The sequence below is a fragment of the Paramormyrops kingsleyae genome, chromosome 2 (assembly GCF_048594095.1).
Source record: "Paramormyrops kingsleyae isolate MSU_618 chromosome 2, PKINGS_0.4, whole genome shotgun sequence".
Taxonomy (NCBI): domain Eukaryota; kingdom Metazoa; phylum Chordata; class Actinopteri; order Osteoglossiformes; family Mormyridae; genus Paramormyrops; species Paramormyrops kingsleyae.
Window position 1 is genome coordinate 23,335,956 of NC_132798.1, and position 243,793 is coordinate 23,579,748.

The window sequence follows — 243,793 nt, forward strand, 5'->3', positions numbered from 1 at the left end:
CTCCTAGGTGAGATTCAGTTGAGTTCCCCCTCACCCCCCAGAACAGCAGAAAACAAGTTTTGTTAGTTCATTTATACTAAAAACATTCCGACAGCACATGGTATCTGGCTGCTAACTCCTAGTGAAATATTAAAACTAGTGTAAATAATTGTAATGTCACAGAATGCAACCAGAGGTATTTCTTCAGATTTTTTTTTTTCACTCGCTCTTTTGCGCCCCCAGGTGGTCGCCGATGTCACCTACAGGGCGAGCCGGCCCTGGCCTGAAGTCAATGCCACCACACGGGTGCAGTTCCAGGGTGCTGTGGGCTGGCAGAGGAAGCAGAGAGTGCTATTTGCATTTATTGGCGAGGCTGATGAAGACGCGTCTCTGGGTGCCACGTCTTCTTCATTCTCCCTTTGCCACGACAAGCCGTCCGCTTAGAGTCGTCTAAAGATGGCTGGTAGTTTTCCGTCGCCGTGGATACGGTTTGCGCTAACCTACAATGACATCTATATAATCCAGCTCGAGAAGGGAAATGCAATTTGGGCAAATGGCTACAAGTGCTGCAGTAAAGTTACCGAAGTCTCAGAGGAGCTGGAATGAAATTACAGAGCACACTATACTTCCATCCTAAATCTTAGGCATGGCCCGATCCAGTGTTTAAGCTTAAGAAGGGATTTAAGGGCTCCCACATGTGGCCGCAGCACTCTGAACGGATAAACATGGGGGCAAAAGAATTCCACCACATGCAGCGGTGAAAGCTACGCGGAGACAGTGCGTTCTGTGGCCCAAAAACACAGGATCGGACCCTTGCGTCCGTTTAGAGGCAGAATTCGAAAGCCCTGCTGATACTGTTGCTTTCAAAACCAGACCTAGTAAAGTAGCCCTCTGTGACCCCCCCCACCCCCCCCCCCCCCCGAAGCTGGGCAGAGCACACATGAAAGTTTTAGTGCCAGCCCAAGCAAACATTCATTACACAACAGCATATGTTAGGGATCATGAGATTTGAAATGTCTGTTCGCTTTCTCCCTATAGCTGGCTTTCTTGGAAGCGAGCATGAGCACTATAATGCCAGTTCGTGTCAGTAAATTACATTCTTTCAACCTCACTCCATCCAGGGAGTATGGAGCCTCAATCCCTATGCCGTCTGGGATAGACTCCAGGCCCAAGTCCCCCCAACGCTGACCAGGTTATGAGGGTGGAAGACGAATGGATTATTTAAGCCTTTGAGACATCACCGTGGTGTTAGCAACAAGATAAAATAATTTAAACATGCGTGGCGTGAGATCTGACAACTCGGGCAGAAACTTGATTGGATGGAAGGTCTGCCCCTCCCCCCGCCCCTTGAAATTGGGGGATGGCACTCCATATTCCTTCAGATTGAAAGAGGCAACCCTCTGGCACTGTTAGCCTTGGAGAGAGATTCGATCAGGGGACACGCAAGTGAAAAGTGTTCAAAAAGATCAAAGAATTCCAATACTTCAGTAACATGATTGTGGCCAATAATGAAACCCAAGTTTTCCTGTGGAATTTCCATAAATTTATCTTCATCTTCCAATCGCTTATCCATTACAAGGTCATGGTATGCTGTCAAATACACTTATTATAAGTACACGTGGATGTGTTCTGTATTCTGTAATCCTTTGAATGTCTGTAAATTAAACACTTCAGTCCACTTACATAACAAATACATAACGAGTAAAACATACTGCTTAACGTCTAATTAAATACCATGTAAACTTTCCTGCAGTTGCACGTCTTTTTGTGGCTAAGGGAGGTACCTTAGTACTAAATTAAATCCCCATCGATGGAGAAGCAAACAGGAAAGGTGTCTGGAACAAAGGCATTAAGTTTCATTTCACTTTGTTTAACCTGGTGTGGTGGTTGACAGCTGGCTACTGTAGGCTCTCTGGACCTGAATTGAAGAATATCGACCAACCAAGTGGATGGTTAAGGTCAAGGACAGGAGGGGGAGGTGCAGGGAGAAGTCCTAAAAGATCTTTAGAGCTTTCTTCTGGATTTGTGTCCAGGCATGCTTCTCGGGCAACACTGGGAGAGGGAGGGAACAAGATTTCTTTGATGGAGGGGGAAAAAAAAGATTCCACATGGGTGATTTTATCCCTTTCAAAGGAAAGTCATATACCTGGTTACTAACGGCAGGACACAGAGAAGGAAGCAACAGAGTACAATGTCAAGGTGGCTGTAAGCTGATATTGTACGTAAGACGACAAAGGGGAGATTCAGGGAAAAAAATACCCTGGGGGGGGAGAATGAAAAAAAGCTCCATCAAAGTATGTCATTATGTAGTATAATTTAGGACTGATTATTTCTGGTACAATAAATTAAGAAGGAAATAAACAGGGATAGTATTCCTTGTGCTGTCTTTGTTCTCAGTTTTCAGAAAATCTGAATGCAAATAACACCTGGTGTTTTTAAAGTTCTTTTTGTTTTTTTTTTGTTTTTTACATTAAACTGTGGTTCATATAAATTCATTGTACCCTCACATAATTCTTGGGCGACTGAGATATGTCTTTGCTTTCTAATGTGGTGCAGGAACCCACAAGATAAGCGTTTTGAAAGATGGATGGATGGAATCGTATGGGCTGCATCAGAATATACAGAATATACTCTAACCCTAGTCCTCAGATTCACCGCCTCTTTTTCAGCTTGGTAATGTGAAAACGTGAGAAGCAGAGCATCTAGAACTTCATATTCAATAATAAAATATTGATCAGCTTCAACTGAACAGCTGCCTTGCCTTCTGCAAAAGCCGGGCAATAGGAGGGGAAGAACTGGCTTGAAAATTTGCTCTATCAATAATAAGACGGAAAATAAAGGCAGGAGGAGGATCAGCAGTAACCACCCCCCCTTTGATTCTGGCTGCTTCTGATGGGGTCAGGCCACAGAAGATAAGTCACAAAAAGGAACAAATACACCAAAGTGCACATACACTAATAGAGGCAGGGATTTAGAAACATGCTTTGGAAATATCTAGCTGCTTGGTGTTTGGCTGAAGCTCAAACGATGCGCAGGGCTGCCACCCACAGCGAGTCAGTTCAGGTTAGGGCAGAGTAAATAAACAGACATAAACACATTAGAGGTTGCCAAGGTGCAACATATGATTATCCCTGACAACCACTTGCTCTCACCATAACTCACCACTACTCCCTTAACCTGAAAACTCTACCTACCAGCACACAGGAAAAGGACAGGGCTTTCAAAACTGTTACACATTTACCAGTTTGTGTTGCTTGTTTGTGTATGTGATCATAAATGTTATGCTTTGAGTGAATATTTTATACAAAAATTTTGTCTATTAAAGGACATAACCTTAGTCAGTGATTGAGAAAAATGCTAATTTTTTTCAGATTCATCAAATGTCTGACCGAAACCAATGTCTGCTTTCTAGTAGATTTGGATTGACTTGATATGAGTGGACTTGGACATAGACCTGAATCAGCTTTTTTGTGTTGTATTCCTTTTAGATACATAAAATCCATCCATCCATTCACTGCCGTTTATCCAGGTCAGGGTTAGGGGGCAGCAGTGTAAGCAGGGACGCCCAGACCTCCCTCTCCCCAGCTACCTCCTCCAGCTCCTCCGGGGGAATATCTAGGTGTTCCCAGGCCAGCAGAGAGATATAATTTCTCCAGCGTGTCCCGGGTCTGTCCCGGGGTCTCCTCCCGGTTGGACACCTCCCCAGGGAGCCGTCCAGGAGACATCCTAGACAGATGCCTGAACCACCTTAACTGCCTGTTGGTACATGAAAACGCCACTATTACTTTCTTTTTTAAATATTGGTCATGCTTCAATGGTAAACTGTCTTAAAGCACTTATTTGTTCATTCGAGTATTGAAGGTCCACTTAGTAGTCTGGTTTATTTTCCAATTAAGTGCTTAAGAATAAAGGATCATTAAAGTAAGTTTTTCTAATTTGCATTTCTCACTGACTTGCTACAGCTCGTTTGTGCATTGAAGCTTATACTACATGAGTGTTAAATTAACTTTTTTTTTGGTAACATTTACTGTTGTTCCGGGCTGAGGAGCTGATGAGTAATTAAAGGAAGCAATTGCCGGTAATAAATGAAGACAGCAACATAGTGAGTGGAGCTGTAACTCGATAATTCTAGAAGCGTAGTTCCCAACTGCAACCGCTCTTATCTGAAGAGTTTGCTTGGGTTTCCACACCTTAAACGTCACTAAGTTCAGATCACAGCAACCCATAAACAGATAAAATACTACAACTGAATGAATGGCTAATTACCATTTAAATATGTTACAGACCGAAAAAAAAAAAAAATCTAATTGCTTCTAAACAGGATCATGATGTGAGTCGCACCTTCCTCAAAGCACATCAGATTCAGGGTTAAATAAAACCAGTAAATATCTCCCTCAGTATTTTTATTCTTCTTACTATAGAGTAATAACAGCTCAGACTCACTGACAAATAATAATTATACATTTAAACATGCACTTAAGAAAAGAAAAGAGTTGCTTTGCTTTTGTTTTTGCAAGACTAAACGTTTTTGGCATAATCTCCAGGATTTTTTAATCTTTTTTTTGCTGAACTTGGCATTGCCAGTGATTCAGAAATCAGCCAGACAGCAAATATCACATTATCTTGTGAGAAGAAGCTGAAACCTTCATTATCAGACCATGGACACCCCTCAAAAGATCATAATGACTTTGGAAGATAAGCGACTGCCCGTTACACTGAGTCAACATTAAGCCAAGGCAATTCCACAAGCACAAAGGATACCAATTTCTTTGAGAATGAAAAATAAATACTTTATTTTGTCTAGCTTTGAACTCCTGATAAGGGGTATAAATCCCTTGAAATAGGATATTGACCCTAGCTATTGCTTACTAATATACAGCAGATGGTGGTCCTGTGGCAAGTATGAAAATTACACTATGGAAATAAAAAAGCTAATGTCGCCATCTGGTGGCTGAATACCCTCAGTGCTTTAAAAAAAATCCATTCCTCTGTCACAATATTGAAGACCTGCTGCACAATCATGCCGATACTCCTGTGTGTCGGATTACTGCCAAAGGCCAATACTTAGTGCTTTTTTTTTCATTTGCCCAGTGGTAACTTTGAATTGAAAAACACTGCGTAAAATATGAAGCATGCTTATACTTTAATACAAAGGGGAGGAAAATGAAACGGTTGCTTTCCCTAGAAGAGGACTGAAATACAGTAGTAACTAGAGAAACAGCAATACTAGCTGGATAAATCCTCCCAGGCTCGCAGCACCCACTGCCTTCCACCAGTGATTTGACTTTAAGTCTTGTAGTATTTATAGTGTAAAAGTACTGCCCTTTTAGTAGGCAAAACCTCTCCCATTTGTATCAAATCTTCTCTCGATACTCACAATGGCTCGCATTATAGACACGTTGACATCACACTCAATAAAATACCTCAAAGCAGTTATAAAATCTTTTATTATGCAATTTTATAATGGACAGTATGCCACTTAGAAAGACCAATTGACATTCTTTATATATTCTGCATTAAAAACAAATGCAAAATCAAGAGCAAAAAAAAAGGGCAAATAAAAAATAAAGCTTTTGGAGGAATTTATATACAAACATAAAAGAAGGGTGATCTCTGAGAGAAAAACAATGGCTGCTCCCCTGTAGACGTCACTCTTATGGTCTCTCGGTTTTGTGCAGACACCCTTCAGCACCTCCCATGGATGCCACACCGAAAATGGCACACGGCAAAACCGCTCGCAATGTGGACACGGGAAGTGTCTGGAACAAGCTTCAGAGAGACAGAAATGGAACAGACCACTGAAAGAGGCTGGAGGCGCAACAGCTACATTTGGAGTGGAATGGTGGCAGACTGGGACCGCTCTGATTAAAGCCCAACATCTCTCAATGAACCAATCAGTGCTTTTCCCTTTTCTGGCAGGGTGCTTAGGGAGCTGTTTACGTACCAGACTTCATCTTTAGTTTCCCCCCTTTTTAATCAGTATCAATTCTCAAACAAATAGAGCTAAGGTAGACCAGGGTGCATATTTTTATTTATTTATATATATATATATATATATATATATAATTTATGGTTGAACCAAACAGGGTTGCAACGTTTCACACTTTACACTAATAAAATGACATTTTCATTTCACCATGCAGCAAGCAAGCTGAAAAATAAACTGGATCCCCTCTGATTATGGTCCACAGTAGTCGGTATAAACTTCTGCTGTATATATTCGTCCCGTCTTTATTTAGTATTGTCTGATTTTAATAAAACCAATATATATTTTAAATGGTTTGCAGTATAATAATCAAATTACACTTAATAACTTACTCATGCTAAATTCGTCTTCTGCATTGGGGTGCCAATGTTACAAACAGGCTAATAATTAGCCTGCAAAGGATTCAGCGTAGTTACCATTAATGTTAATTTTTCCATTCTTAAATTAATTGTACAGGTCTGGGGGGTATGAACTATAGTGCATATTATTAAGATAAAGTGTTTAACACTAAAGTTAAATTCACATAAATGTTAAAAGTCATTTTATGGACAAAACTCAGCTGACTAATCTCAATGTGTTAAGCTATTAAATTAACGTTGAACTTGCATAAAACTTGCTTATCATGAGGGCTATGTTAATGATTTAAAAAGCTTAATATGCAAGAGTCAGTGCTGTGCTGAACTGCTCATTTGTTTCAGACAAATAACGCTCAAAACATTCAATGTCCATATAGTGCAGCCCTCGTTTTGGTTATTTTGAATCCATTCTGTACTTGTGCCTTACAGCATTTTGGATTTGTCTTTTAGACCTGAAAACGCATGAGCGGCACTGACTAGTTTAGGTAGGTAAATACCTCGATGAAGGGCAAAAAAAATAAAAAAAATAATCATGTTTCTCATTTAAAATTTTCACAAATATTTTTCTCACTGGTCGCTATGTGACCCATAGTGCCGTACCCCCTGTGATTACACGAGCCGCACTGAAAAAACGACATACTCACAAGGTGACGGAATCTGAGACATCACACGCTGACGATTTTATGAAGGTGTACACAAGGGTGCTGTTTGTGAGGAGAGGTACAGAGTCCCGGTCTGAATGGGTCTACATGGGCCACATGCTGGGTCTGACGATTACACGACCCCATCCGGAATGCAGGAGATCAGACCCCATTTGACCTGGCAGTTTGCCACACACTAGACTAGTATTGGTTATAAGGGAATATGATAATACATCATGTGAAACTGACATATTGGAAAAAATATGAGCGGTAAACTAATGCAGAAGATTAATTATGTTTCATTCATACAATGGAATTTTAGCATTTTCCTACCCCTCCCCCCAACACACAATTATTTTATGATTAATGTTGATCCCTTGCAATATCACAGGATATAAAACAATGAAATGGCAACTTGGGCAAAAAAACAGTGAACGCAGTACACAGAGTTGTGAACCCAGTACACAGAGTTGTGAATGCAGTAATGACTCAGCATCTGCACCCTGTGTGCTGGGCGGCCTTTGCCGGCACAGAGGCGGAGACGCCTAGCATGTGCAGAACACGCCGCGGCCTCCAGCTGCTCCTCTTCTGAGAGCCGCTGGGTGTTGGGTGGTGACCGTGGCAGGTGGTTCCCACCCGGGTGCGGTGTTGGGGGTCAGCACGCCTTTTAACCCGCGATGCACCTACCACAGTCTCTCACGCATATACAGGAAAGACAATATGCCCAACAAACAGCCTTTAGGACTGACAGCAACCTGAAAAACACTCAGACACTGGTCCAGAACCCCCCCCCCCAGTTGTCCAACCCTGGAGATAAACACCCCCCCCCCCCAAATTGATGACATAAAAACCTGACACTCTTAAAACTTTTTTTCCCCACAACAGCACAGCTACCCTGCCATACGGTATACATTAGCTGTAAAACTAATCTGAATGCCCCCCCCACCGAATGACTATCCATACCTACACCCTTTCCATGCCCAAAAGCATCCAAGCTGCTGCTAGGAAATTGGTCAGAGCCACACCAGAACTCCCACTTTTTAAAGAAAGACTTATTTCCTATTTTTTGGAAAGTGTCGGAAAAAGTTATGATTTCCATTAAAGAGCATATTTATTAAGGTGGTGACAATGGTTGGCAAAACTGACAGTTGCTGGTCCAGTGGATTCACTTACTCATTTGGAATCCTGTGTGTGTGTGTGTTTTTTTTTTTACCTGTGTACAATAACATAGATATAACCCCTTAAAAAGGGCAGTTTGCTTCATTTGGTCTTATTTTTGGCACATAAACAACAAATATCCCATCTCACAGCCACTCAGTGACCCAGACACATGCGCGCACACACACACACACACACACACACACACACACACACACAAACAACACATCAAGAACAAGACACTGTAAAAACAGATGCTCATATGGGTAAAACTGCAGTCTGCCTGCACAGACCGGCCAAAACTAAACAAACATGAAACGCAGAGCCAGCCTTATGTACAGCAAACGTGGCGGGCAGAACGTCCAGAACGTCCACACTAACCAGCATAGCTTCGCCAAGGCAGACGCCCTCCACTTGCCTCCCCAAGCCCACACCAACAGCTCAGTCTCTGTTCCAGACACACGCCCCCCTGTGGTGAGCCGGCACGCCCAGGCCGTGTGCAGCCAGTGTCCATGGCGTCCACCTGGCCGTCTGTGAGCTCCGCGTCCTACTTGAAGTTGGCATAGTCGGAAAAGGCATCGATGTACTCCTGGACCACTTTGTAACAGAACTCATACTGCTCCTGTAGACCGGCGACACAAAGAGAGGAGGACGGTGATATGTGGGGGCACCACACCGCCAACTCCGTCCCATCTAACTCCATCACTATCTAACTCCATCACTATCTAAGAATGGCTGTGCAGTTCCAGGTGTGAAGCTTTATGTGGTGGTGTCTGGATATAACAGGCTAAATCTTTTTTTAAATGTATATTAATACACTCCAAAAGCAGCACAGAGTCAGCTTACTTTACCCTGAAGAAATTTAAGTCTCATACACCATCATGACTAATTTTTCCTGAAATTAATGCAGGATAAGGTGTCACTCAGTAGGTGTTAAACCGCTGCACTATCCTCACTTCACTAATTAATTATATTAGAAATGTATGCGAGATAATTCTTAGCAAATTTAATCTGTCGAGTTAACTGATATATCGAATTCCAGTTAGTTACACTGATGCATAGCGCCATGCCAGCAACTATGGCAATACTCATGGCAAGAGGATATTGATATTAAACAGACTGAAGAACCACAACGAGAAAAAGTTCATAACTATTAAATGTTCATACTGGAATGCAATTAAAACATTTTTAGTCAGTAGTTAGTAATGTCATACAGAAACAAAATAAATGTGTTAATAAAAGTTCATATTTATAACAGCAAAAAGTATTGCAGGTATTGTGAAACTGCACACATTACTTAAAATATCAAGCAAGAAACAGGAAAAGTACTTCTCTCTTTTATAAGACAGCTGCTGTGGCATGGACAGTCCTTAAGAGCTGCATTTCATCACTTAATAATTTACTTTACTACTTACTGACCTAAGGCTCAAAAAAGGAGTTTAGTAACTTTAAGCACGTTATTATGCCAGTGAAGACTTTTTGTTGGGAATCATTGTGACCACAGAGCAATATACAGAAGCACCGAGGTACAGAATGAGGGAGAAGCTTGGATTACAGCCCTGCGTGGTCAACACAGGCTCACCAGTGTCTGCACCACGTGAGGTCAACACAGACTCACCAGTGTCTGTACCACGTGAGGTCAACACAGGCTCACCAGTGTCTGCACCACGTGAGGTCAACACAGACTCACCAGTGTCTGTACCACGTGAGGTCAACACAGGCTCACCAGTGTCTGCACCACGTGAGGTCAACACAGGCTCACCAGTGTCTGTACCACGTGAGGTAAACACAGGCTCACCAGTGTCTGCACCACGTGAGGTCAACACAGGCTCACCAGTGTCTGTACCACGTGAGGTCAACACAGGCTCACCAGTGTCTGCACCACGTGAGGTCAACACAGGCTCACCAGTGTCTGCACCACGTGAGGTCAACACAGGCTCACCAGTGTCTGCACCACGTGAGGTCAACACAGGCTCACCAGTGTCTGCACCACGTGAGGTAAACACAGGCTCACCAGTGTCTGCACCACGTGAGGTCAACACAGACTCACCAGTGTCTGCACCACGTGAGATCAACACAGACTCACCAGTGTCTGCACCACGTGAGATCAACACAGACTCACCAGTGTCTGTACCACGTGAGGTCAACACAGGCTCACCAGTGTCTGCACCACGTGAGGTCAACACAGGCTCACCAGTGTCTGTACCACGTGAGGTAAACACAGGCTCACCAGTGTCTGCACCACGTGAGGTCAACACAGGCTCACCAGTGTCTGTACCACGTGAGGTAAACACAGGCTCACCAGTGTCTGCACCACGTGAGGTCAACACAGGCTCACCAGTGTCTGCACCACGTGAGGTAAACACAGACTCACCAGTGTCTGCACCACGTGAGGTCAACACAGGCTCACCAGTGTCTGCACCACGTGAGGTCAACACAGGCTCACCAGTGTCTGCACCACGTGAGGTAAACACAGGCTCACCAGTGTCTGCACCACGTGAGGTCAACACAGACTCACCAGTGTCTGCACCACGTGAGATCAACACAGACTCACCAGTGTCTGCACCACGTGAGATCAACACAGACTCACCAGTGTCTGCACCACGTGAGATCAACACAGACTCACCAGTGTTTGGACCATGTGCGGTCTCTGCAGTCTCAGGCTCTTGACCGTCTGGAAGACATCTAGGATGCCCTCAGCTTTCACTCTCTCCAGGACCGTGCTTAGAGCGCAGAAGGTTCCGGTTCTGCCCGCCCCGGCACTAGCAAACACATGAGGTCAACATGTAAGAATAAACTAGTAGCTCTAAGGTACAGGGCTCAGGGGGCAGAACTGCCGCCTCACACGTGCATGGCTGGGGGTTCGAACCCTGCCTCTGCTCTGTCTGTGTGGAATTTCCCCATGTTCACATGGATTTCCTCTGGGGTACTCCCAGGTTCCTCTCCCAGGTTCCTCTCCCAGCAGCATCTCTAAAACTGCATATAACATGCAGCATGTGTGTCTATGTGAGGAAGCAGCCCAGTCCAGAGTGTCCCCTGGGACAGGCTCCAGACCCCCTGTGACCTGGCTCAGGATCAGATGAAAGACAGCATGAGCCCTATTAAGGGTCCTGTAACAGGAGAGCATCTGGAAGCACCCGCTGGCGCCTCTCCACATTCCTACCAGGGGGAGGCAGCAGCGGCAGCGACGCCGCCAGGGGGTACCTGCAATGCACGGTGATGGGGTGGTTTCCCGACTGCTGCTGCTGCTTCTGGACCGCTGCAATGATGCTGATCATGCCTTTCCCATCCGCCGGGATGCCCACCTCCGGCCAGCCGTGGAAGTGGAACTGCCTCACGGCACGGGACCGGTTCTCCTGGGGGACGGGGGGGGAGCGTGTCAGCAGAAGCGCTATGTGTGCTTCCACGCGGGACGTCCTGCCTGAGCACTCACCCTGTTGTTGGTGACCAGCAGGTCTCTCACAGTGTAGTTCTCGCACACCTCCTCGCGCTTCAGCTCGATCGCCATGTCCCCACAAACCAGGGTGCCCTCAGTGGGCCAGTACTGAGTGCACTTCTCCTGCAAGGACAATGATTGGATGAGGGCCGGCACTCGTAAAAGCGGGGAGCTAGTCCGCGTCTGCCCGAAATTCAGCTCATCCTCCTCTTACCTGTCCTCTCTCCTCCAGCTCAGTTAGCATCACGATAGAGCAGCTCCTCCACTCCCAGATCATCCTCCAGAAGTCCTCCAGCGTGTGTGGCAGGGGACCTTGGCACGCCATGTAGGCGTCCTTCTGTCTGTAGCCCTGGGGGATCGAAACTCATTCAAACCTTGACAGCTTCCCACCCCTTATGCCTGAAACCCCCACCGCCTCCGACGGCGCAGCCACCTGTAATTCGAACACTTAAAAATGTCATTGATTATTTCTATTCCAGAATATCCAAAAATCTAATGAGGAAATTAAACTCAGCCCTAGGAATGTTCACTTGACCATACAAGATGCAACATCTGTGGAAGGCTGCTGCCCCCGAACCAGTGATGGTCGAAGGCGTCTAATCATGAGGAATGGAAGCTCACTTGAACACTACAAGGTCAAAGTTTAGCTCGTCTCTCCTGGGTTAAATGGACAGCAACAGCTTTAAGGTGCACACCGAGTACTATAAAAAAAACAACGACAAACGAACATCCCAATTCCATAACGGGGTCCGTGTACGACACGCCATTCCCAAGGTGGGGGAGCTCACGTACATCGATGAAAGAGGCGTTGATGTAGTCTGTGTTCTCGTCACCTCTCTTCACGGGGATGATGACGCGGTTGAACTCGTCTGCAGGGGAAGCAGATGGCAGGGATGTGGTCAGCAGAGGTGCTGACCTAAACGCGCGTGCTCTGACGTAGCAGGTCCGCTAGGCCCCGCCCACTGGCTGACTCACATGGGATGATCTGCAGGACTCGATTCTTCTTCATGTTCGCCGGAAGGTTCCCCGTCCTCATCTTGTCATTCTGGATCTTAACGGAGGTGAGCTTCTGCGAGACAGGAGAGCGTTCAGGTGTTAGTGATGCATGTTCAGATGTTAGTTAATCATGCTTTTCCACAATACAGGATGTATTATGATGCTGATAGGTGACAGCTTTACACTCGACTGTCCCGAGAAGAAATTGTGTGACCCAGATGACACACAGACGTCAGCAGTGACAGACAATGATGTCAGGAGGAGGACGGACCTTAAATTCAGCCTCCATGCCCCCGCAGCCCGCGCTGGGGCAAGGGGCGTACAGCTTGGCCAAGTGGGACTCCAGAGATGTGACCTCCAGCTCCGTGTCACCGTACAGGTAGTGCTCTAGCAGGGCTTGGAAGATAAAGACGTACTGCATCTGCGGGGGGACAGAGGGATGAGAATAGGAAGGAAGGGAAAAACACATGTGACAGTTCATAAGTTTGGGAAATCCACTTCAGATGGGAGGATACTTGAGTTTTAAATTCACTGAGGGTTTGTTTCTTAACCTTGCATGTGGTCTACAAACTGGATTATGGGTCTGAGTTTGGGATGGCCTTTGACCTGCACTCCAGTGCAACACTCACGTCGGTCTGGACCATCTGGCAGCGCTGGGCCCTAATGCGGGTGACGAATCCAAAGACGTCTACTTTCCGCTCAGCTGCCATCATGTCCAACATGGCGTCGATCACGATGAAGGTCCCGGTCCGTCCAACCCCGGCACTGAAGAACACGGAGCCACGGCACAGACAGACAGGCGGGCGGGAAGACGGCGTTACAGGAGCAGTGAAAAAGCAGAACCAAGCAGGGCACAGGTACCTGTGTACGCGCGTGCACGCACACGCACACGCACACACACATGCACGCACACAAATACATACAACAGCGATATTAAGCTCAATTGATGCAAAGACCATTCGATGCTCACAAACGGACAGCTAACAGCAACAATAAAAGCTAAAATTACATATATGTAAAGTCAGATAAGGCTAAAAAAAAATCAATTTCATAAAAAATCAAAAATCAAATTATATTCTGGCACATAGGAGCTGCACATGTGCTCAAATTCATGCATTCCACAGGGCCTCACCTGCAGTGGACCACGATGGGCCCAGCATACTGAGGATTGCAGGCCTTCACCTTCTTCAGGAACTTCAGCATGCCGATAGGAGTGAAAGGCACCCCGAAATCCGGCCAGCTGGTGAAGTGGAACTGAGTGACGGGGCGCTGTGACTTCTTCCCGGAAACGTCTCCCACCTGGGACAGAGGTAGCCTGGAGTCACACCCCCCCCCCTGTGTCTGTAGGTTAAAGACCACATAGCCGCTATGTGGCTAGCTCTGGCTCACTGAGGGGGGGCATCTTATTTATACCGGCAGGTCGGACAGCATAGCCGCTATGTGGCTAGCTCTGGCTCACTGAGGGGGGGGGCATCTTATTTATACCGGCAGGTCGGACAGCATAGCCGCTATGTGGCTAGCTCTGGCTCACTGAGGGGGGGGGCATGTTATTTATACCGGCAGGTCGGACAGCATAGCCGCTATGTGGCTAGCTCTGGCTCACTGAGGGAGGGGCGGCTTTACAAACTGGAATGGCAGAGGGCAGGATGTAGCGTGGTGAGTCCGGTCCGGCCATACAGCACCTGCTGGATGCAGAACTTGCGGACGGTGTAGTCAACCAGCACTGTCACGTCCTCCACGGAGACCCGGACGCTTCCGTATGTCCAGCAGCCCTGGTCAGGCCAGTACTGGGCACATTTACACTGGGAGAGATGGAGAAGCAGCGCTAGGAAACCATGTATCGCTTAGCCATCAACAGGTCACTCAAAATCTGAGGGGCTGTTATTCACAGCCAAACTACAGTTAGCTAAATGGTTATTTGAAGATAAAGTATGTTTGCCATCATTCATTAAGACTCAATGCTGACACTGTACTCTTAAAAAGTCATGGTTTCTGAAAAGCCCAGCAAGTGTGCTGGCATACTGGCTGTTAAAAAAAATTGTTTTTTGCATAATGGAAAAATAAGACTTTAAAAAAAAAGAAATGAAATCTGTATTTTGTCCATTATTTTACTTTCTTTACCCAAGAAGAAGAGAGAAAATTATTATTTTCTGTCTCACATGATTATTTCAAAGTAAACAGAGGCACTAGTTTTTGTTTAGGACATTTGCAGTTTTTTAAGTATGTAAATTTACTTTCATTTACTTAAAACACATTTTAGCTTACTTCCTTCCTCTCCTTCAGGTTGGTCACCATGACGATGGTTGCAGTGTTCTGCTCCCAAATCATCCTCCAGAAGTCATTCACCGTCTCCTCTTTTGGTCCTGGGCCACAGAGATACCATTATTAAAATACAAAAAAAAAAATAACACAGACAGACAGATGGCTGGTAGACCAGCAAGCCACATCACCTGAACAATGCAGCAGACTGAATACTGTGGTAGCCTCGAACACAGCAAGTCTGCAGCTCCAGGCTACACTCAGTCATATAAACTCACAAGTGTGAAACTGCAAAATGTCGCTATAGATGTTACTCTAAGAAATCGTAATCTCTGCTCCGTTACATCAAGAACCAAAACGAAGACTCTGCCAAACCTCAAGTTTAACTGGGCTTGCGACATGTATTCCCCCAAAAGACAAATGTACTTAAACACTTGTATTAATAAATCATATGCACACTCATTTTTAATTCATGGTACAGTGCTGTCCTCTTTAACCTTAAAGAAGCAACATCACTTTGGATTAGCACATCTGAGGGCGAGCCGAGCGTAAGCTGCTCTGCACACTTACCCTGAGCAGCGATGAACTTGTTCTTTTCCTGATATCCCTGTACAAGCAAGAGAGAGGACAGGGAGAGCTGAAAGGGCACCAGGCTATCAGAAAGCAGCATAATAAGAGTGGTCTGGCCTCCGGCAGTTACACAAATTGGTAATGTTGGCCTAAAATTGCTATTTCATTTGGGTTTAAAAGGTATCTATCTAGAAAATAAAAGGCACTCTAATAAAGTGAGCTAACGGGCTGATGGCAAAGTCCTGAAATTTCGAAAACAGAAATTATATAGGGAAAAACCCACAAATTAAGATGTCAAATTCCATTCTTCAGCATCAAGTGAATCAAACACAAATTGGTGGAGATTTGCGGAGAAATTTTAGTAAAACAAAAACCATAGCACAAAACCCACAAAACAAGAAGCCAGCTTCAAAAACATATAATTCTTTGCTTTACTTAGTCAACCTGGCACTCGGGCTGTTTTTCCTGTTATTTGAAGCTCTAATTTTCAGTATAAATACTCGAAATGCAATCCCTTAACAAGCAGCGGTTGAGAAGGAGCGTAAACCCATAACCTCCCAACCAGAATTCAGCATATCCACCAGACGGTATTAAGGAAGAAAAAAATATCTTTTTTTCCAAGGACCTGTAGCCTATTCAGGAATAAGGTTATAAATTTTGCCTAACACAATGTGGTGAGTAGTAAATCAACTGAAAATCAAGGACTATTAATGATCGGGTTTTTGCGTAGATCAAGGGGTATGAAAGCAGGTATCATGGTAGTTAAGGACAAATATCCCAAAAGATCAAAGGCATTCCAACCAGAGGGACTTAGAAGTAGTATCTGTGAGCGATATACTTGCTCATCACTTAAAAAATGTAAACACACATTAATGCAGTGAGCTGATGAATGACAGGGAAAACAGAATGCAGCCCACAGTGACAACCAGTCAGCTGCCACAGATCATCCCCAGCAGCTCTCTCAAACATCCCCCACACCCCCCCCCCCATTTCCGGAGGGACTCACGTTGATGTAGGAGGCATTGATGAAGTCTGAGTCTGGGACACCTTCCAGCAGGGACAGGTGAACTCGGGAGTGATCGTCTAGAAAGAGGAGGAAGAGTAAGGAATAAATCACCCAGAGAAAGTAAATAAAACTCCACTCCGCCAGCATGATTTAACTCCTTAACACTTGGGCCGACGGATTAAGTATTCTTATTTGTACAGCTTAAATTCTGACACTTTTGGGCTTTGTATGGCAGATTTGGTCTGGAAATGCCATTAAACAAGAAGCAATAAATTAAGATCCCGATGTGTTTCTCTTGGCTGCTGCCCTGATAGTACTAACAGATGTTTAGTACTAGTGGCACAGAGCGTAATTCAGAAAAGACACTTGGAGGCAGTATGGTTCTGTGTAGAGTAACTCCGGTCTGTGCAAAAGAAAGCAACAAAAAAAAAAAAAAACTTAAATTATGTGTACTTCTAACGAGAATGAGAAAGCGTCACCAATGGTAACTCTACGCCAGTAGGCAGGGAAAAAAATCATCTACATCCAGAAAAAAAAAACTAATAAGAAGTAATTATTTTCATTCCTGCCAAAAGATGACAAACTTCAGCAATGAGGGGAAAAATTCTACAAAGAAGTGAGCTGGAATTAAATCAATTCGCAATTAAATCACGTCCTGTCATTTCGGGGGGGGGCTTCTATACGAATTGTCCGGTCATGACAGCCAAAAGAATCACATGACACAGGAACCCCACAGGAAGGGGTGGGCTTATGGGAGTCTGGACTTTCCTCTTCGGGGGGGAATGGGGTGCAGGCAGGAACAGGACAAACAACACACAGAGCAAACCAGGAAAATACAGAGACATTCTAGAGGGCAAGAGAGAAAAAGCAGCAAAAAAAAATATTCAGAGAAACTAGGGGAGAACAAGCCTAAGGTGACAAAGATAAACAGAACAAAACCAATGCAGGTCTGAAAAGCGGCATGTATACCATTTGATTAGGAAAACAAAAAAGAACATTTCTGCTGGGAGAAGCCCAGGTGGAACTAATCAGCAGAAGTCAGTCATGTGACTCTCTCCTGAGACAGCCATAGGCTGCTCCGCTGACTTCATATGAAATGTGTGGACTCCACACAAACACACAACATCGCAACAATTAGAACAGCAGTGCTATAATCAAGACATTTCGCTAATTCACAAGGATGAACCAAACAATTTTCAGAAGAATAAACGGACTGGCTAAACTACATGGGAGTCACTGGGGGCACAAAAGTTGAGGGGGGGGGGGGGTACTTTGGCCAGTGAGCCGCCGCTCAGCAACGATTCGTTCGAGCACACGATGGCGGGAGACAGCCAAACGTAGGCTGGTGTGTTTATCTGGCCAAACAAAACGCAGAATTCTAAGCGTGAAAAGAAAGCGAAGGGAAATGAAAGGGAAAACAGAGGGAGGGACACGAGGAGGAGGAAGAGGACAGGCGGCACCTACAAGGCAGGATGTTGACATATCTGTTCTTCTCCTTGTTCTCCTCCTTGGCCGCTGCGTCGCAGGTGGCCTGAATGGGGCATACCGGCAAGGCCTGCAGGGACAAGGACGTGCAAACGTCACCGTAGGCCTGGCAGAGCGCAGCACGGTGCTCCCACGAGTGGACAGCAGGGGGCAACTCCAGGCCTTTGTGACAGCTTGAATTATAACTAAATGTAACCATAAGCTTCTGGACTGCAGTGATTTGATTTCATAATCATGTTTACATATTTATTCTATAACACACACCAAGACACATGGTTATCAGTTAGCAGAGAAGCTTCCTAAAATATCAGGCCATGTTCTGACTTGAGTTTTAAAAGAGCAGTCGGCCTCTATTGGGTGTGAGTGACAGGATGGCACAGTGACATATACGCTGGGTCTGTACACAGCTTCCTGGGGACTTGGAGCCGGGCCTCACATTGAACTCCTCCCGGAAAAGCTTGTTGTCGTCCGCCATGCGACGGTTCATCTCCTCCTCCAGCTTGTCAACGGGAAGGGGCGGGTACTTCCTGTTGGTGCTTGGGGAGCGGGCCAATAGGGGCATGGTCTGCATCTCTGAGAGTGGCAGATGGGGGGAAAAGGGTGGAAAGCAGAGGAAGGAGGTGAAGTAGCCATGCTATTAAAACACTTAATAACCCTGACAACTGCACATTCGCCGGGGCTATGCAAAAATGGACAAGCTGCATCTACACTGGACTTTACTCAGATAACCAAAGACTACAAATTGCTAGCAAGACTGCAGAGTGACCACTAGATGGAAATAAAACTCAATGAAATGCTTGATCACTAGGATGAACACATACAAGGAGATCTTTAACAAGCTTGTTATTTTCCACAAAGGCATACTGGATGCTGCCATCTCAAACAACGCTGATGCCCCCTCACTTAACACAAGTTCCAGCACAATATCTTATCATTAGAGAGAAAGAAAGAGTCAACCTAAACGCGATATATGGGGGGGGGGGAAGCCCAGGTGGAACTAATCAGTCAGTCACATGAGTCTCACTCCTGAGACAGCCATAGACCCCCCCGAAACTTCACAGGAAATGCGTGGGTTCCAGGCAGACACGGAAAATAGCAACAGTTAGTACAGCAATGCTGTAATCAAGACGTTCCACTAATTCACAAGGATGAAACAAACCAAACCATTTTAACAGAAAGGAGCGGATAGGCTGAACTGCACTGGCATCACTAGGGCCACATAAGATAAAGGGGGGATTTCTGCCGCCGACTTTTATGTAACAGACTGTTCCGCATTGATCCTTTGAGCGCATGACGGCGGGTCACAAAGATACTGCTGTGGGGACACTGGCGCCAGGACAAAGGGCCCAGCCAGGACGGCAGGCGACGGAGGTGGAGAGAGACACACGCAGATAAAGTGCAGGATACCAGTGTCGTCGGCTCTGCCGTTGGACAGCCGGAATGAGTTGGAGTGGCTCCCGGCCTGCTTGTACTTCTTAAACCTGTCAATCAAATGGCACAGAAAAATGACAGAAAGCGTGAAAGTGTCGCATTCGCTCACCGGAAAGGCTGCCAAGAGTTCAGCACATCAGCGGTTCCACATAGTTTTGGCACAGAGACAACGCTAGTCAACCACCACGCAACGGAACATTTACTGCCTGACGTCGTTTGCCAGCGTACGAATTACACGACTGATTCATACTTAGCACAGTGTTGTACTCAACAGAAACCAACTAAGATCCATCCATTGTCCATTATGTCTTATCCAAGGTAGTGATGAGGTTGGAGCCAATTGCAGGAAGAACAGGGTACAAGGCAGAGGATACCACGGAGGGGGGGGTTCTGCCCATTGTGTGTGTGCGTGTGTGTGCGCGTGTGTGTGTGCGTGTGTGTCCTGTACCAAACAGTGTGCAGCATGAGCCCAGAGGGCACATGAGCAGGACCCCGGTATCGTGATGGCTTTCCCTCCGGGCGTCACGCTGCACTGCGGACAAAACAAGCAGCGCGTCTGCGGGCAGACGACACGACACGCAATGGCCTCCCCCGTGTTGCTTCCTCACCTTAGCATGCACAGCACGATGATGATGAAGATGATGACCAGTAGGGAAGACAAGGCCACCATCACTGCGATGACCGCCCTGTCGCCTGTAGGCAAAGTGAGAGGGAAGAGAGGTCCAGGGGAGCGGGGGATAAAAATCAGGCTTTTGGCGGGGAGGGGGAGGGTAAAGGTGGCTAGAGGCACAGGGATACGCACCTTCACCGAGCAGCTAAACCTCAAACTCAGTGTTTCCCAATCCAGTCCTCAGGGATCCACAGACGGTCCAAGGGAGCAAAAATGTGGACTGTCTGGCAGGGGCCTGGTAGGCAGCAGAAACGTGGACTGTCTCCGAAGTCCCAGAGGACCGGATTGGGAAACACTGCTCTAACTAACGCTTATATAACACATGTAAACTGGAGGACACAAAGACAGAGGCAGTACACGAGCAAATGTGAGAAAGCCCATAAAAACGACAGTTCGGGCTTCAGTGCGATAGCGCCCCCTGTGTGTGTGAAAAGCAGTTTTACCAAGTGAGAAACATGGGTGTGATTCACTGAACGCTGACTCCTAAAGCTGACTCCCAAACGCTGACTCACTGCAGGAGGCTCCCCAGTACGAGTCAGTACCTAGCTGCCACTAACCAGTAGGAAAACTAAAGATTTTGCTGCCTTACCTGTGTCCGATCCATCTAAAGACAAAGAAAAGACGATGACATCAGCGGTAAGCATTCATTCAGATTCATCGATCCAGATTATTTCTAGAAGCCTCAAGTAACTGATATTCAGTCGATGTGAGGTTCCCGTTTTGGGTTTCGTCTCACAGCGCAAGCACCAGAACATCAGGTCGCCAGTGTCAAACACGACCTGTGGGCACACTGCCATCATCAAGCCTGCTGTGCACCTTTTCAGGCCAGCAGAAATTAGGGACAAAGTGCTTTTCCAGCCCCTCTGTTCCCGGTGCCTTGAGAGCAGAGTGAAGTAAGCGGCACTTCCTGTTTTATCAGGAAGAGCCTAACAGAGGCGTTTAGTTGTGAAAGGCAGGGTGTTGACACCGAGAGCAGCCAAACACGTCCAGTCATCTTTAATCTACACAGCTACAACACACACAATCTAAATCTGCCCGGTGACACTGTGACTTCATAAAGTAAGCCAGTCTTCTTAAATATAATTTCATTTGGACGTGTAGGACATGGATGAATAAAATGAATTGAATTGAAGCGACTTGCAGACAGGAGGAAAGCAGAACCGTACCTGCTGCGGAGGTGGTGGTTGGGGCAATGCTGTGCCCAGCGGGGGGCTTTGTGGGGGGCCCAGTAGCCATGGGGCTTTCGGTGGATGTATCAGGTGCTGGTGTCCGGGCAGGTGGCACAGCGGTGCCATTCTCGCTCCCCATACTGCCATCGTGAGCTTGGGCAGTGGTCGCCATGACGACGGTCGCCAAGGCGGGTTTGGAACCAAGGACCGGGGTCGTGATGGTGAGGGGGGGCCGGTCCCCGCCATTGCCTGCTGTGACGACATCGGGGGCTGCTCTGGCTGCATTGGGCCCAGTGGGCGTGGTGCTGCCAGTGGATGTTGTTGCCATGGAAACACTGGTGAACGCCGTGGAGGGCTTGCTGGTCACAGATGGCACAGCTTGGAAAGAGACATAGAGGAATGCTTATGGTTTCACTCCTGTGACGAATCCACCATGCTGATGTGCAAAATTTCTATACTGCAGAATATTTGCCCTCATATTCTATCTTGAAATAAAAAGCTTCCTGACCAAATAAATCCCCCAAAAGACGCAGTTACACGGTAGAATTTCCCAGGTGGGTAACTTGTATTGTAAACGAGCTATCAGTGCAGGCAGGACTAGCACAACAGGTTTACACAAAAGCTTGGGTGAAAATCTGTCTAAAAAAAAGAACCCGCAGCAGAAAAGCAGTCAGGAGATTCTAACAAGCAACTCATCATAGCAAGATTAATTGTGGGACGGAGCAAATGGCAAGCCAGTGAGACCCCGCTACGCTTGCATAAACGTGAACGCCATCGCCTCACTGTAACCCGATCATCTATGTGACACATCAACTCACCCGAAACAAAACAAACACTTTAAGAGAAGCGGGAGGATCATGTGATCATCCTACCTGAGACAGGGGTAGGTCCCTGAGCTGCACTGAAGGCCACCAGGGTCACAGCAAGCAGCATCATAGTGCCCTAAACGGAGAAGCGTGGTCAGGGAGCAGGAAATCAAAGCTCACACCCAGCATGACCGCTAGCGTGGAGGTTTCCGCCAGAGTCCGTCCTCTTTGCGGTGACGCCACGTGGGCGTGAACACATAAGTGCCGCAAACGTGACAGCGGCCTCATGAAGTCACTCTCCGGACCCACTAAATAAGCCCAATTACGTCACGTACATCTGGGTCACAGAGGCCACGAAGGCAGAAAGTCAGCCTGACACAAAACTTCCATTAAGGGAGAGGAAGCCAAGACGAGCGGCTGCTCCAGATCCCCCAGCAGACCGGAGCGGCGGAAAGGAGGAGATCTCAGCTGCTCTCCAGAAAGCACCTGACACTTGGTAGAGGGGCTGAGGGGAGGCGCCCCGGGCGTGTGATGGAGGGGGGAATGGCGTACCTCGGGAAGCGGCGAAGGCATCAGTCGGTCATCCGTTCCCCAGGCTCTGCATCAACCCTGCAAAGACAGGCGGACGGTCACCAGACGTCTCACTCCATTACCGCACAAAAATCCAGCCGTCTGTCTTCCATGACCGCTTATCTGGGACTGGATCAGTGATTCTGGAGGCTGTCCCAGGAAATATGGGGTATGAGGAAAGGGTGGTCTGGATGGGATCCTGACCCACTGCGGGGAACATAACTTTACACACTATGGGCGATTCAGAGATGCCAAATACCTATGGGAGGAGACCGGAGCACCCAGAGGAAATGCAAACACACGCACACACACACACACAGACACACAGACACACACACACACACACACACACACACACAGACACGCACACACACAGACACGCACACACGCACACACCAGGCAAATTCCAGACCCAGACACGGGGAGAACACGCAAACTCCACACACACACATACAGAGAGAACATCCAAACTCTACACACAGACACAGAGAGAACACAAAAACTCCAGATGCACACACAGGAAGAACATACTAACTCCACATACATGCAGAGGGGGCAGGAATACAACTATGGGAGTTTCGGGGTTCAGCCCTAACCAATGAGCCCCCGCACCACCCCACCCCACTCATAAATTTTACACATGCTTATCATTACCCGCAGGCATACATGATGTGCTCCCCTCCACCCCATAATAGTCGTAAGGCTGGATCAGACCCCTCTAGTTACATGGGACAGAACAGGACCACAGGGGACCTTGATGTCATTGTCGGTCCCAGGAACATAGTCCGACATGGACCGTTAATCCTACAGCTGGTTTTAAGAGGAATGTGTGGAGGAGCAGTGGAATCCCAGCGACGTGAGCTAAGTGCCGGCATCACAGAAGCTCCCACCGGCCGTTCTGTACAGTGCATGACACAGCAGCAAGTGGCAAGTGCAAGGACATGCAGGTGGGTGTGCAGGGCGGGGGCACACACATCAATATATGGAAGAGCAATACAAAGTGTAATTACGCAATGGAAAGCTTTTTATTGGATAGCATTTACTTTTATTCTACCCATTAATTATTTTAAAGGGAGGCATTTTGAACCCAAAACCCACCTCGACTCAATACACATGGGTTTCACACCCCTGCTGCATTAGCAGTTAAAAGGTCTGATTGCCCCCCACCCCCCGGTATGGTATGTTTGAGTTCTGTTGAGCTGACAGATGGGCAGCAAATCCCAGCCTAAACCCACAACTTTCCCGCTATGAAAAAAGTCTGACAGTCATCAACAGAAGGTCCAAATCCCAATTCTGGCTCCCAACAGACCAGTATAAGTTCGACAACTTTTCTCTCTCTTGCCAACAACCATGCTGTTGAAAATGAAGACTAAATTAGTTTAGTTTTGAAAAATGGTACAACCCAGAAGTCGGATGCATATGGCAGGAAAATAAATTGGGCGATCGGGTTCGAGGAGCCCTGCCACAGTTCCCAGACGGATGATACCAGCCTGAACATGCAGTCTGAAATATGGCGACCGATTGTTACAAATTGTTGGTTAAAATCAAAGTTGAAGATCCATCACACACCAAGTAGCCGGCCATAAGTCCAAAGCCAAGATCGGCCTGACGCATAAATGGTAACGCAATTCACGCTGATGCAGACTCCCCCGATGCAGAGCGTGATAAGTTATGCCGTCGTCAGAATCTTCATGTACGGGACATGCCGGCGGAGCGGAGGTGGCGAACACGCACGCACACGCCCACGCGCAGAGCCGCGCGCCTACGGCTCGTAAACCAGGTGGGACTTGTGATATGGATGAGCGTCAGCTTCCGCATGGGCGCTGCCTGAGTTACCGTTAAGCACTCATGAAGCAATGCGCTCGCTCCAGCCCTACGGAAGCCAAGGCTGCCACTGATCTTTGTGATGTGGTCTCTCACAATATGTGGTCTACCATAGAGTTCCTCCATCCACTCCACAAAAAGAGCTGGTAGAGTTGAGGAGCATCTTCAGCCACAGGCTCATCTCTCCAGATGTTCTGTCTACCTCTCCTTTTACTGCTTGCATTGTACTATACACAGTGTACCTTTATTTTATTTATTTATTTTGGGGGGCACAGTTCTTGGGGTCCTTTTTTGCCTGTTATTTCTGTAACGCTGCTGGACAAGAAACGTTCCCTGCCCAGCGATCCATAAAGTTCTCCCTTATCGACACGTTTGCTCCACTGGGTCTTCCTCTAAAAGACGGCATTGTGTCTTCTTTCTCCACGTCCATTGAGCTTTTCAGCAGGCCCCACAGCTCAGTGCTGCAGCCTCACATCATCCCAGCCCAGCCTGTACCAATCCGGCACATCAATCCGCAGTAAGGCAGGCGCAGACCCACCTGATCGTGGAGGGAGGAGCTGCCGTGTGGCCATCGCCCGCCGTTAAAGGCCCGCTTTTTTAGCAACAGCTTGTCAACAGCCAGCAGTGCCCATAAGCTGTGTGGATACTCTATATGGTAAGATAAAGATAATCTAAACGGCTGGCTAAATGTTATTCATGCCAACGCAACTGCAAAGAAAATCAGGGGTCAGACCTAATTTATAACCTAAATACTGAAATACTGATGCAAATAAAGGAGACGGAATAGCAAATATGTCTTAAGTAGACTGAAATGTAGACCGCCGGTTTCTCCTGGCTTTTAGATTACTTAATAATTATAACAACGACGATCATAATAGCTGCTATTCATGTGTATTTAGCCTGCTATGTAAGGTGCTTTATTTTAAAAGTAAGGCAGAGTCCTGCCCTAAAGCAATGTTTAAGTAAGTCAATGCGTCAGCACCGAAAGCCACTTCCTGTGGGACCGTGGGGGGATAATTCCCAGGGACTACCATCACGGAGAGCTGTATTACGTCAGTTCCGCTGGAGATAAGATGAAGGGGTGGGGTGGGGTGAGGTGCGGGGGGGATGTTAGCAACTGGAAAATCCTTTTAGGGCGCTATTTCACTACACCAGGTACCATACCTTTGGTACTTCAAGGTGCTGATTTTCCACTGGTGTAAAAACTGGTGCTGCCACTGAATGACATCACGGTGCGAGGCAAGTATTTTGTACTGAATTTGAAAAATGGCTGTGGTATATTACAAGGCTGGACAATGTGCGATATTAATACGCACATTGCATGTTATGCACACGGAATTCTCACATTGATAGTCAGCTAGATTAAGATCAGGCTTTTTCTTACCTTCAATTCGGAATGGACATTACAGAGCAGGGAATTTAAATTTCACCAAAACATTTTTTACTCTGTTAGAGGAAAACAAAATCTAGAGGAAATTAAAGTTTTGCCATTTTAATGATTATTCCATTGCAAGATTATCTCGTATGTGTTTAAAAATCAGTTCAAAGTTTACCGCCACTGCTTTTGCATGAGCGCTGCATGCGTTCTCCGAGACAATCATAATCATTTTCATCCTTCATAGACGGGTTTGAGAGAATTTATGTTGAACTCCATTTTTGTTTCATAAATACCCCAATATTTATTACAACAAAATTACATTGCAATATCTGAACATTTCTAATACCGTGCTGTCATAGTATACCATACAAAACACTTTATTTCTTGTTATGCTATCCTGGTTTTCTTGTATCTCTTCTTCCAACCACATTGCAATTAAAGCTTGGGTCTCTTCATTTGTGCACACATCCATTAATATTATTTTTATATTTTGACTTCATTTATCATTTTCTGAGTTCTTCTTACAAGACTGTGGTTGTAGTGTCTTTCAGAGGCAGGCTATTTGCATAAACAATCAACATAGAAATTGATTAAAGTCTCACCCTAAAGTTCCGAAGTACCAAGGAAGTACCCCAGCTGGTGTGGCACTTTAGGTCCAGGAACCTTTGTACTGTTACTCAACCGGAAGTCAATGGAAAAGGGAAAGTACCAAAAGTACGGTACCTGGTGCAGTGGAAAAGCGCCCTTATGTCAGGCCTACTGGTGGTAAAGGCGCTGAATAGTGTAGACCATGGCCTTTAACTGGGGCCTGATTCAAACTGGGACAGTCTGTTCAGGATGGTATTTTAGGCCCCACCATATTCAATGTACCTCATTTTTTTGTTTGGTGGCGTCCTGGGTTCAATATTACAGCCACCTAAGAATTATCTTGATTAAGAAAATGTTTATTAGTACTTTTGGTATTCCATGCATTTTTCCTTTAACTTCATATGTATTCAGCTTGGTTGTGTATACTTACTTTTTACTTTGAACTCTGTTTTTGTGGGATCATTGATCGCTGTACCGCCAGCGGAAGGCCCAAACCGTTTTAGTAACGAATCATTTGGTTTCCTCTTGCAAATACAATAACTGCTGCATTTTGTTGCTACGGCTGCATTTTAAAGAGCAAATGCATGTGCGGGTAGATCTACCCCAGCCAGCACTCTCAGATCCACTCGGAGCCGGACCCTGTCATCACCTTTGCATTTTTCACAGCATCACACAGGTTACATCCAAAAATGTAAAAATTGTCCTTATAAACATGTCACATTACCACAGAATAGCAGTGACTAAAACTGAGAAAAGAACCTATACTTCACTTGTTTCATAATACTAGACACCAAAGAATATTAAGGCAAATTGCACAATAAATACACTTAATTTAGCAGAATGACCTCTGGCAAGAAATCAGTTTTGCTGTTTTTCAGGTTTGTGTTTGACTAGATTGACTGTCTGGCAGTAATTCCTTGTAACGTCCCCTGGTTAGGAAGGTCTAGCGGCTAGTGGTGACCAGTAACCAGACATGGGCCACGACGACAGAGAGCAAAATGAACGACGTGCACAGAAACTTAAGACATCAGCTTAACAAAACGAAACCAGCCTCATGGTCTGCTTACCCAAAAGAAACACGTAGATCATTAAAACCAAAAGCTAGATCAAGGCTACTCCACAGCGCCGGAGATCAAAACCATCAATGATTAAGTATCAGGACAAAATGCACTCGAAAACTGAAATCATGGAACAGCGAGAACCAAGAGTGAAGCAGCAAACGATCGCCACTGCCCCAGCTTCGCCGTTTCATTCATGGTAAGCCCTCTTCTGCAGCTTCCGGGCTGCTGGCAGCATAAAGGGCTCCCTACAGCGACATACCTTATAATTCACCCTAATTTATAAGCCGCAACTGCAACAAACAACACAAAGCAACACTGTGTCTCTGCCAAGACCGAGCAGTGGTTCATATCCCCAGCGATGCTTTGTCACGTCCTCCCCATCCCCCAAACTCCCAGTAAGCGTACACTCTCTCCTGTAAAATCAATCCGACATGAGAACACACATCTCGCAACACGTGATGCATACATCCACAATGAACGTCGATTTCACATTTAGAACCCCCATCTCCACGCTGGGCACATGGTCAACGACTGCTATCTCTATTTTCTCTACTCATTATTCATGTGACTAGTGGCAGACTAAGTTATGCTCTCTTCATATTCATTTCATAACAGGATATTAAAAAAACACTATAATGCTCAAGGCTTGCTGCTCTAACCACAACATCTGTAGCACATCTAGTTAATGAACGTGAACGTATTTACCGAGGGCCAGCATCCATCCGACCGCAGAAAGAGAAGAAAAGACAGAAAATAACGGGAGAGATCACCCGTACACATAAGATGTTTGGACTCCTACCGGAGAGACAGTGCACATGTCTATGATATGGTTCAAAGATCCCGGTCCACAGCATAAAGGCTAATCAACCGCCCCCACCAAGTCCATCCAGTCAGTTAATGTGTCTGTTTATAACCTGCCTACATCAGTAAACTGCAGGACAGTTTTTATTCAGCAATATCCTCGTATGACGGAACCACAGCTTATACATACTAACCTCTCAAGAGTCACAGGACGGGCCAGTGGCTTACAGTAAACACCTCCCTCCCAGGGTAGAATGCATACCTTCCATTCCACTACAGTCTCCACGGACCTTCAGCTTTATTGATTCCTGAGTCCCCCCCCCCCCCCCCCCCCCCAGTTAATGTTGAGTCGATTTCGCACAGCCATGTGACGCCCGGAGAGAGAGGCGACAGCAGGCGCTTAGAGCCCAGCCGGAGAACGCGGATTTACCCGGATCAGCGGAAGGCGCCGAGGGACGCGGGGCTCGCTAGCGAACTCGCACGCCAGGCCGCCCACGGCGTTGCCATGCCTACCCCCGACCTCCTACACTCTCACCCCCGGGCAGTGCCTAGGGTTAAACACACAGAAAGAGGCAGGGGACTGCCTACCCCCTCCATCCATCCAAGCATCAACAAGCACAGCCATATAATGCTAAATGCATCCAGTGATCTTCTGCCTTTCACAGACTGCGCTTTTAAGCACGTTATACACATGCATGTGCTGGCTTTGCATATGATTCTATGTAAATTAGCCTGCACACTGAACTTCACTGCTGTTTGTACCTAAATGCTCTCAGGTAAGCTACCTCACTGAAAGGTACATCTTTAATTAGAATCCATTATTCCACCAAGAGCAAGCTGTCTGCCAATCCTGCTTTGACACCTTGGCAATGTATGCTTGGCGTTCCGGGAAACGCCACCAAAGCTGATGGTGAAAACACACTTCCCTGGAGCAGACAGCACCACATGCGGAACAAAAAAGTTTCATAGAAGAAGATGTAGGGGGGTGTAGTTGATTCAGTTTTGGAGGAACATTATCTATCTATTCTAAAGAACAATAATAATAAACTTAGACTTTAAACAGGCCATTTACGCAACGATTTCAGGTTCCTTTTACAAAAAAAAAGCTCCTCCCTAGTTCAAATGGTGGAGGATGGTGGACAGAAATCTCTGAAAGCACTAATCTCAGGCACACAGACATACAAGGGTGATCTACGGTTCCCCATCTCAGACTCGTGTGGGCACGAGTGTTTGTTTTACTGATTATTATCAGATCTGACAAACACCAGCTCTGGGCACCACACTGGGAGGGGGGGAAGGCTGAAGTTTACTCAACTGGTCTTAAAATTCATTTAAGCACAATTTACTGAAGAAATTATTGAGGTTTCAAGGGCCGCGTAAATACTGTCTTGTGATAAACGCTGATATAAACACGTGTTTTGTCTGCAGTGTGAAACTGAAACAAGGAGTAAATGGACGATGTCAAAATACTTGTTATATTGTAATTCCCCCCACGCAACCCATTATTTTCCACCCGGAACCGAAACGACCCTCATCAGGCGTCGGACACTCGCTGCCGATCCTCGGCTTTATCTCACTGTGTCGGCATCGGGTCACTTCAGCGAGTCGCTTGTTGTAATGCAGCCGCGCTGATGATGTTCCGCACGGATGACAGATACACACCCAGGCGCCCATAGCGCCCAGTTAGGTACTGGTCACACCGATGCGCTGCGTTAATCACCACCCATGAGGTGTGCATTGTTTCCTATTAAACACACACACACTCTATATATTTATATATATATATATATATATATATATATATATATATATACACACATACACACACACACACACACACGCGCACACACCTTCTGCCTGTGCATATTCTTGGGGATTTTATTAATTATGCCAGGAGAATACGACAGATTTCGTTAATGCAGTACAGTAAGAAGGCTGGCCTGGAGAAAAACACAAGAATATTATTTTGTTAAACAAACTCACCAGGCTTTCCTCCGGGTGAGGCGCAGTCTTTGCAGAATTCCTTTCCGATGCGGTAGCGCGCTTATTATCTCCCCTTTCTCGTCTTACTCGCTTCCCCAATCCATGCCTCCACACCCGGGAACAGTGAGTGTTAGGTGGGTGGGTGGGGGTCTGCTTGTTTGGAATGATCCGAGGAAGACGGGCGATCGAGCGGGGCGCTAAAACGCAACCCGAATAACAGGATCGCCTGGACGGGCCGCAGAGCATCCAAGCCCCGCCGCACTTCTTCATAAACCGCGGGCCTGTTTGCTTTGGTCCCTCGCAGCGCAGTGTGAGCAGGATTCCCGGGATTTGCCTGCTCCGTCTAAGCGCCGTAATCGCCGCTTTTACTCCGCCATGTTTGGTCTCCGTGCCTGGGAATGGGAAGCTGCGAATCCCGGTCCGGGGCCCCTCCCCCCTTCGCCGCAGCGCTGCCACCGCGACCCCTGGCGGCGGACAGCAGCAATATACTTAAGGAATCTCAAGTAGAAGCCCCGGGATGACTTGTGCTCTATATAGTTTGATAAGGAAATTCCACGTTTATGTGTGCATTCTTCTCCTGTTTTCGTCTATAAATGTATATATAAATAATATTTTAAATCTGGACACAATTAATTCTATTAAATATATACAAAAAATTGCATCGTAATACATGCCTTAGACTCTAGGTACAAAACCGAGCGCAGGATAAGCTCATACTGTGTAATCGGGTGTGTAGCTAGAAATTCTGGGCTGGTTGACAAAATTTCACCATCCATGCCCCTCTGATACCCCTGTATGTAATAATATTAAATATTTTCCATTAGAAAGGGTAAATGATATCATATTTCTGTACTCAACTACCTGGCATTTTATATGTGCTAATGGACAGCTTACAGTTGCATATGCAGTTTATTATGGAAGAGCCTGGAGCCTGGAGCCTGTCCTCTGAAGCCCAAGGCAGAAGGGGTCAGGGGACATGCAGTTCAAGATGCCAGTCCAATACAGACCATACACTTTCTCACTAGGTGCAATTTTGGAGATACCAATGCACATAATCTCACGTTTTTGGACTTCAAGAAGAAGCTGGACTACAAAATCTTATACTCTCAAAAATGGCATTGCAATAACTTTGGAGAAAGGAAAAGGTACAGCAGGATGAATCTCAGAATGCCATTCTGGCCCCAGATACATTGCTCTTGATCTCCATAATTTAAGCAGGTGCTTCCTGTTTTTTCTATCTATGTTTTTGACAGAATGGTACACTTCAATACCTAGTGCAATACCTGTTGACAGCTGGTCTCAGGAAGTATTCACAAAACAGTCAGTTTTTCAAGATAAAATATCTTCATGATAAGTCTTAGCCTATGGCTTAGTCATAGATATCATTATCAGCTTTTAAAGTATTGATGTTTTTTAGACCAACCTATGCTTATCAGTCCACAATATATACTACACTAACACTTTATTAGGTACTGCGGCTTGTTAATGCTTGTAAGCAACATTCTTCTCCAAACAGCAAATCACGTGTCAGTAGCTTAACACATTCAGCACACAGACAGGGTCAAGAGATTGTTATTGTGCAGCTAAGCATTATAAGATATCTGATCTAAGTGAATTTAAACGTTTCATGATTGTCGGTGCCAGACATGGTGGCTCCAGCATCTCAGAAGCAGCCTCCCTCCTGGGATATTCACATACTCAAGTGTCTAGAGTTTACAGACAATGGTGTGATGAACAAAACATATCCAGTCTGTGGTAGTTCTGTTCCTGATACAGCTCTTGTTTATGAGTGAGGTCAGAGAAGAATGATCAGACTCATTAAAGCTAACAGGAAGCCTATGAATACAAAAATAACAGCTCAGTATGACAGAGCTGTGTAGAAAGGCACCTCTGGATGTGCATCTAGTCAACATTTGAAGTGGTTCGTGTGTCACTTGCCCTTGGACACTGTGAGAGGATTTGGGATGCAGTACAAGGTCTCCTCACCCACAGTTTCGTTACTATGGTGCACATTCCCAACCAGTCATCATAAATTACATCCTTGATGCACACTTCTTGCTTCAGGGTCCAGGCACCCAAGACACTGCAGAACACAAGTTCACCATGACATGTTGTGTTTCCCTGTACCCAAAAAGTCTGGCCGCCATATCATAATACATCTTCATATAGACCTCTGCTCCCTGAACCAGGCCTACACTCAAACCCCTGGAAAAGAGGTTCTTCACCAAAATAGTGGCTAGAACAGACCAAAAAAACCCAGGACAGCAGGAGGTTCTAGCACTGGACAAACCACAGTGCTTTACACAGTTTGCCATCAGGGGAGGCACACCAGATGTGATTATTCCAAAGGTGAATCAAGATTACACTATAAGATGAAATGACAGGTTTAAGTCGTAAGTCTGGATCACGATGTTCTCCTCCTTCTTAAACTCTTAAAGCCATTGTGCCAAAGGGAATTTTCACAGTTGTTTTTTTTCCCTCAGTTATTAAAGCAACTGTGGAACCGAGCCATCTCAAATCTCCAGCACATCGCCTGGTTCAAAACAATGTCTGTCTATAACAAGACCATGGATTGCAGGTGGAAACCAACACAGACAGGGAGAACCTGCAAACTCTACCCACACAGCCACGTGGGGGGTGTAAGGCAATACTGCTACTCACCACACCATCCTGTCACCTGCTATTTACACTCAGATCTGTCAATATTTCTCTGCACTGAGGGTAAATGCTTACAAATAAATCTATATGAAAGTGCTGCGTCTTTTTTTATGGCCCGTGAGGGTTACGGACCTGAGTTTGCAGTAAAATGATGAAACATCTAAGCTTATGAAGTAAGTTCCTAAATGTTCCCCCAACTTGATCTACAACTGAGCTTAGAATGGTGTCGATCAGGCTCTCGTTTCATGGGCCATCACTGTGTGTTTTCAGAGGAATTTAAGAGGGATGGCATAAGCTGACATATGTAAGCATCCGGGGCACCCTTTGCTTTCAGCTTGTTACCCGTCAGGGGAGTACACTGGCAGTAATGTGCTGAGCGTGACACACCCGCTGCAGCTGAGGACAGCCGAGGGCCCACAGGTGGCAGAGGCCAATGAACGCTGCTGTTACAATAGGAACGTATGAGTGAGAGAGAAGCCTGGCAGCTAAGAACACAGTTTGTAAGAAGAGCTGATACTGCAGGGATGCTGTGTGGACATCGGCGTAAAAAAGTCCTTGAACCAAGGATTACCCTTGGTGGATCTAACACTTAATGAAGTCACTAGGGTTGCATCAATGCCATTTTTTTCAGACCGAGTATGAGTACTTACATTTGTGTACTTGCCAATACCGAGTATGATTCAAGTACTTAAGGCAGTATTCAAACCATTGAAAATACCAATGACCTAACCTGGCATAACCAGACCAGTACTCAAATGACAATTTGACAGGACCCCATCAGTTCATTTACAATTTTCATGAGGCTTTACCAATGGATAAATTATACTTTAGAGTTGGTAGGTTAAACTTTTACAACAACCTATCATTCCAGACTAACAATTACCATCACAGTGCAATAAACTGAAAGACAGGTTTTAATTATTTTTTTGTTGAGATTTGCTTAGCTTGCTACAATCTAAATATTCACGAGTATCAAATAAAATGCATAACATGTGGCCATTTCTAAACAAGTACAAACAAAACTTTGCTTCAAGCCACCAATCAGAGGAACTTGTTTTATTCCTCGGACTGTGGTGTGGAGTGGCAAGAAGAGTTGAAGCTGGGGTGACAGATTTTCAGAGTTCCTGGGACACTTGTGTAGCATGTGTGTATGTGTATATGTGTCTTAGCTCGTGCCCAAGCATAATACCCATCCTCATCATCATCAGAGAGGGATCAGGGGATATGCACACAAATAAACACGTAGGCTATGCTTCAACATCAAATTGCTAAACATTTTTTGAAATTGAATTGCATACTTCATGAACATTTGTGATGTTCCTTTAAACATCTGTGTCTTTAATAGGGCATAAACATTCACTACTGTTTTTTGGAGAAACTCACTGCATAAACATAATGTATAAATATTCACTATGGACAAACCCAAGGCCTTTAATAGTGCATACATATTCACTATTGTTTCTTGGACAAACCAAGGGCATTTTGTTTCTTTTCAAAGGGCCATACTGAATGTTAATGCACTATTACATGCAATGAGTTATACCCTTCTGTGAAAAACTGGTTCATTTGTTACCTTCTTTTACTGACTTGGTGTGGCCTCGAGCTATGTTTTGTGCTTGGAAGTGAACAGATGGTCATGAATGACTGAATTTCCTCTGCATACAACCGAATAAATGCTTTTGCAATGAGTGGATAAAACTTCAGTAGCATCGTTCGGTATTGGATTGAGGGGATGCCTGCTCCAGCCCCTGATTAAAAAGGCGTTTTCTCTTCAGAATGGTTAATCTGTGAGATTCACAGCATGGATCAGCATCCTCATCTCCGTCGTGTTTTTTTTTTATTGACAGATAGAAACGTCTTAAGGCTTAATCCACACAGCCTGGGAGTATAAACGCCCAACTGTGGTTGAAAGCTGTCATTGTACAAAGCAAGAGAGTCTTGAGAATTATTTCTCAAGACACTGGGATGTATAGCCTGAAATCGGGACCGTCCTGGCCAGACCAGGACACCTGGCTACCTTAGATAAAGCTGCTGAAGTACCTAGGCTGATCGCTCCCATTGTATCTTCCATATCTCCTACGGGTTGCCGGCAGTGAAAGTCGCACCACTCCAGATGGTGAAACGTGGGCCGACGGGCTGTGTGCAAAGTGGATATCAGGCCTCTGGCAGAAATGGTGACAGCTGAACTGCCACAAATAAGTCTGTTCATACAGGAGCATGGAGAGAGCTGTGTGTGGGTGGAGTCGAATGGGTGTGGGCGTGGCCTCTTAAAAGGCAGGCTGGTGGTGTAGGTTGTTAACGACGGCTCACACGAAGGCACCTGTGGTGCAACTAGCCTCCTAGGTCCACCAGTAACAGCGAGAGATAGACTCTTCACTTATCACTAGGCGACTTCAGATTTACTTTCCCTTTGATGCAACATATTCTTAATATGACCCAGACAGATTCAGAAACAAGGGACTTGATTAGTCAGGAAAACACAGGAGATGGTGGCACAGCTATCCAATGCACAGATCCACATGAGGGGAACAGAAAACAGGAAGCATTCCACAGCCCTAACGGGGTTATTTCTACACAAACTCACTTCCATCAAACTATAAATGTCATAGAACTGACTGCCTTTATATATACAAATTCATACCCCATCCTGCTTGACTCTGGGTGCCTGACACTGCCCTTTCTGACAAAGCTTAAACTAATTTAACCTACCGCTGCACTTCTGGTATGCAATATGGACAGCGTTGTGCAATAATCATGCATGATTCACTGTTCAGATGCATTGTTTTATTTACTGCTTGATTTCAACAGGACAGACCAAAGAGACGATGGTCGAACAGATCCGAGGAGACCTGTGGGACTGCAACTTAAGGACCACTGGCACCAGGAGACAAGGGACTGTCGCTTAGAAGTCAGAAATGAGGTATTTTCACATGGTGTCATTAGTAGATATTACCTGTACGTGTACCACAAGGAAACGTGCTTATAGCGATGGACCTAGATGTCCATGCAGGGATTGTCAGAGTGGACAGCATGAGAGTGACTATAGTGTCACAAGCAGACAGATGGAATGACAGAGAGGCAGTAAGACAGAGGAGACAAGAATCCCAGACAGACACAGAGAACATCAGACAGAACATAAGACAGATAACCAGTCAGAGACAGTAACACACAAACAGTAAGAGACGGATGATAGAGTATGACAGACAGACATGCAAACAGTCACAGATGGACAAAAGGGGAAACCCACCCTCTCACCTCCCCTGCCTACCAGCCCAGCCCCCAAGCTGCCAATAATGTTACCATATAGGTTAAGCACTACCAGTACATGAAATTGGTATGAGTTCTGAACCAGCTTGGTAAGCTACATTCCATTCAATAGTAATCCGTGGACATTTAACGTGACATGCAGATGAATCAAATGTCTTTAAAGTTGGTGCACAGTATGAAGACATGTCACTGTGTCACAGTAGGACCTGTGTTACAGGTTCACTTGGGGTGCAGCCTCTCCTTAAGCCTGAAGGACTATGACAAAAACGCTGAAGCTACAGGGGTGCCTTTGGACTGCAGAGAGGCCGAATTTCATTGTCTTCTTTTGGAGTGGAGTACAGTATGAGTTCCAGGAAACATGGAATGGTTACATACAGACATGCTTATGGCTGTGAAGGACCATTTGACTGCACATCATGGTGAATCGCTAATGATTACAGAGGGATCTTGACCTACATACTGTACAGTAGCTGTGGATGACTGTGTTCTCATACTTGATCTTTGGTTATAGCTGTGCCGCCTCTCAACAGCTCTGCAGGAAGACGCTGTGTGCCAACTTCCTGAATGTGACAGACAACTACAAACTTTACTGTCAGAATGACAAAGCGCACAGGGACTCTAATTATGGAGATTGTGTGCTCACAGTTGGAAAGTCCTCAGCAGAACATACTTGTACACTGTGCACCCATGTATAAAATTACATACCTGCTCGTCATATTATTCTTTATTGCCATAGTTAATATTGTTCATAATTGGCATGGTGATGTGGCTCAGCAGGCAGCACCATAGTCTCACAGCTCCTGGGCTGTAAGATGGCTACTCAGCTCTAGCACTTTGCATATATGTTTGCTAGGATTTCCTTGGGTTCTCCAGCTGCCTCCCGGAATGTAAAAACGTATGGCTAGAAGAAATGGTGTGTGTGTGGTAGGGGTGGCACGACTGAACACATGTACAAATCTCAGTACACTTGCAAATCTCATTACACATTTAAGAGACTCTTTTACAGGTTTATGAATCTGATTACGCGCATGGATTCTGAATACACATTTACAGATTCCTGTACACATTTGCAAATCTCAGTACGCATGAACAAATTCTTTGACACATTTACAAATCTGATTACACACACATGGATTGAGATACAGTCACACAACTTTCCATACACATTTGCAAATAATATTACTATGATAATAACCCCATAAGGGAGATGTTAAGTTAAAAGGTATTCATTAATGCATTAAATGTAATTGAGGTACAAAAATTCCATCTGCTCAATTTTTGCTTCACTACATCTATCTCTTTTCCCCACACTTCCACATAACTCTTCTCTAAGGTGTCCCAGTTGTTAGTAGCATAATCACGTGATTAGCGACTAGTTGACGTCAAGCTTAAATCTGTGACCAGGACAGCAAGTCTTTGTGATGTATCGAGGTCCACGGTATTCAGAGAAATGTTGACATACGACCACAAAGGACAGACCACATCCAAAAGGAATAACTGTAGACGCAAGACGAAGCTGTCTGAAAGGGGATATCTGGGTACTAACTCGAATTGTATCCAAAAACCCTAAAACCACTGCTGCTCAACTCACTGCAGAATTACATGTGCACCTCGACTCTCCTATTTCTACCAAACTGTTTGTCGGGAGCTTTACAGGGTCAGTATTCATGGTCTGGCTACTATAGCCGAACCTTTCATCACTCAAGCAAAAGCCAAACGTCAGTTTCAATGGTGCCAGCACTACAAATCTTGGGCTGTGGACAATGTGAACCATGTTGTTCTCTGACGAGTCCACCTTCACTGTCTTTCCCACATCTGGGAGAATTACAGTGTGGAGAAGCCCCAAAGTGGCTTACCACCTGGACTGTTGCGGACCCACAGGGGAGGATCAATGAGGATTTGGGCTTCAATATCATGGCATTCCCTAGGCCCACTACTTGTTCTAGATGGTCGTGTCACTGCCAAGGACTACTGAAACATTCTGGAGGATCCTGTTCACCCAGTGGTTCAAGTATTTTACCCATACACACAGCAAGACTGGTGATGGAGTGGTTTGATGAACATGAAAGTGAACATGAAAATTAGTGACTGGGCTGATACCTGGCAGATGAAATTTAACATAGTTAAATGTAAGGTAATCCATGTAGGGAGCAGAAATATAAAGTACAGATATTTTATGGGTTCCACGGAAATAATGGTATCTGATTATGAGAAAGACCTCCATGCATATGTTGATGCTTCCATGTCCCACTCTCACCAGTGTGGGGAAGCAATAAAAAAGCCAATAGGATGTTGGGTTACATCTCTAGGTGTGTGGAATTTAAGTCAAGGGAGGTGATGCTATGATTATACAATTCCTTGGTAAGACCCCACCTAGAATATTGTGTGCGTGTTTGGAAGTCTGCCCACTCGCCCATTCCTCTGCCGCTCCCTGGACTCCGCTCCGGACCTCCCTCCCTCGTCGTCATTCGCCGGCTGCATCTTGGCTCCGCCTTGCTGACCAGACCCCGCCCACGGCTCTTCCAATGCGCCGCGCGTCACTTCCTGGTTCCTGAACAGAAAAGCCGGACAGCAAGATCCCTCGAGGGCTCTGCTCGGTTCTTTTGGATTTGTGAGATTGGTTTGCTTATTGATTTTGACTATACGTGTATGACTGTTTTGTTCTGGACTCCGACTTTCGCTTCGCCCCTTTCTGGTACTGTCGCTTTGGTTTGTTTTGATTTCCTGGTTTATTTGATCTTCTGCTTGTTTTTGGACTACTCTCTTTGCCATCTCCCTTTGGTACCTTTGCCTGTGTTTTGTATGCTTGCTGTGTGTGTTTGTACCAGGTGTGTGTAAGGAGTGACTGCCTTTTTGTTTTGCGAGACGTGGTTTATTGTATGTTTGGTTAGGGAGTCAGAATCTGGTGTTGTATTTTGTTTTCCTTGTGTTGCACTTAAATTTAGGTCCGGGACGTTTTCGTTAGCGGTGTTTTGTTTATTGTTTTGGCCTTGTCACTCCCGAAGTCTGTTACACCTGGTGTTTGTGAAAGTCTTTGTGGGGAAAAAAAAAGAAGATCCCTCTTGTTTCCCGTGTTCCCTTTTTCCCGTTCCCTTTCCTTTACCTTTCTGGCGATCCCCAACCCTACACTGGGGATCGTAACACTGGATGTTGTTCAGCCAAATGGCTATTTCAATATTAGTTTAAATACTTGATCTCATGGCCATAAATGGAAATTAGCGGGAGAACTTTTTTAGCTAAATTTGAGAAAGCACTTCTTTACACAGCGTATAGTTAGAGTATGGAATAGTCTTCGTGCTAGTGTAGCGCAAGCTAAAACCTTACCCTGGGATCCTTTAAATCAGAGCTAGATAGGATTTTAACAAATCCGAGCTATTAGTTAAGTTCTCCCCAAACGAGCTTGATGGGCCAAAGGGCCTCCTCTCATTTGTAAATATCTAATGTTCTTGTGTTCTTGAACATCTCCCATGGCATGCATAGTCATCAGATCTGAATATTATTGACACAATTTGGAGTGATTTGGAGGAGATGGAGCATCACACAGTGACCTGGCCAATATTATGCAAGAGGAATGGCTCAAAATCCCTCTGGTCACTGTGCAGGACCTGTATCTTTCATTACCGAGATGAATTGATGCCCAAGATGAATTGCTATTGGCTGCAAAAGGAGGCCCTACACCACACTAATATATTATTGTGATATGAATGCAGGTGATTCACCTACTGTATTTGGCCCCCACAATGTGATAAAAAAAAAAAAACCTATTGGGGCATTTTTCCAATCCCCACAAGGATAATCAATTTTATAAAAATCTGTGAATTCAGTCAAAAAACTAAAAATACCAAAAGCCTTGTACTTTGTTTGATTATTTATATGCTTAAAGTTAGGGCTGGGTAGCGGTTAAGGTCGTCATGTTGGGATTAGGATTATACCCATAGAAATGGAGAGTCCCCACAAAGACAAAGATAATGAATCCCTGTGTGTGTGTGTGTGTGTGTGTGTGTGTGTGTGTGTGTGTGTGTATCCTGTGGTAGACCTGTATCTCATACTGGGTCCTCCCTACCACCCTGTACCCTGAGGGATCATTTCCAGGCTCACTGCGATTTTTTTCTTACAGTAAACCATTTTGTTCGCTAACTGTCTGCCTCATCAAACCTTCATGCTACGTTACAGAACAAATGAGTGTGTAGGACAGAGGAAGTGCTGCTAGCAGATGATGAACTCATCTCACAGATGATGGGAACTCACATGATGTTGGCTTTGTGCGTGACCATGACCTTCTGACATTTCTTCTTGGTAGTGCGGTCAAAGGCAAAGTTAGTGATTCGGCGAGATGTCTCCCTGGTGATCGTCTTGAGACACTCAATAACCCCCTTGGCTCTGTGTCATGCAGACGGGCTGGGGAAGACGTGGGCGTTGAGCTTTACACACGGACAGGCAGCCTGCTGCGCTGTTACGTCAACGCAGCAAGGGGGCACTGTTGCTCAATGTCCCTTTAACTACTTAATGAAAGGTGAGATTAACATCATGCTCCATGTCTGCTCGTATATAATTATCAGGTCCAGGTTGTTTTGCCGAGTACTGCAGTTGGGCAGGCTCTTCACATGGACCAGGTTAGCGAAGAGGTTCAGCTTTTGCCTAGAAGCGCAACCACCCAGGAAATGTGGATCAACTACCATGGATAGGACAAAAAAAGACATTCAAGCCGACTGGAACAATGGGCCGTGGTCTATGCACATACCCACTTGGTTCGTATTTTTATAAGAGCACAATCTTAACTGCGTGTTCAGCCATGCATCAATCCTCCTGAGTCCCACACCCCCTCGTTAACCTCGTGTGGAATTACCAGCTGTTGCTAGTCTTGTCCAATCGAATCTGTGTATTTAAGTGCTTCCCAGTTAGTCTTTCTCCAGTCTTGTCATTAAAGTCTTGTAGTCGCTGACATTTCTCTGTGCCCCCAATTGTGTTCTCCCTCTAATAAACCCTGAGTTTATCCCTTATACTTGGACTCCCACGCTTCCCTTCCCATCGTACCTTCAGCAGTCCTGACACTTAGTATCAGTGGCAGAGTATGTAACAGCAACTCAATAGTTAAGACCTTAAAAAAGGTCTTATTGGACTTCAGGGCATTGTGAATTGTTTCTTCCCTAACCAGATTAGCACCCTTTATAATGTATCAACTCATTACTTAATTACTCAAACTCAAGGGGCCCTAGAGAGACCTGGCTGTTATTTCTAGCCATTAAGACAAATACAACTTGGATATTTTAGCACACAGGGTTATATCACCGCAGACAGTTTACTCAAATTGTTAGTTTCTACTTTTTCCCCCCTCTTGCAAACTGCTGCTGCATTTTTCCCCGCTACTACACACTTATGTAATTTTTTTCTGTAATATTGGAAAGATTTGATGACTAGGGTGCACCAATCAGATTCAGCACAATGGTCACAATTCTTGATACAATTCTTGATTGTCATCAGATATTATGACCCCAAACAAACCAGTGAAAAAAGTAAAGACTCTGCAGTCAAAAACACTTCAGGTGCATTATCATAATTAGAAATTATAATCCTGGAAAGATTTCATAACTGGGGTGTACAGATCAGCTCTGGCACAGGGTGACTAACACAGTGGGCATGAGATTTTGTGACCCGAGTGTGGCTTCTGAAAAATCAGAACATACCATTCATTTTTGGGCAACAATGTATTGTGCAGGAAGCTGTTTGGAAAATGGATGGATGGATGTACTGAGCAGGTCTTTAAACAGACATGTTCAACATGTTTATACACTTAAGGTCACCAATTGTCGTATTATATTCAGCATTCCTAATTAGGGCTGCCATCCGTCCCTGATAATACGGAATCGTACTGTACGCAGCATTTCATGTTCCAGTACGAGACTTTATAGTACTGAATTATAAGGGACGAGTGACTACCATATTCATAATTGTGTCAGAAAATGTAGTACACTTCAATACACAATATGATTCATCACTAAATTGGCGTAATCAACTGATTTGGTAGCAGTTGTGTAAGTATCAGAATGTCAGACAGCGTTCAAGTATCAGAAAGTAATTAAGATAATGAAACTAAGATGCATCTCGTGCTGTTTAAGACTATTTAACATAAATTTCTTTGAATTTGCCTTTTATACACTGTATAAAAGTAAAGTGGAAATAGCTTAAATAATAAAATAAAATAAAAATGAATAAACGTGGCACTGGCTACGTGTTTTGAGTTACGTAAAATGCGTAGAGAGTTAGCGCACGTGGACGGGAACCTCACGTTCATTCTCAACATCACGTGAAGCTGCGTCTCTAAATCTGACACCGAATTTGGAGTAACACCCATTCAGCCGCAGAGGTTCCTGCGCAGTCGCATTGCGGCGGCAAGGAAGGATACTAATTATTAGTCCTGCAAATCACGTACTTATTTTAATGCAACTAATAGTTGAGTATTCGGTGTGGACATAAAGATAAAACCTAACACGAAATGTATGTATTGTTACGTAAAAGTCCCATGCCTACACAAACTATTGTAGCGTTATCAATGTTCTCTGCTCAGACAAGCTGGCAGCGAAAGGCGAAATAACGAGGTATAATGTCATTGCCACCAGCACTGCAAATGCAAATATTCACCTTCAATTCACAAGTCCGCACCGCCGTAATAACCTATACCACTCCGTTTCTGACGGTTTATATGAGGTCAGAGAAAACGCGAAACTGAATTACTTCACCTCTGTGCGCGATTGTTGCTTTACAAAAAAGACGTTGTTAAATATTATTAACGACTGACATTTTAGTAACAAATATAAAATTTCTGAGTTGTCTTTTGGGATACCTGCTATGTAAATTTTCAGCACCGAGGTAAATTCTCCGAGTAACTGTTCATCGCTTACCTAAGAGATTAACCAAGCTACGTGTCACTTCCTCTCGTCGTCAGGAAGCAACTAGAATATAACGAGATTTACTTTGATACGAAGAAAATTTACCCAAATATTCTGTTCTGGACTATAGCACGAGAAGACTATTCAAAACGAATTGTAGGCCTATTATAATTATGATATACATTGAATTTACTCAGTTTCTCCGACTAAAACATCTATACATTTCAAAATCATCCATCCATGTTTCGCTTCCCAGTTGTGGCCATCAGTTCACTAACGCAAAAAAATCAAACTACGTATGGAGAGCAGCTGGTGACACAAAGGGTTAAACAGCAGATCTGTTTACTTTGCAGCAGCTACACGTGGGGGAGAAGGTGGAGGAGGGGATTAGAGATGTGACGTCAGGATGCTTACGTGCAGCCCTAACAACACAGACACATTCCCTGTGAATGAGAGTTCATCTCGGTACAGGACGCGCACCGTGTGTCTCTGCATCTCTCCCTTCGTCAAAGGCGACTCACAATGTCACTGACTGGTTCCCAATCAACAGAGGACGAAATCCAGGGTAGGTCCCATATGTCAGTTAAGGACATACTACAGCAATAATTGTAGTCAAATTACTGCTTAATTTTCGTGGCTTTATTGCGCATGTGTTATACAACTTGCACAAAAGTGCCAGCCGAACAGGAACTGTTTAAGGCTTACATAAGATAACATAAGGCGCCAGGCCTATAAATGTTGCACGTTCTTCATCAAGGAAAGCTTTGGATAGCGTTCTGTGTTCGAGTATAGTTTCTAGAAAAAGTGAGTAGAATCCGATTGCAATTGACACATATACAACCAATAAGCAAGGTATTGGAGTCGTACGAACAAAAAACGAAAACTTATTGCACAACAATTTTATTCTGAGTAGCTGATGCGTTCAACTGTCCTGTCATGAATTGCTCATGCGCACTGCGTTTATTTGCGATCGTGCGGGGCTGCATGTTTCTGGCTTAGTGCGCCCCTCCCTGACCACTCTGTGCTCCAGTGTTCAAGAGGACTCAGTTGTGCTTGCACGATGCTGTTGGGTTTCCACTCTTTTGAATGTCATTATTCCGCTAGAGGCTGCCTCATATCTCACCTACACCACGGTATCGCTGTCGATAAGCAGTTTATAACGACCCGACACTCGACAGCACTACACGTGTTAACTTTCTGTTGCTTTTCATTCAGCCGCTGCTGTAGATGTTTGTGGATGATATGGTTGTGAAACAATAGGCATCTTTAAAAACTGGAGCGTCTAGTTCCTTGGAATGACATTGGGGGATGGCGCAGGTGTCTGGTCTTTCGTGGCTTCATGGTGGGTGTTACTGTGATTACGTAATCATCACCTCACCAAGAAATCTAGGGCACTGGTACTCTGAACTTGTGGCCCACCAGTCATCTCCCTTTCAGCTCTTCATTACCTTCTCTTTAATAGTGTGTAGAGTCCTCCCTTCCACTATAAGGGATGTGCAAGAGAGAAATAGAGGGCAAGGTGGCTGTCGTCAGAGAAATGTAAATATGAACATTCCGGTGTGTAATTATACTTTTGTTTAATGGTGCCTTTGATTTGTCTTGTATTATTGTCATTCATTGACCACTTTGTATCATTTGTATGCTTCTATGCTGTTCAACACAGTTAACTTTTTGTGTGCCATGAAAGCATATCCTTTATATACTATCATCAGTTCATATGTGCCTTTTGTACATTTCTGTGGCAAATAAAATGCATAGAAAGACAGACAAACAGATTGGTAGTTATTTGGAAGAGTGGCAGCAAATGCCAAATCTGACAATTATGTACTTAGGGGTATAGCTTAATGAGTGTTGTGTGTTGTGTTTTTCCGGATTAATGTGTGAGCTATGCCAATGAAATGGTTAATTCATAAAATGTTGGTATTTGGGTCTAAGCTGACGCTGCACATGACTTGATGTCATAGTTTCTCAGGCGTTGCAGAAGAAAGAGCTAATCCTGGGTAGCCCTCCATCCTGGCAGAATTGGTTTGTGGGCGCAGGTCACGGTGTGGAGGCTCTGGTGTCAAACAGCCTAATGATCTAAGCAGTTTGTGTTGCTGCTTATGACCGTGAATGAATTTATTTGTGGGCAGTATGAAATGTTGTCACAAGTGATATACCAACTGGTTATTATTATTACCAATTGAACAGCTATCCAATTCCTATTTCTTCCATATCTCTATTTTACCAACTGTACCGGTTGTCCTCTATCTCTTAGCATCATGGGTGGAACTGGATGGATTCACTACCACGGTGGCCAGTCGCAGAGACAGTGTCATTGGCCCACAGGGCACCACTTCATCTCTCCTGCAGGGGGAGCTAGAGAGGATCCTCCTTGAGGCACAGTTGGAGTGTGAGAGAAGCACCCAGGCAGACGGGTCAGAAAAGTGTGTGCAAATGTTTTAATGAGTTTTAATTAAACTTGACAGATGTTTAAATAATAAAAAGGCTGCTTAATAAAAAGGATTTGCCTGCCTCCATAAAATATTCAGCTGAGTGAATGGACTAGATTTCCACTTTGGAATAAGATGTTGGTTAAGCAGTGGAATATTTTATATGTAGTAGGCATACACTATAAAGATGTATTGATTCATAATGCATTTGTTGTAACAATAGCACCATTTTTTCCACTGAATGGTATTAACTAATATAACAACTTGGAAGATGTCAGAAAACCAATAAACTGGTTTTATTTTGTTTTTCTCAAAACTCTGCTACAGTAGCACTTCTCAGGCGTCTCCCCAGAAGACAATCACCCCACAGGTAGCCAGCGAGGAAAATTCTGTCACAGAATGCATATTACAGGTAATGTGCATGCATACTCTGTGTGCACTCTACTACAGGTCACAGAGAAACATACACAGAAAGTCTTGGCGCACATACTTAATTCTGTAAAAATGTCGCAAATTTATTGGTTTCATAACTAAAGCCCATTGACAAGAAATGTTTAATATATCTGCACATATCTTCTGCACAGACATTTTCTTTTTATTAAGTATCATAATTTTGTTTGATTCATTCAGTTTTGCTATTGTCATTCTGCTATTAGTTGCAGTTGTAGTCATTGCTTTCCAAAGGCATACTAAACACAAATGTTTGGTTTTTTATTTTATTGCAAAGGTGTTGCTAATTAAAAAGAAAAAATGAAAAAAGCTCAGAACAGCTTTTAGAGCTATAATTTGGGTTTCAATTTATTACTACTTGAAACAAATGTTTTACTTAAAACTACTTAAAAAAACCCAAAACTTGTTTCTAATATGTTTTTGTAAACTAATGGATAAAATATTGATTTTTGTGATACTATTATTGTATATTAATTATAATATTATAAATATTATTTTATAATATTTATAATCTAAAATATTTTTGCTTAATTGAGCAAGTGTCCCAAGAATTTCTGTGAGCACAAAAATAAATGTGCTGCAACATACTGTGATATTCTGTAGGTTAAAAATAGACATGCTGCACCATACTCTCTACTGCACTATACTGCAGGACACAAGTACACATGCTGCAACATTACTCTCTGCTGCACTATACTGTAGGACACAAGTACACATGCTGCAACATTACTCTCTACTGCACTATACTGCATGTCGCAAGTACACATACTGCGGCATTAGGCAACCCACTCACATCCTTTCACAAAAACCTCATAATAATGGTCTCAGAGACTGACCCTTTGGAACTGATCAGTATGGGAAAGGACAAATGCTCAAAGTGCCCTAAGTTCTGGGGAATAGGCAACATAACCAATCATGTTTTTTCACTTGTTTCATTATGGAAGCCGGAAGACTGGCACCAGTGCAGACGATGCAGCAGCGCAGAGTGGGTGTGGCAGTGGTCCAGTCGACCTGAAAATCAGCCCCCCAAGTAAGCACACACGCCTTTCTGGCTGTGTCCCAAATCACCGCTGCTATACTGTTAGCTGCTGTATTTGTTCAGTCTTACAGTGCTCTTTTCACACTGCATTTCCCTTCTTTTCAACCACCGTTTCTGGCTGGCAGTGAATAATCTACATATTAATTGACTCTTATAGTCAACACAACTACAGGTTATTCATTTTCTTACCAACTGGTATCCCACCCAGGATGCAGCCCCAGCCTTGTGCGCTGTGCTGCTTGGGATTTTATTATTATTTTATTATCAGACGTGTTCCTTAACGCAATATACAGTACTGTGCAAAAGTCTTAGGCAGTCAGAGGGAACGTTGTATAACTCTTATCTGAATAGCATTTGTGCTCAGAACAAAAAACACAACTTAACATTAGAACATATGAATATTAAGAGTAACACAAAAACTACCTTTTTTTTGTTCTCTCACTGATATCTTGCTGGATGGCTAGATGAACACCGCTACAGTTCCCAAACCTCTCCTCAGGGGTACCCCAGCTATTCCATGTACAACATTAGATTTCACCACCCACTCACTTCATTAATTAATTAAATTAGTTGTTTTAAAAGTCAATGAAGTATTGATTAGCAATACAAGGTGCCAGCGGCCCAGTCAAATAATACTTGGGTGTACTGGAGGTTTGTGGCACACACTGACGTGACGTTACGACAAGTTTTGAAATGGCCATGCTAGCACACTTTGACAGACGTAATTTCATAGTTTTACGTGAACACAAAGATCATTTCAACATCGTTTTCTTAGACTACCTAAGACTTTTGCACAGTACTATATGTAACATGTTTCTCCTCGGGGGGGCACCAGCAGATTCACCCACTGGGTTTTAAACTTTAAAGCTTTCTAGTGTCTTAAGCCCTTCACCAGTAGATTATAAATTTATTCTAAATTTAAACACAGATGATAATTATCTTCCCCACTCCCCATCACCATAATGAGAATGAGCAGTTTTAAGATGGATTGAGGGATGATAATTTGGACTTTGGACATTTTAACAGCTGTTTTGTTTTTTACTCAATTTCTCTTCTTCTCACTCTGTTTTTGCACATTCGTTTCTCTCTAATCCTGTTGTCTCTCTCTCCAACAGAAAATTGATGTTTCAGCAGCCAAAGCGGTCAGGTTCTCTCGGTGGGGGGAAGAGCGGGGTGATGAAGTGGGGATTCTTCTCCTCTGAAGTCTTCCTCCTGTTCATACCATCCCTGGTGACCTCACACCTGCTCACACTGGCAGTGGGGTGAGCATGTCACTCTTTCACAGTGGGGCCAGTGAGATTGTAAGTGCTTCTGCAGTGGGGTGAGACACAGCTCACTGTAAGTGGGTTTGCACTATAATCACTGACACTGAAGGCAGAGATACTGCAGACTAGAAAAAAGCTGACATTCAGACAGAGCGGATGAGTCACTCCATAGTGAACTGAATTGCAACACTGACTTCTGTATGAAGTTTCAGTCACAAGACTGAGTACGGAAAAATACAAACAACTTTCGGTCTTTGTGTTTCAGAATTTATCTGGGAAAGCGGCTGGCAACCTCTTCTACGAGCCCGCTGTGAAGTGGACCCCAATTCTACCATGAAATCCCCACTGTAGGGTCACACTTATCTTCATTGATGATGATGTCCCACCCTTGATGCTGCCAGGTGCATTAGCGAACCAATCAGTCATTGTATAACTCTTGCTCTTTGTCTTTTGCTCACTTTGTTAGCAATTAGCAGACCCTTCTGCTTTGGGGTACAGCAGAAGACAACCATGAGAATCAGTGGCAGGAGAGTAACAAGTCAGAGAGTGATTAGGTGGACTGTGTTATGACAGGGGGGGATCATGGGAATTGGAGGGGATTCCTTGTACCAAACTGTTCGATCCAACATGTACCTCTGTGTTTCTAGTCAACATTGTGACACGTTCTTCATTGTAGACTTCCTCTTATGTGACTGCATCCCCGGCTCACATAAATAAGCCAGTCCTCATACTTCAGCAGACCCACGTTACAGCAGAGGGAGGCTACTCAATACAATACCTCACCCCCCAAAACAGCTACCTGTGACACCCATGTCGACAATTACAATTATGCAAAATAAATTTAGAAAAACAAAAATATAACAACCATAATGAACTAAACTAAATCTTCTCTACTACCGAGTATATCAGCATATCTGTAGCTATAACCTAGTTATTTTTCAGTCTGAATTTCCTGCCAAAATCACCTTAAATGCCACGGGATGATTAACTTGCAGAGGTTGTTTCTGCTTCGCTCTGGTTGTACGGAGGCTCAGATGATTTCTCAAATGAGTTAGTATGTTTGCTTCTGTTTTTGGGGCCTGTACCACGAAGCAAGATTTCTTGCTCAGCCAGATAACGTGTCCGAAACAAAATTAAGTCCATTTAAATTAAGGTACCTTAAATCTAACAAGTTATCCAGCTAAGCAAAAAAAAAAATGGCTTCGTGATACAGGCTCTGGTCTTACCAACCACTCTCTCTCCAGTGCTGGTGTACTATTTTGGGAAACCAAAGTGTTCTCAAACCAGCAATTATAATGGAACGTACAAGCATTAGCTGTAATCAACTCGCAGCCACAATTAGCATAATATTTTCTGTGTTGAACATCTACATCTGTGAATTTAGATTTCACACGTGTCGATAAATGTATTAATTCATTTCATTGTGCAAACCGAACCAAAAATATATGGAAAATATACGGAACGGTACACAACGCATACATGTGCTATTATAGACCAAGAGGAAAATTTATGTCTTCTGTCACATCGGCATTGTAATAGGATTCCAGTGGAAAAAATCACAGACACGACCTTTTCCGGTCTCACTGAAATGTGTGCAATGTATATGAAAGCAATTCCACAATCTATAGGGTAGAAAGGGTTGGCAACCTTGAAATAGGTATAAGCATATGGACTGACAGAAAGATTCCCTGCTCAATTTACAGGTCCAGCATGAATGTTCATATCACAGGTACCTCATTATGAAATTTGCACCCTTGACTGGGTGGAAAGGGAAAATTTCCAGAAGACCAAAGGAATGGTTTCCCTTAACTCCAAAGGTCCCATAACTGCTCTCTAGTGCCTGAATAGTGTATGTGTAATAGTGTATTTCAGCGAGTTCAGTGAAGACTTTCATCTCCAGCACAATGTGCCACAGACCCAAGGCTAACTGATCAATGACAGTCACCCCATTCTCAGCACATGGCTAATGAGCCAAGGCAGCCGGACACGACTTAGCCAGCCAAGTCAGCCCTTCTCAATTCTGCTTTATTACTAACTCTCTAGACGCAGAGGTAATCTTAAAGTATCCCCAGGCTTCGGATAATCAAAAAGGCATCAACACCTTCATGTGCAAGTATTTCTGATATATAGCGAGTTCTGCATGTTGATTAGTAGTACTAGTACCCCCCCCCCCCCATTGTTTCAGTGTGACTCACCATCACTCCAGTCCCAAATCATGTGAATAACCTTCTGTCTCCCTGGCCTTTGTCTCAGTCCCAGACCCGTGTTTCTTTGCGAGTTGTGTCTCCCCAACCCACCGCAAATCATTCCCTGTCCTGTCGTGGAAAAGCAAACTAAATAAATCTCTCACAAAATCCCAGTCATGTGGTTCTGTCCAATGACCGTCATAATTTCTCTCACACAAAGATTATAAATTGAAATGGTTAATAGGACAGTTTGAAGGTGGGGGATTGAGACAAACCCTGACAGATCAAAGAGAACCAATGGACAGCCATGGAATGATGCAGGGCTGCAGCCCAGAACAGCTGCAGGGTGACTGCAAGCTTCGGACTGCAAGTGTCACTCGCCCCTATTCTATGTAGAACTTGTCTCAGAAAGCACACACTCTGCTTTTTCCATTTTGGTTTATTTTGACCACCTTCCATGAATGTGGGAAAAGAAACACATATTTTTATTCAAATTAAATTAATATATATTACCAAAATAGGCAAATGCCAATTTTATTACAATAGCTCACAGTTAATGGCTACAGTACTGTATATCACATCTTCAAGACAGTGGAGTCCTTAAAAACAATAAAGGGATTCAAGGTGACATCATGCTGTCATTAATACTGAAGTTTTATAATCAAGTAAAATTATCAGTGTATCTGATAAGCACTCATGTCTGTTGAACAGCTCATATGTAAACTGCAAGAACAGCTGGTTCAGTTGGCTACCCATGGGAAAAGAAAAAGTTGCTTGCCTCAAATGTACAAGGAAAGTGAAACCTACAGGCTGAAATCACTGCAGTAACAACAGAGTGGTAGTGGGTGGAGCGTCACAGAGCACGCTCAGTACAGTATGGGGCGGAGCGTCACAGAGCACGCTCAGTACAGTATGGGGCGGAGCGTCACAGAGCACGCTCAGTACAGTATGGGGCGGAGCGTCACAGAGCACGCTCAGTACAGTATGGGGCGGAGCGTCACAGAGCACGCTCAGTACAGTATGGGGCGGAGCGTCACAGAGCACGCTCAGTACGGTATGGGGCGGAGCGTCACAGAGCACGCTCAGTACAGTATGGGGCAGAGCGTCACAGAGCACGCTCAGTACAGTATGGGGCGGAGCGTCACAGAGCACGTTCAGTACAGTATGGGGCGGAGCGTCACAGAGCACGCTCAGTACAGTATGGGGCGGAGCGTCACAGAGCACGCTCAGTACAGTATGGGGCGGAGCGTCACAGAGCACGTTCAGTACAGTATGGGGCGGAGCGTCCCAGAGCACGCTCAGTACAGTATGGGGCGGAGCGTCACAGAGCACGCTCAGTACAGTATGGGGCAGAGCGTCACAGAGCACGCTCAGTACAGTATGGGGCAGAGCGTCACAGAGCACGCTCAGTACGGTATGGGGCAGAGCGTCACAGAGCACGCTCAGTACAGTATGGGGCAGAGCGTCACAGAGCACGCTCAGTACGGTATGGGGCGGAGCGTCACAGAGCACGCTCAGTACGGTATGGGGCGGAGCGTCACAGAGCACGCTCAGTACGGTATGGGGCGGAGCGTCACAGAGCACGCTCAGTACGGTATGGGGCGGAGCGTCACAGAGCACGCTCAGTACGGTATGAGGCGGAGCGTCACAGAGCACGCTCAGTACGGTATGGGGCAGAGCGTCACAGAGCACGCTCAGTACAGTATGGGGCGGAGCGTCACAGAGCACGCTCAGTACGGTATGGGGCGGAGCGTCACAGAGCACGCTCAGTACGGTATGGGGCGGAGCGTCACAGAGCACGCTCAGTACGGTATGGGGCGGAGCGTCACAGAGCACGCTCAGTACGGTATGGGGCGGAGCGTCACAGAGCACGCTCAGTACGGTATGGGGCGGAGCGTCACAGAGCACGCTCAGTACGGTATGAGGCGGAGCGTCACAGAGCACGCTCAGTACAGTATGGGGCGGAGCGTCCCAGAGCACGCTCAGTACAGTATGAGGCGGAGCGTCACAGAGCACGCTCAGTACAGTATGGGGCGGAGCGTCCCAGAGCACGCTCAGTACAGTATGGGGCGGAGCGTCACAGAGCACGCTCAGTACGGTATGGGGCGGAGCGTCACAAAGCACGCTCAGTACGGTATGGGGCGGAGCGTCACAGAGCACGCTCAGTACGGTATGGGGCGGAGCATCACAGAGCACGCTCAGTACGGTATGGGGCGGAGCATCACAGAGCACGCTCAGTACAGTATGGGGCGGAGCGTCACAGAGCACGCTCAGTACGGTATGGGGCGGAGCATCACAGAGCACGCTCAGTACGGTATGGGGCGGAGCGTCACAGAGCACGCTCAGTACGGTATGGGGCGGAGCATCACAGAGCACGCTCAGTACGGTATGGGGCGGAGCGTCACAGAGCACGCTCAGTACAGTAGGGGGCAGAGAAACAGAGCAAGAGGCACAGATAACAGCAAAAAAAAAAACATCCTAAGTAGCACAAAAGAAAGCATGCCAGAGATCTGAAACATAAATAATTAAATCCTGTGTAAATCTGGAAGGAGCTTCCGCATCAAAGCTAGATCAGCACTCTGTATGTGCCAGAATCAGCATCTCTACCAGAGCGTCCAGGGTGGCTGCTGCAGGGGAAAAGATGCCAGACTAGACACGTTCACCGGAATGGAGATGACTGCCCACGGAAGGGATTGCCTTTGCAGAGATCGACGAATCATATGCCTGAAGGAGTATAACGAAACACAAGAGGCACCTCAGTCATGCCTCTAATATGGGCACATAAGGTCACAACACATAGGTGAGAAACTTATACATTCCGTGTGCACTGTATATATGCACTACATGTAGTTTTTGGTCTGGAAGATGTAAACATCATTTTGTGTGCATATGGTAAACTTAAATTGAACTTGAAATGTGAGATGGCTACAAAAACAAGTCTGAAAAGACAACACACAAAACTCCAAAGACTTAATAATAACAGAAATATAACGAATAAACATTAACATAAGATTGTCAATCTAGTTCAATGTTATTTGTATAGCTCATTTTCACAACACTTCATTGTCTCAAAGCACTTTACATTATCCCTGCCAAAAAACCCCCAGTGAGCAAGCCAGAGGTGACAGTGGCAAGGAAAAAACTCCCTGGAAGGAAGAAACCTTGGGAGGAACCAGACCCAAAGGGGGAGCCCATCCTGCAGGGGGCAGCAGAGGAAGTCAAAACAACAAAATAATAAATGTTTTTTTTCTTTTAGAACAGGGGCAGACAGTCAGAGGCAGTTCTTGCTGGTCATGTGTATGTGTAGCCAGCGGAGCACCTTACCCGTCACGGCCCAGAAGGAAGAGTGCAGGGATGCTCGGCAGATCCGCAGTGCCGTCGGTGATCATGTCCAAGTGCTGGCTGTCGTTGTCAGAGGCGCTGTCAGCAATCAGCACGGCCCGTCCGCCGGCCTCCTCCACAGCCCGCGCCTTCTGGACAAAGGAGCACCCTCTGTGTGCATGGATACACACGCAGTGTCACACTGCATGGATACACACACGCGGTGTCACACTGCATGGATACACACACACGGTGTCACACTGCATGGATACACACACACACACGGTGTCACACTGCATGGATACACACACACACACGGTGTCACACTGCATGGATATACACACACACACACACGGTGTCACACTGCATGGATACACACACACACAGTGTCACACTGCATGGATACACACACACAGTGTCACACTGCATGGATACACACACACACAGTGTCGCACTGCATGGATACACACACAGTGTCACACTGCATGGATACACACACAGTGTCGCACTGCATGGATACACACACACAGTGTCGCACTGCATGGATACACACACACACAGTGTCGCACTGCATGGATACACACACACACAGTGTCGCACTGCATGGATACACACACACACACAGTGTCGCACTGCATGGATACACACACACACAGTGTCACACTGCATGGATACACACACACACAGTGTCACACTGCCTGGCCATGTTGCTACTGCCTGCACAACCGCACAGTTCCAATCCAGCTTCTGCACTGGGGATTATTTATTAAGGCACATTAACATAAGCACAATACTTTTAACAAAACTTGCAAACATTTTATCCAAACGATGAACATTGTATATGCTGTTTTTACTATATAATATTTCACTTAAGCAATTCACCTGAAGCAGTAGTAGGAAGCATCTTACGACTAAGTGGTAACTTTTGGGACACAAGGCCAGGTTCATCAGTGCTATGCTACATACTTGTCCCAAGGCATTTCTGCCTAAGTGAACATGTCAGAAACCTTACAGTAAAACAGATTAGTTCAAAAGCAAACATGAACCCATGCTTTGGTTTGATTCATCTCCCTGCCCCAAATATATGGACCGTAACCCATAAGGCACAGGTCTCGTACCCTCTCTGCAGGAGGACAACTTGGCCCTCTATAATTTCTTTGTTCCTTAACTCTGAACAGCCATCCGAGGGTTCAGCAGGAACCAGGTAGATCTCATCATATGAAGAGGTCTGTCAGAGAGAGGTGGAGTGGAGTATAAGTTTATTCAAAGATGCATCGATGTCAGTTTACCAGGCTTGAAACATAATGCAAACTCACAAAGTCGCCACCGAAGTCCCGGGCAGGGGCTGCGCTGAATATGTACCCAATATCTTCAGGCCTGAGGATGCGGAAATACAGCAGCTCATTTACTCCGAGTCCTAGCGAAAGCAAAGGGAACATCTCACACAAACAGCCGAAACACAGCCATAACCCCGCCGTGACAAGGAGGGAGCTGCCCTGTTCATGCAAAAGACACTAAACGAATATGACCGTGTAAAGTTCTTTTTATCATTCGCAGTCCAACTCGAAATACATGTCTCCATTTGATTTTTAAAAACATTTTAAAGGACAGGCTGTCAGCTAACACACTAAAAGCTGGGATAATGCAAACCACAGAAGCACAGCAGGGGGTTGTAGCCAATAGATCAGAAAATCAAAAATTATTTCCATAAGAAACGCAAGAGCGACCTTACTGGGGAGCAGAATTCTTGCGTATGGACTAATGGAGAATTCAGACCAATACCTGGATTTCAAAGTTACATTTTCACGCAGAGACTATAGATAAGTTACCGCCAGTTTACATGAGAAACGGACAGCTGTCTTCACCGGTTCGTATGCTATATAACTAGGTATAAAGGTATCTTTTGGCGTTTACTTACCTAACGTAAAATGCAGCTGTGACAATATCACCCCAGCTACAAGAAGCGGGGCTACACCGTACGGATCTGTCATGATTCTGTTGAAGGTGTCCGATTCTTAGACTGGAAGCCGATTCCTACCCGATCCGCACATACCTCCGCGGACACAAATAAATATATAAATGATCTAGAACCAGCCAGACAAAAAACAAAATTGCAATAACACAACTAGTATACAACAATTTCAGAATTGATCGGAACCATTTTTTTTCCTTTTAATTCATTCTTTTCTTCGTATTTAATAAATAAATTGAAGCATCGAAATTAAAATATATCGCCACCTAACGTACAGGCGGCCTCATGAGACGTATGTAATAGCCAGAGGAGAGGTGCAGATCTCAGACCTCACTGCGAGTGCGTTTCAAATCGAATTGATTTGCCTTATTTGTCAAATTACTTGGTATGTAGCTACTTTGTCGAGTTAGGCTACCGTACGTAGTGCTAATCGATAGCCCTAAACCTAACCCCCCGAAAACCCCTAAAACCCTTACCTTAACCCTAGCCACTTAAACCTAACCCTAATTCCAAGACGGTGGAACTGCACATGCGCAGAAAGGCTCGCTAGCACGTCTCGATAGGTAGCTCAACTCGTCAGAACACCGGCTCCTGGGGGATGGATTTCTCCTTTGAGTCTAGTTCCTCCCAATGTTTCTTCCTTCTAGGGAGTTTTTCCTTGCCATTGTCACAAATGGCTTGCTTACTGGGGGATTTGGGCAGGGATAATGTAAAGTGCTTTGAGGCAATGTAATGTTGTGAAAACACTATACAAAATAAAAATGACTGATTGATTTGTTGATTGATTGATATACAGGTGAGTAAATATCTTACGTAAAAAACCCACAATCGCAGCAACAAAAATACTGCAAATGATTTGAACAGTCCAAATCGGGACTATACAAAAAAAACAATTAATTTGCCAAACCTTTTAAGTCCTTGGAGGTAGAAAAGATACTGGTGTGCCTTTCTTCACTGGTTTCCTGCCATCAGCTCCTTGAGTGACTTTACCATTCGGCCCCTGAGTACAGCCCTTAACTTCCAATTGCTCTATGGATCGTCTGACCCTGCTTTCTCAAAAGTGTATGTTGCCTGTGATGAAAGTGGCTGCTAAACAAACTAAATGTCATTTCAGTTTTACATTTTTTACATGACTACCTTTTCGTCCAGAGTGTCGCCCTTCTATCAGAATCCAAAATGTTTCCAAGCATTTTACCTGGTGTGAGGAGCATTGTATAATTTTTCTCTCACTGTTAGGAGCCACTGAAGAGTTATCACTGGCATTACCAACAGTCAGTTGACCATGCATTTGTGTCCACGGACAAAGCATGTAACTTTATAACCAAAACACAGGCCTCTCTGCTCTGTCTAGGAGAGGACCTTCACACTGGAAGTTGATTGAGGATGTGTAGGCTAATTGAGAAACTTATAATTAAGGAAAGGCTATTTTGACAACAGAGGTCCACAGTTTTTAAAAAACCATATTCTAATAGATTAATAACCGGTTATAACATTCCAGAATCAATGTAGCTGGATTGCCACTTTCAGACTGTTGCATGACAAAGTATTGATGCACTTTTACAGGCCTAGTAATAGGGAATCAAAAGAAAAAAGAGACACATAGAACATTTTAATATAGTGAATGTTTGCTCAAAGGTGTGGATGTTAGAACAACATTAGTAAGCACAGTATTCATCTTTGCAGGGTATTTTTATTAACCAACACGGGGAGTTCTGACACGGCTTTATAATAACTTTCAATTGTTGTCCTTAAAACTGAGTACTGTGAAAGCACCACTAGCAGGGCACCTTGCCCTTCTAAATGACATCACCCTATATGGTGGCCACCCTGACACACATAAATAAAACAGCTAAAATGTACAGTACAACTACATTCAACAACACACGTGAACAGTCATCAATAAGATGAACACTACAATAACGATCATAAATGCACATAATCAAAAAAACAGAACCAGTCACAGTCCGGATCTTTCCGAGGAAGTGTTGTGAGTATGCACGTATGCACTCACAACTTCAGCATTTCCTACAACAATAATAATTAAAAAGTAATTAAAAACTAAACTATGTACCTGCTGTGTTTCTATGCAAAATAATAGCATATACAGTATATTATTAATTAAAAACCCTCTTCACTTCAGCATCTCTAACCTAAGATTTTATATAAAAGGGTGACAAAAATGCTAATTCCAAAGAGCAACACCATTATCAGCGCCATGTGAGCATGGAACTGAAGTGAACATCTAAAGGACATCACCAGTCTAACGGACATCACCAGGTATTCTGTGTACAGAAATCACTATATCATTCGATGGAGAAACAAGTGCTACTTTTACAAGTGTCTTTACAGAGACATTAACTCTGTAGTTTGAAATTCATAGCTTTGTTTTACTACACTTGTGTCATTTTCAAGTAGAAAGTTCTGAAGTCTTATATTCACATCAAAACAATCGCTTCAATGATCATAGAGGATGGCGATCATAGAGGATGTTTTTGACTCATTACCAACTTGCTGTTTTATGTCAGCATTTAGCTTTTACCACGTGGGGTTTAAGAAGCATAATTCCACCAGTCTGGCCCTCGTGTGCCTTTCAGTTGTGGTCTGAATTGTTCTTCCACTGCTTTTTCTTACTCTGCTTTTCCCTTCTTTTTTTCTTTTCTGCAGTAGAGGATATCATTTTTTTCTGAGGTCCTAACAAGTCGTTTCATCTCTTTCTTCCTATCACTCATTTTCCTCTTCATCCGCATCTGCATTTGGAGAATGAAACAGAGGTAATTGCTTTAAAATTTTAATATTTTGTGCTTCTTTCGTTTCCTGTGATTTTTGGAAGTTTTTTTTTGTACCACATCATACATTTAATTAAAATACAATATCTCTGCTGCAGGATTGTGCACTCAGACCACAGCAGTGTGGTTTCAGTATACATGTTGCGGTAGGTGAGCGAGCGAACCGGGAAGCAGGCGAAGCAAGCCGAGAGTGCAGGCAAACGGGGTTTATTCCGGACAACGGGGTAGAGACACCAACAAACATCAATGACGGATCTGGGGTAACAGACTCAGACGCGGACTAAATACAGCAGACAAGCCAAACTAACAAGGAACAGCTGGGCACGATCGGGAAAGCACACGTGGATAAGGAGGGGGCGTGGCACACATCAGGAGCGGACGGAGCAGGGCGTGACAATACATTTATATGTCTCCTCTTTGGCACTCTTCATTTTAGAGGAAATGAAAAGCAAGACAGCATGTGCTACTCTTCTGAGGCCATGAGTGACAGCACACAAATAGATTCTGCACGAACAAACGCTGTATGTGGCCGTGTGCTGCATAGCTAAGCTCACCAAGGACCTGGAGCAAGACATTTTCAAGGCCTAAAGTGGTTAATGATTGTAACGTATTTTCCCTAAATTCACAATGTTAAGATGGTAACATATATATTTCTATCGTGCATATAATTTCAGGCTAAATGGGGAAGCTAGTAATTCAGTAATAATTCATGCTGATATATTTATATATTGTGATTTTATATTACTATTGATTTTTTTTTATTGTATACACAAAACTCAATGTAAAAGTGAGGATTTATGCAAAGCAACAATTAAAAGGAAATAAAAGGGCAAAGTTTGAAGGCGAGACAGAGAGGCTTTTTAATAGCATGCAGTGAAAAATAAACCACAACCAAGTGCAGCACAAACATATTGTCACAAAGATGGTCAGATGACTTCCAGTTCCTCGAGCTGGTTATCATGTTGTCAGCTTGAAATAGGTTTGTGACAGAAACATACAAGTGCAACCACAAAGAGAGCTTTGAAAGGGATGCCTCACAAGCATTTTCAACAAGTCAGCTCTAAGGCCAAAGAAAAGGACCAGCTCTCCTGAAATTATTACAGCCACATTTGAGAAGTCAACTTACTTATGTCATTAAAATTGACAGAAACTTGACTGAAAAATAAATAGAAAAAAATACATGAATTTGAACTTTTGGACTGGTTAGATGCTAAACTCTCTCATTCTGAGAGCCAACTGCAAACACTGCAGAGATTTAATACAAAGAGAGCACAGCTTAATCGTATACTTCATCACAGAGAAAAGCTAGATGCGTGGTATAATTCTGCTTTACCATATTTTTCGAGTTATCCTCCTCATGCCATTATACAATGATTTCCCTACACTATAGCTTATTATCCTTAATAAATAATAAACATAGGTTAAATAAATTCATAATTTAACTCTTTCAGATAAAAAGGTACATAAGTAACACTGTCAATAAATTACGATATAGAGTTTAAATGGGAGTAGTCAGTATTATAGCACCGTCTTATAGCAAATGATGTTTGGAGTTTGAGATGGATTTACAGGTATGGACAGAGCTAATCTGCTCTGAGGAGAATAAAAAGACAGATGAAAAGGCAAAGTAAGGGTTCAGAAATCGAATCCCAAGCACCCCTCTGAGCTGGGGATTGGGTGGGGCAGGCTGGCAACAGTGCTTAGGGACAGGAGAGTAATCAGTCGGTTACGTTTTTCCATGGACTCCACTGGCTCCAGGGCGAGGGCACAAAGGGCTCCCTGGAGCGAGCACGTATATTGCTAATATCTCCAGGAACCGTGGTGCTGTTGGACAGGCCCGTCTGCAAAGTAAAGAGAAGCACCATTAACCAGGCCGGTCACTTGCTTTTTGTGGCCCCTTGGCAAAACACAGGATGCTTCTTCTTAAATGGCGTTCATCAAATGACATTGCTAATGTTTAAATACAAAAAAAATTAAGAGACCACTCCGTATTTTTTTTAAAAATCTGCATTTTTAAATCCTAGTTTAATCCTGGTTCTGCTGGCATGAGGCTACACTGAGCGGCAGGCTGCTTCCGGGCTCAAAGTCAGCAGTACACAAGCACAAGGTGAAGCAGGAGACACTGGCAATAACCAAAAACCAGCCAGGTAGAGGGCAGAAGCGACCCATCGACCGTCAAATTATTCCAACAGTTTCTTATGAATCAGAAGATGACATCAAGCAACCTTCAAATGAATGGGAAATATTAAGTGCGGAGTACGGCCAACTAATGGTGCCCATATACAGGTGCATTAAATGAGGCAAAAATATAACTTAAATATATACGTCTCAATTTGTAATAATTTCAACATTTCTGTCTTTTCATTTGCCTTTGTAATAATTTTTTGACTTTATAGACAGCCTGTATATATATATTATTCACAGACTCACACCCATATATTGAGAAATGAGTGAAAGTGAAAAGTGTGCTGTGGTCTCTTAACTTTTTCCAGAGCTGTATCTGCTACGATCACTATCAGCATGTTATTGTAACACAGTTTCAGCATCGGCCTGTTGACGGCAGCGGCTTGCTCAGTTCATGCTGCCGATCTCCTCACCGTGCCGTCGTTCTGGTATATGAACTCAATCTGGTGATCCAGCTGGAAGTAGCTGAGGGGCTTTGCCCAGCTGGCTGCGGGCTGCACAGTCACGCTGAGCAAATTCCCCTGCTTCTTGCACAGCCCCAGCTGGGGTGGGTCCGGCTTAACTGGGGCGTGAAACAGAATTTAGTTTCTCTGACAAATCATAGTTTCAGCAGTATGTGAGAAAATACATTCAGAATGACAAATAATGGAGACAAACTGGCAGTGGTAGAATTCAAATTCACTTTCCTATCAATACGTTCTTCTTTTAACAGCAACACTAGATTATTATATATAACTACAGAACCTTGATTTAATTCTTCCCTGCTGATATATCAATGTATTTATTTGAGCATCTTTCTGTTGCCCCAGATAAACCTCTGGCCTCTTCCATACATCCCACCCCTGTCACATGGCTCTCTTCAATGAGTCGCCTTGGTTTTCACATCCTTAGCAAACCAGCATTCACATATTTATCTCTATTTAAGATATGCAGCGCTCACCAATGTCACGGAAGAAAAATTGCAGGGTCCTCTTCATGTAGTGCGTGGAGCTCACTGCTTCTCCAGTCAGGATCATAGGGGTGTCCTCTTCGGTGAAAGGGGAGCTGGTCAGTTGAAGAGTAAATACGGAGGCTTCCTGCTCTCCGTGGGCTTCGGAGTAAACCCAGGGGCTTGGATCTTGGCCATCACTGTAGAAGACAAACCTTTCTTTCATTTCAATTCATATTACCTTCACCTGTCTAAGTGTATGCCAGGTGACCAAGACGTAACCTCAGTGCAGAGGAGCCATGTGTCATGGCGCTTCTCTGTTAATCTGCAGAGTTCTTAGCAGTCATAGACTTGGTGTAGTTTAGGACCCTTGAGTGCATGTGAGTGTGTAGGCCTTTAGCTTTGTATGTCCTACCGTTGATATCTTAATCGGGCTGCGGTGTAGCCATTCAGAGACCAGCTGCAGGTGAAGAAACAGCTGTAAGTCTGAGCTGAGCAAACCAAGGCTTCTGTGAGGAGGAAGACAGAGGCAGAATCATAAATGGAACGTCCTGGTATAGCCTACTAAAGCACGCTTTACACGTTTACACATGTTTTCTCTGCTTACCTTTAGTGTCCACCTCCTCCTCCTCCAGTAGGAGGTAGGTGCTGTTGAGTTTCCTTTCTCCATCCCAGCAGCTGTATTCACCAGCATCTGGCTCTTCCAGGTTCAGCAGCTCTAAGCTCTTCCCTTTGATGATTCTGATTTCCTCACCATCCCGGCTGTGCTTCCAGGTCACCTCGCCCGCCAAGTCAGTGCTGCAGGTGATGGTCACGCTGTTTTCTACCTTGCTCACCTCCACTGCAGAAAGACAGTTGTGCACACATACATCAGTGCTGTACCATGAAACCCACAATACAGAAATAAAACATTAAAACAATATACAAGAAAAATACAAGTAAACTGAAGAAAGGTAGATGTAGACTTGGAAACGGACAGATTTCCAAATTTTTCCTGAGCCAATCTCAATCACAAAATTATAAAAATCTATTTTAGAAGTATATCCAAAAGTAATGCATAATGAGTCACATTTCTTAAATTGTGTAAATGTCTGGTGCAAGTGTCCTTCAGGGCATTCACTTCCAAGTGTTACACAAAAAGCAGTCTAGTCATGTCTTTCATTCCCTAAAGGCAATTTCCTCAACATAATGTAGCTCTAACTAATAATATCCCTGATTTCATCCTTTAAAAAGACACATGCAGAATTAACCATAAAGAGTATAATGTGTATTTATTCTGTGACATTATGCTACAAGATAAACTTTAAGTATGAATAATATGTTCAGCATATTATTATATTATTTCAAATAGGACCCAAATATTTAAAATATTTTCCAATCTGGATTTGGTTTTATTTGCAGTAATTCATACTGTACATTAGGTGTGGTCCAAAAATCATTCGACTGTATGGGTTTATCTATAAAAGGATCTTTATTTTTAGGATCTTTATTTTAGATTCTCATTTCTTCTTTCTACACTTTCTTTGATCAGCCTCATATGGTACACAGCTTCTCCATCTTTGTTCAGTATTTTAATCCCGTATGTAAGGCACTTTAAAATGCATTTCATGTATGAAAAGTGCTATATAAACAGACAATAACAACATTAACTGATTGATTGATTATCAGAATTAATTGTTGTTCTTGTTGTTGTATTTTGATTACAGTCAATGCAATTAGATGCTTTCTTTGCATGTCTACTTCAAGTTAATGAATGAAGTTCATTCTGTTAAGTACAGTAGTTTCGTGAACAATTCACATGCTTTCTGCAGATATGAAGGCACAATGTAAAACCTTACTGTGCCTTGGGAAGGAACTGAGTCCCCACACCGAAGGCAGGGAGAGCAGGAGGAAATACCAGGATCCAGCTGGCATCTGGGAGGGGGACACACAGACCCAAAACACATCTCTGTACGTACAATGATTAACTCGGTGCCAAACGACTTCACCTTAAAACACAGAAACACAATCTGTGACTCAGACCCACACGACCCTGGCATGAAGGAAACTTTATACATTTTCAAAGAAAAACAGGAACTGAGCTGAAAAGGATGTAATTAGGTTACCTTTCAGAATAAAATCCACATGAACAATTAATCCACCTGTCCTATTATTTTTCCTTTAGGAATAAAACATGACACTTCTCAAAATATTATATCCTTGCGTTAAATAGGTTAATAAATACATCAATCGTCTAACTGATTATCACGGTCAGGGTAATAAATAGTTTTTAGACAGTGGCAGCAAACCCGCCTGACACGGAGAGAACATGCAAATTCCACACACAATGTGTTACACATTCACACACCAGAGTGATTACAATCGCCAAGACCACAAGGTGTGAGGCAACAGTGATACCAACTGAGTTCCCTCGCTTAAATACTATTAAATACTGCATATAAATGTATATAACACAGATAGATAGATAGATACATGTAGATAGATAGATAGATAGATAGATAGATAGATAGATAGATAGATAGATAGATAGATAGATAGCATTCATTACATTACATTATTGCAATATCTTAGTGAAAACATATAAACTTAATTTTAAATTTATATATAATACTACTACTACTGCTTCTGCTACTACTACTACTACTACTACTAATAATAATAATAATAATAATTATTATTATTATTAATTATAACACATATGACATTCAATGAAACATGATAAGAATATGATCATATCTACATGTTTAAAATAACCCACAACACATCACGAAATTCCACGTTTTCCAAGTTATCCTCCTCCCCTCTTTTCCACACTCCCAGTCCCCCTACCTTGTTACCTGAGCGGTTCTATCTTCCGTGGGCTTGTTTTGCGAAGGGGATTACAAGTACGTGCAGGCTAGCTTGTGTAACCCTAACACTTACCCATTTTTATAGAGCGAAACACCACCTACACGACCGGAGTTTCGAGCAAATACGGAAACATCGTCGGTGGATTCCTAGAACGCAAAAGCATAAGGGGAGAGTGTGCTTTGGTCATGATGTGGCGCCAGCGAAGAGACATCGCGGGTTTAATGCAACACGCTAATTCCGTGTAACCATTATGCTTGTAGTGATTTCCTGAGGGGTTTCTGGCAGTTCTGACCCCTTTTCCTTGAATTACTAATATATCTTATCTTTATGAACTTAAAGTGAGTATTGTAAATTGTATGCGTGATAATTTTCTTGACAGGAAAAAAACCGAACAAGTAAAATCTTGACTCCAAATAATTCTGCACCCGTTTAGATTATTTTACTGTTATTTATTGGCGTGTGCAGAATTATATCAGTAAAACCCATTTCAACAAGTCTTTCAAAATTCACGCATTCACTTTGTGGAATTGAACATGATTGATTTATTTCCGTTTACGACTTCGCTTGTACATCAGTTCATATCTTTAGCGTAGTTAGGTCAAATCACTCTGGGCTATATCCCCGAGTACTTTACCCCCTATGTCAGTCTTCCTTCAAACAAACAAACAAACAAACAAACAAATAAACAAAACGTTAAGCCCTGGGTAAACTTGACTTAGCCCCAGATTTGAATTTATTTCCCAATAGCTAGAAACTTCAAACTCCCCTGGTTCATTTCCTGGGACAATCTTAATTATACTGCTCAGTGAATTTCAGTGAACATATCTTCATCCATCCATAGATTCATCCATCCATCCATCCACTAATAATTGTATTCAGGACTGGTTCTATGGCAGATGAATGTTTAGTTTTATTTAGATTTGCTTTTGTTTAAGCCGGGGGTATTCGTGAGCTCTACGCTGACAAACAAGGAACAAAAAGCGAGAACTACAATAATTAAAGCACGGAGCAACATAGGGGCAATCACAGCAAACTACCATAGCTGCAAACATACAGTAACAACCACAATGACTGACGAAGGAAACCAGGCTATGACAGGTACTTGGATAACAAGGCTAACAAGGAGCAGGTGTGGGCTGTTACAAACAAAAGATGAGGACGAGGAGGAGCTGGTGGGGTCAATCAACAGATACAGAAAGGTTCAGACACCAAGGGAAACCAAAACAAGGAAAACTGAAATACTACAACCAGGGAGTAAAACAATCAACTGTACAGAAATATACCAAATAATGACTAACATAGTCATTTTCAAGACACCGAATGCACTTTACAGAACCAATGGGGAGCCACTTCAACCACCACCACTGTGTAGCCCCCACCTGGATGATCAAAGACAGCCATTCTGCACCAGTATGCTCACCACACAGTAGCTAAGGTGATGAAGGGCCAGGAGAGAATTCACCAGTTAGATATAGGGGGTGATTAGGAGGTCAGATCTGAAAGGGGCACAGTGGGCAGTTTTAGCCAGGACATGGGGGTACCACCCCTACTCTTTCGCAAGATGCCCAGGGATATTTTATGACCTCAGAGTGTCAGGACCTCGGCTTTATGTCTCATCCGAAGGATGGCACCATGTTTATAGCACAGTGTCCCTGTCACTGCACTGGAGCATTGGGATCCACACAGACCACAGAATGGGCTAAATTGTTAGTCACGATGTCCCAGTCGCTGCCCTGGGGCATTGGGATCCACACAGACCACAGAATGGGCTAAATTGTTAATCACAGTGTCCCCGTCACTGCACTGGAGCATTGGGATCCACAGGATAGGCTAACCTGTTGGCCACACCAACACCTCTTCCAGCAGCAACCCATATGGTCTCCCCTCTAAGTACAGGCCAGGCCCAAACCAGCTTCGCCTCAGGTGGAATATCTCATCTGAAGTGCAGGTAAGAACCACTCACTTAGGCCAATGAACCAGACAGCAGCCAAGAAAGCAGAACACACACACTAGGGACTATGAAGCACGTAAGACTCGGGGAACACACAGAAAGGGATGGCCAGTGGCTCCAGCTGGCCAAACAGGGAACCCAACCCAGCGAAGCTGGCAGGACAGGCTGATACTGACACTGTCATACATAGCTACCTACATTCACCAATCCATCTATCTATCTTTTAATCTGTTATACTGTACATGATCACAGAGATACACATTTTCAGTATTATTTAAAATAACTGTAGAAAGCCTGGAGGATCAGGCCAGAGACTGCAGCTGTGGTGAAGTAGAAGCTTCATAGATCGAGGCTTCTGGTTTTACTGCTCAGTCTACAGCCCCATTCTTACCTACAGTCATGACCTGAGCAGCTGGGGGCGGAGGACGGGTTGTCCTGCAAATTAATCATTGAATTGAATAAACCCATCAGCCCACTGGGAAAATTCCCATTCTGGGCACGTCCCACTGGATGGAGGCAGTAGGCAAATCCCAGGATATGATGCAGGGATTATATCTACCATGTGGTTTTGGGAAAGTCTGGGGATCTCCTGGAGGGGCACTGTGACCATGGATAGAGAGGTCTGGCCAGACCTGCTCAGAATGCTGCCTCTCAGCACGATATTATTTAAGATTTCAATTTACTAAATAATTAGAACAATTTTATTTTTTGACTTAAAACTTGACAAAACTTTTTCAGACATTATTCATTCAGTGGGTTTATTAAGTCAAATGAGAGATCATTAGGCAAATGACTCAGTTAAACTGTCATGCATTTAAGAATAGCTTTCTTGTTTCACAGAAAAAGTTTTTTTTAGCTGTTACATTACTATATAATCGTCATACTCTGATAAATATTAGTGATAGATTTTTTTTCTTTTAGCTTTTATATTGTATGCTTTATATGTTTTTATATTTTGATGTTTTTGGGCATCTAGATTTATGTCTAGAATTGAATCCTGCTGAATGAAACCTAGTCAGATGATGCTGCAGGTTGTTGTCAAAAGTGCAGCTGAACTGCTCACTAGACACAGAGCAGGGAAGGTAGGTTAATTGTATTATTTCCACAGTTTATTAAAGGACGTCACTGTTCATATTTTTCCAGTATGAGCCATATTTCTGAGTGCACTGCCTAAACTGACAATGAAACCATATCACCCCTAATGATTGGGGGGTTCTTGATTTTCACCGATGGGAGTTTTTCAAATTTCTATCCCAGATCCCAAGAACAGCAGACAGCAATTTTATTGAGAAAACCTGAACAAGAAACGAAACCAGCACACACTCAGCAAAACCACAGTTAGAGGAACACGGGGGTAGAGCTGGGGGTGAGCACAGAGAATGGACGGATATGGGGAAGAGCGATGGAGAAGAAAAATGTGAAGGAGATAAAGGACAGGTGACCAAATAGGTATGATGTGGAGCGAGTGGTGGAGTGGGTAATAGGGACAAGTTTGTTTCAGAAAGCAGAGACTGGTGAACGAGATGTTCACCGTGGGGGCAGGAAAGTACACAATGGGTTTTTAAAAGAAAACAATTTTCACCAACACCAGTGATGTCAGAGAGGATGTTGAGCACACAAATTTGTATAGAATTTGCCTGCCTTGCGGGTGAGAGATAGTGAGGGAAGTGAGAAAGGCAGAGGAAAAAGGAAACAGCCTTCTGTCGATGACGTGACATTAATGCTAACTCTCAATAATTCGCAGTAGAGGCTTTTTGTCATGTTTAGAAATAGAAAGAGATGCACGCAATCGTGAAAATCACGCAGAAAAACAATGACTCAAGTTGTCTATTTACATTTCAGCTTCTGTCACCTTAAAAGTGTCAAAGTCAGAAACAGATTGAAAAAAATCTATCTGTGCATGTTACTGTAAAGAAGGTGGATCAGAACCCTAAGCTCTTCATCTCCCCTTAGAGATTAATAAAGTTTATCTATGTACTTTGGGGCTTAAAAGCCAAAACGTATTTTCTCTGAAACAGGCCCAAAATGCAAACAACCACAGACAGACTCATATTCAGAGGTTTAGTACAATACAGAATGTCGGGTACTTACACTGCGGACAATAAAATGATTTTTTTTTTGAAGATCTTTCATATTCAGACTTGCAGTATATTACAGTTTGGTCAGGGTCAGTCTGCAAAAAAAAACTCGCCTGTTTTCCAGTGTTGGGCGTTTCAGGCCCAACACAAATTCAGACCAAGATTTTGTTTCTACCAACCAGTTGAGTACTCTGTGACTGTAACTCTTTATGCTCAACTGGTTGGTAGAAACAAAATTTTGGTCTGGATTTGTAGCCTCTGGGCCTGAAATGCCCAACATTGCTGCTTTCTGTGTGCCTGGGGTTTTGTATATAATTATCCCTATATTGCTGTCTGTTGGGGTAAAAATGATGATGTCTTCCAAAATAAATACGCATGACCAAAAACAGTTCTACTTATATTTGTAACTCCTGGGTTTAAAATTCCTGGAGAATAAATTGAATGACTGGTACAATTGGTGTGAGTTACTGGGGAGAGGTGGGAATCCCCATATGTGTGAGGTGGCGGGAGTACAGTCATCACCATTAACAGTCCAGCACTGAGACCAGCACCACTGATAACAGCCATATCAATAGTGCAACATGACTGGTGTTTATTTTATCGTCCCCCCGAAAAAACATCACTGAAATGCCTTCTCTCTTTAAGTCCTTTCTGTAGACAACAGTCTTACTGCACCTATTTGCAAATCCAATTTAAATATTGTATTATCAGGGTGTAGTATCGTATCAGGTGACTGTTTTTTTGGCATCAATTATTAAAAAATAACACAAATGGTCAGTAACGGGTGAAGAGAGTCAGGGATGCAGGTGCAAGTACTTGGGGCTTAATGAGCAAGGCATGGAACAGATACAAGGCATTGAACGTGAGAGCCTGACTAGAAACATGGCAGAGGGGCAGACTAAGTCAAACAAGGTAAAAATAATGTCACAGATACTGCCACTGGCGATGACAACGACAACACCAGCTACGACAAATGCTTGACTGGCAAGCCAGGACCTAAACCTTTACATATGAGTAATAAAAATGATGTGGTGGTTATGGGTGATTTTAATTTACCTGGGATTCAGTTACTGGCTCTTCTGTAAATGCACTTGAGATGGTGGAATTAGTACAGGATTGTTTTTTTACTCAGTTTGTTAATAGCCCTACCAGGGGAGAAGCCCTTCTTGATCTTGTATTGTCTAACAACCAGGATAGGATTGGAAAATTAGAGGTTTTAGAACCACTGGACGGTAGTGATCACAACATGATTAAATTTGAGGTTAATTTTAGTGTCCAAAGAGCAAAGTCCAAAACAAAAATATACAACGTGAAGAAGGCTAACTTTAATGGAAGTAGACTGAAACTAGAAACTGTGAACTGGATGGAGTTAAACAGCAAAACTGTTGAAGAGGCATGGGAATTTTTTAAAAGCATGTTGTTGCATGTGCAAGAGGACTTCATACCTGTTTCCAGCAAAACTAACACTAGAAAACTGCAGCCAAGGTGGTTTACTACGGAAATTAAGAATAAAGTCAGGAGGAAAAGGGCTCTCTTCCACAAATGGAAATTAACTAACGATTTCAAAATAAAGCAGGAGTATCTAAGTCTACAGGTTGAGTTAAAAAATAACATTAGACTCGCTAAGAGGAATGTAGAAAGGAAGATTGCATTGGAGGCTAAGGATGACATTAAAAGTTTCTTCCAATATTTTAACTGCAAAAGAGCTCTAAAAGCTGAAATCACTCATCTGCAGGATAGTAAGGGTCTTATAATGGAAAATGAAATTGATATAGTAAATGAGTTTAATGATTATTTTACACGGGTGTTCACAGTAGAGAACACAAGTAACCTGCCACCATTTAGTACAAATACAGCGTCGTCTATGACTAATATATGCATAACTGATGCTGATGTGGTACAAAGCCTAGCTAAACTGAAAATAAATAAATCGCAGGGCCCTGATGGCATCTTACCTATAGTTTTAAAAGAGATGAAGGATATTATTAGCCAGCCTTTAACATTACTATTTCAGAAATCCTTATCTACTGATGTGGTACCTTCTGATTGGAAGCATGCTAATATAACACCCATATTAAAAAGGGGATAGAAATAATCCATCAAACTATAGGCCAATTAGTTTAATTTGCATACCTGGAAATGTAATGGAAGCTATAATCCAAGTGAAAATGGTAGATTACGTGGATTCAAATAACATTCTGAGGGATAGCCAACATGGATTTAGGAGAGGTAGGTCCTGTTTAACTAATCTACTTGAGTTCTTTGAGGAAGCGACACGAGAAATTGATCACAAAAAGGCCTATGGACTCAACTGGACTTAGATTTCCAGAAGGCCTTTCATGTTGTCCCCCACAAATGGCTCCTGCTTAAGCTCAAAACTGTAGGGATTTTAGGAACTGTAGCAGCTTGGATCAAAAACTGGTTAAGAGACAGGAAGCAGTGGGTAGTTATTATAGGCACAATGTCACAGTGGGCCTGCGTTCATAGTGGGGTAGCGCAGGGTTCAATTTTAGGACCATTATTGTTCCTAATTTACATTAATGATATTGACATCAATACATACATTAAACTGCTTAAATTTGCAGATGACACCATAGTGGGTGGTGTAGCAGATACTGAACTAGCAGCACAGAGGCTACAACGAGATCTTGATTTAATTAGCGACTGGGCTGATACCTGGCAGATGAAATTTAATGTAGATAAATGTAAGGTAATCCATGCAGGAAGCAGAAATATAAAGTACAGATATTTTATGGGTTCCACTGAAATAAAGCAGCTGATTATGAGAAAGACCTCGGTTTGTATGTTGATGCTTCCATGTCCCACTCTCACTAGTATGGGGAAGCAATTAAAAAGGCCAATAGGATGTTGGGTTACATCTCTAGGTGTGTGGAGTTTAAGTCAAGGGAGGTGATGCTACTATTATACAATTCCTAGGTAAGACCCCACCTAGAATATTGTCTGCAGGTTTGGTCACCATACCTTAAACAGGACATTGCTGCCTTGGAAAAGGTGCAATGTAGGGCTAGGAGAATGATTCCTGGTCTTAGAGGAATGTCTTATGAGGAGAGGTTAGCTGAGCTGAATCTGTTTAGCCTCGAGCAAAGGAGATTACGGAGGGACATGATCCAGGTATATAAGACTCTAACAAGTCTCGATGCTGTTCAGCCAAATGGCTACTTCAATATTAGTTTAAATACTAGAACTCATGGCCATAAGTAGAAATTAGTGGGAGAACATTTTAAACTGAATTTGAGAAAACACTTCTTTACACAGCGTGTAGTTAGAGTATGGAATAGTCTTCCTGCTAGTGTAGCGGAAGCTAAAACCCTGGGTTCCTTTAAATCAGAGCTAGATAAGATTTGAACAACTCTGAGCTATTAGTTAAGTTCTCCCCAAACGACCTTGATGGGCCGAATGGCCTCCTCTCATTTGTAAATTTCTTATGTTCTTATATAAAGGGGAAAGCACTGGTGCAACACATGAGTGCAACCAAGGCAGGATAATTGTCAATTAAGACACCACAGGTTAACACAAAAAGCAGATCTGAGACAGCTGGTGCTCTCCTACTTCATACCTTCTAGGAATTATCAGCAAATGTAAAAACAATTTAGCTTTCACTTTTCACTGTTTAAGTCCCAGGAATTGCAAAATGTTATCTTAAGGGTTTATTTATATTGGCTGCATTGTTAGTTCATAGTAAGTGAGAATTCCAGCTAAATATTAACCCTGATTCTCAGTTTTGCTCATCATGCACAGTAAGTAGAGGAAGACTCTTTGTTTTAACAAAAAAAGCTACTCCCTTATTTTCCATGTGACATTTGGGGCTGGATGTGTATTAGTACCATGTGAATGGTGGAATTTTTTGCACCCCCTGACATATTCAGTTTCAGTATCAAAACCAGCATGTATTGTTTTTCTGTCAGCTTAAAAGATTCAAAAACAGAATAACAAAAACATACTGCGGCCTTGTATACTGTCCAGGGTGTTTCCCAGCCTTGTGCTCTATGCTGCCTAGTTTGGGCTCCAGTCTGACTACAATCACATACTGGGTACAGTGGTTTTGGATGGATGGATAGATTAATGGATAGATTTTCTTCCAACAACCATCTACAAACTAGTAAGAGAAAACACAGGAATTTGAAAAATGAAACTTTTAAAACATTACTAAATGTGTACATTTGGTGAAAATAATAATAATAATAATAATATTAATGATAATAATAATAATAATAATAATAATAATAATAATATACTATATCCCAGCCTCATTTATCTCAGCATCCATTTTTTCAAGAATAACCAGGACATATCTAACAGCCTTTTGTATATCTCATGGTTCTCAGTCCAGGCTTGGAAAATAACCAGCAGCTCACCAGCATGCAGATCAGCCCCTGCCGTGTCTGTCATTTCCCTGTTTGGCCAGCAGGTGTCGATGGCCATCCTGTACTTTTCTCTTTTTCTTTAGGATTAGCATTCTTCTCAGTTCCTAGTGTGTTTTCCTGTTCCCAGGGTTGCCGCATGGCTGAAGGGGCTAAGCGGGCAGCTGAGATCTGGACCCCGGACAGTCCACGTTTTTGCTCCATCCCAGTTCCCAGCCAATCAGGAACACCGAATACCTGGTACAGGTGCACTGGGAGCTGAAAGGAAGCAAAAACGTGGACTGTCCGGGGACTGGGTTGGGAAACGCTGCCCTAGTGTGTAATTAGTAATGGTCATATCGGTCTAACTCATCCAGCCTCATTGTCTGCATATATTAGGGGCAGTGTGTGGCCCAGTGGGCTAAGCCTGAGTGCCTGTAATTACGAAGTCACCAGATCAAATCCAGCCTCAGCATGTCTGTGGGTCCTTGAGCAAGACCCTTAACCCCCAGTTCCCTTGGTGCCCCAACAGGTGGCTGCCCTTTGCAGACCACTTACTCTACAGGGATCAATAAAGTATCAATTATTATATGTGCCTGCTCCTCTCCAGTTCCTCTGTTGGTCATTGTAGGTGCTGTATGTGTTCATGTATGTGTTTCCTCCATGATTGGTTCTAGCTCTCATTGGTTTTGTTCTGTCTACCTGCCTTTTGTTTGAATGCTTGCGGTCCCTTTTGTTTCTACATTCTTTCGAGTGCAGTTTATCATAAAATTTCCCCTTTTGCCCAAAAGCCGCTCAGCGGATTGTTATTCACCCTGCTAAATCTTGACAACCAGTGATGAAGAAATCGTGCAAGACAGACATATTTTCATGCGGAAAACCTTTATTATGCCAAAAGGAAATTGGGTTTGCAGCAAAATTACAGTGGCACATTAGATACAGCTACAAGCAAGCAGAAGGCCCTTCATTATCGTGTGCTATGCAAATGTTGGCAATGTAGACAACAAGGCTTTTAAAGGATTTTAAAAGTGTGTAAGGAACCCCCCACTGACCCAATGACAAACTCCAGCGGAAGGTTTTATGTCCCTATGGCTTTCTCCCTGCACTTCTGAAGAATGTTCAAATTAAATTTAATCTGACTCCAAACTATTTTATTTAATTATAGGTATATTTTATTTATGGTCAGTATATTTTTGGTGGTTATTCTGAGACCTTTCTTTGCTTTCGGTTGATTAAGCAATCCACAAACACAATATGAAACCAGCTAGGTCTTGGATCATGGACGGCAGGGCAGCTACAAACTGTCCCAATGTTGGCATGTCCTGTCAGTTCCGCTCGGGGACCGACACCCTCTCAATGTGTCCGACTGATTAAACTCAGAGACTGAAAATCAGCTTATAACTGCGCAATATTGTGTATCCACTAACCTCCAGTTTGACTAGTCTAAGTGATTCGTCATAAATGTAGAGTGACTAGACTGTAATGCCCCATGCTCTTACATTAGTACTGTCGTGTGTATTGAAAAATTTCGGTACCATCATTATCTCGGAATCTACTAGAGACGGTAATTTCAGAGAGATAAGAATTGATAAAAATTATTTACTGGGCAGACATATCACACATCAAATACAATTCAAAGGAAAGCGAAAAGATCCACTGAAAGCGAACACTTGACTACATGACTATACCAATTATGCAAAACAATATAAAGAGTCAGAGTAATACATACCCAGCAGAATTTACACACAGTAAGTGTGAGAAACATGTGGGAGCTCTGCAGATAGTGTGACTCACCAGTCATCATGTGGACCCCCTTAAATAACAGGCCAAGTGAAAAAGTTCCATTATTACCAATGAAGAAATATAGAAACTTATTTCCAAAAGATATAGGAACGGACAATAAGCATCCATCCATCTTCTAATTGCTTTTCACTGATAAACATTAGATGGTCAGTTGGACAATTAAGACTGGGAGCAGAGCCTCCTAACCGGGCACAATTTGCCTAGCTTTCAATAACTCTATAATGAAATACAGTTCTAAGCCTGAGACCATTGCACTAGTCACACCGAGATCATTCAAATGAGATTAAACACTCGTACGTACACCACCTGCAGTCACACAACTCTTTCTCACATCTAAACATTATGAATGGACTATGTGTAACCTGGGTAAAAGAAAGATGGTGAGAAAAGAAGGACAGAGGAAGGGATGGAATTTCTGACCAGAGTATCTGTGTAAACAGGCCAGTGAATCACTTCTCACATGGTAATGAACCCGATAGACATGCCAGAGTGGCTCACTGGAGCCAACTTGACCCAAATCCGGAAATATAACCGTTTAAAGGAACCTCAGTCAAAGACTTAAATGTGCTGCATGTCATGTTTACGTTACGTGACTCCAGGTAAAAGGTCTTTTTGAAAGAATTACACATGAGTCTCTCCAAAAGTCTCTGTCAGTCATACAAATGGGAAACTTATGTTTCAAATAAGTTAGTAGGTAAGATGTATATCTATTTGAATCTCTGTTTTATATCTCTGTGTCTGAGTTCAAGGTAGGTCAGATCCATTTTGCATGCTGCATCCATCCACCCATCCATTTTGTGAAATCACTTATCCTATTCAGGGTTGCGGGGGGTCCGGAGTCTATCCCAGAGGCTATGGGTGCAAGGCAGGGAACAACCCTGGATACGCCAACCCATCACAGGGCACACTCACACACCATTCACTCTCTCTCTCTCTCTCTCTCTCACACACACACACACACGTGGTTTTGGACTGTGCGGGGAAACCAGAGTACCCAGAGGAAACCCCACAATGACATGGAGAGAACATGCAAACTCCACACACACGGAACCCTGGCGGAGACTTGAACCCAGGCACGCTGCATCTGTTTTGGAAAATTAAAAGTGACTGTGAGTTACAAATAAACTGAGTGATAGGGTTACAATCTTGCGCCACCTGTGTCTCACCCCTGGGAATTACATATTGCCTTTGAGTTAATGAGCTGCAGGTGAGTATTTCTGAGAAAAGACTCAATCCCCCAAAATCACGTGCTGGAAGTTTGCCAGCTGTTCTTTAGAAATTTATGCAACTACACTTCCTCTCTGGCTGACTCATTGCAAAGAGACAACTTGCTCTGTTTCTCTGAAGATTCATTTAGAGACCAGTACATATTAGGTCAAACAGCTGTGAGCAGCACCGTGCTCTACTATATTGGTTCACTTATTAACCTTAGGAAATATATGCTTCCTGTTGTTTTTCCCTTACATACCCCTTCAGGAAGGTGTGCGTATGTGTCTGTTTGTACATGTTCTAGGTCAATTTTTATGGGCATGATGCATGTAGATAGTGAGAATAATTGATTACAGATAAGAGCAGGAAGGGGATGGAAAAGGATAAAGATGTGTGTGTGAGATTCATATCATTCCAAAATTCAAATTCAATTCAAAATTCACTGGTGACCTCTGTGAGTCAGAGGACAGTCAACATGCTTTGTATCTGTGTGGTTTAAAGCCACAGACAACAGATACAGCAGGGTTGTCAACTTTGGTGAGCTGGCTGGCCTTAGATTTTCATTTCTAGACAAGTCTTTACACACGCATTTACAATGTATGTTACAGTTTTATCACCTTGCAAATTGTCCGTACGGTTTTCAAACTACTCCAACGCTTTTAATGTAGCTAATTTTAGGTTTATAATGGAATAATATAGATTTGCTGTAAGATTTCTTGAATGAGTGTAAGAGTCAGAAGGCATGAGAGTTGGAAACCCTGATACAGTCTGGAACACACACAGTCACTGAGGGAATATAAACACTGCTGTGATGAAATATTTGCCCCCTTCCTAATTTCCTATATTTTTACTTATCCTTAACACTTAACTGTGTCTGATTACCAAACGAATTTAGTTTCATACAAAGGACAACTTTTAAATTCTGTTTTGTCTCGTAATACAAAGCAGCAAGACCAAATATGACCACTTTTGATCTGCTTGCCATTTTTGCCTAAAAACAAATGCTTGTGTTATTAAAAACTACATTATATATGATTATATTCTACATTTATTACAGCCAAACACATCTTGGAGCTCCGAGAAACCACCTTCTCTTACATATCCCTCCTTCCCGCCCTCCCCCTCCCCCTCTGCAGCCTCAAAAATTATATTTGTGTTTTTCCACACTCACACCCCGTCCTGCTCATGCTCTGACTGCATGTCATCCATATACAAGGCAAACTATTTTACAGTCTTGCATAATCTTGTATAATTGAACATAAACACCTGTGAAATATAACAAAAAATACATCTCTGTCGGTAGGATGCGGGCTAGTGGTGTCCCTGGTGTGGGATCGTTTATTGAGCATTGGTCATGTAAAGCAGCACAAACTGAGATGCCTTGAGTCCTGTTAGCTGTTTCTGAGGTGAGTGACGCTAGAGCAAGTGCACCGCAGCGGCATGAGTGTACATTTAAATTCATTAATTGGGACTAAGTGCAATAAGAAATGCTGCCTAGTGCTCCGTCTGTATTGCTTGGTTTCTGGTCACTTGGTGTTCTGTTATAGTCAGTAATTTGGTGCTTATTTGTTTTTTTTTTGTAGTATTCGGCTACGTGACACGGTTGCTCAAGGGAGGGTGTAAATATTCTTTAGCATAGCTGCTAACACTGCTGTTCTTACAGTTACATCTGGTAAGTTTGACAGGACAGAATGTTTATTATTGTCATGTTTATGGACATGACATACTGTATGTTTGCTCATATTCTTTCTATGTGCTGTGTTAACATCAAACATTAGCCGAATTATTATTTACTTGCATAAATTTGCATTACAAATACATTCCATTCCACTAATCTATAGCTCTTTTTTAAGTTGGAGGTTGGAACTTTTCAAGTTTCAAGTTATCAGGAATGCATCAATAAATCGCTACATGCAATACTATTAAGTAAGGAATAATTGACGACGGGCCGTTGAATTATTAGAAAAATAATGCACACCCGAGGTGGTGAAGCGGCCACGACGCGCAGGTTAATTTGTTTTATGTATTTTTACTTTATATTTTGTATTAATAATTTTTATATGAATATTTTTGAGTTGTGGAACGGATCATATGAGTTTCCATTATTTCTAATGGGAAAATTCGCCTTGATATACAAGTGCTTTGGATTACAAGCATGTTTCCGGAACGAATTATGCTCGTAAACCAAGGTACCACTGTATACTTATAACAGCTCCCAAAGTTCTTTATTTGGTACAGAAAACATACGCCCGACTGATGTTGAAGTTTATTCCGTCTTTATTCTTCCAAACACCGTGAAAAACTATAAAATAAACATTATTAAACTCCTGCATTGCATTTAATCTTACAAACATCCTAAAAGATCCACAATATTACCGCTAAACAGCAGCTCATACATCACCACAATTCCAAACACTTATGGGGTCATTGATTGTATCTGTGGTGAGTGGACAATTATTCCATAAATTATTTCATAAAAGAAAGTTCTCAATGAGGTGTCATCTAATCTTCCTGCAGCCTTTGTTAAGACAGAGCTCAACACACTCCTGACTGTCCATATTTGGCGCTCCCAAACGCCTCCCATATGGCTTGCTTCAGGAACATTCATCAGGAAGTCACACTGTTTCGTTGCGAGGTATGTAGTGATTCTCACTTTGTCCAATTCCAATAGTGCCTTTTCCAGCTCATTTTTTGCCCCAACAAAATTCGTACCTTGATCTGATCTAATCTGTCTCACAGCACCCCTAATGGCTATGAAACATCTCAAAGCATTTAAAAACGCATCGGTCGTGAGATCCTCCAACATTTCAATATGGATGCCTCTGGAACATAGATATGTGAACAACAACCCATACCTCTTGAATTCCTTCTGACCTTGTTTTGTGAAAAAGAGGTCAAAACGGTCAATTCCAATATATGAAAATGGGGGTGAGGGATCTACCCACTCAACAGGCAGGTCTGACATATGCTGTTCTTCGGTTGGTCTGCGCAACTTCCTGCAAGTTACGCAGCATTTAATATGCTTATCCACCGGCTCTGAGCCCGTTCAATGTTTGGCCTCTGCCTTGGTGCTCAGTTTTCCTGTGACAGTGGTCAAGAATTAGTTGTGTGACAATGCCTTCTGCAGGAAGAATTACAGGATGTTTTAACTCAAAGGATGCAGAAGACCTTTTCAACCTTCCTCCAACTCTCAAGTAGTCCATTTACAAGGAAGGGATGAAGTTGGTAAAACTTGTGAGTTTTTGGCAATTTTGGAGATTTTTCTCTAAACCATTTCAGTTCTTCTTCAAAAGACTCCCTTTGAGCTATCCTGATAATAATAGTTTCAGGTCACGAGGGAGCGGTTCATCCCACCCTATGCTACGTTTGCACATTTCTTGTAGCACTCTTTTCCCGAGCAAAATGTAGGGAGAAAGAAATCCCAAGGGATCATACACACTTGCAAATACTGACAGAATTCCACGTCAGGTGACAGCTCTTTCATTAAGAACAACGTTGAATGTAAACATATCTGTCTGTACATTCCACTGTACTCCCAGTACATTCTGCATTAAAGACTCACTGTAGTTCAAATCTACATCCTTTACAGCACTGGCACATTGACTTTCGGGAACTGCATCCAAGACATCTTTGTTATTAGGCAGAAATTTGTGTAAACGTAGAGTACCTTTAGCGCGTACCTTTTGTGCCTCACTGATAAGCTGTTTGGCTGCCTCAACTGAATCAATACTGATAAGCCCATCATCCATTTTTTTGCAAATGAAGCTTGCTGCCAAGGGATAGTCCCTCTCATGTTTACTGGCAAGGTATTTAATGCCGTAGTTGGCACATCCAGGAGATGATGCAGCCCCAAACATGTGCACTCGCATGCGATACTCCTTGATTTCACTTTCTGTAATCCCATTTTCCCACCAAAGGAACTTCAGAAAATCTCAATCTTCTGGGTAAACATGAAAACGGTGGAACATTTTCTCCACATCACAGGTTATTGCAATTTGATGCTCACGAAATCTACACAGCACCCCAGTGAGGGTATTCATCAAATCAGTTAGTATAATGGCAATTAATACAAAACTCTGGTGCTACTTTGTTTTTGCATGATTTTCCAACACTGCTTTTCCTTCATATGTAACTGAAATTGTGGCTGGGCACAAAATACGAGTGATGGAGACGAGGGAGGGGGGTATTCCACAAAGCAGTGTTTTTCCATTAGCCAGATAACTTAAGCCAGATATAAGGAATGTCCAATAGGAAGGTCGCTTACCTCTCTTATATTCGACAGTTTTCATGTTTGGCTTAAGTTATCCAGTTAATTGGGACATCATGCTTTTGTGCAATATCTTGCAAATCTCTTTGGTTGTGCCTTATCCATTTTCGCCCCCTCTGAGTTGCACGTTGTAACTCACTTTCTCTTTGACGTGGTTGTGGATGTGCACGGCAGACTGACAGCTAGGTAATACGGTAAATTTCATATTTCTGCTAATCAAATGAAAGTCTAATCAAGGTCAATCGTCGTGTGTTTTACTCGTTTTAAACCATTTACGGACGCAGGATGGGCTACCTGAAGCTACTCAAGTCTGCATAGAAAACATGACGGGAAAAAGAAAGTCTTGTTCTCTCAGTGACAAGTATAGACTCATCATAACTTATGACAAACCGTCAAAAGCGAGCCACCGAGATGCGAAATTACAATAAGCCCTTTGATATAACACAATGTTGCGAAACTGCGCTGTTTAAATACAATTGAATACTAAATACTATACTGTATTATAGTGTATTTGAATTTTACACAGTTCAGTCAATTTAATTTGTACAGTACTGTAATTTGAAAAGAGTTTGAAACAGCTGTACTGTATTTTGAAATCGTCAATAAAATTAATTACTTTATATTGTAATAAATATACAAATGTCAATGGTAATCTGCCTGACACATAAAAAAATTGGTAATAGTCATCATCGGCTTATAGTGAACAATTTGTGATTAATTGGTTTCCACTGTATATGTATATTCCAGGATTTGAAACTGGAATGCTATTCACATTGCTGCAGAATTTCTGAATTAGATCCTTGGTGTTTATAATCATATTTGGGTGCTATGGAGGCTCTGTGATTAACACTGTAGCCTCCCAAGTCCAGTGTTGTAGGTTCAGTTCCTTTCTCTGGCTCTGTGTGTATGGAAAGCTTGTATGTTCACTCCATGTTTGTGCCCTGTGATGGGCTGGTTGTTCCGCACTGTCCCCTGTTTTACTGTGAGCCTGTTATGGGCAGAAGAGCAGCAGCATGGTTTGAGTGGTGCTCAATGAGTAAGGATGCTGTGCTTGGGATCAGGTGGTCACTGGTTCAAATCTCAGCATGATTTCACTGCGGTGGCATGGTGGTTAGTACTGTTGCCTCACGCCTCTGGAACCAGCGTTCAAGGCTGCACCACAGCTCTGTGGGTGTGGAGTTTGCATGTTCTACCTGTGTGTGCTTTTCTCCTTGTGGCATTTCCTCCAGGTACTCTGCCACCCCCACCCCCCACACACATACACACAATCCAAAAACATGCCAAAGTTAATTGGAGTCACCAAATTTTCTGTCGCAGTGAATAAATGGTGTGCAAGTGTGTCCTATGATGGATTGTTGTTCCCTGCCTTGTGCCTGTAGCCTCCAGGATAGGTTCCGGACCCCTGTGACCTTCAATAGGACAAGCTGTTACAGAAATGGATGGATGGATTGCACTCTTGAGCCCCTCAGCAAGGCCCTTGATGTCCAATTACTCAAGTGACCAACCCTTCAAATGTATGTTGAATTGGATGAAAGCATCTGCTAAGTAAATATTTGCCATATCAATGAACAATCACATATTGAGAAAACATTGCATAAAATATCGCCAATATAACAATGACCACTAGTGGCCATAAGAATTCTATGAGTTTTGCTTATACAGGGACCTTAAGGAATTGCTTTGTAATAGCTTCAGTATGCCTGTCCAGCACAGATATTAACACATACTGTAGCATGGCATAAACAACATGTTTATCAATATTCTGTTATACAAAAACATAGGAATAAGGTACAAGAAGATACTCTTGGTTGCAAAATGATGGATGTAGCAAAATTTAATTTCTAAGAATTCTAGAGCAGAGGAACGAGAACCATGCGATTTTTGTCTTATTGGTACCTCTATTCTAAAGTTAATTCAGTTTTAATTCCTAGTAGTTCTCATCCTAATTTTGGAAAAATCTGGGAAAGAAAATGCTGCATACTGTACATCTGCACATCTGGCCTGTATACAGGGAGTGGAAAAAATAACAGCAGTTCTGTCTTATTAGTTATTTTAAGTCGCTTTTGATAAAAGCATCACAGAAATGTGCTAAATGTAATGTGAGTTCTGTTGCTATACACCTATACATGACCTGAAAATTGTCACTTTTAGGGTTTTATCAAGTGCTTTATGTTGATTATATAATAACAGAAATGTAATTACATTGATTTAAACCAGGAAATATTTTGAATAGTTTATCAATTTACTTTCTCCATTTTACAGTAAATTTATTCATCATTTTGCATGTAATCACAGACAGTTTTGTAATATATATTCAGAATTCTATATCATAAAGTAGTATACATGTCACTTCAGACTTTGCTCAGAGTACTGTGGTGCATGTGGCCTGCATTCTCGTGAGGAGGAAATTCTTGTTAGTAGTGTAATGTTCTAAATGCTCATTTGGTTCAGGTTAGTGTGATGGACAGATGAGCACTGCTCTGTTAAAAGAGTTGGCAACTTTTCTGACACGTGGCAGGGTGTACGTATTCCATTCTTTTTGCAGAATTTAGCCTCTCTAACTCTAGTAATTAAGCAATTGCTAATAAGGTAATAACTAATTGAGCACTTCTTATTGCAACTGTGAAAACACTCTCATTGGCTGCTGATTATCATAAACTCTGCTAATTTGAAAGTTAATGCTATTAACCTGTTGACCTGGTCGACGGACATCAATTCATAGTGGCCATTAAATGGATCAAGGTTATAGCCATCAGAGGATATGCCTTGGCGTCTGCGTGACTGTAGCTTCATGGGCGTGTGTATATGTTCAGGTATGACGTTCAGTTGATCGCTTGTCTCACCACTTTTGATTCATATTTGCCATTGCCTGGTTGCAAGCCCAGTTCTTTAAATAGAGGTACCCCCTCCCCATCTTTACATTTGCAGCGTGGTGCTTTCCAAACCTCACTGGCGATGAACTCTGAAATCTAAATGCATTTACCCTTAAAGTGATGCCCATCAGTCATGGCATAGATCTTTGTTGGCCGTAGGTGTGGCTTGTGTCAAATCCTTTCCACAAACAGTTGCTGGGAGGGGCAGCTGTGTTGAGTCTCTGACTGCCATTCATCCCTCTTCTCGAATGCATGGTCATGTTCACAGGTCACTGACTAATGACTGTACCCCCAGATCTCAGGCATTCTTTAGCCTAATCAGAGGTCTTTATTAATGTCAGGGTGATTAGCAGACACTCATTAACCTTAAGTGACTGTATGGTGCCCATGTCACTCTCTTCAGCACAGAGCAGAGTATAAATGGTTCCACAGTGAGACGAAGACCCTCACACATTTCCTCTATCAAGCTCTAGCTCACTCTGCCCATCCAAGACCTCTGCACACGGTAAGTCTCTCCTATTATGATTATTATTTCTTCTTTCAGCCATTTCACTTATTCAAACTAATGTTATGTCCATGTTACAAGCTGTCTGACCATGTTAGTTTTACTGTCTGCCTGAAGGATTTCATGCTAGAATTCCTTAAGTACATTTTATTCAGATTTTGATCAACGAGGATAAAAAGGGCTACTTTATTTGGTCTCACATGATTGTATTTCTTACCTTCTAAGCCACAGGACTGAATAATCATGTCACATTCCAGCAACAGAATAAGCACCTTGTGCTACACTTCTGTCTTTCCTTTCATCACATCCTCCTCTTCTCTCTCCTCTTTACCGCCCTTCTTTTTGACACAGATGTCCGGAGCCACTGTGTCGGTATGCCTGCTGAGCCTGTTGTCTGTCTCCATGGCCTGCTACATCTCCAACTGCCCCATCGGGGGAAAAAGGTCTCTGTTGGACTTTCCGTCACGCAGGGTAGGAGCCCGTCTAGACCAGCCACTTTCCGCACCTTCTTGCTGTATTTGTCAGTTGCTGGGACTCTTTCAATTTAAATGCGACTTAATACAATAACATTATATTTGGCTGTTAAATCAAAGAAATGCTTTGTCAGAGAGAACACAGCGCCTGCTGAACGATTAATGAACAATAATCATTGTTTTTCTCATTGGTTTTCTTAAATCTTTTTTGCCAGTGTTCGACATGTGGCCCCGGGGCCAGGGGCCGCTGCTTTGGCCCCAGCATCTGCTGTGGGGAGGGGATGGGCTGCTACGTGGGCTCCCCGGAGACGGTGCGCTGCCTGGAGGAGAACTACCTGCCGAGTCCCTGCAAGGCTGGAGGGAAGGTGTGCGGCGCCGAGGGCGGGCGCTGTGCCGCTTCGGGCATCTGCTGTGACACAGGTCAGTGCAGGTACCAAGTGACTCACTCAGTACTGCACCATATGCATTTAGTACTGCATCCTTTAGCAGTATTTTCTTGCGTTTTACTTTGTAATGACCAAAGCCTGTCTGACCATAGCTTGTCATAGTTATCCCCATACGATTCTTTCCTAATACAGAGAGCTGCACCGTTGACCAGTCTTGCATGGACGGAGATGGTGATGACAGTCAAGTTGGCCGCACCGAGAACGGCGGCCCCAACCTTGACGGAGACGTCTTCATGAGACTTCTCCACCTAACTGGCCGCACTCCTCCCCAGGGTCTCCCCCAGTAGGATTTTCCAGTAGCTGAGATGGTGTGGTTGTATAGGACTGGGATGAAAAAACAAAGAGATTGGTGCTGATTTGCCCCAAAATCTTACATGCTTCTTCTAAGCACTTCATCCCAGGACATGTCGAGCCTTTCAGGATGTGAAACACCTGTACATTGACTTTATACTACAATCTAATATAAATATCTGTGTATAAAATGGCTTGTAATCATCTGCTAATCTATTGTAAACATCGATTTACTGTAAAAAATATCTATGTGATTAATAAAGCTATTGAGATCTTCTCTGTGGTTCAGAATTGTGTTAGATATACTTCAACGTGAGATTGACTCAAAATCAGATTTATAATTCAGTCTGATGTCATAGGCTCTCACTAGTTACTAGAGCTATGAGTTTTCAAGTCTGACACTCAAACCATAACAGGATATAAAAATACATACTCTAAAAGGACTTACCAAAATACCAATATGTTTATTCTCTTTTCACTACATTTTCAAAGAAAGTCGCATGCAGGGCAGTTTAATTCAGATAATAAAAAAAGTTCAGAAAAAATGTCCTTTCTCTTTCGTAAGCCTGACCCTAACTCGACAAAGGCTGTTGTCTTTTATGATGCGTTCTCTGTAATTTGGTGTGTTAGTGAGTCCAAAGACATGGGCACCTCTCATCTGTTTCTTTTACTATGTAACAGTCTCACCTTAGAGACATAAGACACTTAGATGGCAACCTAAAAAAAGACCAACCCAGAGAAGGATGCTGCTGTCTTTACAGGTTTTCAAAATGCTGTTTTCCTTAGAGTTGCTGTTTTCAACTGATCTGCCCAAAACCACAGCAACATGGGGATAAGGATTGGCTTATCTGGCAGGTAAACCATATAATTTTAACAAAGGATAAAATCAGAGTCGCCACATTTCTGTCAGGCCCTTGAGCAAGGCCCTTAACCCCCCGGGAAATGCTCTGGGGAGCCGGACAAAGAGCTGAGCCTGCACTGTCAGCCCAAGCTTCAGGTTCACCTGTGTATGTCTTCAGCGGCAGAACGAGATGGGACACGTGAACTCCAACACATTCTAATGTGCTTGTGGAACTGGCAAATAAAGTTGAATTTCATATAACAACCCTTAACCAATAGAGCCCCAGTTCCTGTCCTTGACATTAATCTTATCTATTGGCCGCCGGTGATTAGAATTACATTCAGAGACAGATACCAAAGTAAAAATGAGGCAAATTCTACCTGAGGCTTATGCACACTCAGTCTAGCTACAGATGGGTCTGGGGTCGTTAGGGCAATCTAGCACATTTTCGGCAAGGTGCATGTATCTACAGAACACCACTGAACTGTCCGTGTTTATCACACTTGTAAGCTATTGCCCCTTCCGCAAGATTCAAGATTCTTTAATTGTCACATGCAGTGAAATGTATCCTGAACCACGCATTTGAGTAGTTATAAAGTGTATGAAAAAAATAAAAAGGAGAAATAAATAAAAATGTTAAAATAGAACTGAATATAATACAGATTTGAAACAGATTTACAGATGTGCGATATGCAGTTATAAGTTATAAAGTTATATTTAAAGTACATTGTGTGGAATGATGACGATTAGAATGAGACCCTGAGATGGTTGCTGTCCAGTATAGTATAAAAGTACTATAATAATATACTATAACACCGTGTAGAGAGAGGGGGGGGGGGGGCGTGTCCTGATTGAGGAGTCGAATGGCCTGGGGATAAAAACTCCTTCTGAGTCTTTCTGTCTTGGCCATGATGTTGCGGAACCTTCTGCCTGATTGCAGAAGCTAAAATAGTTGAAGTAGAAATAGAGAAGGTCAGAGTCCAGGGAACAAAACTTCTGATAGGAAGCTTATCTGTACAAGCAATGGAATGTCAGCAGTAGCATGTCATCATCTTTATGGGGGAAGATAAAGGCTTGATAATTGTACATTACTTAATATAAACCATAACCATGTCATCAATTTCCTATGACTATAAAAGGTAAATTGATCAGTACTTGAGTATAGATGGGAGTTTTGACCAGACTGAGAAAGCATATAGTATAAAAATAACAAATTACATAATTAAAACTAGCTGCTTATATTTTTGTGCAACAATGTTAGCTTTAATGGTTTCAGGAAGTTTAAAGACAACTAGTAACAAATGGGGCTGCAAATACAAACACAGTAATGGCCAACTGCCACTTGACTTGTACGTATAACTGAGAGCACTCACTGGGCCTAGTGCTCAGCCATAAATTTGTTACCCCATTTTTTTTTTCAAGGTAAAATGTCAAGCTGAAACAACTTTGTAAACTGATACTGTGTTATTTATTAAAACATAAATATTGATTAGTTCAATACAGGGGATGTATCAAACTTACCATGAGCAGCGTAACCATTAAAACAGTCCCACAGTGAACCCTGGGTGTTTCATGGCGGTACCCAATCAACTGGCAGTTGACTACTGCTTCAGGATGGGGGTGGGGTTGTATTATCGGAGTGCTGACAGGGGGACAGTGTGGTTAATTAAAATGTGCTGTGAATTTCTGTTAATTAGTGATTTTTTTTTTTACTGTCAAATGTGTTTTATTATTTATTATAAAATAAATACATTTTTTGGAATTCCTGTGGTCCTCCAACCAGTGGGTTTTGATGGTACCTCACAATAACTAAAAGTATGATGATAACTCAAGACATTAAGCCTTTTCACTGGGTTTACAACAAATTTAGAGCAGATATGAAAATCTGCATAACCTAAAAGGTGCTCATTGTGTTGACCTCTTGTCTAACTAAGATTATTAGCATTACGTTAAATTGGTTAACAGGACACGTTTTAATGTCTTACAACAAACAAAATAGCTGGAGTGTTACAGGAGTCGGTCACAAGACCCCTGAAGTGTGGAAACACTCTTGATTCAAATGTGCAGATCTGGACTGAAGATCTCAGATGTTAGCTAAGCTAAGGCTGGCTGGGGCAGCTGCCTGTGCTGTGGAATGCGGCTCATGAGATCACCTGAGAGGCGCCTTCACGGGAACATGTTGAACTTCGCTCCAAGTAGGAGATGCAGCGTCAACCCTGGCCAACCAGAGCATCAACCCTGGCCATCAGAGTAGGGTCACAGCTAGTATTTCTGGGGCCCCACGAACAGAGGGGCAGGGTAGGGGGGTCCCTGCCATAGAAATTGCTGTGCAGGGGTCCCATGGTATAATTTCTGTAGTGGGTGCATAATGGTTCCCTAGTGTGAACATGATCATTTTTCATGTTCCAGGTCCCCTTCAATCTGCCAGACCAGGTCAGGCTTTCTGAATCTGATTTATACAGATTTGGTAGTTAACATGGATTACATTAAGTTCGAGTTAAATTTCGAGTAAAGCAGCATGAGCATGGACGGCTTCCTGCCAAGGGAGTCACGGGGCGATCACAATAAAAAGAAGAAGAAGGAAAAAAAGGAATGGTACTTTTGCGCAATCGGTTTTGATATCATTCATTTGCGCGTCAACTCAATGATGTCATGTCACCGTGTGGGTCAGAGTGAGTGCTTGTTTGTCACTTGACACGTGAGGGAGAGGGCAGGGGTAGGCTGACCTCGGATTTCCGCACTACAGCGGGTGCAACGGGGGGGGAGAGAGAGAAGGGGGATCACATAGCGTACCGCTTTATACTATACTATCGCAGATAGTGAAACCACAGTAAGAAATGTTACCAAATAAGCCACAATTCATTTATAATGAAGTGAATATGTAAATTTATGGACATAATTGGTTGTGGGGTGTGTGAATTCGTTAATAACATAAAACCTGTTTGCGCACCACCAAGGTGAACCATGTAATTGCGGGGCAGATTTCATACGATGATGTAATTGATGACTTTGCATCAAGGAAGGCAGGAAAGGTCAGGTTTTAAATGACATTTGTATGACATTTATGTGTCTGTGTGTTTGTGTGTGTTTGTAGTGTAATAAGTTATCTTCTGTATTCTTTAAGTGTATTATGCTATTTATAGATTTGTGTGATAAGAATTTATTTGTATATGTATATTATTTTTTCCAGTCTCGTCAATTTATTTTTGCTATATATGCTATATTATTATATTTCAATGTCTTACTAAAAATTATGAAATGATGATTAGTTCAGTAATGTGCCTTTTTTGTTGGTGGGTATGGGGTTGTGTTCACCCAGAGCGCCATACAAGCTAGAATCCCCACTGACAATATTCATTTTTGCAAAATGTGTTTGATCGGAACTGCAATGTTTCCTCATTTTTAGTTACGCTACATGCAATCGCATATCAATTTAATTTCCGCGCTGAGAGAAAAAGATTAAACTCCGCCTTTCAGTTAATGATTATAGTCGCCGCCGAATGGATATAAATAAGGTTTCCTCAAAATTAGATGTTACCTTTTTCATTTCGTTCAAAATGGCATTTACCGGAAAATACGAACTTCGTTCTCATGAGAGTTTCGAGCCTTTCATGAAGATGATCGGTAAGTGACTGGCAATTACCTTGTGATTGTTCGATTTATTAAAAAAAAATCTAATAGTTTAATCGCCTTCTAAATCAACTACACCGACTGTCGCTATCCCCTACAATAAAATACATTCCCCAAGTCTCCCTGATGAAATGATCGAACAAAGTAAAGAAATAAAGAGCATCTCGGAGATCGAGCAGAGTGGTGACCATTTCAAAGTGACCATAACGACGGGAGCCAAGGTTCTAGTCAACTCTTTCACCGTGGGACAACAAACCGAGCTGGAGACGATCACAGGAGAAAAGGTCAAGGTGAGAATGATTAAATGCAGCGCTTGATCATAATCGCAACTGCTTGTCTGTGTGGGCTTCTTCTTAAGTCGAATATTATATGCTACTGATGAAATTTTAAAATGATGTTCATGGTTGCTGGTAGTCTGACTTGCAGTAGAAGGCAAACTGCTTTTGATGGTTTGGAATACATACCTGGCACCTGACTCTGAACTTTCTACAGACTGTAGTGAGACTGGAGAGTAACAAGCTGAGGGCGTTGCTGAATGGTGTTGAGTCTGTGACTGAACTTGTTGATGAGAATACGCTAGTCAATGTAAGTATGACTGGGAAGGTGCCCGGCTGCATGAGAGCCGCTATTCCTGCTCCTTTATAGACAGTCATCTTATCTCCTACATTTTTGCTTTCGTTTCAGTCTTTGATTTTAGGAGGCGTGACATACAAGGGGATCAGCAAACGCATGTAGAGCTGGGCTCTATGTGGCTTGGTGCAAATAAAAAACAAACAGTTTGCATGTTGTGACTTGTCCCTTTCTTCCCCATGTTTTCAATGCCTGAGTTTATTAGCAGGTATTCATCATTCAACAGAGCCTTTAGGTGACCAACTTTTAATTCAAGTCTGGCACAACTTTGACAGCATCACCCATAAATAATTACACTAACACACACAGCGTACAGCTGCAGCGCTTTGACAGGGCTGTCCTGTGCATGTGTACTGCCTCAGCTCAGGTGGTTTCAGCTTGAGAGACTTATCTCTTAACCAGTGACAAGGAAGGGTTAAGCAGTGACATACTGCACTTCAGAATCACACCGGAATGTAGCCCGACTTTCTGTGCTGGGGATGGTCTGCTTTGCTATAGGCAGATGGTGCAAGTGCCTTTGTAAGACTCAACGGTACCAACATTCGATTGGTGAACTTTATGGTTCCTTAAAACCATCAGGTTTCTTTGGAATAGAAGCAATGGATGCTGTTGCTGATTCTGGTAGGTATGCAAGATTGTTTCTGTGATTCCCCAAAGATTCTTTTACTGTTTAAAAAATGGCAAAGGATGATGAGGTACACTGCATAAAGGCAAGTAAATGGCAACAAGGTCATTTCCTCCGGAAGAGGTTCTTGATGCCTTCCTCTACGGGCTCCGGCCTCATGCTCATTGGCTGGTTCTTGAGGGCCGCCTCTCGCATGCTGTGGTAGACGTACTCGTTCTGCTGGAACATGCGCAGCTCCATCTCTGTCTGCCTGCGCATGGCCTGTCGAGCAGAATGGGAATCTGGCTCAGAGACCCTGGGTTTATTGCCGCTGATGGCTTTACCCTCAGACAATCGGTTCAATGACACTTCAAGGACACCTGTGTGCGCTGCTTAATGAAAGGTTGCTGATTTCTTTGCAGTTTCGGAAACAAAGGTCATGATTCATTGATTGCACTCAGGCTGAAGTAAGATTAACATTCGCGATTTATATATAGTTACAAGGGTACAAAGAAAAAAAGCAGCAGCAAAAAATATCTGCCTGTGTGGGATGTGCAGCTTCAGACAAACAGATAAAGTAAATCATGAGCACTGGTTCTCCCAGTCACTGTTCAGTTGAATGTAGCAGCATTTACAATTCATTAGTATCAGGGGTGGACTGGCCACCAAAAGTCAAAAGGAATTTGCTGCTGGGGTGGGGGGGGGGGTTGGTCCCCCTCGGTCCCCCTAATTGCAATCAACCATTTGGCCACCAATGCAATGAACAGTCGTCCAATCATCATCTCCTGCACTCGACCCGGAAGTAAAGCAAGATTGACCGACGCGTATATAGGCTGTATATTGCCGGGTTAAAAACCGGTCCACTGGGAACATTATATTTAGCTGACACTTTAGCAGCTGAGATCCCAATAGTGATATGATTGCTCTGCTACATACAGCATATGAACCCACCATAGGCGCAGATTTGTAACCTGCAAAGCTGCACATTGCACACAGCCTTACGTGTGGCTTAACTGGGGTCAGAGGTTACCTCGAGGTCCTGGGTGATGGGGTGGGTTGGCCCGTGGGTGATCATTATAATGGCGTAAGCTTTGCAGATCATACTATGTCCAACCTCGATGAAACCAGCCTGCCAATGCGTCACCCCCGCTCGCATGGTAGCCATGCCCAGCGCCGCATTGTTGGGGTGATACAGCTTCCTGGGTCGGTATCAGACGCATATATTGTTAACAGGGTGCATCATCACAAAAAAAATTAAATGTGCAGTAAACTTTCAAAGAGATCTGATGAGAGCCCCCCCCCCCCCCCCCCCCAGGCAGACAGGGGTGGGCGTACTCACATATAGCCCTCCACCATCCTGCGGGAGTACGTAGCGGCCTCGTCAATGAACTGCAGGTAGGACAGCACCTCGCTGGCCGTGCTCAGCACGCGCAGCATGTACAGGTGAGTGTCGGCCAGCACCTTCTCCTGCTTCTCCAGGCACTCCCGGGAGATCTTTACCACCTGGGAGGTGTGGGTGCCACAGGAACAATGTGGAATCCTAATCTTCAACATTTGGTCACTGAAATCGGGCCTGTATATGACAAGGTTTCGTGGCTCCTTCCCTTCCATTGCTGATTTTATTTTATTGTTAAACCTGAAGATAATATTAAGTGAGCAAGATATCTTTAAAGATTAAATTGACAATGAAACTTATTTTCCCCTTGTACAGGGTAAAGTAAACATAAAGGAAACAAATGCAGGACAGATAATGAATCCAGGTTGTTCTACCTCATGGTAGTCCCCTTCAACACGAGCTTTTTCCATCTTCTCCAGCATCTTCAGACTATACTCTGTCACCTCCTTCACCTCCTCCTCAGATGGCTAAGGGAGGTTAATAGAGATTGTTATGGTAGCTCTAATATTCATGGATTTTCACATTGAACGCTAACAAATAGCTGCCTGTTATGATGGTCTGTGTACACTAGATGGCGCCACTAAGTAAACACCATATCTTGATAGAGACATGAAGTACTAAAACAATTTCAGTTATGAAAAAGTTGTCACTTTCTGATCATAATCAATGTTTTGACATCAAATTTAATGAAAAATTTAAAGGAATGCTTAAATGCTGCTTTTTTGAACTTTATATGTTCAATGTTTAAAAATGTTCTAATCATAAAAGCTAAAATGGGAATTATTGTCATTCTCTCCATCCTCCAGCTGCATACTCAGTCCAGGGTCCCCTGAGGCCTATGCTTTTTCCCCAAATGCACATATGTATCACTGCTATAATTTTATTAGTTACCAGTGTTACATGAAAATGCATTAATCATAGGCATAATTATTGCGTAATTTAAGAAAATGTGCTGTTCTTAATAGAAAGAATTCTATGAAAACCATTTTTCTTCTTTGGATGCTCCCCCCCCCCCCCCCCCCCCCCATTTTACTAATAAAACAAGCTCAGAACAATATATAATTCATTTGGGGCTCATTTAAGGTTAAATTCAGCATATAGGGTCCCTGAAAGTCAGACTGTTTGGGAGAAAACCAGGCGTGTGGGAGCCCTAAATAAGCCGATAAGAGAAGGGCTCTCACTGCTTTGTGACTGCTGGGTTGAGCTCTTTCTGGTGGTATAATGTTCTGCTTCATCTCAATGGCTCCATTTAACTGCAGTGCCTTATCAGGGCTGCATCCACTATTGCTGTTGCCTACTAATTATAGCAGGTGATGAAAGTCTCTTCTAAAGAGCAGAATGCTGCAGTATTTGTTGAGAGAGTTTCCATTGGCTGCTAGAAAGACTTTCTGATCTTTCCAGTCTCCCAGCCCTCTGTGGGGTCCTTAAGTGTTACTCTAAGCCATAAAAAGTTTCACTGCTCTTTGTGGCCAAGTGCTCTATTTATAACCATCAACAAACTTCCTTGCTCTGACTCCCAGGAACATGGCGGACAGAGGGGTGACAGAGGTGGCTGGGGACAGACGGTCACACTCGGTCTGACAGACACACGCCGTACCGCAAATGTGACTGACAGAGATAATATGTTACTTCATGTAGTAAACAATCAGGCTTTGCCCCCGAAGTTCATGTAATGTCGTTTGAGCTGTTTTCCAGATGGGTTGTCGCATTAGGGTGCGTGAAGCGAGTTAAAGCCATATTGCTATGATGTGTCTGATAGACAGATATGTTCACATTGCTCTTGGTAACACCTGAAAGGCCCAAAGCCCCCCCCCCCCCACCTTATTATCATCCACTTCCTTGGCGGCCATCATGAGATCATCCTTGATGTGCTCGGTGCAGTGCTTGCAGGTGCAGTCAAAGAAATACTGCTGCTTAAGCTGCCGTTGCCGCTCGCTGGAGACGTTGAGGAAGTCCACGTAGGCCACCGTCAGCTCCTCCCCTGTGCTGATCTTCCCCAGGGCCCGCAACTCAATCCTGAGGGAGAGGAAAAGGGTGATTTTGGGAAGGGATGCAAGCAGAGGGAGATGGGGCAGGATGATCTTATGGAAATTCCATGAAGACCCAACATTTTGTACCACTGTATGACGACGGTGCGTCTGCTGGCGACAACTTGGTGAACCACATTAACACCCGAATGACCTGCTCACTACAATTCCAAATACTCTGCTCAGACAAAGCAGATAAAGCTCTGGAGAAAATTAAGAGACGACAGCAAAATTTTTAGTTTCATTCATTTCTCAATTTATGGGTATGCACCTGTGTAAAAATATACATTTGTTTGCAAACTCCAGTTTGGCTCTTCCCTGCTTCTCAGTGATGAAGGGCTTCTTCCTTGCTTGATTGGTCTTCAGTCCTGCTTCTAGGAGCCTGTTATGAACTGTCCTGGCAGTGCACTTCACACCACTTAATGTTTCCCATTGTTTTTGAACTTGAGGTCATCCTCCGATTTATGATGCACTGCCAGATAAGTTAAGGGTCATCACTGCATTAGACAGTTGTTTTTGCCCCCTACCTGGCTGGTTTTTGGTTACTGCCAGTGACTCCTGCTTCACTTTGTTCTCAGAAAATCTGAGCCCGGAAGCAGCCTGACGCTCAGTTTAGATTTCTGCCAGCAGAACCAGGATTAAACCAGAATTTAAAAATGCTGATTTAAATAATATATAAAATGGTCTCTTAATTTTTTCCTGAGCTGTATATGAAATGTATCTATCTCATAACCAGGGATGTACATAACTTGTATGAAAGTACGCATTCATCTTTAAAAATGATACATGTGACAATCAATTGTGGTAACAGTGTAAATGTGTACTTATTTTATGTGCATTTGTGCTGATATGAAAACAAAATGTAGTGCATTTTAATCTTTATATGCTAACTCTACTTCATGTGCGGTATACAGGTTAAAATGCAAGGTATTTTCTTGTTATATCACATAAAATAAGTACGCATTTACTCTGCTACCAGAATCGATTGTCGCACGTATTGTTTTTAAATGTGAATGCCTACTTGCGTATCAGTTATCAATACCCTCCTGTGTACATCCCTAGCATCTACACTAACTCCTGTGCTGGGTTTTCTTGCTGTCATCTGAGCCCTGTCTCTCCTCAGGGTCACACCCATGCCTCATTAGTCGCTTTAGTGTGAGTTATCAGAAGGGCTGTATCAGTTAATTCCATTGGCCAGCGGGTGTGTTTTGGCTCAAACCATGAGACGAGGAGGAGATACCAGTAAGAGCAGAGACATAGATGGCTTGGTTATCGCTACCAGCAAGCTCCATAGACAAGCAAACATTTGGTGAGCGACAGAGGGAGAGAGAGAGAGAGAGAGTTATCAAAGGCAGAATGATCAAATAGCTACACACAACAACAGGTAGAATGAAAATCGAGAGAGAAAAGGTGAGAAGTATTTGCTGGCTGGCAAATCAGTGGGAAACAGCATGCAGACATACAAAGGAGAGGAAACTGGAGACAGCGATGGCAGGACAGACAAAATGGTGGACAGGCAGATGAATAGACAGGACAAGCAGCTGCCTTTAGACATGATGAGACAGGTGGCTTGACGAGACAGATGGGCTTGACTGCTCTGTGGAGGAACACCTGAAAGACCCAAGCCCTTGATTTAAATGGATGGTACTCTGTAAAGCAGCAGCTAACACTGTTTGTTTACCCATAAATGATACTGATGAGTGTCGCAAAGGGCTATATCCCTATTATTCAAATCACGGTCCTCGAGGTCCGAGCACTGCTGGTTTTCCAGCCTTCCTTCACCTGTCAGTCAGGTGTGAAGCCTCTGACCAATCAGAATCAGTAATTATTAAACTAACTATCTGGGAGAACTGAAAACAAGGCCTGGATTTGGATTCGAGGTCCAGATTTGAAGAACCCTGGGCTATACCATCAAATAGTTCTCCTAAATCATCAAGTATACACCTCACCTGTTACAGACATCCCACCTTAGGCATATTAATTTCAAGGAGGCATTGAGTATTATGGTAATAATACTCATACCACGCTAATACCCCCCATTTAATGAATATACCCCCTACCTCACCCTGAATAGCAGTGCTTTTAAAAATACCATTCAAATTTCATATATCAAGGTATAATGTTTGAATGGTGAGATGGTATTTAAGAATTAGATACCACCCAGCCAGGGCATAGGAGCTGCTGGTAGACAGATCTGCCGAGCAGGGCTAGGCGATGACCGGAAAATTTGCCAACCATTAGCTGACCGAGCGGGGCAGGGTTGCAGTGGTGAAACTTCTTGCCAGTTCATTTTACCGAATTTTAATCAAATAGCAGAACAACAGATTTCCGGGACAATGTACATCATTTGTGGGTGTCAGGGAGCTGCCCTCAATTTGTAAGAGACTTCCAGAACTTCCACGAGAAGCGGGATGTCTTCTGTTACCACTAGGAGCTAAAAGCTGGCAAAGGCTGTTTTTCTTTATCAAATACTGTATTGTTAAGTGTTTGTTGGGTTTATCTGGAGTGATTGTTCTGAACACCTCATCCAACACACTTATTCTATTCCACCATCAGCAAACTTGATTCAATTAACCTCTCCTGGACCCCTAATTTTGACCCTCTGACTATTTGTTCTTCGTTTTAAGGTGTTCTTGTGACAGAGAAGATTCTCAGAGAGAAACTTACAAGTAAGTAAAAGAAAGACATGGAACAGAAACAATGTTTAAAACAGAAAAGTGACTGTGATTTTTGTGTTATACTCAACTGATATCAGCGTGATTAGGTTATGTTTGGGGGTGTGTGAGGTAGCAGGCTAAATAGGTGGGAACTTTTGTGTGTGTGGGAGGGTCACACCAAACAGACCCACCTCCTTTGAGTGTGAAATAGAGTGTTCACAGCTGTCTGACTGAAAGACAAAACAAAAGCCAACTTGTTTACAGACACCCTAATAGTCCAGCATGGTTCCTACACAAGCTCTGCTCTCCCTGTCACACACTCATACACCCGCCACAGTCAACACACTCCCCTCATATTGCTCATTACCCCCACCCAGTGGTCACTGCTCTCTCTCACGCACTGGTGCTGCAAAAGCCGTCAATTGCTCCTCCAACCATGAAACAGGACCGGACTGGAAGTGAGGCAGAGGTACTCACTTCCCATTGTTGAGGATGACGGTGCAGTTGGGCCAGCAGTCGTGGTTGATCAGGCACAGGTTTGGGAAGAGGCCCACCCCTACTGCGTTGAGCCCCCGGTGGTCACTCATTGAAAAGCCATTACAGTTAATCTGTAACACAAGTTAATTCGGGAGGAGTGGTGCTTTTATATTTACCAGCCGTACATCAGCTACAGCAAAAATGATTAACACAAAGAGAAGGAAACGTGATTCATAAGAGCTAAAAAATTAGACATCAATGCTGAATCTGTGAAAAGTGCTGTGGGTGTTTGTGAAGATGAAACGGTGGTGAGTAACGTTTAAAAGACACATAAAAGTATATATAAGCTGAAAGGATGAAGATACAGACCAAGCCGAGGACATGGGAGACGTCCTCCACTTTGTGAGGTTTGCTGTAGCGAGGCCAATAGTCCAGGAAGTGAAGAACATCCATCTTGAGGTCCTTCAGGTCTTCTGGCAGCATGTCAGACACGTGATTCTCCAGATCATCGATGGAGATGAGCTGAGTGTCCGACACAATCCCTCCCTCCTTGTCAACGCGCCACAGGATACGAGCCGCAAGCCTTGGCAGTAAAACATGGCAATTTAACACACCAACCTCCATCTATAGCTTCCTATAGTTCCTATTGTTTTATTCCAGTTCTATTGTCATTGTCTTCTTATTTGTCGTTTTGACAAATTATTACAATAACAACATGTGCCATTTCACCAAATTATAGAACCAATTACAGTGACTAAATACCTTTTCTCAAGACTTTTAAAAGCAAAGCCATTCCTGGTATCTGAATGAGGTCCACTGTCTTAATGGCTGCAGCTCACTGGTCCACCCCCACCGTTTTTCCTCTCCCACCTCTGTTACCTGCATAAGCCTGGCCCCTCCTGGCAAGCCCCTCCCTCTGCTATCGCCCTTACCGGATGTTTTCGTTGGGCACCTTGCCGTAGGCCTTGATGGCGGCACACTCCAGCTTGTGCTCCTCCCAGGCCTGGCGCTGGCACGTGCGGTTGCAGTACTGTGCAAATTTGCACTGGCCACACCGGTGCAGCTTGGGCTGCCGTCGGAAGCAGCTGTGACATACATGTTCAGCCATGCTGATCACAGGAGAGAGGGAGAAGAAGAGGGCCTGTAATCTGCTGCCGGGATGAAAAGCCCATAAAGTGGCCTGTCTGCGGACATCCCAGTAACTCGCCAGTAACGTCTCCTCTGAGAACCTCTCATCACCGCGGCTAGAAAGTGACAGATGACAAGCGCAGGTTGCATCCTGTGTGGCCCTTCAGCTGAGATGCTACCCAACCACAACCAACCAGGCAAAAATTACATTTAATTATTTAGCAGTCGGTTTCATCCAAATCGACGTGCAAGTGAGAGGACAGGTTGAGACAGTCCCTGCAGCAAATGGGATTATACAATAACAGATGTTTTAAGAGGTGAGGGTGGGACACTTCCAATAATCCTTTGGCAGATATATACAGACCCAACAAGAATGGAAGAACCTAAGGCCTCTAAGCTCCTTTGGTATTTTAGTCTTTGTCATTTTCTATGTTCTGCTTAGGATTTTCTTGATGCGAAGACCAGCATCCAGACCCGACACCATCCAGGTCTCTTTCCTTCAGTGGATAAATAATAACAAAGTTAAACGCACCCATGTCCAACCTAAGCCGTCTGTCAATACAACCTTCTAAATGTATCCTAGAAAATTCTACCTGAAATACTTTCACTTCAAGTTATATATGAAGAAGGGTGCTTAGTCAATAGGGAACATTTCCCATTGTTAGGGAGAAGGAATCTTAGTGAGCCATTGCTGTTACCAATAGTCCCTAGAAGCACAATAAAGCTTTTTTTTGGGGGGGGGGTGGGGGGGGGGAATTCCTCGACTGCTTGTGGGCAGATGTGTCACTCTGCCATTTGGCACATACTATCACTACACACGTCACTTGATCTCCAACCTAAAAATAGGGTGGAGCTGGTGTAGACATGATTCAGAGCAGCAAACGTGAGGCCATTATCAGGTGGGGTTGCATGTACAATTTATTACAGGTTTAAACTGGGGGGGGGGAAATCCTTCAACATCCGTACGTTTCTTTATTCTCTATCTCAGATTTATGTGCCACAAGTTTCATGGACATACAAGGCTAATCAAAAACTGTTACATATGTATGAGGCATTAAATGTCTTTCCTGCAGCACAGCTAATGTCCAATGCTAGCATTTCACAGTACGAGATAGCAGGTTGTGTTCATGCAGTGCCATGAAACACATCAGACTCTATCTCTGCAAACATTAAAAATGAATCATTAATTAACCACTGAGATTAATTTTAGTAAGGAATGGATTGGTTAGGGACAGCACCCAATCCTGTGGTAATCGTTGTGCTGTCTATGTTGTGTATATCGAATCCTAATCGATGTGCATAAAACAGAATCAATATTTATCTAATAAAAATTGAAAATGATATGATATTGCGTTAGAGAAAAGTAATGACAGGCAACTTCAGGTCATGATGGCACAGGACCCTAGATAGCTCTGATACGCTCCGTGTGATGTCACTGAGGCACTACACCAGTGTTTCTGCACCCAGGCCTCGGTAAGCCCCAGATGGTCCACGAGGGAGCAAAAACGTTCACCCTTTCGGGGTCCCTGTGAAGCAGGTACAGAAACACTGTCCTACACAATACCAGTTACAACAGTTACACACATAAGGGTCTTAGGGGAATCTCACACAGCACATGTTTACCAGATAGCAAAGATTAATTCACATATGCTGCATGGGACATAAGAGTCTGGGACTGAAGTATAAAACAGATTGCTCATTGTACTGAGCCAATTAATTAGATTCAGGGCAGCCAATTGTAGGTTTTGTCGAGTTTTGTGAAATATTATAGTGAGTTTGTGATTCTGTGGCATGTACATCCGTCTGTGAGTCTATGTAGTACGTAATAGATATCCCAGCTGTCTAAATAATAGCGGAAAATAGATGTCTCCTAAATATACAATATCTTACTATTTAATGATTTGTTTAAAGATCCAAAACAGATGAAACATATTTAGGATTAATTAAAATGCAGAAATAGAACAAATTCGAGGCCTACTCAAGTATGGAGAGTGGAAGACAACTTTTCCTCAGAACCCAATGAAACAATTTTTAAGCATCAAGTCATTAGTGCCTATGACAATTAAGCATCACTTTGATTTCTGTTTAGGACTATATGTGTCCTATGACTTTTGTACAGTTGTTTAAACTAAATCCATGCAGTGGTGCTGCAGTGTCTTCAGTGGAATATGAGCTCTAGGATGTTTTGAAAGAACCAGAGAACTCCATAGGATTTCGGCAAAGATTCGGTACGACAGCATGCCATGCTTTCAGTGCATTCAGGTGCCACTTCAAAGCAGTCTTGTTTATAAAATCAATCAAACACAGAAGCAGAACTCCATAAAGAAGAGATGGCTCTCACATGGAAGCCTTCTCCTCAGGTTCACCATGCCTTCCTTAAGTGCTCCACCTCCCATGCTCAAGGTTAGAGAGCCTCACCTGTCAAAGACGACGGCAGCGAAGCTTGGCTCGGCAAAGAGGACATCTCCGGCCCACACCTCCTTGGTGGTTCTGAGACCCCGGCCTTTCCCAGGCACGTCAAACACGTCCACGCTTTCCATGCTGTCCTGATTGTTGTGTGTAAGGAAGAGATTGGAGGACACGTTTGTAGTACACTACTGCCGACTGACTCCAAGTCTCTAAATCACTGCACCTGCTTGTTCCACTCCCATACCGCCCACTGCCTAAAATAGACCCATGTCTCCAGCCGTACCATCTCATGGGCAAAGACGGGGGACGCACGGTGCAGGGGTTTAGCTAGCTAGAGATTACAGGACACTTCAATAGAAGCAGTTCCTTCCACTTCTAATGTTTTTCAAAAAGTTTAATCTGGCCCACCCCAATCCACTCCCCTCCCTTTGAGACACGTTGGGTCGTCCCAGAGGTATTTTTATCCAACAGCTGTGTCTGTCTGTCAGTGGCAGCTGAAAGACAGCTGACGGGACCAGCTCACTCTCTGATCTCTTCCATATCATTCATTCAAATTCTCGCATACTCTCTTTCTCGCATGTTCTCTCTCTGGAAATATCTCCTCCCCCAGTCCTTGTTTCTTCTTCATTTTTTTCCCAGTCCTTGGTTATCCATTGTAGGGCCAATAATTTCCATATAAACGCAGATCCTGTAGCTCAGCAGGTACCAACATTGTGGTAAAAATGCAAAGGTGGTGGATTAAAATCCCAGGAAGCACATACAATAACAAATCAAATTTGGATCCTTTCCTTCTACTACAAGTCACTTTAAATAAAAGTGACAAAGAAATATAATAATGTCTAAGCATTAAGTCATTAATAACACACGTTCAGTGCCTGGAAGAAAAGGACCGGTGACCATTTCACTGGAAGTTTCTAGAAGCAGCAGTTAAAACTGTCTGTAGACTGATCGTGTCTCATTCCCCCCAAACAAATTTAGAAATTCATTATCTGATTAACACAATAAGTATGGAACAAGATGACCCAGTATATCCATACAATTGGCTTAACTCACCACAACTTAAATACACAAAATACACATCCCCTTTTAATGGTGATATCTGGGCAACACAGTCTTGTCTTGGTTCTTGACTGCCAGAACACCCAGGGATGGCCTTGTTTTTGTGATATACACTCGGTGGAAATGGAGATACAGCATCTATGTTGCCTCACTTTGGACAAAATATGTAAATGTGTAAAATATGTCAATGTGAACCTACAGTATATAACGAAATGCCACAAGTTTTCTGGGAAAAAAAACAATCTATGGAATTAATCTTCTGGGTACTTTATTTTCAGGAAATGTTTAATATATCAGCCTGCATCTCTGTGCAGAAGCTGCATCAGCCTGCATCTCTGTGCAGAAGCTGCATCAGCCTGCATCTCTGTGCAGTATCTGCGTCAGTCTGCATGTGCTGCATCTCTGTGCAGAAGCTGTGCCAGCCTGCATCTCTGTGCAGTATCTGTGTCAGCCTGCATGTGCTGCATCTCTGTGCAGAAGCTGCATCAGCCTGCATCTCTGTGCAGTATCCGCGCCAGCCTGCATGTGCTGCATCTCCATGCAGAAGCTGCGCCAGCCTGCATGTACTGCATCTCTGTGCAGAAGCTGCGCTGGGCACCTGGGACTCCTTAAAAGTCAAGGGAGTCGAAGTCTACAAAGAGATCACAGAGAAAAACACAGAGACTGACTCTTGGGCCTACAGATCAGCATCCAGCATGTCTCTGAAGGCAAGCAGGCAGGGTGGTCCTCTGAAAGCAGACCCTTAAGGTAACATAATTACTATCTATTTCTGTCACAAAGAACAGGCTGAAACAATGAAAGATAAGAGATGGAGACAGATGCTGTGGGAATGACCATAGTACTGTCACACTAAAAGCCAAGCCAAAGATGAGTAATGTTATTACTAAGTTTGGGAAAAGTGTCAAACATCAAACATAAAATAAATAAATACAGAAAATAATCTGTTACTACTGGTAACACCACACCACTGTTGCTACTAATGCTGTTAGTATATCAGAAATAATGTTTTTTTCCTTCTTGAAAAGTCCATGAGTTGTCCCATGTTGTCTTCAGTGGAAAGATATTAGTGGATAGAATGACAAATACTTGCTACTATTGTTATACTTTTTCAAAATTATCAAACCTTAGGTACTTCAAAACCTAAAGTCACCCCAGTATTTGCAGACATTGTGTATGTCTGGCTAATCGATCTAATTCATTAAATAAGCTAGCGATGAAACGTAGTGAATATACTGAAATAGCTGTGGTGCCCCTGAGGAGTTTGGGAACAGGAGGGATGTTCTTCTAGCCATCCAATAAGATACCATTAACTTTTTCATATTTTTTATTGTGTCATTTTTCATTCACATGTATTTTAATGCAGTGACATAAGCTTCTTATAATGGGACCAAGTGCGAGACTTTTAATGGTTAAATGTTACAGATGTACCATGTATCTTTGGAGATATAATGAAGACAGGGGTCTAGGTTTCATGTTAACATTGCCCAGACCTCCTCCTCACCAGCCACCTCCTTCAGCTCCACTGGGGAGTACCAAGGCGTTGACATAATCTCTCCAGCATGTCCTGGGTCTGCTGCCCCAGGTCCTCCTTCTGGTTGGACATGCCTTCTAGATAGACCTCCCCAGGGAGCCGTCCAGTGCTTATAACTTAAGGTATACAATGTGAACATTTACAGCTTTGTCATAAAAAGAAAAACTGGACACTTTAAACCAGACAGATTTGTCAGCCAGGTAAAAGGTATATGTATATTGTCTTGGTTTCCAATGTGCTTCAGTAATTTAAACTAATATATTCTGGTGCCAGGCACACCGAGGCATGACAGCGGCAGTGAATAAAGACAAGGAGAGACGTATTCACACGAAGTTGCTCTTTATGTTAGTCCTCAAAAGGACCATACAACAAGCATAATAACACAGAAACAAACATGGCAGGCAAACACGGGGAGGTTACATGCTACACGGGAAGGCTGACACACAGTAGGTCATTACACAACATTAGAGCACATCAGGACATACAACACAGGTAAGGGTACACATGATACTCGGGATCACAAAATTTTTGCAAACTAAGACATTGACCCTCCGTGGGCCCCTCCATTTCTGTGGGCCCCAGCGCAGCTGTACTTTAGAATTAGAATTTAGAATTTGGTGAACAGTGGTCATTGTTGACACACCACAGCACACAGTACACAACAACAAAATGTGTCCTCTGTATTTAACCCATATGTGACATCGTGACATAGCAGGGGGCAGTTAATTCAGCGCCCGGGGAGCAGTGCTTGGGGGCGGCACCTTGCTCAGGGTACCTCAGTGGTGCCTTGTACTTGCTGCACTGCCTGTAGTTCCACCAGTGTTCTAATAGTAATACATTTTATTCAGGCTAAATATGTACTTACAGCCCAGATAAATACTATAAATTTAAATATTGTCTTTGATGGCTTAAGATTTTTTGCAATGTACTGTAATATAAACTGCACATAACCATGCACAAGGAAAGATAATGAATGATTAGGTGTATAAATAATACAAAAGCCACGGATCAGATAATGTCACAGCAAACACAACCCAGATTCTCAGTTCTGTATTACGCCAGGCACACGATGGTTGCAAAATAGTGATTCACAGAGTCCCTGAAAGCCAGAAGTTTCAATAACTCGTATAGCCTCGTTATCAGGTTAACCTAGGGTTGTCATTAACCTTACGAGGAACTCTTTGAAGAATAGGTTGATAAGTGATGTCATTTTTCAATCCAGATTGGAATGCAGCTTGCTTTGCATGTTAAGGGGAGCAGAAAAATATTATTTACATCAAGATATTAATATTTTCTGGTACTCATGGTAATATAAATAATGATATCATCATTAACGTCTAAGTTAGAGTAAATTTGTACTCCAGAGAGTACAAATCTAGACCAAGATTTTGTTTCAATCAACCAGATGAGTACTCTGTGACTGTGACTCTTAGTACTCAAATGGTTGGTTCAAACAAAATCTTGGTCTGGATTTGTACACTCTCTGGACATGAAATCTCCACCTCTAGCCTATATATTTAAGGGTCCAAAGCACGTAGTGCTATGGAACCTTATTGTTTTATACATTGTATTTGCTCTGCGTTTTCTTATATTTAAATATTTGCATTCAGTTATGTATTCAATAGTGGAGCTTTTAGGTGTTAGTCATTTCAAAATGTGTAAAGATAAAACAGAAATATATTTAAATGTGGAAAATACTACTAAAACTCCGGATTCGTTTTGTGGATAAACCTTTTACAGATGTGTATTACGTAATATATTGTTTATAATGTAACTGCTTCAGGTTACATTGTTATTCTTCGTTTAGCGTCGTGTATTTCATTAAGTAGGAAATTAAAACAGAATTTCAATAAAGCATGTACGTGCTCACTCCTCCCGTCCGTATGGTGGCGGTAATATAAAAAAAATGGTAAGATGATAAACCACGTGATAGGGGTGACCCGGTAATTGTATATTAGTGTTGGCATCACGTGTCACGAGTTTGACGTAACAGCAATGGAGGTATTGCTGTATGTGGCGGCCGCGGTAGTTTTAGTCCTGTTGATTTTACTTGCGATTAAAGTACGAAGAAAGCAAGATGCGGGTGAGTGAAGATGTATGAGCTCTAGATGAATAGTCCAACATGATCAGTGGACTAAGAATTGGTTACATAATACATACCTAGAAGTGATGTCAGCATGTCGCCACAGAAGAGAGATGTTTCTATTGACATTGTTTTAAATGAGTCTTAATATGTGTTGGGCATCTGCGTTAGGTTGTTACAGCCCGCTATTTTGTAATGGCAGTAGCTGCTGCTTGTGTCTGAATTAAAATCAAGGACGCCGACTTACAAATCGTGATGAAAATTGCTAACTGAAACATGTAAGGATAGCCTTTAATGTCCAACGCTCCGTCATTTAGATCCATCATTACATCATTGCACATAGAATTTTAAGGATTAAGATTAATAATTAAGATTTGAATAGACTTGAATGCATAAAGATTTATGTTCAGCTGTCAAAAGTTGATGTTTAAACTGGTGTGGAAGGTGCTAGATATTACTTTTAAGTTATTTTTAATAGTACAAATCAGTAGCACAATGAGTTTGAATGCAAAATATTTGTACTGGTTTTACTAAGTTCTTTAAAAAATGAATTGAATCTGATTTTTACTAAGTGGCCTAGAAACAGGATTTATTGTGGAGCAGTATTTACATGAGAGGTTAATAGTTTAATACATAGGTGGCACGGTAGTTACATTCATCTTATTTTGCCTAATGCCTTTTTATTTTAACTTTGGCCAAGATAAGTCCCTCTCACATCTAAATAAACAGCCAGTTAAAATAAGCAGTTTTTGGTTAGGAGTCCTTTGCCCGTGATAAGAAGGTTGTGTGGTTGGCAGTGTCCTCACCGTTTGGCTCTTGAACAATGCCCTTAATCCCGGTTGTTCCAGGGACACTGTGCCTGATCTTTGATCTTCACTTGTATGTTGCGTTGGACAGAAGTGCCTGCTAAATGTATAAATGTCAATATTTTAAATTAATGTTTAGAAAATAATATCTAAAGCTTTCTGCTCCTCAGGCTCATTCCACAATATCTGATTACTGGGTGTTAATTGTAGGATGTTACACCCATACAGCCTCATAACATGGACAAGAAGTGTGACGACTGGAGTACCATATACACTTAAAATTGCTTCCTTACTCTTCCTCAGTTGGCCAGGTTCAGGAAGATGTGGTCGGTCGAGCAGCAGGGCGCCACCCAGTGGTGGATGAGCGAGGTGCAGGCATGCCCCGACGCAGAAACCTCAACAGCAGGATGATTGCCCAAAGACGTGTACAGAGGCAGGCTCAGCCGGATGCATCTGATAGCGGTACTTGTTCCTGGACCAGATCTGTGAGGTCTTTGAGTATCATTCAGGGAACAGCTGTGGTTGTGAGCCATGCTCTCTGTATGTCTCTTTCTTCACGTCCCTGTAGAGGACAGCAGTGTGGAGGAGGGTGTGGGACCACAGGTCCAACCTACAGGAAAGATTGGATTCAAGAAGCAGAGAAAACTAGAGGAGAAACAAGCCAAGAAAGCCCAGAGGGAGGTAGGACCCAAAACAGACAAGTATAACACAGAACCGTTAACTCCAGTTACATGTGTAAACCGCACGGGAGTGCAGAACAGCCTCCAGGACTGGTGGGTTTCATGGTCCTGTCTCCTGTAAGGTAGCACTGTTCTGTGGTCTCCAGCACTGTCGGTAGTGTTTGCAAGGTGTACATTGAGGTTTTACTTTTATTGGAGGGTATCACACCACATATGTCATCAGTAAACATAGTCATCGTTTCTACCTTGCACCGTCACACCTAAACACAATTTGCATTTTGGTCCTGCAAATGGATTCAGACTGAGAAATGGACATTTCAATTGTCCTTTAGCCCACCTTGTTTGTTGGCTAATTCTTCCAGTAGCTGGATGTTTCTTTTTCCCTGTCATCTAAGTGTTAAACCTGGAGTTTCTAAAATCTGAATTTGAAACATTGCAAAAGATATAACTGCTGAAATATTTCTGAAGATGGTCCCAGCCCCTTCATGTATTGCCTGTGGATGCATAGCTGTGTTTGAGGGTCGTCTGCGTGCATAATCTTAGGCTCTGTGCTGCAGGCAGAGCAGGAGGAGAGGGAGGAGAGGAGGCGGCTGCAGGAGCTGAGAGAGCAGGAGAAGCGGAAGGAGGAGGATAAGGAGCGGCTGCTGGAGCAGCGGCAGGTATTTGGCGGCTCACGCCTGCATGCTCTTGTGATCATGCACGTGACTGTGAATGCAGTGAATACACAGACGTGCACGTCGACGCACAAGCACACTAAGACAGACGGTGCACATGCTTTCTACCTCTCTCCAGGAGGAAGAGCTGCGCCGGGCGAAGGAGCAGCAGGAGCGGAAGGAGGAAGAGGAGTACTTACGACTGAAGGAGTCCTTTGTGATTGAGGAGCAGGGAATTGTTGAGGAGCTCAGTGAGCAGGAGGTGAGGAAACCAAGTGAATGAGAGAAGAATGTGTATGAACCTTTGGGAGTATAGTACTGAGTCCTCTTTACCTGTGTACATGTGACAGGCATGCAGGAGTCATGTGACAGGCATGCAGGAGTCATGTGACAGGCATGCAGGAGTATGTTGTCAGTGTATGTGAAGAGTACATGTGCATGGACTGCATTCTTTGTCACACTTTTTTTTTTTGTCTTAGTCTTCGTCAAATGACAGTTCTGTTTTTTTTTTTTTTTTTAATGACTGTTACTTCTGTTTTTCTTTTTCCCCCAGTCTCGAAATTTGCTGCAGGAGTTCATCCAGTACATCAAGGTAAGACCACAGATATGGCCGAAGGAGAAATTGTAAGAGAGCTCACCGGAAGTCTGGTGTAATTATTCGACTCTTACCAGGTCATCCTGGAATTAGGTTGGGTGCTGATAGCACAAATTAGTGGAATTCGTAAGAACTACTACATTTATCCAGTGAATGGTTTGTTGTGACCTGTTCTGTTTCCTCTGCCCAGGACTCCAAGGTGGTTCTGCTGGAGGACCTGGCCTCACACTTTGAGATGCGCACCCAGGTCAGTTCAGCCAGCATGCGCTGTATGTGCTCATCCCACGTTACCTGAGACATCTCTCACGAGCTGGTGACGGCTGTTAAGACATTTTTTTTTAATGTTGAACCTTGCAGGATGCCATCTCTAGACTGCAGGACCTCATTGTCGACGGTTCCCTCACAGGTGAGACCAAAAACTAGCCGCTATTTTAAAAACGGCAGTGCTAAACATCTCACTGCAGCTTCACTGCATCTTTATAAAAGCTAGTTTCAGGTGATTCAGTGTCTGTCAGTGATCCATACTGCATATATTCTCCTAATCTGCATATCTCTGTCCAACTCTTACTCACTTGTTGTCGTTCTCTTCCCCAATACTGCTATCTCTTGCCTCCTGCTTTCTCTCTCCCTCCATCTCCTAGGAGTGATAGACGACAGGGGCAAGTTTATTTTCATCACGCCAGAGGAGCTGAGTTCTGTGGCCCAATTCATCAAACAGAGAGGCAGAGTGTCCATTACTGAACTGGCCCAGGCCAGCAACTCCCTGATCAACTTGACCCCAGTGGTCCGCAACACAGCCTGAGGGGGGGCTGCCCCATATGTGGGCATGCATGCACGCACAGTAAAAAAAAAAAAATTGTATAATAAAGTTAAGTCTTTAATGTTTCTGTAATTTTTGATGCGACCCCTAAGAGGCAGTGTGGCATGCTGGTAAAACCCGAATTTTACAGGGTTACCGTGGGTGAATGAATGAGTAACTGCCTGTGGGAGCTGGAATCTGCTCCCACATGTTGCTCATCGAGTACCTGGATCCCAAGCTCAAATGTACTGGCCTCCAGTAAGCACACATCTTAACGACCTGTACCAGAATGTTGCTTCTGTTCTGACCCCATGTAAAATGTATGATTTGCACTGGCTTCAGAGGCTAGATCCTGACCATAAAGGTTGTTGGATGCTTTGTTATTGGAGTTTCCAAGTCGGAAGCCAAGGTGCAGTGTTTTGCTACTCTAATAGCAACTGGTGTCAGATTAAGACCCCATACTATTGACTAGAGCTGACTTCATTTGGGTACCTATGAGCACTATTGGATCTGGAGCTCCACGATGTGGTTGTTATGCGCTTGTTGTATATTCCCCAGCATAAAGCATTCGTGCTTTTCATGCAGCAGAATATAAGCGGCCCTCCTTGCCTGCTGGAGGAGGGGCAGGAAGCCTAATGTTGGCTGGAGCACATTGCCATGGCAACTTTGACACATTCTGGATGTTACCGGTGAAACTGTGAGTGGAAAGAGTCCTAGGTGGGTGCTGAGGGGCTGTGAGTGTGTGAGTTTGCTTCTCTGCTTTTCCTGCTGATAATGACATCAGTGAGCATATGGGTTACACTGAATTCATAGAAATGGGACAGTGAACAACCTCTTTAGTTATTGTAATTTACAGTTTGTTTCTGAACACGCAGAGCATAAAAACACTTGTTCTCATTTGTGTATCAGGTGATTTTAAAAATGAGCTGTTGTGCTGTTGTATGCATTTAAAATATGGAATCAGCACCACGGACAGTGATGAACCTCATAAAGCTGAATCTCTCACCTGCTGATTCTTTGTTAATTGTTTAAGTCATTTAACTTTTACTTGCTTTTCCATCAACCCCTCTGATGTATTATTTCAAATTTATTTGATAATACAAAGTGGAAGCTGAAACCTTTGTTGTGTTTTGCGTTGTTGCACACATAGATGCCTTTCTGTTGAGAGCCTGGTGAATATTTCACCCCTCCCCGTTCCTTGTCGATGAACGCTTGCTGTGGTGACATCCCAGGAGAGGCGGGACCTTCGCTCAGTGATGGTTTGTGTCGCCGGACACATGCGTGAAAATAAGGGAGATGCAGATTGAGAGCACACGGAATAGCCAAGGTGGTCCTGGGGAAATCGATGTCACCAAATGAAGGCCCCGCCGCGCATGCGCGGAGCACCGGGAGGGGGCGTTGCTGGAGGACTAGTGGGGGGCGGGGCGGAGGTGGGCGTGTGGTACAGCTGATGCACGCAGCCGCCGCTGCCTCCATCACCCGATCGCTACCACGGGAGATAACAGCAGCATCCGCCGCGACCCTCACAGCGCCGCCGTAGCTGCCGCGCAGACCCAGCAAGCGAGGCGGACAAAGAGGAGTCGGGAGGGACGCCGCAAAGCACAGCTCGGGGCCGTTTGGAGTCACACGCCGCCGACGGCGGCGCCGCAAACAGTGAGTACGGATTAATAATGTCACGGCTGCGTGCTGCTCGCCCTATTGCACAGATGCGGCGGCGCCAGATGTAATGGACGGCGCCCGTCCCCCGCCTCGCCGTTTGCCGTATTTATCCGCAAACGTGAGCGGATCTTTCCTTTTTAAATCCTGCTATAGTTGCTATTCTAGGATGGAGGAGAGAGAGCGAGGGAGGGGGAGATGGAGAGGGGGTAAGAGAGAGAGAGGTAGATGAAGCTACGTGCTGGGGGTGGGGGGTGCCTAGTGTTTGTTAATATTACTCATCGGAGTGGAAGTAAAGTCGGTGTAAAGGCGACGGAGAGAGGAGTAGGGTGCGCTGCCTGTGCGGCGATGCGCGAGGCTCGTCCCCCCCCCCGCATCGGGACGCCCGGATCGGCGGAGCGCTGCTGTGTGCCGACACGCATTATGTAATGTTTTACCAGGGCGAAGAAGGAGAAAATAGATCTACTCGTTTCTCGCCCCCCTTGCGGCATGTCGACTCGGGTTTTAACGCCAGACGCGGCCGCTTGAGTAATCCGGTCATTATCCCGCTTTTATACGATTGCCCCCCCCCCGTGATAGATGTAGGGTGAAGCTTTGGCGTCTGCGTGTGTGTGGTAAGGTGTGCGCAGATGGAGGTGAGGATGCAGCGATGTGCCCGGGCTGCGGTGATGGCAGGAGATGGATAACGCTTGCAACGTGCATCTCGGCCAGATAAGGTCCGGATGGGATATATTTGGTGCGCTGAGCGTCAAGTGTATACCGTTAGACGGCCAGGCGGTGGAATTTGCGTTACTGAGGTGTATATCGCGTAGTATTTAGTGAGCAAGGTGCGTATTGTATATACGGATGTATAGTGCAATAATGCGGGATGTTTATTTAATGGTACAGTGTGTAGCACTCTGCGTGTAAGGGGAGTACGATGTTGTATTGAGGTGTTTGCTGTGTAGTACTGGGCATGAATCAAGTACGAGGTGTGTTGCTTTGTATGATGTGTAGTATTGGTGGGTATCTGTGTTGTGGGGATTTGTAAGGTGGCCGGTGAGTAGTTTGGCTAGTATAGTGTTGGATTTGCCAGTGTGTGTGTGCGATCTTCGGTATGTCCTGTGTGTAGGTCAGGGAGTGCGGAAGTGGGGTTAGTAGGTACATTTATATTTGTAACATCTGCTATTAATAGAGAAGGACATGGTAGGGGAGTGTGATCCTCAGGTTTTACTTCTGAAGGTGTAAGAGATGAGTCCTGGTTGTCAGTGTGTGTGATGTGCAATGTGTATTAGCTACGTAGCGTGTAGTAGCTGGTTTTCTGTGGTTATCAAGAAGCAGAGAGTTTGCTGGCCCATAGCACAGAGTGCATTAAGTGTGTAGCCGCTAATCCTGTAAGGCTGTATAATTTGACGTGTTGCACGTGCTTGACACATTCGCTTTCAAAGATGTCATTTGTTGGGCTCTGGGCGCCTTCCGCGTGTCCTGGGCCTCAACAGAGGCGCAGGCATATACCCATGGAGGACGGAGAGTGCACTGTGGGTCCCCTTGGGCCAGTAGGTGTCCAGAGAGGGGTATTTATCTGGGGGCATTTTCTGAGGCCGGGTGGCAGATATTCAGCAGCGGTGTGTTGGGGCTCTTTGGTTAATATCCCTTCAGTGGGTGTATTTCATATGCATTTTGTATATCGCTCCGTTTGTAGGCCGCCATTGCGCGGAGCTCTCAGATTTGCACATGAGACTCTCATGTGTCCATGCAAAAGGTCATGGGCACTTTGCACCTTAGCAGAGCACGGCAGCCTGCAGCACATGCCTGCACACGCTTCCCCTTTGTCGAACGGCCTTACCTGAGAATGCTGTTGATCCAGAGGAGTTCAAACTTTTGTGCATCTCTGCTTCTCCGCCATGTCTGTCGGAGTGCCGCCGTTTCGAAAACAGAGTTGTATCTGTGCCCATTGTGCGCGCCTGGGTGTGTGCATATGCGCTGTGAGCGGCGCGTGAGAGCAATGATGTAATGCTCGTGAGTGAATGAGCCAGCGAGCAAGGAGGGGAGTTTCAGCATGTGCCTTCAGTAAGGCCACACAGAAGCTGGGAGACCCCTGCTGGCCAAATGGGGTGCTGCAGGGCAAGGGACTCGAGCGGCATTCGTTCGTATTAATCACCGAGGCGCCCTTGCGTGTGAGACACATAAGGAAGCGAGGGAAGCGGAACGGACTCCTGGCGAGCGGAGGAAGAATGGGAGGGTTTACGAGCTGCAGCTGGCTGCAAAAAGCTCACTTCTCATCTGGGGATGGGTGTCCGACACCTGCAAGCAGAGACAGCAGTGTAGGTGCCTGGTGGGGCAGACAGATGAGGCAGAGATGCTCTCCCTGGCAGTAACCATCATGCACATGCAGTCGCTATACTAAATACTCAGGTATGAGCAGGGACACTGTCCCTGGCAGTAACCATCATGCACATACAGTCGTTATACTAAATACTCAGGTATGAGCAGGGACACTGTCCCTGGCAGTAACCATCATGCACATGCAGTCGTTATACTAAATACTCAGGTATGAGCAGGGACGCTCTCCCTGGCAGTAACCATCATGCACATGCAGTCATTATACTAAATACTCAGGTATGAGCAAGGACACTGTCCCTGGCAGTAACCATCATGTACATACAGTCGTTATAATAAGTACTCAGGTATAAGCAGGGACGCTCTCCCTGGCAGTAACCATCATGCACATACAGTCGCTATACTAAATACTCAGGTATGAGCAAGGACACTGTCCCTGACAGTAACCATCATGTACATACAGTCGTTATGATAAGTACTCAGGTATAAGCAGGGACGCTTTCCCTGACAGTAACCATCATGTACATACAGTCGTTATAATAAGTACTCAGGTATAAGCAGGGACGCTCTCCCTGACAGTAACCATCATGTACATACAGTCGTTATAATAAGTACTCAGGTATAAGCAGGGACGCTCTCCCTGGCAGTAACCATCCTGCACATACAGTCGTTATAATAAATACTCAGGTATAAGCAGGGACACTCTCCCTGACAGTAACCATCACGTACATACAGTCGTTATAATAAGTACTCAGGTATAAGCAGGGACGCTTTCCCTGGCAGTAACCATCCTGCACATACAGTCGTTATACTAAATACTCAGGTATGAGCAGGGACGCTCTCCCTGGCAGTAACCATCATGCACATACAGTCGTTATACTAAATACTCAGGTATGAGCAGGGACGCTGTCCCTGGCAGTAACCATCATGCACATACAGTCGTTATACTAAATACTCAGGTATGAGCAGGGACGCTCTCCCTGACAGTAGCCATCATGCACATACAGGCGTTATAATAAATACTCAGGTATGAGCAGGGACGCTCTACCTGACAGTAACCATCATGCACATACAGGCCTTATAATAAGTACTCGGGTATAAGCAGGGACGCTCTCCATGGCAGTAACCATCATGCATCTACAGGCGTTATAATAAATACTCAGGTATAAGCAGGGACACTCTCCCTGACAGTAACCATCATGCACATACAGTCGTTATAATAAGTACTCGGGTATAAGCAGGGACGCTCTCCATGGCAGAAACCATCATGCATCTACAGGCGTTATAATAACTACTCAGGTATAAGCAGGGACACTCTCCCTGACAGTAACCATCATGTACATACAGTCGTTATAATAAGTACTCAGGTATAAGCAGGGACGCTATCCCTGGCAGTAACCATCCTGCACATACAGTCGTTATAATAAATACTCAGGTATAAGCAGGGACACTCTCCCTGACAGTAACCATCATGTACATACAGTCGTTATAATAAGTACTCAGGTATAAGCAGGGACGCTTTCCCTGGCAGTAACCATCCTGCACATACAGTCGTTATACTAAATACTCAGGTATGAGCAGGGACGCTCTCCCTGGCAGTAACCATCATGCACATACAGTCGTTATACTAAATACTCAGGTATGAGCAGGGACGCTGTCCCTGGCAGTAACCATCATGCACATACAGTTGTTATACTAAATACTCAGGTATGAGCAGGGACGCTCTCCCTGACAGTAGCCATCATGCACATACAGGCGTTATAATAAATACTCAGGTATAAGCAGGGACGCTCTCCCTGACAGTAACCATCATGCACATACAGTCGTTATAATAAGTACTCGGGTATAAGCAGGGACGCTCTCCATGGCAGTAACCATCATGCATCTACAGGCGTTATAATAAATACTCAGGTATAAGCAGGGACGCTCTCCCTGACAGTAACCATCATGTACATACAGTCGTTATAATAAGTACTCAGGTATAAACAAGGACGCTCTCCCTGGCAGAAACCATCATGCATCTACAGGCGTTATACTAAATACTCAGGTATAAGCAGGGACGCTCTCCCTGACAGTAACCATCATGTACATACAGTCGTTATAATAAATACTCAGGTATAAGCAGGGACACTCTCCCTGACAGTAACCATCATGCACATACAGTCGTTATAATAAATACTCAGGTATAAGCAGGGACGCTTTCCCTAGCAGTAACCATCCTGCACATACAATCGTTATACTAAATACTCAGGTATGAGCAGGGACGCTCTCCCTGACAGTAACCATCATGCACATACAGTCCTTATAATAAATACTAAGGTATAAGCAGGGACGCTCTCCCTGACAGTAACCATCCTGTACATACAGTCGTTATAATAAATACTCAGGTATAAGCAGGGACGCTCTCCCTGGCAGTAACCATCATGCACATACAGTCCTTATAATAAATACCAAGGTATAAGCAGGGATGCTCTCCCTGACAGTAACCATCCTGTACATACAGTCGTTATAATAAATACTCAGGTATAAGCAGGGACGCTCTCCCTGGCAGTAACCATCATGCACATACAGTCGTTATAATAAATACTCAGGTATGAGCAGGGACGCTCTCCCTGACAGTAACCATCATGCACATACAGTCCTTATAATAAATACCAAGGTATAAGCAGGGATGCTCTCCCTGACAGTAACCATCCTGTACATACAGTCGTTATAATAAATACTCAGGTATAAGCAGGGACGCTCTCCCTGGCAGTAACCATCATGCACATACAGGCGTTATAATAAATACTCAGGTATAAGCAGGGATGCTCTGCCTGACAATAACCATCATGCATCTACAGTCGTTATATTAAATACTCATGTATAAGCAGGGACGCTCTCCCTGGCAGTAACCATCATGCATCTACAGTCGTTATACTAAATACTCAGGTATGAGCAGGGACGCTCTCCCAGGTAGTAACAAATGAATTTACAGTACAGTATTTGAGTACCTTTATTAGCAAGAAAATGCCATATCTTTGATTAATTAAAGTAACATCCTCAAGCAGTTATAACAGGAGAGAATATTCAAGGCATCCTTTCTACAAGGGACATCAAATACTGCTTTCTTTCATGGGATGAGACTGTTAACTAGTGCATTTAAAGTTAAAGGACAGCCTAGAATTTGACTATGCCATCACCACACAGCCAGTGAATTGAATGTCAGACTTGCACTGTTACATGCTCTTTCCATGGTATAAAGGAAACTTGTTTTATTTGACTTGTATTTTCATTCATAATTGTTTACTCAACTTTCTAATGCTTAACAAGAATAAAAAATCAACATTTTATAAAATAAGAGCGGTAAAACCAGTGGTGTGTAAAAGCTTTTGGTAGCGGGTATGTACACATACACCTGATCACATGACACTGAGCTTAAGCTCACTGGACACTTTCACATGTGAATGAGATCAGCTGCCATCAGGGGTTAAATCTGGACCAAGGAGTCAGCAGGAACTGGACCATCACAGAATTCTGGAGACATTGATACTAAATTGCCCACACTGTGATTGTGTGTGTGTGTGTGTGTGTGTGTGCTATGTGCTGTTTGTGTGTGTGTGTGTGTGTACTGTGTGTGTGTGTGTGTGCCGTGTGCTGTTTGTGTGTGTGTGTGTGTGTGTGTGTGTGTGTGTACTGTGTGTGTGCTATGTGCTGTTTGTGTGTGTGTGTGTGTGTGTGTGTGTACTGTGTGTGTGTGCTAAGTGCTGTTTGTGTGTGTGTGTGTGTACTGTGTGTGTGTGTGTGTGTGTGTGTGTGCGCTGTGTTGGACTGGCACCCTGTCTGCTCTGAAGCCTGCCTTGTGTAATATGACTCATGAGGGAGGCTTGCTGTAACCCAGTCTTAGATAATATAACTGTTGGATAGAGATATAAGGTGTATGGATGATATTATATATTATTTTAATCTAAATAATACTACATATCGCACCCCTGGTGTATAAAATATATACAGGTATGTTACTGTGCAAGGAGGGTGTGTGACAGGAAGCCTAAATGTGGATGTATGGATTCACGTAGTTTTTCGGTAATCAGCGGTTAATAAATAAATCTGCATTTGACCTTGGCTCTCTGTTTCTGCTGTGTGCCTGTGTGTGTCTGTGACCCTCGTTGTTTCCGTCTGTGCCTTTCGGTGTTTGTGTGTGTCTGTGCCTCTGTGTGTGCTTGTGAGCCCCTTTGTGTCAGTCTTTGTATCTCTGTGTATGTCTCTGTGCCTTTATGTCTTTGCGTGTATCTGTGTGTGTGTGTGTGTCTGTCCTTGCTGACCCTATCCTCATCTCTGTGGCCCAAACTTGTACCCTGTGTACAGTCAGGACAGCATCACAGTTAACCCTTCCCGTAACCCCCCCCCCCTCCCCCACCCCACCCCGCTCTCTCTCAGTGTGTTTGCCCATCAGCTGGCGCCCCCCTTGTGCCTGCGATGGCCGCCGTGGGTTGCGGGGAGCCGAGTAAGTGAGGCGCCCCCCTCAGGATGGGCAGCGTGGGCAGCGGAGTGGCAGGCGAGCAGGAGTTCGCCATGAAGAGCGTCGGCACTCGCACCACGCTGCCACGGGCCCCGCCCCCCACGCGCCGTGGCCCCAGCGGCCGGAGCTGCAGCACGGAGAGGCCCCCCCCACCCCCCTCTGAGAGCACCGTCTCCAGCGACGAGCGCGGCGGGAGCACCGACCGACCCCCGCTTGCCGGCTCCGACAGTGCCGTCTCCGAGAGCGACCGCGCCAACTCCAACTGCGAGCGGCAGGTGGCCAACGCCATGTTCCTCAACGGGGCAGGTCGGAGGGAGGGGCCCTGGGCAGGCGCCAGCCTGGACGCCTGTGGGAACAATGCCCCCGCCCATGGGCCCACACAGTACAGGGGCAACAGTGGGAGCAAACCGGACAACCCCAACCCCCCCAAAATACTGCCTGTGTCTGGGAAACTGGAGCAGGTGAGGCCCGGGACCTTGCAGACCATGCTAAGCGTGTAGCAGCATCTCAGTGTCTCCATCTGTTTTCCTGTCCAGACGGGTGGCATGGTGGCACAGTGGCCCGTCTGTCTGTTATACAGAAGCTCCGTGTCCCTTCTGTTCCCTCTTTATCTGCAGCAGAACAACAGCGGCCTGGTGCGTCCCTCCGCCTTCAAACCCGTGGTGCCCAAGAGCTTCCACTCCATGCAGAACCTCGTAGGGCAGGCTGGAGGTGGCGCCGTGGGGGGGCGGGGCGTGGGGGCCGGTGGGGGACCCAGTGCTGCAGGGAGCCAGCAGAGCAGCGACAGCCCCAGTGGAGGCCGGAGTGGCCAGGGGGCACTGTCGGACTCGGGGAGGAACTCTCTGACCAGCCTACCCACGTACACGGGCTCGGGCTCGGCGTGCGGCCCCTCGCAGGCGCTGGGGCCCCTCAGCGCCTCCACCAGCCACATCAACCGGCTGGGCACGGCCGGCGCCAATCTGGACCGCCTGGAGAAGCCGGGCTACCAGAACGGGCTCAGTGCCTCCGACAGCGGACGCTCCTCCTCAGGCAAGAGCTCTTCCTCCTACCAGAGGCTCAGCCACCTGAGCGACGCCCCCCAGGCTCTACGACCCTCCCCCTCCTCCGATGACATCATCCAGGACTTGGAAGATAGACTCTGGGAGAAGGAACAGGAGGTAACGGGCCAGGGTTGCAGGATCTGGTCATGTGACATGAATGAAGCTGATTCTTGCTAGTTCACTGTGAGCCTGAACCGCATCAGTGCTGATGGATGCATGGATGGATGCAAGGATGGACAGATGGGTGGATGTATGATGGGTGGATGGACCATTCAACTACAGATACTCCACGTGCTTTTTGCTGCTTTTCCTGGTGCTGTCAGCTAAGCCCACTCTGTGGCATGATAGTCTTGCAGTGTGAAAAGGAAGCGGATTGGCTGAGGTCTGAATCAGAGAGCTGAACACAAATGCACACTCTATAAAGGGGATGGCTGAGGTAAAGGACATTGTGTAGGATTGAGTATCCAAAGTGATCAGCGCAGCGATTGTTTTATTTTAGTACAATGCAGCAGTGAGCAGACGCATTTGATCAAGGTCCATGTGTATTTTCCATACTCCTGGAGGGGGCAGGTGCCTGCAGGTGCAGGACTAAAGCACCTAAGAAATGGGGGTGTCGTGTTGTTTACCACCAGTCAATCCAAGCATGGGTTTGTGCCCCCTTTTGGCCATAAATGGTCATAACACTAAATATTAAATAAATGTGTTCCATACTGTATTTAGAAGGTGCTGAAGCAGCATGTTCTGCTAACCAGTTAGCCAGCAATGAGCTTCTGGCTCTAATTGCTAGCTGTTTATTATGAAGAGGGGATGGTGGTCCCAGGGTGGCCTTTTGGTTGGGGCCCCAAAATCACTATTTGGGTTTTATATAATGCACGAGAAATTCAGGCAAAGAGGTAAAATCTCATTTTTGGCTTCCCATGACCGAAAGTATCTTCCTGTGATGATTACCAAGGTTTCTCATGGAGGAACCAAGGTGAATCTGTAACCGTAAGGATTTGCGATTGGACAAAGGGAAGGCATGATTGAAAAGGACGTACACATTCTTCAGAAACGTATTTATTTATGTTCATGAGTAGTTTCGATAGGTCCTAAAGCCCGTCAGATAACAGGGAAGAGATATTGCATGAAATTTTGAAATGTTGCATACCATTCTGTCTCGTCTGCAAACTTGCGTCATATGCGTGGCATTTATTGTCCTTGCGTTGTGTCTCTTCACGCTACAAGAGCATTCTTGTCGTCCACGACCGCTAAGTGGTGCCCAGATGAGGCTTCGTGAAGCGGACAATGTTGACGCTTAACACAGTTCCCGTATGTGTGCTGCTGTTGGCTAGGAAATAGAGCTGCTCGTCACTGTGCCCCAACACCCGTCCCGCTCTGCATGTGCCCGTAAGCCTCTAGCAATCCAGCTGGACAATAGTGGCAGCATGGTCTCAGCACAGCCCTAGACGGAGGGATCTGTGCGCTGGTGATTAAATGTGTCCTTTTTGTGGTCAGTGCCATAATGAACATCACAAAATAAATTACTGTTCAATGTATTATAGCTTATTATCAGATACTTTATTGTTTAATCACTGATGAAAATAACATTACAGTTACTGCATTGATCACCTAACCATTAAAAGTATACTTATACTATAATAAAAATGGAATTTGATTCAGGAATTAGTGAGTATTAGTGAGGCAGGGAGCGAATCCCTGTCATTTTATCGGTTTTTCATTTGAATCGTCTAGTGTAGAGGTTCCCATCCTCCAGTCCGCGGTGCCAGTCTGAGCCAGCACAGCACTCTACCGGGCCATGGAGTGGGGGGGGGGGGGGGGTTGGAGAGAGGAGAGGTTGGTTACTTTCCAAAAATAAACTATATATTGTCATTTTGTTATACCCCTTCACGTTCATGCGTTCTGTTCACATCTGGAAAAAATGGAAATGGTTACACTTTGGTGAACACAATCCCACCAGTGCCCCCCCAGTCCGGTAGACATTAACCAAAAATGTAAAGGTTGGCCACCCCTACTGTAGTCCATTGAAACACAGTTAGAGCTAGAGGTGGTACGTTTTTGATATATTCATACATACTGTAAGTATTGCCGATCATTTAAATGTTCGTTGGGGGTGATGTTTTGTATGTATTGCATACATAGCCGGTGTTGCATACATAGCCGGTGTTGCATACATAGCCGGTGTTGCATACATAGCCCTGGGGTGGCTCAGTTGTCAGCACTATTACCTCACATCCCCACGGATCCTACCGTGACTTTCTGCGTGTGTAGTTCACATGCCCCCCCCTCGTCATGCAGACCTCCTCCCTCAGCCCGTGGACATGCATTTAGGCTAATAGGTGCCTCTACATTGCCTGTAGTGTGTGTATGTGTCCTGTCATCCCTGTGTACTGACATCCCATTCAGATGTCCTCTGCTACCTGGGATAAGCTTCACCCGCCCCCCCCCCCCCCAAAAAAAAACCCTTGGTCAGGATTAGCAGTTGGATTTTAAATTTTAGTAATGCATCATTCTCATACAGTCTTACAGTTTGAAGACAGGTTACAACATATAGTTTTTTTTTACTGTTAAGTAAATGGTTGCTATGGGTGTTGCTGTTCTTGCATATTACATCACTCTTTTCTGAGCAACAACATTGTGCTTACCACTGCCACCCAGTGGACAGCGAGGTACTGCATCCACCACATTCAAAATATGAGTATAGCTTAAATCCTGTGACAGTGTTTACTCGGTGCATATGAGGGGATCACAGTAAGTGTAGGAGCACTAAGCAAGTATAAAATATGTACTCGGGAGAGTATTTGCTTCCGTTTGGGATTTTGCCGAGCACTCCCATTGGGCTGTCAGCTGACCTCGCCCGGATGCCCCCCCCCCCCCCCCCCGGCAGGTGTTGCACATGCGCCGGAACCTGGACCAGAGTGAGGCGGCCATCGTGCAGGTGTTCGAGGAGAAGCAGCGTGTGTGGGAGCGTGAGATGGAGGAGCTGCGGCAGAACTACGCCGGCCGGCTGCAGCAGGTGACGCGCCGCGCCCAGCGAACGCAGCAGGCCCTGCAGGCGCAGATCACACGGCTGCAGCAGGACAAGCGCCGGCTGCAGGACGACCTCACTGCCCTGCTGTCTCACCGCGAGGAGCTGGAGAGGAAGTGCCTGGACTACAGGAAGGAGCAGGCCGACATCCTGCCTCGCCTGGAAGAAACCAAGTGGGAGGTGAGCCGGGGGGGTGGGAGCGGCAGCGAATCGAGCGGGTGGGCATGAACCGAGGTGTAACGGACTGGCTGGTGGACGCCCTCTCTGCGCTCCCTGTTTATGACGCCGACCCCTCTGGCCAGGTGTGCCAGAAGTCTGGGGAGATCTCGCTGCTGAAGCAGCAGCTCCGGGAAAGCCAGGGCGAGGTGACCCAGCGCGCGGGAGAGATGGTGGCCCTACGGGGCCAGCTGAAGGAGCTCAACGCGCAGCTGAAGGAGAAGGAGGAGATTGTGATGAGCCTGAAGGACTCCTACTGCAGCAAAAGCCTGGAGCTGGAGCGGTGTGAGGGCGAGCTGCAGAAGACGCTGGCGGAGGTACAGAGGAGCACACACACACACAACCACACACACACAGGGCAACCAACACACACACACACACAGGGCAACCAACACACACATGTTTGTATTCATCTTTGTAGGGACACTCCATTTCTATGGGCATAATGCCAATTCCAACAATGACGACCCTAACCCCTATCCAGCCCTAACCTTAACCATAAGTAGCCAAACAAAATACAAGACTTCTGGCAAAATTGAGTTTCCCCTTGTGGGGACTAAAGTGTCTCCACAGCATCAAAACACACATTGTGGGGACCACAATGTAATATTATACACATGACCCCCCCCCCCCCCACACACACACACACACACACCAAATAACTGCTAAAAGTGAAAACTGAAGACATTTGTGCAGTTTTGAAAGAAAGTGGATTTGAGGAAAGGTACCCACAATGTCAAATCCTAATTTTAATCCTGTTAATCCTAACACATTCTGATGCAGGTTCACTGCTCTCACACTTGCCCTGTATCTGACAAACACACGTGCCCCTGCACTAGTGTGTCTGCATTTCACACACACGGAGGCTCTGTCCTGTGAAGAACCAGAATCTGTGTGGTTAGACTGATGGAGTCTCTCGTCTCTCTGTATCCTGCCTCTGCAGGTCGCCATGCTGAGGGAAAAACTGGGTGTGTTTGAGGCTGAGGTGCTTGGGCTGAAGCAGGCCCTGGGGGAGCTGAGCGAGGGCCGGGGCGGGGGAGCCACGTGGGGGGCATCGCCCTTACCTCATGGGCCCCCAGAGCCGGCGCCGGCGCCCGCCCCCCCACCTGAGACGCTGCTGAGCCTGCAGAGCGATGAGGCCAAGGTGCAGCGACAGGAGGCGGACGACCTGCGACGACAGCTGGAGCGCCTGCAGGGGGAGCTGCGGTTAGAGCGCCAGCAGCGCGAGCGCCAGGCCCTCACTTTCGCCCAGGAGCGCCACACCTGGCAGGGTGAGAAGGAGCGCGTGCTGCAGTACCAGGCCCAGCTGCAGCTCAGCTACGTGGAGATGCTGCAAAAGAACCAAGCCTTGGAGCAGCGTGTCGGCCAGCTCTCGTCCAAGCTGTCGCCGGCCCCGTCACCGGCCACGCCCCCCTCGCAAGCCCTGCCCGTGGCCACGCCCCCTAGCGAGGAGCTGAAACCGCCACCACTGCACCAGCTGGCACCACCCTGGTCGGGACCCACCCGTTTGGAAAGGATCGAATCCACTGAGATTTAACACAGATTAGGAGACCTAATACATCATCACAAAGAGACCATGATGCCCAGTACAGCACCAGAAAAACACCGCTATCAACATTGTCCAACAAAGTACAGTCCAGCTTCTTCTCCATCCCCCACCCCCGGTCTTCCCAGGAGCTCTCAGTAACACTTTAGACATCAGAGGCTGGAGAAAGGCACTGGGGGAGGAGGGCGTTTCCTATTGGACGTCACTAGACGGAGATATGCACAGCGGTGGTCTAGGCAGAGATGATCCACACACCAGCTAACAGCTCAAGCACACGACCTGCCAAGATACTCGCTGGCTCGTTCAGATTCCCAGACTGACACATGAAGATGCACGCTGCTCGCGCTGGTGTGGAGAATCCCCCAGGAGCCTTGGGTGTGGGGGCACACGTGACTCACTCACAGATGGGACTGGAGAGCGGTTGTCGGGAAGCCCCCCCCCCCTCCCCCAAGCAAAGAGTAAGGGGATCTAGGGATCGTGGCAAAGGGGTGGAACTGACAGCAGACTGATAGAGAAAGGGAGAGTGGGAGAGAGAGCGAGTGAGGGACCGATGGGCTGTTTGTGTGCGTGTTTGTAGGTGTGGGTAAAGCAAGGCTAAAGGACGGGTCAGCATCTCTCGGTGGATAAGGGTCAGTCGCATGTGGAAGCCTGTGTCAGGAAAACAGCAGAGATGTTTCCAGGTGTTAGTGCACAAGGAAGGAGGCAGACTGGGATAATTCAGGGAAAAAAATACCTTTTTTGAAAGAGAACGGCAGATGAAATGTTTTTTTTTCCCTGAGAAGGGAGAAAAGGTAATGTTTTCTTGGGTGATATGGATGCGTTTCTGGGTAGAGAGGTCTGGCTTTTTGGTGTTGTTGGAGACTGTAATGACTAAAAATGGACACCAGAGAGCGACACAGTAACAATTCAGGGTTACTTACTTCTCAAATGAAGTACTTGAAAATGATTCTTGCATTTCTTTGTTTTTCGGCAGTGAACACAACACACAAAGTGTTTGTCATTAACTAGTTGTTTAGTAGCTGGAACTTACTAGGTGTTTCTCTGGGTAAAGAAAGTGTTGGGTACCTGGACGAGGGCCTGTCAGTGACGTTGCTGCTATGACTCAACATCAGCGTCGAGCAGAGAGCATCTGAGACCAAGGCTTGAATGATCAGTGATGTTACCGCAAGGCGTGTTTTGCCGTGTTCACGTGGAGCGTGGCAATGAAAGTCTCCCACATAGTAACACAGATCATGGAATAATATGGTAAGCCGAGAACAGAGCGATTCATTTGGAAAAGGACGACGAAGTTGGCTCTGTGTGTGTCTGTGTGTGTATGTGTGTCCTTTTTGTTGTATGCAGACAGCCCAGTACTATGAGACAAAATTCTAGAAGACAATGAGCTGGATGGATAGACTTACAATGAAGGAATGCAGCTGGAGGTCAATATTTGGGGAAGATGTTATAACACAGTGTGATTTAATACACAGTGCTGTTAATAGTACTGTTTAACACAAATCATACATTTTCCCTTGAAATGGATAATTTCATAATAATTAATTATGATATTAGTTATTATTAAAGATTCATATAAAATAATACAAAACCATTGTTTTGTAAAACAGCAAAATTATTTATAATTGGTTGTGTACAGAATACAAGTATTACAATTAGCTGTGTTGGATGAGGCTGCCCGTTAGTATGTTATAAACTAGGAACACAAGGTGGAGATCTGGAGCAAAGCTGATACAGTATGTTATTTTATTTCTCCCAGAATAAAGCCAATTCTGTTATATTTAGCAAAGATTGTCTAAAATCTTTGAAACTTCTTCAAAAAAAAAATGTACAGAACAGTAATTTATAAAAATGACCATCAGTGACTAGTGAGGAAAAAAAAACAACTGACCATCACTAAAGATCACTAAAGATCACTGTTTCCAAATGTAGTAGATAAATATACCGTGCCAACGATGGCTGTAGTGTTCTCAGAGCCTCTGTGATACTAATGCTAACACCTATGATCACATTACTCATCGATGGCTGTAGTGTTCTCAGAGCCTCTGTGATACTAATGCTAACACCTATGATCACATTACTCATCGATGGCTGTAGTGTTCTCAGAGCCTCTGTGATACTAATGATAACACCTATGATCACATTACTCATCGATGGCTGTAGTGTTCTCAGAGCCTCTGTGATACTAATGCTAACACCTATGATCACATTACCCATCGATGGCTGTAGTGTTCTCAGAGCCTCTGTGATACTAATGCTAACACCTATGATCACATTACTCATCGATGGCTGTAGTGTTCTCAGAGCCTCTGTGATACTAATGCTAACACCTATGATCACATTACTCATCGATGGCTGTAGTGTTCTCAGAGCCTCTGTGATACTAATGCTAACACCTATGATCACATTACTCATCGATGGCTGTAGTGTTCTCAGAGCCTCTGTGATACTAATGCTAACACCTATGATCACATTACTCATCGATGGCTGTAGTGTTCTCAGAGCCTCTGTGATACTAATGCTAACACCTATGATCACATTACTCATCGATGGCTGTAGTGTTCTCAGAGCCTCTGTGATACTAATGATAACACATATGATCACATTACTCATCGATGGCTGTAGTGTTCTCAGAGCCTCTGTGATACTAATGCTAACACCTATGATCACATTACTCATCGATGGCTGTAGTGTTCTCAGAGCCTCTGTGATACTAATGCTAACACCTATGATCACATTACTCATCGATGGCTGTAGTGTTCTCAGAGCCTCTGTGATACTAATGATAACACATATGATCACATTACCCATCGATGGCTGTAGTGTTCTCAGAGCCTCTGTGATACTAATGCTAACACCTATGATCACATTACCCATCGATGGCTGTAGTGTTCTCAGAGCCTCTGTGATACTAATGCTAACACCTATGATCACATTACCCATCGATGGCTGTAGTGTTCTCAGAGCCTCTGTGATACTAATGCTAACACCTATGATCACATTACTCATCGATAGCTGTAGTGTTCTCAGAGCCTCTGTGATACTAATGCTAACACCTATGATCACATTACTCATCGATGGCTGTAGTGTTCTCAGAGCCTCTGTGATACTAATGCTAACACCTATGATCACATTACTCATCGATGGCTGTAGTGTTCTCAGAGCCTCTGTGATACTAATGCTAACACCTATGATCACATTACTCATCGATGGCTGTAGTGTTCTCAGAGCCTCTGTGATACTAATGCTAACACCTATGATCACATTACTCATCGATGGCTGTAGTGTTCTCAGAGCCTCTGTGATACTAATGCTAACACCTATGATCACATTACTCATCGATGGCTGTAGTGTTCTCAGAGCCTCTGTGATACTAATGCTAACACCTATGATCACATTACTCATCGATGGCTGTAGTGTTCTCAGAGCCTCTGTGATACTAATGCTAACACCTATGATCACATTACTCATCGATGGCTGTAGTGTTCTCAGAGCCTCTGTGATACTAATGCTAACACCTATGATCACATTACTCATCGATGGCTGTAGTGTTCTCAGAGCCTCTGTGATACTAATGATAACACCTATGATCACATTACTCATCGATGGCTGTAGTGTTCTCAGAGCCTCTGTGATACTAATGCTAACACCTATGATCACATTACTCATCGATGACTGTAGTGTTCTCAGAGCCTCTGTGATACTAATGCTAACACCTATGATCACATTACTCATCGATGGCTGTAGTGTTCTCAGAGCCTCTGTGATACTAATGCTAACACCTATGATCACATTACTCATCGATAGCTGTAGTGTTCTCAGAGCCTCTGTGATACTAATGCTAACACCTATGATCACATTACTCATCGATGGCTGTAGTGTTCTCAGAGCCTCTGTGATACTAATGATAACACATATGATCACATTACTCATCGATGGCTGTAGTGTTCTCAGAGCCTCTGTGATACTAATGATAACACATATGATCACATTACTCATCACGCTGTTTTGATGTACTTTGAATTTGTAGTAAATATTTTATATTGTGACAGATTAGTGCATTTTGCAAGGGATGACAACATTCTCCGACAGCACAGTGATTTCAACAGTTGTGTTAAATGTTTGACAACTGGAGTAATGTTTTAATAAATCCATTTGATCAAACTGAAAAATGTCGTGAAATAAACCGTATTTTTCAGAATTGGGTTTAAAATGCTGGAACCCTCTAGACTATAGTCTGCTTATCTTAAACCTTTCAGTAAACTCATTGTTTTGGTTACTTACCCTGATGTTCCAGGTATTAACAAATTGCTCTGAAAGGTAACTCAATACCCTTTACACTCTGGCTTTTAATGCCTCTGATGGACATGGACTGGAGTTATTTCTCAGCTGTGATATTAATAGAACACCGTTTATGCTAGCTTTCTTGCTAGCAAAAGTATAAATTAATTAGACCTGATTGAGCTGCTGGTTGAAATAATTACACCCTTCCAGCCATGTCAAATCAAGTGCATTATTCCCAATGATGTCAGACTGAATTTTAATTAGTGGAGTGCCAGTAATGAAGAAAATGCAATTCAATCAGATAAAAATATATTTTAATATAAAATATTTTGTGTATTTTTGCAATTAAATAAATATGGTATTCATTATTACAATTCATAAATGCTTACTTATAATTAAGTAGCCACACAAACAATTAACAACTTAAAGCACTGATTATTCTTAAGTTATAACTTAAGTTCAGCACTATTTTTTCCCTAAGGGTGAAAAATAAACAAGCTTTAGTAATGGAAACCTAGTTTCTTTTTTAGTACAAACACCCATAACAGCTGTTTTGTAAAAACACCTGTAGCTTAAAACTCTTGATATGTGATGTCACTGTTTTATAACAAATGAATCAAGCATAAGTAATGAAATGTAAGTTAAACAAAAAACCACAATACTCAGTGTGCCGTCAGGGCTGAGAAATCCCGGTGCAATACTGTCTTGTTATTTTAATGTCTTATTTTATTGCAATTTGTGTTTTTATCGTACTGTCAGTACAATATGTTATATCCACCTAATAAGCACCCAAACATTCAGGGAAATTTGGGCTGTCTACATATGTTTTTTGAGTTTTTTTTTTTTTGGAGTTGTGTGAGCACATAAGCAACAGGTATACAGAGATAGACAACGTCGGTAGGCAGGAGACTGAAGAAGGGGGGCGTGTCTGTATGCGTGCGTGCGTGTGGAGGTGGGCGGAGCTCGCGTGAAACACACTGACGTCAGGAGAATAGACTACAGTTTGCTGACTAGTACTGCTACAGTGTCCTGCTGCGTTCTTGGTAGACAGAGAGGTGGTGCACTTAGCTGTAAATATCATTGGTATTTATGTGTACATACTTATTCCAGTATACAAAGATATTGTGTGTGAATACTTCAAGAGCATTATTCTAATTTTTTTTATCGTGAATCCATTTCATACGTTTCAGCTTTTATTTATTTTTAGCTGTATGAAAATAAATACAAATATATTTACACTGAATCTACAACATGGTACAGCAGAAACAGACATATCCAAAATCCTTACCTGATTATTTACTTTTGTTCTTACTCTTACAAATTAAAAAAAAAAAAATGTGACACCCAAGAAGACAGAACACTACCAATAATTTTTAAATATCTTTTTTTAATTATTATTTTTACCTATGTTCTTGTAATAGCTTGATCTAAAGTATCCTTTAGCAGATGTTAATTTAAACAATTAAGATCCAAATAAATCAACATTACTACATATTCCTGCGTCATTTGTTCCTTGTGTCATACCTCTGGATCAAAAACATGAATGAACATGCTAGGAAACAGTACCGCCTCGTACATGCAGGGTTGGGGTTCGACTCCCGACCGGGCTCAGTGTGCGTGGAGGTTGCCTGCTCTGCCCATTTAGCTTGGGTTTCAGCCCACACATGTCGTGCCAAAGAAATGCCTTGTAGATGCTGTACATCAGTGTTTCCAAGGTCCTCAGGGCCACCCAGGCAGTCCATGTTTTTGCTCCCTGCTTTTATACCGGGTTTATATGATGTTTAGGTGTGATGTATACGCATTATAGGAAGATGCATATGACAGACTTACACATCACTAACCGAAGTACTTGAACAATCCTTAAAGTGTACCCAAGAAGGGCTAACCCTAGCCCGCGCGGCGCCCCACCCCTCTGCGGACCATTACAGCCGAAGCCAAAATAATAATGAACAAATAGTGAACAAATTTTATTCATTGTTTAATATTGAGTAACAATTAATACAATAAATATGTTACACTTTTATATAATGAAACAAATAATATCAATCTTTTTAAAACCCAACTGTGAAAATTGTATGTGCAAAAATTAATAATAGAATTTAATTTTTGGACTGTAAATATTATTCGTGGCCAAAATGGGGACCGCCTACCTTGGGGAGTTTTTACCCCACGGGCGGATTACTGACTTCACTTATTTTTTTAATTCCCTCTTGTCTCTCGACCGGGGGGCAGAAACTACAAATAGACTATAGATTATAGACTATATAATATTTAAAATGTAATAAAACTGTTACATACATGTAAAAACCAGCCAGCTGACCAGTGTGTTTAACTGTGGTTTTAAGATGTTGAACATTTTAATGTGATCAGCATGCAAAATACTGGTTTATTTCTCTGAGATACAGTACACTGGGGTTTCAGATATTGGGCTAGTTTAAACTTCCGTTGGGCGGATTTTTAGCAGAGCTTGAGCTGGAGATTTTTACTGGCCAGCAAGCATTACTCCTTCGTCCACCTCAGACTTCTTTTAAAGCCTCGATTTTATTAACTTTAATTTCTGCCTAATTTCTTTGTTACATGAAACTAACTTTGGTCTCCTGGTAGCTGCTTAATCGCGTGTCCACTTAATACGTCACACACTAAAAATGCTGTTAGATTCACACACCAACAAGTGCATATTACAGCCAGAAGAATTTTCTAAATAGACACATTGACAGCTTGATCGCTAGAAACGCCACCGACGGCTTCTCGGGCAGCGAAGAAGTCGCCAGCTCTTATCCTTCTGTGACGTCCACTACACGTTAGGCTGGAGTTGAAAAATATTGATTAAATTATAAAGTTAAAAGTAGCGTTTAAAACAGGAAAGAATCTAGCAACAACGGTAACCGTAATTAAAAAGTGTGTAGGAAGCTGCGAATTATCAACAATTCGTAAATTTAAAGGGGTGAATGGTCATTTTAAATTTGTGAGGGGACGGGGCGCCCCCTGGATGAGGTCATGAGAAAAGCTTACAACAGCGGGTATTCCCAGGCAGTCTCCCATCCAAGTACTGACCAAGCCCGACCCTGCTTAGCTTCCATGTTCAGGGTAGTGTGGTGGTAAGCGAAGGGTAGGGCTTAAAATAGACATTTGATTGTCGGAGCATCTAAGGTGGTCGTAAAGTTTTGTTCCCAATTTATGTTTTTATATATCCTCCTGAGACCCAAGGAAAAAAGTGTCCTTCAATTGTAGGTTGTTTGCCTTTGGAAGAAATTAAGACATCTTACAATTTAGATTTTTTCAAATTTATTCTTATTTTAATTTCACAGCATGTCCTCTTTAGTGCACAACAAGAATAAATACGTTTCCCAACATCAGTGAAAAAATAAATGCAAAAATACAATGTCCACTACAATGGACATAAATGAATAGGTCGGGTCTCAGGAGGATATGCTTATATATTTGTGTAATTTATGCTCGAATATTTTGTTGGTACCCAACGTTTACATACCCCAGCAATTAAAGTACTGATCATAAGTCCATACAAGCTTGCTGCCATATTCACATTTTCACAACCTTGCAGATTTCCTGAAATCGGTTTTAAATCACAAAACTGGAAAGAATAGGAACAACACGCCCCGCGCCTTTTAATTTGGAAGCCAAACAAGACCAGCGTTCGATACATTCCCAGCCTCATAATTATGAGAATAAGTCACAAATAAGTGCAAATGACACTATTTAAGTACCAAGAAAATATAAACTAAACATGACATTTCAAATGTCATATCACACATTTAGCCTACATTGATCTGGATTGCATTACTACCGGTCCAATTATTGATGTATGAAACTATATAAAAAGAAAATGTGGAATTCTTCAAATTGTTCTTAACTAGCCCGAAATAAAATCTTATTTCATGTGGTTGCGCATTTGAATAATTGGTATCAAACTAATAAAACAGCGCGTTAGGGCGTTCGTTGGCCTTTTTGGCCTTCGGTGCTTGCCGTACTCGACAAAATACTGGCTGCTCTTACGCACGTTACTTCAATGTTGAAGCCGTGCCGCGTTCGCTATTCTGCAGGGGGAGAGAAGGGTCTGTGTTTCAGGTGGGGAGCCGTGTAGTTACCTTGCTTCCGGGAAATTTCCGTACGCATCGAGATGACTGCAGTCTTAGTTAGCTATGTACATATTTGGTAGCTAGCTATAATGCACTAGATAAAGAGAGAACTTGGTACAATGAGACACAGGAACAGGAAGCCCTGGAAATCATAGGTAAAGTTTTCTTTTATAGCTATGTCTCATGTACGCATCAAAGTTATTTCAGTTAGCTTGACTACTCTCTACACAGGGTCACTATAGCCCTTCAGCAGTAAGAGCTGAGTCTCATGCCGAAACAAAATTGCGGTTGTGGATTGAGGCTTTTTTCTCTGTTTAATGTAAGTACACTGCATGTATGTAAGGTTAACGCTAAACCACCACAAGCAGTGAGTTTCCTGCGCCGGTGTTCTGACAAAACCTACCTTTCGAGACGTGCTATCGAGCCTTTCTGCGCATGTGCAGTTCCACCGTTTTGGGATTAGGGTTAGGTTTTAGGGGTTAGGGTTAAGGTAAGGGTTTTTGGGGGGTTAGGGTAAGAGTTAGGGTTAGGGCTATCGATTAGCACTACGGTAGGATGTTTTGATAAAGTAGGACATTTTGTCAGAACACTGGCTGTGCTCACCCACTTACTGGGTCTCCGCCCCCGGTCACGGCCGCTATGATTTAAGCGTCTTTCTCGTAGTTTCTCACAATTGGGCTAATCTGTCACTCGGCGGGTGACTGTTCTGGTCAGTGGTTAATAGTCCACGGTCCCGGTCTGTGTGATGGTTGCCCCACCCCCCGCCATCGCCAAGCTTTGCATTAAAATTTAACTATAGCAAAATCTGTACCCACAGGCTTCACGGTATTTTTTATAATAAATAGCGGTTGTAAACTGCATTGTTTTTCCATAGAAATAAATACAAAAATAGCAGTACGTAGTGTACAAAGGGAAAACGGGGAAGTTTGTTTTTCTAATCAAATTAACGTTAAATGTTAACGTTAATCCTGCTAATGTATGCATTAAAGGACGTTAGTAATACTATTAACGTATCGCACAATGAACAAACGTGACATCACTCACAGGTAAAATAATCGACCATTCACGCCGTTTGATATTTGTCTCTTTAGTTTCAGTGTACCCTGGCTAGTAAATAAATATATATAAATACAATAGTTAGATATATATTGCATTGTGCCCTATGATTAATCAGTATTCCAGATTTATAAATCTTTTTAGGGGTTACTGGATGAAGCATAGCACTTCAGAAGTGTATAGTTAGGTCTAATTCATCATTTAACACAATTTACTTCAAAAAGTGAATCGATATTTATAGTCCATGAAGGCAACATGGTAGGCATTGGTACGTCATGCTGCTTACTACTTTTACTTAGGTTTTACAATTTGTTTTGTTCCTGGGATGTACGGGAACCAAGGGTGGGGTGGAGGTAATTTGGTTTCATACATTGGTTTTTAAAAGATTAAAATTTTGCCTACCCCCCCCCCCCCCAAATTACTAAAAAACAATCAGCTGGAGACTTCTACATGTATCCAGATGGTCTACCCATTGGAAACATAGTATCTAATTTAAATACACAGTTTTCAAGAACAAGATTGAAAACCAAAGCCATTTTCTATTCTGTCCTTGTTAAATCTGGCAGAGGACTGTAAAATAGAAGATTAGAACATGTTGTAAGTGGTATTCTGAAAGATAATCAATGAATTTTAATGAATTCACCCAAGTTGAGCTTCAATGGAAATGTTTTCTTCCGACAAACCAGCAAAACATTAACTTGGCTAGCCAGGGGGATTCATCCCATGGATTTCAGCTTTTTCTATGGGAATATTACCTTCACAGCCCTACTGGCTTTTTTTCCCCTCCTCTGCTATTGACAAGTGGCCATGAATACTGTGCTAAATCATGGAATAATTGTTTTCTTTTGTGAAGACAGACCCAGACCTCAGCTCTGCAGTTTTTCTTTGTGCCTCATTGTGGTGTGACATTGAACAGGATTTAACCAAAAGAACATCTTGGGCGCCTGTTGGCGGCAGGCTCTGTGCTTAGGTACCATGGCTCGGACGAGCACTGGGCTGTGCACTGGGTGGCTTCCATCCATAGCCACACGATAATGATCGCTTACTGGTAGCCATATTGTTTCCGAACTGGGTGTAAACTCCCATGCAAAGTGAAATATGTAAGATTTTTATACATTGTGAAGTCCTTTATTGGTGCTCCAAGGCACGTAGTTCAGCTTAAATGCAAGAAAGTAGAGGAAAACACTTTGGGGGGGGGGGGGGGAAACAAGAAAGAACGAAACAAAAACAAAAAAAAGATTTAACTCTGCTGAGTTTAGTGAAAGTCAGAGCTGGACTGTTATTAGAAGTTGGCCCTGGACTTTGGGCTCCCCCATAGCTGACTGGGTCCATGTGTGTAGCAGGGCGGAGGGAGGGGGCAGTGGTCTTCCACAATCAGTCCATACACCCATGTGCCAGATGCCCCCTCCAGCCCTGGTGGAAGTTGTGGTGTTTGGAGCTGATTTATGGTTCTTTGTGGTCATATGTGTGTGAGACGAGATGTACAATGAACTACCTGAGATGTCTCCTATTCTGCAGGTTTTAACATTAATTTCCAGCTGAATGTTAAACTAATTAGTCCTCTTCAGTATGTAATTAATGACATGCTCATTGACATGTAGATGCTGATGATTCGGTTGAGTTTTCCCTGTAGTTTTGATGTGTAGCCCTGTCTGTCTTTTCTGTGGGAAACTCCTTACTGCTATAAACACATATGAACAGAGCAGCCTTTCATCCCACATAATTCACAGGAAATATGCTTGGCCTGGAAATCCGTCCTGCCCCTAAACATGAATGAGGAATTGTCTTAAAGTAAAATTAAAATAGTAGGCGCTCCTCTGCTCTTTCCCTTACAGGTGTGGAGGACAGAAGTCATGGTGGTGAACCTGTGTCTTCCGCATTTTGAGACCACCGTGCAGTGCAATAAGGTACGCTGCCTCCTGCTGGACTTAATAAACACTCCACTTTGGTACTCGGCTGTGCATGGTGTCTCTGCTGATGGTTCATTAGCATTACAAGACATTGATGCCCATTAAGTTTAATGTGGGGCATTCATTCCTACTTTCATTGTAAAGTTAATTCATAAAAAAGTAGGATACAAGGAAAGAGATTCTTGTAATGAGAAGATATTCATTATAAAAATAATTTCATCTACAATGGTTCGATAATATTGGCGCTGTATTAGTTAAGTTCCCCCCAAACGAGCTTCTTGGGCAGAATGGCCTCCTCTCGTTTGTAAAATTCTTATGTACTTTTGTTCTTATGTTGCCTCACGTCTCCAAGGCTGTGAGCTCAAACGCCTTCCCTCCCCTCTGTGTGTAGAGTTTGCATGTTCTCCCTGTGTTGCATGGGTTTCCACCCATAGTCCAGATACATATGGTTACCTGAATTGGCATCTCCAATTTGCTCATTGTGTGTGATTGAGGGTGGTGTGTGTGCACATTCTTAGGGGTGGACAATATATCGATAAAATATAGTGTCCTGATTCTTAATGTTCATATTCTCCTCAGTTTGAATGTCATAAGTACTGTGATATAGCATAAGCACTTTTTTGCATAACTGACAGTTATATTGAGTTATTTATGCACAAATTGCATCATGTTATGAGTCTGTTAGCGTTTTTTAATTTATTATCTGTCACATGCTCTAAACTATAAGTAAAACAATTTGATCATTATGATTGTATTTTACGGTGTTCTACATATGAATTAGAATATTTTGATAAAGATATAAGAATATCGCAATATTGTGATAAATATCAATATTAGGGATGTAACGATACTCAACTCATGATTCAATATGATTCACGATTCTGAGTTCACGATATGATTTTCTCACGATTTTTTAACAGAATGAGCTGCAGACAAATTATTATGAAGGTGCACTGAATGTTCTATAAATGCATAATGAATGCATTTTGGAGGTGCACTGAATGTTCTATAAATGCATAATGAATGCATTATGGAGGTGCACTGAATGTTCTATAAATGCATAATGAATGCATTATGAAGGTGCACTTAATATAAAGCGTTACCAAATAAACTAAGGCTTGCATGTGCATCTTTTTAGCGTGGTTTGTCCTTTTAATAATCTTTGCTCTGCTCACTGTGGTGCTGGTGGACATGCTGAAGCATGTTTGTTGTGCTCTTTGTGTATCAGCCTTTTACAATGTTTGCACGCAGTTTTTGTCTTGTGTGTGCTTTTCTCGCCTTTTTCGTTTGTGGTTACCGGAAAGCTAAAATACTGCAACACCGCTGATTTAAGATCGGGGGGTGTGTGTCCACAATGTCAAATTCGCTCACCATCTCGCATTCGGTCAAAACCAAAAACTAACGTACGACGTCGACATGAATACGCAGTGACATCCGACGTCGAACTGACGTCGTGAAATCAAATGTAATATTATGGCAGTTTTTCTGTTAAGTAAAGTACCGTGAAATATTCCTAAAGTAGCGATTCATTTTCCACATCAGCCGGTTTAAATTGTCATACATTTACATCGATTTTTAACCGATTCACGATTCATCGTTACATGCATAATCAATATTGTTAAAATCTCTGAAAATATTGCGATATCATTTTCTGGGCCTACCACCCAGCTCTATCAAACCCAATCCATGACATCACATCACAGCTGGCGGTATGTCTAGGGCGGTATGTCTAGGGCTGGGACACACACACACCATGAGTTTAATAGACAATCCAAATTGTGCTGTCGAAAAAGCGCACTGTAGGTGATTGGCACACATTCCTACAAACAGCCCCCAAACGCTGCAGCATTCATACAAGGTCATTGTCAATAGCTTTTGATGGATGCAAAAAAACACACACACAAAAACTTATGACCAATGAAAGTTTCAGAGTGGTTGTGTAAATGATTAGCACAATGTGAGGTCGTATTTATTTTTAAATGTGACAAATTGAGATGAAAAATATGGACTTGGTGTGCAGTGGCCTTAAAGCTGCAGCAATTCCCTTAGTTTCTTTTATCCAAGTCTTTCTAATTGCTTTTTCCTCATAGGGTTGGATGAAGGGGGCAGTTTACCAAGTCCTCCAAGTGAGACGGCCTATCAGGATTTCTTTTCTAATTTATCGCAGGTTTTTCTTCTGCAAGTCAGAACTGTTTGTAACCATGATGGAATAAGATGTAAATAAGGGCATTTAATTAAACTTGAACTCCATTGTTATTAAAGACATCACGTTTTCTGTAGTGATGATCATTAAGCAATTATACACCCAAAGGACTGGAAGAGGCTGTGTTGTTTAAATTGGTTGGGAGTTTGGGGTTAATTGGGCTGTGGGTTGCTGGCGTGTGTCCCCTCATTGTCCTCTGTTTATTGGTAGTAGTGCTGTGTCTTCTTCCTTCCGGGGGGGTGCGTCAGAGGTAACCTTGGGTGTTTATCACACTCGCACATTGGACATGGAAGGCGACGTGCCGTTTTGCAGATAGATGTCGACTCTGGTCTTGCAGATGTTCCAGCCTCTGTCCGGCTTCCCTGGAATGTCAGTATTCCAGACAGCCGCAATGCCTCCCTGTCCAGAATGACATGTAAACCTCACCGTATTGTGCATCCCATTCCTGCCATCCGTCCTTCCACTCGCCTACTTTCACTTCCCTCTTGTCTCACTCTTGCCGCCGTCGCCCCCAGCTGTCCGCAGATGGGTACGACGTCTCGAACCTGCTGTCAGCGGACGCGAAGCTCCGCTTGCGGGGCTTCAGGCTGGAGTATTTCCTGCGGCCCCCTGTGCATGTGACGCTCCGCTTCCGCTTCCGGGTGGAGATCTGCCGGGTGGATGTGGCCCTCTGGCCCTCCGGCATGGACCACGGCCAGATGCCCCGGGGCCTGGAGATCCACATGTCTTCCAACCCCCCACCGGACGGGCCGCACCTGGACCTCAGACACTTTCGGCTGGTGGGCCGCTGCGAGGTGAAGGAGGCCCTGTGTGTCAGCTTTGCTCTGCCCTGTTTTAGGTCCCGCCCTCCATTTCCAGAGCCTCCCCCTGAGCCCCCAGCAGAGGCCAGGCGTGAGGAGCTGTGGAGCCGAGGGCCCCAGTCACTGGGCTCTGTGACTCAGCTCCGGGTTTCTCTTCCATATGGAGGAGCTGGCTCACCGCTTGGGCTCAAGGCCCTTGCAGTGTGGGGACTGCCAGCTCACTGCTGCCCCCCACTGGTGTTGGAAAGGATTGTAAAGGCACACCAGGATAGTCAGAGGCAGGCTTCTCCAACACCTGCCCTGCCTCAGCCCTCACCACCTACCTCAGATTCACCTTTCCCAGACTCTAACATTCCCCAGGAGTTCCTAGACCCGTTTACGCAGGAAGTCATGACGCTGCCATTGCTGCTGCCCAGTGGGGTGGTGATTGACAATACCTCACTGGAGAAGTACCAGCGACAGGAGGCCAGCTGGGGCCGCCTCCCCAATGACCCTTTTACCGGGATTCCTTTCACCCGGGATTCCCAGCCTCTGCCCAACCCAGACATGAAGGGCCGCATTGACCGCTTCCTGCTACATGGTGGTGCTGCTGTGGGCAGGACGGGGCAGCTTGGACGAGTGGTGCAGCAGGAATTGCCACACCCATCCAGGTTGGTTAATTTTGGAAGCTCCGACGGCTCTCTGGCGGCCTCAGACTCTCAGGGTCCCCCCAAGACATTGAGCAGCCATGCAAAACCACAGACTGTGGGAACGCCTCATCCAGAGGAGACCCCAATATCACCGCAACCTCAAGTGTGTGGGGGATCCGAAATCCAGCAGGGGGCAGCGGAGCGTGGCTGGCAGGTGCGGGAGGGATGGACCCTGGTGAAAGAGCCTGAGGGTAAATCAAGCAGGGGGACAAGGCCATCCTTGTATGGCAGGAAGAGAGCGCTTGATAAGCATCTGGGAAGTCCCTCCAGCTGCAGACCGGGCCCTTCCTCATTGGTGGATCCAGACTCTGCAGACAGCCCGTGTTCTATGCCAGAGGTGCCCCCAAAACACCTTAGGAAACAGGAGGACACCTTAGTCTGCTCAGGTAAGCAAGCTGAGTCCAGTAGCTCCTCTGTCTTACGCCTTCAGTGACTAATGCTGTGATGTGATGTCATTTTCTGTAATGTCATTCTCTGTATCTAATGCTGTAATGTAATGTCCAGCATGAGTGAAGTCAAACAAACCCACAGGAAGCTGAATGAGGCTGGGTTTATTTGTTTTGTTCATTGTTTACTTTGTCCATTGCTTGTCCTTGGCCCTGACACCTTGTGGTGGTTCTATGCATCAAACAAGCAGTGCCTGCAAGACAATTCAAATTATTTATAATGATTCATTATAATCCTGATTAGTGGCAGTGGTGGCCTAATGGTTAGGGAAGCATAATCAAAATGCAGGGGGCACAATTTGTTGTTGTGTGCTGTGGTGCATCAACAATGACAACTTATCACTTAAACTTCACTTATGGAACACCAGAGTATTACAAATATCGATCAAATAAAAATCTTAATAATTAAAAACGGCATCTATAGGTGATGCATATTTGAAATGCTTCAGGCTGAGAAATCTTGGTCCACTGGAGAAATACCTGCTTAAAGGTGTCTGGTTTAAGGTGGACTGAGGGTTTCCGGTATGAAGCTGGGCAGTTTACTGTAGTTAGGAAGGTAACAGAAGTGACACGTTTAGTGGTTCAGCTTGGTGTGGTTCAGCAATGGGGGAGCCACACTAGCAGCTCCATCCTGCCCTGTGCGGCTCTATTCTGCCCTGTAACTCACAGGCTGAGAGTCACTTGCCCTCTGTTTGTGTCTCAGGCCCCAGCAGCATCTCCCATGAGCAGCGCCTGTCCGAGAGCCTGGATCAGGCCCTGAAGTCCGCTCTGGGAGCCTGTCCTGGGTTCACTGCCCATCGTGCTCAGGAACCGGGGTCAAGCAATAATGCCATGCAGGGTGGCGGCATGGGTAGGTATTGAGGAGGGGCTGAAGATTTGGGGGGAGTCTGGCACAGTGATATCATGAATGAGGCGTGCAGAGACCTTCCCAGCACCATCTCAGTTTAAATCTGAAGTCTGGGCAAACTTTGGAATCTACAAGGTAAACAGACACCTAGACATGAGTACGGCTATCGGAAAGATTTGCTGCAGTAGAATTTAGTAGTAATTAGACTAATTGTCACGATAACAAATGAAGAATGAGAAACTTCGATAAAGAACTTTGTTTGATAACAGAAATGAACACAGTACATATGGTACAAATCATGTGGTACAAATCATGTGGTACAAATCATGTGGCGCTAACAAAAGCACAGCAAGGTTGACTGAGTCAGCAGAGCGCACCGCTTGCTACTGTTTGGTAACGTCATGGAAGAAATAAGCATTCCTTCAGAGGAGGATTCAGTGAAGAAAGTCATTGCTTATCAACCACGACATCTTTTAATTATAGATATTGTGGATGAACATAGTAAATGTTGATGGTGTGACAATACTTTAACAATTTGAAGTCTGGTGCTGTGTATTGCAAACCTTGATTCATTGCTATCCAGTAGAACGTACAGAATGCAAGCACTTACAGTCACAGATACCAGCAGTTATGGTTTCCACTTTCAACCTGAAGAATTATGAGACAAATTGTGTCCTGTATTGGTTTAAAAACGAGAGACTGCATTTTATTTTTCAGTACAAGAAGGGTAGCAACTCTATCAGCCTTTGCAAAGCAGTTCCCTGGAATAAACAGCGAGGCAGTCAACCTCGGAAAAATCTAGCAAAAACTGTACTGTCAGCGTTTTTTTTAGTTTTTTTTTTTTAGTTTCCTCTTACAGTAAGAGTTTTGTATTATTTATTTGTTAAAATTAGATTTCAGCTTGTAGTCCTTTCAATTTGTGTTTTTTCCCATGTTCTGAATCTATTTAAGGGGAATGAATCCTAATGGAATTTTAAGCAAAAGCTTTGAATTAACGAAATCATTACTTAAATTATATCATGATAATTGTTTATCATCTGAAATGGCAAAAATTATCATGATAAAATATTTTGCCCTATCATCCAGACCTAATACCACTAACATTTGCACACATCTTTTCCAACACCCCGAGTTTGACTACCACAAACACGTAGCTCAATAAAGGCTCATTAATGTGAGAAAATAGCCTTTACTAACAGAACACAAAATTCATGATTCAGTACATGCTACAGTTTAGGGTTTGGTACAGCAGGGAAAGCAAAATTTGGTTTTGTTAATACCAAGTATGGTGGCATATCTAAACACCCCTAGAGCCTTGGTCTGAATTTCTTGGCAGAAGTGCCTTAAATGCCATGGGGAGACTAACTTACAAAGGCTCTTTCTGCCTTCCTCCTTTGTATACACACTCGGATGATATTTCAGATGATTTAGCTGGTTGGATGTGTTTCCAGCAACATATCTGAGTTTGGTATAACAAAACTGACAGACTGTCTTGGTCTTATCAACTATCCTCTCTCTATTGTTGGTGTTATTTATTGGGAAACCAAAGTGTTCCCAAACTACTGATTTAATGTGCTGTGGGAGGATATTTTGAGCTCCCCAACACTAGCTGTGACCAGCTCGCAGTTACAATTAGCATAAACTTTCAACGTTGAAAATCTACATGTGAAATTAGATTTTACCCATGTCAAAAAATATATTCATTCATTTCATTGTGCCTTTGGAAACAAAAATGATATAACCAAAAACGTGCAGCAAATATGTGTGTTGTTACAGCCTTTGGGTGAGTTTCCCGAAGCCTTCTTAACGACACGTCGTTCGTTAGTTCTATCTTTTAACACAGAACTTACGAACGACGTAGCGTTAAGAACGCTTCGGGAAACTCACCCCTTGTCTTTAAATGTAGAAATGCTCTTCAGCAAAAACTAGAGAAACCGTGATACTTATCAAATCGCTTTACAAGTTCCCACCTCTAGTGAAGGCAGTGGGCTGTCCAGTGCTGAAGGAAAATGGGCAAGAGCTACAAGACCATTTATGACTGAAAGACCCTAGACATTTGTTTACAGAGGTAGTTGCAATACGTATGAAGCACAACATGACGTGGGCAGCAGTGTGTCTCTGCCCCGTGGCCTTTTAATCTCACAAAGGACCCTGCATTACAGAACCATTACGCAAGCAGAATAAATTCTGCCTTCCTCTAAGATGGGAGCCCTGTAGCATGCTCCTATCCTTGCTCTACGTTTCTGTTATGTTTTCTTGCTGATTCTGTCTTCAGTAACATGATTAATGAGGTCTCATGTTGAATTACTTTATTCTTTATAATTCAACAAATAGAACTTCACGTTAACCCACGCAAAGGTCATGTGTTCAGTTCCCAGAGGCCACACCCAAATTGTAACCCTTCCTTTTACTGAAAGTTCTTTTGGAACAAAGCATCAGATAAATGTAAAATAAAAAAAACATTAAATGTACGGTGACAAAATATTTGACTATAATATTTATCTCTGTGCTTTAGACAATGTCTGGGACTTGAGATACTCCGCATGGTGAGCCCAAGGTTTTGAAACTCACGACATCTGGTCACTAAGTAGTTCTTGGATATAAAGGTGCAGAACAAGTTGTGCTGTCCTGTGTTGGCTACTTTGAGTTTTGTGCTTGGCTAAACAGGCTATGTGCCCTAAGGCGCAAAACACCATTACCCTAAACAGTATTCCTCAACTCAGTCCTCGGAGACCTCCAAACAGGAGCCAAAATGCAGACTGTCTGGCAGGAAGCTGGGAGGGAGCAAAAACATGGACTATCTGGAGGTCCCCGAGAACCGGGTTTAGAAAGACTGCCTCTAAAAGTTACTAATTTCCAAGAGATAATATGATCATTGTATTTTCACTTGAGGAAACTGTCATTTACAGCATCTTAACAAGTTGCTGTGTCAGTAAGAATTAGGCTACATTGACTAAACGGAACCCATTAGAATCAGCAGTGAAGCTGTGTATTGCTAATGCTGCCTAAATTCAGAGTGAAACACCTTTTAACATGTGGCTCCACTTCCCTCCCTCTCTCCCAGGTGCAAAGAGGTGTGGACAGTGCTCTTGTGCTTTCACAGCGTTCCCTGGGTCCCCGCCAGCCTTCCGCCTGCCCTGCGGACACCTGCTCTGTCGGCCCTGCCTGTCCACCAGATGCCCCCCGAAGCCCCCATATTCCTCCCTGTCTTGTCCCACCTGTGGCGCCCCGGCAAGGCCCAGCTCCGTCGTGCGTGTGCACTGCTGAACATGTGCAATCAGCAGCGCGTCCGTGATGTTCACTTCCACAAAATTCTTGTTTTAATTGTCTGCTTGCTCCTCTAAGGTCAAAGAGAATAAAGGAGCACAGCAATGTGCCACAGCATGCATTTATCTTTCGAAACAAAGCTTGTGAAGTTGAATGACTGAGTGGATGTATGTGTGCACCTTTTGAGTAAGCACAAGGCCTTGGGCCAATAGCTATTGTTGTGGCTGGAATTAAAAAGTACCGTACAACTGGGGGGTTGCCAAGGCTGTCATGTCTTTGTCTGGGAGCAAACCCCATGTCCCCAGCTATCGATTGGCCGTCAGACACTGGAAGATGCGTGAAGGTGACCATGTGTGTATATCCACAGACATGCATGCCACATGAAGAACTTGATGGCAGTGGAGTATGTGTTTACTTATGGAAGAGGTGACCACCTGAAGCCCAAATGCATGCAGATATGTAAACTGGCATCTTTAAATTGCCTGTAGCTTGAGATGGATTAGCATTCGGAGGGTTCCCCTGTCTATGTGTCCTATTCTGTCTGAGATAGGCTCCATTCACTGAAATGACCCCTTGTTGGATAACCTGTTGGAAGATAAATTAAGATATTTCGTCAATCAAGTCTCTTGAGCTTGGTGTAAATCTAATGGTTTTGATTGCTTTAGAAAAGTGAATCTGGTGTAAGATGCTGTGTTAATACCCTCCAGTTGCAGTAGGATGAATTTGGGCTGAGTGAATTAATTATCCCTGTCAAATTAATACATTGTGGAGAGGTGAAGGTGCACAATGTCTCTAAAAGTCTGAAACTGATACTTGATTGGAAGGAATGTTACATCTGTAGTTATATGATTGGGAACAGATAATTAAAGATAGAAAACATTGCATTACAAGCACCAATGAGAAGGACTTCATGAAGCCCAACCTTTAGAGGTGGCAGGACAGGATTAGCATTCTCTAGTGCAATAATTGTATTCCTTGGTCTGGGAATACATATTGTTTGGGGACCAGTCTGCTGCCGCCGCAGACACTTATCTCATTAGCATGATAACTGAAAAAGTATTTGATGGGTCTTTTTCAAATTTTGCAGATGCATTTGCATTTTGCAGATGGTGAAATTTTGAGACAAATTGCACCAAAATTGAAGCAGTGCCACACACTAATAGCAAAGAGAATGGTGACTGCAGAAAACTAGCTGCTGTTAGTACAGTAACTAAAAGTATTCAAAGGATCATTTTCAAACTTCCCAGAAACATTATGTAAGTGATGATTTCATTTTGAGACAAATCACACCAAAACTGAAGCAGTGTCACTTACTGGTAGCACATGAAAGGACAGCCACAGGCGCAGATCTGGTGAAGCTGACTATAATGAGGCAAGGCATGCAAGTTGGGCTTTTAATAAAGATTTTTTGGAGAGGTGGGAAGAGTCTGTAGGGGGGCCAGAGGTTGTAGAGGACAGGGGTGGGAAGAGTAGGGTTGCGATGGGGCCATTGGGGGAGTATATTATTGTTCTGACAGCATCAAGTTTCGCCATAATTCAAGCATTGTAATAATATAATGCACAGTCTACCTCAGAGATGGGTAATGTGTGAGGGGCAGATATTCACCCATCATTTTGGTTCCTCTGTTCTTCACAGTGGATATAGACTGTTATGTAACCATAGTGCTTTGTAAACCACAGAGTCAAAAATATGTGTGTTGCATCAGGCACTTTACTAGGTATGACAATGTGATGCTATTCATGTATGTCCACGATGAAGGATACGTGTTGTCACTCATTATATCCAAGGCCATGCATGCTACATTGATGGAACCTTTTGAGTCTTTAAAGGATATCCACAGCTTTTCAGACCTCTCCCGGCACATAGCTACCTAGTAAAATAAAGGATTTGAACCCCCCTGAAATGTTTGTTACCAGTCAGGCACACAGCCGGGTACTAAAACGTTATTACTACAATATTTACTAATTTATCCAGACTTTAAAGAATATTTTTGCATTTTATTATGTGATGGCCTGCCGGTTGCATCACGGGGAAGCAGCACCCCAGAAGTGTTCACTATCAAGTCTCTGGACAGCAACTGATCACCACCCTGGGCAATAAGACCAAGGAACCATGTCAGAATCCCCCATGAGGCTCAGATGGAAGCTCGTATGTCTCATGTCCCAGCAGCACCCAGGGAGACATGGAGGCCATGTCTCACTGGCCTCAGTCAGGGTGGGGGCAGCGATGGGTCTACATGCAGCTGGGAGAGTGATGAAAAGCAGAATACTAAAAGCAATGCAAGACAAAGATGTGGCAACACAAGGGGAGAGAGGCTTCTTAGATGGTAATGAAGAGACCGTGGTGAGCTTGCTGTGCCACTGACCAGGTAACCAGGCAGCTCTCATGGCACAGAACTGCAAGATAGTTCCGTCAGGCAGTCTAACGAAGCGAAGCCATGTCAGTGTTTCCAGTCTTGCTGGAGTAGCTAAATATAACATGGGGGAATAGATTTGCATGATCAGTCATTAAATCTAACAAGAAAATTGGCTGCCAGTACAATGCTCCATTTTATTGGTCTTTGCTGCCAACATCAGGATTCAGCACCACAAAGACAATTTGATTAGGGAGAGTGAGAAGAGTTACACTTTAATACCTAAGCTGCATTTGGAATGATTCACTCACTGTGCGATGTATGGGGATAATCTATGTAGTCTGCAATATAAGTAATTAATAAAACAAGTCTGTTTTAAACACTACATTCCACGTTGCTGATGTCCTATAGCAACCTTTGACATCTGACATTTACAAAGAGCACAATACAGTGACCATAACCATCCTGCCATTTTCTGTACCTGCTTATACTATGCAGGGTGGCAGGGGTTAGGAGTCTATCCTGGTAGCTATGGGCACAGGGATGAAGCCAGGATGGGGCACCAATACATCATAAACAGTGGCAACTTAATGGAATAAAGGATATAATATAAATATGGGTGTGTATATGTACAATTTATTTTAAATGATAATTTGTTTTTTAATCCTAAATCAAAACCAGGATATTAATATTATTATTGCTATTATAATAATAATAATTATTATTATTATTATTATTATCAATAATTATTTTTAAGCAATCAGTTGACAGAAAAACACCTTTGCATTACATTAAGATACACTGGTAGCCTGCTAGTCTACATCCTCTGTACACTACAATTTTCAGTGGGTTGTGGGAATTTTCACTGCAGTTTAAAGTGAGTCAGATTTGCTGTTCTAACAGCACCGCAAAATGGTGGATGCACTATATAGTTCACTACTTAAGAAAATTGGGTAATTTCAAATGCAGCCCTAGATTTCAAGTTGCTCTTAGATGAAGAAATGATTTCCCAAGCATAAAGAGAATGATTTATTTAAAATCAGTTGAGAGGCATGCCCATCTCCAAAGACATGTTTACGCTAATGGGTGTCTGGAAATTGCCCATAGCCTATGATTCTGTCCATGTGTCTTGAGACGCATGCCCTATCTGGAATGAGCCGCCTAGTGTTTCCCATCCTCGTGCCCTATCTGGAATGAGCCGCCTGGTGTTTCCCATCCTCGTTCCCTATCTGGAATGAGCCACCTGGTGTTTCCCATCCTCGTGCCCTATCTGGAATGAGCCGCCTGGTGTTTCCCATCCTCGTGCCCTATCTGGAATGAGCCGCCTGGTGTTTCCCATCCTCGTGCCCTATCTGGAATGAGCCGCCTGGTGTTTCCCATCCTCGTTCCCTATCTGGAATGAGCCGCCTGGTGTTTCCCATCCTCGTGCCCTATCTGGAATGAGCCGCCTGGTGTTTCCCATCCTCGTGCCCTATCTGGAATGAGCTGCCTGGTGTTTCCCATCCTCGTGCCCTATCTGGAATGAGCTGCCTGGTGTTTCCCAACCTCGTGCCCTTTGTTTCCTGACTCCAGGTTCGCCCCTCATGAGGATCAACAGTTAGAAGGTGGATAAGTACAGATTTTCTTTTTTTTTCAACCAAAATCCTTCTGTGACATAAAAATGGTTGGACAGATGGATGGATGACTGTATAGTAGAGTACATGATTTTTTGAATGGTTGACTTGTATGCATAGCAGTTGGTGAAATATTAAATCATTTGTTTGATCATATGGCACGAGATGGTCATTTGTTCTTAATAGTTAAAATTTTCTTAAATTTATTGAATTATGATTTCAGTTGGTATCCAACCATACCTCTATTCATGCTTTTTAAAAATTATGGTTCTGTCTATGCAGACTTCTAAGAGGTATTGACACAATACCAAAATTTTCTAATTGTTTCATTTAAAGCAATATTTTATTTGTTTTTATTAAGTTAAATCATTGTATACTTTACTGGTTTATACAGCTTAATATCATATGGGAGGATTTTACCTTCTGCAAGGTCCACCTGAAACAATCTCCTTTATGCTGTGTGTCGTGTGGGAGCCAATGCCAATTCGTGCACTACTGAAAAAAGACTGACTTTGCCTCTGAATGGGAAGTAACTTGACTTTAATGTCAGAAAACTAGTTTATACATCTCATATGCTTTATAATGCATTTATATGCATTGTAAAGCAGTCATTTAAGATTGAAATTGATGTTTTAGTTTCACTGTCTCAGTTCCCATTAACTCTGATTATGCCATATTTTGTTGTTCGTTTGGATGCGACCTTGCATGTTTCATAAACATGGAGCCACATTATCCTCTGTGAATCAGCAAGTGTCATTTCTGATGTTCAGAGCTGTTGGCTGATGAAATAAGACACTTTTAATGCAAACCCATCCCTAGGCATGACCTATCTGTTTTTTTCTCTCTCTTTTATTTAATCCTTTATTCTGGTCTAGCTATTAACTGCTCATTACTCTTACTGTCATTTTCACAATAGTACAAAATAACCTAATGCAGATTCAGTACGTAATAAATAATCAGTACCACATACCCCACACTTATTCTTGCTAGTAGAACTGTAGTCCTTATGAATATGGTATTGTCATTTTCAGTATTTATAACTTCGCTGGACTTTCTAAGTTTATACATATTCACAATTCTGCTTTATAAAACTGTACTACGAAATTTAGGAAAAAGAACTTGATAATGAATTGTTTAATTTGTATATGTACAATCACAGAAGGCATCCACTTTTCTCAGTTAATGGTGTTTGGATGTTTCTATATATGTCCCTGCATGTATACCTCCACAAAGTATAACAGTTAAACAGGTAAATAATTCCCACCAAATATGCATACCCATAAGTATATGTTCATATAAATAAAATCACCATGTTTTATAATGTAGGGACTCTATAGAGGTGGATGTAATTTTACTGGCATCAAGCACTAGAAAATATATATTTTTTATTATATTAATAGCACCAGTTTTTCTGTCCTGTTTCTAAAAAGTAAGAGGGGGCATATTGGGGTTTGCATACGTATTTTTAATTAAAATATGTCTGTTACGCGCGGCGACGTGTGACGTATAGACAAAAAAAACAGATGTATCGTGTAGGGAAGTGGTCAGGCTTCTATAAATACCAGATGATTCTGAAACGCCGACAGTCTTTCAGAAGACTCGGGAGAAGATTTCAGCCGCAGCTCTCCGCCGCCTTTCAGCCGCGATGCCGGACTCCGCATTGCTGCTGATCATGCTCAGCCTCCTCACTCTCTCCTCTGCCTGCTACATCCAGAACTGCCCGCGGGGTGGGAAGCGCTCCTTCCCAGACCCAGACCTGAGACAGGTAACGTCTACTTTCAACTATTAAACCTTCGGTGAACTTTTAAATAAGCGTCTTTACATAAATAAGATGCTTAGCCTTAAAACCTGAAACACCATTTATACGAGCGCACCTATGGGATTGTAAAACATCAATAAAAACTTTTCGATTATCTTTTAGATTGTCTTGGCGTTTATGTGCAACGGTTATTTCAATTTAGATTATGTATTTGTTTCCCATTTACAATTTAACTAAAGTCAATACGTACAATCAAATGTAGGTAGTGATTAATTATACAGATTACAGTGATAGTTCCTCGCATGTGACGAGTTTTATATGCAATGTTTTCCGGGGAAAAAGCAGTTCTATCAATCAAATAAAAGGACTAATTAATTACTGCAAAAGCTTTCAGATACTGATCATGTTTTCATCTGTGAGTATTATCATGTTGCCGTATTTTACATTTAACGTTTTAATTTAAAAAAAAATGCGCGTCGATCTGTTCTTTTGGAAGCAGAGTAATACGTGGTTGGACACGCAGCACAATCCATTGATATTATTTATCATCGAAATGTTCGACGTTCCTGTTTGTTTGGCTGTGTTTTTTATGGCTCAGTGGGCTAAGCCGTGTGCCTGTAATCACAAGGTCGCCGGTTCAAGCCCAGCCTCAGCACGTCTGCGGGTCCTTGAGCAAGACCCTCAACCCCCAGCTCCCTGGGCGCCGCTACAGGTGGCTGCCCTTCGCGGACAGCTTGCTCTACAAAGAGCAAGTTGAGGGAGGCGTAAAAAGAATTTCCCCACGGGGATTAATAAAAGTGTCAATTATTATTATTATTAGAAAATAGCCTTCAAAACATTTGGATTAGTGCGCCAGCGTAGTTTTAAAGTTTTTCAAAAACTACATTTATAGTGTATTTCTATATCCCTTAAACGCTTCTCATCATCAGCCAAAAAAATATTACATTATTTATTTTTGCTGGTGTAATTCTGAGTATTTTTTATTCTTGCTGTTAGATGAATTAATCCTTCTTGCTTTATCGCCAGTGTTCGACATGTGGCCCCGGGGCCAGGGGGCGCTGCTTTGGCCCCAGCATCTGCTGTGGGGAGGGGATGGGCTGCTACGTGGGCTCCCCGGAGACGGTGCGCTGTCTGGAAGAGAACTACCTGCCGAGTCCCTGCGAGGCTGGAGGGAAGGTGTGCGGGACCGAGGGCGGGCGCTGTGCCGCTTCGGGCATCTGCTGTGACACAGGTCAGTGCGCGGAAGCACCTATAGAGGGCGTGCAAGGCATGCTTGATTCTCCGATAAAAGTAGGTCTAGTAAATTGATCCACGCCGTTTAAATGTGAGAAGGCGATTAATTTGTTCGCGTGTTTAAGTTAAGTCCATTTATAAATTTGCATACATACAATGAAACGAAAATTTTAATAGAGGCTTTATACAATGCAATAAATGAATGAATGATACACCAATAAACGAATTAATGAAAGAATATGCTGTTTGTGTGTGTGTGTGTGTGTGTGTGTGTGTGTGTGTGTGCGTAATGCGCGTTTTATATCTTGACAGACGGTTGCGCGTTAGATGCAGACTGCCTGGACGACATGAGACAGCAGCCTTCACCCGAGGAGTCCTCCCTCTCAATGGGAAGCGCACCTGAAGAACTGCTGCTGCGCCTGCTGCACATGACCAGTAGGGGGAAGAGTCAGTATTGATGTTCCATGCGACGAAACGGAAAACTTCGGTCGCAAGAAACAATTCATACCATATTTCAATATCGCCTAAACATCGTTTATACATATATATATTTTAAAACAACTTTCTTTTCTGAAAATAAACAACGGGCCGTCATGAGTTAGGCTACTGAAATGTGGTGATTTACTTTGGGCAACGCTCCACTGACCATGCAGTTGGTGGGGGTGGTGGCTTTGTTCTATTTTTTTCCAAGGAAACAGAAATATCTGAATGAATCTATTATAAAAGTTCTGCAGTCCAGCATTATGATGTAATTTCATTTGCTACAATGGAAAAAAATATTGTAATATACATAAAATAAATTATGTAAATATGTAATAAATATTTTTCTTGCAGTTATTTGTGAGTTTTTTCACTTGTCTTGGGTAGATTTAGGCTAGTTTAAAATTTTAAATATAAAAAAGTATGCAAATATTAAACAAACATACTGCATTATAATTTGTATTATGTAAATACACTCACCTAAAGGATTATTAGGAACACTAATACGTTGTTTGACCCCCTTTCGCCTTCAGAACTGCCTTAATTCTACGTGGCATTGATTCAACAAGGTGCTGAAAGCATTCTTTAGAAATGTTTAGCTTCCGCTAGCAGGAAGACTATTCCATACTCTGACTACACGCTGTGTAAAGAAGTGCTTCCTCAAATTTGTTTTAAAATGTTCTTCCGCTAATTTCCACTTATGGCCACGAGTTCTAGTATTTAGACTAATATTGAAATAGTCATTTGGCTGAACAGCATCCAGACCTGTTAGAATCTTATAGACCTGAATCATATGCCCCCTTAGTCTCCTTTGCTCAAGGCTAAACAGATTCAGTTCCGCTAACCTATCCTCATAAGACATTCCTCTAAGACCAGGAATCATTCTCGTAGCTCTTCGTTGCACCTTTTCTAAGGCAGCAATGTCCTTCTTGAGGTATGGTGACCAAACCTGCACACAGTATTCTAGGTGGGGTCTTACCAAGGAATTATATAAGTGTAACATCACCTCCCTTGACTTAAACTCCACACACATAGAGATATAACCCAACATTCTGTTGGCCTTTTTTATTGCTTCCCCACACTGGCGAGAGTGGGACATGGAAGCATCAACATACATACTGAGATCGTTCTCGTAATCAGCTACCTTTATTTCAGTGGAACCCATAAAATATCTGTACTTTATATTTGTACTCCCTGCATGAATTACCTTACATCTTTTTTTTTTTTTTTTTTTCCCCCCTGTCGTGTCGGCAGTTAAGCAAGCAGGATGTTAGTCTGGGTGCCTTATAGTGCCAACACTTTTATTTTAACAAGTGGAGCTTCGGATTTAAGCTCCTCTTGTTACTTGAGGTATACTCTTTATTAATCAGTTATATGTCAATGCGCCACAAAGTCGGAGCTGACAGGGGGGGTTAGTGGGAAAAAAAAAAAAAGTGAGAAAGGGGTGAGAGACAGTAAAATAAATAAATGCATAATAAAAATAAAATAAGGAGGGGGGTCAGAGAGAGAGAGAGAGACAGGGAAAGAGAAATAATACATAACAAACAATAGAACAAAAAAGGAAAGAGTGATGAGGACAGCTTCTGCATCTTGCTGCTTTACACCGTATCATCACACCAGCTGCTGTATCTGAAAGATAAGATCCAGGGACACACACAAACAGTATACACACAAAGAAACCAGTGGTACCGCCACAACATGGGACCGTGCCTGTGCCAGTATCCGCTCCTGGAACCAAACACGTCAATACCAACGAAAGAAAATAAATATATACAGTAGGCACAAGCAGACCACCAGGAACACCGTCCAAACATTGTCGTACCCGCATCCGCATCCGAGAGGAGGGAGTGGAAGCCACACACACACTCTCACACACACACACACACACACACCCAGACAAGGGGAAAGAGGGATAAAATAGGGGAAGAGAGCCCCAGGCGCTCGTGTGTGTGCGTGTGCGTGCATGTCTATGTGTGTGTGCGTTCTAAGTGTATGTGTGTGCGTGTGCATATGTACGTGCATGTGTGTGTGTACGCATATGTGTATGTGTGTATGTTTGTGTGTTGTGAGTGTATGTATGAGTGTGCAGGTTAACATGGAATGATTCCCAGTGTGTGTGCGAGGCCACAACAACGCCGCCCCGGGGCCCCCAGACGGCCGGGAGAGCCCCGACGGGTCACGGACCCAGCCGCCCCACAGTGGCCAGGTACCCGGGCCCCCGCCACCGGAAGGCTGCGCGCCCACCCAAGGAAGGCAGGGAAGGAGGCACCGGGCGCCCCCCACCGGCAAGCACGAGGCAGGAACCCCACGGCCACAGGCGGTAGCGCGCCGGCCCCCCCGGGGGCCGGCCACGCAGGCACGGATGGAACCCGGAGCCCGGAGCACCCGCACACCCCGCGGGGGCCCCGCCAGCCCCGGGGAGACCCGCCCCCCCCCAAGAACCCCCACCCGGGGGACCAGGGGGACGCCCCGAGAGCCACCAAGCACACCCGCCCCTGGCTACCCCGACCCCCCCTCCCCCACCCAGATCCCAACCCTCCCTCCCCAGCCCCCGCACCCTCCCTCCCCCAAGTCCCCTCACTGCCGCCCCCACACCGCCCCATCATCCACGTGCTCCCCGTACCAGGACAAACATGCAGACACACCGATCCATGCACGCACTCATACACACACTCAGACACACACTCCCAGTCACACCTGCTCGTCTTTGAAGCCCGGCAGCAGATGCCCTGGACTTGCCCAGTGGACGGCCCAGAGGATGTTCCCCACCCCCCCAGATCGCAGGCGAGCGGGCACCCCGCCGGAGACCGGCAGCGCCCCACAGATGCGGCCGCCCCACCCCCGAGCCCACCCGCCGGCGCCCGCCACCCCCGCCACACCCAGGACCCCCCACCCCGCCCCCCCCCCAACCGCCCCCCACCCACCTTGATCATTGATGGTGTACATGTGTGTGAACTAAGGTGTCGTTGAGATATGGGGGAGCATATGGGGAAAAGACACCCATCGCCCCCCCCAAGCCCTAAGTGTCTATAGTGGAGTTAAAATAGAGGGGAAGGGAGCTGTGCAGTCCAGCTGCGGGCTGCAGAAGCAGCCGACCCAGGACCTGCACAGCTCCCCCCGCCCTCCAAGGCCCTATGTGGATGAGTGGTGTGACGTGGATGTATGTCTAAAATGCAGTTAAGATAATGAGGGGGGGATGAGTGGCTAATCGCCCCCCCTTCCCTCTGTGTGGTGCGGTGTGATGTCTAGATGTGGCGTCTAATGTGTAAGATGGGGGGTGAATAGCTGATCACCCCCCATTACCTATGTGTGGTGTAGGTGGATGCGGGCCGGCAGGGGGGGGCGCGCGGCGACAGCCCACAGTGCCGCAGGGCAGCGGGCGCCAGGCAAGGCACGCCCGGACGCGCGGCGCCAACACCCAGGGGGACACCCCCGCCCCCCGCCGCAGCGCCCCCCCTCCCCAACCCAAGGAGGTGTCTGGGGCCTCATCTGCGCCGGCATCGCCGACGAGCCATTCATACCTGAATTACCTTACATCTATCTGTGTTAAATTTCATCTGCCAAGTATCAGCCCATTCGGTAATTAAATCCAGATCCCGTTGAAGCCTCTCTGCTCCTAGATCAGTATCTGCTACACCACCCACCTTGGTGTCGTCTGCAAATTTAACCAGTTCACTGTATGTATTTGTGTCAATATCATTAATGTAAATTAGGAACAATAGTGGTCCTAAAATTGAACCCTGCGGTACCCCACTATGAACGGAGGCCCACTGTGACATAGTGCCTCTAATAACTACTCGCTGCTTCCTGTCAGTTAGCCAGTTTTCGATCCAAGCTGCCACAGTTCCTAAAATCCCTGCAGCTTTAAGCTTTAGCAAGAGCCGTTTGTGGGGGACAACATCAAAGGCCTTCTGGAAATCTAAGTAAATCAAATAGCAAATGCTAAACAAAAAAATAACTAGTTGAGACCTCTGGCCGGCTTTATAACCATAACAAAAGGAGTCTGGATGCTGGCCGACCCTTCAGCTTGTTAAGCCACACCTTGGCCCATGGAGTAGGGAAACATACTAGGGACTAAGCGACTACAAGACAGCGGGGGTAACAGGATGGCCAGTGACACCTGCTGGCCAAATGGGGATAAGACACATGGGACAGGGTCAGCTGGGCACTGATCCTGACACTTTTACCTTTTCCCATTAAATACATACAATTTGTTCTCCAGTTGTTGCAGCAAAGTTTTTAATATTCCTCTGAATTAAATGTAGACACAATTAGCAACAATTGACAAACAAATGATTTCTATAATGCAAGTATAGAATAGGACGAGGTAAACTAAGCTGAAGTATGTGCATTACCATTTTCAACATTAACTGATTTTTCCTTACATTTCATTGGTCAATCATTTATACAAAAACAAAACAAATATGTGAAGCTTTCATCAGCCCACCATCCATCTTCTTTCCACTTTTCCTGGTTAGTTCTGCAAGGGAAGGCGGAGCCTATCCCCGGCTGCATAGGATATAAGGCTGAAGTACATCCTGGATTAAAAAAAAAAATCATATTTTGTAAATGTTTTGGTTACATGAATAACGGAATTATTACAAAGGAAGTAATATTTCCTCACTACTGTGCTTAATTAGTAAGAAACCTTAATATTTGATTATGAGCTATTAGTTAAGTTCTCCCCAAGCGAGCTCGATGGGCCGAATGGCCTCCTCTAGTTTGTATAGTTCTTATGTTCTTAAATGAACAAACGAAAATAAACTGAATTTTAATTTAATATAATAAATATGATTTATTATACATGTGACGAATGCAGTTACTGGATACTTATAAAACTGCAATGGACGTGATCAGTGATAAAGCACTCTTTGCAGAAGCCTACTACAGGAACTCCCAGACCAAACCAACTCGTAAAATATGAGTAGGCGGAGTGCTTAACTTACCTCAGATGTTTTCCTACTTTATCCTCATCTCTTATTTTAAAAGGTAATAAGTAACAATTGCCAGCTTTATTAAATAACTAATATATAAACATTCCTAAAATGTTTGAATTTATTTTCAGCATTGTTAGAAAGTGATATGCCATGGAATAGGAGATCTGACAGTTAATGTTTAGACAAACTGGCAGGGTAATAAAAGTCATCATAAAAATAGATGTCACCAACGAAACTGAAGATATTGACTTTGTTCTTGCTATGATTAGCACTCAAAGCATTCTGGTAAAACCACACTTACTGCCTCTCACTTATATAGCTTGGCACAGAGCACCCCAAACAGGGCCACCCATCCATAATGTTGGATCTTCTTCCCTCTGCCCCCTGAGACCTTAACACAGCTTACTGCAGGAAACAGGTAACCAGTAGGTCTAGGGGCTTCTGGCTGACTGGGTAGCTTCAGAATGAGGAACCAGGAAACAGGAAGTAGGGCTGAAACACAGAAACCAGAAACCCCTAAAACAGGAGACAAGTTGCCCAGCACACCAGATGTGTAATTCCGGGTAATCAGAACCACGATCCCAGGGACATGACATATGCTAACCGGGACCAGAAACTCAAGATATAACGCTATTTAACAGGAACCATGGACCCTGAAACAATATATCAAGACCCTACACCACAAAGCCAGTGATCATCCTGGAAATCATGACAGAGACCCAACACAAACACCAGCAAACTAAGACAAGCCCCACAAATAAGACTCTGAACTGAGTACAATACAACTGGATATAACACTGAGTCCTTCACTCAGAGCAATGATGATCACTGTTTACATGAAGAATCCCTGCTCAGACTGCAGCCCCCTCCACCCAGCCCCCAACAAGCAGCAAAAAATGCATGTATACATGGACAGAATAATGATCATGCTTTTTAAAGTTTTATGAAGCATTTTTAATGCTGATTAATTACAGTATGATCAAAACTTGGCTTGTAATTAGATGATAGTTCCTGGAAAACATGATATTGCCATTCTAGCCAACACTGCAAAGTCTCTAAAAGGATGGACTTTGTAGATCTTATATGGATTACAGATGATGAGAGTATCTGGTGAGTCAGATGGCTAAAGATGTTTTATTGTTATATGAGGCAGAAACCGGGACCAAAGGGTGTGTGTGAGAGTGAAAAACACTCCCCAGTCATTTGGAACTCACAGCCTGATAAGTGGGTCCAAAGGCCAATGCTAACCTGCAAAAAGCTGCTGCAGACCGAGGCATTCAAGCAGAGACAAGCCCATCACGGTGCAGACAGAGTGCTCAGGGTCACCAGTCCTTCACACTCCACAGGAAACATGACATTTCATCACTCCTTTGGATTGTGCTTCGTCGTGGTCGTGGTTGCTTCTGCTTCTTCCATTGACCGTGAGTAAAGATCTTGAAGCTGTTTTTAAAAGCCGAAATCCTGATGATGACACATGCAACAGTTTGAACTATGCTGTGGTATCTAATATAGACTACTACCTGTGCCATATCAACTCGCTCCTGATTCAACTCTAATGTCCTTTTAGAGGAACTATGGCAAATTGCAAACAAACCAATAATCACTTTTTGCTCTTCAACATTACATCTGTTGCTTCCAAACTTCTCCTGACTCCCTGACAGCCCATTGTAACCCTTTATACTAAATAAGCTCTATTGACTATCAATAGATTTTCTGTGGATCCTGGTAAGGAAACCACTTGTGGGAGTACAGCCTTGTATTTATTTATTATTTATGTAAAGAAAGCTAAATAAGTCTAAATTAGTTTATATATTTTCTATACTATTTATCGATTTTATTTACAGAAACACTCTGTACTGTAGTTGTATATGTTCTTGTTGTGCCCAAAGTGCAAACTGTAAGTCAGACTTGTGTATAGCTCTTATTTCTGTGACACATGATTTAGAAATTTTTCTCAATTATTTAAGCAGTTCACATTTGTCCACAATCTTTATATGTTTTTGTATGTTCTTGTCTTCCCAGAGTCTAGATGTAACCAGCCTATGGACCAAGGAAGTGGGGAGGTGTGGATACATAGTTTCTACTATGACACCACACAGGGAATCTGCATTCCCTTCCATTACAAAGGAAATGGAGGGAACGAAAATCGCTTCCCGTCAGACGCTGAATGCATGCAGGCCTGCTCGGACAAACACCATGAGCTATACCCGCCTGGAGGTATGGCGGCACTGTACCTCAGGGGGGAGCTGAGGGGCCCCGTCTCTAAAATAAATATAAAAGATAAAACTTTAACAGGATTTTCCCCAAGTGAATATAGGATTAAAAAAATGTTGTTGCTCAACCAAAATATTTTGCTACCCCTTCTCCAGTTATGTTTATTGTACCAGGCCTGGGGGACAGTGAGAATCTGAGAATTCTACGTTTCCAGCCATATGTCTAAAATAACTCATGCCCAGTGCTTGAAGTGGGCCGGAATGCAGCGGAACGCAGTTCCGGAACTTCTGTATTTTCGTCTTTTGGGTTCCGCCACTTTTTTCTGCGTTCCGGTACTTACTGAAACTGATCCGACGCAGCGACAGTGGCCCGAGAATAGACAATATCACAAGACCGATAAAAGACTACATGTTGTTTTAATGGTTTTTCAGTATTCCATTTGTGAATTAGAAAAAAGTAGCCTATGCCTATAGGTTATTGCTTGGAAGAATGATTAAATTAAAATAGTTTTTGAACCAACACATCTCTCAAAGACTTGATTTTTTTTTCACCGCACAAATGTCAAATGTCGGAAAATTAGAGTTCCTGCACTTATTTTTTCCCACTTCAAGCACTGCTCATGCCTGTTAAAATGTATACAGTCACTCTTTTAGCAATTGGAAAGATTTCAAAGTCAAACTCAGCTTCTCTTGATTTCTGTCTAGTTTGTCTTGTCTCTGGCATTGCTTTGTTCCATGTTCTGCTTTCTGTGGTTGAATCTATCAAGAGTTATAGTCTACCAAGAGGAACAGACCTAAAATCCCCTACAATTTGTCCAGGTTTAGTGTGCACGTTAAAGGAAGACCAGGGCAATTGCTTAGCCCGGTTCGTGAGGTTCTACTACAACGCGGAGGAGAAGGCATGCCGGACGTTCATCTACGGGGGCTGCGGGGGGAACGGGAACAAATTTAAGACCAAGCAGGAATGCCAAGAAACATGCGGTACGTGGGCTGCTCATGCACCTTTAGTTCTTCTTTTTGCTGGAACAGGAAAGGGCCTTCCCCAAACCATTTCAACATAGCTGGAAGCATAGAATTGTACAAAATGTCTTTGCATGCAGAAGCATTAAGAGTTCCCTTCACTGGAACTAAGGGGCCTAGTCCAACCCATGAAAAATAACCCCATACCATTATCCCGCCTCCACCAAACGTTACAGCTGGCACAATGCAGACAGGCAGGTAATGTTCTCCTGCTGTCCACCATACCCAGGCTCATCCATCAGACTGACACAGAGAAGTGTCACTCATCAGTCTACAGAACATGTTTCCACTGCTCTAGAGTTCACTGGTGCAGTGCTTTACACCACCCCAGCTTACGATTGGCATTGCACATGGTGATGTGAGGCTTGCATGCAGCTGCTGGGCCATGGAAGCCGGCTCCATGAAGCTCCCAGTGCACAGTTTTGGTGCTGGAGTTAATGACAGAGGAAGTTTGGAACTCTTACTGGGTCGACAGAGCATTGACGACTTTTACACACTATGCACCTCAGCACTTGGCAACCCTGCTCTGTTACTGTACACGGTCTGCCACTTTGTGCCTGAGTTTCGGTTGTCCCTAAATGCTTCCACTTTGCAATAATACCACTTACAACTGACTTAGTAAATTCTAGCAGGGAAGAAATTTCACAAACTGGCTTACTGCAAAGGTGGCATCCTATGACAGCACCATGCTTGAAGTCACTGAGCTCCTTAGAACAACCCATTCTTTCATAAATGTTTGTAAACCTGACTACATGGTTAGGTGCCTGATTTTATATACCTGTGGAAATGGGTCTGAATCAAACATCTAAATTCAGTAATTCAATGATGACACCTGAATTCAGTAATTCAATGAATTCACACCTATTGCTGCCTGTAGTTGAGAAAAAGTGAAACCAATCCTTCATATGTATGGCAATCCACATCTTGCCAAAGGTCAAAGACAAAGGAATTTCGAAGTGAGACAGTTCAGTTGTTTGTGTGTCTGGAGTCTTGCTACTCCTTCACGGTTGACTGGAAGAGTTAAATGGGCATAACTTCATAGCACAGGTGTGGCACAGGTGCATCTGTGTCCCAGTTCTGTTCCCACAAAAATTCTAGTTTTATCTGCAGTGACACTCAGTTTGAAGATTAGTTTATCTGGTATGTAAATGTTGTTTCAACACAGAATTTCACTTGTTTACCAGACTTTATTTTTTACAACTGCAAGTGGTTACAGTTCTGTACAAACGGAACTGTTCCACTTTTTTCCTCTAGGAGTCAGTAATGCATCGATTGGGTAATTTTTGTTTTCATTCACATGAATGCAGCAAAGTCGGGTCGGTCTTTTGAATCGTCTGCTCAAGATTCAAACCCAGATGCGCCGTCTGCCAATGTCGGTAAGGGACCATAAATACTCGTAGCTCTTTCTCTTTTTTCCCTATGTAAAACGGGCTGAAAATTCATTCTCTCTTGTGTTTCAGGTCTGATCGTTGGAATTGTAGGTGGATGTGTGTTTGCAGTTGCCGTCATTTCTGCGATCGTAGTACTTGTTATGCAGAGGTAAAGTGTTAAAATTCTTTTCAGATTGTTAATGGGTACCACTGGCGGCCCCAGTGTCGGGCTAGCGAGGCTTAATCTATTTTAGTCATGGTTTGTTCCTTAAATGTATAATGTGTTTTTGTTGCCATTAAACACCAAAGTCAGGGCTGTGATGGACAGGTAACTAATGCATTTTGCACGGAATAGTCGGACAGAATTTAATATAATAATTTAATAATAATTCTGACTTATCGTCAGGGTTCTGGTCTAAGCCTCGTTTCTCCTTTTAGCCTAGAATCGCCCCACATGGATACTAAAATAATACGTACATTTTCTTGTTAAGCCCGTTTTCTATTTAATTCAGGGTTGCCAACTCTCACGCAACTGGCGCGTGACACTCACGCAAGAAACTCTTACGACAAATACATTATTACATTATTAACCTTAAATTATAGCTACATCAAAATCGATGGGGCAGTTTGCAAACCCTACAGACTATTTACAGGGTAATAAAACTATTACTTGTTTCTAATTGAATATCTCACGCCAGCCAGATGAATTGTCAACTCCGTTAATTGCGGTTTTTTTTTCGTTTGATGTCTTTTTCAGGAACGGAAAACCGAAAGATCGGAAGAAAGTTCCAACAAATGCCATAGAAGTTGAGATGCAGTGATGAGCGGAGGTTTTTTGAAAGATTGCTCAAAACAGTTCAAAGAATATGAAGTACCTTATACTGACTTTGAGTGATTCTACTTTCAACCTCTTATGTTTTATACTTTTGAATGCATTTTGATTTGTAAGAAAATTGGGCAGAGTATTACATTAACAGACTGCTCTTTTTATAACGATGTTTTGTTACATTTGTAGTACAGCTACATCCTATAGTTTTACACTTCTAAGTTGCACTATATGGCCAAAAGTATAGGAACACTAGCTTATCCAACATCTCATTCCAAAATCCTGTATAATAATACCATAATAAGACCATTTTTGCTGTAACAGCCTCTATACTCTTCTGGGAAGGTTTTCTTTTGTTGTTATGGAGTGTCCTTTGTCTTCCGTTTTCTCGCCGAAGCCCAAAAACATGCTGAGGTGAATTGGAGTTACCAAAGTGTCCATAGGTATGAATTTGTGTGTGTGCCCTGTGATGGGTTGGTGCCCCATCCTGGGTTTTCCCCGCCTTGTATCCATAGCTTCTGCACCCTGTGGCCTGGAATAGAACAAGCAGGTACAGAAAATCAATGGATGGATGCTGGTGCCATTTGGTACTATTCAGGTTGGGTGTTATTAACCATTGGGGTCCTTTCCTGTTAGCTTCGTGGCTGATCGTTCCGCATCTGAGCTTGCCTCGAGGTTGACCTCGGCAGCTCTAGCAGGACAGAATTGTGGTCAATTGACTTGTCGGAAACATGGCGTCCTATGACGGAGGAAAGTGGAAAATCACTAACTTCTGTACAATCATTCATTCTGCTGCTGATGTCTGTTGCATTACAATGTGCTTAGTTATACACCTGTGTCAGCAATGGGCGTGGCTTAATTAGGCAATTCCTCTAATTAATAGGAGTGTCCACATACTTCTAGCCATATAGTGTATATTGGCTTAGTGAGATTTGGTAATACAGTTACATTAATTTTCAGACAAAACATCTATGGCTACTTTTTAACCATCTATAGCAGGGGTCTCCAACTCCGGTCCTGGAGAGCTACCGTCCAGTAGGTTTTCTATCATACCCGGCTTCTGATGAGCCACACCTGTTCTCAGATAAATACCAGGAGCAGGTGTGGCTCATCAGAAGCCAAGTGGGACAGAAAACCTACTGGATAGTAGCTCTCCAGGACCGGAGTTGGAGACCCCTGGTCTATAGTGTGGAAAACGTTCTTATTATTGATGATAATAGAAAAAATGTTTCATATGGTTTTCTTCTTAAGTATACCGAAAAATAAATTCTTTCTGTACTTCACATGTGACGTACTATACCAACTTTCACAAGTCTTATAACTGTTGTTGCCCTAACAATCACAGTTTAAGAGTATGTGCCACCCTACAGAAGATTTTAATTTGAATGAAAAAACAACAAATGCTGCACACTTTGCACAAAATTAGACGCTGATGGGAAAAGAGCAGAAATTGCGTAATTAACACAGGTGCTTGTTGTGCTGTCAGTGATTGCAAGACATGCATGCATATTATCATCATGGCACAGTGAGAGTAAGGAAGCATGTTAGCAGGGGCTTAGGGATCAGAGGAGATTTGTATTCATAAATACATGTATATAGTTGAGTGCAAAAGTTTGCATCCCCTCACTTTGAAATACCAAAACTAAAACAAAGAAATTTCATCAACACAATATTTTTAATGCACTTTAAGTTTTTACAAAGAATCCTTCAACATCAAAAGTAACAAAATGGTTTAAGAGTATATAAAAAGAGAGTGACAGTGAAATAATGAAAATAATATCAATCCAAAAGTTTGTATCCACTGTTCTCTACTACTTTGTACGTCCTTCCTTTGCCTTTATAACCTCCTCCGATCTCTTTGGGTAACCGATGAGCAACTTTTGGATCCTCTCAGGTTTAATTTTAGACCATTCTTCCTGGCATATTTGTTCCAAGTGTCCCAGATTCCTTGGCTGTGTACTATGAACGGCCTTCTTCAAATCTATCCACAGGTTTTCTATTACATTCAAATCTGGAGACTGCGGTGGTCATGGTAAATCTTTCGCCTTATTCTTCTTAAACCATTTCTGAGTTGAGTTTGTTTGTGCTTTGGCTCTTTTTCTTGTTGTAGGATCCACTGCCTCTTTATTTTTAGATTTTTAACTGACGGAAGGAGACTTTGTTTTAAAATCTGTTGATATTGACCTGCACTCATTCTTCCTTCTGCTTTATGCAGAGCTGCAGTGCCTGATTCAGTCACACACCCCCAAAACATCAACAAGCCTCCACCATGTCTGACCATGGGAAAGGTGTTCCTCTCCTCATAGTCAGAGTATTTTTCTTAACAGATGTATCTGTGTGAATTGTGACCAAATAATTCAACTTTGGTCTCATCAGACCACATTATCTTATTCCAAAATTCATTTGGTTTGTTCACATGTCCTTTTGCATATTCTAAGCCTGCTGCCTTGTGTCTAGTAGTAAGCAGTGGTTTCCTGCACATTCTTCTCCCATTCAGTCCAGAGTTTGACTGTGGAGGTGTGGACTTTTATTCCAGTTGCCCCGTTGAGTCGCCTGTGGTTTGTTTTGGATCCATACGTAGCTCTCGTGCAGTTTTCCCAGCAGCTCTTTCAGTTATTTTCCTTGGTCTTCTACTCCTTGGTACAGTTTTAATGTGCCCATGTTTTTTCCATTTCTGGATTATGGTCTTCACAGTTGGTACTGGTATCCCTAAACGCTTTCAGAGTTTTTAATATCCCTCTTCGGCTTTATGAAAATGTACCAGTTTCATTTTGAGGTCTTCTGACAGCTGTTTCCCGGTTCCCATCATTGTTGCTCTCATTGAGGCTTCTCCTGGAGATCTACCCGCTCGCATCTATGACATGCAGGCCTTATTGAACACACCTGGCGCAACTCATCACCATTAACTGCTGACGATGTTTTTAAAGATACCTAATTTTACATATTTAATTTTCAGGTTTTATTAAAGGGGATGTAAACTTTTGAGCTTGCCATTAAAGATGAATTTGGATTTAGACTAAACTATTTTAATTTTGAGGCCATTTCATTAAAGGTTTTCAGAGGAAAAACATCTAGAAATTATTATGGAAGGATATTTTGAAAATAAACTCTAAAATAAAGGTAGATTTTTTATTATTCAACCTGAGTCTAAGAGGGATGCAAACTTTTGCACTCGTACATTTGTTTTTAAATTATTAAGTTGGTGGTCCCCCAAAATCAAACTCCTATGCTGTTGCAGGTTGGGTTGCAGCTGAAATTGAACTGATGGCTGATTGGACTACATTCAAACTCCATGGATATTTTTAATTACAATGTCAGTAAAGACTCTCAAGCAGTTTGTTTAGTTGCTGCTGATTCATGAATTCATGCTGCCATATCACGTGGCTGGCAAACCTAAACTAATTGTTCTACAAAATAAAGCATCCATCAGACATTGAAGAACTGAATTCTCATGAAAGGACCCAGCTCCGCTGACTTGCTTTTGATGCTTTTAAGTCTTTATAGAAAAATTTTAAGGCCAGACATCTCTCATATGATGTAAACTCCTAATCTAAGGAGTGGAATGTGGCAACAAAAACAATAAAAAGGGAACTTAAAAGTTCCAGAATGGTAATGCTGACTGGTCCAAAGGCACCAACTGACATGCACCGTCAAACCTGAAAGGCCAAAACTGTTTTGACATCCACAGTAAACATCAGAATCACGCAATGGAATAAAAAAAAAAAAATTCAGACAACCATTACTGGTAGAGAAATGCATAGCATAGAATGAATCACCCAGATCTTACGCAAAAGAAATGTGACATAAATCAGTCCATGATCATTGCAACACTCCTTTTAAGTAAACACAATAAAAATAAAGTTCAGTCCTAAATACCAGAAAATGCAAAGATGCAAAACAAAATCACAATATATAATATGAAAAATTGTCTCTGCCAAGCAGATCCTCTAAGATGGAATTACGTCTGACTACATTGTACTCTGAGCATGAAATGTGTATTTTTCAGTCCTCCCTCAGTGGACAAAGTGGCATCACTACCAGACAGCACATCTAACTGTACTGCCATCAAGGTTTCTCTTCTCACCTGCCCTTTGTAAGTGTCCCCTGACTTACCTGTAGATTTAAAACCTGATCCCCCCATTGGTTTGGATAAGAACTACAAAAAGTGTATGATAACCAAATCTGGAGTTGGTTTCATTTGATTTTACATGACATTAATTTAGCAGGTGGTTTTTATCCAAAGTTTGAGAAAAAGCAGAAAGTACAGAACATCATCAGCGAATACTCTGGAAAGTATGCATGGTTTTGGACTGCAGGTGGAAACCTGCACAAACATGGGGAAAATATGCAAACTCTACGTACACAACGGTGAAGGTGAGATTTAAGCCTTGAAGGCATGAGGCTATATTGCTAAACACCTGAGCCACTGTGCCACCCTTAAACCCCAGGAATCAAGTTTAAAGACAGACAAGGGTGTTGCACACGCGTGTTACTGAAATCGAGGCTGTTTCACAGAAACAGAAACTTTGTAGCTTGCCAGATACATAATGTGTTAGCCACTACTGTTGATATTTGGCATGTTTTCAAAATTTACTTCCCATATTCCTCATATATGTTTTTAAAATTATTTTCTGCTACGTCCATCTTTTTCTTCAGTGAACCCTTCACTGGCTCAAGGTTCAGTGCTCCAAGGTTCTTGTTTTCCCAGGGTCAACACACAGAATGAAACATGCTCATTTTGGTTATTTCAAGACATACAGTCCAGCTACTGCTTTTAAGTAAGAACATAAGAAATTTACAAACGAGAGGAGGCCATTCGACCCATCAAGTTTGTTTGGGGAGAACTCAAATAATAGCTGAGAGTTCTTAAAATCTTATCTAGCTCTGATTTAAAGGAACCCAGGGTTTTAGCTTGTGCTACACAAACAGGAAGACTATTCCACACTCTAACTACACACTGTGTAAAGAAGTGCTTTCTTAAATACATTTTAAAATGTTCTCCCACTAATTTCCACCTTTGGCCATGAGTTTTAGTATTTAAACTAATACTGAAGTAGCCATTTGGCTGAACAGCATCCAGACCTTTTAGAGTCTTATATACCTGGATCATGTCCCCCCTTAGTCTCCTTTGCTCGAGGCTAAACAGATTCAGCTCAGCTAACTTCTCCTCATAAGACATTCCTCTAAGACCAGGAATAATTCTTATAGCCCTATGTTGAACCCTTTATAAGGCAGCAACGTCCTTTTTAAGATATGGTGACCAAACCTGCACACAATATTCTAGGTGGGGCCTTACCAAGGAATTTTATAATCGTAGCATCACCTCCCTTAACTTAAACTCCACACACCTAGAGATGTAACCCAACAACCTATTGGCCTTTTTAATTACTTCCCCACACTGGCAAGAGTGGGACATGGAAGCATCAACATACACACCGAGGTCTTTCTCATAATCAGCTACCGTTATTTCATAAAATATTTCCATAAAATATCTGTACTTTATATTTCTGCTTCCTGCATGGATTACCTTACATTTATCTACGTTAAATTTCACCTGCCAGGTATCAGCCCAGTCGCTAATTAAATCAAAATCCCATTGTAGCCTCTGTGCTGCTAGTTCAGTATCAGCTACACCACCCACCTTGGTGTCATTTGCAAATTTGACCAGTTTACTGTATGTTTTGGCGTTAATATAATTGATGCCAAAACACTGAACCCTGCGGTACCCCACTATGAAGACAGGCCCACTGTGACATGTTGGCTATCCCTCAGAATGTTACTTGAATCCAGGTAATCTACCATTTTCACTTGTTGCAGCTTGGTGTCCAGGCCTTTGCTACCCTGTGCAACTTCTTCCTCTTGGGCTGCATCCTGTAGAGTGAAAGCAGATGCACCATAATTTGGTCAGATGAGGATTAGCACCAGTTTCTGTCCAGACTCTTGGTAGCAAATTTGGTCAACCCACGCAAGTGTGAGCATTACAGTAACTCAGAGACTATGAATTGCATCGCATACTGCTTTAGCTCCTCATCCGGGGCATCCTATGCATGGTGCCCTGTGTCCTCGATAGGAGATTAAGGAAGATGGATTATGAAGGATGAATGGATGTTAAGATATCAGGGTATGTTACTTTATATGTTGCATACACATTTTCTTGCATGAACACACTTGAGTTCTGTTGCTTTGCTTTTGGCTGTCATCCTTATTTTCTATGCCAAGACATTCTAGTTGAAATACTGTATTGTCATTAAAATTGTCAGGCTAAATCCTGATAAAGCAGTTGAGAGACGTAGAAATGGAATGCTGCCCGTAACCCGACAGAGGAGTCACATGAATTACGAGTAACAGACAAGCTGCAGGCATTCCCACATCTGTCTCCATCTAACATCATCAATTAAATTAATTAAATGTGGGTGATACAGGAAGGTTGTCTCAAAAGAGGATTGTTATTGTCTGTTTCGAATATATAAAAGTAAATATTTGAAAGTACCCGTATATGTTTGTTTTTGAATGTTTTTCTGTCTCTAATCCAATTTTCAGGGTATGAGTTGTACTTTAAATATTTAAAGTGGTCATTGTAGAAAATATTCCTGTGTAACAAACATGACAAATACATCATCATGCAATCATGTGGTGAAAATAGACAAAAGTAATAGTAACGTTTCCTCTTTCTGACCTACGAGTAACAGTATGGCAAGAAAAATAAACATTTATTCTGTCTTTGGGTATTGGATTGCTTCTGTTCTGGAAAAACAGCTTCTGGGTCTGTCTAGGCTGCACCCTACAGGAAAACAGCACACTATGCCAAGAAAAACTACTTTCTGTTTTTTATATTCTCTTGTTTGAAATGGTTTCAAGTTTCATAACAATTTAGTAGCATGGTGTAAATATGTGCCAAAGCTGCAAAGGAGGTATGCATGACCCCGACCACGTCGTTTTTGACCCACAAACAGAAAAATCAGTAGGTAACTGATTGCAAATGTGAACACAGGATCATGTATCCTAATTAAATTCTAACAACTCCTTTCTATTTAACAAGTAATCCATCGTAAGCCTGTAAGTAATCAGTGTTTAAAATAATTCTACAACATAATATCCATTACCCATGGTCTGGTAAGGGAATAATGGAGAGTCGATTTCCCATCACTTACAAATTTTAAATACACTGCTCAAAAAAATTAAAGGAACGCTTATTAATCAGAGTATAGCATCAAGTAAACTAAACTTCTTGGATATTCATCTGGTCAGTTAAGTAGCAGAGGGGGTTGTTAATCAGTTTCAGCTGCTTTGGTGTTAAGGAAATTAACAACAGGTGTACTAGAGGGGCAACAATGAGACGACCCCCAAAACAGGAATGGTTTAACAGGTGGGGGCCACTGACATTTTTCCGTCCTAATCTCTTCTGACTGTTTTTTCACTAGTATTGCATTTGGCTGCGGTCAGTGTCACTACTGGTAGCATGAGGTGATACCTGGACCCTACAGAGGTTGCACAGGTAGTCCGACTCCTCCAGGATGGTGCATATTCATGTGTCATTGCCAAAGGTTTGCTGTGTCTTCCAGCACAGTCTCAAGGGCATGGAGGAGATTCCATGAGACAGGCAGTTACTCTAGGAGAGATGGACAGGGCCATAGAAGGTCCTTAACCCATCACCAGGATTGGTATCTGCTCCTTTGTGCAAGGAGGAACAGGATGAGCACTGCCAGAGCCCTACAAAATGACCTCCAGCTGGCCACTGGTGTGCATGTCTCTGACCAAACAATCAGAAACAGACTTTATGAGGGTGGCCTGAGGGCCCGACATCCTCTAGTGGGCCCTGTGCTCACTGCCCAGGACCGTGGAGCTCGATTGGCATTTGCCATAGAATACCAGAATTGGCAGGTCCGTCACTGGTGCCCTGTGCCTTTCACAGATGAGAGCAGGTTCACCTTGAGCACATGTGACAGACGTGAAAGGGTCTGGAGAAGCTGCGGAGAACATTATGCTGCCTGTAACATTGTTCAGCATGACCGGTTTGGTGGGGGGTCAGTGATGGTCTGGGGAGGCATATCCATGGAGGGACACACAGACCTCTACAGGCTAGACAACGGCACCTTGACTGCCATTAGGTATCAGGATGAAATCCTTGGACCCATTGACCCCCAGGACACCATCCATCATCTCATTAGAAGGATGCCCTGACATTGTTAGACATGCATACACGCGGGGGCCATACAAACTACTGAGTATGATTTTGAGTCATTTTTTCACTTAGAATTTTTTTAATTCAGCCCTCTGTAGGTTGATAATTTTAATTTCCATCAAACGATGTGGCATCTCTTTGTTCCTAACACATTACCCAGTCCATATCAGTATAGATATCTAGCATGACTTTTTTTCCCATTGAGATCTGATGTGTTTCCAAAGTGTTCCTTTAATTTTTTTGAGCAGTGTATATCTCTATCAGCATTAATTTACTTTAATAAATAGGGGATAACTTACTCTGAAGTAAATGAACTGCACAATTAAAAATGCATCTACAAAGTTGAGTCATACTAGATTGAATGCCAATTAGCTATAAAAGAGGTCTGACAATCAGCTCTCTGATACACTATACGGATAAGTATTTGGACGCACCTCTTAATTATTGACTTCAGGTGATTCATTCAGACCCATTGCCACAGGTGTATAAAATCAAGCACCTAGCCATGCAGTCTGGTTTGTAAGCATTTGTGAAAGAATGGGTCACTCTGAAAAGCTCAGTGAATTCAAGTGTGGTACTGTCATAGGATGTCACCTTTGCAATAAGTCAGTTTGAGAAATTTCTTCCCTGCTAGATATTCCACAGTCAACTTTTAGTGTTATTAACAACAGAAACTCAGCCATGAGGCAGACCATGTAATATAACAGAGCGGGGTCACCAAGTGCTGAGGTGCATAGTGTGCAAAAATCACAAGCCGAGCAGCTTCATGGAATGGGCTTCCATGGCCGAGCAGCTTCATGGAATGGGCTTACCTGGCCTGACATTACCAAGCAGAATGTCAAGCGTCAGATGGAGTGGTGTAAGGCACTGGACTTTAGAGCAGTGAAATGGATTCTGTTAAGTTCTGTAATAAATCACATTTCTCTGTCCGGTAGCCTGATGGATGAGTCTGGGTTTGGCAGATGGCAGGAGAATGTTACTTGTCTGACTGCATTGTGGCAGAGGGATAATGGTATGGGAGTGTTTTTCTGGGATTGGGTTAGGCCCCGTAGTTCCAGTAAAGGGAACTCTTAATGCTTCAACATACCAAGACATTTTGGACGATTCTATGCTTCCAACTTTGTGGGAACAGTTTGGGGAAGACCTTTTCCTGAAGAAGAACCAAATATGCATGAGTAGCCCACTTACCGCATGTTTCTTGGCAGTCCTGCTTGGTCTGGAAGTTGTTCCCGTTCCCCCTGCAGCCTGTGTAGATGAACCTTCCAGCATGACTATGCCATCGTGCGCAAAGCAAGCTCCATAAAGACATGGTTGGGTGAATTTGATGTGGAAGAACTTGACTGACTCGCACTGAGCCCTGACCTCAACCCATCAAACACCTTTGGGATGAAATAGAACGGAGATTTCCAGCCAACATTGGTGTTCAACATAAGTGCCTAACCTCACAAATGCTCTTCTGGATGAATAGGCAAAAATTCCCACAGACACACTCCATAAGCTTGCCAGAAGCCTTTCCAGAAGAGTGGCAGCTGTTATATTGGACCAATCCAATATTGATGTATTTAGAGTGGGTTGTCACAAAAGTTCCTGTAGGTATAATGACCAGGTGTCCCAATACTTTTGTCCATATTCTATATGCGAGTCCTCAAAGCAGGAGGAGGCAAAGGACAGAGTGCCATAGTGGCCAAACAGCTGATGCCCAAGTTGTAGGTGCATTGGTCACAAAAACCAGCAACATTAAGGGGGATACACTTCAAAAATCAGCAAATGCTGACCGTGTTGATGGAGTGGAGCAGTGGTCGCAAGCCGAAGATGCCAAACAAATAAAATTTGCGGAGCATAAAGCCAAATGCCATTCAATCCACACTGTGATTAGGGCAAGTTCAGACACAGATAGTGGCTTGGGAAAGCGATGAGAAGAGGAATTAAGGGAGCCTTTTACATTTACCAGCAGTATCTAAGGCAGTGTACTTTAGACTCATACTTTTCTAATAACAGAGGAGGAAAACAATGAATGATGTGATGAAGTTTTGACATTTCCCACCCCAGACTAAGCAGACTGTTATCTTAAAACATCCCTTCATCACATAATGTACTAATTTTGCTCCATTTATTCCGACTTGTACCCACTTGTTATTGTTTCTCCTCAGATTTTTACCCTACAGCACTTTCTGTGGTTAAATATATATCACTCTGCACTTCCTTTGACAACTAACCATTAAGTTTTTAGCCATTTTTCTAACAAACATTTCTCAAAACTGTAACCGCACAGGGGTCTATTTCTTCATTTTATAAAATCAGAAGGACATTGTCATTAGTTTTTGGGTTATTGACTTATTATTCTCACTCATGGTAGCTATGTAACTATAACCTGTCGATACAGGTGTCCACATAACTATAGTGGCCAGTCAATTACATTGAGGCACTAATAAATATATAATGATGTGAGAGAGACTGAGATTCCAGGACAAAATCATGAAGTTTACATGGGTTGAAAAGAAAAATGTATTGCGGCACTCCCCTTTTACTACACCATTGCAAAATACTGATTGTTTGCATTCTGTGATTTCTTTAACGTGACAGCAATCTCTTTATGGGAGACTACCCACAAATGAAATGAGAGCTGAGCAGATGAGCCCTAGGGTGTGAGGGCGTCCCTAAGTGGAGGTATAAGAGTTGACCTGTTCCGGTTTCCCTTATACTTTCAACATGGATCTTAAACTCGTCGGTCTGCTCCTGGTCCTGTGTGCCTCTATTGGCACCATCAAAGGTATGATTCCACTGCAGTCGTATGGGGAAGGACAACTACTGTAATATTTTTTTTTTGCATTAAGCAAATTGAATCATCAATCATTTCCTCAAGATTTTAATATTTTTAAATAAAAACATATAGATATGCAAATAAAAATTAGTTTCAAAATCTACAATATTTAAGGACTAAACTGGAAACTTAGACCTCCATTTTGGTCTATAATTACATCATATAGTAATGAGCAGGAATATGAAGCATAGAACTAAAACCAAAACTAAAACTACCTAAAGTATTTGCTGAGTACATTTATGATTTATTACATTAATGGTATGATCCCGTGTTCATTCATCATTAATGAATCATGATGGTTCATGTATTTTATGCAAGAACTGCATTAGTTCATGATCTGTTCTTGAGTAGTAACTGGGTAACTAAGTTATTTGTGCCACCTTGAGTAAAGTGTTACCAAAAAAACCTTTCAACAGATCATACAGATAGAGCACTTAGCTGTTAGATATACTGTAAAGATAATTTTCTTGTAGGGAATAATACAGTTTAAGGTGCAAAGAACTGCAACATATCGGACAGTGCAATGTACATATAAGAATGCATTACTCGGTAATGCGACAGCGTGTAACAGAACACAGAATAAATGCATATGGATGGTACATATAATGTATGAATGCAAACGCAGTGTTGACACTATGCTCAATGTTAATTGTCATTACTATTGTCTGTGGACATGGGGAGGTGGAGATGATGGAGGAGCACATTACTACAGTCGAATGGTAGCAGGCAGTAATAAAATTCCTGATAGTACGTAGTAGGGCACTGTGGTGAAGTAGTCCAATAGCTAAAAGTGCCCCAAGACAGAGTCACAGAAGGGGTGGGCAGGGTCGTTTATAATAGTCTGTCAACATGCAAATACTCATCTACAAACTTATTGCAGTTTTAAGATGTGCTGAGTACATGTAGTGTTCCTTCCAGGAAATCAGGAGTGGTTAGGAAGGTTTACAGGAAGCTGGGTTTAGCAGTGCTCAGTTCTTTAAAATGAAACCATTATCTGGCAGTTGCAGTTTTTGACTGGCATTGCCTAAGGTTGCGCAGTCAAATAATTGCCAGATGATATAAAAGAATGTATTATTGTGTCATTTTTATTTCTCAGTGATTTCTTCTGTCACAGCTACAAGTTCATGTGTCACATTAAAAACCATAAATTTTATTAAGTCAGGCATAAAATGTCAGTCTTGGGGCAAGTACATTCACCATTTACTGTGCTATATTTATTGTCATAAATGAGGAACAGAAATCAATACATACAAACAGATGCAAAGAAACTGAAAATATATGTGAAGAAGTGAATTGACAACTTTGAAATACATAAAGGATTTTCAAGTCTTTTGTAGAATTCCTTATCCATTGTTTAACTCCGCATCGGTGTCGTACCCCAGCTTCTCGTTAAGACAGTGATGTCATACCCCTGTACAGGTGCCTTCCCTACCTGCTGTTTGAATGTATCCCCAAAATTCTCCAAGGAGTTGCTGAACCAGGTGAAGAAATTTACCTACCAGAAACCCAGTGCATCCTGTGAAGTTGAAGCTGTTGTGTGAGTACTAATGACATACAAATACAACCATATAATGAAATAATTATATCACGCAGAACATAATACATAATGGACTCATTCAGTTGTAGAGATAGAGGTGGCAGAGTTATGACAAAGGATCACTTGATACTTGGCCTTCTGATTATCTGTCTATCAGAAGTCCTCCATTCCTTCTGATCTGCAAATCTCCCTTTGATCCCTTTTTTCTAGACTGCATTTGAAAAACAACAAAAAGATCTGCGCTGCACCAAGGGTGTTGTCCCGCCTGAAAAGGAACAACATATTGCAATCGATACGCAGAGCGTATGGATCCTGAAGTAAAGACTTTTGTCCAGATGGTGCCACGTGTGGGGAGAGAAGGGACACCATTGTTGTACCTGAGCACTTTTCATGGCTGTTGAGATATCTATGGGTTGTTTGGTGGTTCATGTGCTATTCTTTTTTTTTTCCATTCATCTGCATCAATTCCTTTTTGTTGAAATGAACAGCATTTTCATCTTGTTGCAGTAAAGTTTCAGGAAGGTCTTCTATCTAAAGATTTTTTGGTTGAAAATGAAAATGTTTAATGTATGTAGCATGTGGATACTCTCTGAATAAAAGCATATTAATCCTAACAAATAATGCAGATGTTGATGATATTTAGAAACATACCTTTTATGAATGATATTCAGAAACACACCTTCTATAATGTGTCCTGCTTAGGTATCAGTGTCTCACAGGGCATGTACTTGCATCTCCACCATTGCCCCCTGTGCTTTTCATTTAATAGTAGTTTTCTTTTATTTTCATGTCTTCTTTTGTATCTTCTTGTTTCAGTTTACAAAAATGTTCTCTTATGGTTTTAGTTTTGGTTAATAACTTTGCCGGAACACAGATAGGGAACTTCCCAGGAAATTACAGTTATGTTCAAAATAATAGCCGTGCATCTAAAAAAGTGAATAAAGCTGAAAATCCTTATAATAGTTTTTATTTCCATACACGCAAATGCTTTGGGAAGACTACAAATTCTACTCAAAATCGAAACAAGAAGAGAACTGTATCACATTTGTGTTACTCCTTTACAGAAAGTGAAGGAAAGGGAATATTAGGCTGTTCAAAAAAATAGCAGTGTCCACATTCTTCTTTAAAAACTCAAAGATTCATTGCATGAACTGAAAGATTTTGCTTTCCTTTGAATCATTGAACTAATATTTAATTGTATAACAACTGTTTCTGAGAAATGCTGCACATCTGTGTTGCATGGAGTCGACCAACTTCTGGCACCTGTGAACAGGTATTCCATCCCATGATGATTGGACTACATTTCTTGGTTTTGCCTCAGAAACAGCATTTTTGATGTCACCCCACAAGTTTTCTATTGGATCAAGGTCCGGGGATTGGGCTGGCCACTCCATAAAGTCAATCTTCTTGGTCTGGAACCAAGATGTTGCTCATGTGTTCGGGGTTGTTTTCTTGTTGAAACACCCATTTCAAAGGCATTTCCTCTTCAGCATAAGGCAACATGACCTCTTCAAGTATTTTGAGGTATTCAAACTGATCCATGATCCCCGGTATGCGATAAATAGGCCCGACACCGTAGTATGAGAAACATCTCCATAACATGATGCTTGCACCACCATGCTTCACTGTCTTCACAGTGTACTGTGGCTTGAATTCAGTGTTTGGTGGTCATTTGACAAACTGTCTGCAGCCACTAGACCCAAAAAGAACAATCTTGCCTCCATCAGTCCACAAAATGTTGCGGCGTTTCTCTTTAGGCCAGTCAATGTGTTCTTTGGCAAATTGAAACCTCTTCAGCTCATGTCTTTTTCAGCAATGGGACTTTGCGGGGGCTTTTTGCGGATAGCTTGGCTTCATATAGGCATCATCTGATTGTAACAGTACTCACAGGTAACTTTAGACCTTCTTTGATCTTCCTGGAGATGATCATTGGCTGAGTCTTTGCCATTTTGGCTATTCTTCGATCCATTCGAATGGTAGTTTTTTGTTTTCTTCCACGTCTTTTAGGTTTTGGTTGCCATTTTAAAGCATTTGTGATCATTTTAGCTGAGCAGCCTATCATTTTCTGCACTTCTTTATATGTTTTCCCAATCAACTTTTTAATCAAGGTACGCTGTTCTTCTGAACAATGTCAGGAATTACCCATTTTACTCAGAATTTCAGAGAGAAATTCTGAGTAAAATATGCATATGGATGGGCATATGCACTATAACCAGCATGTACAACATTTGCTGCCTTCCTTCCTTAAATAAGGCCCATAATTGGCACCTACTTTTTCACAGAATGAATGACCTCACTAATTGAACGTCACACTGCTATTATTTTGAACACAAGCCCCTTTCAAGTAATGATTCTGTTACACATAATCAGCAGCATGCATGTCATGACTGTTGGGTCTGTTGGTTTTCCATTACTCTACTACACCTACTAGTAAATTATTTGCCATGTAGAAATATAATTTCTACCAAAAACGGTGATTGATCAGGTTAGTCATGTCGGACTGCTATTATTTTGAACACAACTGTATATGCACAATTTCAGACTGTCATCCCAATTCAAAACTTTCGGACACCTAACAGGTGTAAAAATGCAATATAAGCAGTGAGTGTGGTGTACAGTATATAGGCCTACAGAGGGGGGTTAGAAGGCAGAAAACCACAATGTAACCCACCCAGGTCAGTATAATCTACTGAAGGGGACCACGGCCTTGTGTGGCTGATGAAATTTGGACTGCAGGGGAAAATATTATTATCAATATATTCCACAGTATATGAATACTGCTACATAGGAGTGAAATTATGGAAAAATAATTATTGCATGCAATTTAGATTATCAGTAAATTGAACTAGCCAGGCAATTATAATAGTTGCTACTGTGAACAGTTTTTTTTGGAGTGAATCCATTATGAATAACTACTGCTTCAATCAATCACAGAGATCTTAAAGTACAATATTTAAATGTCCATGTATATATAAATACTGCAGGTTTCTTTTTCTCAGTATGTCTGGCATGCACACACACACACAGTCAAAGACACAAGTTTTAATCACGTTATGGGGACATCTGGTTTCCACAATGTGATAAATGCAAACGCACACAAACAAGCATACCTATCAGCATATCAACAAATCTTTTGGATGGTGAAAGGAAACTTCCCAAAGCAAGCATGCATAGATGTGTGATGATACATGAAGACCACACAGATACAGGATCTGGGCCAGATTCAGAGCTACAGCCTTGGAGCAATGAAGTGGCTTTGCAGGTTCTACAGTCACCAAGTAAAGATACCTACAGTATGTAAACATATCAATGATGTAGATGCATTTAGACCAAATACATGAAGACCACATAGACTGAATGACCCATAAAGTACATTATCTTATGGCCTTAATTAGAGTCATTTTAAAACACTGATAGGGCATGTTTTGCTGTTGGGTGAAGGTAGGATGCTCAATTTCTACAAGCAAATGTGCACCCACATAAAAAGATGTATCTGTTACTAATTGCGTTTGTGGGACAAATGCTTCAAGACATTTTCACGCTTTTTAGAGAGCTTGAACCGGAACATTCCAAACAAATGTGTAAAACAATTCATTATATTCATTATATTTCATCCATCCATCTTCTGCCGCTTACCGGGGGTCGGGCCACGGGGGCAGCAGTCTAAGCAGGGATTCCCAGAGCACCCTCTCACCGGCCCCCTCCTCCAGCTCCACCGGGGTCAGGGTCAGTGCCCTTCCATCCCATCCTCTCAGTCTTTGTTCTAGCCCCTAGTGTGTTTTCCTTCTGCTGCATACCTCATCTGTTTTGTTTACTGGGTTTCTGTTTTCTAGTGTTTTAGTTTCGTCTATCCTATTTGTGTCCAGTTTATTTCTGTTCTGCTTGTGTTTACTCTCCAGGTCCCTCCTAGTGTTAGCCCTCAGGTGTGTGTCAAAATTCCTAGTGTTCCCAGTATGTAGTTTGTTAAAGTTCCGTAGTTTTCTGTTCTTGTTAATTGTTAGTTAGGTTTCTCCACCTGTGGCCGGTTTCCCTGTACTGTGCTCATTGGTTAATCGTCTTGATGATTCACACCTGCTTTTTGTTAGTCCTCATTGTATTTAAGTGCCTGCCTTTGTTCTGCACTTTAGTCTGCCATTGTGAATGTTACTCTGTGTCACTCTGCCTGGGTTCCTTTGTGGCAGCAATGCGCTTTAAATACCAAGGTATTTCATCAATCATCCATCCATCCATGTCTCCAACTACCAGCTGATTATGTTTTATTTGCCACCCAAGTAAACGATGAACAATACATGTCATTAACTTTTATAACAGTATATATAGGAGTACATGAGCCAAATGTTGGATAAGATAGATAAAAATGCAGTAAAAGAGAATCATGCAAAAATATTTAGGAATCTCCTACTTAATGCAGAATAAAAGCAAATTCACAAAACCTCACCTGACCACATATTTATGTTTGGGCCTAATATGCAAGACAACTGCTACCTCATAGAGGCTTGGGGCAATAGCACTGGGTTTCGTAGACAACGCTGCAGGGGCTTGTCTGATACACCTCCAGATCCTGAAGAAAATTGATGTGAATCAGGCTTTACAGAAAATAATTTGGCAATGGCTCCTGTGTAGCTGGCAGTGCCTAAGAAATAAATTTTAAAAGGAACATCATAAAAAAAATTCAGTACTTACCAATTCAGGAACATAATGTATACTTATGCTGACTGCTTCACAAGCAGGAGAATGTTTGTGGAAAAGTGTCAACATAAGACCACCATGTCCAGCTTTTTATAAAATGGACAAAGGAAAAGTACACACAAGTAAACACAGCACTATGAAAGAGGCATTTGCTTTATGATCACGAGTTCCCACAGTTTTAAGTGAGCTGGTGGCTTTTCCATTCTTTACCGTATAAATCACGATAGGAGAAAGGGCCTGCTCACCCGCCCAACGGCCCACCGGCCCACCAGCTCATCAGCCCACCGGCCCACCGGCCCACCAGCACACCATCCTGTACGTATACTTCCAGCAGACTGACCGCATGGGATTCCTTTTGAAAAATATCAAATACAAGTGGATGTTTCACTAGATTTTTTCGGTTGCACCAGAATTATATATTTGACATAATTCTGAGCTGAATGTAAACTAAAAGTAAAATAAAAATATATTAAAGCATGGAAATCCCCAGCTCCTCGAGGGGACAGCTGGCATCTTTGATGTAGTGCATAAGCTTAATCAATGCTGATAAAATCATTAAATCAATCTAATAAAAAGAAAGAAAAAAAAACAGACATTCAAGTCCTGCCCTGATCACTCGCTCCTTCCTTGTGCCACAGCCCCTCGCTAACCTCGTGTGGATTCCTGCTGTGTTTACCAGCTCTTTCCTTAGTTCAATGTATTTAAGTCCGCATTTAAGTTTGTTTCCCCAGTCCGGTCATTGTAATGTCATCTCGCGTTTGCTGCCTGTTCTGTGTTGTTACCCATCGATTAAACCCCGTATTCCCCGGTTCTCCGTCTCCCTGCTCCTGCTTCCCCGGTTCTAATGTGACATTCACTTGTAACTTTAATATGTTCCCAGGCATTTTGCTGTCATAAAAGGAAAATAATTTAGCATAAATTCACAGAAGTCCTTTCAGAATAAGGACTGCTGGCTTGGACAAGAGCCTGTGACACTGTTTCCCTGACTCTAACTCCAGCCTGTTCTGCCTACCGTCCTGTGAACTTGACCAGCATGAATGCTTAGGAGCTGGATTGAAGTCCATCAGTCAATCAGACTCATCACACCTCCCACCACGTGACCAGCGGCTCAAAAGGCTGTTCTACACTTTTCTGATTGCAAGAATTCCTTTTCAGTTAGAACTTCATAAGATTGGGACATTGTACCAGAAGATATGTGGTGCTCTTTATCACTCCTTCCACTCTCAATTAAATGAAAGCCTCTTGAGTAATCAAATTTGCATAATTAGAAAAGGGTCATGCATTCTGTCTTCTTTAACTGGTCGTCTTTTGTGCTTTTGTTTTCCAGTTTTATGGAATATGTTAAGGAGGTCTCACTTTGTTTTTGTTGTATAGTATGATTTTGTATTTTATGGTATTGATAATGTTTTTATATTTAGATATGCTCTTAAAAGAGAAATGCAGGGACTATAGATAAAACTAGCCTAAGTGGCATATTTACAGTAGTGATAATATGCATTATGTGTGACAGAGAGCTGACACAATGCATAACATATGCTAGACACTGTTTTCAGATATCAGATGCACTTTGCCTATGCTTTTTTTAGAACTATATGTGTGATGCATCTGCCAAGCCAACAAATTGTTTTATTGAAATCTAAGATTCATAGATAGTGATGTTACTGCAGTTCCTGGCCAGGAATCATGAAAGCATATGGTGCATTGCAATCAAAGAACTAACTTTCTGACTAATTATAAATTGTCATCTGGAATAACTCACGTAAAGGAAAATTTAACATAATTTAGTGCTGGACAAACTCAAATGCAACTTAAGACAGACTTCAGTCCCACTTCAAATAGTTGGAAGAACATCAACCGTATCCTAGGGCAGATCTGAACATTTCAATGCATGTGGTTAGTTTGTGCCAAGCATTTATGAAGAAGCAAACAAAATCATGTCAAAACTAGCCTTAAAGAGTACAGTTCAGTGGTTGATTTATTTCCAAATGGTGACTCTTGGGTTGTGTAACTGCACAATAAGAGACTAGTAAAACCTAAGTATTTCAAGGAATGGTAAGATTCACTAATCTGCGTCGATGTACCAGCACGGAAGTTCAAAATGCAATTGCCCCGTTTAAAAAGGGTGCACCGGATACAATTTGGGATGGACCCGGGATTCATCATTTCTAACATCTTTGCATTGATAAAATTCAATTTATTAATGTATGGTTATTAGTAGAGGCCCCTATGCCTTTATTATTTAGAAATGTGACCAATACGTTTTGACCAATAATTTTATGTATAGATTGATTCTCCTCTGTAAACTGTTTCTGTATCTGTACGATATTGGATTGCATAGCATCATATTGCATCACGTTGAATTGGATTGTGTTAAATCAAATCATGTTGAATTGGATTGTGTTAAATCAAATCATGTTGAATTGGATTGTGCTAAATCAAATCATGTTGAATTGGATTGTGTTAAATCAAATCATGTTGAATAGCACTGCATCGCAATAGGGGCTCATCGTAGCGCATCACTTTAGTAGGTTCTTCATATGTATATTTAATGTTTCAGATCATTGGTAATGTATCGAGACGTGTGTCACATTGGCCTCAGTCATGTGGATGCATGTCCCTTATTCCTAGTAACATTTCTCTTTTGAAGCTAAAAGTAGCCAAATAGGTTTGATATTGAAGTTCCCCCTGACAGCAGCGGCATGTATGAATGTTTTTGCTTCATGAGTCTGATCCAGAAAAACTTCTGAGGACGGGTCTATGTCTCCTCATCCGAAAAACCCCACTGAGTGCCAGTGACACCAGAGAAGGGCTAATGCGTCTCCCCTTGAGAGGATTAGTGCGGTGCTGAAAGGTGAAGAATCGTCCTTCACAAATCTCTTGGCACCCGAGCCGTTATCTATTTGTTAAGCTTTGAGCTCTTTAATGCAAAAAGGCCCTGAAGGGGAAATAAAAGAAGCCGATGTAAATATGCGGAGGACACAGTTAGGGTGAGGATGGGGCAGGCGGGGGGAACAGGACAGGTGCTGAAGACTGTGAGGAACCTCAAGTGGGATGGGAAGCCATGTAGGCAAGGCTGTGACGGTTAGGCTTAATCAGCAGGGATTCACATGGAATCACCAAGACTACAGCTGTACGTCAGTTATTTTATCTTTTTTATTTAGCTTATGGATCATGTTTATTAATAGTGCCCGAAATGTATAAGCCACCTTTCTGAAAGTTTGATGAAAAAGTATGTTGTTTTGTTAATCATAAATCAAAGATTAAACTTATTAAAAAAAAAAAATACATGCAAGACAGTTAAAGATACATCTACATTTGTTTATGAAATTTTAGAAAATTTGATGCTATTCAGTATTATTTTACTTTCAAATCCAAAGTAAAACAATGGCACAGGACATGATTTGGTGATAAAATATTAAATCTATGACTTTAGGGCAAAATTTCTCAATAACAGTAGCGCAGCAGCTCCATTCCTACTCGATAAAAACAATATAAATAAATAAAAAAAAAACTGAAGTTTACTAAACAGAATGTTTGCACATCCGAATACTTATGGCAGGAACTGGCGTAAATTGCTTTACTTATGGCAAAAAATAAAACAGAAGCAGCTTTAAGAAAAATAAAATGCAGGTTTTAATTGTGCTGCTAATGTAGGATGTATTGTGACTGGAATCCGCAACCACAGGCCCTATTTGCCATTGGGCAACGGCCAAGTGCCCCTTCACCGCCAGGAAAGTGGTCTCTGCCTGGGATGGACTCGGTGTGGATCAATGTACGTCTCCTTCAGAGCCACGAGGAGCTTGAGAATCGGGGTGCATAAGGCAGTCAGAATGGGGACGCTGTAGTACTGCAGGTAGAAGAAAACATCCCGTACTGGTACCATCCCAAACACACTCAGGGTGCCTCGGGATAGCGGCGGCAGGCAGTGCTCCTTCCAGTAGGTGGCGACGTTACGGTACATTTTCAGATTCAAGTCCATAGTTGCAAGATGAGCCTTTGAGGGGGAATTTTTTTTACAATTTATTACAGTTGAAAACATTGTTCACTTCACTGTATGACTCGTGTTTCCTGAGATCATGTAAATCTGATAATTAGTAACAAGATAAACTGTGGCTCAATGAAAAAATTAGGATAATGTATTCTGTGTGTTTAGCCAAAACCGCAATATATTTCCATACAATTTCTGTAAAATTATATGTTGATGTCTTTCCAGTATTGATATCCACAGCATATTCTCTGCAATGGTAAGTGAACATTAAACAATATATATGAAGTAAAGGAATGAATAGTCTTAAATTAATACAATGTATAAATATGTACAGTTGCCCCTCCAGATTTGTGAATTTGACATTCCCGGTTTTGGGAATGGGGCTGCTTGATTATGGCAAAAAATCATAATCACAATTCTTTTTGCCAATACTGAGATCATGATTATTTAACATGAAATGTGCATTTATTAAACTTTAAAACCTTGTCATTTTAACACTGGATTTCTATAAACTCTAAATATAATTCAACTGAGAAACAGAGAAAAAGGGGCTGGAATGGGACACGGCGGATTCATAACACAAAACGAAATGGGAACATCACTGCAAAACGAAAAGTGGCACAATGATAGTTTTATCGCAATTATTTTGTTTTTGTTGGAAGCCAAAATCAAAACTGAGATTAAAATCCAATTAATTAAACAAATGAAAGGGAATATTTTTGGCCAACGTGTATGCCAACGTGTATGCCAACAACGTGTATGCCAACGTGTATGCCAACGACGTGTATGCCAACGTGTATGCCAACGACGTGTATGCCAACGTGTATGCCAACGTGTATGCCAACGTGTATGCCAACGACGTGTATGCCAACGACGTGTATGCCAACGACGTGTATGCCAACGTGTATGCCAACAACGTGTATGCCAATGTGTATGCCAACGTGTATGCCAACAACGTGTATGCCAACGACGTGTATGCCAACGACGTGTATGCCAACGACGTGTATGCCAACAACGTGTATGCCAACGTGTATGCCAACGTGTATGCCAACGTGTATGCCAAAAATATATAAATAATACTGAAAATAATTTGTATCACATAAAGTCACATATAAATGTTTGTGTTTTTAATACTCATTAGTGTACATGCATACTATGTCTTTAATACTAAAGGATATTTTTTGGGGAAAAAAAGAACTTGTAGTGTCTATGATCTTGGCATGGGTACAGCGCACACCTGTATCTCGGTGGTGTCTATGATCTTGGCATGGGTACAGCGCACACCTGTATCTCGGTGGTGTCTATGATCTTGGCATGGGTACAGCGCACACCTGTATCTCGGTGGTGTCTATGATCTTGGCATGGGAGTAAAATGCCCCACAGGCTTTCGGGACTAGAGATAATTGTACGCTGCAAGGTTACAAACCACAATGTCCTGCATGCTGTACCAGAAAGCCTCACCCGCTCATCCAGAAGCCTCCAGACTGTCTCCTCTATGGACTGCTCCAGCCGCTGATATGACACTAGCAGGTGAAACATCAGCAAAGTCCAGGACGCCGTGGCAACAAGCAGCAGCACCCTAGTGGGTCAGTTACACAAGATCCTAGCTTTGACTTTCAATGTGATATTACATTAACACAGGGGCTCATCCTGAGACCCTGCTTACATTCACCCACATCACAGACTGCTGGGCCAGTTTGCTCACACTCATGCGAAAAGGCATGAAACATATTCAAAGAATTACTAATTTGGGGAAAACTTCAAAGTTCCATTACAGTAATAAAAGAATGAGTTTATATGGTCACCAGAGGTAAAGGGGCTGAATTGTGTACCATGACACCATATCAAACACTTCAGATATGTTCCCTTAGAAGAGAATAAGAAATACGCACCATACTTTCATCCTTCTGGGGGTGAGTTTGCTTTTCTGGATGACATTATCTATCAGGTAGTAGAGCAGAGTGGCAATGGCACTGGCATAGAGCACCAGGTATATGAGGTAGGTTGTGTGGGCTTTCATGAGGTGGGTTTCAAACTGCTTCTTAATCTCGTCCTAATTCACACAAAAAGAGGGATCTCCCATCAAATTCCTCTAGGCAGCCATGGGATGTTCCATTATGAGTCATGAAGGAACAGACATTAGCAAAATTAACCAGAAAAACACCACATATGTAACACCTGGAAAGGTAGGTGGTTGTTCCAGGAGCCACATTCAGCCAGGGGAATTTCATAAAAATCTGTCCATTATCTGGAAACTAATTTTATACTTGTCATGCAAACAAGACTTTTTGAACTACGATAAGTGACAGAGGGGAAAAATGGGAGGTTGAGGCCCATGGAGTCGGGGAAACCTTACTAGCAGCTGTAGGAAGTGAGAGTGCCAGATGAGCAAGCTGTGGTCCAGGGCGGCCTGGGAGGCCCGTAAGATGGGGTGGACGGCGGAAAAACCATCCACCGCCGCCGTGTAGCGACGCATGCTGTGCAGCAGGGAACCTGAAATGCCGGCACAGCCACCATTCAGTCAGCCTGCAGGCATTAACACCCAGAGCTAACACACAAGTTACGTGCCCATGTGACGTGTCTCACATTACATTAAGCTACCATTATAAGTGCTATGGAATGCAAATGATAATATACTGTTTCCCAACACTCCCTTGTACATAAAGCAATTGGCCGGTGCAGAAAATCCTTAGATTGCATCTTCTGCTGCCCACTCATCAGTCAGCCTCGGGTGCTTTAATTCCCATAAACATTCTTTGAAACAAAACGCTCTATTGTTTCTCGCATGGTCCACTCTCGCTCGGGGAGTTGCAAACCGCTGCTGGGAAGAGATCCGTGAATTAATTTCCAGCGTATTTTAATAAAAATAAAAATCCAAAAATGTGAATAAAAAAACACACACTGTTGAAATCTACCAATGGGAGGCTCCTCCCACTCAACCCCCTGACCATCCAAAATCTAACGAGGGGAACACCCCCACCCTGATTGGAGAAATTTACCCAGGGGGACATCCTGGCCCCCAGTAGTGGATAAGTGAGTAGAAGACGGATGGATGGATATACAGGGGTTGGGACAATGAGTAGGGGCTGGTGTAGGGGCTCCTTTTGTGGCCAATACAGCATCAGTTCTTCTTGGGAATGATGGATCCAAGTCCTGCACAGCAGCCAGAGGGATTTTAAGCCATTTCTCTTGCAGAACAGTGGCCAGGTCACTATGTGATGCTGGTGGAGGAAAATGTTTCCTGACTCACTCCTCCAAAACACCCCAAAGTGGCTCAATAATACTGTATTTAGACTGTGCAGGTCATGGGAGATGTTCAACCTTCATGTTCATCAAACCACTGTATCTCCAGTCTTGCTGTGTGTATTGGTGCATCATCAACCTGATACATGGTACCACCTTCAGTGTTTGAACCATTAGGTGAACATGGTCCTCCAGAATGGTTCAGTCGTCCTTGGCAGTGACACACCCACCTAGAACTAGTAGTGGCCCTAGGGAATGCCATGATATTACAGCCCAAACCATCACTGATCCATTATTGTGGTGCATTCTGGGTATGCAACAGTCAGGCTGGTAAGCCTCTTTGGGGCTTCTCTACACCGTGACTCTCTCGGATGTGGGAAGGACAGCGAAGGTGGACTCATCAGAGATCAATACATGTTTCAAATTGTCCACAGCTCAAGATGTGGCTGCTGACACCACTGAAACCGACGTTTGGCAGTGGCACGAGTGACCAAATGTTTGGCTATTGCAGAACAGACCATGAATACTGACCTTGTGGAGCTCCAGATGAACAGTTTGATAGAAACAGGAGAGTTGAGGTGCGCATTTAATTCTGCAGTGAGTTGGGCAGCTGTGGTTTTATGTTTTCTGGATACAGTCCGGATTAATACCCGGACATCCCCTTCAGACAGTTTCCGCTAGCGTCCACAATTACTCCTGCAGGACGTGGTCCATCCTTCGTGGTCGAATGCCGACATTACCCTGGATACCGTGGTTCTCAATTCACCACAAAGACTTGCTGTCCTGGTCACAGATGCATCAGCGAGACGCTCACCAACAATCTGTCCCCTTTTAAACACTGATATGTCTCCCATTATGTTGTGAGGATTGAAATATTTTATGTAGAGCTGTGCTATTGCTCTGCTAATTCAACCTTCACACACTGTTCTTACTGATGGAAAGTGCATCAGTGAAGATTGGGCTCTAAGCCACGCATATAAAGGCGTTAAACATCAAACACTATTTTGGCCAGTGTTTCAGTTTCATTGTCCAACCCCTGTACATACAACAAATGCACTTACAATTCTAGAATGCTATTTAATAATAAAAAACAGCACTTACCGTGCAGGTATTTGAAGAGGTGGCATGTGGCGAAGGTCACGACAACACACAACAAACCCAAAACAACACCCTCCTCTGCAGAGAGACGCATGCTGTCCATCTCAGGCCACAGACTGACCTGAAAGAGCACAGACCAGAAGAATCTGAAGGTAGCGCTGTTTGCATTGAAAACATCAGGCTGTGAAGTACAGGAATGCCTACATCAATGGATACAAGATTATATAACATTAACATGTGTGTCCCCCAAACTACCATGGTCACCTACAGGAAGTGACTAACACGTACAAGTAATAAGCCCTTTAGGGTATAAAGAAGCCGTTTACCCCTCCTCCTACAGCAAGTCTGTCCACACTCTCTTTGGCTCTTTGATGCTTTTCCTGTAGTAGCTTTTGCTTCTCTTGGAGACTGGGACCTGGAGCAAACACATACAAATACAATACAATGTCAGCACCGACCTCAAGATTGCTGGGCTGATCTGAAACCTGGTATTTACTGTGCAGATCGGTGTTTACTAAGAACTTGACTGGGATTACATAACATAGCACAACACATATATTGGGAGATTTTTAGAGCAAAAAAAATAAACAAATAAACATACCTGGTGTCATTCTCAACGTGGCAAGATTAGGACTTACAGCCTTATCAGATGATCTGTTACACGTTTCTAAATTCGATCTGAAACAAGCAAAAAGAAATATAGGGGGAAAACAATAAGGAGGAACTTCAGGACAAATTTAAGCCTCTTATCTTTCCCTCCCTGAAGTACGAACTTATTAATGAGCTACGGTGACCATATTTTGCTTTGCAAACACCGGCCACAGGGCGCAAAAAGAAACGTCCAAGCGTCAGATATGCACTCAGGAACTATTCCGATAGTAAAAAGTAGATAGTGCGAAACAAAGCGAAATCCCAGACATTTCAGGCATTTTTATGACCCAAAAAAAGGAGGACAAGTCCAGAGTAGACAGGACATATGGGCACTCTAAATGAGCTCTATTCATAAAGGTGATTGTCTTACATTAAGTTAGCCTGGGTCTTGGAAATCATTGGCGTTATAGATCGGGTACGTGTCTTCGCAATAACGTGACTTTCTACAGTTTGCTCATTTTCCTTAGATGCCAGTTTACTAAGCGTCCGTCGCGATATTCTGTCTTTTGAACACCCGGATATCCTTCGAGGCGTGCTGTACAAATCCATGGAATTGAACGGCTTCAGAGGAGAAGTCATCTTCTTATCCTCTCTTGGTCTGTCACTACCAATGTATTACGCACGTACAGTCCTATGATCGCCTGCTAATGAACTCTGGTGACAATTCGTGCTTATAAAAATGCGGTGGGTTCTGTGCTCGAGAAAGATCCCAATTTCCAAATAGGAAGCAATCCAACTTTTAAACTGTAGACTTTATGCGGCAGCAAAACAAAATATATTATCAAATTATTATCCGGTATAAAAAAAGTATCGAAAGATCTATTATAAATCCACCCCAACCGCTGAATGAAAGACGCAGATGCTCCTGATTTTGCTGAACAATTGTTGCATAAAAATCCGTGTTACTTTTAAATTTGCCTCGCTCAGGCCGGATTAATCGGTGGCCTCCAATCGCCGCTCTATTAGGCGTTTCCCGCAGCAAGGACTGGACCATAAATGCCTTCAACATTCGATTGCTTATGTCTACTCACCACAGCCTAGCTTCTTCGCGGCCACGAGGTGGTATTGTTTCCCAGGTTTTAAAAAAGATCCTGATGCAGTTTTTTATGCGCTACCATTTTTTAAAAAAAACAAAATGTATAAATACATTTGGCTTAACATGATGGATAAGCAATGCCCACGGTCTGCATTGATACGTAATTCCAATGACCAAGACTGATTTTATATGTACACCAAGCCCTTAATGTGAATTTTTATTTTTTTTAAAAAGTTTACAAGAAATTTACAAAAATGGATAAATGCAATATCACATACCATACTGAAAGTAAATAAGTTTGTGTATATTTACAAATGAACAGTTTTATTACAGTTATATGATTTGTACATATAAACAACTTGTACTGTAGCTGTATTAATACAATTGGATGTCCTCCAGTTCAAGTGCAATGTCCTTGAGTTTTGGATCGTCTCTCCAGTTCACTTTACTGGCCAGTATAGTTCCCTGCAAGAGAGAGCACTGTGTTACACACTTCACAATCAATAACACCCAAGTGCAACTTTCTCTATGAGGATCAAAAATATGGATAGCTACATCAACAACAAAAAACCCTTCCGTCGATTAATGAAAACACTGAACGATTTTCTCAATTTTCATTAAACTGTCATTGTATCCAGGGAGTTCCCCTGCCTTATGCCCTCTACTGCCTGGACTCTTCCTGGTCCATGGTCAGTATATTGTAACAAGGGAGTATTTGTGGACAACTGGTTAACTTCCAAAACAAAGTTATATATTTTCTATTTTTTACAACTCCTCATGCTTGTGTGTTCTATTTGCATCTGAAAAAAATGGAAATTGTAACACTTACGAAACTGTCATATCGATCCACTGCCGTTTCCCCGGTCTGTTAAATTTAGACCAGATGGGCACCCCAAGTGTACAGGATACCCAGGATCAAGGTATAAATGGATGGAATTTCAATTAAAAATGTCATATTGACCGTTTATACAAAACCTATAAAGATTAAATTGGTCTAAGTCAATGAGTCATAGTACCAGGCAAAGTATCACTGGCAGTTTGCCAGTCTCAACTGCCAACATCACCAACAGAGTGAAAATGCTGATGGACAGTAAAGCCATATAGAGCAGTGTTTTTAAACCCAGGACAGCTGAGAAATATGGATATGCTCCCTCCCATAGTGAATTTGGTGGGGGCAAAGAAGTGGACCATCTGGAGGTCCCCAATGACCAGGGGCCTGTACTACGAAGCGGGGTTACTGGCTTATCGGCGAAACTTGTCGGATTTAAGGTAGTCTGGGCAAAATGTAAGTGAACGAATATGAAGTCCATTTAAACTGTGGTACCTTAAATCTGACAAGTTACCCAAATCAGCCAGTAACCCCGCTTCGTAGTACAGGCCTCAGGTTGACAAACAGTGGTATGGAGATACAGTGGTACCTCAGAACTCAAACTTAATCCGTTCAGAACTCCGGATCGAATCCTAAAAAATTTGAGTTCTGATCGAATTTTCCCCATAAGAAATAATGGAAAACCAATTAATTGGTTCCCGGTCCCAAAAAATTACACTGAAATATGTTTTTTTTAGCATTTAAACACAAAATGAACCCGATAAAACAAGAAGGGCATATACTGTACCAAACACATCTAAGCACATTAATCAAAACAGTAATTTTTAAAGTAAGAAAATAAATGTATCCAAACAATGTGTCCTGCCCCGATTGTCCGCTCCTTCCGGGTGCCACGCCCCCTCGTTAACCCCTTGTGGAATCCCCGTGTGATCAGCTGTTTCTGGTTGTTGTCATTAGTCCTCTGTATTTAGTCCGCGTTTCAGTTTGTTTCCCCAGTTCGCTCATTGTATTGTCCGTCTGCGTTTTTGCCTGCCTTACCTGTAATTAAACCCCGTATTCCCTGATACCCTGACGTCTGCGCCATTGTCTCCGTTCCGTCCCCACTCCGCACGAAAATATTATTATAATTAAATGTATTAATGGTTTATTATTAATATTAAAATAATTAATAAGAAATCTTTATTTTTGAATGTATTTTATTATATAATAATAATTACTGTTACTGTCTATCATTGTCTAAATGTATTTTTACTGTCTAATATGTATTCAGCTAGTGTAAACATGCACGATGCTATCACAGCGAATGCGAGGCTGACAGTGAAGCGTTACCCTTTGTTTCCACTGAGAGATGTGCCGGGTGACTCATTTACCCGCTTACAAGTTATCTTAGGTCGGCGTTCACGGTTTGACTTCTGAGATTCAGATCGAGTTCTAGGTAATTTTTTTTTAACTGGTTGGTTCGACTTTTAAGAAAATCGAGTTTTAATGAGTTCGAGAACTGAGGTACCACTGTATTACCTGGAGGACATTCTGTGTCATTGTCGCCATCTTCTGGTACTTCTGCAGGTACTCCTGGCCTTTCTCTAAAGCTTTCTTGTACTTCCCTTCCTCTGGATGCTCTCTCATTCTTTTCAGCTCCTCCATCTCCTTCATTTTTTCGTGAATGAGTCGTTTTAGATCTAGCATGAGTGTAAAAGAAAACAACGCCATGCAGAACAGATTTACTTTTTACCTGTTACATATGTACTGGAGGTAAGTTATACCACCACCATCCCTGTCAATCTGCCTCAAGAATAACCATGATCGTGTTATGATCTGGGTTCTACCTCATTTGTTTTACAAAAATAAGGCTTAATACGAAATGCTATGAAAATACCACATGGGCAGTCTGCTAGTGCTGCATTAGTGCTGTGTGTGTTTGTTTTCTGTGAATAATGACTATGTAAAAGTTTAATAAATATAATTTTAATAACTGTACCGAGTCTCTTTTTCTGCAATTGAAAAACTTGATCCTGGATCTCAGATGATTCCTTTAAAAAAAAAAAAAAAAAAAACAATCAAACAAACAAGAAACCGCCACAGAAAAAAGGATATACTGTATATATAAATCCAAATATACATAATCCAAAAACCCCACCTGCTGAACTTCCAGTATTTTGGAGGACAGCTCTAGACTGTGTTTGGCTGATGCTTTTAACACCCTGCACATGGATACAAAATCTGTGTTTGTTCCACTAAATCACAACAAATTTATATGGTTCCCAACCAATCCTACAATGTCCAGTGAGGTATTTAACTTACTCTGACTCGGTGTCATTCTTTTTGAGTCTCTCTGAGATGCCCCACCAGATCTGCATTCTGGGAAACATTGGATGTGACAAATTCAAAATATGCCTTGAATCTACAAATATAACCCACTTCAAAAAATTACCGTCATATAATTATTACATTTTCAGTGACAGAATACAAATTGTGGTCCCAGGAGTGGGCAGTTCATTATCCATTATGAAAATGATTCCCTGTAACTGAGTACTGGACCATATCACCCAGTTCCAATCCAAGTGTCAATGTGCTGTAGGAACCACAAAGTTCTTATGCTCATTACTTTCATCAAGCCTTCCATTTGTACAGTATATTTCCAAGAAGGTGCTTTATATATAGAATGAAACCCAGCATATGGATGAGTATGTCCAGGTTATATTTAAATACATCTTGGACAGATTTGAAAATTAACAGCTCATATAAATGGGAAATTTGCATGAGTTTAACATTAAGATGAATTTGTTTAAAATAAATTTTATTCTTCTACTTTGAACAGCACAGTGCAGCGCTCACATTTGTGATTCCATCAAAAACAGGAATAAGTAAATTCATGTTCTTTATACATAGTAGTCCACTTTGTCACACTTGTCTGGAAACACAGAAGTATTTCCATACTTCCTTTTTTTCCAAACTTGGAAAACACGACAATCAAATTCCATGCCTTTTCCATATTGCGTAGGAACCCTGGAAAACCCACATAAACACTGGGAGAATTTGCAAACTCGTGACACACACAGCTAGTGGCAGGAATGACATAACCCATAACCCTGGAGGTGCGAGACCAGCATTCTAACTGCTCAGCTACCATATTAATCACTTAATTATACATTTTTCATAATTCTTATTTGCCACTGAATCAATACATAGCTGACACCCTAATGTAACTTTACTGCTGTTCACTGCAGCACAATTTATAATAATCTTTGGTGTGTCAATCATTTTGATATCTTTTGATTCATAAAATTATAGTTTGAGAAAATATTTTGCATCTGACTGTAGATCATCAGGGAGACTAGAAGTTTTCTGAATAATTAAACAATTAAAGCCAACGGAACCCTGAATAGAACAAGAAACCTATGAGGAATAAACAGTAAGGGACCAGTAAAGGACCAGTAAAGGACCAGTAAAGGACCAGTAAGGGACCAGTAAGGGACCAGTAAGGGACCACCCTGCATAGCGGAGAAATCACAGTCAGTGAGATACTTGCCTCTGCAGAGCCAAGGTTTTGTTGCAGTGGTTAATTCTTGCTTCCTCTATCTCACTTTCACATTCAGACCTATCAAACATACAACAATTATGATCAAACACTGATTTAAGTACTAGATAATAGGTTGATTCTTTTAGCACAAGGGCCATTACTTTTAAGTAATACTTACATATCTCTGCTAGATTCCTGCTCTCCACATGATTTTTTTAGTTTTTCTGTGGGAAGGTTCATGGAACATTTAGGATGCTTTAAGGTAAATATACCATATAGACCATAACAGGACAGGACAGTGACATATAGACCATAACGGGACAGGACAGTGACATATAGACCATAACAGGACAGGGGTGGCTTTCCCAAAAGCTTCATAATACTAAGCAGTTTGTTATCTAGTACTTAATACTGATGGTTAATTAGCATGCGGTTCCCGAAACCCTTCGTAACTAAAGTAGTTCGTTATCTTATTCGTAGATTTACAAGTGCTCCGACCCACTCGTTATTTTCTATGGCGTTCTTTACTTGAACTTTTGCCTGCTGTCCTGTCACAGAGACACAGAGATCAGCCAAAATAGATGACAAAACACACTGACAGTGATTTGGGACAACGTAATAATTCTGAAGATACAATAAAAGGTCAATATTGCAATATAAAACTATGAAGTTAATTATAAATAAGCACAAATGGGGCTCATTGTAACACCTGCATGCCCTTGGAGTACATTACAGGGCTGTGCACCATTCAGAACTGACTTGAGAATGACCTTGAAAATCAAATTAAATTCATAAATTGGTTGAAAACACGGTGCAGAATCCCAATTCCACTTTGAATATAAAGAAGTAGAATTAAAATGGAATTGATTTTGCACAAATTCATATACATAGTGTCAGTGCAGCTTTAACTATACAGCTTAATATTTCAATATGAATTACCCAGCATGTTACCATAAAGATCCCACCCCTACACTTACAGCATTTAGCAGACGCTCTTATAGAGAGCGACTTCCACTTTTCTAAATTAAGGGACAGTCCACCTGGAGCAAGTTAGGGTTTAGGGTTTTACTCAGGGACCCAGTGATGCTAGCGCCAGAGAAGGGACTCGAATATTTACGGCAGCAAAAAGTCCTACTAAAAGTTCGTTCGTTAATTCTGGAATAATGAAGGGTTTGAGAAACGCACGTAAACATCACCCAGTCACTCCTTCTTTATCTTGTTCGTTATTCGCCAAGTGACATTTCTGCTTTCAGCTCAGCTCCTTTATTACATACACCTACAATGAGGATTTACCTGCACTGATTTTGACTTGCATTTCAAAACATTGGTTCGCCATTTTCTCTTTTATCCTGTTGCATGAAAAATAAAACAAATTAATAATTCGGTTCAGTTCTGGCTGAAGGACGCCAAGTGATTATAACAATAAACAAGAGACCTTAGTATCTGTGCAGGTGAATTGTCCTTCCCATTTGGATCTTCCGGCGCCTGACAACCGCTTAATGCCACCGTTTCCAGCCTGGAAGCCACGTTCTCCAGCTCATCAAAGAGATCCATTCTGCGAAGAAGCCAAAGATTTACATTCACACGAGCACGTAATTCCCCGTCCATCCGTCAAGCGCCGGTCTTGATCCGGGTTGCGAAGGGGCCTGGGATGCCGGGCAGCACAAGGCCGTGGTTCGCAGAGGAAGGATAATGTAAGTCTCTCACAGTGCACATTCACACCCGCAATCAAAATCCCACAGGCTAAACTATTCAAAACACCAAAAACACGCTAGTTCAAGCAGACTGATTATCTATGTGTGTACTGTACTAATGACCGAAATATAGCTTGCCTAAATATTAAGAACAAGCGAACTAATTTAGGACTGCTGTTATTGTTCATACTTTCTAATATTTCTCACCTTGCCGTACTATTATCGTCCGTCTTCGTCTTCAAAAAAATTAGCTGTAACCATATGTTTTGTCAACTATGTGCCTCTTCGTGACTTCGCAAGCCCGCCTATCCTTCAAAGGTGGCGCATGTTAAACCGGATTGGACAGCAAGACATGACGCGTCATGCGCTATGGGTTAAAATTATACGACCATTGGTTGAAATGTGCATCAATAAGATTTCCGGCGAGAGTCGATTTGTGATTGGCTGTTCTTGCAAACTGAATATAGCGCCAGGAAATTGTAGGTTATCACATGATGGACCAATGACAACAAGGGTAAGAATCAGTCGGGATTCCGGCAGATGGGATATGAAAGGCCGCAGTCAGGTGGATGTGTGAGAACGACACAAATAGTATTTCGTACGTACATTATCAGGAAACAACTGACAACCGATGTTAGTGGTACAGGTAAGAAAAATTATATAGTGCTAGTGTTTTTATGCATGACAAGCTATTGCATGCTTTCAGATTACTTCTGTTATTGTAATGTTGAGTAACTGACTCCCCATAGCTCCTTATGTGCGTTTTTAGTATGCACTCTTTCCTTATTGCAGATATCGACATCTGATGACTAGAGAATTTCTTTTCTTATTGTTACTACAATAAGAGAGACCACGATCAAAACGGGACTGTGTACATGGCTAGTTTTATTTATTTTCTCTACAGATTCTTATTGTATTGATGACATCCAGGCCCTTTAAGATAAAGCACATACCAACAGCGCCCTCTGATGTCCTTTATAGAAATCGCGCTTTTTGTATCGATTTAACCCGGACGTAGAAGACAGAGGCCGCCATGGGGAGCAAAATCAGTGGCAAAATGGCAGCTGCTAGTAGGGTCGTGCAGGTAAATAATGCACGCAGATTAGCCGTGTGATATGTGTTTTGTGGAATTTCATTATATGTGATGTGGGGCGCATAATGTACGCCTGAAAGCATTCCGAAATTTTGTACGTACTTGCAGAAATATCGCTTTGTTTACTGTCAGGTTTTGATGTCCTTGTAGGTCCTACTGGGTCTGTGAACATAAAGCTAAAGTATTGGGTGTGTCTTGTTTAAATATTAAACTAGATTTGCTCTTCATTTATAAAAGAAATTAATCGGATTGGTTTATTATTTGAATGAGGTTTTACTTTACATCTTGCGAACACTTTAAGTATTTTAAGCTAAATTTGTAGTGTAGTGTTTTTTGCTACTAATTTGCCAATCTAGTTATTTCGTTATTTAACCAAACGACATACTACTCTTCCACTTGGACTGCCCCACTGTTCATTATATTGATACAAATACTGTTAGTTGCATAGACACGTCATGACATGCGGCATTTATTACAAGTGCACGAGTGTCCTGAGCCTGTTTGAATGTCAAGCTAATCCAGTTCATTGAACTTTGGTCATGGGTTAATATTACTAGTTTCAAAATAATAAGATCATAGATTTTGACCCAAGGCTTTTCCCAAAAACAATTTTTATATTGTGCTCCATGAATGCTTATGAATTTTATTTAATGTTGACATGTACATTATATGTATTGAAACTGGATTGTTATGTTTTCTTATTTAAAGGTAGTAAAGCCTCATGCGCCATTAATCAAATTTCCAAATCGCCAGAATATCCCAAGGCCTACTGGTGAGTATTACTGTTGCATAACTTAAATGCTTATAAAAAAATAAACTAAACATTTAGATTTATTTCCATGATCAGTGTTAAGATGCCACAAACATGGGAAACACGATTAAGTGTTAAAGGACAAAATGCTTGAATATAATTTCAGAATTTTAATGACGAAACTTTCCATGTTTTCAGCACAGGAAGCACTGAAAATGGCTTTTGCCAGCTTTCCAGATACTTCCCCTTCGACACACAGTTCAGTGCCATCTGCGGCACTAGGATCAAGACCCCCGGGAGCTCCCAGCCAGGTGCCCGGGACACCAGACAGTGCCGCTACAGTCAGAGATTTACCCCAGAGGTATCGTAGGAAACCTCTGGCCCTAGATGAGATGGACTACATCCAGGTGAGGGCAGTCAGCACTGGAAGATATGTGCTGTGATATTATGGTCTACAAGCGGTTAGTTGCTGTCCACTCAAATGTTATGATGATGTACAGTGATCTGAGTGCATTCTGACTCCATCAAAATGCTTTTATAAACATTTTACTTTTCTTGTTTTACAGCGTGGTGGAGCAGAATGACTGTGTCAGTGATCATCAAATCCATTTTTTTTGGGTTTTTTTTCCCTTCCAGGCTAGTTCTCTTTAACGCTATATAACTTCTTGTCATATGTCTGTTGTTATGTGTGTATATATGAAGTGGAGGGGAAAAAATAAAGCAATATATAACTGGAATTTGTTTTACGACAATGCTTCACCTAGGTCCTGCACTTCACCTGAAGAAATTGAAATTACTGATCCTGTGAGAATCTACAGTGGGCTCCTTTCACAGCGCAAACAATGCGGACTTATGATTGTCTTTGCCATCCATATTTCTGTCTAGTGCAGAATACACAATTAAAGATGGCAGCAATGCTAACCTTTCTCATAGCGTACTCAAGTATCATTACTCATTCAGATTTATAGCTGCAAGTAGAAAGTTAAATAAGTGGCAGGTCACTGGACTGTAACATGAAAAACTGATTGTGAGGTTTAGTGTTTTGTCTCATTCCTTGAATGGATACACATATGGTGGAATGTGGTAGGATTTTGTTTCACACATACTGCTAGAGAAAAAAACTAAATCAAAGGTGAATATGGATTTAACTTAGTTTATTTTAATGAAATCGGGCAAATATTCCAGATTTTTGCTGATGAAAAATTCACGATACTACCATGATTTTTAATAGGATTTAATAGGATAGTATCAGTGAACTGAATGTAATAATATGGAAAAAAGCTGCGTCAAATCTCTCAAAATAACTTAAAATGAATACCATGTATCGTAATACAGAATCAATTAGGTATCGGCTAGAAAAGGCTGACATTAAATATCCGTTTTTCATACTTATCAGACTTACATAAAGCATTCCAATAAGCTCAGTTTTAATGCTTTCAAATGTATAAATACAAGTGCGGTATTGGTCATTCAATAAATCATTTCAAGACCAACTTTGTCATTAAAATGCTGATTTCCACACCTAAGCTTCTGAGCTCAATGGTTGTAAACATCACACTTCCTTCATAAAATGTGTGCTCAAGAATGAAAAGTCTGCAAATAATCGACCACAAGGATGCTTTTAGAAAAATACAGTAATACCACTATCATTCTGGCAAGCAAGGATATTCCACAGTGGTTGTCCTTTGTTTAAAAAAAATATTTTTTTATGCTTAACTTTAAAGAATAAATCACTTAACCCACAACTGGGTCTACAGCTTTGTAAACCTCAAACATAGTTTGCAGCATTTTCTGTCCTGTCTCTTGTATCCCAGCTTTTGTATTGGCTACACAAAATATTATTGGTTTTTAAAATTGTAAACTTCAACTTTAAATTGTAGGAAATAAAAATAGTTGAGTTACAGTAGTAGCAGCTGATGAAAACATTATGGGCAGTAAGCAATCCACAAAGCTTTCAACTACGCCCCTTGGAAAAAAACTTTTAAATGGTGTTGAAGGATATTAAAGTCTGTAAATTTATCAGGCAATCCAAGATCACTGCTTTTTTGGGTGGTTATATTAGCAGACGTCACTTAAGGATTTAGAACATTTAGCAGCGAATGTATCAAACTGACAATTTAGCAAGCGTTTACATATTACTAACCTAAGAAGTTTCTTTACAGAGTACCTGTAAAACATACTACTGATGAAGGTATATAAAAGAAAGTATCTCCATATATGCACTGGACTGCAAAAACACAATTGTTTTCTGTTTTCTAAGAACAACAGTCATGAAGTACTTCAGTTTCCATGGTCTGAACTAGAATAAAGAGGCTTCACTTTAACATTAGAGGTATCCTAAGGTTATGGATTCCGGGGAGATCATTTAGTTAAACATGCCAGGCATTCAACAACCAATGGTTCAGGGAGTCTACTTGAGATGTCCTTCAACAATGGTGGATGAAGTGTCGGGAAAATGTTAGCTTCAGACTTCATTCGTTATCCTCTATCACAGGCAGGAAGTCGGCAATGGTGTCCACCACATAGTCAGGCACATAGATTTTCTTCTCAGGAGCCTGGTCATCTTTATAAGCTTGCGCCTCCTCCAATGTGGACACGCCCGTGAGGGTTAGCATGGTGTCCATTCCACAGTTGGCCCCGAACAGGATGTCCGTTTCCAGACGGTCGCCGACCATGAGGGAGTTGGTGGGATCTACCCCAAACTGACTGGCGATGCACTCAAACATGAAGCAGCTGGGTTTTCCGATGACTGTGGCCTTGCGGCCGGTTGCCGTCTCCAGGGCGGCGGTGAGGCTACCAGAACCTGTTGCGGGAGAAAACATCAAGATTCAAATTCAACAGCTTTTTGCAAGAAGGGATACTGTGTCTATGATAAAATTTTATTTAATTAATATTTTTAGGTTTCCTTTGCAGAAAATATACCTATATCTGAGGACTTGGCTAAAGCAATGCAAAAAATACAAAAAGTTCAATGTACTCAAGTGTATAAGATGATGTATATAAGTATATAATGTATATATGCCTATGACAATGAATAAAACAGCACATGAAGCATTGATAAGGTGTCCATATACTGTACATCAGACCGTCTTTGAACACCAGGTCATTAAAGTATGTCAACTTACTATTATTTTTCATCAAAACAAATGAAAAAGCAATGGTAGGAGAAGGTGCGAAAGTTTATGACGGCTGGTGCGCTGACCGCACAGGTGTCCGGAGCAATATACCTGGTGTGACTCTCCCTTCCCGGAGTGGATGCCAAGGGTCAGGGTCGGTGGCCAAAAAGAGGCAATCGTCGTTCTGCAAATAGCAACAAGCTTTGGCCAATTTTAGGAAAGTCAGCTTGTCATCATATCCAACCAGGACGGCCTTGATGTCCGAGTCTAATGGACAGTCGACTATAGTCATTCCCGGATCGTCCGCCTCTCCTTCCACGAAGGGCACGCCAGCCTCTCGCAGCTCCTTGTACACTCCATGTCCCCCGATAACAAACACTTTGCCTTGCACTTTGGCTACATCCCGCAGGTAGACAGCAGAGCAGTAAGCCGAACTGAAGATTTCTTCCTGCGCGACGTCTGTGAAGCCCAGCCTGGAAAACTTCTGCACGTAGTTCTCCCTGGGCCTGGTGCAATTGTTGGTCACGAAAAATACGTTTTTCCCTTGCTTTTTCAATAAACTCACGACCTCAGTCGCCCCGGCCACTGCCTTTTCGCCATTCCAAATGACCCCATCGCAATCGAAAAGGACACTGTGCTTTGTGTCTAGGACGTCTCGTATTTGAGATCCCCTGATCTTCTGACAACCTCTGCCAGCTCCTGCCATTCCGATCGCTATGTTATTATAAGCACCTCGCCAGCTGTCACTGCTCACCCTGTCTTTCTTTGTGAACCAATGGCAATTACGTCACCCAGTTGTAAAATAGAAAAATGGCGCTTCCAGCTGCTAACTCGCTCCGTTTTGCTTCAGATGCTAAAAACTATATAGGAATACGTTCAGGGTGGCATTAAAGGAAGCAGAGGAAAACAACGCGACCCCCCATCTTCTATCGCCACAACACCAACGAAACACCTCCGGCCTTTCATGCAGAACCTGCCCCTCCGAGTAGTCGGCCCCGACCCCGCGCCACGCCCCCTACGAAATATATCCAATGAAATCATCCCGTCTCATCTCAATATGGAAATAGCGAGGTAAGAATGCGCATCGCAATTAAACAGCTTCGTCGGTCGGTGAGCGCCGTTCCGTGCTGTGAAATGGCCGCTTCTAAACAAAACAAAATCGCACAAACGCAGGAAGTTAGAGGAATATCGTATATGATTGTGTAGTGTGAGTCATACCTGAATCTCTCCACTGCGAAATGTCTCGCATGTGAACTAATTTCCAAAACACGTGGACAATAATGATCTTCTACTGAAACAGTAAATCAGATTTCCTATACATTTCTTCTTTTATAAGATCTCATTTTTTGTTAGTCATATAGATGCGTGTTCTGTTTTTCCTGATTTGTATGAGTTTGAGTTTTATTTAAAGGAAACAACTGGTCAGTAGGTTTTTGAGTGCCATCCACTTTAAGAGAGAAGAAGAAAGGCAGTCACTTGGGTGTTTGATACCTACATCAAACTGCCATCAAATGTTCTAAAACAACTTCCTAATTGACTAAGTGCAAATGACCATTTCAAACTGGTGTTTATTAATTGTATTACATTTTTTTTCCTCCTTTAAAAATTCAGTCGTTTTTGATCAACACAAAATGTTCATCAAACAAATGACATTCAAAGCGCCCAGAATGTCAGATTCCCATTGGATGAATTCTACACAATATTCTTAAAATTGATAATTATTGCAAGAATGCTACAGATCATTGTTCCATATTTTGAAAATGTTCATCAGGTCATGCATGTGATGTAGCATAGCATGCATCAATCTTCACACCACTTCACTGCGGCAGCATGCTGCTGGTCTGACCCATCCTCTCTTCCCATGGCCACAGACCAGCTCATCTGAGCAGATCTCCAGGTTTCCCCAAGCCAGCTGGAAGATGTCATTCCTCCAGCATGTCCTGCACGTGGCCCAGGGCATCTGCCCAGAGGCGTTCTCCAAGAAGCCAAACAGGTGGCACCCTTGAGAAGCCCAGACCACCTCAGCTGACTCCTTTTAGTCTCAAGGAGCATACTCTATTCCAAATTCAGTTGTCATGGTCAATGATCCCAGCAGTCAAATGAAAAAAAAAAAACTTATTTTGGCCACTTGTACCTGTGAATTTGTGCTTTTTTTGGGGAGGTGTGACTCAGTGGGCTAAGCCTCTGTGCCTGTAATCAGAAGGTCCCCAGCCTGAGCCCAGCCTCACCACGTCTGCGGATCCTTGAGCAAGGCTCTTAACCCCCAGCTCCCTGGGCACTGCTATGGGTGGCTGCCCTTCATGGCCAGCTTGGTTTCACCTACAGAGAGCAAGCTGGGGTAGGTATACAGAGAATTTCCTCATGGAGATCAATAAAGAATCTATTATTATTATGCTCATTACCCATAGCCCTTGACCAAATGTGGGGATAGGGATGACTGATCTGTTCAGCGCTCACAAAACTGCTGCCACCAGACGTATTGGTCTGTTAATCACTTTTCCTACCTAAGCAAAACAATAAACACACATTGATTATTGACCCGCCTAAAATTGTTCATCACTAGCAGCCAGTCAGCTAAACTAATTTCATTATCACTGGAAATGTAATGATCTGCAGGTACAAATAGTCAATTTCTGAATTTAAAATAAGGAAACTCATACTATGGGGAATTTTACCAGTAATTCAGGAAAAATTAAATAAATTACAACTAGAATTTATGCTTTATGGATTAACTTACAGTGCCGAACACTTCAAGGATTATTTATGATAAAAAGACAAGTCCGGCTGGATCCATAATGTGAGAATCAAATGGATACAGTAGTATTTACGTTTGGTCTTACATCAAAAAGCATTTACGCCAAAGGAATTCACTGAAATCTGGAGAGTTACTGCTCATTTTGGTCAAGAATGACAAAGACATGGAGGATAAGATTTCCAGAGCTTTATTTCTGGATCTGTACACAAGGTATTAAAGTACAACAGAAAATACAAAATAATGCTCAACAAAACAAAACAATTCAGTGTTTATGTACAATATTATAAACAATAAAGATTTTGTCTTGAACATTTCAGATATTAAATGCAGTTTCGATTGTCTATATTTCTGGCTCTCTATATATTTATATATATTTGTGTTTGTTTCGTGTAATTCACAAAGGTGGTTCTGAACTCAGACCAAGAATGCTCATAACTGTACTGACTGTATTTGCTTCTTTAAATTCTAAAATAAGAGAAATTAAAAATAGTGTTTAGGAAAAAAAAAAAAAAAATCTTGTACTAAATATTCCTTTAAAATAGCACATTTGACTGATTTTAGTGGAGGGTTTAAAATAGACACATACTTCCCTACAGGTAAAATGCCATTACGATTACATTCTGAATTTTTTTTAATCTATAACCATTCCGTACAAACTTTGGATAAAATAAATACCACTGCACCACTATGTTTGCTAAAGCTAGCGATCAATCAGTCCTTGCAAAAGACGAATAGAAATAATTGCACAACCTAAGTGACCAAACTGTACACTGTATCTGCCAACAACTGGTACTAAGGTACAACCAAGTAAATTTAATGTTGGGAAGGGAAACGGGAAGAAAAAAAAGGGGGGATTCCAGGAAAAGCAAAAGTACCGCAACAAACACCAGGCACTAAACAAGCAGTCATTCTGGCTTCTAATTATGTCAGAAGTCAATTTCCTTTGTTGCCATTTCCATCAGTCTTATTAAACAAATACAGCAAATTTAGCACCCAGAGTTGGTAGACAACAGATGTCCGATTCAAACACAAAATGTGGAATTAACGTTTCTGTCCTGTACAGAAAATGCAGCGCCTTGACCTGTGGCCACTCCAGCTACCCCTGGCTAACGGGCTCAGTGGAAGCAGGGCAGCGAGACCACAACTTGATCAATCAGCTGTCCTAATGTAAAACACACCAAATCTGCACCTTTTGCTGAATATGCACTGTTTTATAGTGTTGGAATATAACAACAGTAAGAGTGGGGCACACTGGTGCAACCTAATACTAAGTACAGTACTTCAGTGTTGCATGGATCAAAACCCAGCCATTCTATTTCAATTTGCAGCACGAGAGAAAGTCAGCCTTCACATTTCGCAGAAGAACCTGCAGAGTACACAGACATATGGAAGTGTTTTCGTGTCAGTTTTTGCAAAAACTGGGTGCGCAGTCACTTGGAATAAAGGCCTTACTGCAAGAAAGGACCAAATCCCAGCCCTGGTCATGCCAAAAGGCTTCCAGAAGCATGTGAAAAAAGGCATAAGCAGCCTCCCAGCTCTGCTTGTGGGATCCAGATGTCAGAACCCGGTGACCCCTTAAAGGAACATGACGCAGACCACCAACGTGTATAGTGTGGGAGATCACTTGTTTCAGTGGACAGTGGGAAACGTTCTCATCGGCACTTTATACAACCTATTACTCTATAGCACAGCGCATCCGCAATGCCTTTTTAGCAGACAGCTACTGCACAAAGGGGGGGGGGGGGGGGGGCGGGGGAGATTTACAATGATTGCAAAGCGTTCAAAAGAAAGAAAAAAAAAAAAAAGAAAAAAAAAAAACAGTGCAGAAGAATAGCTTAATACGTTGAAGGTAAAGCTGTTTTTAGTGGTGCATCTTAGTGAACAATCACAGCATGCATGGGTAAGCTGTCCTCTGACGCAAATTAAACGAAAATGGGGAAAAAGAAAAATCCAAGTCAAACAAAACAACCACTGTACATATTTACAAATTATTGCCTTAACAGGGAATTAAAAGAAATCTTTGTCTCAACACAAATTCACGAGGTCAAATACTCAACTTTTCAAAAGACTACCCAGTGATTATGTACATTAGTAACTTAGTGACCCATTCTGCAATAGAACCTTTGTTATGGTGAGCAATGCATTGGTCTCAAATACTCCACCATAGAAATAGAATTACTAGAATGGCACCATTAAGGGGAAATGACTACATATATTTTCTCTTCAAGGGGGGGCGGTCAACCAGAACAGGTGACATTAACAAATGAAAAGATGGCAGTGAACACCAAAATATTAGACATTCTTCCACACTGGCAAGTCTATTGAACCTTTTAGTTAAGAAAATCAAAGAAAATTTTTCACCATTTCAGTAATTCTATGTCTATCCACTCCATTGTCCAACATTCAGAATTCAAATACCCCTGAAAGGGCTGCTCCAACCCTACAGTCAACCTCAAAATGCATAGATAAATTAACACTCATACTGCATTCATATAACTGGTAATGATTCCTAAGTAACCTGTTGGTTTGCAAACTGAAGACAGTGACAGAACTCAAAACCTCACAATCCAACAGCCTTCAACTGGAATGAATGGGAATCCCTGACAAGTAATGACAAATAAATAAGACAGTAATTTGGATAGCGTGACGGAAGGGAGATGCTGGCAAGCAAGACCCACCTTCCAAAGTGTGTACTTAGGCTTTTCTGTGAAGTTGTACTATTAACATTAAGTATCTCCCCCCCAACAATTCACCATAACAAGCTTACTAAACCAAGGATGTACATGCACTGATCAACTTACATAAACAGCACTAAAGTCAGTAAAAATATTCTTATACATCACAAACTAGAAGTTAAAATGTGCCAATATTTTTAGCAATGTTTCACTGTACAGTTGCCGGGGGGGAGCAATTTGAACACAGAACACTAAGGCTAAAGCTGTGGGGACCGTGGTGCAGCCCATAATACTCTGCAATAAATAAATATCCGCCTTTTGACTACCTCTAAACCACACATTTTCATACAGCAAAACCTTTGATTTTTCTCCCCGCCCTCTCAAAATAAAAAGTCTCAAAGAGTTTCAGCCATCAAGAAAATGCGTCAAAATACCATAACCAGCAATAAATAGAGTGACTGAATTACACGCTTGGAGTGAGCTGTTCTCACACATCGCTGGTTTGCCTTTCCTCAGAGTGACATGTGCCAATAGAGGCTCCTTAAGGTCTCCCCCCCCATACAAGTCAAACGTGAACCACGGGTGGTGGGGGGGCAGGCTTCACAATGAATAGGCACTGAGGCCGTCGTATAGACGCTCCTTCGGTACCGTGTGCAACAAGGAGGCAAAGTGGTGTATCTGCAATCACAGCCTGACAGACTGACCAGGGCAGTGGGATACAAAGAGATTAAATGTTGCTATTGTGGGCAACCTTCCACTTCCCAAAAGACAACCTAACTTAGGGGATAAAAGGCAAGATTCACCAATACGATCCAGCTCCCGTTCACGACTACTACAGCTATGACACACTGTATTTCAGCTCCTAACGCAGTGCTGCCCAGCTGTCCTTGAGTGCCCTCTGGCCATCCCACATGGTAGCTGTATCTATAACTAATCGCAGGCATGGAGATGATAAATCAGGCCACCCATACACACATGTGGAATGACTAGGGTTTCCCTAAGGAGAGGTTTGGCACTTTTGCTCTGAGGAACAACAGAACCAGGTGTAAGACAAACAGAACAATGTTATTCTCTTTGATCAAGAAAAAAAAAAGATGCAAGTCGACCAGATAGTTGATTTTTCCCCATTCCGCCTCATTTAAAACAAATTGTGTCAGAGATTTATATATATGTGTGTGTGTGTGTGTGTGTGTTTGTGTGTGTGTGGAAATCAAAATGTCTAATTTACAGCCAACTCAAACAGGATCTGGCAGTGAGGTAAATGTCCACTGTGGCGTGGAGTCGCCAGATTCAAATCCCTTGGAACCTGTAGCCTTTTCTTTCTGTAGTCCACTCAGGAGACCGAAGGGAAGAAAAAGAACAACAACAAAAACTAACTCCCAGACTAATAAACAGAAGTGCTTCTCAATTTGCAGAAAGTTCTTGCACTAAATGCGTGCCGTTTTGGGGAGTGAGGCCAGAGCAGCATGCAGTGGGCACTGCGTTGAAGGGGCCTGGCCATTCTTGGTACCGCCAAGTACTGATATTCCAAAGTACCAAAAAACAAAACAAAAAGAAAAAAAACCCAACATGAAAAGCTGTTTCTGGCAGTCAATCTGGAGATCCTTGCCATTTGTTAACTGGACGACAGTAAGGTACTTAAAGGCTTGTCTGAACCAGAAAGAGGACATACATGCACAAACCCTGCATTCAGGTCCCAAAGTATATGGACAGAGATATGGTACTTCCAAATTGAGGACTGGAAAAACAAATGAAGGAAAAACAAATGAAAATAAATGGCTATTTCAACTCTTGAGAAATCAAGATTTTAGTTCTATACGATAAAAGACATCACTGATGTCATAGTAAAAAAAAGGAAAAGAAAACACAAATATATTTATATATATTTATATATAATAAAAAAAATTCCAGTGAATGAGAATATATACACATTTGACGGAGGCTCCGTCAAACAGGAGGTTGGTCCGGCATGAGGCCCCCTACTCTGACTGCAGGGCCGCAGGCTGTGTGTGCAGTGAGTGCGGACTAATGAAGCCATTGGTGTCGCCGGAGGACAGGCCCCCGAAGTCTGTGACGGAAACGGCCATCTTGGCACTGGTGATGCGGTGCGTGCGGCCCTCAAAGCCGACGCCCAGCTCTCCCACCGACACCTCGCCCACCAGGGGTTCCGCGAGACCCATCTTCAGCCTTTTGGAGGGCCGCTCGCAGTCTTTGCCGCACACGTTGAGCGGGCCGAGCTCGGAGTGGTAGAAGCCAGTGTCCAGCATGTTCAGGCACTCTGCGTCGCCGTTGGCGCCGAAACCCAAGGGCTCACTGTGGCCCAGGCTGCTGCGGTGGAGGTTTTCCAGAGGGGGGAAGCTGAAGGACTCCAGGCAGGCCCCGTCCGCAGGGTTACACACAGTCGCCACACTGTTGGTCAGTGCTGATGGACAGAAATGGTCACGGTCAGCACCGATCGCTCACAGAGGCAATGCTTTCAAGCGTTATCCATTATAGATGCCATTGGCGGCATAGCTCCTTACAGAACACTGGACTTATAATCCTGTCATTCATTATGGATGCGGTTTACTGTATTCCAGATGATAGCCAGCCATTTATTAATGTGCCTCTCTGCGTAGGCTCACTGCGTAGGCTCACTACACAGCTTATCACACAACTATCACATGGGGCCACAAGGCAATTGAAATAAATGCGACATCCACTACATTCTAAACGAGAGAATCAGCTACGTCACAGCCGGGGGGTCAACAGCCTTTCAATTGCTATCTTTTGGCTTGACATTTATTAGAAGAAACTTTCATTTTTTTAATTTTTATTTTTTTTAATTATAGAACTATTTTAGCAAATCAATTCATATCGTGTATGTTGTTAAAAGGGTAGAAGTTGGCAACAAATCCAAATTCTTCCAAATTGATTTTCCTAGGTTACAAATACAAATAAAAGACCATAAGACACTTACTTTGGCCACACTAGAGCACTGAAATGTGGTTGTTTGAGCCCAAAGTGTAAAGGCAGCATACCTGTGAGGTCAGCATACCTGTGAGGTCAGCATACCTGTGAGGTCAGCATACCTGTGAGGTCACTAGCAGTGATGGAATTGAGGAGGCTAAGCTGCTGCTCCGTTGGAGGCTCCAAGCGTCCACCACCAGCACACACGGAGGGAGAGCTGTCCATGGCCAGGCCCTCTGCCTCGTCAACCAGTCGGTCCATCAGGTCACTACAGGGCCACAGTACAGAAAAGGAAGCCGATCAGCCATCAACACCAAAGATGCTTCATCGGGGGCAGACTTGCAGAAAGTCTGTCTATAGGGGTATAAATAGCTGATTCCCAGGCGATTTGATTACAATAATTGAAGGAACAATTTCATGCATTGGAAACCTTTCATTTCTATCACGATTCAATCCAATTAATCAATTATTATAATAACCTAAATTCAAAGCTTTAACTTCACTGAAAAAGAATTCACAAATATTACCATGAAAACTTAACTGCAAACTATTAACCATATACAAAAGCAGAATCTTACAACATAAATTTTGCTATGGACCCATGCGACTCTGAACAGGACAAGCAGGTATAGAAAATGGAAGAATGTTATTATCAAAGAGAGAACAAGCCAGTATAAAATGTCAAAAGGCCAACTACTGAACTGTATTGACAAGAGAAGGAAAAAAAAAAAGGGGCAGATTAGTAGAACGATGATACATAGTTTTTTTTAATACTGAGGAAAACGAAAGATCAAATCTGCCAGTCAGATTTAATAATGGATTATAACCAGGTCGCGGGTCAATACTTTAAGGCTTTTTCTAAATGGAGAACGAGCCGACGAAATTCCTCAGTCTCCACTACGAAAAATGGCTGATCATTCAATAAAATCATCTCCATTATTTTGGTGGTTGTTCCTTTAGCTCTGATGCTGCTAACTTTGAATCCTGGTTAAGGTTTAGAAGTCAGCTGGCAATAGCGACCAAGATTGGCACATCAAACCAATGGTGATATCTTAACGTACATGCATTTCCAAGGCTAACAATACTTTTTAATTAACTAGCTACCTACCTCAGGATCTTGACCACTGCCTCCTCACTTTATCGCACTACGAAACAGGCGTTTTCCAAAGGCATCATAGTGCAAAGATTACCTTACCTATTAAATGTGAGCATTCTTCAATACAACAGTGGTGAATTTCCCAAAAGCCAAAAACACCATAATGCAAATGTCACCACCATAGTAAACAGATCTTCACGTGGTGCTTCCTTTATGAATATTAATGAGCCTTAACCCACCTACATTTAGGAAATTCCCGCGTGGGCAGTGCTACCTGCAACATTAACGCTAGAGCGTACAACCCTGATATAGGAGTATCTTTACGTCCAAAAATCGATTCTGACGTTAAAGATGGATGCATTGAATTGCCACCTTAATCGATACATCACGATGCATCTTTACACCCCTACTTTCTAGAAAGTTCCATCACAGGACTGCCAGGCAACTTCAGCAGAGAATCCATTTGTCTAGCTCCAAAACCATGACCAGAGGTATGAGATTCTCTGATGAGTTCAGTCCAAAAACATACGGTTCTGACTGATATGGAGCAAACCTAGTAAAACCAGAGAGCTTGGATAAAATTACAGGCCTGATGATCACTGACCATTTGTGTTAAATGAGGTTACAGAAGAGAGTCACTTACGTTACTCCTGGATAGCTGCTGTACTTTTTCTTCCCAAATCGGTTCTGTTGTACAAAGTAGTCAAAGCGTTCAGACTTCTTCCATATGTAGTAGAACGCTACACATTCAGCCACTGTCCTTGTTTTCACCTTAAAAATAAAGACATGCAATGAAAAATAAACGATTTGTCCATATGACGCAACATCCCCGCAGTTAAACAAGACAGATGGTTTACCTTGTGTTTCTGTATGAGGTGAAAGTTCTTATCATATATCTGAAGAGCATGTTCAAAGTTTCTGCATTCTTCTTCAGACCATGGTAGTCCATCTAAAACAACGACGAAAAAAAAAAAAAGATCATATTCCTCCACCACCGTGAGAAGTATTGTTTTGGGTTTGGTTCCCTCATGAGGTCTCACTCACCCTTTGAAGGTTTCGCATTGTTTCGGTGCCGTTTAAGTGCTTCGTGGGTATTGTAGTCGCACTTCAAAAGCTCATACAATGCCTGAATTAAAGCAAAGTATCGAGTTACTTTAACAATTCTTATCATTATTACAGCAAGCCTACATGACACCTGGGCAAAAGCTGACCTGCAGAGCTATTTTACTAATCATTAAAAAAAGTCAATGTTTTATGTTCAAGTCTACGGAGAGATAAGCAGTTTTTTGCCCAAAACGTTGTCATTCAATAATAAGCAAAGGAAGACCTAACAAATAAAGATCAGGGAAAAAAATGCCCAATGCTGACATGGTGAAGCTCAGATTTGCCCCTCCATAGAAAATAATAGCCCAGGCCTAGTCTAGATCTAATACTACAACCACTTGGTTAGAAGAGGAAGTCCATAAGAGTTACATTATCTAATGCCTTGTTTGGATTCAGTCAGTTTTAATCGTTCTATCACTTTGTTCGTGCCACAACCAATACTTTAAATATTTCAAATCAGTCCTGCTACAATGAGAGTAACGTGTTCCTGAAAACCTCACGTTCAGTACCATCACGTACTAAAATACACATATCCTGTGGGGAAAAATAGATTTACAGGAATGCCACTCCAGAAATAGCTTATGTCAAACAAAATGAATCAAATACAAGCAGTGATACCAGAGGCCAATAATGTAATTACATGCATTTTAAATAAGAAATAGCACATTAATAAATGTCATAAACATCTTCTATGGGTCTTAAGAGTTTCACAAGAATTGCTTAGTGCTTCAACCGAACGTGCTGAGCTCTCTGAACTTGTGAATTGCTCAGATTCGGGCATAGTTAGCCGCAGCCACCATGCGGCCGGGCATGGATTCAGCGCAAACGCAATAGATTATGGTATGCAGAGGGGCACCATGTGGCCGGGCATACACACAGCACAAATGCAATAGATTACGGTATGCAGAGGGGCACCATGCAGCCGGGCATGCACACAGCGCAAATGCAATAGATTATGGTATGCGGAGGGGCACCATGTGGCCGGGCATACACACAGCACAAATGCAATAGATTACGATATGCGGAGGGGCACCATGCAGCCGGGCATGCACACAGCACAAATACAATAGATTACGGTATGCAGAGGGGCACCATGCAGCCGGGCATGGACGCAGCGGAAATACAACAGATTACGATATGCGGAGGGGCACCATGCAGCCGGGCATGCACACAGCACAAATACAATAGATTACGGTATGCAGAGGGGCACCATGCAGCCGGGCATGGACGCAGCGCAAATACAATAGATTACGGTATGCAGAGGGGCACCATGCAGCCGGGCATGGACGCAGCGCAAATACAATAGACTACGGTATGCGGAGGGGCATCATGTGGCTGGGCATGCACACAGCGCAAATACAATAGACTACGGTATGCAGAGGGGCACCATGCAGCCGGGCATGGACGCAGCGCAAATACAATAGATTACGGTATGCGGAGGGGCACTGAAGGCAAGATGGCTACAGACAGTCTACATTAGGTTGCTGGGTGTTTTTATATGATAACTTATCAAATATTGTTTTAGATATTTAGAATCTAAGACTGACCTGTGCAATGCGCAGATGTACAAAAAAAGATTTAGAATTGAAAACCAGTTTGACTGATTCACTAAAAAAACAATTTGTTCATGAATCGCATAGTATTCACATAGTATTTTTCTCTCTGACTGAAAATTGTGCAAGTACAAACACGACTGCCGGTTGTATTGGACTCGGATACTAATGAATCAATCGCATTACAACAATTTTGTGGAGACAGTCAGCAAACTGACTGTACTTCAAAACACATAAGAAATCCGTTCTGGCTTTTTTTGTGAAATGCAAGATATCAGAGACGGCCCAAGCACAATGTCACACTCAGCCAAGGTCTCCTGCTCTACCTGCTCATTGTCTCGAATGCAGACCCCTTCTCCGACAGCTCCAGTCTTTCCATCCGTTACCCGACAGCCTGCTTCGCGCAGAAAATCTCGAACTCTGCTCTCCGGCAAAACTCCCGGACTCCACAGTAACTGGTCCTCGCACTCGTACGCTGCAGTGGGGCAAACGGCACCAAAGTAAACTCTTTACCTGGGTCCAGCTTCCTTTTTATGTAACATCTTTCATGCCATTAATGTGCTATGATGATCTTTCCCCCTTTGTACACAACTGGCAATAAATTAAAGCCAAGGGGAGGGACCAACCTTTCTCATCTTCATCATAACTGCAGAGGCGTGACGGCACCTCAGCCTGGTACTGAGATCCAACCATTATCTCCTTCAAAATCAGGGCAAAACAAATAAGGAAATCAATAAAACTATTACACGTCTGACTGCAGGTTTTCACTCAATGACAGCGGGATTATACTGTAAGACTTGCCTTTTTCGAGTCTTCTGGACTCGTACCATCCTCCTCTCCTTCTGATTCTTTGTCCCCATCGTAAATGGTGTTAGCTGAAGACAACATATTAAATGACATTTCATAATGAAATACTATACTATACAAGGCAAATGGGCTATATGAACCCTTTCCAACTCAAGTAAACAATCAGCACTGGGGAAGCATGTAAAGGACGCTGAAGCCCTTTCTGCAAAGATTAAGAACTGTTTTGATTTCATACTGAGAATGATCGCCTCACCTGTGCTAAACGACACAAAATTAGATGGTGGCACACATGGTGGAGAATACAAAAAAAATAACATTTACACATGCTACTAAAAATTTAGTTCCATCATAGCCAGACCACACGTGATTATTACGGTTCGTGCACCCAGCCACGAAAATCTGACAGGTCTTACATCTGAGGCTCCTTGGGAAGAAATCTGTCGCCTCATGGGATGTTACTGATGGGGTGAGATCATCAGCTGATGACTGAGTCTCTTCTTCATAGTCCCCTGAAAGGAGGTCTTTTGCAATCTCCTCCTGTTGAGGAGTAAAACAATAACTGTAACACTTCGACGCATAAGTAAAAGTACAAAAAGTTTAAAATATTATAATAAAGGAGAAAAAAACACCAGATTCAACACACACAGCAGTTAATGTGAATGACTGAGTAATGCTATTAACTCAATTAGGAAGAAATTATACAAAGTGGCTGTTGTCCCAATGGAAGCCCAGTCATATCAATCATTGGCCAATGCACGTCTAGTGTTGACAGAGATAGAGGAGTCAACCAAGAACTGAACATAAAGACTCTGATCAGTGTAGTCATGAACCTGTACCAGCCACCTTATTTAAAATTAGGCAATTTTCAGCTATTCTGTTTACGATAATTTTACTGGAAACACCTCTGACATTCTCTTTTAAAAGACAGCAGTTTTTTCAGTGTGACTACAATGAAAGCTCTTGGTTCAGAAACACAGTGGCAGCATGGCCCTCACCTTGTCTAATGTCATATCAGGCAGCTCATCTGTCAGTTCACCAGAGGAGCTGTCCATGCTCGAACCCGCAGCCGTGCTGACTGATGCCTCATAACGGTAAATGGCCAGCAGCTCCTCCAAGGGCATGCTGCCCTCCTAGTAAGACAACAGGAATTTGTAAAAATAAAAATAACAACCAAGAGTCTCTAACTAAAAATTTTAATAATACAAAAAGACCTAACAGGCATTGAAACTCATACAGGTAATAATGTATCTCACAGAAAAATCAAAAAGGGAGTTGAGAAACTTAAAACAAAATGACTTTTAATCAGTACTCCACGTTATATATATAAAAAAAAAACCGACAAAAGATTAAAAAAAAAAAAAAAACACAATACCTTCTCCAAATCCGCCAACTCTGCTCGAAAATTCCTCTCTCCATCCTGCAACTCCTCCTCCTCTAAAGTACGCTCGTCGTCGAAATCGTGGACCAACATTTCTGCCGTTGGATCAAAATCATGGTCTTCCGAAGACAAAGAGCCTGAAGCAACATAAACACCCACATTATTAAAGTCAATACAAGTTACCACCAGACATCATCAATTTATATCACTTCACGTCAGCCCGGATAATCGTGCCCCTCCTATCTGGCATACGCCTATAACAGTCATCCAACTAGGTTAGTTGATATTTTATTTAAACTCATTTTAAGTCAAACTAATAAGAAGATTTTTTTACGATTTCACAGAGATTAATGGAAATGCATCAACGGATTATACCAGGAAACTATCTCCAAATTTAACGGGAAGGCAAAATGAAACTCACCTGGGCTTGAACTTCCAAAGGAAGCCTACAAAGCGAAATAAAAGGCAAACATTAGTATGAAAAACATTTGCAGCAACGTCCATCCTGCTACTTCACTCGGGGACATTTTCGATAATACAGCTATTGAAATACAAGTAAGAAAACGCAGGTATCAGGCAGCGCTGTCAATCCATCAGTAGCAGGAATAATAAATAAATAAATGCACGTCTGCGTCCCGTTTTTCCGCTACCTGGGAGTCTTTTCTACACAGCCTTGTGCATCGCTCCTCGACAGGAACGAAACAAAAGCATAATTGCACTTTAATTCACCATCATAAAATAATTAGCGATGCAAAACATATACATATATTTTTTCGCCTTAACCGGCCAGCCTTACTGTCACTGCGCTTCGCAATTAATCTAATAAACCAAAGCCCGAGGAAAAAAAAAGATTCTCATCAACTACATCGCAATCTCACTGGTGTATTTAAAAACCACCTTCGAAAGTTATGTATCGGAGAAAATGCATCGCCCGATCGGCCAAAGAAACGCGTATATTTAGTGAGCTAGCTAGTCGTTTCACCGCCGCTCGGTTTACGAAACATTCTTACAGTCTGCGTTAGACTGGAACGCAGGGGCCTAGTCCCGTAGGATCCCGCTTCACATTCAAACATTTTCATATGCCTAGTCGGGCCGATTTACCCCCAGAAACCGATGCATCGCCAAAATAAACCTTACTTAACACAATCGAATGGATATAAGCGGAGAATGTCGGCCACGGGGCTAAAAATCAGACGTTTAAAATCTGATGCTTCTTCCCTATTTTCCTTCTTACCTCCGCCATATTGGTACCTTTAGGCTAATAAACTGGCTCGCGCCCGGTACCCGGATCAGCTCGGCCGGCCAATCGGAGGCCGCGATTACGTCTTTCGCCGTAACTTTCAAACTGCTGCTCGGGAAAGTCGCCGGACTGGGCAGAATCTCTGAAGTGGCGCTCAAAAGTTACTGTCCGCTTACCTTTAATTACCCCATTTCATGTCCCTTCATATGCTTGCAGCACAATAGAATCGGGTTACTAATTTTTGTATTTTTAACATGCAATTCTGTAATTAAGTCAAAACCACATCCGTCGTATTTTAACGAAGATTTTTCTACTAATGTCATCTCTGAAAGGAGACTGACATCCGTATTATTGTTCTTGGGAAAAAATATTAAACCAAAAAGCAATGTTAGGGGAAAAAGGGGGAAGCTGCCTTTTAAAAAGTAATGGTAATTACAGAAGTCGTAGTTACTGAACACATACCTCAAACGATTAGAATACAATAGTAGCAGTTATTTTCAGCAATGCATTTTTTTACTGCAACTGATGCTACTAATAGCAATGCAATTGCAGTGTTGTACTACATTAAATGCAGTACTATTAGTAGTAGATGAAGCACTAGCATATAGTGGTATGTGCAGTAGCAATGCTATATGTTGGCTGGCAGCGTGGCTTGGTGGACAGCATTGCTACACACCTCCAGTGACAGGGGTTTGAGTCCTGCTCCTGCTGTCCATTTGTGGAGATCCCCTGTTGATCTGCGGGTTTCCTTATGCAATTACAGTGCCCTCCACAATTATTGGCACCCCTTGTAAAGATTTGTAAAAAGGCTTAGAAAAAAATCCACCTTTTGGTGAAGCAGCTTCATGTCACACTGAAAAATTCAGAAAAATCCAGCCTTTCATTAACATAAATTTATTCCAAGAAAAGAAATCCTTCATCATTAGATGAATTCCATGCATGATTTGTCTTTTGTGTATATGTGAGTGTCCTGTTTTGGTCTGGTGCCCTATCTAGGGTGTTTCTGTGTTGTCTGGGATAGGCTCCCGGTCCCCCGTGACCCTGTACTGGGTAAGTGATTGGAAAATGGATGGGTGTAACTAAGGTTGTCATAATAGTGATTGTAGTTGTTCAAATAGGTAGAAATTATACTATTCTTGAGGTTTTAAGCTTTAGAATAATGAGCTCTACGTCTATGATGTAAATAGTGGCATTTTTTCACAAAGTATGAAGGATTTCTTCCATCTCTAAAATGTGTGATGTTCAGAACACTTTTTTAAGCAATGCATTCCTAAGTTAATACACTTTAGATACAAAGTAGTGCACAGTGTGCACATTCCAAAATTGTGATTTTTTTTTTTTTTTGTCCTCTCAGCTCAGCAACTCTCATTTTTATTTTCCGCGCCTGTTCTCCACTGAGCAGCCCACCTGGGCCTCCTACCAACGTGATCAGGCACCACAAACTAAAATGAACTCACACCACTCCCCAGATCTTCACCATCCTCCAAGATCTGTCCACTGCTTAAGCAACTGTTGCAGTTATATTTTACCTCTAAAACTGCTCTCTCTTCCTCTGACCCACCTCTGCAAAGGAGGTGTGCATAGGAGCCTCATGCATGGTGAGGAGGCTCTGATCGTCCCACTGTGCTCATGATATTTCCTCCTGCTACCACTCTGTATCAGTGTCCTGCAACATCTGTAGCCCCACAGAATTCTTCCATTGGTGCGTTACAGGAATCTTGTCAGCACTGCTTTTACTGCAGCCTCCTGCACATACTGTATATATCCCTCACAAAGTCCTAAATTGATTATTACAAAGCCTAACCAATTACATACCACTGTTATTTTTTATTGGATATCAGGCTGTGTTCTCAGAATCCCATCCCAATTCCAAGAAGATTCATAATGTGCTGCCGTTTCATCCAGATTCATTTTGATGTTTATCATCTGGCCGTGAGTGATTTAATTCACGTATTTATACATAATAGTAATTTATTTCGATTTTTAGGTACCAAGCCTGAAGATGAGGTCAGTTTTTCTTTTCTGTTGACGGAGTGTTTCTGGGAATGCCATCAAGAATGTGTCCATTGGCATTAAAATGTTCATCTGTATGAAAAGAAAAGTCCCCTCTCCTAATGTTATGAAGGCTGAGCACAAGCCACCTCTCAGCTTTGCTAAGCTAGAGTGGGTTGCGGCTGCAAGACATGAAATAAACAACTTTTGTAAAGATTCATGAATGAATTCTTTAATATTTCACTTGATACATTTGTGGATTCCCCACAACCTTAGTTTTCATATATCGATTTGGATCATACTATACATCTGCATATGTGTGTAAAGAATCGGTGCAGCAGCCCTAAAATTGCTAGATCTTCCTGGAGGATATTAAATGTCATCTGCACAACCTCTGTACTTGCAGAATGGTATGGTAGGACCAGTAATATCCTTATTCTTGTGCTGTTTACTGCATCACTTGAGTATCTGTCTACTCAACGTTTAAGAATGTAAATGTAAGATATGGAAAATTTGAGAAAGATATGCAATACTCTATGTATAATCTTAGATTAGGGGAAACCATGGAAATTAACAAATAAATACATAATTTGGTTGAGGCTGTCTAGTGGAAACACCAAAAATTTATTCACCAGTGTTACTGTGTGGAATAATACCCAGTACCTGAGGGGCAGTGATGGCTTAATGGTTATGGAAGCGCATTTGTAATTGAAAGATTGCATGTTTGAATCCCTGACCAGCAAGGCACCACTGAGATACTCTGAGCAAGGTACCACCCCCAAGCACTGTTCCCTGGGTGCTGAATTAACTGCCCCCTGCTATATCCCAAAGTCACATATGGGTTAAATGCAGGGACACATTTCACTGTTGTGGTGTGTCAGCAATGACCACTGATCACCTAATTCTAAATGCATTTAGCTACTCTGTGGTGGTTTGTAATTTTACTTATAGATTTTTTCAGTATCAGGTGAGTTTAGATTTGAAAAGAAGCAAAACCTTGAATAAGTAGAAAAGTACTTATGTAGAGAAAAACAGAAAATACCTCCATTTGTAAATGCACAAATTAAAAGATTATTGTTGTGAGATCAAATTTGAAAAAATTTTGAAACCACAAGGGGGCGTGAGATGACTGTAGAATGTTCTGCGTTAGACTCATAACAGATTTTTAAATTGAACAGCATCTGTTATTTTGTTCTTAGTTCATACTTATTTTGTGTTATTTTGTACTTAAAATGTAAATGTTTTATTGTGAATTTTAGAATTTTTACACAAATAAATGTTAAATTTGTATGATATTATAGGTTACGTAAATAACGGATATCTGTCAGGTATTAATATGATCCTGTTATCATTCCTCATGCGAAATGGAGAAGGTGAGTAAGGAATGAATCCTGAGGCAGCATGATGACTATTTCTATTATATATTCAACTTCCACTCCTTTTTTCCATGTTTTTCAGTTACATCGAGTAATTTGAAAGCTATAGCTAAATACAAACTCTGACTGCTTATAAGACCGCGGTCTGGTCTGTAATAACAAATTACCCACAATCCATTGCCAGTCAAATTCCACTTTCCACCTCAAATGCAAATAAAGCAGCATGAAACAAGGTGCAAAAATACAAGCAACCACAGGTGAAGCAAGGAAGATGCTAGTGACTCAGGCCTTACATAGGGCAGGTGGGGTTGTAAGGAGACAGTAGCATCAGGTGGAGAAGATGGATAGGATGCGTACTTGCTGTAGATAGCATTAAAATGACCATAAATCGATTGTAAACAAAGACATATGTGCTGTTCCAAACTCTCACTGGGGAACGCATTCATTTAAAAAAGAAACTAAAATGCTGGTCAGCTAATCTTGCTGTGTAACATTTAATGTTTTTTATTGTAACATTCTCTAACAGTTTTTAGCCTTTTTGTAATAAAAATGCTTTTACTCAATAGTGATTTAACTGACTGTAGTCTTAAACAACCCCAGGTGTCCTTAAAATAACATATGTTAACATGCGGCATCACAAAATCTGGTAATTTGACATTTATCTTAACTGTGTTTTTGTTTACCAGAGCTGTTTGCCGTTGCTTACTTTACCCCCACGCGAAATTCTGAGGTAAACTTGCACATCATTCGCTTTCCTTCTCCTCCAGCAAACACACGGGCCACATCAGACCCCTGCACACTGCTGCAGCTGTTTGAGTCGGGTCGGGCTTCTCAGCTCCCCATCTGGAACGGGCCTCTGTGTTGATGAGCTGAATCTGGGCCCATCGCCACCATGTAAACAGGGAAGTAGGATTAGGCACGTGCCAACCAGCAGGTCAAATGAGGCAGACACGTGCAAAGAGCTCCCCCCATTTGAGCACCTGCCCCTCGAAAAAGCCTGTGCACATCGTTGGTAGGAACAAAACCCTGAAAGCACGTGAAATGAGATTTATTGTGAAAAGGTAGTCCGTGAATTCTGCTCGTATGTAAATGAATAACCTAATATGGTCGGTGTGGTTCTGGTGCTTTTGTCACAAAACGTTTGCTCTCTGTGGGAGTATTTAGCACCATCCAACTTCTAACCGGCTTAACCTGGAGCCTATCCCAGGCATCGTAGGACACACAGCTGCGGTAGACTCTGGACAGCATGCCAGTCCATCACAGGGCACTCGCTACAGGCAAATGCGAGATGCCCATTAGCCTTAGGCTTTGTTCAGCTGGCAGGAACCCACACGACATGGGGAGAACAATGCAAATACCGCACACACAGAGCAGAGGTGGGATTCGAGGTGTGGGGGAATAGGGCTAACCACTGTGCTGCCTGTCTATAAAAAAAAACGCAAATAGTGTTTCCAACTTTAGTCTTTAGCCTGGCTGTGAATCTATGGCTTGCAATTGGTTCAAAGGTACCACACATCTTACGTTTTTTCCTATACGTTTTGTCCTATACATTTAATTTGTGAAACAACAAAGCACTGAGCATTATTCAAAATCTGAGTTTTGTTGGAGGTTGGGGCCATGTGGCAATGAGCGGTGATTCTTACATCAAAGTCCAGTTGTTCAGATGGAGTCTGATCAGATTTTGACTATCGGACTGGATCAAATCTTGAAAATGGGTGGTTCAAAAGTAAAAAAAAAAAAAAAAGGATTCTGAAATCAGATTAGATCACATAATCCAATCTTGATTTTGATCTGCATCAAACCTTATGTGTTATCCAGGAATTTTTAAAACGCTAAAAATAAAAACACTTAAAGTGACCCCACACTGGTTGTTCTACCTGTGGTTTACATAGCTAGCAGTCTACATTGTGATATGTCGTCCGGTTTAGAACACTGGTCATCCGGATTTGGTGATCTTGAAAAGTTTGTATCTGGATCAGGGTGATCCAATCCAATGTTGCTTTGAAAAACTGGCATAAAACTAAGATGGATTACCCAATCCTGGATAGCAAAACATGGGATTTCTAAATCGGGATCATTCTGATCCAAATATAACTTTTGAACAACTGAGTCCAAATTGTTAAGCTCATCGAAAGCCTTTAAGACCACTTTCCACTGTAAGGTAGTGAGAAATGTCCATGTGGTGGTATAGGAATTGGTTTACTCAAACATTTTGGAAGTTAGATGTTTTTTTTTTTGCTTGAAGGACATTTCACTGCTTAAGTTTTTGAATGTTTCTTGGTTTTTTTTTTTTTTAGAAAATGCATGGTATCATGGTCTCTGAGCATAACCTTGGCCCCAGACTCACTCAGTCCATGATTGTTCTTATGTGTACTGTGATGGCTGGGGGAGGGGGGACAAAGCCAAAAAAATACTGTGTCTTTTTTCTTTATAATGGGCTCCAAAATGACGAAGAAATGTTTTACACGTTCTTTTATACATTTATGATCTTGTTTTTGAGTAAATCTGAGAATTAATGGATGTCTTCCTTCAAATGTAACAAATGTAGTATTACATAAGACTGCACATTAGCATGTGTTAGTTATGTACAGATATCCCCTCTAAATCTAACATAACTGGAACCTCCCTGCAGCATTGACTCACTGTAGTGTATAACTCAGCCTTGGTAAGAGGCGTTTGTGTACATTGCTCTAAAGGACCTTTTTCATTTCTGCTTATGGTACTAAAACGATCGTTCAAATCTCGCCTCACAGCGAAGCCTTCATTTCTTAGAAACTTCTTTTTGCAAACTCATATTTGTAATTTCTCATTTTCTTCCGCAACTGTCTTTTTTTAAAAAAAAAGAAAAAAGTGAATTCTGTATATCTTGTTTAAGTGCATCATGTGCACTTATCCGCCTTGCTCGATTTCGTGGAAGTGATTAGGTGCTTGAGTTTCATGCAAAGCGCCCACCAGGATATCATCACATCAGCATTTAATTCAACAAGCTGTTTACAAACGCTATTTCCAGCCCGCTGGTGGACAGTGGGTTGGGGTTTATGCTGACATGCAATTGTCTTACACGATCGTTCTTTATAAAAACCTTAGCCAGTTCTGGAAGAGTGTCAAAATGTGCTTGTACTCGGGATATGTAAACATTATTTAATATGGGTGATGAACTTGAACGATCTGTTTACATGGTGGGGTTACTGCTATAACACATTCAGATGACATTGATCGCATTTGAACATTTTACTAATATTAGATTTAGGTATAACCAAAGATTACCTTAAATAATGAATATAAATATTAAGAAAATCACACCACTGGAAAAAAAAAGATTATATTCATTACACCATAAAGCATTTGTCATTCTTGTCATACTAGACTGTAAGTTTGTTTTTTGGTACATACATTCATTTTACACAAATGTGTTGTCTCTCCAATGTAATGGAAAGGAACCAAAAGAAATGTGAAATTGTGCTTATAAATATTCCTTCAGACTGAATATCTGTAACAACTGAAGACTGTTTAAAGATTATAATACTACATATTTGACTACATATTTGATTTATAAATGATTAATACATTTTTTTTTTCCATTTCCAGTCACTGAAGAAAAATTAAAGCATTGAAATAATCCCTCATTGCAGAGCAATCCAAGTTATGGGTTCTCAGAGTTTTATGTGATCACCACGTCAATAAAGATTATTGTAACATTGTTATTGTAACATTTGCAGTTTCAAAAACACGCAACAATGCCACTTTTAGTGAGCTGATTGTTGAAAACGACGATGAAACTATGAAGATATTTACTTCGCAGATGCAGTGATCTTGAACATGTCCCTCTTGCTTAGCTTAGCTCTGTGATTGGCTGGCATTACAGGCTTAATGAAACAATGCACTGCACAGCCAGTTATGGAAGCTGGAAATATTCAGTGTCAGGGCACTGCACTCCACAGGCAACGGCTGCTCTAAATCAGTGTTTTGAATTTGATCAAGGCCACATCTGGTAACTGGGAGGATGCAAATGGGGAGTTTGAGTGCTGCTGGGTCAGTTTGTAGAATCTAGGGTCCATTTTGTGTGTTACAATATGCAGGGGTGTCACTAGAGATTTATGAAAAGTGGCGCCAAGCCTTTTCTAGGGGGTCTGATTTTAATGACAATGAATGAGAGCACACCTTGTAAACAAATTAGTGTACATTTATTTAGGGGGGCTGAAGTCCAGCTAAAACAGCCCTACAGTAGGTGATTCCCCTGGCTGTACAGTATGTTATGCGGGGAGCACAAGTAAGCCACAGTCAAATATTTTGGCCCTCAAGGTAGTGACAGATAAAAAGAGGAAGCAACTGTAAAAACTTTTAACAGGAATATAGATTTTGTTCTTTACATTATGAGCGTTCGGAGGATTGTGCCTGTCAGATAAAATTTTACCTGCATTTCTAAGCCATTGATGCCATAAATATTTCACCAACCTGCCAGTGAGGCCTAATTCCCATGTCTCGCTCATAAAAAAGTTGGCGGGGCGGTTTATCTCTTATGTGCATATTAGGCCTTCAAACAGCTCGACATTCAACACCATATTAGCATAATCCTTGTCACATTTCCATAAATCCCAGACCGTGTCTGAGAGGTCCTTCACTTTTCATCTGGTTTACTTGATTAAACCACGGTTACCTTCAGATAACAGGGCACTGCAATCGTAGCACACCAAAGGCCGGGGCTCGCCTGATTGGTCCTGGCGCGTTGCCCTTTAATCCTATCCACCAAAGAAGAATCTCGCACACAAGCTCAGATTTTGATTCGTTTCTCATTCATGACTTGGGTATGTCTCGTCTTGCTTGATTATTCATCCAACCCGTGATAATTTTGAAACAACACAGATTAATTCGGTTCTTTTGTATGATTTATTGAATTTCCCGTGTTTGTCTTGCTCTGCCTGAGAAATAAAAAGATATGACCTCATAATTTGAAATTGGCCAGACAAAGAAGTTGTTGCCATTTTGGAGTCACTGGAAAGGAATTTACTTATTCCTGCACCTGGATCTTCCAAATTCTGGACAAGTTAATTCTAAATGTCATCAAATTTAAACTTTTCTTAGTCTCAATGTCGGTGCCAAGGTTCTTTGTTTCATATTGATATTGTACTGCCAGAGATCAGTTTTTTCAATTTTCTGAACAACCATATACACTATTTTGCACTTTCGGATTAGATTCCAAACTGCAGTTCCTTGTTTCAGTACTTGTACTTTGTGTAATGACAATAAAGTTGAATGTAATGTAACACAACACAACGTAACATAATCTAATCTAATCTAATAAAAAAAAAAGCTCCAGTAAGTATGTGTACTCTCACAACAGAGTTTGCACTGTCCCTGAAGTGCTGAGAGGTTATTTTGTACCTAAAATTCTTTAATTATTTGCATTAGTTTAATCTTCCATAACAATTTGAATACCATGCAACCCCCCAGTGAATCATTTCAGACCTTAATGGGGGTGACCTTCCAAAACGTTTGATATTATTCTCTGATTTCAGGGTAGTAGTTGAAGTCTTATTATTTGCTTTGACATACACCAGTTAAGAAATTGTTTAAAGTTTCTCTTTTCCAGTTAAACTTCTAATAATACTTTATTTGCCATTTGTACATCAATCAGGCATAACATTAAAACCACTGACAGATAAAGTGAATAATATTGATTATCTTGTAACAATACCACCTGTGAGCGGGGCCATTATATATTATGCAAGTGAACAGTCAGTTTTTGAAGCTAATGTGTTGGAAGCAGGAAAAATGGGCAAGTGTAAGGATCTGAGTGACTTTGACAAGGGTCAAACCGTGATAGATGACTGGGTCAGAGCATCTCCTAAACGGCAGGTCTTGTAGGGTGTTCCCAGTAGCCATTGATCAGTATCTACCAAAAGTGATCCAAGGAAGGTGAACCAGTGATGGGTGCCCATGCTGACCCCTGTTCACCACCGAAAACACCTACAATGGGCATGTGAGTGTCAGAACTAGGCCATGGAGCAATGGAAGAAGGTGTCCTGGTCTGATGATTCATGTTTTCTGTTACATCATGCGGAAGGCTGGGTGCATGCATGTTGTTTACCTGGGGAAGAGATGGTGCCCGGATGCACCAGGAGAAGAAGGAAAGTCAGCGGAGACAGTGCGATGCTCTGGGCAATGTTCTACTGGGAAACCTTGGGTCCTGGCATTGATATGGATGCTACTTTTGGACGTACCACTTACCTGACCATTGTTGCAAACTAAGTACACCCCTTCATGTTAATGGTATTGCCCAATAACAGAGGCCTCTTACAGCAGGACAATACACCCTGCCCTACTGCAAAAATTGTCCAGGAATGGTTTGAGCAACTTGAAAAAGAGTTCGAGGTATTAACTTGACCTCCAGATCCCCCAGATCTCATTAAATCGAGTATCTGTGGGATGTGCAGGACAAACAAGTTCAATCCATGGAGGCCCCACCTCACAGATGACAGGACTTACAGGTTCTGCTGCCAACATCTTAATGCCGGAGTCCATGCCTTGACGGTTCAGAGCTGTTTTGGCGACACGAGGGGGGACCTACACAATATTAGGCAGGTGGCTTTAATGTTATGGCTGATTGCTGTACAAGCACAAGTACTTAAGTATTCCATGGTTTCTGCAAATTCCCATCTTGCTCTCATTAGATTTTATCTATTTGGCAGACACATTTATCCAAAGGGACATATAGTTTAGAGAACAAGGCTAGACAGTCCCTGGGGCACCTGGGGTTCAGGGCCTCGCTCAAGGGCCCAGCAGTGACATCACTCTCCTGACCACAGGATTTGAACTGGCAAGCTTCCAATCATGGACACATCATCCTAACCTGCAGCGCCACACTGCGCCCCCTACTGAGAGTATAGACAGGTGAGAGAAACCTGCAGGATCAACCATGTTTCTGGCACTGCTGGAGCAGTTTTTAGGGATAAGATGCCTTGATCAAGAACCTGATTACTCTGTTGGACATGGGATTCAAACCATGATCTTCCAGAACGAGGCACGAGCTCCTAACCCACAGAGCCACACACTGCCCTCTGATTTTATGAGCCATGCGCAGCTTCATGTTTACAGTTGTGCTTACTTAGTCATGCATGGCTTAATCTTTAAGACCAGGGATTCACTGCTGCAAGGTTGGGCCAGGTAGTCAATCTGTCCACAGACAGCATAGTGCCAACGCTGATGGGGGCAGCATGGCTCTCTCTGGCGTGTGTGCCCACCCTGGCACGCGGCGTAAGGACAGGAGAGACGGAGCGCATGATAAGGGCGAGCTCCTGGTGCTACCCCACTGAGCACGCGGGGGGGAAAAGAGGAACACGCCTTAATCATGTTTTAATGGATCTGCGTTGCATTCTCATGATGGAGCGAGGCGGGACCTTGGGGTGACGGTGCTTGTTTATGCCCCCAGTAAGATTTTATTGACCTTTATTTTACCAGGAAGTCCCATTGAGATATAAAATCTCTTTTACAAGAGAGACCTGGCCAAGGTAGCAGCCATACAAAACGTAAACATATACATGACAATAAGACATTAAACAGTAAAACAATAAAACAGAAGAACAATTGTTTTTGCACAGTGCCTTCTCAAGCAAAACATTGACATTCCTCAGTCACTGTACTATTCATGATGATCTTAAAATCCTTTAAAGATATTAGTGTTTGCAATTTAAGATATAAGATGAGGGCGGGAGCCAGTTCTTGTTTCAGGCACCACTCAGGTTTTCATTTTGGTCCCCCCCCCCCCCCAGATGTTTCAAAAACTTAATAAATAGTTATTGAATACAGTCAGAAGGCCATAGGTAGCTAGCCAGTTAGGAGAGCATACTGCTTCGGCATCTCCTACATTTATTTAATATTTAGTGTAGTGACTATATGTGGCCAACAGGGGGCCTCAAAGCTCAGGGGCCCTATGAAAATGTGTGGTTTGCATGGTGGTAAACACTGCTACTAGGTGGCAGAAACTGGATGTGTGATCATTGGACGCTACTGCATGGGTCACAGGGCCTTCTAAAGGTGGCTCACAGTTACCGGCCAGTCAGGGTGATACCTTTGGTCCGGACAGTGCTCGGATTGGTTGGCCCTGGAGAGTGCCACGCTCACCCCAAAGTCCCATCCAAAGGCTGCTCGGTGAGAAAAAAAATTAAGAAAAATGGCTGAATATAACTGCAGACGTGGGGGAAGCAGATGGAGTGTAGTTCACTCTTCCTGGGAGACAGCCTGAGAGAGTCCCCTGAGTCAACAAAACAGCAAATGGGCCTCCAGCTCTCACAATGAAATGTCAAACTCACCCTACACAATGTCCTCCATTACTGGTTTCAAGCTGATGCCTGGAAATCGAAAATGGCACAAGATTCATCAGTTTTCCATCATTTTGAGTAGTTTTAATATGCTTACTCACTGAAGATGAAAATGTGTGGTAACTCACAATGGCATGGAAGAGTGTTTGATGGGGGGGGGTGACAACTTAATAATATAAAGGTAAAGGTCTATTTGTAGGGGGATGATTAAAGCCAAATCAAATATTGGGGGTGTATACATCCCACACCCCTGGTAACTCACCATACATTATTGTGTTAACATGAGATATCGAGTGTATCTTGAGCAATGTTTTCCTATGCTTATTGCCAGACAAACTTCACGTTCTAAACAAATGGTCTTGGCTTGGCACGCAGAAGATAAACAGTTCAGCTGTTGAAGCAGGGCTTGACCGAAACATTGTCATTTTCAGTCATTTCTTTCACCAAATAAACCAATGCTCAGAAACTATAGTAATAAATAGGACATATGGACATTCAGCTAGATTGTGAGGTTATTATAGGTCATAAAAGAACGTTAAAAAGCAAAAACTTAAGACACTAAAACTTCTCGGTTTAAAATACATTTGTCCTTTACTCTCTAAAGCATTTTAGCTTTAGCAGATAAAGACCATTGCAATTAACGAGCAATTACTGTCTAGCCATTGAAAATGCTGTCTAAACAGGAACTCAAACTAGAAGAGAGCACCACATTTTGTTGTTGCTTCCAATAGATATTTTAGGAGATAGAAATTACAAGGTGAAGCATGTCTCATTTTCTTAAATTGATTTGTTACATGGTAGCTAGAGGTTCCTACTGCATTAACCCACAAGACGACCGAGGCACTGTTTCATGTATTATTTCTAATCAACTGTTTCTTCGGAACACAATATCTATTTACAATGATCAAGGGTATGGAATGACTGTGCAAAAAGAGGAAACGTGCAATTGTATTTCACACCACTAGAGGTCAGGATTTCACAAAATACGTGTCTTTCAAAGGTGACAAATCTGCCGTAATTCAACACGTTTCAGTCTGTAGATTTACCTTTGAGGGTTTCTCATATATTAAATCTTGCTGCTAAGATGTTGTAGCCACTAGTGCTTGTTATCTAATCAGTTAAGAAAATGAACAAAAGTTTAATTCAAGCTTAAATATTTTCCCAATTGTTTGTTTCAGATCAAAAAGTCATTGAAAACTGGAAGCTTCCTACTATTAATCTCTATCATGACTGAAAACTTCACACGCATATTTCCCATCCATCTGTCTCCCATTGCTGATCCAATGCAAGGTCAGCTTGGCAGAAGATTCTGGGAGCAGAATGTCACTAACATTCACAAGACACCCACACAAACATGCAACAAGGTCGATTTTCAGATATTGGCCCACCTAAACCACAAGATTTTGGACATTTTGTAGAAACTCGTGTATAACACTTCAAACCCTAATTTTCCATAAATTAATTTTCTGTTTTCCAAATTATCCTCATTTGAAATTTGACAAATTTTTCAGGGCGATCCGGTATGAGATTTTATGCCCGATTTATGTTCGTCCACCATGACCTACAGCTGCTCAATGTTTCCCGGCTGCCCGTTAATGTCACGCATCACAGCACGCACAGCACAGTGCTCAAAGTCCTCATTTGACGGAAAGATCCTCCCAATTTGTACCCATCTTGTCTGGACATCACACTGATACTGTCACGATGGAGCACCTTTCGCAGCCTCTATATCTTCAGCCAAAAAGAGGCAGAAAACATAAAATTAATTTCAACATTCTGCACTGAATTTAAATGCCTTCTTAAATAATATAACTATTATCAGCCCTTTACATTATCTATATTTGAAAATAATGTCCATCCATCATCTAACTGCTTGTCTAGTACAGTGTCACGGGCCTGTAGCTTATTCTGGGGATCACCAAGCAGAGTAATACCCAAGAAGGGATACCAGTCCATCATAAGGCAAACACAAATGCAAGCGCGTGGGCAATTTAGAGATACCAGCTCATCTAAACATGCAAACTCTACACAAAGAGTGGAGTCAAACCCCAGAGGTGTGAGTCACCATTCCCCTATTATCTGAAACAGCATTAAGTAGCATTAACTTTCTTACTTTCACTAGCCTGGGCATGACAGGGCACAAGCCACTGAGGTTATATCCTCCTGAGACCCAAGGAAAAAAGTGTCCTTCAATTTTAGGTTATTTGTCTTCGGAGGAAATAAGACATCTTACAATTTAGATTTTTTCCAATTTATTTTTATTGTTAATTTCACAGCATGTCCTCTTTAGTGCACAGCAGGAATAAATATGTTTCCTAACATCAGTGAAAAGACAGATGCAAAAATAAAACGTCCACTACAATGGACATAAATGAATGGGTGGGGTCTCAGGAGGATATCACAACAGGTAGGACTGCAAATGAAAAAGAAAGAAAAACACTGACGAACTGAAGAATGTGATTGAATGCTTCTGAGGTTCCTGGACGAGTAAATCTCTCACAAGCAAGTGTGGATCCAGTACCGTAATGAAACACCTTAGTCCAGACTGATGGCTAATACAAGCCAGAAGGCATTTGCAGACCCACCCAAGACAGCTAACAAGAAGGAATCAACACCTCTTTGACAATGGAGAGCATTCATTTCAGGAAGATCTTCCTCATGCATTCTGTATTGCTCATTTGCTGCAGTGAATATACAAAATTACAGTATTTAAGATCCCTCTAATTCACAATCGTACAAGTGCTGCATCTGTACTCAGAGCTATGACTCATCGTCGTCCTCCGCCACCACTCGCTATCTAGACAAGCGGAAATTGCTCTGGCAGGGGAAAGAAAACTGGAGGGTGGCTGTATGTGAGCTGGATAAGCCTTACAGGGGGAGGAATAACGATGAGCGGTAAATATACGCGCCGATACCTTCACACCTACGCTGAATAGGCTCCCCCCGACTGACTGATGTCTCTTTGGCAGATGAAGGCAGTTAATGACAGAACAGCCTGATGGAACAAGGAAGCACCGGCATGTAGGCTAGCGGAGAGGGCAGCATAAACTAAATTCCAGTGCGTGACGTCATTCTTACCGCCGCGCTCCTGGTCTGTAGGTTTTCACATGTACCGTATGGTGGTCCAGGAGGACGTCAGTAAATCGACGCCGTGAACTTGTGAGGGAGGCGAGTGTGAGCATGATGCGCTACCAGAGAGGGAGGGTCCTGAACACCAGTCAGTCCAGGTGGCTCGATGTTTACAGCTATTAACTTAAAAAGCCTTGTGGGGATGTGAATGTGTGACAGCCGGCTGCCTTAATTGAAAGGCGGGGCTCAGAGTCGACCTTAAGCGCCTTTCCTGAGCTATACGGCTGTTTTTCTCACAATCACATTCTCCCACTGGGATTTAGGTGACAGAGAAAAAGGACATTATCTGCTTGTGTTAATATTTTTGCTGGAGAGTATGTACCCTATTCATGAATACAATAACAGGACTTGGACTAGAAACATTCAGTCTACAGGTACTTAACCACAACACCATGGGCATGCAGGAATCCCAATGTGCTCCAAGAAATGACATAACAAGAAAATGATAGGAAATCTCAGAGGTGTGGTTGTTTTTGTGGTTCTGCTGGTGTAGGACACTTACAGTGACTCTCAACGAACTGGAGCTTTCAGACAGTGCAAAGTTTGCTCATGCTTGTTTACCCCAAGATGAAAAATGTCTCCCATCAACACCCACAAATTAGGATTCACGGCTGTGTGAAACACTAACAAATTATAGCCACCGGTTTGTTTATCCTCAACTATCTTTCTCTTTAAAGTGACTAATGATACGAAGTAGCGTCGTAGGCAGAGCAAAAGCCATGCAGGCTTGAGTGTGCACGATGCTTCCCAGTCTTTCACAGTGTGAAGGACCGCCATCCGCCATGTTGAGTACGGTATGAACTAACAAAATATGCAAATATTTAGCTACTGATCAGTTTAAATGTACAATTTTGGTTTAATGGTTGAGACATTGTGAACACTTATTTGAGGCATTTCATTATAATAATGGCGATAATGGATTTATTGCCATATTGCAAAAATGATTGTATTCATGTTTACAGTATCTCATATAGGGGTAGTGTACACATTGCATCCTATGATGGAAATTCAAAAGGAAAAGCCCCCCCCCCCATTACCCTAACCAAGATAAGTGATTATAAGATAGATTGAAATATATTGTCATGATATTTGCATAGTAATGTGTTATGCTTTACAAGCACAGTTATTCCCCTCAGTTTTAATGCTGACTGAGGCAGCCAGCCTCACACTTTCTGAAGGACGTACTCTGTATGACACCGCTGTGAGTGTTAATAAAATCCAGCTTTTGTGCAAGAGAAGAGCACAGATTCCTTTGCTATTAAATGATTGACTTCATAAAATGCTACATAAAACACAGTCTAAGGCTATTTCATTTTCATAATCTCTGTTCGATGACAATGAAACGCCACTACCATGGCCCAAAAGTCACCACGTCATTCCGCACCAGTGATGTCTGCTATTATCGTTCTGATGTTGCCACGGCAACCTCTCTGAGCAGACCTTGTGCAGACAGTCAGAAAGAAACCTTGCAAGTAGGCTCTGTTTTTAGCTGCAAACTTTATGCTTTTCAATCAGATTTGCACACGGACTGGAGCCATGACACATACGCACTTAGACACAATAGACAGGAGATGACGGAATTGTTGCTGACGAATAGAAGGGTAGATATGTTTAACCTAGAACAGGGAGGAAGAAAGTCTTAATGGTTCAGTGTGCCGCAATTTCTATACTATATTCTTCTATTGGACAAGGGGTTCAGCTTTTTCTTAAAATTTCTTGCAATTCTGACTAATAGTTCAGATGAAATCCAAATAACTTCAGTTGAAGGTCAGAGTTCAATCTTCATCAGGTCTTCTTCCTGTCTTTGGTTTGACTTACCAAAATTCTTAGATACAACATGATATCTAAACTTCATAATATCTGAACTTTATGATATCTAAACTAAAAAAAACACCTTCTGTTTTCATTTGACGATAAACAATCATTATTTTTGGCAGCAGTGTTGAGATGAATTACATGGGCTAAGGACTAACAGCTATCACTGTCAGAGAGTCATAGAAATAGACATCCACAAATTTTCAGCCATACTCACCCCTGAAAATGAAACCATAATCAGTCTTATACCTGAGTCATTGGGCATCTTTATTTTTAGGGCTTTATTCGGGCATGGAGAGGATAGGTGGTGTTGTTGTGGATATGGAATTTGCCTCATGAAAAACACCCATTTGGGTCTAAATATATAATTTTTTTGTGCGTGGTGCCAAATGAAATGGCAGGTCCATCAAATCACATCAGCGAAAGGATTTATTTAGCATTGAATGGCATTAGCATAAAATGTTCTGTTTTTCTTTAAGACTAAAATAAATAGATAAGCATGGGCATGAAGCTTAAGTGGTTTCCATAGTAACATATCTACTACCCAGAAAAAAAAAACAGTAGTTATATGTTTCCATGGTTCTATTCCATATGGTTTTTGGCAAATGAGTGTTTGTAAAAGCGCAGAGGGCTGGCCAATAAGCCCTCCCATCTAATCATTTGTCATTGCAACAGAAAATATATACAGAAAAGCCTTTTTTAATCCAGTATATATATATATATATATATATATATATATATATATATATATATATATATATATATATATATGGAAAAGCTTTGTCACTATGTATATTTAAATAACAGACCAGTACAATTCAACAGAGGTATCTTTTGTCATCTCTGTGTTGGTTTGTTTCTACCTCAGTCTACAGTACCTAGTCACCTTCATATTCTCTATCACACCTGTCTGCAGCATTGCCCCATGGGATTCTCACTTGAGATTAATGCCCCCACCAGAACACCTGCTCATTGCAGCTGAAAGACAGGTGTGTCACAGCTGGAAAGCCTTTCATCAATGAATAAATCAATCACATTCTATGAGCCTCTTAGTCCCCTCTAGGAAGTCGGTCAGCTGACTTCAACTGTGGTCTAAGCTAGGAGCATGTGCTAGTGTGGTCGCTCGCTGGCTCTTTGAAGGCTTTTCGTACATCAGGGTTTAAACCATCTATGTTTCCATTATGGCACCAATATTTGCGGTTGATGCATTTGAAAGCAGCTGGAAAACCCGGTTAAACACTTAAACATTGAATTAGAACACATCTATCTATCTATCTATCTATCTATCTATCTATCTAATCGATAGTACAGTAACTGCAAAGCGTGAGAGAGACATCCTCATCGCGCAGTAGGCTTCCCTTCATCCGTCACCCCAGTTACATGAAGTTCTTCGCTGAGATTTAAAAAAAAAAAAAGGTGTGACTGATTCCTGTTAATCCAGTCTGCAGAGCAGTGGCAGTGAATCGCACCGAGGGGTGTTCCTGGAAGTGCGTAAGCGTGGGGGGGAGGCTGTCAGATATCCGCACGGAGGAGGGGGCGGTTCTGAAAGTCGCACTGCCTTAGAATGTGTTCTGTTACATTTCATTGCAGGTCGGAGGTAGTTTGACCCCCATGAAGCATCGGGTTTCTGCTCTGGCGTTTTGCCAGTTAAATTTGAATCATTAAAGATTCAACTTTCACAAAGCTGAATACAAACTGGAATAAAGAGGATGTTCTTGGCCCTTTTAATGGCGCTAGCAAGGGTACTAGAGGGTACTGGGACAACGTGTGCATGACTATTAGTACCGGACTGCAGGCAGCAGCAAATGAAATCCTGCAGTGAATTTGGCTGAAGTGATTTACAGTGATGTCAGTATACAGACTGCAGCTACATTGCATTAATCCAGTGTGAAAACCTTATTTAATGCTACAACAGTAGTAGCATCGCAGCCACTGGCCACTGTCAAGTTACAAGTCTGTTTCCTTAACTGGCTTGGTTCCTGTTACCCGTTACACTCGATATCTCTACTTCCTCCTCCATGACCTCTGTGCTTTAGTATTTGTGGTAAACTATCGAGCAGTACTGTCCTTTCACTTAGAAGAGGATTCTGGGTAAGTCTGATGCACCTGGGCCATGGTGATGTGGAATTATTTCACTCGACAGTGTGTTCTCCAAAGCGGGTTGTAAAAGTTAACAAATAAGGTGAATGATACTAACAGTAGCAATAATAGCTGGTTTTCCATTTTACCTATTATTGATAAAGAGAAAACTCTAAAAAGTATAAAAGCAAGAATAAGAGTCGACGATATAAACATGTGAGCATGCAGTAAAAAACATCTTCAACGTAGGAAACACTTACTGTATGCTTATCAGCTCAGTCATACTAGTCTATTGAATGTTTCTTCCAAATGGCCCATATCGTTTTTAATAGGAAAAAAATGTAGTGTTGCTCTTTACCATGTTTCACTGTAAACAAGAATTTAAAAACTTTATGTGCTTTAATACAAGGGTAGAAAAAAGAATAATTCATGAGTATCTTTAAAAACTGAGTAAAACATGATTCCTGGTTAGTAGCTACACTTTAGAAACTGAAGCTTTGAAGAAGGCTTTTAAGGAAACACCACACGCACACCTAACCTTACACCTTAGGCAAACTGTGTGGATCGCAAACGAGTATTTAATTGCAGTCATGCAGCTACTGACTCGTACTGACAAACGATGTAACTGTGAATGTGAAGAAACCGACGGAATCACAGAACTGCTCAGCGTTAAATAACTATCTTCCCACAGCCTGGCTACGGTTCTAACTTTGAACTTTTTTTTTTTTCTTTTCACCACATTACAATGTTTAATGAAATGCTTTTGTGGTATTTACCATTTGCCTGCTACTTGGGTTAGTACATCCGGTGAGTAATGCTTGACGTTGTTGATGCAGTTTCCAAATCCGTTCTCAGATACAAATGCATCCTGGGGGCAAGACATGGGAGGTTGGGTGTACCCAGCGAGTCAGGGCAAAGCCTTCTGGGAATACAAGCCGTCCCTGTACTTGTTGCCGCTGTTGCACACAGCAAACCAACAACATTTCGGCAGTTTACATTCACAATGATTTATTGAGCAGATGTCTGTGTATAAATTGACGTACAAATGAGGCAAATTGCACATCATGAACAGGCTTTTCCTCCTTTGAACCCAGGACCAGCACCACCTACCAACCTCTTGAACCACAAGCTCTTTGGTGTTACTGTAAAACCAATCAAAAACATTTCCATCCATATATCCATCCATTCATACATAAATACATACATACATACATGCATCTTTTACCTGCTTATTCTGGTTAGGGTCTTGTGAGGATCTCAAGCCTGTTACAGGAGGAGTGGAGCTAGGGTACACACCCCAGACAGCGTGTCAGTCTAAAAACGGTACTGCCAAATAATAATTAAATACTGGGATATGTCCCATCAGCCCCCCCAAGGTGCTCTTGAATACAGACAAAGTATTAAATTAATTAAATTTTGGAGTTATGGTTCCTCGTCCACTTTATCATCAGAGAACGTAAAATCATCACCGCTATTGATCTTACTGATGTAATTTATACAAAAAATAACAATTTGTGGGCCAAAATCTTGTGCTGTGACTTACTGCGTTTTGTATTTAAGCCAAAATCAAATGAACTTCCTTCCTTCTGAAAGGTCAGAAATAAACTGAAGGCTGGTAGTGGGACTGAATGCTGTACTCAGTGACATGATGTCTGCGCTCCGCCGTTGCGGAGAAGGCCGGGGTGCAGAGCCAGCAAGCAGAGGTGCCACAAGCTCACGCCAACATTTTAATTGCTGGACTTTTGCAAATGGCTTGACTCACTTGAAGAACTCACACTGTGCTACATTAAGGTGCACGACAACATTCATAATTGTGTCTTATTATGTCATTTCAGTGGAAATAGTTATTTTAAAAAAATGTCCAAATATTTTTTATTCTTTATATATTTTAGGCGTTGGTTTCATCATGCTATTACCTATTATATTCTGAAGTATTAGCTAAATGCAAGCAAGACCTTCATCATTGCCAGTAGCCCTGTAAGCTTCTGGCTGCCATGCTAATGGCACAGGGGTATTTATTAAACTGTGGAATTAAATTGAACTGATAATAAGCATTCTATTGAAACTCAAAGTCTACTTTTGTGTTTTTTCCTAGTCATTTTCTGTCTTGAATGTTTCTTGCTTGTTTTTTTCAACTGATGTATTTGTTTGTCCTGGAATATTTGTAAATTGTGCAATTAGCTATAACAAATATTCTTTGCTAATTTTTTTTATTTTAACAGATATAGCTGTTTCTATATATTCATACACTTTACATTTACAACTTATATCCATAATGTCAGCTGGTGAAATCCCCTTTGGGAAAAAAAAAATAAAACATACTCTTTTAATACTCAGCCATTGCCCTTTCGGGTACAGAGAAATGTTTATTCTTCAGTTATTAGTGATCTTTGTCTTGTCAACACCATGACGTTTCAACATAAATGTTCAAGGTGAAATACAGAAACATACTGCAAACTGTTTAGAATGACGAATCACAGGGTCAGCCAGCATGCGGCACATTCCCCCCCCCCCCCCCCCCGGAGCAGGGGGTGAAGGGCCTCGCTCAAACGTGACTGTTCTGCTGAGGCCGGGGCTTGACCCAGCAACCTTAAAAAAGCTCCATTTAGTTAAGAACTATCTGCATTATTGCCAGTAAGTGCATAATAATGTGTAACACTTACATGGGTTCATGGTGCTGGCCTCAGCAGAGCATTTGTTTGGGTCTGTCAAATGCTTATCATGTATGCAACAGCTTGTGTGTTGGTATTTAATCTCAGATCCATCTGTAGGTGTGACTCATTTCCTGTCCCTTATGCAAACCAATAAAAGGCTGTCAGCACAAATGTTGGGCCTAACTTTATTAATAACTTTAATTTGGCAGGAACGGACTGAGATAGCCCTAGACTTTGGGGTACCCCATGGCCTCATGGGACATTTTACTGACATGGGGAGGGGGGACCTCCATGATAAATATTGCCGGCCCACACAAACATTGGCCCACTGGGAAAATGGCCGGTACGTGTGACGGCCTGTCCATCTCTGAATGTTGGTCACTGGTATAACATCAGACCCTGGTACAATCCATGACCCTCCTTCACCCAGGGTCATGCTCAAACCTCAAGTCTGACTAGTGCAATTTAAAAAAAATTCAGCAGACTCTCTGCTCTTGCACTATATATCCTTTCACCATACAATATTCATACCTGTCTGCTATTAGCATTGCATATACCACATGGATGTGGGCCAGAATGTTACTGACATTAAAAGAATCAGCAGAAATAAACTAAGGTAACATCTAAGAGTGTGAAGTCATTATTATAACAGGTCTGAGACACACAAGCTAGATCACAATGGCCTTACATCTTGAATCGGCAGGGGTTTCCATTCCTTTTTCAAAGAGATCAAACACAATGGGCACAGTCCCGCTTTGATCCCAACATCAAGAGAGGCTTAACGGCTAACTTCAAAGTTTTCACCTGCGGAGCTGTAAAATTCACAAGGTGGCCACAGATGACGCAAGCAGTGAGACAAAACGTACAGCACTTTTTCAGTTTAGCACTTGAACCCGCCCCCATCCCTCCCCGCCCCAGAAGTGGATTCGCAATGAGAAAATCCGTCTCTCAAGGGATCAACAGGCTGAAACTTGGTCCAGGGTTGGAACTGGATCTCCAAACGACTGATTCCATTCACAACCAGTCTTCATATATGCGTGGAGTCTGGACGCGATTCTGACTGCATCCTTTACACTGAGCGTTGGATATTTACCTGATGCTGAGCTAATAAGATAGGCCTTCACTTAGTTTCCACCAACGCAACTAATGCACCCACTGCAGGGTCAAATTACATTTTGGAACATCCCACTTAGCGTCCATAGGGAAACATCGCTTCATTTAACGTCAATACCGCAAAGCAGCCCACGTGCACGGCTGCTTCCAAAGGCGAGAGACTTCCCCCGTTCAGCATGTAACTAAGAAGCATGGTAAAAGGGCAGCCACGTACGCAAATGTATGCCTCTAACTTTAGATATGCGTACTGGCTCTCCACTTTGCTCACGCCCTGCTCTGCTTTCTCTCGCTCCCTCGCGCACGGACCACAGTGCACAATAAGATAACCTGCGCCGCCTGAGGTGAGCTTGCCCCGCTGAAAACAAAGATGTGGATAATTGATTTCATACTGATCCCGGATCATGCCATGGGCTCCCATTCTATATATCTAAAAAGGAGGCGCTCACCTGCTCCGGTGTTCTGTTGCATATAACTGCTGCACGCCTGCCAAATAGTAAATTCACACATGCAAACTGAAATTACTTAAATTAGGGGTTCCCACCCTTTTGATATCAGAGGAACTCTTTATGTCGTGTGAAAGGGGAGGAGGGGAGGGGGAGGCTAAGAAAGGTGTATGAAAATGCAGGACACATGAAGTATTTTCCTGGATCACGCCATTGTGTTTTTCAATACAGGACAGGTGGCAACTCTGTCCCCAGTGTTCTGCAGCCCGATGGAATACTGGCAGGGAGCTGATACCGGTCCACTGACCCAGGCTTCAGAACCCCTCCTTGAAATGATTTTGAGTTTGGCGCTGTTTAAATAAAAATTAACGTAAATTCACCCAAAGCAAATGTTATGCAATCTTCCACAGAGTAGTGTGTCCGGTTTCCATTGTTGGAACGTCCAATGTTACAGCACATAGTCATAAATGTACAATTTCATGTTTCATTCATCATGCATGGAACGACGAGCATTTTAATGCTGAAGGGTCGACCGGCTAAATTGCTGTTTCTGCACCAGAGCTGTGTTTAAGTTCTGCCCTTTGATGTTGGAAATAGCTTGGTGTAGGCTCCATGTGCAGGAAGGAACACCCTGTTCGAAATGCCCTTATGTCTCAGCAGACCTGATTCATCACTCCCACACTGCTCTCATATTAGAGGATTCGTCTGGGAAAAAAAAAAATACTCCCAAGTGGGAGAGAGTGAATGCCATGGAAATGGGAATATGCAAAGGCTCCTGTATAACAGTCATAAAGACATTATCAGCCCCATTTGCTGGAATTCCTTATTGCTTTACATCTAACCCCCCCCCCCCCAATGAAATCTAGAGACTGAAACTCACCCAGGCATGACCTCTGTCACTCAAGCACCAAAACAACCTTCTTTCAAGCCACATCCCAGATCAGGGGTGAATCGACCTTTTTAAGTGTGTGTGTATCGGCGGGGGGGGGTTCTAGAGGATGGAGATGAGTACTTTTCCATTGAAAATAGTGACCCTAGCTCCACCTAACTTCCAGCATTTCTGCATTTTCTTTACCTCAATAGTATGTAAATTGTTACGGTTCCGGGCGGCTTGGGTACAAGAACGTGGCATGACACGGGCACAAAATAGGGGGACGACCCACTGGCGGCTGAACAAAAAAACACAAGAAAGGACTAACCAAAAACAAAGGACCACGAGGGGTAAAAAACTGAAGGGGATTAAACAAGACTAAATAACAAAAACCGAATACACGTTGAACACTGAAAATATCAAAACCATCAAACATCACAACCATCGAACCACAACAATGAACCACTCGGGAACTGAACAGAAGCAGGAACTAAAATACTAAGGGGTAACGAGACTAACACAGGACAGGTGAGACTAATTAACAAAGACCAGGGAAACAGTGCACAGGTGAAACTAATAAACCCAAAGGAACTAAAAACAGGGAAACTAAGAACTAACCAAGGAAACATAAACCAACACTAGGGAATTACAAACAGGTAAAGACAAGCAGGGGCACAAGGAACAAAACCAAATACAAAATCACCAGATACAATAACTAGAAACACTAAGGAGCAACATACAAAAACAAGAGGCAGGATTCGAACACAGGACAAGGTACACAGACAACCACATGCTCAACACATTGAGCCATGTGGCTAGACAGGCAACAGTGGGGAACAAAGACTAACACAAAGAACGGGATGACCAGCACCACCTGCTGGCCGAACGGGGAAGAGACACAGAGTAGGACAACAGAGGCTGACCCTGACAGTAAATTACATCACATTTTAATGTACAATGTGGTGTTACACCATAACATACAAAATTCATTAGCATGTTTCGCTATTAATTATTACTTCAACAAAAAATAGTGTGTGTGGGGGGGGGGGGGTAGTATTGTGTTTCAGCAAAAAGTGTTTCAAGACACCCATCCCCCACCTTGCGGTGCCCATGTCCCAGCTCAGGTAAATATGGAAAAATGGGCTTTGACCTCTTACTGCAGCTTAAACACTGTGGGATCTGTGCCCCTAATTAGACCCAGAGGATAGAAAAATGGGGAAATGGCGTGACGTGGTGACGCAGATGACAAGGCGACATGCATGTCAGGCAGGCAAAACTGCTACTGTTAAATAATACTTTCATGAACGCGAATTAATTATAATTTACGATATGAACGCAATCACACTGGTACATTCTTTTCTGACTCACTTGTATATTAGCCCATAAAAGTGTGATGATGCATGTGAGGTATTTATATAGCAGTGCATTTGCCGCATTTCCACATTGAACCGCAACATGGCTGAATTATGCAAAAAGACAAATAAGATTCTACTTTGAGTTTGCTTCAGGTGCAGAGATGTATTAGCGTATGTGTCCAGAATAAATGCAGTGTAGATTATGATTTATTTATTTTTTTTGAACACTGCTTTTATTGTCTGTAATCTTCCAAGCGGCGTTTTGGGTGACTGACACAGAAGGAGCAGCTTTGGGATTCTCAGGAGGATCGAGTTCCTCATGGGGTCCCGTGGGAACAAGCACGGGAAAAATGTGGGAAAAACATGCAGCCCAGTGCCGCAGGTATCTTGGGCACTGCCTGGAGGACAAGCTTGTTCAGGCAAGGAGGGGGCATGTTAATGAAACATACTATGGCCTTCACCTCTGTGAGGTGTCTGTGAGTGTCCTGGCAGGCCTGGGCATTGGATGGGTATGGGGGGGCTTCTTGCTGATGTATGGCCCCCCTGAAACCCCACATGCCCTGCTGGCAGCCCTCCCCAGCATTGTTCTCCCATCCGTCTGTGCAATCACCCCCCCCCCAGGCCGGAAGTCCTGCCACACACTTTCCCAGCGCTGCGAACTTCCAGGATACCGATTCCCATCGCCAGGATCTTTCCTCTACACCCCCCCCCCCCTGACCACCCCACCCAGGGCTCCTACTCAGTGACCTGGCATATACAATGGCCATAAAAGCGTCTAATCTGCACATCTGCACACAAAGCTGAAGCATCGACTGTGAGAAGCCAAGCGGCCTCAGCAAAGTGGAGCTTCAGGAGCAGGTGGAGCTGGAGTCATGCGCTTCGGGAAAAGGTCCTAAGAAAGTCTGAGACATTGTGGCTGCCTTTCTGGGTGTCTATCTGGGAGTCTCTCAAAGCAGCTCATCCTTCACTGGCACCGCGTAAACAACCAAGGCCAAAGCTTTTTGCAAATAACCAGTGTTGAACCTACACGCTACTTTCCTTTGCTTCACTCGGCGGCGTGGCTAAGTACTGTGAAATGTAATTCCACTTTGAGTAGAAAGGCAAGAGGCATTTTCGAAAACCTTTTCAAACTCGAACCTGTTTGTGGGACAGACACTAAGCTGGCCAAGAATTCCTGAAACTGGGAAAACGCGCAAAAATTTGCAGCAAATTACTTTTTGATGTAGCTGTGATAATATAATATAATATATCCATCCATCCATCACCACCCGCTCGTCCGGGATCCGGGTCGCGGGGGTAGCAACTTCAGGAGAGATAGCTAGACCTCCCTCTCCCCAGCTATCTCTACCAGCTCCTCGGGGAGGATGGTGAGGTGTACCCAGGCCAGCCGAGAGATATAATCCCTCCAGCGTGTCCTGGGTCTGCCCCGGGGCCTCCTCCCTGTAGGACATGCACGGAAAACCTCTCCGGGTAGCCGCCCAGGAGGCATCCGCACCAGGTGTCCAAACCACCTCAACTGGCTCCTTTCGACGTGGAGAAGCAGCGGTTCTACTCTGAGACTCTCCCGAATATCCAAACTTCTCACCCTATCCCTAAGGGAGAGCCCAGACACCCTGCAGAGAAACCTCATTTCGGCCGCCTGTATCAGCGATCTCATTCTTTCGGTCATTACCCATAGCTCATGACCATAGGTGAGGGTAGGAACGAAGATAGACCAATAGATCGAGAGCTTTGCTTTCAGGTTCAGTTCTTTTTTGACCACGACGAACCGGTTAAGCACATACAAAACTGCAGATGCTGCTCCGATCCGTCTGTCCAGCTCTCGATCTCACCTACCTTCACTCGTGAGCGAGACCCCGAGATACTTGAACTCCTCCACTTGAGGCAGTACCTCCTCCCCTGACCTGAAGCAGGCAATCCAACCAGCACACCACTCAGGGAGTCCAAGAAGGCTGGGTACTCCGAACTGTCATTTGGCACATAGGCGCAGATGACAGTCAGAGACCTCTCCCCGACCCGAAGGCGCAGGGAGATTGCCCTCTTGTTCACCGGGGTAAACTCCAACATTAATGCACCGAGCTGTGGGGCCACCAGTAGCCCCACCCCAGCCCGGCGTCACTCACCCACCGCAACTCCAAAAGAAAAGAGCATCCAGCCCCTCTTTGGATCGGTCAGGGTTCATTTCACTGCATGTTGTACCTGTTATAACTATGTATGTGACAAATAAAGAATCTTGAATCTTGAAAAAATCTTGAATCTTGAATCTCTCTAGAAGATTGGTTCCAGAGCCCATGCTATGCGTTAAGGTGAGCCTACTTTCATTCCATGTCCCGAAAGCCAGTTTAGTCAGCTGGGGATCAGACCGCCAGGGCCTCCCTTGGCCGCCACCTGATCCACATCGCACCGAACCCCTGACATTCCCCTTGCGGGTGGTGGGCCCACCTGGGGATGGTCCCGCGTGCCTCTTTCGGGCTGGACCCGGCCGGGCCACACAGGCCAAAGCCGGCCTCCAGGCGCTCTCCAATGCAATTGCCCCCCGACAACATAGCCCCCAGTGTCACTGAGGCCCGCAAACCCCTCCAGCACGAAAAGGTGGCAATCCAAGGAGAGGCAATATAATATAATATAATATAATATAATATAATATAATATAATATAATATAATAATATTATTGCACCTGTATTTAGAGGACATGCATGAGAAACATGATAGATTTGTTATCAGTTAAGTAGTTTTATATCAGAGACTGAGATCATAATTGAGTGGTCCACATGATCCAAAGGTCACCTACTTTCTTCCAAACACAGACTGTTTTAATCAGCTGTTATTCAGTCTGTCCAAAGTTATCACTCCCCTAAGTCGAATCCACCCAGGGTCCTCCCAGAGCCCCCGCCCGACTCTCTTATCTTAAAGGAAAGGCTCTCGGAAAGTGCTTACCGAGAGACTCTGGAGGGGGGAGCAACACGCGTTAGCGACAGAGCACCGGTATCGTGAGCCGCCTCACGGCGCGGCTTTTGTGAATGCAAGCTCAGGTCTGTGGCACGCTGTGGAAATGTCAGGGAGAGAGAAGGAAAATTAGAGACCCTATTTAAATACTGCATGATTAATCACAAAATGATAGCTCAGAATACGCATAATCGAAACAGGTAACCTCTTTTAAGCACTGCAGAAACAGCATTAAGCTCATTTTCTGAAAGGAAAACTATGCAAAGTGATTTGATACACACACACGGATGGATCCCATTTAGCTGAGTGCTCTCAGCTTCAGCGTTTTAATAAGGCCGCTTCATAGCAGTCTCATGCCGCTCGCTTCTGTGATGGGTTTTGGTAAGAAGGACATGTGCAGAAGACGAGAAGGGCTGGAAGCACCCTGAGCTCGTCATTTCAGGCGGAGGTATTCTTTGCGTTTCAAAGAATTCATTCCTGTGAAATGAAACTCCTACGGGGAGCCTGAGGATAAAACTTCCACAAGCCCTGAACTGGAAGAATAATAAACTAGTATTTAATAGATAACTGCAAACTTCTCAATGCACCAACATAAAGATAAGCAAGTGTACTAGCAGCTCTGAAAGGAGGCTATGGGAGAAAAGACATACAAAACTGTAGAGGTCATTGACAAATATGTCCTGAAGAGTTTTCCAGGCCTGCGATATACTAGTCTTTTCAGTGAGCTTCTATTTGTCTGTGTCTTGCAATGCTTGGCTCATGACTGGCTGAGTGGCGCAAAGCAAATTAAATTTTTAGAATGAGTCAAGGCGTGTTGTTTGTATTTCAAATGTCTACATTCTAGGTACCAACATTACCTTAACGTTCCGGTGACAGTGGAGGAAGCCAGAGCCACACCCAGAGAGCGTGCAATCTAGTGGAGGTGGGAGGTGAACCCTAACCCTGAAACTGTGAGGCAGCAGTGCTCCCCACTGACAAAAAAAATTGTTGAACAAATGAATGCAACTACTGGCTTGTGCATGTAAGACCAATACTGCCAATTCAAGATATAATGCAAGTAATGCATGTCATATTTAAAAAAGAATCAACTAATCTTCAAAAACCTTTTTGATGCTCCAGATGCCAGCAGGCACAGTCAATGCCTTTTTCCTGCCTTTTGTCTGCAAGTTTTATCACCCTTACAGGTATTGGTAGGAAACAGATACCGAAAACTGGAAGCCTGTGTATGCCAGAATCATGAATGCACAAGAAAATGACTGAAAGGCAGATTCTGGGTCTGGATACACCGTGTCCGTTATGGAAGCCGATCACAGTGCCTCACCGCTGCCACTATGGAAGGATAACAGGGGACGACTGCCTCGATTGACCTTATCATCCAGCAACGGATGGCAGGCGTCCTCTTGTTAGTATTTTGACAGAGTGTGTGTCCTGCTGATCAAGGAAATGTATTCAACCTCTTTTTTTGCTTTGTTTAAATGTGAATGGTATAGCTGAAACACTGGTCACGCTATTATAAAACTATATGATTTAGTAATGAAACATTCTGTCTACAAAA

The 243,793-nt window shown here is 42.8% G+C and overlaps 18 protein-coding genes and 1 long non-coding RNA gene across 40 annotated transcripts; 11 read left to right on the forward strand and 8 right to left on the reverse strand.

Annotated features, from left to right (window-relative positions):
• Nucleotides 1-5,403: 5,403 nt before the first annotated feature.
• LOC111839270 (receptor-type tyrosine-protein phosphatase alpha-like) lies at nucleotides 5,404-30,582 on the reverse strand. Of its 2 annotated transcripts, none has more exons than XM_023803019.2 (23): nucleotides 30,154-30,582; nucleotides 22,501-22,557; nucleotides 22,015-22,084; nucleotides 21,140-21,520; nucleotides 20,563-20,577; nucleotides 19,912-19,996; nucleotides 19,280-19,353; nucleotides 18,309-18,445; nucleotides 17,852-17,942; nucleotides 16,388-16,464; nucleotides 15,382-15,409; nucleotides 14,818-14,915; nucleotides 14,235-14,354; nucleotides 13,685-13,851; nucleotides 13,182-13,317; nucleotides 12,824-12,973; nucleotides 12,532-12,625; nucleotides 12,349-12,425; nucleotides 11,771-11,905; nucleotides 11,554-11,679; nucleotides 11,325-11,476; nucleotides 10,747-10,882; nucleotides 5,404-8,742 (listed from the first exon to the last, which is right to left on the reverse strand). In XM_023803019.2, the coding sequence occupies exons 2-23, from the start codon at nucleotides 22,519-22,521 to the stop codon at nucleotides 8,668-8,670; spliced, it is 2,445 nt and encodes an 814-aa protein (XP_023658787.2). In that variant the 5' UTR covers nucleotides 22,522-22,557; nucleotides 30,154-30,582; the 3' UTR covers nucleotides 5,404-8,667. The 2 variants fall into 2 exon arrangements, with proteins under 2 accessions (XP_023658787.2, XP_023658786.2); XM_023803018.2 differs by having other exon boundaries at nucleotides 15,382-15,418; nucleotides 30,154-30,581.
• Nucleotides 30,583-38,624: 8,042 nt separating this feature from the next.
• On the forward strand, nucleotides 38,625-50,510 carry LOC111839152 (BCL2/adenovirus E1B 19 kDa protein-interacting protein 3). 6 transcript variants are annotated; one of them, XM_023802805.2, is made up of 7 exons: nucleotides 38,625-38,689; nucleotides 43,319-43,530; nucleotides 45,223-45,391; nucleotides 45,725-45,809; nucleotides 46,792-46,877; nucleotides 48,002-48,148; nucleotides 48,417-50,510. In XM_023802805.2, the coding sequence occupies exons 2-7, from the start codon at nucleotides 43,488-43,490 to the stop codon at nucleotides 48,463-48,465; spliced, it is 579 nt and encodes a 192-aa protein (XP_023658573.1). In that variant the 5' UTR covers nucleotides 38,625-38,689; nucleotides 43,319-43,487; the 3' UTR covers nucleotides 48,466-50,510. The 6 variants fall into 6 exon arrangements, with proteins under 6 accessions (XP_023658573.1, XP_023658575.1, XP_023658576.1 ...); XM_023802807.2 differs by having other exon boundaries at nucleotides 45,728-45,809; XM_023802808.2 differs by having other exon boundaries at nucleotides 45,223-45,382.
• Nucleotides 50,511-52,696: 2,186 nt separating this feature from the next.
• LOC111839154 (protease-associated domain-containing protein 1) lies at nucleotides 52,697-56,139 on the reverse strand. The gene is made up of 6 exons (XM_023802810.2): nucleotides 56,107-56,139; nucleotides 55,577-55,711; nucleotides 54,975-55,075; nucleotides 54,777-54,886; nucleotides 53,662-53,829; nucleotides 52,697-53,061 (listed from the first exon to the last, which is right to left on the reverse strand). The coding sequence occupies exons 2-6, from the start codon at nucleotides 55,647-55,649 to the stop codon at nucleotides 52,941-52,943; spliced, it is 573 nt and encodes a 190-aa protein (XP_023658578.1). The 5' UTR covers nucleotides 55,650-55,711; nucleotides 56,107-56,139; the 3' UTR covers nucleotides 52,697-52,940.
• A 1,161-nt stretch (nucleotides 56,140-57,300) lies between these two features.
• Nucleotides 57,301-64,575, reverse strand: il12b2 (interleukin 12B 2). 4 transcript variants are annotated; one of them, XM_023802863.2, is made up of 8 exons: nucleotides 64,451-64,575; nucleotides 63,367-63,442; nucleotides 62,136-62,369; nucleotides 61,944-62,037; nucleotides 61,541-61,728; nucleotides 61,014-61,162; nucleotides 60,147-60,257; nucleotides 57,301-58,377 (listed from the first exon to the last, which is right to left on the reverse strand). In XM_023802863.2, exons 2-8 carry the CDS (start codon nucleotides 63,440-63,442, stop codon nucleotides 58,258-58,260), a joined length of 972 nt encoding a protein of 323 aa, XP_023658631.2. In that variant the 5' UTR covers nucleotides 64,451-64,575; the 3' UTR covers nucleotides 57,301-58,257. The 4 variants fall into 4 exon arrangements, with proteins under 4 accessions (XP_023658631.2, XP_023658629.2, XP_023658628.2 ...); XM_023802861.2 differs by lacking the exon at nucleotides 64,451-64,575 and adding an exon at nucleotides 64,358-64,444; XM_023802860.2 differs by lacking the exon at nucleotides 64,451-64,575 and adding an exon at nucleotides 64,366-64,440.
• Nucleotides 64,576-83,370: 18,795 nt separating this feature from the next.
• LOC111839274 (isotocin-neurophysin IT 1-like) lies at nucleotides 83,371-84,912 on the forward strand. Its single transcript, XM_023803024.1, has 4 exons — nucleotides 83,371-83,425; nucleotides 83,777-83,896; nucleotides 84,114-84,318; nucleotides 84,477-84,912. The coding sequence occupies exons 2-4, from the start codon at nucleotides 83,777-83,779 to the stop codon at nucleotides 84,629-84,631; spliced, it is 480 nt and encodes a 159-aa protein (XP_023658792.1). The 5' UTR covers nucleotides 83,371-83,425; the 3' UTR covers nucleotides 84,632-84,912.
• Nucleotides 84,913-88,900: 3,988 nt separating this feature from the next.
• Nucleotides 88,901-89,904, forward strand: LOC111839150 (fatty acid binding protein 1-B.1). 2 transcript variants are annotated; one of them, XM_023802803.2, is made up of 4 exons: nucleotides 88,901-89,100; nucleotides 89,225-89,396; nucleotides 89,599-89,691; nucleotides 89,791-89,904. In XM_023802803.2, the coding sequence occupies exons 2-4, from the start codon at nucleotides 89,238-89,240 to the stop codon at nucleotides 89,839-89,841; spliced, it is 303 nt and encodes a 100-aa protein (XP_023658571.1). In that variant the 5' UTR covers nucleotides 88,901-89,100; nucleotides 89,225-89,237; the 3' UTR covers nucleotides 89,842-89,904. The 2 variants fall into 2 exon arrangements, with proteins under 2 accessions (XP_023658571.1, XP_023658570.1); XM_023802802.2 differs by having other exon boundaries at nucleotides 88,903-89,396.
• Nucleotides 89,905-89,966: 62 nt separating this feature from the next.
• Nucleotides 89,967-100,789, reverse strand: smyd1b (SET and MYND domain containing 1b). 2 transcript variants are annotated; one of them, XM_023802800.2, is made up of 10 exons: nucleotides 100,444-100,789; nucleotides 97,830-98,006; nucleotides 97,267-97,480; nucleotides 96,898-97,028; nucleotides 96,612-96,650; nucleotides 93,557-93,752; nucleotides 92,111-92,203; nucleotides 91,680-91,843; nucleotides 91,371-91,539; nucleotides 89,967-90,622 (listed from the first exon to the last, which is right to left on the reverse strand). In XM_023802800.2, the coding sequence occupies exons 1-10, from the start codon at nucleotides 100,563-100,565 to the stop codon at nucleotides 90,467-90,469; spliced, it is 1,461 nt and encodes a 486-aa protein (XP_023658568.1). In that variant the 5' UTR covers nucleotides 100,566-100,789; the 3' UTR covers nucleotides 89,967-90,466. The 2 variants fall into 2 exon arrangements, with proteins under 2 accessions (XP_023658568.1, XP_023658569.1); XM_023802801.2 differs by lacking the exon at nucleotides 96,612-96,650 and having other exon boundaries at nucleotides 100,444-100,787.
• Nucleotides 100,790-104,995: 4,206 nt separating this feature from the next.
• On the forward strand, nucleotides 104,996-109,757 carry LOC111839165 (DDRGK domain-containing protein 1). Its single transcript, XM_023802821.2, has 9 exons — nucleotides 104,996-105,107; nucleotides 106,217-106,375; nucleotides 106,482-106,594; nucleotides 107,151-107,252; nucleotides 107,386-107,508; nucleotides 107,800-107,838; nucleotides 108,032-108,088; nucleotides 108,199-108,247; nucleotides 108,483-109,757. Exons 1-9 carry the CDS (start codon nucleotides 105,020-105,022, stop codon nucleotides 108,641-108,643), a joined length of 891 nt encoding a protein of 296 aa, XP_023658589.1. The 5' UTR covers nucleotides 104,996-105,019; the 3' UTR covers nucleotides 108,644-109,757.
• Nucleotides 109,758-110,070: 313 nt separating this feature from the next.
• Nucleotides 110,071-125,153, forward strand: lzts3b (leucine zipper, putative tumor suppressor family member 3b). Of its 2 annotated transcripts, none has more exons than XM_023803152.2 (6): nucleotides 110,071-110,293; nucleotides 117,035-117,577; nucleotides 117,734-118,273; nucleotides 121,041-121,361; nucleotides 121,484-121,714; nucleotides 122,341-125,153. In XM_023803152.2, the coding sequence occupies exons 2-6, from the start codon at nucleotides 117,125-117,127 to the stop codon at nucleotides 122,932-122,934; spliced, it is 2,139 nt and encodes a 712-aa protein (XP_023658920.1). In that variant the 5' UTR covers nucleotides 110,071-110,293; nucleotides 117,035-117,124; the 3' UTR covers nucleotides 122,935-125,153. The 2 variants fall into 2 exon arrangements, with proteins under 2 accessions (XP_023658920.1, XP_023658921.1); XM_023803153.2 differs by having other exon boundaries at nucleotides 117,737-118,273.
• Nucleotides 125,154-131,173: 6,020 nt separating this feature from the next.
• On the forward strand, nucleotides 131,174-144,440 carry ubox5 (U-box domain containing 5). Of its 4 annotated transcripts, none has more exons than XM_023803113.2 (5): nucleotides 131,174-131,473; nucleotides 134,210-134,281; nucleotides 137,003-138,362; nucleotides 139,126-139,272; nucleotides 142,334-144,440. In XM_023803113.2, exons 2-5 carry the CDS (start codon nucleotides 134,228-134,230, stop codon nucleotides 142,534-142,536), a joined length of 1,764 nt encoding a protein of 587 aa, XP_023658881.1. In that variant the 5' UTR covers nucleotides 131,174-131,473; nucleotides 134,210-134,227; the 3' UTR covers nucleotides 142,537-144,440. The 4 variants fall into 4 exon arrangements, with proteins under 4 accessions (XP_023658881.1, XP_023658882.1, XP_023658880.1 ...); XM_023803114.2 differs by having other exon boundaries at nucleotides 131,174-131,307; XM_023803112.2 differs by lacking the exon at nucleotides 131,174-131,473 and adding an exon at nucleotides 131,499-131,637.
• A 2,613-nt stretch (nucleotides 144,441-147,053) lies between these two features.
• On the forward strand, nucleotides 147,054-150,332 carry avp (arginine vasopressin). The gene is made up of 3 exons (XM_023802849.2): nucleotides 147,054-148,268; nucleotides 149,289-149,493; nucleotides 149,808-150,332. Exons 1-3 carry the CDS (start codon nucleotides 148,149-148,151, stop codon nucleotides 149,951-149,953), a joined length of 471 nt encoding a protein of 156 aa, XP_023658617.1. The 5' UTR covers nucleotides 147,054-148,148; the 3' UTR covers nucleotides 149,954-150,332.
• Nucleotides 150,333-156,126: 5,794 nt separating this feature from the next.
• Nucleotides 156,127-161,409, forward strand: tfpil (tissue factor pathway inhibitor-like). Its single transcript, XM_023802859.2, has 6 exons — nucleotides 156,127-156,333; nucleotides 156,935-157,129; nucleotides 157,945-158,106; nucleotides 159,453-159,521; nucleotides 159,606-159,684; nucleotides 160,273-161,409. Exons 1-6 carry the CDS (start codon nucleotides 156,153-156,155, stop codon nucleotides 160,334-160,336), a joined length of 750 nt encoding a protein of 249 aa, XP_023658627.1. The 5' UTR covers nucleotides 156,127-156,152; the 3' UTR covers nucleotides 160,337-161,409.
• A 9,736-nt stretch (nucleotides 161,410-171,145) lies between these two features.
• ccl27a (chemokine (C-C motif) ligand 27a) lies at nucleotides 171,146-173,841 on the forward strand. Its single transcript, XM_023802851.2, has 3 exons — nucleotides 171,146-171,293; nucleotides 172,764-172,881; nucleotides 173,092-173,841. The coding sequence occupies exons 1-3, from the start codon at nucleotides 171,233-171,235 to the stop codon at nucleotides 173,195-173,197; spliced, it is 285 nt and encodes a 94-aa protein (XP_023658619.2). The 5' UTR covers nucleotides 171,146-171,232; the 3' UTR covers nucleotides 173,198-173,841.
• Nucleotides 173,842-180,709: 6,868 nt separating this feature from the next.
• On the reverse strand, nucleotides 180,710-187,515 carry LOC111839279 (uncharacterized). Its single transcript, XM_023803034.2, has 8 exons — nucleotides 186,921-187,515; nucleotides 186,501-186,577; nucleotides 186,226-186,314; nucleotides 185,903-186,020; nucleotides 183,915-184,051; nucleotides 183,451-183,611; nucleotides 183,020-183,137; nucleotides 180,710-181,564 (listed from the first exon to the last, which is right to left on the reverse strand). Exons 1-8 carry the CDS (start codon nucleotides 187,127-187,129, stop codon nucleotides 181,292-181,294), a joined length of 1,182 nt encoding a protein of 393 aa, XP_023658802.2. The 5' UTR covers nucleotides 187,130-187,515; the 3' UTR covers nucleotides 180,710-181,291.
• A 271-nt stretch (nucleotides 187,516-187,786) lies between these two features.
• cenph (centromere protein H) lies at nucleotides 187,787-193,978 on the reverse strand. Its single transcript, XM_023803107.2, has 10 exons — nucleotides 193,837-193,978; nucleotides 193,371-193,490; nucleotides 193,229-193,284; nucleotides 192,114-192,159; nucleotides 191,945-192,013; nucleotides 190,717-190,773; nucleotides 190,553-190,616; nucleotides 190,394-190,445; nucleotides 189,934-190,094; nucleotides 187,787-188,051 (listed from the first exon to the last, which is right to left on the reverse strand). Exons 2-10 carry the CDS (start codon nucleotides 193,487-193,489, stop codon nucleotides 187,962-187,964), a joined length of 714 nt encoding a protein of 237 aa, XP_023658875.1. The 5' UTR covers nucleotide 193,490; nucleotides 193,837-193,978; the 3' UTR covers nucleotides 187,787-187,961.
• A 157-nt stretch (nucleotides 193,979-194,135) lies between these two features.
• kgd4 (alpha-ketoglutarate dehydrogenase subunit 4) lies at nucleotides 194,136-196,210 on the forward strand. Of its 4 annotated transcripts, XM_023803109.2 has the most exons (6): nucleotides 194,136-194,275; nucleotides 194,422-194,507; nucleotides 194,611-194,713; nucleotides 195,431-195,494; nucleotides 195,672-195,880; nucleotides 196,040-196,210. In XM_023803109.2, the coding sequence occupies exons 3-6, from the start codon at nucleotides 194,663-194,665 to the stop codon at nucleotides 196,055-196,057; spliced, it is 342 nt and encodes a 113-aa protein (XP_023658877.1). In that variant the 5' UTR covers nucleotides 194,136-194,275; nucleotides 194,422-194,507; nucleotides 194,611-194,662; the 3' UTR covers nucleotides 196,058-196,210. The 4 variants fall into 4 exon arrangements, with proteins under 4 accessions (XP_023658877.1, XP_023658876.1, XP_023658878.1 ...); XM_023803108.2 differs by lacking the exon at nucleotides 194,422-194,507 and having other exon boundaries at nucleotides 194,137-194,275; nucleotides 194,534-194,713; XM_023803110.2 differs by lacking the exon at nucleotides 194,422-194,507 and having other exon boundaries at nucleotides 194,139-194,275.
• Nucleotides 196,211-196,612: 402 nt separating this feature from the next.
• On the reverse strand, nucleotides 196,613-199,595 carry pdxp (pyridoxal (pyridoxine, vitamin B6) phosphatase). Its single transcript, XM_023803106.2, has 2 exons — nucleotides 198,701-199,595; nucleotides 196,613-198,276 (listed from the first exon to the last, which is right to left on the reverse strand). The coding sequence occupies exons 1-2, from the start codon at nucleotides 199,293-199,295 to the stop codon at nucleotides 197,945-197,947; spliced, it is 927 nt and encodes a 308-aa protein (XP_023658874.1). The 5' UTR covers nucleotides 199,296-199,595; the 3' UTR covers nucleotides 196,613-197,944.
• Nucleotides 199,596-201,515: 1,920 nt separating this feature from the next.
• Nucleotides 201,516-214,202, reverse strand: mier3b (mesoderm induction early response 1, family member 3 b). Of its 4 annotated transcripts, none has more exons than XM_023803073.2 (13): nucleotides 214,141-214,202; nucleotides 213,328-213,352; nucleotides 212,901-213,043; nucleotides 212,524-212,658; nucleotides 211,942-212,065; nucleotides 211,523-211,596; nucleotides 211,348-211,420; nucleotides 211,048-211,196; nucleotides 209,109-209,190; nucleotides 208,922-209,013; nucleotides 208,708-208,835; nucleotides 207,091-207,236; nucleotides 201,516-206,441 (listed from the first exon to the last, which is right to left on the reverse strand). In XM_023803073.2, exons 1-13 carry the CDS (start codon nucleotides 214,147-214,149, stop codon nucleotides 205,999-206,001), a joined length of 1,623 nt encoding a protein of 540 aa, XP_023658841.2. In that variant the 5' UTR covers nucleotides 214,150-214,202; the 3' UTR covers nucleotides 201,516-205,998. The 4 variants fall into 4 exon arrangements, with proteins under 4 accessions (XP_023658841.2, XP_023658842.2, XP_023658843.2 ...); XM_023803074.2 differs by lacking the exon at nucleotides 214,141-214,202 and adding an exon at nucleotides 214,044-214,118; XM_023803075.2 differs by lacking the exon at nucleotides 214,141-214,202 and adding an exon at nucleotides 214,049-214,069.
• Nucleotides 214,203-228,642: 14,440 nt separating this feature from the next.
• Nucleotides 228,643-234,792, forward strand: LOC140587698 (uncharacterized). The gene is made up of 3 exons (XR_011989375.1): nucleotides 228,643-228,727; nucleotides 231,693-231,765; nucleotides 234,449-234,792. It is a non-coding gene; the product is annotated as an uncharacterized lncRNA (long non-coding RNA).
• Nucleotides 234,793-243,793: the final 9,001 nt, after the last annotated feature.

What these genes read in the sequence shown, in the direction of transcription:
- LOC111839270 (XM_023803018.2), bottom strand. Translation starts at nt 22,521, where the DNA reads ATGCCTTCGCCGCTTCCCGAG. An exon ending in GGGACCTACCCCTGTCTCAG is followed by an intron (nt 21,521 to 22,014) that starts GTAGGATGATCA and finishes TCTCTTTCCAAG; the next exon opens with CTGTGCCATCTGTGACCAGC. An exon ending in GCCAGATGGTCCAGACCGAC is followed by an intron (nt 12,974 to 13,181) that starts GTGAGTGTTGCA and finishes GTCCCCCCGCAG; the next exon opens with ATGCAGTACGTCTTTATCTT.
- LOC111839152 (XM_023802805.2), top strand. Translation starts at nt 43,488, where the DNA reads ATGTCACTGACTGGTTCCCAATCAACAGAGGACGAAATCCAGG. An exon ending in AACAGAGGACGAAATCCAGG is followed by an intron (nt 43,531 to 45,222) that starts GTAGGTCCCATA and finishes TCTATCTCTTAG; the next exon opens with CATCATGGGTGGAACTGGAT. An exon ending in CTGCTCACACTGGCAGTGGG is followed by an intron (nt 48,149 to 48,416) that starts GTGAGCATGTCA and finishes TTTGTGTTTCAG; the next exon opens with AATTTATCTGGGAAAGCGGC.
- ccl27a (XM_023802851.2), top strand. Translation starts at nt 171,233, where the DNA reads ATGGATCTTAAACTCGTCGGTCTGCTCCTGGTCCTGTGTGCCTCTATT. An exon ending in CTCTATTGGCACCATCAAAG is followed by an intron (nt 171,294 to 172,763) that starts GTATGATTCCAC and finishes ACCCCTGTACAG; the next exon opens with GTGCCTTCCCTACCTGCTGT. An exon ending in TGTGAAGTTGAAGCTGTTGT is followed by an intron (nt 172,882 to 173,091) that starts GTGAGTACTAAT and finishes CCTTTTTTCTAG; the next exon opens with ACTGCATTTGAAAAACAACA.
- il12b2 (XM_023802863.2), bottom strand. Translation starts at nt 63,442, where the DNA reads ATGCCAGCTGGATCCTGGTATTTCCTCCTGCTCTCCCTGCCTTCGGTG. An exon ending in GGAGGAGGTGGACACTAAAG is followed by an intron (nt 62,038 to 62,135) that starts GTAAGCAGAGAA and finishes TCCTCCTCACAG; the next exon opens with AAGCCTTGGTTTGCTCAGCT. An exon ending in TATACCAGAACGACGGCACG is followed by an intron (nt 60,258 to 61,013) that starts GTGAGGAGATCG and finishes TTTACTTTGCAG; the next exon opens with ACGGGCCTGTCCAACAGCAC.
- ubox5 (XM_023803112.2), top strand. Translation starts at nt 131,587, where the DNA reads ATGCCGAAACAAAATTGCGGTTGTGGATTGAGGCTTTTTTCTCTGTTT. An exon ending in CCACCGTGCAGTGCAATAAG is followed by an intron (nt 134,282 to 137,002) that starts GTACGCTGCCTC and finishes CGTCGCCCCCAG; the next exon opens with CTGTCCGCAGATGGGTACGA. An exon ending in GGACACCTTAGTCTGCTCAG is followed by an intron (nt 138,363 to 139,125) that starts GTAAGCAAGCTG and finishes TTTGTGTCTCAG; the next exon opens with GCCCCAGCAGCATCTCCCAT.
- tfpil (XM_023802859.2), top strand. Translation starts at nt 156,153, where the DNA reads ATGCTAACCTGCAAAAAGCTGCTGCAGACCGAGGCATTCAAGCAGAGA. An exon ending in TGAGCTATACCCGCCTGGAG is followed by an intron (nt 157,130 to 157,944) that starts GTATGGCGGCAC and finishes CAATTTGTCCAG; the next exon opens with GTTTAGTGTGCACGTTAAAG. An exon ending in GTAGTACTTGTTATGCAGAG is followed by an intron (nt 159,685 to 160,272) that starts GTAAAGTGTTAA and finishes TGTCTTTTTCAG; the next exon opens with GAACGGAAAACCGAAAGATC.
- smyd1b (XM_023802800.2), bottom strand. Translation starts at nt 100,565, where the DNA reads ATGGAAAGCGTGGACGTGTTTGACGTGCCTGGGAAAGGCCGGGGTCTC. An exon ending in GCTGCCGTCGTCTTTGACAG is followed by an intron (nt 98,007 to 100,443) that starts GTGAGGCTCTCT and finishes TCCTGTGATCAG; the next exon opens with CATGGCTGAACATGTATGTC. An exon ending in GTCATCCTCAACAATGGGAA is followed by an intron (nt 96,651 to 96,897) that starts GTGAGTACCTCT and finishes TTTGTCTTTCAG; the next exon opens with TCAGACAGCTGTGAACACTC.
- lzts3b (XM_023803152.2), top strand. Translation starts at nt 117,125, where the DNA reads ATGGGCAGCGTGGGCAGCGGAGTGGCAGGCGAGCAGGAGTTCGCCATG. An exon ending in TGGAAGAAACCAAGTGGGAG is followed by an intron (nt 121,362 to 121,483) that starts GTGAGCCGGGGG and finishes CCCTCTGGCCAG; the next exon opens with GTGTGCCAGAAGTCTGGGGA. An exon ending in TGCAGAAGACGCTGGCGGAG is followed by an intron (nt 121,715 to 122,340) that starts GTACAGAGGAGC and finishes CTGCCTCTGCAG; the next exon opens with GTCGCCATGCTGAGGGAAAA.
- LOC111839279 (XM_023803034.2), bottom strand. Translation starts at nt 187,129, where the DNA reads ATGACTTCTCCTCTGAAGCCGTTCAATTCCATGGATTTGTACAGCACG. An exon ending in AAGACCCAGGCTAACTTAAT is followed by an intron (nt 186,578 to 186,920) that starts GTAAGACAATCA and finishes TGCTTGTTTCAG; the next exon opens with ATCGAATTTAGAAACGTGTA. An exon ending in CACGTTGAGAATGACACCAG is followed by an intron (nt 186,315 to 186,500) that starts GTATGTTTATTT and finishes TGTTTGCTCCAG; the next exon opens with GTCCCAGTCTCCAAGAGAAG.
- avp (XM_023802849.2), top strand. Translation starts at nt 148,149, where the DNA reads ATGCCGGACTCCGCATTGCTGCTGATCATGCTCAGCCTCCTCACTCTC. An exon ending in CAGACCCAGACCTGAGACAG is followed by an intron (nt 148,269 to 149,288) that starts GTAACGTCTACT and finishes CTTTATCGCCAG; the next exon opens with TGTTCGACATGTGGCCCCGG. An exon ending in GGGCATCTGCTGTGACACAG is followed by an intron (nt 149,494 to 149,807) that starts GTCAGTGCGCGG and finishes ATATCTTGACAG; the next exon opens with ACGGTTGCGCGTTAGATGCA.
- mier3b (XM_023803072.2), bottom strand. Translation starts at nt 213,985, where the DNA reads ATGAAAATGTTTGAATGTGAAGCGGGATCCTACGGGACTAGGCCCCTG. An exon ending in TTATGATGAAGATGAGAAAG is followed by an intron (nt 211,197 to 211,347) that starts GTTGGTCCCTCC and finishes GCCCCACTGCAG; the next exon opens with CGTACGAGTGCGAGGACCAG. An exon ending in CAATGCGAAACCTTCAAAGG is followed by an intron (nt 209,014 to 209,108) that starts GTGAGTGAGACC and finishes TCGTTGTTTTAG; the next exon opens with ATGGACTACCATGGTCTGAA.
- LOC111839150 (XM_023802803.2), top strand. Translation starts at nt 89,238, where the DNA reads ATGATCGAACAAAGTAAAGAAATAAAGAGCATCTCGGAGATCGAGCAG. An exon ending in TCACAGGAGAAAAGGTCAAG is followed by an intron (nt 89,397 to 89,598) that starts GTGAGAATGATT and finishes AACTTTCTACAG; the next exon opens with ACTGTAGTGAGACTGGAGAG. An exon ending in ATGAGAATACGCTAGTCAAT is followed by an intron (nt 89,692 to 89,790) that starts GTAAGTATGACT and finishes CTTTCGTTTCAG; the next exon opens with TCTTTGATTTTAGGAGGCGT.
- pdxp (XM_023803106.2), bottom strand. Translation starts at nt 199,295, where the DNA reads ATGGCAGGAGCTGGCAGAGGTTGTCAGAAGATCAGGGGATCTCAAATA. An exon ending in GGAAGGGAGAGTCACACCAG is followed by an intron (nt 198,277 to 198,700) that starts GTATATTGCTCC and finishes CTCCCGCAACAG; the next exon opens with GTTCTGGTAGCCTCACCGCC.
- cenph (XM_023803107.2), bottom strand. Translation starts at nt 193,489, where the DNA reads ATGGATCTCTTTGATGAGCTGGAGAACGTGGCTTCCAGGCTGGAAACG. An exon ending in AAAACCTTGGCTCTGCAGAG is followed by an intron (nt 190,774 to 191,944) that starts GCAAGTATCTCA and finishes AATGTTTCCCAG; the next exon opens with AATGCAGATCTGGTGGGGCA. An exon ending in AAATACTGGAAGTTCAGCAG is followed by an intron (nt 190,446 to 190,552) that starts GTGGGGTTTTTG and finishes TTTTTTTTAAAG; the next exon opens with GAATCATCTGAGATCCAGGA.
- kgd4 (XM_023803109.2), top strand. Translation starts at nt 194,663, where the DNA reads ATGGGGAGCAAAATCAGTGGCAAAATGGCAGCTGCTAGTAGGGTCGTG. An exon ending in CTGCTAGTAGGGTCGTGCAG is followed by an intron (nt 194,714 to 195,430) that starts GTAAATAATGCA and finishes TCTTATTTAAAG; the next exon opens with GTAGTAAAGCCTCATGCGCC. An exon ending in GAATATCCCAAGGCCTACTG is followed by an intron (nt 195,495 to 195,671) that starts GTGAGTATTACT and finishes CCATGTTTTCAG; the next exon opens with CACAGGAAGCACTGAAAATG.
- LOC111839274 (XM_023803024.1), top strand. Translation starts at nt 83,777, where the DNA reads ATGTCCGGAGCCACTGTGTCGGTATGCCTGCTGAGCCTGTTGTCTGTC. An exon ending in TGGACTTTCCGTCACGCAGG is followed by an intron (nt 83,897 to 84,113) that starts GTAGGAGCCCGT and finishes CTTTTTTGCCAG; the next exon opens with TGTTCGACATGTGGCCCCGG. An exon ending in GGGCATCTGCTGTGACACAG is followed by an intron (nt 84,319 to 84,476) that starts GTCAGTGCAGGT and finishes TTCCTAATACAG; the next exon opens with AGAGCTGCACCGTTGACCAG.
- LOC111839165 (XM_023802821.2), top strand. Translation starts at nt 105,020, where the DNA reads ATGGAGGTATTGCTGTATGTGGCGGCCGCGGTAGTTTTAGTCCTGTTG. An exon ending in GGCTGCTGGAGCAGCGGCAG is followed by an intron (nt 107,253 to 107,385) that starts GTATTTGGCGGC and finishes ACCTCTCTCCAG; the next exon opens with GAGGAAGAGCTGCGCCGGGC. An exon ending in AGGAGCTCAGTGAGCAGGAG is followed by an intron (nt 107,509 to 107,799) that starts GTGAGGAAACCA and finishes TTTTTCCCCCAG; the next exon opens with TCTCGAAATTTGCTGCAGGA.
- LOC111839154 (XM_023802810.2), bottom strand. Translation starts at nt 55,649, where the DNA reads ATGACAGATCCGTACGGTGTAGCCCCGCTTCTTGTAGCTGGGGTGATA. An exon ending in ACAGCTGCATTTTACGTTAG is followed by an intron (nt 55,076 to 55,576) that starts GTAAGTAAACGC and finishes TGCTTTCGCTAG; the next exon opens with GACTCGGAGTAAATGAGCTG. An exon ending in GGGACTTCGGTGGCGACTTT is followed by an intron (nt 54,887 to 54,974) that starts GTGAGTTTGCAT and finishes TCTCTCTGACAG; the next exon opens with ACCTCTTCATATGATGAGAT.